The sequence below is a fragment of the Schistocerca serialis genome, chromosome 3 (genome assembly GCF_023864345.2).
Source record: "Schistocerca serialis cubense isolate TAMUIC-IGC-003099 chromosome 3, iqSchSeri2.2, whole genome shotgun sequence".
Taxonomy (NCBI): domain Eukaryota; kingdom Metazoa; phylum Arthropoda; class Insecta; order Orthoptera; family Acrididae; genus Schistocerca; species Schistocerca serialis.
Window position 1 is genome coordinate 72,469,566 of NC_064640.1, and position 246,498 is coordinate 72,716,063.

Genomic DNA, 246,498 nt, shown 5'->3' on the forward strand with positions numbered 1-246,498 from the left:
AACTCTCTAGGTAAATTATCATGTGAAAACTGCCTTCAGTAAATGAGACACGGTCTTGATTATTTAGATTGTTCTTTTTGCCTCTGACACTTTGACGTTATTAAGACTAATTACGAACACAGTTCACAGCAAAATTTTCTACGTTATCGGTTAATGTTCTGAGCTGAATATCCTTCTAGAGGATTTAGCAGCTAGACACTGAAAGTTCTTGCCTAGGCTGATAGATAGTGGGCCAACAGTAGATTGGAACCACCGAGATTTGCGGTGATTAGTGTATGCACAAACATTTGCGCAGATCACTGGGTCAAATTATTTAGTTGTGCACGGGCTTTATGTACAAATGAATTATCTTCCGAATGTGTAAATGTTTGGTAGCTTGAAAAAAAAAATCGAAACAGAAATCCAGTTAAGCCCGTATTACACGATGCGCCTAAGCTGTACAGCTATGCACCAGCGCCCCTAACGTGCATACCTGTAACTACAGACTGGTTCACTTCCGACCCATTACACCATACACGCGGGATATACCTAGCGGGCATGCACTGCAGCAGACGAGATGCGCGAGCAGCAGACGATACGCGCAAAAATAAAATAGAACTGTCTGATGTCTTGTAAAGTCGTCCTTTCTACCGCCCGCAACTCAAGGGCGACTTTATGATATACTGAAACGTCATACGTTCAAATTGTTTCTGTGAACTCAAGGTTCCTATTTAATAAGAAATTGTTTTTACCACTATTTAATAAGCAATTGTTTTTCTCTTGTGTAGGTTAGTACTGTTCTGAATTACAGACTCAACAGTTTTATATTGCGACACTTGGTTACACAGGTATATCAATATCGAAATTTAGCCGGCCGAAGCGGGCGAGTGGTTCTAGGCGCTACAGTCTGGAACCACGCGACTGCTACGGTCGCAGGTTCGAATCCTGCCTCGGGCATGGATGTGTGTGATGTCCTTAGGTTAGTTAGGTAGTTCTAAGTTCTAGGGGAGTTATGACCACAGCAGTTGAGTCCCATAGCGCTCAGACCCATTTGAACCGTATATCGAAATTTACATTTATACAGCATATTGCACGTGGAGGATCCAGTTGTTTTTAGAGTTAATGCCCTGGCAGTGACAGTAAATCTTCAAATTAGGGCAGAATCGCGATGAAAACGAAAACTCAGACGTTGTTGGGTTAGACCCTGGCTGAAATGAAGGGACGAAGGCACGGAAATATATTCACTGTTAACAAAACAACTGAGGCCCGAAGATTCGCAAGAATTTCGGAACTTAGGTTGGACATGGCCAGTTTCAAGAAGCTGCTGTCTATGATAGAAGATGGAATCAGGAAGTGTGACATAGTCATGAGGGAGGCTATCTCACCTTCCCGAAGGTAAGAATTATATGTTTATACGTTTTGTGATCATATCAGCCAAGATCACTGATAAAATACCGGTAAACGCCCTGTTATGTTACAGGATGGTTGTAACATTACGTTTCCTGGCGAATGGGGAATCTTTTAAGAGTCTGGCTTTTAGCCACAGAATAGCAGAACCCACCATTTCAAAAGTTGTTGTGGATGTATCACTGCAATTTGCAGCACTTGAAAGGACCAATACTTAAAGGTGTACTTGTGTTTTTCCTCCAAGTTTTGAATATACGGTATATAAGTGCTCCTCAGAGTTTTTCAGTCCTCGTCTATCGCACTGGGCGAAACTGTACGTACTTTGTAGGCAATCACTGCCAGTTTCTCTTTTCTGGCATGCTGAATAAACAAATTGGGCTCTGAGCACTATCGGACTTAACTTCTGAGGTCATCAGTCCCCTAGAACTTACAACTACTTAAACCTAACTAACACAAGGACATCACACACATCCATGCCCGAGGCAGGATTCGAACCTGCGACCGTAGCGGTCGCGCGGTTCCAGACTGTAGCGTCTAGAACCGCTCGGTCACTGTGGCCGGCCTGCTGAATAAACAAGAGATGCAATCGAAACAAACATGAACTTTCGTAAGCTAAGGCAATACGATACAAATCGAAAATCACCATGTGGCGTTATATGCATATTGCTCAGAAAGAAACAATTGCCGACGTATCACATGTACACGTTTTCTCGCTGTATGCCTGAATTAAGACGCTTAACGCCTCTTTGCTCCATTTCATTTCTAGAATACGAAGTAATCAGTAGAAATTATGCTTTCACAAACAGCTAGTATAATAGATAGTCTACTGGCAAAAAAAAGTTTTTTCTCTGCATTTATGAAAACAACGCGGAAAATTCCCAACATGTAAATCTGAAATGAGCTACTAGCCACCAAGCAGTAGCAAATAACAAGCAGAAAACACTACAATACCCCTTCTGCGCTTGCGCGAGTTATCGCTGCCTAGTGCGCATGCGCCGATTGACGGCAGTGGCAGGGCTGCTCTCGATTCCGGCGCGCGGATAATCGCTAATTTTCGTAGTTTCACCAGTTCTACCGCTAGGTGGCTGTCGCGCTAGACCAGTAGTCCAGTACCATTTGCAGCGGATAGTCGTGTAATACCGGCTTTGGTACACGACAACTACACGTGTTAAAGCTGATTGCTGGGAGTGCTCAAATGTAAATATTGTTATAAGGAAGTTACTTATTATGTGTTGTAAGTCGATGATAGAGTTGCCCTTTTGTCAATTTTTTTTTTAATTGTTCGTGCTCTTGTGACTGTCAGTGAGCACACTGGTTTTCCAGCAGCGGTTAACTAATGAAAGGACCCGTTCGTTTATACAGGAAGTGCTATCACTGTACACATTTGCCATGTCACGTTATTTATAGCTAGATGATCATTTATATGATGTTGGACACGTGTTGTGCACAGTAAACGTAAATATGTACAAATCCATTTGGTTTCACCACTGACTGAACAACAAACTTTTTATTAATTGATTAGCCCATAAGACAGCTTTCAAGCTGCATAAGACACCGTGCTTTTGAAATACAGATTGTATTGCACAGCACGCAACTGAACAACTTTATAATTATATTGGCTAAATGTGGCCACACTACCTATAAAATGTTGTCACACTATTTTATGAATTATAAGGATGGAAGCTGTATGTTTATAATTAAACTAATAGATCACTACGTTTCTATTTACAAAATTCATCAACAGTGTAGAAAGCTTTTTCTTTCAGCTACGAATCTATTATCTTTCTAAACTTATTAGCATTTAACTTCCTATTCCCACTGGGTAATTTGTTGAAAAGAGACCCGCCTGTGTGCAGAAAGTTTTTTAAGTCTAGTCCGGAGAATATTCAGAGAGTTCCAGTTCTGTTAGAGTGAGTGACCACTCAATCATGTGTTGTTTATTCCAGTTATTCTTGGTGTGCATAAGGATGTAAAATGTGTATAGACTTGGGACAGTAATTATTTTGTACTCAATGAAATACATTTGGCATAGTGTTGGCTCTTAGACCCTACATGCATGTAATAGCTTGTGTGTGTGTGTGTGTGTGTGTGTGTGTGTGTGTGTGTGTGTGTGTGTGTGTGTGTGTGTGTGTGTACACGTTCAGTTTTGTGTAAAGGTGAAAACCCAGTTACAGCTGTTTGATTTTAATTCATTTGCTCTAAACCAGCAATAATGTTATTCATTTCCTCCATAGTACTTTTGTCATTATAAGAAATAATAAATATGGTACTATCTGCATACACTGCGGGTTTCAAAGGTAGCAGTCTGGGCAGATCATTAACATAAACAGTGAACAAAAATGGTCCAAGCACTGATTCCTATGCCGTTCCTCTTATAGCAGTCAGAAAGCCTGACTATTTGCTTCATACTCAACGAGTACAATTGTAGTAATGCCAACCACTTATCAGTTATCCCACACTGTTTAAGTTTGTTTACAAGAATATTATGTGATATTGTCAAAGGCCTTTGTTAGGTCAAGCAGTGTGGCACATCTATATTATTTATGTTAAAATCCTGTTAAAGACAGCTAAAGCAATATCCTGCTCTGGGTTAACCAAGGACTGACCTTCACAAAGTCCATACTGGACCTGATTTAAGAGGTGATTGTTCTTGAAATATTCATTGCATTGCTTTTTCATTATTACTTCAATGATTTTATATAGTACTGGGTCTATGGCAATGCGTCTGTAATTTTGTGGTGATTCCCTATCTCCCTTTTTATGCAGTGGTAAAATTACACTTAGCTTTATGCAGTGAGGAAAGGAACTTTCCTCTAACATCCAGTTTATAAAGTGGCACAGGGGATGGCCATTTGTTTCACAATAAAGTTGGAGAGGCCATAGCTGCCATAAGTTTCTGAGTTACTGGCTTCAGCTACTATATCCTTAGGGGAGAGTGATTTCCATTCAAACTCACCATTACTGTGGTCGTTGGTTTCGAAGTCTGCATCCAGTGAGACATGGTGACTCATATCTAATATCGGCTAGTAGGGCCCAAGAACTTATCTGCTAATGTTCCTTTCACATATCATAAGTGAAATGATTGTCAAATATGTGTTAAGAGTATATTATCATTTGAATGTTAAAATCAAAGTGGTCACAGGCCAGTAAATTTGTATATGGTAGACTGTAATGCATCACACATATTGGGCAGGTGTAATATGCAGAATCAAACTGCAAGTGGTTTTCAATATTTACGTTTATTACATTACTGCAATGAAGTAGGTGTCAATTTCACATTAAATAATATTAGATACTAATATTAAGAATTTAATTTGGTTCTGTAAATATATTCATCAATGGTGTAGGATGTACCTTGGGTGGAAACCTCTTGAAAATTTTGAACTGTATAGGCTACAGTGTCTTTTTGAGATTTAATGGGAAAAGATCAGGTAGAAAACATTTAATAATATCCAGAAACATGTCATTAATAGTTGTTTCTAACATTATAGTTTGTTTGCTGTTTATCACAAAGTTTGTATGACATACAATTATAACAAACTTAGCATCTGGTTATGTTACTGACATAGTGTCATTAATACGCACAGAAAAAGTAAGGGTCTTGAAAGGTTGTGAGAAGCGTGTGTTTTTCAGTTGGATAATGACCAATATTTTAGTAGAAACGTACTTTCTTGTTGACACTATTTGATTCCTTTTTGAGAGATAGTATTTGAACCATTTTTCAGATGTCCCTGTGACACCATGATATTCTAATTTACTTCTAAATATTTTGTGATTTTGTCCAGTGGAACATCTTTGACGGATCTCAGAATGTACCTGTGGCCTGAAATGTATCTGTTGTATTATGTTCTCTCAGTATTTGTAAATAGCCTTATCAGTATAAAAATGCTTTAGAAACCTGAACTGTGGCTTCCGCAATGTACAATTTGCAGTCAGGTGGTTAAGTGCAAGAGCACAAGGGAGTACCCAGTATCTGGCAGGCAGGGTGGGAGTAGTGGAGAGACTTGCATTAAGTTTGAGTTTTTGTGGTAAGAAGGGGGGGGGGGGGAGAAAGGATGAAGGAAACAGCAGCAGAACTGCTTAAAAACAACACTCAAAACAGCTGGGGCAAATCTCAACTGAACAATCGTTACTGGATGTCAGCTGTGACATAATTATTTTGTGCTGTGTGATATACATGTGTAAACAGTAAGAGAACAGAACAATTATTTCTCTGTATTTTTTCTGATGTTGTTTGTGGCGAGAGACTGATCTGTAGCATAGCTTAAGATATAGTTTAGGTTGAAAGATGACAATTTGGCTGCGGTTGATAAAGCCATCAAGTGTGAATATGAAATGTTAGTGGTATGCTGATCTGTAGAGTAGCCCAAGCTGTAGATTGGGTGGAAAGCTGACAGTTTCTTTGAAAGCTGAAGCAATATTGAAAGCTTCATATAGAAAAGTCAATCACCAACAAAACTAATGTTACCACTGTATAATTAAGGCAGTTTCATATACTCTGGAAGCACAGTGTCCTGTGTTGTGTAGACACTTAAGACTAGTTTCAGCAGCATCTGCTCCCAAACCTGTGCACAAATGCAAATTGAAATCTTAGAAAGTATTGGTAGAGACTGTTGCTTGCCACCAGTACAATAACTGGCTATTGCAATCTGTGCATGTGGGAGAGATTGATTCTAAAATGCTGTTTTTTCTGATGAAGCATGGTTGCTTTTATTGGGTTATGTGGACTCTCAGACAATAAATGTAAGAGTTCTGAAATTCATAATCATCTACATCAAGAGCCCCTGTATTATGTGAAAACAGGTGAATGATATAACTACAGCATTTTTCCCCAGAGAAATAACAGAAACCATGCTTATTTAATGCTGGACAATGCTAGAGAACAAACTTCCCATGCTCTTATGACAGTATTAAGAGGCATATATGACAGGAACTCTCCTTGCCTCTAGAAAGCTACTGGGTCCAATGTGCTCTCAGCATAAACAAACAGTTTGTTAGTATCTGCAGAACTAATCAGTATTGTTCACTGACCATGGTATTATCTACAGAAAAATAGTCACTGGAAGTTCATAAGTAAATGCAGAATGACATATTTGAATTTTGTTGTGATTTGCTAAATAGTAGTTCACTCCCGTGTGTGGGCAAGGGCGAGGTAATGGACATAAGATTGAGGGAAAACCTGATATAACTTTTGTAGTAGTCACATGTATATTTGCTCAGCAATCATTTATTTATTTGTTTTGGATGGGCAGTAACGATCGGTCACAGACAGTCAGGCGTCAGTCTGAGAACTTGTGGAACGAACATGGGTGGTTTTTTTTTTTTAAGGCAAGGCGAGAATTTGAAGTCTTGTGATGAATGCTCACCAGTCAACACACAAAGAACAAAATCAGATGATGTACATCTACACAGGTTTAGAAGGTCAAAATTTTAACAGTAAATTTTCAAAGTATGCATAACAAACCACAAACCTCCCAAATTTACTGCCCTCCAGGGAATCTCTCTCTCTCTCTCTCTCTCTCTCTCTCTCTCTCTCTCTCTCTCTCTCTCTCTCTCTCTCTCTCTATTATTCTTGGGACTGAGAGGCGGCTGAAACCCGAAGTAGAAAGCTCTGAGGTATGTAGTGATTCATGGAACATATATTGGAAAGACATTAGATACCATAGGAGAGGGTGTGTTCATTGCAGTTGACAAAAAATATTATCCCTGTTAAGGTCGAATTATTTGAGTGTGACAGTAGCTATCTAGCCGCATATAGCAGGTCTAGGTGAAATCAAGTATGGATTTTTTTATGGGTCACCCTATTCTGTTGTGGCAGTTCTAAGAGTCATTCGAAGAAAGTCTACGGTTAGCATTGCAGAGATACCCAGATAATGCAATATTAGTTGAAGGTGACTTTAACTTACCAAGTATAGATGGAAATGTTTACAGATTCAGTTTAGGTGATATAGACAGTCTTGTGAAGTATTTCTGAACATGTTTTCCAAAAACTGCATTGAGAAACTAGTTAGACAACCCACACACAATGGAAATATTTTAGACCTAGCTATAAACAGGCCTTACATAAACACTGTCAGTATAGAAACAGGAATTAGTGAACTTGATGTCATCATAGTGACAATGGTACTAAAGTTAATAAAGCTGTCAAGAAGGCCAGGAGAGAGTTTATGCTACAAAAAGCAGAAAGCACATGTTAGCACCCCACTTAGACAGTGAATGGATATTGTTTAGCTCCATTATGACTGATGTAGAGGGACCATGGACAAAGTTTAAACTGCAAAGTAAGTAGGTTGAAGTTGGAAAGGACCCTCTGTAGTTTAATAATCAAATTTAGAAAATGCTGAGGGAACTGAGAGTGTTGCACTCTTCAAAAAGGAGCATGCAAACGTTGACTGGCAAAATTGCCTGTTGTACCGACTCCCACATGGAGGACGTAGAAATTGGTATCTGTGGTGTAGAGAAGTGACTGAAAGTGTTGGAAACAAATAAGTCAACAGTTCTAGATAGGTGCCCAGTTTGGTTTTACACAGAGAACTCTATGACATTGATGCCTCTCTTAATCTACATTTATCATGAATCTCTCGTGCAGTGAAAAGACAAAAGTGAATGGGAAAAAAGTGCTGGTGACTCCTGTATATAAGAAAGGTAAAAGAATTGACCCACATAATTACAGACCAATATGCCCCATTGCAGGCTGTTTATGGATGTCACAGCATAAGGTTTAGGTTCTAAGATATGAGAATGACTCGAAGACTTTTTTCGTAATAGAAACCAGTACGTGGTTTTCAACAGCAAGTTGGAGACAAGGGTACCATCAGGAGTGCCCCAGGGAAGTGTAGTAGAACCGCTTTTGTTTTCCATGTACAGAAATGACCTGATGGACGGGCTGAGAAGCAATTTATGGCTATTTGATGATTACGCTGTGGTGTGCACAAAGATGACTTGGACAAAGTTTGTAATTGGCGTCATAAATGGCAGAGTGCTATAAATGTAGAAAAATGTAAGTTAATGTGGATGAGTAGGATAAACAATCTTGCATCATTTGAATACAGCATTAGTAGAGTGCAGCTCGACACAGTCACTTAGATTGAATATCTAGGCTATTGTTGCAATGTGATATGAAATGGTGTGAGCACATGAGGTTGATGGTAGGGAAGGCAGTGCTTGACTTTGTTTTATTGGGAGAATTTTGGGAAAGTGTAGCCATCCATAATGGAGGTGGCTATAGAGCACTAGAGCAAGCCCTTCTTGAGTGCTGATTGAGTGTTTTGGATCCCCGCCATGTCAGATTAAAGGACAACATTGAAGCAATTCAGAGGCGAGTTTCTGGATTTGTTACAGGTAGGTTTGATCAGTATACAAGTATTTTTGAGAAGCTTTGTGAACTCAAATGGGAATCCCTCGAGGGAAGACTAGGCTCTTTCCAAAAGGCACTGTTGTGCAGATTTAGAGAAGTAGCATTTGTGGCCAGCTGCAGAGTGATCCTACTGTCTCCAACAAACATTTTGCATAAGGAGCATGAAGATAAGATGCGAAAAATTAGGGCTCGTATGTGGGCTTTTAGACAGTCGTTTTTTTTTTCCCCTGCTCCATTTGTGAGTGGAACAAGAGAATGACTAATAGTAGTAAAAAGTACCCTCTGCCATGCACCGTATGGTGGTTTGTGGAGTATTTGTATATAGATGTAGATTACAAGACAGTACTAAACTTCTGGAACTTGTCACACCATTTGAACATGTAGGCCTAGTGGTAATACTAGGAACTTACATGAAATTGGGTTACATACTAAATCACAGTAGAGAAAGGAAATGGGCGACTTATAGTGTGTTTGCAAGGAGATGAACAAATTCTCAGGGGGATGTAGGGAGCAGAGGAAGCAAACCCCACCTACTGACTCACCGCTCAGAGGCTGTCAAGGTGTTAAGGACCATGCACAGTGCTGGCACAGCACTTGCGCATGCATCAATTTATGCTCCAAGCGGTGTTGACAGAGCCATCTAGTGGGCACCATATAAGTCATCATCTGCTACATATTGTTGTCTATAAAAGTAAGAACTGAGATAGGTTGTAACAAAAGTGTACACAATTTGCAAAATCAAAACTGTTGGTTTCATGTTGGATGATGGTGCTGGTAGCTACTAATTCCACATAAGTTCTCATAAGGCAATTCAGAATTAAAAAGAGCCAGTGGTAAAACTTACATTATGGTAATTAAATAGAATGTTTGAAATTTTGACATTTATTAACATGTGTAAAGCTGAGTTGTGTAGTTTGTGGTCCCAGGTGTCACACCTTACAGCCCCCAATTTATTGAATAAAAATAATTACGACAGTCATTCCTATAAAGATGTAAAAACAAAAAGAGACATGATTGAACTTTAGCATACCTACCCACTACATTCATCTTACCAGCCAAAAACCTAAATCACTACATTTCAGTGGGGTTTCAAAAATGAAATTTGCTATTGCAGCCTAAGTCATGTAGTGGATCACGGGAAATTCTTTTCTGTTAATTAGCCACAAATAAGAGACCACCTGGTTAAATGATTGTTGAATATAAAACAGTACTTGGGACCCTAACCTACACAACCATGTTTGGTTTCAAAAAGTCAGTCCTACCCCTGGGGACCTCTCATTGTAAGGGAGACAGTACCAGGAGCTCCTAAATAACAACAGTGCTTTTACACACACAAATTAAATGGCCTGTTTTAAAGTGATTTAAAAGGAATGCAATTTCAAAGCACTGTCAAACTGAAAAAATTGAACTGAAATTTACTTATTTTTTTTCTGGAGTTTCCAGTGATTCCCCAAGATTCTTCTCAGAGCTGAAGCTTGCTCTTTATTGCTCTCCTGGTCGCAACATTAAGTGAGATTGTTATGTTTCTAGCTCCACTCTGGAAAGTATGACTCCCTGCTTGTCTCCGAGGAGTGAAGGAGTATTTGGTGTTGCCTATGTTGGGCCATGAACCATTTCATCACAAGATGTATTAATTTGGAACACAACATAACAGGGCACAACAATGGGTACTTCAAAGTGGGTGCATATGCGAAGTTCCATATTTGATTCTGCCTTTAATGACCTCAATATCAACAGGACATTAAACTCGTGGTCTTTCCTTCTCTCCTTTGGTATTAAATATCTGAGGTTGACAGCGGCTGGGCGCAAAACACGAATGAGTCAAAGCTGACACAGTTCTGCTGATCTAAAACTAGGGAGCTATTGTTTCTCTCTTTGTGAACAGACTATAGATAATTTGATGGCAAGGGTTCTGAGTGAGTGCAGTGCACCTAATTCTGTAGTTGTGCTCTAGGTTTTTGGGGTTCTTGTCAAGCATGTGTGACAGCAGCCATTGAATGAATTTAGAAATTTACTTCTAGGATCATAAGTTGGTATTGTCAATATGAAAGCTTAAGAGATCCACAGAGAGTTTGAAATGTGAAGGTTCGGTAGAAAGGTGAAATTTGTTTCTGAAAACTGTCTGGTAAATCTAGAGAGCTCATATTCAGTGGAGATGGTAATGTTTTTGCTGCCTCCATTGGTTATCTCGCATAGGAATTGTACAACCTGTAGCTAATATTTTTTCGATGTTACTGAGCAACAGTCATACAATAATGTTTAAATGAACAAACTGCTATTTGGCTGTATTATTGCTCATTTAATTACGACCCAGGTTTCAGCCTTTTGTGCCGGTTTCAAGTGATTTAGTTTCTCATTAACTTATGTTGCAGGACGTCATGCTCAAAATTGGCCAATTTTGAGCTTGATGTCCTGCAATATACGTTACTGACATAAACTCAATCACTTGAAAATGGCATAAAAGGCTGAAACCTGGGTCATAATTAATTAAATAAATAACAATACAGTCAAATGATGGTGTGTTCATTTAAAAAAAAACTAATATTTTTCTGGAGCACTTGGCTCCCTAGAATTCAGAAAATTTCTGGCCACAAATGTTTTATTTCCAGCAACTGCCAGTGTTGGTAATCAGTCAATACTGTATACAATAACACTGTAGGAGTCGTTGTTGAATGCAGTGTTTCTATTCAATGCACTGTGTATGTATGGTCTTTGCTATTATTATTGAAGTAGATACTACAAATGAGCATCTCTCTGAAAACAAAGCTCACTATTCACATTCAAAGAAGATAGCTTAGAAGATGCACAAACCATAGATATAGTGGGTGCATTGCTGGAAGCAAGCTAGTTTACACCATCTTAACTGCTACTGCACCATACTGTGTGTGGGGCAGGGCTTCTTTCTCCTGTTCCCTGTGAAACTCCCAATTTATGATCAATGAAAAGTTTGAAGCCATCATGAAATTCAGAATCATGTTTCAAAGATATTTCCTCCACAACTTCTATAGTGCATTTTTGTTAGATGATTGTGAAAGAGACTTGAACAGAAATATTGCAGATATGCTAAGCAGCATTGGAAGCAGTGTTTTTGAGAGATTATGTGAACTACACGTGGACTTGTGTTTAGGAAAGAACTTTTGTTTGTAATGTGGTGCACTGGGTTTCATCAGTTACCTAACTTAATAGTGTATGGTCAGAACAGCACACACTTTGCTACAGAGTGAATGGGGAAAATCCCCTGGGCTGTGATGAAGCCAGTTCTCCATAATATCCTTTCTTCCAGGAGTGCTAATTCTGCATTGTATGCAGGATATCTGTGAATTTGGAATATAGGAGATGTACTGCTAGAAGTGAAGCTGTGAGGGCAAATCTTGAGTCATGCCTGCATAACTCAGTTGATAAAGAGCATTGCCTGCAAAAGTCGAGGTTCAGGGGTAAAGTCCTAGTCCGGCTCATAGTTTTAATCTGCACGGCTCCTCGTACTTATTTAAAAGTTTAATTTTGAATGTCATTTTATTTACTGTAGATACAATATTAATTTTGTCCTTATTTTGTTTTAGAAATACTTGAGTAATGGGAAGATGACATTTCTCAAAGACGGTGAATGTTGCCATCAGCACTGTTGGGTTCCATCCAGATTAAGCGCTTCTGTGTAGCATACTGTTGTCATTTTAGATCTCACCTTCACAGACCACTACACATTTGTCAGAAAGGTCAGTAACTGAAAATAATGTTTGATAGGCATTTTTCATTTTATTAAACCATATTTCTTACCTAAGACTTTCTTATTCACTAAGTGACATACCAGTGATCATTAGACATGTCAAAAACTAAACAGCAGCCTGTTTAACATGAAAAGTATATTTTCTTCATTTCTTATTTAAAAGAACTGCCAGAAATGTAATTACTAATGTTCAAGATTTGATGAAGTAACACTACTTCATTTTCCATGGGTTATGAGGGGGAGAGGCATTTATACAAAAATATCCTCTGTGGAATAGAAAGCAGAACCAAGCAAAATGAAAAACATGATTTGTTTATTCTTTCTTGAACATACCAACAGCTTCATCTATACAAGGAGCTCACAGCTCTTATGTAATTGTGTGTTTTATGACTATGGGCCCCTGTACTAATCCTGTATCTGTACAGCAAGCCTAATCTCTTTAATTATCCTGTATACTCCCATCAGAGGCCAAGCCAGTAATGGTGGATACCGGTCTGGTGAACCCAGAGTTCCTGAGCTGAGGATTGGTGAGCACAGCTAGTTCTCTGGCACCATCCTCTGGACCTGCTTCAGTGGATCATTGCAAGGTATAAGATTGTAACATTGTTGGAGAATGGGGAACTTGACCATCAGGATTGCATGCAGCCACTGTCTCAGTTGATGTTTTTCTCTGGCTGCACATTGGGCCTCTGTGGAACAGCAAAAGTTTCCCAAGGAGAAAAGTTGCTAAATGGTAATACACTTTGTGAGTAGCCAATCACCAGGAGCTACACACAGCATTGGACTCCAACAAAGGAATTGTTAGCTGCAGGGACCTTATGCATTTGAATACAAATGAGTTGTTTCAGGAATGTAAGCAAGGTGTAGTCAATAAATAATATCATGAGAGAGGTTCATAGAGAACTACAGAAGAACAGAACATTCATACCTACATTTAATGTACCCAGATTCCTGAAGTACAATTATGCTGGCTTCATTCACCTGAAATTCTTGACCTTACATTGCCAACCCCATGTGCTGTTTAAAGAGCCAAAGGTCGGGGCATACTAACATGCTGTGTACAGGCCAGGCTGCATGTGGTAGAAGTGGTTTACTGTGCATGAATGAGGTACCCTATGTATAGCTTTGTGTGTATATGTCATTTGTTGTAACAGTCATATTACATGGAGTCTAGAATGTGTGGTATTTATTTGTGAGAAGAAAATCCAGGAGATCATTGTCATGAAATGTGTACAGTACCCTGAGGGAATGAAGTCATTTTTGGCAATACAGCCCCCACCTCCATAAAATAATTTGCTTCACCAACAGAAAAACCTACTTCTAAGACCTCTAAAGGTATGCAGAGCATAACAAGTACTGTTGACACAATCATCTACAATGGCAAATGCAACTATCATACAAAGTGTTGTAGTGGTAGAGCACTTGCCGGCGAAAGGCAAAGGTCCTAAGTTTGAGTCTGTCTGGCACACAGTTTTAATCTGCCAGGAAGTTTCATATCAGTGCACACTCCGATGCAGAGTGAAAATCTCATTCTGGAAACATCCCCCAGGCTGCGGCTAAGCCATGTCTCCGCAATATCCTTTCTTTCAGGAGTGCTAGTTCTGCAAGGTTCGCAGGAGAGCTTCTGTAAAGTTTGGAAGGTAGGAGACGAGATACTGGCAGAAGTAAAGCTGTGAGGCTGGGGCGTGAGTCGTGCTTGGGTAGCTCAGTTAGTAGAGCACTTTCCTGCAAAAGGCTAAGGTCCCGAGTTCAAGTCTCGGTCCGGCACACAGTTTTAATCTGCCAGGATGTTTCATTACCGTGCCTGCTGTGTAAACTGTGCCAACCTCCCGAGATTTTCGGGGTAGGAGGGGGTCTGTACTCTCATTCACATTGATGTTTGTAGTGAATGGGTGTGTCTACACAGTCAAATTTGATAGATCTGTGGGTTCAGGTAACCTCCGTCACCCTGTGTAATATTTACACACCTCCTGATAGGCAAATAGTGTATCCAAAGATGATCCAATCGATGCAGCAACTCCCCTCACCCTTCCATCTGCTTGGAGATTTCAGTGCACATAATATCCTGTGTAGAAGTATCGGGAAGTGTGGAAAGGGGTCTTCTGATTAGAGAAACTACTTTCTGATTTCAGCCTGTGTTATCTCAACAATGCAACCCATACCCATTTTTTGCGGCTCACAGTATTTTCTTGACCAGTGAATTCGATAAAATGATATGTGCAAAACAATCTGTATGACAGGACCACTTTCCAGTGGTCCCAACTTAACGTCACCATTCAACATACTGGTCACCATGCTGGGCACTTCAAAGGGCGAGCTGCAGATACAGACCTCCATCACCACCTTGATAGTCCCTCCCCCCCCCCCCCCCCCCCTTTTATTTCAGGAACCATTGATGATATCCTCAGAGATGTCTGTTGCAATCATCTATGCTGCTGAAACATTGGTGTCCCTCCCCATGAGTCTTTGCTGGTGGTGGCCTATCACATGGTGGTCTGAATAAATTGTGATGATAATCGAGGATCAATGAGATACTCTTCAACAATATGATAGCCCTCATTGGTCAACCTCATTACCTTCCAGCAGCTATATGCAAGGGTTCATATTTTAACAAGAAAAGGAAGAAAGAATGGTGGCTGTTGGAATTTTGTACTGAATATTACGATTGAGCCCAAATGTCGGTGTTGGGAGAAGACATTTACTGTTACAGTTAATAAATGAAAGCGTCATGTGTGTTCTCCTGGACATGTCTGAAAGAACAGATACCACACGGAGTACACAGCTGTGATACATATTATGTAAATTGTAGTTGGAGGGGGGGAAGAAATGAAAGGGAGGCAACTATAGATGTTGGGTGCCTTGGGACTTTATGCAGAATCAGCAGCATGAGTGAAAATGGTGCTGGTCTGGGATTCAAACCTGGGATCTCCTGCTTACTAGGCAGTTGCTTTAACCACTGCGCCACCTGGACCCAGTACTTATCGCAGTTGCACAGACTACCTTGGCATGCATGTTGGCAGACCCACATTCCCACGTAACACCACCTATCTGCAGAGCCCGTCTGTGTCCTCCATGCTTGGTACTTTGAGATTCATGCAGGAGGTCAAACATTATTGTGCATCCACACTGAAGGTGATGGATTCTTTGCCCATTGAGGCGAATCAATTATATATGTATACATTGTGTTTGTTCTCTTGGACATGTCCGAAAGAACAGACACCATGTGCAATCCACAGCTGTGATACATATTATGTAAACTGGAGGTGGAGGGGGGAGAAAGGAAAGGGAAGAGAAGGAACTATCAGTGCCAGCTTTATCGGGACTTAATTCAGAATTGGCGTCAACAACAAGTGAAAATGTGTGCCAGACCGGGATTCGAACCTGGGATGTCCTGCTTACTAGGCAGTTGTGTTAACTATTGTGCCACCTGGATGCAGTCTTTATCACAACAACGCGGGCACTTGATGCAGCTGACATCAATAGTTCCTTCCCTTTCTTCTCTCTCCCCTCCACCCTCAATTTACGTAATATGTTACAGTTAAATAAAATGTGTGCACTTTAGTACTATCACTAATTAAACACTTGCTTGACGGGGTGGCACTAGAACAAAAGTGTGGCAACACAATAAAAAATAACAATAACATTTATAAAAAGTGTATTACAAAGTTTTACTTAACTATTGTAACAGTTCCATGCATCGCACCTGATGCCTTATACCTAATACAGTGAAATTTTGCTATCTCTTGGCTGTCTATGATATTGTCACCATGACTCAAAGTAATTATGCAGACACTTTTTTAACTGTCCTGGTTATCCATAAATAGTGACTGTTAAGTTGAAATGTAGACTTTGAATGGAAATCATGGAAATATGCTCTGCAGTGTAACTGCAGGCACTGTACTGAGTTGGCTGCAGGAACTGAACTGTGTTGTCAGACTGCAGGATCGTAACGGATCTGTATGTGGAGCGTCATTTTTCTGCCTTTTGACTGAAGAATCTTCATCCTCGTCAGTACTAGGTAGAAGTAAAATAGTCCGCAGTTGACAATGCTATCTTTGGCAGCTAGCAACACTATCAGTGGATGAGTAGGACGCGTTATTGGACATGGCATGGCACCAGGCAAGTGGTTGTACTTGTCTGCTGGTGGCCTCTTGCAGTAGAGCTTGTGTGTTTCTCAAGCCTGGTACACAACAACGGCAATTTTATGTCTCCTCTTTGGCAGTGCACAGATCTTCCTCTCAGATGTGGGATAAGCTGTATGGTCTGCTAGGCCACCAGCAGCTGAAGACCGTTGCTGTTTTCTTACATAAGGGAAGTGTGTCTACCGATCCCAATGTCCTTGCCAAATGTTTCTCAACCTGTTTGATGGTGTCAGCATCTACTTTTGAACCTCCCACTTTCCAAGAATGTAAACAGTGAGTCTGTGTATCTTGTACTCAAAACTGCTCTCGAGCCATATAACAAACCTTTGAACATACGGGAATTGTTTACAGCCCTTGACTTATTCTGCAACATAGCCCCAGGTCCTGCCTCAATTGACAAACAAACATGTATCATGAACATTACCTTCTGATAGTTTTCAGTTATATCTCACGTGGAGGTAAATTCTTCTCCTAGTGGCGGGACACCACCATCATTCTAATCCCAACACCTCACACCAAAACCTAATTTCCACTAACTCCTCTATACAATCGGTCTTGCAAATGGGCTATGCAAATTTCCTCTATGGTGGTGACCCGTCAATCGTTCTGGATTCTTGAATCACGAGGTCTTTTGTCCACAGAAGGCTTCTGAGAGGGTGATCCACATGGCCTGGTTGAAAACAGCCATTCTACAGACCTTTTCTAAGTGTTAACTCCTTATCACTCTGCTTTTCAATTTGCATAAAGCATATGGTACTGTTTGTAGTCACCACTCTTTAATTACACTTCACAATTGGGGTTTCTGTGGTGCTTTACCAATTTTTATCTACAACTTTTTGTCACCTTGACTATTTTGGATTAGTCGGTGTGTGCTTCACTTTCCCACATGTCCAAGAGATCAATGCCCTTCAGCGATCAGTGTTGAGTGTTACTCTTTTCACAGCCATCAGTAGACTTGCAGGACTGGTAGTCACTCTCATACTTTATGTTGATGACTTCTGCATTTGCTATAGCCTCCAGTTTGTGGCCTTAGCTTATTAGTCAATTCAAAGAAGCAGTACTACTTATAAAAAGCTGCTTCTTGGGCTATGTACCTTGGCTTTCAGTTGTTATGTGCTAAAACACGGGTCATGGATTTTTCTTGTTTCGCTCTGGTCAGTCTAAAGCCAGAGCTCTACTTGGAAACCAACACCCTGAGGTAGTTGTAGATCTTGATTTTGGGCCTTCTCATAGACTGTAAACTGACAGGATTGTCCCATGCCTGTCACTTTAAAACAAGGTGCATGTGTAAACTTAATGTTGTTTGCTTTCTTAGCTACTTCACAGGGCAATGATCTTACCTCCTTTATACACTTCTATAGCACATTGGGGAGTGGCTATTTTCCTTGATGACAGATGCCACTCCTTTCCTGTCCCTCTTACTATGACCATGCAAGAAATTGCTGTGAAAGTTCTCACACCCTTTAATATCACAGTGTGTTCTTTGTGCCTGCCCCATAATGATGCTTTGGATGCAGATCCACTGGCAGAACTCTTCCGGGCACTCCCACACCCATTTCTCCTTGTGGGGGGGGGGGGGGGGGGGGATTTCAATGCACACAATGCACTGTGGGGCTCGGCTACCACTTGCTCCAGGGTTCGGATGATTGAGCGACTCGTCCATTCTGAGAATATCTGCCTTCTGAATGCGGGTCATATGACTCACTTTTCCACAGCTACAGGATCTTTTTGAGCCATTGACCTTTGTTTTTGTTCCCCAGGTATTACAGACTCAGTTCAGCGGGAAGTGGCTCTAGATTTACATTCTAGTGACCACTTCCCAGTGTGGATCCGCCTACCAACTCAACTAGGATGGTGGCCAACAAGAGACCACAGATGGATGATACAAAGGGAAAATTGGTTACAGTACAGTCAACAGCCAATTTTGAACAAAAGGATTGTGCACAGGAGGTGGTGGCCTGTATCGCTTGTGAGATCTAACGGACTGCTGCAGAGTCCATCCACAGGTCTAGTAACCACCTCAGATGATGGCCTGTACCTTGGTGGAATAATGAATGTCGATTGGCAATCAGGGCCAGACGAACATGTCTGCAGAACTTCAAACACTGTACAACTACAGCCAGTCTTCATGCCTTCAGGTCTGTGAGAGCACATGCGATGCGAGTGATAAAAGAATGTCAGAAGGCTTTGTGGAGGGAATTCACGACTTCCATTAATCAGACCACTTCCACTGCACAAGTTTGGCAATCAATAAGACAGATTTCAGACAAGGTTAGTACATGCCCCTTATGGCCTTGTCAAATAATGGGGTCTTGGTGGACAGGCCAGGAGACATGGCCCAGGCTTTAGCTGAACACGTCTTCAATGTTACTACGTCATTCAGGCAAGCTCCTGCTTTTCAGGTGTTCCATAGGACTGCAGAGATGAGGAAGCTCAATTTCTTCTTGCATAATGAGGACGTCTACAACAACCTTTTGTTATCCATGCGGGAACTGGAATCAGCTTTGTCTGCAGCCAGACACACTGCTCCAGGACCTGATGAGATCCATTATGCCATGCTTCATCATCTGTGCCCTGATGTGAAAGGACAGCTCCTCTCTTGTTTCAATCAAATCTGTTTTGATGGACAGACCCCAAAACTTGGAAGGGGGCAATATTAATTCCATTCTGGAAACCAGGTGAGGACCATAGCACCCCTAACAGTTATTGGCGTATCGCTCTTACCATTTGTATGGGTAAGACCCTTGAACGCATGGCCAACCATCACCTTGTCTGGCTGCTCGAATCCTGAAGTCACCTGAGCCACTCCCAGTGCGGTTTCAGGCACTACTGTTTCACCCTTGACAACTTAGTTCTACTGGAGACAGTGATACAGCAGTCCTTCTTACACCGAAACCATTTGATTTGTGAATTTTTTGACCTCGAAAAAGCATATGTCACTACTTGGACGTACAGCATCCTTTGCCAACTTCATGAATGGGGACTACATGGCCATCTGCCGCTTCTGTTCAAATCCTTTCTCAAGGACGGACGTGTTTGGTATCGTGTTGGCAATGCCATGTCATATTGCTATGTTTAGGAGAATGGGGGGTGCCCCAGGGCAGTGTTCAGTGTCACATGCCATTGCTATAAATGGCATTTTCTCTGCAGTCAGGAGCCCTGTCAAATGCTCTTTGTTTGTAGATGACTTTGCAATCTTCTTCTCTTCCTCTGATTTTACGACGATGACGAGGCAGCTACAGCTGACCATTAAGAGGTTGGAAACCTGGTCCTGGGCAACTGGTTTTTGGTTCTCACCAGAGGAGACTACATGTGTCAAATGAAACTGTGCTCGTCGGGGTTTTAACCAACCAGTGGTCACAATGGGGGGACAGTATTTTAAGTTTTCAAGAGGGTTTATTATTTGACTCAAAATTAACTTGGCTCCCACACCTGAAAGACCTACGAACAAAGGGCTTCCAGTCATTGAATATTTTGAAATGCGTTAGTGGAAAAACATGGAGAGCTGACAGGTCCCGCCTCCTGCAGTTTTATAGGGCATTTGTTCACTCTGGCTTAGATTATGACAGTGTGGTCTACGGATCAGCCTGTCCTTCCTACCTCAGGCTGTTAGACGCTGTCCATCATGAGGGCATTTGGATATCGCCTGGAGCCTTTCGGACCAGTTCCGTTCAGAGTGTGTGTGCAGAGGCTGGTGAACTACCACTCAGGATTTGGTGACGTATCCTTTTGGCTCGACAGGCTCTGAAAAACTGTGTCGCCTCAGTCATTGGCATTTAGTTCATTGGTCCAACCCAGCTCTGAACGACTGTTCAGGAATTGGCCACAAGTGACCAAGCCATTTGGTATACGTGCTACAGATTGTCTCAAGGATCTGGATCTCTCGGGCATCAAACTACACATGCAGGGATGGCATCTTCAGAGGCCCAAAGTGATTTTAAACTTGACACAGTACTAGAAAACTTGTACTCCAGGTTTTGTTTTTACGACTTTGTTTTCGTCTATTTTAAGTATGTACCACAGTTTTATTGTTATTTATACAGATGAATCCCAGCAGGATAATGCTTTTGGTTGTTCTGTTGTTTTCCCTGACAGAGTTTTTAAAGTGCATCTTCCAGAACAATTTACAAATCATGATGCAGAGTTGTATGGCATTCTGATGGCACTGCAGAGGGTTCACAGACATCACTGTTCAAGGTTTCTCATCTGTTCTGAGTCTCTTAGCGCATTGCAAGCACTTAACCAAATGTATCCAGTAGACCTGCTGATTCAGCTCACCCCTGGTTACTTAACAGCAGCTCCAACACCATGGCAAGGTGGTGATCTTTTGCTGGGTACCTGACCACAGTGGGATACAGGGCAATGACATGGCCGACAAAGTCGCCAGGGAAGCATGTTGAGATAGTGCTGTCCATCAATGTCCCCGTTGCATGCCATCATCTTATTTTCTGACAGATCGCATCATGTGGCAGTGGGAGACTGAATGGTTGCAGGTGACAGACAACAAACTACAGTCGCTCAAATCGACCACAAAGGCTTGGCGGATTTCATGTCAGCCTCACCGCTGGAAGGAGGTTCTGCTTACCAGACTGCACATCAGGCATAGCCCTTTAACTCAATGGCTTCCTACTCCGGCAGGAGGATCCACCACTCTGTGAAGTTTGTGGCGTGCTGCTTACCGTTCAACATATTGTGTCCATGTGTGTTCTACGAGGTGCGATAATAAAGTAATGAGACTGATGTGAAAAAAAATGTTGCTTACCATTTTAGTCAAGTTTAGTTTTGTCTCCTTCAAAGTAGTTCTGATTGCACACACTTTTTCCAGCACTTCTGCCATTGATGGTAACATTTCAGGAAGTCATCTTCTGTGATATCTTCAAAGACCCTCGTCACAGCTTTTTGAACATCTTGTGTTTGAAAATGGTGTCCCTTGACCGCCGTTTTGACTCTTGGAAATAGAAAAAAAAAGTCGCACGGAGCGATATCTGGTGAATAAGGTGGCTGTGTTAGTACTGAAAATTGTTTTGAGGTTAAAAATTGCTGTACTGACAGAGCAGTATCGTGATGCAGAATCCAATTATCAGCAATGTTGGCATGGACACGAAAAACTCTTTTATGAAGTCTTTCTAAAATTTCTTTGCAGTAATATTGGTTAACTGTTTGTCCAGGAGGTACCCACTCTTTATGAAGAATTCCTGTGGAATCAAAGAAGCACACAAGCATGCATTTCACTTTTGACTTTGACATGTGAGCTTTTTTTGGTCTGGGTGATCCCTTTGAGCACCATTGGGAAATTTGGCATTTTGTCTCTGGGTCGTACTGGAGGGGGGGGGGGGGGGGCGGCAACTACTTTCATAACTAGTGATAACATGGGTCAACAATTCTGGATTGATTTCAGTTTGCTCTAATAGATCGGCTACAACATTTTTCTGTGTTTCTCGCTGCTGTGGTGTGAGATTTTTGGGGACCATTTTTGCACAAATCTTTCTCATACCAAGATCTTCAGTTACTATTAGACGAACCGTTTCTCGATTGATGTTCAGTTCTTCTGCAATCATTTTCACGGATAATCTTCAATCAGATCGTACGAGTTCACGCACCCTGGAAAAGTTGACATCCGTCCGTGAGGTTGATGGTCGTCCACTGCGGTCTTCGTCTTAAACATTCGTTCTGCCTTCACTAAACATTTTATGCCAACAAAAAACTTGAGCTCTTGACATAACCTCCTCTCCTAAAGCCTTCTGAAGCTTACCGTAAGTTGTCGTCGCATTTTCACCCAATTTAACGCAAAAAGAAATGGCATACCATTTTGCAATATTATGCGGTTCCATTTCCACGACAAGAGACACAAACACGTGTTAACTTATTACAGCACAACTCACGACTGAGCAGTTGCATCTATGTGCCGCTGGGACTTGAAGCAGCTTATAGACCAATGTCAAAGATATTTTGCCTAGACAAGCCTGCAGGGTTGCCACATCTTGCAAAGAAAATTAGTCTCATTACTATATTGTCGCACCTTGTATATACTGATAGTAGGGCAGCCCTCAGTCTTGCTGGAGATCTGCCCACCATTCTCGTAGATGCCGATACCAGTGTTATACTGGTGGTGAAATCTTGTGAACTGTCTGGCCTCATCCCTAAACTGATGGGTAAGGGAGGCAGACTTCATTTAATACATTATAAACTGCTCTGCATGTGGGGACAGCCCTCGCCCTCACCCATGAGATTTTGCTGCTGACTTTTCCTCAGGGTGCTGATGACCATGATGTTGAGTGCCCCCTTCAACCCAAATAATAATAATAATAATAATAATAAAAATAAAGCAATGGATAATCCAGGATGGAATGTAACTGTACCAGAGAAGGAAAGTTGCCACTCATCATACACAATTAAAGCTTTCTGCCATTAAGGCCTTTGTCAGCAGTAAACAAACACACACACACACACACACACACACACACACACACACACACACACACACACACACACACACAGAGAGAGAGAGAGAGAGAGAGAGAGAGAGAGAGAGAGAGAGAGAGAGAGAGAGAGAGAGAGAGAGAGCACAGCCCACTGCCATGTGGTTTCAGCTCTCTGAGCCTACAGATGTGTGCGTTTAGGCTGGCCATCAGTGGCTTTCATGAGAGCCCCATTGATGGTCTTCTGGTTGATCCCAGGTTTCTACCTCTATGGTTTTGACATTATCAACTGCTGTGCAATTAGCATCCGCCATCTGAGGTATCAGATTCTTTTCCTCTCCCCTGATGGTCGACCCATGGTGAACTTCCAAATTGGAATGCATTGTGGAATTCTCCATAGGGACCTTCACCTCCCTCACTCTAGAATTTACCCACAGAGTAGTGTGACCCTCACGTGCTCCCTGTGGTGTGTATCCTTTCACCCCTATTGTTTTCCAATGTTTTCTTCGAAGTCTGCTGGAAATAACAAGGTGCTAAAATTATCTGTTTTTATGGCTCTAAACATGTGGAAAAGACACACTATGCTTTCACACATGCTGAAGGTAATGAACAATAATCTTTACCATGAGCTTACAGCGTTTCCACAGCAAAACTGGAGGCTATTGCAAAAGCCCTTCATTTCACTAATGAGAAAACTTAACTGTTATTTGGTATGCAGTGACTGTATGACCAGTATGTAGACTGGCTGGCTGACACTGTCCTCACTACCCATTAGTGTCCACTATTCAGGATCTTCTGTATGATCTCAGTGTTATTTCATGCTGTGTCATTTGGGAATCCCAGGGTATACACTAGCTGATCGCGTAGCCAGGGGAGCGACCACCTGGTTGACATTGGTAATGGTAATACCGGGCACTGATTCATGTGCACAGATGAGACTTTGGATCCATTATGACTGGGGCAAGGAATGATTGGCTACTGCTACCTCCAACAAACTGCGTACCATTGGGGAGACAAATGATACATGGCACTGATCCTTCTGCTTGTAACAGAAAGTGCCCATTGTTTGATCCTAGCATTGTATTGGTTGTACCTGTTTAACTTGTGGTTGTACATTGTGCAGGGAGGTACCCCCCCAATGTTATTTGTGCTTAATTGGTGGTGGCTTGCATTCTGATGGAGTATTCCACCTCCCCTGACAGTACTATTACAAACACAGTACATTAAGGACTCTTTATGCTCAATGTTGGCTGCTGATGAAAGGACTGCAAGATGTCTATGAAAATGATAGGTAATGATTCAGTGTACAGACTGTGTGTGTGTGTGTGTGTGTGTGTGTGTGTGTGTGTGTGTGTGTGTGTGTGTGTGTGGGGCTGCATGTTGGCCATTTACAGAAAACTAAACACAGTGGCTTAGACCGAGTAAACATAAACATATTAGTCCAGAATGAAATTTTTTCACTCTGCAGCAGTGTGTGCAGAGAGCACTTGCCTGCGAAAGGTATAGATCCCGAGTTCGAGTCTTTGTCTGGCACAGTTTTATTCTGCCACGAACTTTTGAACACATTAGTCTTTGTAACTAGCAATGTTACAAGTGAAACATCCATATACCAACCAAATAAATCTAGTTTGTTACTATATTCACATGCTAATAGTGTTTAAATATTTGTGTGTGGAGTAGACACTTTTTCAGAAATGATTTCACATCCAAAATTTGTATGGCCACATGTCGGATTTTATGTTATTGGACAGATGATCAAATATTTTTGTAGTTGTCCTTTCTGACCCACTGATAGATTTAGCAATTAGTAATGAAGGTAATCCCTCCTCCCGAGTGTTGTAACCATGTACAGTCTTAGATGTAATACCTGGCTGCCGGTCAGCCACTGCAAAGTCTGTCTTTGAGTCATTCACTTTGCTGTTGTTGTTGTTAGTGTGGTCTTCTGTCTGAAGACTTGTATGTTGCAGCTCTCCATGCTACATTATCCTGTGCAAGTGTCTTTGTCTCTGAATAACTACTGCAACCTACATCCTTTTGCATCTGCTGTATTCATTTTTTGGTCTCCCTCTCTAACTTTTACCCCATCACTTCCTTGCAATACTAAATAAGAATTGTATCTCTAATTATTACCAATTTTGTGTGTGTGTGTGTGTGTGTGTGTGTGTGTGTGTGTGAGAGAGAGAGAGAGAGAGAGAGAGAGAGAGAGAGAGAGAGAGAGAGAGAGAGAGAGAGAGGTGGGGGAGGGGGGGGGGGGGTAGGTAGGTAGGTTACATTGCATTGACATCTGACTATATCTTCTTGGCGCTTCACTTTTTTCAGTCGGCCAGTGTATATCAGAGGCAAGAAAAAAGTTAAAGTGAAATATTTAAATAATGAAAATTTTGAAGATAAAGTAATCATCCCTTGAGAAATCATTACAAGCTTCATTTAATATCATGCAATTCCAGCCTGTGGACTTGATAACCACTTGGATTCGATTAGGAAATGAGTCTGCAAGGTTGTGCAAGTAGGTCATATCCAGGGCAAGCCACTCATTGAGGATTTAATCTCACAGTACTTCCAAATTGTGAGGATGCTGATGTCGGTGTTTTACCCACTGTTCCAACATAGCCCATGTTTTGTTTATAGAATCAGTCACATATTCTTTCAGCCTGATGAACTTTGCTGTTGCTGTCTTTATGTGCCTGTGTGAGCAGTGGCCTCTTGTGAAGTGAGACACTCCAAATGTTCACATTGCATGCAGTTGTTGGCACAACTTTCTCTCATTAAGAGGTGGAAATGGACCTGTAATCACTGCCTGCAGCAATTCCTGTTGCGTTTGGAAGTAATTTTGATTCAAAAGCTGTGAAACATGTCTCTACCCTTCTCAGACAGGATTTTGTTCCGACTACAGTTTTCACATCATGTTTTATGGCCTTGTGTGTTACTCCACTGCTTGCAGACACTTTGAACAATCTACTGTGAAATGCCAACAAATGCAGCAACTCCATGCACACTGTGTGGCTGTGGGCACTCCCAAACGTGACTGCCCATTTTTGTTACTATGTCACTCCCTTACATTTACCCATGCTTATGGACAAAGTCCACTTGAAATGTGAATGTCTCACTGATTGCTATTGCCATATCCTCATGTAGAGGCACTTCACACATGGTTGAGTATATGACTTGAATTGTTAAGCCTTTACAGATAGCACAGCAATCATCTGTGCGTGCATGCTGTGGTGAGCTTAGAATATAAAATGTGATGTGCAGTTGTACAAGGAGAAATTAAAAAACTGAGATAACAATGCTGAGAAGTATATCAATGAAATTGAAGCTGATCTATATGGACTCTAAAAAAAGGCTTTTAAAATATTAAATTCTTTAATAAACCATACCAAAAAAAATGGAAAATATGATAAAGAACTCCAGGGAGAGAGTATAAAAACAGATGTAAAAGTCAAGGAGAATGTGCAGATCCCAGAACAGTCGCAGTCTTACAAGTCTTAAGAGTTTAAAAATAAGAAAGTAGTGTGTGTAGATTCTGTTTATGTGGCACTGATGACTTATTATTCTAATCTGTTTGTTAAAATGCTACTGGACTTCATTAATATTTGTTGGATGACTAGTAACGTACCAGATGACTGAGCTGAAGCCCTTGTTATACCAATATTTTAAAGATAACTTAGAAATAATATTAAGAATTACCAAGAAATCAGCCTATTTAACCCAGGATACAAAATCTATGTCAAAATATTAAGAAATAGACTGAATCTTATATCAGTTATGAGACTGTCAAACGACCAGTGTTGCTTTGAGTGGAAGACCCTGTACAGATTATACATTTGGTATGACAAAATTGATTGATAGAAAACAGGGAATTAAGACTTAGATTTGTAGCCTTCATAGATTGTGGTAAAACGTATGAGTGGTTAGATGTAAACTATGGGAAACTATGGAAGAAAGTCTTAGTCTAATAAATGCCTTTAACACAAATCAAACATTGAAGTGGATGCAGATAATTACACCGGAGCCGAAATCGTTATAGGTACAGAAAGCTGGCTGAAGCCAGAGATAAATTCTGCTGAAATTTTTACAAAGGCACAGATGGTGTTTAGAAAGGATAGATCGCATGCAACCGGTGGTGGCGTGTTTGTCACTGTTAGTAGTAGTTTATCCTGTAGTGAAGTAGAAGTGGATAGTTCCTGTGAGTTATTATGGGTGGAGGTTACACTCAACAACCGAGCTAGGTTAACAATTGGCTCCTTTTACCGACCTCCCGACTCAGCAGCATTAGTGGCAGAACAACTGAGAGAAAATTTGGAATACATTTCACATAAATTTTCTCAGCATGTTATAGTCTTAGGTGGAGATTTCAATTTACCAGATATAGACTGGGACAATCAGATGTTTAGGACGGGTGGTAGGGACAGAGCATCGAGTGACATTATACTGAGTGCACTATCTGAAAATTACCTCGAGCAATTAAACAGAGAACCGACTCGTGGAGATAACATCTTGGACCTACTGATAACAAACAGACCCGAACTTTTCGACTCTGTAAGCGCAGAACAGGGAATCAGTGATCATAAGGCCGTTGCAGCATCCCTGAATATGGAAGTTAATAGGAATATAACAAAAGGGAGGAAGGTTTATCTGTTTAGCAAGAGTAATAGAAGGCAGATTTAAGACTACCTAACAGATCAAAACAAAAATTTCTGTTCCGACACTGACAATGTTGAGTGTTCATGAAAAAATTTCAAGGCAATCGTAAAATGCGTTTTAGAGAGGTACGTGCTGAGTAAAACTGTGAGGGACAGGAAAAACCCACTGTGGTTCAACAACAAAGTTAGGAAACTACTGGGAAAGCAAAGAGAGCTTCACTCAAAGTTTAAATGCAGCCAAAACCTCTGACAGACAGAAGCTAAACGATGTCAAAGTTAGCGTAAGGAGGGCTATGCGTGAAGCATTCAGTGAATTCGAAAGTAAAATTCTATGTACTGACTTGACAGAAAATCCTATGAAGTTCTGGTCTTACGTTAAATCAGTAAGTGGCTCGAAACAGCATATCCAGACACTCCGGGATGATGATGGCATTGAAACAGAGGATGACACGCGTAAAGCTGAAATACTAAACAGCTTTTTCCAAAGCTGTTTCACAGAGGAAGACCGCATTGCAGTTCCCTCTCTAAATCCTCGCATAAACGAAAAAATGGCTGACATCTAAATAAGTGTCCAAGGAATAGAAAAGCAACTGGAATCACTCAACAGAGGAAAGTCCACTGGACCTGACGGGATACCAATTTGATTCTACACAGAGTACGCGAAAGAATTTGCCCCCCTTCTAACAGCCGTGTACCGCAAGTCTCTAGAGGAACGGAAGGTTCCAAATAATTGGAAAAGAGCACAGGTAGTCCCAGTCTTCAAGAAGGGTCGTTGAGCAAATGCGCAAAACTATAGATCTATATCTCTGACGTCAATTTGTTGTAGAATTTTAGAACATGTTTTTTGCTCAAGTATCATGTCGTTTTTGGAAACCCAGAATCTACTCTGTAGGAATCAACATGGATTCCAGAAACAGCGATCGTGTGAGACCCAACTTGGTTTATTTGTTCATGAGACCCAGAAAATATTAGATACGGGCTCCCAGGTAGATGCTATTTTCCTTGACTTCCAGAAGGCATTCGATACAGTTTCACACAGTCGCCTGATAAACAATGTAAGAGCCTACGGAATTTCAGACCAGCTGTGTGGCTGGATTGAAGAGTTTTTAGCAAACAGAACACAGCATGTTGTTATCAATGGAGAGACGTCTACAGACGTTAAAGTAACCTCTGGCGTGCCACAGGGGAGTGTTATGGGACCATTGCTTTTCACGATATATATGTAAATGACCTTGTAGATAGTGTCGGAGGCTTTTCGTGGATGATGCTGTAGTATACAGAGAAGTTGCAGCATTAGAAAATTGTAGTGAAATGCAGGAAGATCTGCAGCGGGTAGGCACTTGGTGCAGGGAGTGGCAGCTGACCCTTAACATAGACAAATGTAATGTATTGTGAATACATAGAAAGAAGGATCCTTTATTGTATGATTATATGGTAGCGGAACAAACGCTGGTAGCAATTACTTCTGTAAAATATCTGGGAGTATGCGTACGGAACGATTTGAAGTGGAATGATCATATAAAATTATTTGTTGGTAAGGCGGGTAGCAGGTTGAGATTCATTGGGAGAGTCCTTAGAAAATGTAGTCCATCAACAAAGGAGGTGGCTTACAAAACACTCGTTCGACCTATACTTGAGTATTGCTCATCAGTGTGGGATCTGTACCAGATCGGGTTGACGGAGGAGATAGAGAAGATCCAAAGAAGAGTGGCGCGTTTCGTCACAGGGTTATTTGGTAACCGTGATAGCGTTACGGAGATGTTTAGCAAACTCAAGTGGCAGACTCTGCAAGAGAGGCGCTCTGCATCGTGGTGTAGCTCGCTCGCCAGGTTTCGAGAGGGTGCGTTTCTGGATGAGGTATCGAATATATTGCTTCCCCCTACTTATACCCCCCGTGGAGATCACGAATGTAAAATTAGAGAGATTAGAGCGCGCACGGAGGCTTTCCGACAGTCGTTCTTCCCGCGAACCGTACGCGACTGGAACAGAAAAGGGAGGTAATGACAGTGGCACGTAAAGTGCCCTCCGCCACACACCGTTGGGTGGCTTGCGGATTATAAATGTAGATGTAGATATCAAGGTGTCAGACAGTGGTGTCCTTCATTGCCTATGTTATTAAACTTTCATAAGGACCATGTCATTTCTAGTTGAAAAACAGCTTGGCTGTGAAACACAATAGTATTACTTACATAAGATGAACTTCATCTTCGCAGATGCCCAAGTAATCATAGTATAATGGATGATGATCGTACATCACCAGAAATTTGTTTTTGTGACAATTTCCTTGGTTATTACGTTTCTTGGTGTGCCTTTGATAGACTTAATCACATGATAATTATTTGTGCTCTATTCATACAAAATGAAATTTCATTTTTGTTTTATTAAAACAAGAATAGACTCAGTCTTGAACACTGTTTTGTTTTCAACTCGTAGATAATCTTTTATTTGAACAGATAGATCCACCAGAATTTCTTTGTTTGTTAAGTATGATATATGCCAATCATAATTTGTTGCTTAAATGCCATAAAATTTGTAATTTTCACAATAAAATTGTTTCAATACATGACAAAATTTTCCAAACCTTATACATAAGTTGAGACAGTGGACCCAGAAAAGTAGAAATTAAGAAGTTTTTTTGAGAGTTTGGCACCAGAATAGTGTTCCAGATTATTAAATGTCAATTAAATAAATTCAAAAGTTAGTGCTTACTCACTTCTGATGTTCATAGGGTATGCTGGATACCACAGCGCCTTAAGAAATTTAGAAAAATTAATAGTTTTTGAGTTTACTTTAAGAAATTTAGAAAAATTAATAGTTTTTGAGTTTACATTAGTATAATGACAATTCTGGGCTCAGAACTATGTACATGTTGCTATTAATGTATTCAGGTGTCCATGAATGTGGAACAATTTTATTATTCTCATCCTTTCTTTTGTTTCAGGTAGTGCTGGTACACTTTCTGTTTCTAATACATCTGGGAAAATGTGTTCTGTGTCTAGACCAAGAATTTGCACTCATGATGGGATTTTCCACTGTGACGAAACTCTTGCTTGCTATATGTTGAAGAGATTGCCGGAATATAATGATGCAAAAATTGTCAGAACTAGAGAGGAAGCTATTATAAAAGAATGTGATGTTGTTGTTGATGTTGGTGGTGTTTATGACCCATCAAAGCATTACTATGACCATCATCAGAGAAATTTTGATGAAAGTATGAGTTCACTGTCTGAAAAGTATAAGTGGAAAACTAAACTTAGCAGTGCTGGTCTTGTGTATTTCCATTTTGGCCATAGAATATTGAAGATAATCCTAGACTCAACTGATGACAAACTAATATCTGCTGTATATGACAAGGTATATGAATTCTTCATTCAAGAAATAGATGGCATTGATAATGGAGTGCCTATGTTCAACGGCGAACCAAGTTACAGAATTTGCACCAACTTATCAGCTCGTGTCGCAAGGTTAAATCCATTTTGGAATGGTGTAAGTGACAGTGACATAGATAGATTTAACGAAGCCTATTGCCTTGTTGGAAAAGAATTTGAAGACCACATAAAATATTGGGCCCACGTTTGGTGGCCTGCTCATGATATTGTTCGTAAGGCAGTAAATAACCGTTATGAGACACATCCTTCTGGTGAGATAATGTTACTGTCAAATGGTGGTTGCCCTTGGAAGGATCATCTCTTTGAGCTGGAAGAAAAGTTACACATCGAGCCAACTATAAAATATGTGCTGTTTCAAGATCAAGCAGGGAAATGGAGAGTCCAGGGTGTACCCATTGCACCACAAAGCTTCGTGTGTCGCAAGTTCTTATGTGAAGCTTGGCGTGGTTTGAGAGATGAAGAGTTGAGTGTAAAAGCTGGGATTGCAGGTTGTATTTTTGTTCATACGACAGGTTTTATTGGAGGAAATAAAACATACACTGGTGTTCTTGAAATGGCTGCTAAGTCACTAACAGCTTAGTGTTTTCACAGTGTTTAAAATGTCTGTGCACTGATAACATTAAAGTACTATGTACCAACCCAGTCATTACCTTTGTGTATGTATGATAACATATGGCATTCATCAATTTTGTGTTGTAAAGATTTTTTTTCCAGCAGATGCTACATGGGCATAAACAACCTGACCAGCTGTGTGTGTGTGTGTGTGTTGGGGAGGGGGGGGGGTGTATTAGTCTTGCAGTGAATGGTGAAATAGTTTTGAAATTTCATGACAAATGGATCAGTACCACTTTTGAAAATTGAAATATTTAGGTAAGTATTATTTGTACACCAAATTAAAGGGGAATCGGAAATTTTCGAAATTTGAACTAAAGCACCTGTAGCTTTAGTGAATGAGGGTTCATGGTAAAATACATAAGATTATTCATTTACAGTGTGACTGCTTCTGTAACATACAATTTTTACAAGGTAATAATGGCCAGAATTGAAGTATCTCGTTATAACAATTTTAATAGTTGATGACTATGTTGTTTCATGTACCTACACATGTAATAAAATGAAGAAATCCCACAATGGTAGTAACTGTTAAAATGACACTATGAAAGACTTAAAAATGGGACTACACAGTAGACCAATAAGTAAATACCAATGTATAAAAAATTTGACAGTGGCATCACTAGAACTTTCATCGCATTTTGGATCATTATTTCTGCCAAAACCATTTCAGATGCAGACTACATTTCTACTTTAGTTGGTTTAAAATTATTGTCTACGGCTACAACTGCACACTCTCCATCACATGGAGCCCATCTTTTCTAAAAACATCTAAGACTCAGACGGCGATCTGGCCATGAGGGCAGAATGGACTGTTGCCTTCTATGGTCAGCTGTGACTTAACGGAGACCGGACAGGGTGCAGCGATCTGTTTGTTGAATGGTGCTCATTGTAAGTAAGTTAGGTGTTTTGCGGTAAATATAAGTACACGAAAGTCGAGCAAGTAGTTGCATGATATAGTAAACAAGAAGACTATGATGACTTTGACTTTCTTTGCAAGGAAGACTGTTTCCTCGGTTATTTCATATAACTCATGAACCATGGGAACTGTTACATAGGTTCATTGAGTGGAAAATCTTATCTAGCTACAGTTGTGCATAATTGTCTTATCAAAATATACAAAGTGAAAATAGACATCTGAGAATTTTATTAAATATTTGCCAGAATAATAATGTATTATTACTACGAGGTGCATTCAAGTTCTAAGGCCTCAGATTTTTTTCTTTTCTCCGGACTGGAAAGAGATAGAAACATGCGCATTGTTTTAAAATGAGGCCGCGTTCATTGTCAATACGTCCCAGAGATTACAGCACCGTACGGCAGATGGAACTGTTTTAAATACTTAAAATGGCGACGTTTTCCTTACTTGAACAGCATGCAATCATTTGTTTTCTGAATTTGCGTGGTGTGAAACCAATTGAAATTCATAGACAGTTGAAGGAGACATGTGGTGATGGAGTTATGGATGTGTCAAAAGTGCGTTCGTGGGTGCGACAGTTTAATGAAGGCAGAACATCGTGTGACAACAAACCGAAACAACCTCAGGCTCGCACAAGCTGGTCTGACGACATGATCGTGAAAGTGGAGAGAATTGTTTTGGGGGATCGCCGAATGACTGTTGAACAGATCGCCTCCAGTGTTGGCATTTCTGTGGGTTCTGTGTACACAATCCTGCATGACGACCTGAAAATGCGAAAAGTGTCAACCAGGTGGGTGCCACGAATGCTGACGGATGACCACATGGCTGCCCGTGTGGCATGTTGCCAAGCAATGTTAACGCACAACGGCAGCATGAATGGGACTTTCTTTTCGTCGGTTGTGACAATGGATGAGACGTGGATGCCATTTTTCAATCCAGAAACAAAGTGCCAGTCAGCTCAATGGAAGCACACAGATTCACCGCCACCAAAAAAATTTAGGGTAACCGCCAGTGCTGGAGAAAATGATGGTGTCCATGTTCTGGGACAGCGAGGGCATAATCCTTACCCATTGCATTCCAAAGGGCACTACGGTAACAGGTGCATCCTACGAAAATGTTTTGAAGAACAAATTCCTTCCTGCACTGCAACAAAAACGTCCGGGAAGGGCTGCACGTGTGTTGTTTCACCAAAACAACGCACCCGCACAGCTACGTTACGCAACAGTTTCTTCGTGATAACAACTTTGAAGTGATTCCTCATGCTCCCTACTCACCTGACCTGGCTCCTAGTGACTTTTGGCTTTTTCCAACAATGAAAGACACTCCGTGGCCGCACATTCACCAGCCGTGCTGCTATTGCCTCAGCGATTTTCCAGTGGTCAAAACAGACTCCTAAAGAAGCCTTCGCCGCTGCCATGGAATCATGGCATCAGCATTGTGAAAAATGTGTACGTCTGCAGAGCGATTACGTCGAGAAGTAACACCAGTTTCATCGATTTCAGGTGAGTAGTTAATTAGAAAAAAAATCGTAGGCGTTAGAACTTGAATGCACCTCGTATGTACAAGCCTACTCAGCATAGGAATAATCACAATCTGAAATATGTATTTATCCAAGTATACACTTATTTCTAAATATACAGAATAAATTATTACTGCTTTGATTCAGACTTGTACTTATTTTCTTCCAAGTTGCTGCCTTCCCCCCCCCCCCCCCCCCCCCCCCCCCCCAAATACATTTTTGTGTTTGGTGTTGGTGTATTGTAGAAAAATGTTTGCATGTAACAGATCATATAATTTTTGAGTTTCTTCCTATGTTTGTCACCCTTACCTGCTACTGTCGCTGTAGAAAATCACAACGTGACAGCTGCCTGCTACAGGCAAGAGAGGTCAGGTACAAGTATGCACCTTGTATTTGATGGGGATGATGCTGTTGTGTGCAACATAAGGTAGTCCATGCCCAGCTGCAGCCACTGCCCGCACCCTGTTCGACTGGGCCTTTTACTGGGAAGATTTCATTTTATGATTTTATCCAATTGATGGTGCTGTGCATTATTTTTGCTCTATAGCTTATGAGAGCTTTGAATTGTCATTTTTTGAAAATTTTCATCAGTTTACCACTAATATTTTCATATTATCATTATTTGGTGCAGAGCTCAAGACTTGATAAGAGTATTTTAAAGCCTGGCTTTTGCTCCTATGTGAGAAACAATCTGCAGGTGGCTGTACCCTCTGCTCTCAATTGCTGCTGTGATGGCCACTTCAACATGTCAAATCTGCCAGGCACACTTGCCCCCTTCATTGCCACTAGTTTGTGAATCTGCTTACTACTTCGTGAATCTGCTTTGATCTGCTACGTGATATAGATAGCTTTCCAACAATGTGAGAGTATCAAACTGGGCTCCAATTCACTATTATTTTCAGTCAATTGGCAAGGAGGTGTGGGTAAAGAGAAAACTGGATTTAGTGCACAGTATTCGATTCAAAATTAGATTTCTGCTGTCACACAGAAACTTGTTATTAATTTGAATTGTGAAAAGTAAATCACAAAGCAGATATTTTTCCTGGACTTATTTAATTGTGAGGTCATGGTATTATACCATAGAGGAGACACAATTGTGAGGGGGGAAATTTTACAAGACAAGAAAATGTATTGCTTAAAGCAGGGTCAGTCAGTGTGCAAAACTGCATGCGTGCAGTCAGATGCTTAGCCTGTCTTGGTACATCTCGGCTTTGCTCAATCCTTCTCAGAACTGCTTGATGCAGCATTATATTCATTTAGTAGTACACTGTGATGCAATTTCTGCCAGCATTTGGTGCAACATTTTTTGGTTGGCACCACTGCCTTCACTTTGGCTGAATTGTGGCTTCAGCAATATTTATCCTTTGCTATTTGTTTGTTATAAAGGAATTTCAGAGTTTAAGTGGCTTTTTGTACAAAGGAGGCAGTCATCGCAAGCCTTTAGTCACAAGCCTTTAAAAATGAATGACAGAAGAGAAGGGTGAGAATTCACGATATCTGTTTTGCAGTAGCATAATCGACAGATACCACAGATTTGCTGTGGAATGAAATTACAATATCACACAGCAAGAGTTTAAAAATTTGACTATGAAAAAGGAAAAACTTAAATTGATCACCCCATTTCTATGGGATTAATTGTTCTGTACATCAAGAAGCACTGTATTCTAACTTTGCAGGCATGGAGCACGTGATGAAATTAAGGTACAAATAGTAAATTTTCTGAAGCCTTACACATTATTGTACCATCAGCTGCAACAGCTTTTGATGGAAATGAGTGAAGAGGAGGGAGATGTTATATTTTACTGTGACTTACATTGGTTAAGTCGAGAAGCATGCCTGAAACAATTTTTTGAATTAAGACCCGCTGTTGTAGAATTTATGAGGGTAAAAAGGAAAGCACAAACAAAAATTAGATTGTCCGAAATGGTTTACAAACCTCACATTTCAAGTAGACTTTACTGCACAGTGCCAACAATTAGACATTGCAAGGTGAGAACCGACTTATTTCTGATCTTGTGGGGATGCATTTAAAAAGAAAACCGCATTATGGATGGGACACCTTCTTTCCGAAGATCAACAGCAGTAAAGAAAATGTGAATTTTGAAGAATTCATTGTGGTGTTGATAGAAATACAAGAATAATTTTGTAAACATTGTGAGGATCTTACACCAGTTTTTGAGCAATTTTTGAGACTATTTGCCGTTTGAGTTGAGAGCACCATTGTGCATGTGTGGCTGGAACTAATAGATCTGGAATGTAATTCATGCTCAAGACAAATCCTTTTACTTTAAAAATGTCCAGGAATTCTGTATATTGCACTCATCAGAAGTGTGTCCACGTCTCCATAGTGAGGATGCAAATGTGGTAAACAATATTTTGATCAACATATGTGCATGAAAGGCTTTTTTTGATTTTGAAAATAAATGAGTCATGATTATGTGGTAACCTCAATGACAGAAGGTTGTGAAATTTTCTGTCTGTCCATATGCGGCAACAGAAATCAGCACTTGTTCTCAGCCATCCCTGGCTGAAAGCTTTTAGACGAGTATCTAAATCAGGATTAAAACACACTTTTGGTGTATACAAAACTTAACCAGAGTTCAGTCCCATAAATGAGTGTTGTATCTGAACTTTCTTATTCAAATAAGGAGAATAAATTACAAACGAAATCTGTAATAGAACTGTAGATAAAATTTTATTAACATTCAGTTACATCACAACATTTGTTTAAACTGGAATCTAACTGAATCGCTTGACAATCCCACCTGTGATCCAAGTTTGTGGATCACCACAATATTCATGCTGATTGATAAAATGAGAGGCAGGGATATAAACTAGGTACACACTGGTACAGTCCAACTGTAAATCGGAAATTCCTTATGGACTGTGATCATGAATATACTTCCTTATTGACATGGGGTTTCTGCGAATTATGTCATGTTCTAAGGAAAATACTTGTGCCTACACTGGCCGCGAAAGCCTGTGCTGCATGATCATGAATGTACTTCTTTGCAAATTTCCAAGTAAGTACATCAGGATACTACACACTGATTCACCATGTTGAATGAATTCATAGCTGATCCCAAAAACAACTTGTCATATTTTTTCTAAAAGTCACACTTTTCTATTTGTTGGTCAATTTAATATTACAAGCAAGCCAATGTACAGCTCTGTGAAGACAAGTTCTGTGTTTCAACTGAGAAGTAACTGCATCACTTTTGCCACCTGACATTAGTTGCTGCAATGACCTAGACCACACTTGGGGTTGTCAAATGGTACTAAAAATGTAACTGAAAGTAAAAGGCTGTGTGTCATTTATAGTTGGATACATGCAAACACAAACTATTGGAACTTCATCTGTAACACCAATAATACGGGTTATCTGTCTTTAATTCCAGCCCTTCTAAGCATCTTGGGCTTATAAACAACTTCGAAAAGTGACAAAGTTGATTCATTTTTGCCTGGAAACAGTACTGAAGTACATACATCATTCAATTCTGTTTCGGTGAACTTCATCCACTTGTGTTTTGTGGATGTCTTATCATGGTAGACTGCTTACAAGAGAAGTTGGTATCATCTTACTGCCAAGAAACTCCTAGAATATTCCTTATCTGTGTTGTCAGCAAGAATGTTGTACCAGCACACACACCTTGATGGTCGTCTACATTGAGAGAAAATACCATTGCTCCTCCATAAGAGCCACTGGCGATATACTTTGCCTGTAACAAGAGAAACAAATTTAATGGCACTCTTTTGCAAATTCCTACTTCAGTGCTGAGCAAACAAAAAACCCCTCATGAAAATACACATCACTGTCGCTGAGTAAAAGACAATGCATGCTAATAGAGAAACTGTCATAATAAAAGTTGGCAGCAACAGGGTTTGCACACACAGATGTTGACCACAGCAGCATGATGTCTTAACATGACACACTAGCTTTGCTCAATGAGTTACCCTAAAATAATATCCCATACTTCCCTTAGTTTTATACCACCTACATATGACAAGTCACATTGCCAATAAAGATTTGTTTCATTATTTCAGCCGTTCTGTTGTATGCTGTTCAAAACTGAATTTCATGGAGCACTGAATACTGTGAACCTCATGTAATTTCTCGAATTTTAAGCATTTGCAGGATGGAATCCTATTGTAGGTTCCAAACTGCACATAGTGACTGGAAAAAAATTAATTACAATAAATTAGAAAAATGAAAATTAGTAATCTCCACAAAGTTATAATTAACAGCTCCTAACACTATACCATTATCAGGATGTTTATATCAACTCAAATTAAATAAATTTAAATCGGCCGAGTCTGATGAGGACTAATAAGTCCTACTGACATGCCTTGGTTCCTGTAGCTGGCTGTTATTCCAACTGCAACAGCTTTCTGTGGAAAATACAGTGAGGAATTAAGGACTACCTGGCTGCTTGCGTGTAGGTCTGTCACCATGAGAGTGCAGTGTATGTGCACTTAAGCCGATGTGAGAAGCTTCCCAGTGACTACAGCAGTCCTGTCAATGTAGTTCGAAAGCACTTTTCCACTGTACAGTGTTTTAGTCCACTCAGTTTTGAATCATTATAATACATTTTGAATTTCATGGTCACAAAAAGAATGCATGCTATTAAATATCTATTAACACTTTTCATTTAATGTTACACAGAAGTATAGAGGCTGGAGCAGACCTGCAGCTTGCTAAAAAGAAACACTTGTACATCACTCAACATCATTTTTAATGCCCTTTTGTTAAAATTTGTGGAGCGATTCATTTGCTGATTAGGAGTTACACACCAGTCCTACAACAAACATGAGACTACTCGTAAGCTTCGATTTCATGACTGAATAAACTAAAACTAAAAAACTCGGTCCAAGCAGGCCATGAAGGCCCAACAGTACCGACAAGCTGCCTTATCCTCAGTCCATAGGTGGCACTGGATTTGGATATGGATGGGCATGTGGTCAGCATATAGCTCTCCTAGCCATGTCAGTTTATGACATTGGAGCCACTCCTCAGTTTGTGTCTCAAGGGCTGAGTGCACTCTGCTTGTGAACAGTGTTCAGCAGCTTGGATGGTTACCCATCCAAGTGCTAGCCCGGCATACAGCTCTTAATTTTGGTGATCTGACAGGAAACGTTTTTACCATTGCGGCAAGGCCGTTGGCCTGACTGAATAAACAGTTTCATGAATTTGTGGTTCTGATTGCAGACTCGAGCAGCTATTGTAAACAACTTTGGGAACTGTTCACAAGGGATATTCTTGCAGATTATTTCCAGTGTTCCCACAGTATGAAATCATTCACTCATCATACGATTACACTGAGTCTGAGGTCCAATAGAATTTCAGGATGCCCTTGCAATGTCCGCTGCAAAAGAAGTTGCAGAAGTATTAAAATCACATTCAAAATTATTTAAACCTCTAAATTTAGTGTCAAAGTTCTCTCTCAGAAAGTATAGATATCAAATCCATTGAAATGTTCATTCAGTGCCTACTTTTCAGATTTCTTCTATGTACAATTAGTGTATTGTTTGGAAAGTACACGCATGAACTTTATGAAAGTTGCTTTACACTCTACAATAATTTGTTTGTTTATGATTAATTTGTTTCTGTATGTTTGCCATTCAAAGTTGTGCTCAAGACATTCGGATGCTTGGTCAGATCAGTTAGAAAAGTAAGATCTAATACCCAATGGGTGTAGTACACCACAAAAATGAGGCACATCATAATATTCTCAGTTGAATTCTTCCAGGAAAGATGTGAACTGCCGATGCCCAAAACCATGTGATATGAGTGTATTGTATGCAATTTGAAACTACAACTGTAATGCCATTTTTACTGCCACATCTTAATCACATTTACTCCGAATTTAAAAGTAGGATCATAAGTGAAGTACATGGGGTTGCCCAGCATCCTGGAAAACTTGAGGAATTTTTGCATTTTCCCTAAAAACTCTGGAAAAAGTATGGTATCTGATTTGCTTCTGGGCAGAGATTTTTGCTTGGCTCAGTGCAGTGCTGCTCTCACAGTTCACTCACAGCTTGGGGTGTGTGTGTGTGTGTGTGTGTGTGTGTGTGTGTGTGTGTGTGTGTGTGTGTCTGTGTGTGTCTCCAGGAACAATATGGTGATAACTCGTGTGTGTGTGTGTGTGTGTGTGTGTGTGTGTGTGTGTAGATCTGAGTAACAACATTAATTAGTTGCAACCTTAGAAAGTGGATATCTGGCACAGAACTAAAAAAAAGCTCTAGGTCAATGTGACACATCAAAGAAAAATGTCTTGACATTCTGGAATGAGTGCATCACATTTATGAAGGTTATGGAATCAAAAAGTCTAGGTGAATTGTCCCTGGCATATTCTTTTACAAAGGGCATCCCATGATTAGACCCAGAAGTGGCAATTAACACTGACCATGAGAAAAGACAGGTATAGCACAAGAACACATCTCATTACCTTAAATCACATTTTTAGTCATGAGAATCATGCATTGCCCAGGAGTTCCAAAATCAAGTAGAAATCATGTCAGGACAGGATATCCTCAAAGAATTTGATGGGGATCATGTTCGTATCAGTCAGTTCTGGATTATGGCTATCTGGATCAAGAGCGGACATGAAAACGTGAGGTGGTTTATTGGGGTTGTTTGCAGTCTCTTCCATGATGATGCCAGCCTTGAATGAGGTTACTCTGATAACTCCATTCTGGTGAAAAATATTATTGAAACCTCTCTCACAGCTATTCATGATGCAGTCAAGATCACAGATGTTTGTTAGATTGAAGTAGTAGTTCCACCACTAAAACCTAATTTCTTATGACTTCTTTTCATGTTCATGTCTGTGTCCTTATCAGACTAGTCTATTACTATTACACCCATAATTGTTTTCATAATGAGATTTACACTCTGCAGCGGAGTGTGCGCTGCTATGAAACTTCCTGGCAGATTAAAACTGTGTGCTGGACCGAGACTCGAACTCGGGACCATTGCCTTTCGTGGGCAAGTGCTCTACCAACTGAGCTACCCAAGCACGACTCACGCCCCATCCTCACAGCTTTTCTTCAGCCAGTATCTCGTCTCCTACCTTCCAAACTTCACAGAAGCTCTCCTGCAAACCTTGCAGATGGCAGAGCACTTGCCCGCAAAAGGCAAAGGTCCCGAGTTCGAGTCTCGGTCTGGCACACAGTTTCAATCTGCTAGGAAGTTTCATAATTGTTTTGCTCAAATTCCATTTGAATTTTAGTCTTAGATCTCTTTTTAGAAAGTGTAATTTTTTACTGACATAGGTAATGCAATTTGTTTTTATGTCTATGTCCTCCCAACAGCTGATTGCTCCTAATGTAAATGTTTATTAATGTTTTACTTCCTTGGCAACCTAGTCTCATTCTAATTATCATGTAATTTTTTGTTCAAATTACATTTTACACTTAATTCTGTTGTCAGATCTGGGTATGGTTATTTCTTGGTTAAAATAAACCATGTTCATTGTAAGTCTTTTTTCCGAGTATAGTCTCTATTACAGTCCAATATATTGACAAAATTCACAGATTTTGTTATTGAATTGATGAAAGTTGGTTAGGGAGAAAGTACAGTACAACCCTGGAAAAATAAAAAATTGGCTGGGAAAAACAATTAGCACTGAAAGCATGTTTATCATGAACACCAACATCCAGACTGAACTGAACTCCTGGTTGGAATGTGCTGCTATTTACACAAAGAGTATTCCTAAATATACATGAGAAATTTCGAGAACCTTTCAGAAATGATAAATATTAAATGTCAAATAATTGCTGGTGAGTGGCTGTGAACTGGTGAGTCACATCACACCAGCCAACAGTGCTAAGCACAACTCATGGCATTTATCCCTCTCCTGAAGGAACAGTGATCCACTGTTGCAGAAGTTCTCATCAGAGCTGACTACAGACACCCTGTCTTTAGGTCTTGTCAGTGGCCTCTTGTAAGGCAGCAGTAGTGGATTTTTTCATTCTGGTGGTGTAGTGACACCTCCTTCACTATGATCATAGAATGTAGGCCCTCCTATTGAAACTTCACAATTGTCAAGCAGGTCCTCAGTCTCCTTGAATGAGAAGTCCACATTGTTGACATGCATCTCATGATTGCAGTAGCACTTCATACAAAGGAGATGGACACCAGCTCTCGTGATTTTGTCTTCTTGGTGAAGGGTGCTAATCCTCAAATTCATATCTGACATCCAAGAAGTGACAAAGGATATGATATGGTCCAAAGTAGCATTTTAGTAACTTTTCCAATAATTCCACTTTTTGTGCAGATGTAAAAACCCATACCAAGTCTCCCAGATTGTACCTCAATAGCCAGTGCGTGGCATTATAGTGCTCTCAGTCCTTTTTCTGGGCATCTAGAGTTCAGATGCAAGCCAGCTGTCTTGCTTCTTAGGTTCTGATGCAGTGTTTCACATAGTCCTCCTGAGTCTCAACATCAAGAGCATATTGGCCAGTATCTTATTAAAGCATTCTGTGAGGCCATTCATATGTGGGTGGTAAGCAGTTGTCATCTTGTGAGTGGTGTAACAACATGAAGTTACCTCTGTCCAAGTGTTAACTGGAAAAATTTCTTTACAATCAGAAAGCATCACACTGAGTGCTCTGTACTTCATAATGATATCTGCTACTCTGAGGTGACAAAAGGCATGGGATAGTGATAGTATTGCATACACAAGGTATAAAAAGGCAGTGCATTGGCAGAGCTGTCGTTTGTACTTAGGCGACCCATGTAAACATGTTTCCAACATAATTATGGCCGCATGATGGGAATTAACAGGCTTTGACTGCAGAATTGTAGTTGGAGCAAGATACATGAGACATTCTATTTAGGAAATCGTTAGGAATTAGTGATGGGGAGCTCGTGAATGAGTCGTTCAAATGAACGCTTCACTCCATTAAAGTGTGAACTAACCACTCAATTTCAATGAACTGGTACTTCAAACTCTTCACAGATAGCACACTCCACACTTTTTTCTAGTTCACTCACTCCCTCCCCCTCTCCCACTACATTGGCGCTACGTCACTCATCCTCCCTTCACTTCAGTCCTCCCTCTACTGCCTGTCGACGAATCGCGTGGTGTTTGTGGGGAATGATAGGTTTATGAGGGGTTGGGGAGGTGAGGGGCAAGGAGAATGCAGCGTCAGCTGCTTCCTGCAGTGCTGACATCATAACCCGGGACTATTTGTGCAGTTAAACTTCGCATCTAAGGGTAGCCTACCGTTGGCAGCACTTGCAGACAAATGAATATTAAAGATACAAACGAAGAGGCTGGCTGTGTGAGCATGAACAGCCAACATGAAAATAAAAGGTTTGTTAATAACACTGAAAGAGGGATTTTACGTGAAATCGTACCAATGACTACAGGTGACAGTTTACGTTTTGAATCTGGAGGGTTATTATTCTCAACAAAAATAAAATCTACAGGAAAACTTCTGAATAATTACTAACATAGGTATATAGACTTTGTGACAGTGGTAAACATACTCATTTTATTTTGGATTAAGTTTTAAAAGGAACATAAAATTGGACTGCATTTCGTTGGTAGCCCTAGTTTTCAGTCCATGAATACAACAAATAATGTTTAATTTGGCATATAAAGACTTTTTTGGGCGCTTCGTGAGAAAATGTCGAGCAAGATTAAATGTAATACTTTCTTTATACGTGACAGGCTCCTCTGTTTATCTTTCCTTTGTCCCCCTCGACCATGCTCTATTTAAGTTAACTCAGACGCTGTAAGAGCGTAAAACATTGCGTGCACGTTACTGCATAGTTCGGCCATCTGTTGGTAAAATTATGAAGTATTACGAAGCTTTATTGTACGAGCGAGGCGAAGTGAGCGCAGCCGCGGCTGAGCGGCGAACTGGGCAACTTCGCCAGGCTTCCGTACTTCATGAATGAACTACTTCATTTGAATGCTTCACGGCAAAGAGTGAAATGAATGAAGTCGTTCACGGGAATGAACGAGTTCGACCCATCTCTAGTAGTAGGGTGCAAATCCCATGAAGCAATGGACCCAAGTTGTCAACAAAGTACTGTTGCAAGCTCCTGGTGGCTTGTGGGCTGTGTTTACATGGAATGGACTGGGTCCTCCAGTCCAGCTAAGACCAATCTCAGCCATTTAGGGACTTCATGTTCCCAAACAACAATGAGATTTTTATGGATGACAGTGCACCATGTCACCGAGCCACAACTGTTCACAGTTGGTTTGAAGGACATTTTGAGAGAATGATTTGGCCATCCAGATCACCCGACACGAATACCATCTAACATTCATGGGAGGGGTCAGTTCATGCACTAAATCCTGCACTCTCAACACCTTTGCAATTATGGACTGCTGTAGAGGCACCGTGGCTCAATACTTCTGCAGGTGGCTTCCAATGACTTGTTGAGTCCATGTCATGTCGAGTTGCTGCCCTATGCCAGGCAAAAGAAGGTTTGACATAATATTAGGAGGTATCCCATGACTTTAGTCACCTCAGTGTGCAAGGTGCCTTACAATTTCCAAGCTTTGGCAGTCAGCACAAATTGATGACAGCACAGTGAAGGGTAGCCAGTGCAGACTAATGTCCATTGATTGCCAGTTGTGGACTCCAGGAACCTCCAAAAGAGACCAATTCCAATCCAGTGGAATGCTGCTGTTGCTGGTGGAATTGGTACCAGTGCCCATGGAGGTAATTGTGGCATGTGCTTGCTTTACTGGGATTCCTTACAGTGGCTCACATAGTGCTTATTGGATTGGTGGAGGCCTGACCAGCAATACGTGTGTCTGTCAGATTCTGTTTAGAGGGTTAATGAATCCCAAATACCATTTGTTGGGAGTGTTACGGAAAAACTTCAAGGTAGCTAGCTGTAGATAAGTTAGGATGACAAGCAACCATTTCCATCCCATCAGATCATATCATAGTTCCTCTTATACAATGTTCTATTTTTGAATTGGAACTCTCCTTTGGTCAGTTCCTCCTCCAAGACTTTCAGCAGTCCTGGATCTTCCCCCTGTTCCGTGGAAACATCATTTAATGTAGTGATAACTGATTTCATCCATGCTGCTGTGTTCCACCAAAGGATTCCTTGAAAGGCAGTCAGCTTTCACTTCTGTATATCACTGTGATGTCATACTGGAGCCTCAGTGCCCATGCCAATCAACCCAACAGATCTTTCAGGCTAATCTACCAGCCTAGAGAATGGTGGTCGACCACAACAGTGAATGGTTTACCAAATTAGTACAGATGGAGCTTGATGGCTCTCATTCTTTGGTGCAGAATAGTCATTCTGGACTTTGAGAGTACTTAGGAAGCAAAAGCTATCATCTTTTAGCAATTTCAACTCAGAGGCTGTCAGGAGTTATGAAGGCAATGTTATCCCAGTCAGCCTCAATGTGCCAGTAGTCTGACCACATGTCTACAATCAAGATATACTTTGCTCCTTTCAAGCAGTCCAGGGTGTCATCCATGGGCAACAATGGGTAAACATCTTATTTCATGATTTTGTTCAGTCATCAATAGTTGACGCAGTAATGCTATGTCATCGTTCTGCTTCACAAGGACCATAGGAGAGGACCAAGGACACTCTGAAGGTCCCATGATGTGACCTTGCAGCATATTTCTCCACCTCTTCTCAGATTATCCACCATTCGCTGGTAATGCTCTATATGAGTGCTGACTAATTGGACAATGATCCCCAGTACTGATATAGTGTTTTATCATACGCTTTCTGGTCTGACTTTTCTCCACTCTGGATCTGAAAGCATCCAAGAACTGGTGCAGGATGGCTAACACTCAGTGATGTTCCTCGGTCAGGCTAAATCCTTGATAGTAGCTTCCTCCACTGCATTGTCTGTAGTGGGAACACGGCACAATTCATTGTGGCTGGTACTAAGCTGTCATTCCTTGGCTGGTTTGGCCTTTCTATGCACATAGCTTTAGGGATGAGTTTTGGCTGCTCATGATAGTGATCCAAAGTTCTCCTTGACCACCTGTGATGAGTATGATCATTGCTGGTATGTAGATTTAATTTGTAATCCTGAGTAGCTTTTTGCACTCAACAAAAGTTTCACAGTTTAAATGAGCATCCAGATTGATGACTGGAACTAGTCTTGTTGATGACAACATCTTCAAAGGCAAATAACCACCACAGTAATCTTTGTTGAGTGTGCTTGGTGAAATAGCTTTGCCAATCTGGAGCAATGACCTTCTTCAGTCTATGACTGATTGCGATGCCTGCAAGACATCCCACCCGAGGCTAACGTTATGACTTCATTCTGTTAAAACGATGAATTCGAAAGGCTGTGATTTTTCATTGACCATCAGCACAATCACATTCATATCATGAAACAAGTGTTTTTTAGCTGGTGATGATAAGCACTTGACAGGACACAGAAACAAGCCCGAGTCGAATAGCACCCAGACAGGTTCACCACCATTGAGATTTCCTGGTAACTGTTGTCCATGGAGGATTTACATCTGCGATGGCCTCACCTACATAAATGGTCACTTTGTTTAGTTATAACGAATTCAGCAGCTAGGCGAGCAGCTGGTACCTTCCTCTTTACAGTTATGGGCTTTGTCCTATAGGTTGACTGCAATTGTCTGCAGTAGACTGGCATGACGGTTGACATCTGGCAACATAGTAGTCATTGAACACTCATTTTAATTCTCTCAGTAGTACACGTCATCTCCATCCTCAAAATTTTTGTTTTTCTGTAAGGGTGTTGTACCTGGCATAGAAGGTGGTTGTACCTGTGTTGGTTGGATACTGGGCTGTCATTTGACAGCTGTGGCATAAGTCTGAGTTGGCCAAGTTCATTCTACAAATTCTCTTTTACCTACTGATGATGTAAGGGCGTTGACAATGGTTCAAATGGCTCTGAGCACTATGGGACTCAACTGCTGAGGTCATTAGTCCCCTAGAACTTAGAACTAGTTAAACCTAACTAACCTAAGGACATCACAAACATCCATGCCCGAGGCAGGATTCGAACCTGTGACCGTAGCGGTCTTGCGGTTCCAGACTGCAGCGCCTTTAACCGCACGGCCACTTCGGCCGGCGTTGACAGTGATGGCTGCTATCTCCTGTTTACTTGGTCCAACAATTCTGGCTGGCATACATTGCTATATCTCTTCTCTGTAGTGTCGCGTCGGAGAGGAATTGTTACCGTTGTGGGAGGAAAGGTCACGTGAGGGTTCAATGCAGACAGCCGCAGTGCTATGCTTGTAAACGCCACGGTCACAAGGCGAATGAGTGTTTTAGTAAGCAGAATGGTAAAGGGAATACACAGGAAAAAGCGTTAAACGGGAACAGGATTGTTTCGTCCGTCGGAAGACATTCCCTGTAAGCAGAAGTATGGTGAAAACTAGCACAGACACAGATTGTTGCTTGATGGCTGTTGTAAGGAATAACAGATGTAAGTCTTTGATTGATACAGGGGCACATGTATCTGTTGCTAGTCTAGACCTCATGGGCAGGAGAAGACTAGGTACTCCTAGGTATACATTATGTGGAGTAGGAAATAATGAGTTGCAATCATTGGGTACAACACAGCTCGATTTTAAGATTGGAACTGTAGAGTTCGGAGAACAAATGGAAGTGTTGCCAACTGTGGGATAAGGGTATTCTGTGATTCTCGGACTGGACTTCCTCGATAAACACCATGCCAAAATTAATCTTTCACAGTGTACAGTTGAACTTAGTGGAAACTTGTTTTCAATGGGTACAACAGCTGTAAATGTTTCTACATCACGAGGTGCATCCGTTGCTAAGATGTCACCAATTGAACCGTGTACAAGGGCATTAAAGATGATTATGCATGTCAAAGTGCCTTCAGGTACAGGGAAGTTAGTTTGGTTGTCAGTAGGTACCGATCTACCACAGCAGAGACTATGTGTGGTGGAGCCACTGCAGAGCAATGAAGCATTGGATGAAATGCATTGTTTTATTAGGAGGAGCATTGCATGCGTAACGGATATTAATGGGGAACTGATGATTCCGATCAGTGTAGATAATTTTGGGGCAGATGAAGTGGATCTCCCAAAGGGTTTAGTGATAGCAAGTTTGGAAATACTCGACGATGAGGATATAGGTGAATCCCAAGGTGATTATAATGTCAGGCAAACCGTCAAGGCATCTGTACTATGTGATAAGATTCGTCATTTGGAGAATGGTGATCGGGAAGCTATGGAAGCTTTGTTATTAGAGTATTTAGATTTGTTTAATTCAGAAGGTCCATTACCAGCAGCTCCTATTACTCATCACCGTATACCGACTGGCGATAGTCCGCTGGTCTATAGAAAACCATACAGGATAGCGAAACACCTACAACCACTAGAGGAAGAATTTATTAATCAACAGCTAAGGGACGGTATTATAGAGAACAGTGAAAGCCCGTGGTCTGCGAACATAGTGGTAGTTCCTAAGAAGTCATTGGACGATACTAAAAAGTATAGGTTTTGTTGTGACTATCGTTTTTTGAATGCACGAACTGTAAGAGATGCGTATCCAATACCGAACATCACGGAAACATTGGACAACCTAGGTCTGTGTAAATATTTTTCGACACTAGATCTAAAGAGTGGGTACCATCAGATAGAAGTAAGTCCCGAGGATAGTCTGAAGACAGCCTGTACAACAAGCCTTGGTCACTTTCGGGTATCGCAGAATGCCATTTGGGTTGAAAAACGCTCCTGCTACTTTCCAGCGTCTGTTAGATGGTGTGCTTCGGGGACCGAAACCGAAGATTGCTATATCGGAGCAAGACCTGCAATTGGATTCAAGGCTTTTTTGCAGATAGAACTCAATACGTTGTTCTTAACGGAACTAAAGGTAATATCCAGAGAACCACAGGGAAGTGTGATAGGACAATTGCTGTTTGATTTGATTTGATTTTAACAGGGAAGCTAAAACAGCCTAGGTCTAACCTGCCACTGCCTGCACCGAAAGTAAGTTTATTGTGTGGTATTGCTCCCTGTATATCTAGTAAAGCCAACCAATGCCCTTAAATAGTGCAAGGAGTCCCTCTACCAGTTTTTTGTCAGACACAATTCCTTCAGATTCCAATGTTCCAAAGATTCTGTATCTTTTACTCTCCAATGCCAGGCATTTGAAGATTAGGTGTGATACAGTTTCTTCACTGTCATCACAGATCCTACATTTGGGGTCCTCTTCCATTATACCCATTGTATGTAGGTGTTTTTTGAAATTCCCATGGCCTGTCATCAGTCCAGTCATGAGTTTGATCTCTCTCCTGTCCAATCCCAGGATTACAGAGCTTCTTTTAAAACATGGCTTGGGCATCATTACCTTACCAATGTTTTTGTTTATGGACCTTGGTCCAATATCCTACTTGCTGTTTCCTAAGCCAGTTCTGTAGTTATAATTTGATCACAGCCTTGGTGATTGTCAGGACAGGTTTTGGTCAAACAAATGGAGTTGTTTCCACCATCCTAGCCAATCTTTCAGCGTGTTCATTGCCACAGATCCCTGGGTGGCCAGGGACCCACACTAGGTTTATCCTGTTGCTTCCTACTAACTCCACCAGAGCCCTGTGGCATTCTGCAACAATCTTATATCTTGTTACAGGAGCTGCCAATGATTTCAGGGCTGCCTGGCTGTCTGAACAGATGTAGATACTACGGTGCTTGTAGCAACTACACATATTCTCCTCCACACATGCCCTGACTGCAGTAATTTCAGCTTGGAATACAGAGGCCAGTTTTCCTAGAGAGATGATGCTCTCCAGTCTTGGCTGAACCCTGTACACCCCTGCCCCAACACCTTGGTCTATTTTCAACCCTTCGGTGAACCAAATGATGTCCCCCTTATGGTGTCGAGCTGTTTCTTCCCACTGCTCCCTGCTTCCAATTATTAAATTGTAAGGCTTGTTGAAGCAGTTGGGAGTTATTATGTAGTTGGCAGGCATTTCCCCAGCCGTTCCTATATTTACCTCACTCACTATGTTAGTGTGTGATTCTGGATATCCAAATGAGACCCAGTTTTTGCCAGTTTTAAGTCTATGTGCCCCAGCTGTTGCCTCCATCTTGACCCAGAGGTGTAGTGGAGGCATGTCTAGCATGGCTTCCATTCCAGTGGTTGGTGTGCTGCTATTTCTGCCTATTATGGCTAAGCTGGCCAGTCTCTGCACCTTAGCAAGCTCCTCAACTGCAACTCACTGTTCTATCTTCTTCCACCACACTACGGCCCCGTAGGAAATCCTAGGTCTAACCACTGTGGTGCATATCCAGTGCATACCCCTGGGGCTTAGGCCCCAGTTTTTGCCACAAGCCCTTCTAGTACTAACTAGAGTACTTTTTGCCTTGGAGCAGATGCTCTTAATGTGAGGGGTCCATGTTAGCTTCTCATCTAAGGTTACCCCTAGGTATTTCACAATCCCCTTCACACGTAAAGTTTTATCCAAGAGCTTTAGATTCCAACTTGGGTGTTGAATATGTCTCTTCATGAATGGCACCACAACAGTCTTCTTAGGATTAACCCTCAGATCCTGTTTAATGCACCAATTTTGCACAATGTCCAATCCTCCTTGTGCCATATTTCTAACTATGTCAGTAAATTTGCCAAGTATTACTATCACAAGGTCATCTGCGTATCCTTGGCAGAAGCATTGGCTGGAATTTAATTCCACAATGAGTTCGTTCACCACTAGAGTCCACAATAGAGAGGGGACAGAACTACTCCTTGTGGGCAGCCTCAAGTGGTGTTAATTACCATCGTTTCATAAATTGTGGTAGCCTCTACCTTCCTTCCACTAAGCATTGCCCTGGTCCACCTGCATATAGTGGTTCCCAGGTCATGCACCTGTGCTGCCCTTACCGTGGAATCGAAGGTCATGTTACTGAAGGCCCCCTTGATATCAAGGAAGATGCAGAGGGCTATTTCTTGGAAATGAAGTGCTTTCTCCACCTCCCCAATGAGTTGGTGGAGTGCTGTCTCACATGATTTGCCTGGTTGATATGCATGTTGCTTTGAATGTAGAGGGGCCGTACTTAGCTACCTCTCCCCAACATATACAATGACCAGTTTTTCCAATGTTTTGAGAACAAAAGAGGACAGACTGATTGGTCTCATATCCTTGGCCTTGGTATGATCAATTCTCCCTGGCTTTGGAATGAAGACAACCTTCACTGCCCTCCAAGCATTGGGAATGATTCCTACTGTTAGGCTAACCCTGAATAGCTTGCCTAGGACTCTTATGAGCTTCTCTTCTGCCTGTTGCACGAGAGCTGGAAAAATTCCATTGGGCCAGGTGACTTGAACGGTTGGAATGTTGCCACCACCCATTGGATTTTATTAAAGTTCACACACTCCTTGGCCGATTCCCAGTCCTCTCTTCGAGTGCCTGAGAACCATTGTCTCTCCGGGATCACATTCTGGTCTGTGTTGTCCAGAAGAGCATATTGAGGAAACTGAGTTTTGAGGAGCAGTTCCAGCATCTCATGTGCTGTCTTTGTATATTCCCCATCCTCCTTCCTCAACGTACCTCCTGGATTGGTTGGTACTCTAGTAAGAATCTTGTGAAGTCTGGCTTGTGCAGCCATGCTCTCCATTTCCTCACAGAATGCTTTCCAGGATGCCTTCTTTGCTTGTCTGATTACAAGATTGCAACTGACAAGGGCATCATGATATTTAGCCCATTGTCCTTTCAATCTTGCAATATTAAACAGTCTCTGTACCTGTTCTTTTTGCATTTCCAAATTGTTATTCCACCAAGGCACACACCTATTTGTGCACTTCTTGGTGATTGTGCAGTTGTCCTGATATGAGGTCACTATGGCAGAGGTAACAGCCTCTGCTACTTCCTCAAATTCTACTGGATTCCTTATCGAGGTTTTAATTTCTGATAAACCTAAATCAAGGTCCCTCCTATATGACTCCCACAGTCTGTTGTCCTGGGATTCCTATAGGTCATGGTCTGTCTGATTCCCATTTCAACCTTAAATTTAATGTACATGTGGTCCGATGAGGATGGCTCCATCACCACATGCCATTGTTTGACATAGCTGCCCATCATCATGGAACCAAAAGTTATGTGAATTACTCCTTTACTCATGCTATTCCTGAAGGTAGGTTCATTGCCCCTATTCAGGACCTCTAAGTTGTTAGCTAAAGGAAATTCAAGAAGGTACTCACCTCTACTGTTGGTGTCCTTGCTGCCCCACACTAGGTTGCGGGCATTGGTGTCGCATCCCACCAGCAGTTGTCACCTTGCTGATGGCAAGTCTCTACGAGTCTCCTCACCTCCAAGGAAGGAGGAGAGCTCTCTTCATAAGGACGGTACGATGAGGCCAAAAACAATTTCCTTCATGATACCTTCCTCAAATTGGTGCATTTTAATGGCCACTAAGTCCCTGGAGCAGAAATCCATTGTTGGTATGAAAGAAATTCCATTTCTTACAAAGATGCATGTTTTGGAGTTTCTTAGATTTCTAGCGTAAATCAGCTAACCGCCAGTGCCACCAAGGCCTGATACACCGCCTTTATATAAATAGGGTTCTTGTATCAGGGCCACGTCCACTTCCTGCCTCCCCAGGCAGTGACTCAGGGCAGCAGAGGCCCCTTTACTGTGCTGCAGATTAATCTGCAGCACCTCCAGTCTCTGTCTTGCTGCCATCTTTAAGGTCTTTGAGAATCCTGATGGTGACCTGCGAGAACCCTAAAAACAATTTCAGGTTCTGCTCCCACATCGCCTTCAGGGACTTCTCTCCGACCTCCACCACCAGGGTTCATCCTTCCAGTGCAACCTTCTGGTTGATCACTCACCAGTCTTTTGTCGAGACTTTTGGGTTCTGGGCCCCTATTTTCCCAAACAGAATCTTAGGAGAGATTTCCTTAAGGATCTTTGGTACCCATATTGACATCTTTGCGGTCTAAAGAAGCTCCACTGCCATCTTAACCAGCAGCTTTGCATCTTCCCATGGGGATATTATGGGCACCTTGTCCTTGAGCCATTTCACCGTGTGCACCCCGTCACAGACAAAAATGAGGGCACCATGATCTAAATAGACCTCCTGAAGTTGGGTCCTGGGCCAGCGTCCCCCCCATTCTTTTCAAAGAGGGCCATCTGTACCAGTTCCTCCTGCTGCGAGGTGATGGCCACCAGTGGATAGCCTTCCTGGATAACTGCCATCCTAAAAACCAAGACTGCAGTACTATAGATCTGTTTCACTATTCCTTGCCTCAGTTTTTTCTGGACTCGCTTATCCAGGGAAGAGGGAGTCTTTGATTCCTCCCTTATCTACTTACTACCTGTCTTTGATGTGGTGGAGGTCTGCATATCCCCTTCAACCTAAGACAGTTTCTACCTGGGGGTCTTAGGTTCAAGTCCTTTTAATTTCCTCCACTTGTCTTTAGGAAGCCATTCTTTCCCTTCCCTTTTCTCTGATCCCTGAGTAGTTTCCTCCTCTCGGACCCAGACAAGCCTATGATCTTAATCTGGTCTAGCTTCTCGGTTACAGTTCCCACTTCTGGCTCAGGTCTAGACCCTGATTCAGTAGTGCTAATGCCTTCCATTGGTTCTGACCCCTGATGTTTGGGTATCTAAGGTCTCAATTTGCCCCTCAGTTTGTTTTTCTTTGTTTTCTTTAGTCGTGTCCATATTGGTCCCATGAGATCTGGGGATCTACAAGATCCACACTATGAATACCCCGTGCAGTGTAAGGCTACTTACTCAAGGAGGTCACCCAGTATTCTTGAGGCTCCGTTTGCGACACATCTTCCCATGTGCCACGCACCCCTCGGCACGGATCGCACCACACCTTGGGTTGGGTAAGGGAATTGGGTAGGACTAGGAGTGGGTAGGGAAGATGTGACGTTGTGGGACACTCTTAGTCTGATCCATCAGCTGAGGCCTTTCTGGCAGTAGGTCCTCTACCTTGGGCATAGCCCTCACCTTCATACGGATATGCAAGCCTCTCCACCCACACGGACAGTGCTTCATCAAGGTGGTGTCCCCTGGAGAGGACCATTGCTGTTTACTATATATATAAGTGATCTAGTAGAAAGCATCAGATGCTCTTTAAGGCTACTCGCAGATGATGCAGTTGTCTATACCAAAGTAGCAACACCAGAAGAAAGTAGGAATTTGCAGAATGACCTGCAGAGAATTGATGAATGGTGCAGACTCTGGCAGTTAAGCCTGAATGTAAATAAATGTAACATATTGCACATACATAGGAAAAGAAATCCACTACTGTACAGCTACACTATCAATGACATACAGCTGGAAACAGCATCTGCCGTAAAATATCTAGGCATAACTATCCAAAGCTACCTTAAGTGGAATGACCATATAAAACAGATAGTGGGAAAGGCAGACAACAGACTCAGATTCATCGGAAGAATCTTAAGGAAATGTAACTCATCCACGAAAGAAGGAACTTGTTCACCCAATTGTTCATGAAAGTGGTGTGTTCACACATTGGTACTGTGGTATCCACTTCATTGTTGTTGCTGATGCACTCTGATGTGGACATTTGTCATATAGCACAGCACAGCACCAAAGTACAATGACCCAGTACACCAACCAGGAACAGGCTGACATGATCTTTATATATGGGCAGGTAAATGGCAATGGGTGAGGAGCTGCACAACTGTACCAGGAAAAGTATCCCCACTGACAGCAACCACACCATAAATTGTTTGCTACAGTGTTTCGTCATTTGTGTGAGACTGGTTCATTTACAGGAATGGGTAACCATGAAAGGCTGTTGAATCCGGTACATAGATAGACCTAGGAGGAACAGTTGTTGAACACTGTGGAATATGACCCTGGTATCAGCACCAGGCAGGTGGCCTGCCAGCATGGGGTAAGCCAGGTGACTGTGTGGAACATTCTCCATGACAACTGCCACTGTCTAGATCACCACATGTGCATGCTTTATTATGTATGGACTCACTTCTGCAGTGATGGTTTTGTTGCTAATTTGTCACTCAGAGATCCACAGTGCTGGGATTTCTGTCATCCATCCTATTCACAGATGTGGCTACCTTTACGAAAGGTGGTATTGTAAGTTTCACAATAACCACCTGTGGGCCACAGAGAATCCCCATGGCATCATGGCAGCAAACCATCAGCACTGGTTCAGCTTCAATGTATGGTTGAGGATTATTGGTGACCACCTCATGGCACCAGCCATCCTTCCACAGCATCTCACTGAAGAGGCATATCTGCACTTCCTGCTGATGACCCTCCCTCCCCTGTTGGAAGATGTTCCTTTGATGGTATGAAGAGTAATGTGGCTACTAAAAGATGGTGTTGCAACTAAATTTTGCCTTTCTGTGTCGAGGCATCACAACATCTACCCTGGGATGAGGTGCTCGAGTCATATAGCCCATCCTGTCACCAGACCTCAACCCTTTAGATTTCTACCTGTGGGACCACCTGAAAGAAGTCATGCAGGCAGAGCCCATCATGGATGTGCAGACACTGGTGCTGCTGCCTGTGATGCCATTTTGTTGCAGGATGGCACATTTGAATGCGTGTTGTGGCGTTATGTTAGTACACTTCAAATACCTTGTCTAGCAGTGGTCTCATCATGTCATGCACTGCATTGTATTGTACAGGCATGAAGAATTAATAAATACCTTACAGTGCAGACACCATGCATTTCCAGCCATATATTCATATGACCTCTTTTGCTCCTTGTCTCCTCAGGGATCATTTTCTGCAGTTCTTCCCCATTTAGCAGAATGGCCCTGTAGAATGGCAAAACATTTTCAAAAAGCCATCTTCCCTTTTAGTTACAATAAAAAAAAAATCTGTGTCACCATAAAATATCTGTTATTATACAAGGCTTTTTCAAAATTTTAAGTTCTTGAAGGAATATTCACCTAAAGCCTTTTGGTTATCTCAACATTACTGCTCCTGTACAGTGCAATGAAGATTAGGATTTAACATCCCGTTAGCTATGTGGTCACTAGATACAGATTCTGTTGGGAATGCTTTTAGTTTGTGAGAAAAGGTTAATTGCAATCCTATGAGATGCACACCCCCACATACCTGATCGAGCCCAATAGAACTGGGATGTGACAGACTTTCTAGAGGTTTTTTCCTTTCCTACAAGGGTTAATCAAATACAAATTGGAATTTTTATTTGACATGCCTTTTTGTAAACTGAGAGTGGTGCAATCTCTGATCATTGTTGCTTTCATAACCAGTGATTGTTCTCCACAGCTAGAACACTATTGTACCATTACTTTAATCAGAATTGCAATGTCAGAACAAGAGGTCTATCATATCTTGTGCATTGCATTATAATCAAGTTTATCATAACAGGGGGCATAAAACCATCTGAAATTTTGAAACGACTTGTGGCACAGTTCAGGGACAACACACTGAGAAAGACTCAAGTGTATGCATAGTACAAACAGTTTTTATGAGGACAAGAAACAGTTGAGAAGGCAGCTCACTGACATTGCCCAAGGACCAGCACAACTGAGGAGAATATTCAAATTGTAAGCCAGTTTACTTAAGATGATTGCTGAATAACAGTTGCTGAGGTTGGTATAAGCTATGGTAGTGCTGAGGTGATCATCGCTGACAGCCTTGCATTTCAGACTGGGTCTGCAATGTGAGCATCTCATCTTCTCACCACAGAGCACAAATTTCATCATCTCAAGGTGTGCAAATGGTTACTGACACACTATCAAACTGAAGGGGAACATTTCCTACACTGGACTGTGATCTGTGACGAAACATGGGTGCACCATTACACCACAGAATTGAAAAAAAAAGCAGAACAAAATGGCATGAAAAGGGAAAATCTGCTCCTATCAAAGCCAAAAACTGTCTCTCCGTGGGGAAGATTCTTGCAGCAGGCTTTTTTGATTTTGAAGGAATTTTTCTCATTGTCTTTCTCCGCAAATGTCAAACTATGAATGCTGCATACTACTGACAACTTTTGGACCAAATAAAACATGCATATTGTCAGAAAAGGCACGCATATCAAATCTGGGTTGTGATCGTGCTATGTGACATCCTCAACCCCACACAGCTGCCTGAACTCAACAAAAAATTCAGAAATTGTTCTGGACCTCTCCAGAACATCTTCCTAATGGTCCAGGCTCATTGCCCTGTGATTTTCATTTGTGTGGACCACTAAAGGATGCAGTTGGGAGGACACAGATTTGGCAAGGTTTGTATTGTTGAGGTGTTCATGCACAACTGGCTGCTTTCACAGCCACGTTCATTTTACAAAAATGATGTCATGAAACTGCCTGTCCACTTGGAAAAATGTGTTTGCTGTTCAGGAAACTGCATAGAAAATAAGTTCATGTGCATGAATTTTTCTGAAGCTTAAATAAATTTATTTAAAAAAATCCAGTTAATATTTGATTCATCCCTATACATATTGGTGACAGTCTGAACAGGAGTCACTACACTGGGCAGGGAGGATGTGTTGCCTGTCCTTCAGCAGGATGCTACCTGGTACTGTTTTGTGGCTCTTCTTTGAAAACCTATGGGTGCCACAGCTCCCTTGGCATGTCAGCTGTCAATGTGTTTGGAATTTAGTCATTCTGGAACTTTTTCATCATGCTCCTACAACAACTACAGTGGCCTTAAATGTGGGGCATATGGAGACAAGTCCTTGGGAATATCTGGTCCCTCCAACCTTTGACAATGTGATTTATTGACTGTCTACTCTAATACATGGGGTACCACATTTACTGAATTCTGAATCAGGGATTGTGCACAGTTATATAATTCCAGTCACTTGTATACTACTGTGACACGTAAGAAATGAGACTGGTTGCATTACCAAAGAACTATTTATCACTGCATATTATTGCACAACTGACCTGGAACTGTGTCTTTATATTGTGTCTATATACTAAACAAAAACAGAAACTGACATGTAGAAATGTTTTAAGTAGTGGAAGGAATGATGTGAATATTTATTAACTCAAATGGGTCTTACTCTGAAGGGCACCACCTCTAATTGAACATATTTAGTAAGTACATAAATTTGCAGCAATGGTCTCAAGTCTTTTGAATGAGACTGAGTACATGACATTTTACAATGGAATGGAAGAACAGTTGTAATAAGCCACTTATAGTGAGGGTCTCATTTCTTTTTTGGATAGTATACAAATGTGAACTGGACTCAGTTGTTATTCTCCCTACATCTCCCACTCTTTTCCACTTTCTTTCTAGTCTTTATTTGCATTATTCCTATCTTCTTTAATTTTCTCTTCCTTTCTAAACTCATCTCACTCCTCCCTGTGTCCTTCTATCATATCGGAAATGAAGCTAGCAGAGAAATATTTTTGGGCTCCTACTCTGTATGATGCATTTTCCATAATTTTTTCCTCTCCATATCCTCATAACAAGTTAGTTCCTGTCAATATGGAGTCTGGATCACTTGAATCTTTACCAACCAATTCCCCCTTTCCTCCTTGAAGAAGAAACATGCAGTTGGAAAAGCTAGAAGTACTATTTTCTACCACAAGTATTTCTGTTGGCACCACTAAGAACTGCATCTCCTTAATGACGCACTGACCAGCCTTTCAGCTGTCATTTTAACAATTTCCTCAACTGAATTTTCCATTTTATATGCAGGATGTCTGTTTTAACTTGAGTCAACTAAATATCTTGTAAACGACACATTTTATGAAAAAATGTTCTAGGTGAAAAGTTAAAGTTAGTAAAGGGGACATCTGTCTGTGCTACGACTATAGTGCATTTAAAATTAGTTGTGACTTTTGACATTTGGCTGACCAGAGGTGGACGAGACACCGTTGCCCAGGTAACACCAATGGTCAGCCGGCTTTCCCTACCACACCGCCAGCAGTTTGGCTGGTAAAGTGCCACTGCTGCCACACCATGAGTAAACAGTATCACTGGTAACACACATTAGATGCATCAACGTTTGTCAGCTCTTGTTGTAAAGTCGTATTTTCTCACATTGAAATGTTCTGTAATTGTCAGGTATCATGAACAAGTGTTTTGTGTTGGTGTTGCATTCATAACAACAGTGCAGTACAGCTTAATATGAGATTTGCAATACAAGTGTTGTCCAAGAACACGTTCACCGGCTGAGAAGACAACACCCTGCTGCAAAACATTCCTCAGAATTCGGCAGTAGTAATGGACAAAACACCATATCATGTTGTTGTGATGCATAAAGCACCAACAGTGGAGTGGAGGGAAGCTGATATTCTGTTCTGGGTACAAAGAAATGTTGCACAAGATAAATTTTAACCTAGCATGTACAAGGCGAAGTTAATAGAACTTGTAGTGTTGTACAAGTCTAAACGCCATGCTACCAGGTCAATGAACTGGCTAATGGTAAAGGGCATAGTTTAATCAGGCTTCCTTCGTATCATGCTCATTTAAATCTGACTGTGAGTATATGGGTGTAGGTGAAAAGTAATGTGCCAAAAAACAGCAAGAAGTTTACGCTCACTGAGGTTGAAATGCTGACAAAAGAAGCCACTTCAAATGTTACATGACAGGACTGGTCTTGAGTTGTCAACATACCAGGAAGGTAGTGATGAGCCATTCAAAAGGACTGAGATGAGTTCTGAGGGGTAGGTAACTTCCCTTGTTGCTATATTAAAATCTGCATCTTGTTTTGTCAGAACACAGCAGAATTTAGAAATATTTATCTCACTAACATTGTAATGCACTTGAAAATGCAACAGAATCCTGAAATAGTGTATTATTAAACTAACAACAGACTGCAAGTCAGGTCAATAGTTTATGAAACAGCCCATTCTCAGTGTACAACTAAACGTGTACCTTCATCACTTATACTGTTACAAAAACCACAGCAGGTCTCATTGCACCAGCTATTGATGGCACTCATTAATTACATTATTTGAGTGAAAAAAAATCTGTAGTGTCTTGAATATTGTGGTAGATATGGAAGTTTCACTTATTAATCATACGGAAAAACACTCTCGTCTTTGTTCGCTATCATTTGGCAAAATCTTGTTTCAATATCTCAAAACATTTATAAGATACAAAGAATTTATGAATATTTCATTCTAGCTTTTTCACTTGCGGAAGAGTTCATGATGGAGCACTTTGCATACATTCCATTTACTCAAGACTGGAAATAGGCAGCCATATCCTTCCAAGTTTAAAGAACAATTCAATAATTACCTACATGTAAATCACAGCAACATCTAACCTAACACGCACCAAACACAAATTTATAGCGAACCTGTTTTTCACTGCAAACCAAGAGTTTCTTGCATTAGTTTACCTATTATCAAAACACTTCAATGACTATGACCATTAATGTAATGATAAGCAGATCATCATGAAGCTGATGAATTTAACTATAAAATGTGTGAGAATGAGAGTTTACTACCAAGTAGTTTCTTTAAAATCACTTCAGAAAGTTTGCAGATTGGCCGGTTTGCTGTTCACGCAGTCAAGCGATCCTGCCACATTCCACACCAAAATGGACTGTCATTATACTGTGATCACCTGCTGATGCACGCAGCACATGCTGGCAACTACGCTTCCCTCCACTCGCTCTGTACTAAACTCTCAAAAGTTGCAACTTATTTTAAACACACTACAGTCACCTCCTAGGTTACCCCTCCTGTGTGGGCTGGGTCAGCTTTGTATTTTCAAGTGGGGAAACCCCATTTTTATTGCATATCTGGATTGTATGACAAAAATAAGTACTTTTACTCAAACCAGAAGTAATTTTACTCAAGCCATTGTTCCCCATTTGTGGTAGATGATGCTGTAATCATGTGTGCCTTTTTTTTTTTTTTTTTTTTTTTTTTTTGCTATTAAGAATCATGCATTTGATTCTACATTTCATTTATGATGTAAACGTGAACCTTTGTGTTCTAATGGTTGATACTGATGTTCAAATGTTACTTTGCAAATGTGATTGTAGAGTAATAATAATATTGCTAGACACTGATATTTCTGGCAAAGAAGATACTTGTAAGGGAATGCAGTTTTCCATTCCCTACAGGACTGATTGCGGTGAGTCCCCAAACCATCAGAATGACTGATTTTGATGGTTGCCCTCAAATCCCACGATCAGCGTGACTGATTTTGGTGTGTGTTTCTATCCAACCGCTGTAATTCTTGTGCTGGCCACTACACACTTACTGGTGAGATACTAACCACAACCATTGTAATAACGTAAAATATTCATGAAGTGATAGTGACTGCTGCACCTGCCATGCATACTCCTTGAAATGAAGCACCCCAATGCTGAGGAGCAAAGGGATGCACCAAAATCACGCACCCCAATGGTGACAGGCAAGGGGACTCACCAAAATCAAGCATTCTGATGGGAACAGAAACTATTACATGCATGTTGTTATTCCTGGATTATGCTAAACGTAATTTGTAACTATACATTGAAACAGCTAACCATATTGTACTGTACAATCAAATTTGCAACACTAAAGTAAATTTCAGTCATAAATATCAACCATTAGAACACAAAGATTTACACTACATCATAAATGAAGTGTACAATCAAGTGTGTCAGTTCTTAATAGTAAAAACGGCCACACTTCATATTTGTCAATTACACCGCCACCTACCATGAATGGGAAACAACAGTTTACGTAAACCTCAAGTATTTTTTAGCATAGAATCCAAATATGAAATAAAAATCAGGGGGTTTCCATTTGAAAATGTAAAGTTGACCCTGCCCATGCAAGATGAGTGGCTAGGTGGTGGCCAATTGTAGCACAGACAGATGTTCCCTTTACTAATGTTAACATTTCACCTAGGACTTTTTTTCAGATGACATGACATTTTCAAGATATTTAGGTGTCTCAAGTTAAAAGAAACACCCTGAATGTTAAAAATATTAGCAACATTTTTTTCAGTCTCTCTGACACAGTTAACTGCAACTGCAAAAAGTATCAATTCTACTTGATGTACAGCACTACCATAAATGATTCAATATTATCAGAGCACTAAATTTTCCAAAATATTACATGTACAACTATGACTGATGCAGGAACAGAATTGTAAACCCAGCAAGTTTGCCTTTTTTAATCTACAATTTTTCTATGAGTGCCCCTCCAGTCACATGTCATGCATCCACATGGCAGTCAAGTTCATTCCATACCTTATGTAGCAACATCCCGTCAATGGTCATCACAGCAGTGTTGATGCATTTTCTGAGCTGTTCCAGTGTTCTTGGCATTGGGGGTATGTAAACAAGTGAAAACGTCGGAGTGCATTAGATCAGGTGATCTGGGGTGCCAAGGAAACCGAGCCACATTGTGTTCATCACTACACCAAATCCAGCAGTGTGGAAGTTAATTCTTTAGGTAGTGATAAACATCAATGCTCCAATGAGGGGGTGTCCTACCTTGTTGGAAAATGGAATTCTCAGAATCAGTAGACTGTTGTGGAAACAACCACAACCACAACATATCAAAGTAAGAGGTACCCATAAAGTCTTTTCACAGAAGAAAAATGGCCCATACAGCTTTGTCTGTGACAGTGGACAGAAACATCAAACATTAACCCTCAGTGATTCTTTTTCAAGCACCACAATTTCATGAGGATTTCCGGTGCCCCACACTCTCACATGGTGGCGATTAACCTTTTCAGATAAATGGAAGGTTGCTTTGTCACTTAATATCACTCTGGAGGTGAAAAGTCCATCCTCTTACTTTGTCATCATTTCATTAAGGCACTGCACTCATAACATCAACTGGTGGGCACAATGAACATTCAGTGAGTTTATGGTTCTATTCATGAATCAGCCATATTTGTAGATATAATACTTTGGAAAATATAGGACTCTTTAAGCAAATGATCATTTGTGGTAACCCTGTATATTAAATAAAATGCAATATATTCAACAGTAAAAATTCAATTGTTATTAGAAGTTAGTGAGATTTTGTTACAATACAATGATAAAGCAAAAGTACATTTCCATGATAGGTCATCCACAAAGTAAATTCCACTAATAGAGCCTGGAACCTACAGTGCTGCTTCCATTTTGTGCATGTGACTTGCACATTATGGTATTTCGGCTAGACATTTGTGCCATGTGCTTTTAGCTGTGTGCTGACAGAAGTTTGTGAAGATGATCAGAATACAAGGAGGTGCTGCATTTGTGAAAGTGAGATAAAATAGTATTTAGGAAGAGAGGGTTCAAATAATGTTTCAGTATTCTGATTTAAGTGATGCTCTGCAGATGTGCAGAAGGTTCTGCAATGTAAAGGGTAGTTTGTGGTAACAAATGAATGAACTGAAACAAACTGTCAGATGAAATCAATTTATTGCAACCTGCCGTATTTACTCGAATCTAAGCTGCACTTTTTTTTCCGGTTTTTGTAATCCAAAAAACCGCCTGCGGCTTAGAATTGAGTGCAAAGTAAGTGGAAGTTCTGAAAAATGTTGGTAGGTGCCGCGAGAACTAACTTCTGCCGTCGAATATATGTAGTGCTACACAGGCATGCTTTGCAGGCACAAAGATAAATACTGGCGCTAAAACCTCTGCGTCAGTAAATAATTTTTTTTTTTAAAAAGGTGTAAGACGAGCTTTTTTCTCCGCCCCGAGTTTCGACCACTGCATTTTCATACATTATCCAACGAAGTAAATACAAATTCCTGCTGTTCATCTTCGAATGTAGCAGCATTTCAATGTACTACGAAAATCCGACTGGCAAGACTATTTGGAATGTTTGTCAATATGGCCAACTCTACATTCTGAATTTTTTTCTACCTGTGAGAAGAGATGGTTGCTAATAGGAACTTTTATGAATTGCGAATCACATGCAGTATTTTCTTCAACATAAGAATAATACGGATATAAACATTTTGCCATGTATTATTTCATGTTTGCTCCTATCTAATTTAAATCCTGTCTACCTAATAACCTACGAAACTAGTATGAGACAGCAGCAAATGCGGAAGAATATACATATCATGTCATGTTTATATTCGTATTATTCTGATGCCTAATAGTGATACAATCAGAAATGAAGCACAGCAATTGACTAAATTTTTAAATCTAAGATGACTAATTTCTGTGCGGAATGTAATGTACAAAACGGCGTCTGCAAAGATTTTCAAACGGAGAAAATTTTTAGCTAAACTGTCGTTCAGAACATCTATCATACGCAGCCTATTATTTGGTTCTTGTTGATCATTCTCAAAGAAAGCAACAGTACAATTAACAACAAATAGTAGTCTCTTGCCATTGTTTCACTAATGAGACAATTCCTTACTTTTTTGTATTGTAAGCGGCGGTAGCATGCACGTAAGCAAGCCATGCCGCAAGCGGCGACAGGTCGTAAAAACTTATTATCAGAATGCGACAAACAATGCATGACACAGTACAATTATGCATTTTCAGCCTAGAGTGACGTAAACACCTATAACAAAGAGAACGGCACTTATCATATCAAAGGAAAATAAGCAACCGTTTCGAACCAGACGAAGCATGCCTGACGCATAGCAATGGCTACCTGGTAAAGCTTAACTGCTAAGCTTATGAATCGAGCCTAACTACTGTAGCTGTATAGTCATTTATTCTACCTAAATTGTGTCTCATATTACAATAGACCAACTTTGTTTCGATTTGGAGGTGCGGCCTAAAACTTTTCTCCCCCCTTGAATTTCGATTCTCAAATTTCAGGTGTGGCTTAGATTCGGGAAATTTTTTTTCCCTTGATTTCGAGTCTCATTTTTCAGGTGCGGCTTGGATTCGAGTGCGGCTTAGATTCGAGTAAATACGGTAATCACCAGAGGATGAGCACATGATTGATTTAATGGGTTGACTGCTAACATAGGGGTCTCGTTATGCACTGTTGTATGGTGCCCTAATGATATCTTTTAAATCATGAAAGCCCAGCCTAATGAACAACCACTGAATAAACTGTCACGCATAAATAATTGTGAAATATTAAAACAAAGATACAGGGATAGTGTTAGGACAAGGGTGTACACTGACACCAGTATTAAAATTTACTCACAGTTTTATTTAGCACAAAAAACAAATTATATAGAATCTTAGCCTAACAGAGGCTAATATTATAGACTGTGAAACAAATATACAGTATATTTTGAAACAGCGTTACTGTCAGTGTGAACAGAACATACACAGGCGATGTTTGACTTGTGTGCAGTGCACCAAATCATTAACCTGAACAAATTCCCCACATATAGCCAGTTTGCTGAAGTCTATTCGAATAATTAATTCACCAAAGGAAAGTCCAGAAACAAATTCATTCTTTAAGTTACAAAGTGTTCCACTGAAATGGCTAAGTGTAAATTAGCTGCACACCATGCTCTCACTTAACACACGTGGCTCATACGCAGCACAAGACTTTACCACCTAACTCCACAAAGAATAGTGACAAAAGACCTAGAAACCTATTCTGCTTGCTCCTGCCTCAACTCTATCATGTGACTTACTATCTTGGTCAAAAAAGTATCTGCATACCTGACCACAATTCTCTTGTACATACTTTTTTTCTTTCAAATGTTAATTGTATCGTATATATTCATTATACAGGGCGAGTCACTAACTATTGCCACCTAGAATAACTCCAAAAGTATGATAAGAGCTGAGAAGTTTGTGAGACAAAAGTTCAAAAGTTGCATGGAACAACGGGATCCATAATATGATGTTGGTTTTTTGTTGCTAGGTGGGTTTGCTTCAGATATATGAAGGTCAACTTTGTTTTTTCAAATGCAATGCTATAGTTTGCTACTTATTTTCTGATAGCGACTATCGGGACAAATCCAATGATGTGTAACAATAAGGTCTTTGAAGGTCAACAAAGGCCACAAAGGTGGCATGAATGTTCATTTACAGAAGTTGTTCGATGTGATGACCACTGGTGTCAATGCAGTGCAGCAATCTTCTTATCATGGATTGAGTGGCATTCCTTATCACATGTGCACTTATCGAAGCACATGCTCTGACAATTTTCTCTCACATATCTTCAGGTGTAGTTGGAATGCCTTTATAAACAATGTCTTTTATGAATCCCCACAAGAAAAAATATAGAGGCATCAAGTCTGGCAAATGAGCTGGTCGTGACACATCTCCTCCGTGTCCAATCCAATGAGTTGGTAATTGTCTCTGCAACTCATTTCTAGCCATCAGCGAAAAATGTGCTGGACACCCATCTTATTGATACCACATACTGTTTATTGTTCCTAAAGGTATTTCTTCCAATAACAGATCTAATGTTCCTTGCACAAATGTTTTGTACTTCCTACCATTAAGATTTCCTCCAATGAAATGGGGGCCTATAATTCTGTCCTCCAGAATCCCACACCATACATTCACTGACCACAGTTTTTGGTGTGCAACTTGCCGCAGCCAACATGGATTTTCAGTTGCCCAATAATGCATGTTATGCAAATTAACATTTCCACAGTTCGCGAACATAGCCTCGTCAGTAAATAAAATCAAATTAATAAATGTGTTACCCCTCTGAATCTGAAGTTGAGCCCATCGGCAGAATTCAATATGACACATACAATCCATACCAGTAAATTCTTTGTGGAAACTGATATGGTAAGGATGATATTTATGGTGATGCAGAACACGAACAACAGTACTCTGGCTTATGCACTTTCCCTTGTGATTTGACATGAACTAACGCAAGGATCTTGAACCACAGTACCAATTTCCATTTCCTTGTTAGTAACTTTCCTTTGCTGGATATGTTTCTGATGCATTAAAGATCCAGTTGTTCTTAATTTATCATACACATATTTAAATGTATGATGTGTAGGGTGAGTACATTGGGGATATCTTTCAGTGTATGTCTCTAGCTCTCACTGAATTTCGTTGGCATTCTCCGTAAATGAGAAGCATATCGACTTGTTCTTTAAATAAATATATCATTTACATTTACTTGATTTGACAATACTAGTCTTACCTTTTCTGTTAGTGTTGTATTGTGAAACCATTCAATGGCATTTACATGTCAATGGCACGTTAGATGGATATGCTGTACTCGGCGAATATTTTCTATTTCACAATATGCGAGAGAGAATTGTCAGTGCATGTGCTTCGATAAGTGCACATGTGATGAGGAATACCACTCAGTCCATGATAAGAAGATTGTAGCATTGCATTGTTTCCAATGGTTATCACTTCGAACACCTTCTGTAAATGGACGTTCATGCCACCTTTGTGACCTTTGTTGACCTTGAAAGACCTTACTGTTACACATCATTGGATTCATCCCAATAGCTGCTATCAGAAAATAAGTAGCAAACTATAGCATCCCATTTAGAAAAACAAAGTTGACCTTCATATCCCCGACGCGACTCCACCTAGCAACAAAAAAACGTCATATTATGGCCCCCGTTGTCCCACACAACTTTTGTCCCACAAACTTCTCAGCTCTTATCATACTTTCGGAGTTATTCTAGGTGGCAATAGTTAGTGACTCACCCTGTATATGTTTGACTAATGCACATAAATACCATTACATTACAGTTAAATACTGCTATATAATCTTCTTATATAAATTACACTTCATACATCGTATAACTGGAATGGCAATCACAGGTCAAACATGCTACTTCACACTCTCTTTCTGGTTTCGCACTGCATTGTTCAAGTACCTTCCTTACCAATATTAATTTGCAAATTTCTTATTAAATCAACACAAACAGTTAAAAATAGCACAAACAATTCATGCAAAGGCTAATCTTCTCATGTAACTGTGGAGAACTCTGTTTTGGTGCTCAGTAACAACAATATATTATTTTATTTATAATGTGTCCCAATCACATGGTGGCTCACTTTTATAACTTACACCCCCACCCCCCCACCCACCCACCCAAATCAGGAAATTCAGGTAGCTACCACTTACTGGCATGGCAGATACTTACATACTTCCTCACTGTGGCCCCTCAGATGGTCCCTCCTTACCTGCCTGGCCTGGTCACTACTCCACAACTTACCATCCAAATATCACTCACTAAACTTTCCATTCTTTGGCCATTTTATATATAGGACAAACTGGTTGCATCATTACAATTACTTTAAAAAACCTGCCGATGATTCTCTGCATCCTTATCATACATGATCTTAAACTCAAAATTTTCTTCTTTTTAACCATCACTTCTGTGAACTTTATGGGGATGAGGCAATGCTTGTTTTAATGGTGCATAGCTGGGTGCAAATTCTCTTTAACATGAGTGAAGTAACTGGCCATTAAAAGTGGTTACAGAACTCTTGGAGAAAATAGGTAATTCACAATTATGACATTTGTGTTTTGATTCCCTGGAATTTTATGTAATGTCTGATCCATGTATCATAAAATGTGTGCTCAACAAATGCTTATGTAAGTGAGAACAGAAAATTAAATGCCACAATGCTGCAACAAGCCTTCTGACCAGGTATCATGCTAAAACTGATAAATTTATTAGCTACATTGTAGCTTAGATTGACACTGGTATGGTACTCAATTTTTGAAACTGAATAATAGTCAACTGTGGAAAAGCTTTCTGACTCGCTTCCAAAATTTTGTGGCTGATGTGGAAACACTAATGAAATTCAAAAACTCTTGTCATAACCTTTTTTTGCTCTCTTTAATTATTTGACAAGCCTTTGTCCTTGTAACCTGAAAGTTTGCTACATTATCAACAGGTAGACCAGATTTGACTTCCTAGTTGTGTCCGTGTGTTCCTGACTGCAGAGTGACATTCGTCATTCTACTGGGCAACTGACAGCCTCCTATGATCTCTGAAGATCTTCAGTATGGATGCTTCAACAGCACTGTAAATCATTCTTGTAATGTGATTTACTCAGTCCTGAACCCTGTCTCTATATTCATACCTAGGTTCTGACTGTACAACATCTGCTTCACACTTCTGAGCACCCATTTTAGCAGTTTCCTTTTGGCACCTCCCTCTGTATGGAAAGTGTATTCAGACAGGTTTGTGGTCACTAGAGTGAAGACCAGTATCTACTTCCTTCTTAGCAATGTCTGTAAGGGTAGAAGGAAACATTAACAGTTGAGAATTGCCCTGTCACTGGGGTAAAATGCATAGCCTGATCTTAATTCTGAAGTAATTGTTGTCAGAGCCTCAAATGACATGCTGTGCAATAAAATCTCCAACATGAGGGAATGGCTGGGGTAGCTGCCTTATTAAATCTACAAGATATTCTTCATATGTTGGATAAGTGAACTGTGTACATGGCAATTGTGACACCTACAAGCTGGTGATAACTGAAAGAGATAAGGTATGGTATTGTTATAATACTAAGCTCATCTTTCCTGTGCAAGGCATAACCTCTCATCAGAGGCCATCATCAGACATTTTCAAGCATCTGCAATAGAAGCAGAAAGGGCAACATTTATCATCCTGTGAAATTAAAGAAAGCAGGTAATCAGATGATCTTTCTCACTACCCTTTTTGATTGACACTTCCCTCATTTTAGTGACAATATGGCATTTGTACTGAGACAAACACTTTGTTAGGTGGCACAAACTTACGCTTTTGTTTATTACATAGAGTGTCTACCACTACAAAGGAAATGAAACACATGACTGCCCATGTAGCTGTGCCAGTAAGGCCCAATCGTAGGAGCAAGTGCTGCCAAAAGCATTAGTTACTTATGTGTATGGGTGCACTGCCTTTGACAATTGGTTTCCTCAGGGCTGCTGCAAATGAAAAAGTGAAATTTGGTGGTCAGCTGGCCTCAGATTACTTCCTTGCCTCATTATGTGGCATATATTCTATAAATTTGATTCCTAGATATTCTCCTATGTGACATAAGCACAAGAGCCCTGCTCTGAGGTGGATGCAGTCCCAAACTGTTACAGCATGTTGATAGAGAGATGAATTCTACTTCCCCCATGAGGGTCATTCAGCCACAACCATGACATGTGACTGTAATATGGCTGTACTTCTGGCACTTACATTATATTGGATCTGGACCAGATGGGCAGTTATTCCGATGCAAGTGTTGAGCAGTACGGAAAAGTTAAACATCAAAATAAAAGCTACCATCACTTTAGACTTCCACAGACCCTCTTTGCCATGCATCCAATCTCAGCAACGCCTTCATTTTCCCACTCCTTGTGTAACTCTACAAGCACAGTGTCTCTTCATGATTACGCAACTCACATGTTATAGCATATTTGTCAAGTTTCTCAGCTTTTGCAAATATTACAATCATCCAGCTATGGCAGTTTGTCTTAGGAGGGCAACAAAATTCAAGCATTGTAGAATTTTAAGTTGCATCACTATCCTCTCCAGATCTGTATGGATGTAAAAGGGAGACAATTTCTACAATTTTCCCTTTTCTGTACATATGACTATAAAGACATGCTGACGTAAATGTGTTTAAAAATTTAAATTCACATTTTGAGTGGTTGAAAATTGTTCAGGAGGATGAACCTCTCTAGTGCTTTCATTTGGTTTGGTGTTTATTCCCACTAGTGGTACACCCATTCCATCAAAAGATCAAGATTTTGAGTTAAGCTCTCAATTTCTCTTCCATGAGTGTCATGGGAATTGGTTGTCAACCAAGGCAGATCCCCACATGTCTATGTGAGATCCCTGTCACCTCTGAAACATGATGCTCCACTGCCATGTTTCACCAGTCCCCAGTTCAGGGTGCGCATTTTTGGCAAACTTGTAGCTGACCTAGGCTGGCACCACCTGGAGGGGTATGTGTGGCTTATTGAATGACATGGGCAAGGTAAGCATACCCCAATTTGATTTATAATAATAATAATAATAATAATAATAATAATGGTAATGGTAATAATTGTACTAAATGCTGCAGATAAATACAATTGTAATCTGGACTCGTGAAAAGGTGGAAGAAATGGATAAAGTGATATGTACATGGTCAAAAACATCAACACATACTTGAAGTATGAAAACAAACAGAATACAGTGGTGTTGTGAGAAATGCATAGTGCTGCAGAACATCTAAAAAGTAGACGAAAATTATCAGTTTCTAACACAGAAAAACAATGATGTGCTAGCAGACATTTCCCAATGTAAGAGAGAAAGCAGCTGAAAAATCACCACCACTGATGATGCTTTACCCCAATAAAGCGAAAGGCGTCTGGTGAAAATATCATGTATATTTGTAGTTGCAACGACATGTCAAAAATACCCTTGTGAATCAAAAATATGCATTGATGCCATTTGTTTCTCATCCTGTATTCTACTACCCCAGAAAGGCAAATTCTAATCACTTGCACCATACAGCATTGTGATTACTTGCTGTTTCTACTCACATGTCAATATTTCAGCCACTTTAATATTTCTCAGTGCTAAAAAAAAGTGTCTGTGTATACTGTCAGAAGGAAAGGTAACCAAATCTCCACATACCTTGTACATTACACTGCATTCATCATCATACGAAATCCACTCCAAACCCTGGTAAGCATAGGGCACTTCAAAATTTTTATCAAAAATGTATTTACTTCCAGTGGAATGAAGGAACTGACACACTTCTGGATAGCTTACAAATCCTTTACTTCCAATTTTTCCATATCCTGAAGCAGGAGCTGACCAACCATGATTCTCAGCATTAATGAGCCTGTGAGAAAAGGAAATTAAAGTGTGCAAGTTCAGATGAGTTAGTGTCAATACATGAGGGTTAAAGATAATCTTACAGCATAAAGATTTTAGTTGCAATGAGATCCACAGCCAAAGCAAATTTTTTGAATGATATCAATTATGACATGGGCTGTCACTGATTGGATTAAATATCTTTTTTATTTTTTGGTTCTCACTATAGACATTCACAAGTGAGTCTGAAGTTCATACCAGATGTAAAATAGTTAAAATACAAAATACAGAACAACAATAAATTTTTTAATCAAAAGGATAGATAAAGAAGGAAGACTTACATGGTATTACCCACGAAGCAGACTGTTACAGTCTGAATGTTTGTCTAATTATGCTTTGTGGGCTGGCCTAGCACATAATAAAATTAAACCCAAGTAGAATTCAAAGTGGAAGGCATACAGCCAGGGAGAAAATCATACATAAATCATATTACCATATTACTGGACTTTTAAAATTAAAAACATGGCATCAAATGTTTCCTTGACAGCAGTGACATAATATGCCACTTAGAAGTGTAGGTGTACTTGTTCATGTACAGAAACACCATACAGCCAACCAGTCAGAGATAAACTAGAGCAGCAAGATATGTTCTATGTGTCATTTAAATAATATTACAGTAATCTTTGTTCATCTGTGAAAGTGGCACGGTGCATTTATGAAATTAATGGCAGGAAGGGAAAGAAAGATTAGTGTTTGTTTTCATGTGTGTTGGATTCATAAACAAATCAACTTTCAATTTTCTTAGTATAGAAATAACTGTAAGTATCACAATTACAAGTTGTTATAACAATAATGAAATGTGATACCATTTTTGTACCAGTTTTTTTTTTTTTTTTTTTTTTTTTTTTTTTTTTTTTTTTTTTTTTTTTTTTAGTGAAGACTCTGTCCACTTGTGCTGCTTTGCAACAATGTTGCTTTCATGATACGAGGCCTGCCTCTGTATTTCATTCCTCACATTACCTTTTGCTTTGCCCCATGTGACAGCCAGCCAAATTCCAGTTTGTTTAAATACTGGTGGGGGTTTATGTTTCTTTTCGGACATTTGCATTACATTCTAAGATAGTCATTTATCATGTGCTGGATTCATATTGCCTGTCATTAGATGGCCTATGTCTTTTCTTATTTCAGGGCATTCCAAGCATATGACTAACAGTGACCAATTCATTGTAGTATATAGGCACCTTTCTTCTATTTTTATTATTTATTTTTTACTTTTATATTTTCCTTTTATATGGACATTTTTATTGCTACAGTAGTTGTTAAGAAAAAGAAAAAGAAGAAGACTACGAAAGAAAAATGCATGTGGGCACTATCTTATACATTGTTTTAATATACTGGTTTACTATAGTCTTACAATGTCCTGAATGTTACATCTATGATTATGAACAATTAATAAGCTGACTGATTCATGTTAGTAGGCATGCTCCTGTTTTTCTATCTCCTTTCTATTTATCTTTTCATTGAGTATCTTAATGTTCTTTCTTTGCTACTGTTCTTAAGGAGAAATATAGAGAATTAAATCTGTGCATTAACTCATAGTTTATTATAATTCACTGGTTTTTCATAAGAATCTGACACACTGTGGTATACAGTGCCTGACCTATGTATGAGTCTAAGCCCCCAACTTTTTATCTTTTCATATTTTTACCCAGAGAGCCTTTCAAGCCAGCTGTTGTTAAAGAGGAAGGTAGAAGACTATCTGTAGCTTACATTGTGTCTATTAAAGCATATGAAGTAAAATAAAAATTGTCATTAAATATAATCACATTTAATTATTATTGTCCATTAATTTTTTCAAACATCCCTTCATTGCTGCCACTAATAAGAAGGAAGATGGGAAGGTGTGCATGGGTTTGTCTTATATTTTGCTATAGTATACTGTGTAAAACAGAACTGTTACAAAAATACAAAATTGTTAAGGCTTTCGTGGCCACTTGTTGACAAACTGCCTATTGGCTTCTGTCTCGGGTTCTTCGGCCAACGTTCATCTAATGATTTTTCTGACGTTTCGCCAGCACGAGTGGCTGGCATTGTCAAAGCTTCACCCTCCATTGCCAGTTCACCACCGGCAATGGAGGGTGAAGCTTTGACAATGCCAGCCACTCGTGCTGGTGAAATGTCCAAAAAATCATTAGATGAACGTTGGCCGAAGAACCCGAGACAGAAGCCAATAGGCAGTTTGTTACAAAAATGTTATCATATTTTATCATTAATACAAAATATGTGTCAAAGAGTGTTTTGTATTTATACCATATGTAACTATATATATGTGTGTGTTTGTTTTTTTGAGTCATCAGTCTTCTGATTGGTTTGAAGTGTAAATGGCCACCACGAATTTCTCTAATGTCCAAATCCATAACTCCATCAGTTCATCTCAGAGCAGTACTGACACCACATGCTCTCAATTATTTGTTGCATACATTCCAATCTCTGTCTCCCTCCACAGTTTTTACCATCTACAGATCCCTCTAGCACCATGGAAGTTATTCCTGATGTCTTAATACATGTCCTATCATCCATCCCTTTTCCATATGTCCCTTTCTTTGCCAATTCTGAGGAGAACCTCCTTGTTCCTTACCTTATCAGTCCACCTAATTTTCAACATTTTTCTGGAGCACCACATATTAAATGCTTTGATTCTCTTCTGTTATGATTTTCCTACAATACAATGCTGTGCTCCAAACATACATTCTCAGAAACTTCTTCCTCCATTTAGGGCCTATGTTTGATGCTAGTAGACTTCTTTTGGCCAGGAATGGCCTCTTTGCCTGTGCTAGTCTGCTTTTTATGTCCTCATTGCTTCATCCACCACAGGCCACTTTCCTTCCAAGGTAGCAGAATTCCTTAATTTTGTCTACTTGGTGATTATAAATTTTGATGTTACGTTTCTCACTATTCTCATTTCTGCTACACCTTTTATTTTTGCCTTTCTTTAATTTACTCTAAATTCACATTCTGTCTCTTTAGACTGTTCATTCCATTCGCCAGATCATTTCACTCTTCTTCACCTTCACTGAGGAGAGCAATGTCACCATTGAATCTTATCTTATCATTGATATTATTTCACCTTGAATTCTAATCCCACTCTTGAACTTTTCTCTTATTTCCATCAGCATCATTGCCTTACACCCTTCTTAATGAAAACACTTTGTTCTTGGTCTTCCTGCCTTATTGTTCCCTCTTGGTTCTTGTTCGTATTGTATACTACTCGTCTCTTCCTACAGCTTTCTCCTCTTCTTCTTAGAATTATGAACACGTTGTGCCATTTTACATTGCCAAATGCTTTTTCCGGGTAGACAAATCCTATGGTCATGTCTTGATTTTTCTTCATTCTTGCTTCTATTATGAAGCACAATGTCAGGACTGTCTCTTTGGTGCCTTTATCTTTCCTAAATCAAACTGGTAATCCTTTGACAACTGTTTGTTGTTTTCTATTCTTCTCTGTATTCTCCTTTTCAGCAATTTGGATGACAGAGCTATTACGCTAATTGTACACTATTTTTCAAAATTATCTGCCCTTAGTATCCATGGAAAAGAATGGATGGCACTTTTCTGAAAATCTGATAGTCTGTAGTCAGGCTCATAGATTCTATACACCAACTTAAATAATTGTTTGGACGGCAACACCCCTAATGATTTTAGAAATTTCTTGAATGTTATCTATCCCTTCTGCCTTATTTAATCTCAAGTTTTCCACAGCTTTTTTAAATTCGGACTAATAATGGATCTCCCATCTGTTCCATACTGACTCCGATTTCTTCTTCTATTGTGTCATCAGATGACTCCTGTCTCTCACAGAGAGCTTCAGTGTACTCTTTTCACCTATCTGCTCCCTCCTCTGCATTTAATAGTGGAATTCCCATTGCACTCTTAATGTTGCTGCCATCATTTTTAAATTCATTAAGGATTGTTTTGACTTTTCTATATGCTGAGACAGTCCTTCTGATGATCATTTCTTTTTTGATTTCTTCACAATTTTCCTACAGATATTTCACCTTGGCTTGCCTGTACTTCTTATTTATTTCATTCCTGAGTGATTTATATTGCTGCATTCCTGTCTTTCGCTGTATATGTTTGTACTTCCTTCTTTAATGGATCAATTGAAGTATTTAATCTGTTACCAAAGGTTTCTTTGCAGTTACCTTCCTAGTACCTATGTTTATCTTTTGAAAATCTGTGATTGCTCTTTTTAGAGATGTCCACATCTCCTCAACTGGACTGTACAACGTGGTATTCCTTACCACAGCATCCACATCTTTAGCAAACTTCAAACGCATGTTATCATTCCTCAATACTTTAGTATTCCACTTCCTTGCACATTAGTTCTTCCAAATGATTCTCTTTAACTTCAGCCTACACTTCATCATTACTAAATTGTGATTTGAGTCTATATCTGCTCCTGAGTAGCCTTACAATCCAGTATCTGATGTTGGAATCTCTGTCTGACCACGATGTAATCCAACAGAAATCTTCCCATGCCTCCGGACCTTTCCCAAGTATATCTCCTGCTCTTGTGGTTTATGAACAGTGTGTTTGCTGTTATGAACTGAAATTTACTGTAGAACTCAATTAGTCTTTCTCCTCCCCTTACCTATACCAAGTCCATATTCTCCTGCAACTCTCTTCTGTTGCATTCCCTTACGGGTATTGCTATCAATGATTATTAGATTTTCATCTCCCTTTACATACTTAATTACCTTTTCGGTGTCATCATGTATTTTCTCTCTCTCTCCATCTTCTGCTTGCAATATTAGTATGTACACCTGAACTATTGTTGTTGGTATTGGTTTGCTGTAGAATCTGATAAGAGCAACCCTCTTTGCTCTATCTTCCCTGCTTGTGTCTGTATGTGTGGATGGATATGTGCGTGTGTGCGAGTGTATACCCGTCCTTTTTTTCCCTCTAAGGTAAGTCTTTCCGCTCCCGGGATTGGAATGACTCCTTACCCTCTCCCTTAAAACCCACTTCCTTTCGTCTTCCCCTCTCCTTCCCTCTTTCCTGATGAGGCAACAGTTTGTTGTGAAAGCTTGAATTTTGTGTGTATGTTTGTGTTTGTTTGTGTGTCTATCGACCTGCCAGCGCTTTCGTTCGGTAAGTCACCTCATCTTTGTTTTTATATATAATTTTTCCCACGTGGAATGTTTCCCTCTATTATATTGTATTCATAATGAATCCTACTCTCATTATACCATTCCTAAGAGCAACCCTCTTTGCCCTATCTTCCTATTCATAATGAATCCTACTCTCATTATACCATTTCTGCTGCTATTTATATTATCCTATATTCATCTGACTAGAAATCTGTACCTTCTTTCCATTTCACTTCATTGACCTCCACTATATCTAGACGCTGCACCTTTGTATTTCCCTTTTCATATTTTCTAGCTTCCCTGCCACATTCAAACTTCTCACATTCTCTGACTCATAGAATATCAGCTCGTTGTTGTTTAATCAATCTTTTTCTAATGGTCACCTCTCCCTCAGAAGTTCCCTCTCGGAGATTGAAATCAGGGATTAATTTGGAATCTTTTGCCAATGGAGAGACCATCAGGACACTTTTTCAATTACAGGCCACATGTTCTGCAGATGAACCTGATGTGCCTTTAATGTAGTGGTTTCCATTGCTGCATACTCATGTCATTGATCATTACTAATTCTTCTACACCTTTTAGGGGCAGTTTTTCAAACAAATGGCAAGAGAGTACCTTGAATCTTTGTCCACTTCTCAATTCTCTTTGACAAGGCCATTGGCAGAACAAGGATGACTTCTTATGCCAGAGTCTTCAGTTGCCATTGCTGATGATTTTTGTTCAAAATTTAAGTAGTGGTTAGGTTCAGACCCATGATCCAGGACATTTTGATTACTACTACCCCTAGACCATGGAGCCACTGCAATATCCTTGTTATGTTGTAATTTGTATCTGCGCCAACCAGGTAATTGTTTGTATATGTGAGAGTGGGAGGTGAAACTAAAATAACTTTGGAATATAAAATCATGTTCTCTAACTTCTCTTCACACCATGTCATGTCATCGCATCATGTTATGACTTGTCCAATTTCATAATGTATGTATTGTGCATCACCATGCATGTCTTGCACAAGAATGATCGAGAGGATGGATGGAAAAAAAAAATCAACAATAATATGATCCTGGATTTTTCATTGTTTAAATAAATATTATTGCAACAACTAGTAATTACAATACTATCAGTTATTTCTATGCTATGAGAAATTTAAATATGATCTCCCTATGAACCTTGCACACAGAATAAACAAAAAGTAACCCTTCTTTCCTTCCCTACCATTCATACATCCACTACGCCAATTTCATGGCTGAAAAAAATCATTATAATATTATCTGAGTGATATATAGAGCATTTGTTGCTAATGAAGTTTCTAATCTAGTCCAGTACCATCTTATACTTCTAAATTGAATGTAACATCCTGTTGTTTGGGAAATACATTGGATACATTGGTGTCATGTTTTTAATTTTAGTCAAGGTAAAAAATAGGTAAAGCTGTCATCAAACCAAAATGGTATTGGGGTAAAATGTTTTATTACATGCTGATCTCCTTCACTACATGCTTATCATTTTTAATTACGTTTAATTTTATTGCAAACTGGGCCAACCCACTATACTTTAACAGTGTTGACTAGCCAAATATTCACAATGTAACACAACTACATCTGCTTGATGGGTTGCATTATGCAAGTCCTCTTTTTAAGTTTTTTTATTAAACAATCAATGGTAGTATATATTACAGTCTCACTTGAAAATGACTACATCACCACAACTGTGCAATAGTGTTAATGCAAAATAAAAAATAAGTAATACCATCATGAGGCCCAGAGGAAAATTTGACACTGACTGGCCACTGTGTTACCTCTGACATATGGGGACTTGGATGGATATGGAGAGGCATGGGTTTAGCACATGGCTCTCCCAGCGATTTTCAGCTCTCCAAATCTTCAGAATGTTACCTGTCAATCAAGTAGCCCCTCAGTTGGCCTGACAACAACCCTGTTATGGTCTTTCCACCAAGGAAAAATCCCTGGCAGTACTGTAAATTGAACATGAGTCCTCCACATGGCAGTCTGACACACTGACTCAGCTACAAAACAACCATAAAATAAAGACATTTTAATCCAACCAGTGACAGATAATGTGGCAGATAGTTATCATTCAAACAATAAAAAGCATAAAATTTGTGGAAATGTACACGGACGTACATCCTGCGAAAAGGGACAGGAAAGCCAGCCCTTTACACTGGTGCACTGCAGAGCTTAAGTGGTACAGTGTGTCAAAAGATGTCCATTTGCATAAGAGGAGAACACAAGACTTATAAGAAACTTCTCAATCAAAAAGGACAGTGCAGATGTCACAAAGATTCATCTATTTTTATGAAGTAAATGTTTCTATATAAATGTCTTGACTGTTGTGCACTTTGCTTGATTCCTGCTATTGTAAAGTTCAAACTTTTAACATTCACAGGCATATTTGATGAACTGTCACTCTTCTCAGTCTTAGAGATTCTTTTGCTGAGTGGATATCATGTGCAAACATTTTCAGTTTTTGAATAGGACAAGTTGTAGAAGACCATCCACTAATTTCCTTTTTCCTTTTGGGAGTTTCTATGTTCTTCTGTCTTGACGTGTTCATCACACATGAGGAACAACAAAACATGTTATGAATTCTTATGTTTTTAGTTAAATTTTGTGAAATACATGAGACACAGCAGCAGCACTATCTGACTGATTATATTCTTAATAGAGTTCTGACACTATATGTAGTTGTTTTCATAGGTGGCATCCATGACTGAAATTGCTACTACTTACTATATGTGTGTTATGGACCAATTTCTCTCTGTTACTTATGCTGAGCTGAATTTGTGTATTTAGTTAAAAATGGTTGAACAAAAGAAAGTCATGTAAATACAATGTAATATTTGATTTTTCTGTATAAGCATGAGAAAAAATATAATCTCTCTCTCTCACTTGTAATTGCTATTAGGAGCAGTGAGCTCTGCTTTGTGTCTCATTAATAATATAGTAGTGAACTATATTGTGAAAATTGAGTGAAGCTTAAGTAATTGAGTTAGATATTGAGCTTTTGAGCATAATTAGTAAAGTTGTGACTGTGGTCAATAATATTAATTACTCAAGATGCTGAGAGCTGTAGTAATAGTTACTGTTTAACAAAGTGATGAGTTTTAATGATTGTAAATGATTTATGTTTTTTGGTTGAGAAATGTTCTTAACAAGACAGAGAGTGAAATTTAATGCAGTGGTTGCTAGTACTATACCATTTGTGAGATTAGTGTCCCATCATTGATAGGATCGTAAAGGTTAGGAACTGATCTGGCAAACATAGTGCTGTGTCCTCATAAGACATGGTATAAGCCTACATAGATGAGCATTGAACTGTCGGCAACTAGGGCAGCACTGAATTAAGGCTAGTACCCACAGAGGGGAGCCACATGCCAGGGATTATTTTATGCTTCCACCATTTTTTTTTGTTTTTCTGAGTCATCACTCTTCTGACTGGTTTGACACACCACACCACGAATTCCTCTCCTGTGCCAACTCTTCATCTCAGAGTAGCACTTGCGACCTACATCTTCAATTATTTGCTGGATGTATTCCAGTCTCTGTCTTCCTCTACAGTTTTTACTCTCTACAGCTCCCTCTAGTACCATGGAGGTTATTACCCGATGTCTTACCAGATGTTCTATCATCCTGTCCCTTCTTCTTGTCAGTGTTTTTCACATATTCCTTTCCTCTGCAATTCTGTACAAAACCTCCTCTTTCCCTACCTTATCCGTCCACCTAATTTTCAACTTTTGTCTGTTGCACCACATCTCAAATGCTTCAATTCTCTTCTGTCCCAGTTTTCCCACAGTCCATGTTTCATTGCTGGGCTCCAAACATACATTCTCAGAAATTTCTTCCTCAAATTAAGACTTCTCATTATTTTTGTCTTTCTTTGATTTACTCAGTCTGCATTCTATACTCATTTGACTGTTTATTCCATTTAGCTGATCATGTAATTATTTTTCACTTTCACTGAGGATAGCAATGTCATCAGTGTGTCATGTCATTGATATCCTTTTGCATTGAATTTTAATTCCACTCCTGAACCTTTCTTTTATTACCATCATTGCTTCTTTGATGTATAAACTGAACAGTAGGGGCGAAAGACTACATCCCTGTCATACACGCTTCTTAAACTGAGCACTTCGTTCTCAGTCTTCTGCTCTTATTGTTCCCTTTTGCCTCTTATACATGTTGTATATTACCAATCTCTCCCTGTAAGTTACATCTCTTTTTCTCTCTCTGAATTTCGAACATTTTGCGTGATTTGACATTGTCAAATGCTTTTTCCAGGTCAACAAAGCCTATGAACATGTCTTGATTATCTTTAGTCTTTCTTCCATTATCAACTGCAACATCAGAATTGTCTCTCTTGTGCCTTTACATTTCATAATGCCTAGCTGATTGTCATCTAACACATTCACAAATTTCTTTTCCATTCTTCTGTATATTATTCTTGTTGGCAACTTGGACGCATGAGCTGTTAAGCTGATTGTGTGGATATTCTTGCACTTTTCATCTCTTGTTGTGGATGATATCTTTCTGAAAGTCAGATTCATAGATTATAAATACCAATGTGAATAGTCATTTTGTTGCCACTTCTCCCAATGATTTTATAAATTCTGATGGATTGTTATCTATCCCTCCTGCTCTATTTGATCTTAAGTTTCCAAAGCTCTTTTAAATTCTGATTCTAATACTGGAGTCCACATCTCTTCTCAATCTACTCCCGTTTCTTCTTCTATCACACCAGTCAAATCTTCCCCCTCATAGAGGTCTTCAATGTACAATTTCTACCTATCCACTCTTTCCTTTGCATTTAACAGTGGAATTCCCATTGCACTCTTAATGTTACCATCCCTGCTTTTAATTTCATCAAGGGTTGTTTTGACTTTTCTATACGCTAAGTCAGTCTTTCCAAAAGTCATTTCTTTTTCAGTTTCTTCACATTCCTCATGCAGCAATTTCATCTTAGCTTCCCTACACTTTGTATTTATTTCATTCCTCAGTGACTTGTATTTCTGCATTATTGAATTTCCCTGAACATTTTTGTATTTCCTTTTTTTCATCAATCAACTGAAGTGTTTCTTCTGTTACCACATGGTTTCTCTGTAGATACTATCTTTGAACCTATGTTTTTTCTTTCCATCTTCTCTGATTGCCCTTTTTACAGATGCCCACTCCTCTTCCACTGTATTTCACACAAACGATTCCCATGTGGGCATCAGTCTGCCAATACGGATACAAGTGGGCACACAGCTTCTGTCAAGAAAGTATCAGTGACAGTATCCAGAATATTGAGAGTACCACAAGATTGTATCAGGACTGTGTATATAACTGCTGCCAAGAAGAGTCAGGCTGGACATTTTATAAGTGATTGTAGTTATTGTTCACTGGATTCAGGACTAGATTGGAGTTAAAGACAGTTCAGTGCAAGTGAGCTTTAAACTGTTGTGCACCAGCTTCATATTAAAGTTAACCAGTGTAGTATTTCTTTTAATAAATTATTGTAAATTGCTGCTAATCTGTGGTGCAATATATCATCATTTAGCTGTTGCCTAACCCTATTTGACCCTGTGATGAGGCTGTAGAGTTGCTGCATCCAAGCAAGCAGCCTCATAAAAGCAACTGCTTTCAGTGGTAAGGGTTTCTCTTCCTGCTACCTTAATATGTTTGTTACCAAGTGTATTTGGTGAGCACAACATAAATAGCAGGCAATGAGGGAAAGCAGGAATAAAAACCTGATAATGGGCAACAAAGGAACACATAAAAACCTGGTGATGAGGACAGAGAAAAATTTGGCTTAAAAAGAAAAGTGAAACTTATCTCACAACACAATAGATGTGGCATTTTGTATACTGTTGAGAATTTTATTTTTCATAAATGGCTCAATCAAACTTATTGAAACCTAGGCTGATGCTGCTACAACAACTCTCTACAACACTAGAACTTTTGGTGGCACAGCTATCAAAATTGGAAGCAGAGCAGCAGAAAGACCTTCAACAAAATTTCTAGATGCTGCCACTACCATTTCCAGCTTTTGACCAGAGGATGGAATTATGACCTAACTATGTATACAGATTGGAGCAATATTTCATGTTGCACAAATTATCATGTGATGTTGGGAGCAAAGCTTTTCTTCTTGCTAAAGCTGGCATGGAAATTTTTCAGTTAATTCAAAAGCTTTGTCCAGAAGTATATCTGGAGACGCCTTCATATACAGAAGTTAAGGACAAAACAATGGAAAATCCAGGACAGAATAATGAATGACAATATTATGAAAAGGATGTTGCTACTCATCATATGGCAGAGATGATGAGTCACAGACAGGTACAACAAAAAGACTGTCACACAAATTTGCTTTTGGCCATGAAGGCCTATCTGAATTAGACAACCAGAGACTGTGGTCATGTAAGTGTAAGTGTAAGAGTGTGTGTGTGTGTGTGTGTGTGTGTGTGTGTGTTTTGTTTAATTCTGATTAAGGCCAGTTTGGCTGAAAGCTAACTTGTTTGACAGTCTTTTCGTTGTGCCTATCTGTGACTCAGTACCTCCACTATAAGTGAGTAGAAACATTCTCAAAATTAAAGGTAAGCTGGAATCTCATTCTGAAGCTCAAGTGCACATAGCAGCAGCCAGGCATAAATTTTCCAAGCTTTTTAGAACATGAAATCACGGTTACAAAGAGTGGATAGTGTTATGCTGATTCTCTCATTTGTGACGTGCTCATTCTGCACTCACCTAGTAACAAGTTAAAGAAAGACCTCCTTAGTTTGACTAAATCTTCATTGCAAGAACGTTTGTTTTTAACCTGGATGCAACAACAGATACTCATCTCAGCTGATGCACACCAGTTTGAGGACACAATGAGTCAACGACAGCCTGCACAATAAGGCCATGAGCGCAGCCATGTGAAACAGTCACAGAGCGCACACACGGGCAACAGCCATTTGCAAACAGATTCCCCCAAGTGAAATTAAAATCATGAGCACACTGTAATATTAACAACAAGCATGAAGACTGTTTCTTGAGAACTGCACAATGCACATACATCATACTGCAAAAAGAAAGATCAGAAATCTGAAGTCTGCAACACAAAGCAAATTATACAACAAAATAAAGCACTAAAGCACACAAAAGTGATTCGTAATAAAAACAATGCTCAAGATGAACGTAATATTTCACGGCAAAAAAAGTAAAGTGTATGCTGCCTTCTTAGCTGAAGATAAGGCTTTACCTGTGACACTCAGAATAAATAAAGTATGACTGAAGTTTCAAACTGAAAAGGGCTCTTCCATTTCTCTAATCAATCTGCAAGCATACAAAAAATGGGGATCACCTCTGGATGAGTAAAGAATGGAATTCTTGTTCATAAATACTCTGTTTGGACTTTATCAATACAAAAGATTGCCATTTGAGATTGTCAGTGCAGTATGTCTGTTCCAATGGTATTTAGAATAATTAATTTGGGAAGCATCTAACACTATAAATACCTGGATGACATCAATGTATCATTGCCTAGAGGACAACTCCTGAAGAGCTATTATGTAATTTGGGATGTGTATTTAAGAGTTTACAAGTAGCCAAATTGAAATGTAACAAGGAAAAGTGCAGTCAAATACTTAGGACACATTTTGTCATAACAAGGCATTAGGCCAAAACTGCAACACACTGAAGTAATTAAGAACCTTCTGGCTTCCGAGGCTCTCAAGCAGTTATGTGATGTTCTAGAACAAATCAGTTACTACAGAAAATTCATTCCATATGTAGCATCCATAAGTGAACAGCTTACAGACTGTTTCAGAAAGGAACAAAATGAATGTGGAACAATGAATGCCATTTGACAAATTAAAACAAAGTCTGGACACCGAATGTCTGATCACATAAGATCGAACTAAAATGTTAACTATTGCAACATATGCTTCTGAATATGGAATCAGTGCAGTCTTTTCACACAGACAATGTAGTTCAGAAAGGGTGATTGTATTCACATCCAAAACACTGACAACTGCTCAGAGAAATTACAGTCAAATTGAAAAGAAAGCTGTTTCTGTCAGAAAGTTGCGTGACTACATTTACAGCTGAAGATCATTTCTACTTACAGATCAAAAGCCACTGGCAACTATATTTGAACTGAAAACACTGTTCCTTCCAGAATAACTTAACACTTATGATGAAGGGCCCTGCTTTTGTGAAACTATGGCTATGAAATAATTTTCAGGTTCATATCAATGCAGTCTTGCTATTGTGCAATCATGGAGTATAAAAATTTCTTTCCTTCTGCTGATGGATATTTCACTTCAGATATCATAAGTCAAGACGCTTTTGAAGATATTCCATTAAATGTCAACTTGACAGCAAAACCAACAGAACCAGTTTATCCAAAATGAAACAATACAGTCAATTGGAGTGGCCTTTAGATTAAAAGTTAGTCAGTCAACCTGAAAATAAATATTACTGGCACATGAGACATCCTCTCACTATCTACGAAGATGCCATTTAGGTAGAATCAGGAACAACATGAGTAGTGATTCCAGGAGTACCGAAATAGAAAGCGCTTCAAATGCTACATCAATGGCACTGTGGCATCATACATACCAAACACATTGCCAGAGAGCATTACTATTGGAAAAACATTGATAAAGATATACAAGTGATGCTGCCTAAATGCCACTTATGCCAGATACACCAGTCAGCTCTCCCACAGAAATACTTTCTGTGGTCACAGGCATCAGAACTCTGGTCACATCTAGACATAGACTAGACTGGACCATTTTTAGGATGTGACTGGCTGGTTGTCACAAATGTATTTCCTGAATTTGCATATGTGATACAAATGTCATCTATAGCTTCTATGAAAGCATTCCAAGTTTCATCAAGAATTTTCTCAATCAAAGGGTTGCTGAATTCAGTAGTCACAGACAATGGCATTCAATTTTCATCATAAGTATTCAATCTTTTCTGTGAATGAAGTGGCATATCACATTTCTTAGCTGCATCATTTTACCCTAAAGCAAACTGATTTGCTGAAATGTTGATAAGAACATTCAAATCTCATATGATAAGGACAATGCATGGTTAATTTTTCTTTCACAGTATTGAGGCCCTCCATATGATTAAAAATTACCAGCAGAAAAATTACATGGCAGACCGTATTGGATTCTAAGATGCAAATACTAAAGCCTTATGTGCATCCACAGACCAAGCAGATACTACAATCAAGACCAAAGATCAAGTACTCATTACCATGTACAAACAAGGAAAGAAACTGTGACTATCAGCCAAAGTGATACAATCGCTCAGAAACCTAGAGAACAAGTCCAAACTAATAATGGTATCACAACGCAACATATACTGTCCAGTCATATTAATGGAACCACCTGCTAAAAGCACGAATAACCACCCTTTAAAGTTCAGACCACTGCAAAACATGCAGCAAGAGTCAATGAGGTTCTGGAAGGTACTATCAGTGATGTGGAGCCTTGATCAGCTTTACTAGATTTCTTTGCTGAGTATCCATGGTGCAAATAGCCCAATCAAGGTGTTCCCACAGATTCTCAAGAGGGTTTAATTCAAGAGAGTTTGGTGGCCAAGGTAGTATGCTAAACTTATCCTGGTGCTCTTTGAACCACGCATGTGTACTGTGAGCCGTGTAAGATGTTGCATTGTCCTGCTGGTAGATGCCATTGTGCTGAGGAAAAAAAACTGCTTGTAGGGGTGGACATGGTCCCCAAGGATAGATGCATATTTGTGTTGATCCAGTGTGCCCTCCAGAATGTCAAGATACCCAGAAATGCTCCCTCCTCCAGCCTGGACCCTTCCAACAATTGTTAAAGGGTATTTGCTTTCAGTCTGATGGAGCATAAAACATAATTAATCTGAGAAGGCCACCTGATTCCTATTCAGTGGACATCCATTTGCTGTACTGGCATACAAATTCTGTCATTTGTTGCCAATGAACAGTAGTCATTATGGGTGCAAGGACAAAGCACCTGCTGCAGAGGCCTATACGCAGCAATGTTTGCTGAATGGTTGTTGAGACGACACTGTTGGTAGTCCCTTGGTTCATCTGAGCTGTCAGCTGATCAACAGTTGCATGTCTATTTGCCCATTTGTCTGTACACATCTCCACAGCCATCATCCACCCCTATTATCTACAGCACATGATGCACCACAGTTACCTCGGTATTGGTTTTGGATAGTGCCATTTTGCCATGCAAGGCATACTTAAACCATGGCGGCACACAAACAGTTTACATACTTAGCCACTGGAAATGCTTCCACCCTTGGGCCAAAGACCAATGCTCACAACTTTTTAAATGTAAGATAGATTACTTTGTTTCTGCCATAAGACAAGGACTGCACTGTTTTCTGAATCACGCAACTGTTAGTTCTGTCACCTGCTGTCCATGAGTGATTATTTTAAATTGACGTTGAACACAGGTGGTAGTCACATTAATGTGGCTGTACCATGCAGGAACCAAGAGAAGCCACACTATGCACATGCAATTACAAAAAGAACTCATAGGCTGTTTTCTTTTACAGGCTTACATGACCCCAATGCAGTCAGCCATCTTGGGCATCTCCACCTACTGCAAGGAAGTGCTCCCACCTTTGCTAATTGATGGAGTGCTCCTACCATAATTCACACATCGGCAGCACCAGAAAGCATGCAGCTAATGAAGTGAGCTTCATCAGCTTCCCCTCCCTCACCAGGGCAGGAATGCTGTGTGTTACGTCTAACACCCACAGACGCCACCACATGGCAAGGACTACTTTATGCTTTTGTCATACTTAACTCAAATAGTGACAACATTCACCACCAAGAGAAGCCAAACTGGACATTTTACAACTGATAATAGTTATCATTCAGTGGCTTCAGGACTAGACCAGAGTTAAAAACAGCTCCATGCAAATGAACTCCAAGCTACAGCATGCACCAACTTCATATTAAAGTTAAGCAGTGTAATACTTCCTTTAATAAATTATTGCAAATTGTTGCTAATCTGTGGTGGTGTATATATTTTTGTTAACAACTGTCTAACCCTATTTGGCCCTGTTGACAAAGCTGTGTAGTTGCTTCATGCAAGCAAGCACCTTGAAAAAGCAATTACTTTCCTATTGCCTTGTTATATTTGATGCCAAGAGTATTTGGGACCACAACGCATAGAAAATGCTATGTGCCAGTGAAATATTTAAGGAATGTATGTGCTGTTTAATGCCCTACATATTTTTCATTTCAAGTGCTGTCGCTACTTTCATTCCCTGCACATCAGAATTGCAAACAGCAAAGCAACAGTAGTTGAAACTAGACTTAATTATTAGAGGGAGCAGTCTGTTTGGAAAGATCATATTTTTGGAGTTATGGTATTAAAGAGGATTATATTTGGTACTAATTCATAAGAAAATCTGAACTATGCTTTCTAGTCACATTGCACATACATGGCTAGGAAAGTTTTCACACATCATGTCATAGCAGAGTTCTATGGTTACTGTCATTTAATTATCATACTGAAATAGATAATATTGGTTTTTAGATTGCCATGCTTGAATATATTGTACTGTTTGAGTGTATTGGGCAGTTTTTTCATTAGAAATTTTTTGTTCCTGTGTGATGTTACTACTGAGTCAGTGTCATTCAAAGTGCAACTAACTGCATGTTGATTTGTGTACAAAAACAGTGTGTATTCAGTAAGAGAAAATGTCACTTGACACAAATATTTTCACAAAGTGTTGTACAGTTTTGTATCTTTGCTTTACTACAATAAATACCATACCACACTTCATCACCTGGTACCAAGTTCAGAACTTAAAGTGTCAAATACCTTTTTTATATTAGACTTAGTTTCTAATATCATGGCAGTGACTATTTCATTTTCCAATGTTTATTTTTCAAGTTTCACAGTTCAAAAATGGTTCAAATGGCTCTGAGGACTATGGGACTTAACTTCTGAGGTCATCAGTCCCCTATAACTTAGAACTACTTAAACCTAACAAACCTAAGGACAACACACACATCCATGCCCAAGGCAGGATTCGAACCTGCGACCGTAGTAGTCGCGCGGTTCCAGACTGTAGCGCCTAGAACTGCTCGGACACCCCGGCCGGCTTTCACAGTTCACACAGGTGAAAAAGTACCAATACTATGGCCATATTAGGAGATGGATGTCAATTGTTTATGTATGGCCACCTCGTATACTTTGTTTGTAGGTTTAATTTCAGTGCATACCATGGCTTGTATCACCAAAAGAGAAAGGAAGGAAGTAACACTAGGTTTCTGTAATCTGTTTCACTCAGTGGTAATGGCTGAGACATACAGAGAGTTTATAATAAGGCTGACACAATTGACCTGGATGTATGCAGTATTGCAGGCTCAGGCACTTACTGTGGCTCCACTGCTTGCCTCCAGCTCTCCCCCATTCTGTCAGCTGTGAGTTTCTCTCTCACCTCCCATATCCCTCTAGTCACATTTGTTTCAAGCCAACATGTGAGCAGCAACAGTCATTTGAACTTGTGTGATTAATGTTGTCTTTTGTTGGTCTTGTTGGTGGTAACAAAACAGAACTACTGGGAAGGAAACAGCTGAGGAGGAATTACGGTTCTTAAAACTGATTACTCGCACTTCAACCCATGGTGCAAATATTACCTTTTTTTACTGATACATAACTATTTTTTCAACTTACATAAAAATGTAGCATTATTCATTGATATGAAACCAGCAAAGGAGTTTTATGACTCCCTATGGGTGTCCTAGCTTTCCTAACTGACCTGATCAAGGACCTGAATGTCTTGAGCACAGCTTTGTGAAGCAAACGTAAACTAATTACAGAAGTATTAGACACCATTTTTGGTTTCAAAATAAAGTTACTGTTGTGTGTAAACCAACCATCAAAAAGCTCTTGTGTACAGTTTCCAAACATTAGATTAATTGTAAATGAAAAAATCTGAAAAAAATTGAAGAAACAGCGAGTTGGAATGCACTTACTTTCAGCGCAATCATATGCTGATGCAGACATTTCATACGGCAGAAAATTGAGAAATCTTCTACAAGAATTTTCCTCGTGAAGAGTTCCAGCAGTTGTTTAAAATAGCTGCTCAAGTCTGTGGTATGTTTGTAACCACTTACTTATGTGAATGTGTGTTTTTGATACTGAAATTAACAAAATCAAAGTTTTTGAGAGTCCTTGCTGATGAAGATATGACTGGACCCGACTGTTTGATGACAAGTAGTTTCACTCTAAAAATCGATACTGTAGTAGAACAGAAATGAGTGATGTAAAAAAATTTCCTTTTTCCCAAGTAGAAGGCCTGCTTTGAACATGACATTTCTCTGTAAGATTAAATGGAATATTTTCATGGGGTGATGATTTTCTACAAGCCTGGGTCCATCAGTGCTAAGAATATTTTTAATGACTCCATACTGCTGCAACTGTTCATTTTGCAGAAAGAAACTAAAAATTAACAGTTGCAATCAACATGGAGTCATTTAAGAAATAAATGAAATATGTTAATAGCTGTTTAATAAATAGCATGTCTTCTTTGCTCATTGCTTTAGGTGTGTCTTTATGTGTTTGTGAAATGAAAATTGAGTCATAATATTTTGAAAATGAGAGTGCTAAACTATGAGCTGAAACACACACATTTTTTGCCTGAGCTATACCAAGGTTATCCTTCACACTTTGCAGAAATGCCAAAGTTGTGACTTCCCCCTCCCCACACACACAAAAGTTTTTTCTTCGCAGACGAACTGAATCAAGGGGCAAATAAATTACATATCCAATCCATATTTTTTGCTTGCTTCCACTGCCATCGCATCTTGCTCCAGCCCTCAGTTAGCAGAAATTAGTAAAAATCAGAAACTTACAGTTACGAGATTTTGTAAATGCCACAACAGTCACTGATCACAAATATTTATTTGTTGAATTACCAGTTTTGATCATTTTGATCATCTTCAGATTGATCCGTCTTCATGAAGTTAACAGGGAAAGCATTTAAAACATACAGCAGCTAAGTGGCATTGTTGCACAGAGTAAAATCATGATATAATAGTAACCACACATGCCTGTAATGTTGTTGCTTGCAAGCTGAAGATGATCAAAATAATTGAAACTGGTGACTGAATAAACAAGTATTTGTACTCAATGACTGTTGTGGCATTTACAAAATTTCATGACATTGGATCACTTTGACCTTCACAGTCACTAAGTCACCCCTCTTTCTTCAGTCAAATAGCATATTTACTACCATTTTTTTATTTTTCACATTTGCCAACCTTTTCCTATTGTACAATACCATACCACAGTAGCAGCAAAAGCTCCATTATTGAAGACAAGTGAACAATGTAGTCGGCAGCTGTGTCTGTTTGGTAGTAACTGTTCCTTTATTATGCTGATTTGAGGAAATTATACTGTGACAAAATTGTGTGTTTAATGTCGTGGGCCATGAGAAAGGCTATTTACTGTAGGTAGAAGATAGAAACATGGGGTGGGGGTTAGGAGAACTCATGTACCCCTCCTAGTTAGTTCTTTTTCTTTGTTATTTTTTATGGTCAGCTCTTGTGCATGCCATGTGGCTGTACTCTTGGCAGGTGCCTATCTCACCACCCTCACTGTTAAGCATTGACAATGAGAAAAACACCTTCAGTCACTGCAGAACCTTTTCTCATAGACAAGGTGCACACGTAATTATCCTCTCATATTGAATGACTGACACACTAGCTGCCAGGTGGGCAGTTCTTATGCCAGCCGTGCCTAGGACAAGAAACCAGAGCTCACCACACTCAAAATCAACCATGGCAGACTAAAATATTTGATGTGGTAGCTGCAATGTGAGATAATTTAGTTCCATCTGTAACACCACCCTCCATCCCCTAATACGAGATTCTCTGAAAAACAAAGATGAGAATTTTTTCTACACTACACGCTCTGATCCTGCAATAATGCCCTTGGCTTTAATTTCCACTAGCTTCAGTACCACACTTACATCCACCCTCACGTCTGTCCTAGGCAACTCCCCCCCGTCCCCCCCACCCTCCCCCAACAACTCCTTCACTTTGCTTTAGTTTGATTGTTCTATCTATTAATCTACACCAATATCCCACAGTCTTGCTCCCCTTTAACCCACACCTACTATTTCATGTACCACGTGTGCTTATCCATGTCTCACTGGTCCCAAATACCCATTTTGTTCCCTTCCTGCCTCTCCCACCCCACCTCTCACTCTCCCTCCCTTCATCTCTCCCTTCTCCTCATCCCTTCTTTATTCCTCCATCGCATTCATATGATGAATGGTTTTCTTCATTTATTTCATTGTCTGTATTTCATCTGGGACTTTCCAGTATTGTACTGAGTGGTTATAATTAAAGTGCAGCCTTTGCACACAGGTCCAGTGTGGACTGTAATTATCTTAAGTCTGTGAAATTTGGTAGATATGCTAAGTAATTATCATATGACAGCAAAACTTGGTAGATATGCTAATGCATTAATGTGGAACTGACTTGCTAAGTAATTATCATATGACAGCAAAACTTGGTAGATATGCTAATGCATTAATGTGGAACTGACTTGCACTGGGAAAAAAGATCCAATTTTTTCCATGAGATGCAAATCTGGCACTGAGTATTGCTGACTGAAAGGTCTGTGGAGAGGCCCAATGTCACTGAATCATTTAAAGAAGATTATAATAAAACTTGAAAACACGGGTGAGCTGGGTGTGGCACCTTGAAGAGGAAGTGTCCTATCCTGGTGGAAGTTATTGATGAGGTTGCTGTTGCTGTAACTGACCAGGCAGTACAAGGCCCAGGTGGTGCCAGTGCTCATGCAGTGTCACAAGAATTGTCCATCCTAAAGTGAACAGTACAGAAAGTTTTGTGCTCTATTTTACAGTGGCACTCATACAGGATCCACATAGTGCAGCAACTGAAACTTCATGATCTACAGCAACATTCTGAATTTGCTCTTTGGTTTCTGGCATGGATCAAAGTCGATGACATGTGGCCGGGCAGTATTCTATGGAATGATGAGGCACATGTTAGACTACAGAGTGCAGTGAATACATAAAACTGCCAAATTTGGGGTACTGCTAAACCATGTGTTGTGCATGAAGAGACATTGCACTTGCTGTATGTGACTGTGTGGTGTGAACTCACAAACATGTGTATTCTCGGTCCATTCTTCTCAGAAGAGAATACACCCAGGGGGTCTGTCAGGTGTACCATGACATTCACATGTTATCAAAACCTCCTTCCTACTTTGGAAGAGTGCTACTGTGTGAAAACGAGTACTTTCATGGAAGATGGGGCAACACCTAATGTTGCTCCCCAGTGAAATATCTGTTTAATACAATCTTCCACAAATGTGTTATCTCTAGAGGTTTTCCAGATGCATGGCCTGCAAGATCACCGAATCTGAATCCATGTGACTCTTGGCTCTGGGGACACTTAAAAGAACACATTTACCATTAATACATTCTGTCTCTATCTCATCAGAAGGTCAGTATACAGGACATGTTGCACAGATTCCACCAGAACTGCTGTGAGCAACTGTTGTTTATGGATGCAGCATCTCGTTGACATCTCCGGTGCTCATTTTGAACAAATTGTGAAAGTGGTAGTTTAAAATAAAATCAACTTTATGCCTTACGCAGTTGTTTGACCTTTCCTGCCCAAATCCTGTTCCTATTCTATTACATATTGAAACATTTATATATTTCTTACATTCACAAAACCAGACTGCCCTTGGCAGCCAAAATAGGATCTAATTTTTTTCTAGTATAACTCAGTCCTACATTAAAATATTAGAATATCTACCAAGTTTCAATGCCTTATAATAATTACAGCTGACACTGGACCTCTGTGAGCAGTTGCACTTTAATTATAACCACCATTATTTGAAACTCTATGTCATGTGCAGACTCACATAATTGTACTCTAGGCTAACTGCATTACACAAACAAAATAACATAAATGGAAAAACAAAAAAGGAAACAACAATTTATAAAAAAAAAAGATAATAAAGACTAGTCTAATTACTAACAACAGAAACTGGTATTAGGCCGACAACAACATTAAGCATTATTGAGAATTAATTGTTGCTTTCACACACACACACACACACACACACACACACACACACAGAGAGAGAGAGAGAGAGAGAGAGAGAGAGAGAGAGAGAGAGAGAACTTTCACAGATTGTATATCCCGTATTTTATATTTAGGCTTTCTACATTCTACAAATTACGTGATACAAACCAGAAGGAATGGCCATAAGTTGGTATTCCAATGACGATCTTGTTCTTAGGCATGCCTCTATCATGCCAGTAAAGTGAAGACCAATTTGTGTTGAGTGTGGACATGTAACCTTTGTCACTTGGAAGGCTATATAATGGAGCATTAGGCCCAGTCAATGGGGTATACTCAGTATAAAAGTGGTAGTCATATGCCATGAGATTTACGTAATCAATGTATCTAGAATAAAAGCCAATAACAAGTATAAATACAATAGTTTCATAGGCATGTATTAGATGACCTGAGAATTTTAAAGACTGAATTATGTAACTATTTACAACATCAAACTGTTATCATTAACTGCTGAATGATTATTATTATTATTATTATTATTATTTTACATCATATATTCATTATATTTTCACATAATAAATATTGATGATAAGAATATGGTGAGCCTAAGCAAAGTAGCATATGACACATGTAATTAAATCTGTTACACATGCATAAAGCATAAATTCACGAGTAGGTCTTAATTACAATTACAGAATTAGTGTAGACAAAAGTTGTAACTATAAAACTTGACTACTATAATGACAATAGCAAGGGAAATTCCTGAATGGAACACAAATTTCTCTACGAGGATACATCACAAAACTAAAGGCACTGAGTAGCAAACAGGTACACAGAAAAGGACAATTACCAGCTGAGTTTGTGGGTAGGTAACAAAATTAAATAATGGGCCTGAGTTTTCTTTGGGAACTGTCTGGAACAAGACTATGGGAAATGGCTTGCAAAACCAGTTTTCAAACAAAAACAAAATGAGAGAGAGAGACAGGTAGATCCTTATAATGCATCAAGATGGAAGCATTCTACATCCTATTATTTCACCCCTGTTAACAATTAATTATTTCCCTTCTCATTTTTCAACTTTAATCTAGTTGTTGTGTAGTACATATAAATTATGTGCCTTTCAAGCGATTGACCATGTTGTCTTTCATGAAGATTTATTATTCATGCTATAGCTTTCAAAATGCAGATTCAAATAGCGAATTTAGTTTTTCTGGAAACTTGTAAATGGGTTATTCTCAATGTAGGTAAACAAACTGGTCCAATAATGTTTTCCATTTTACTAATCCTCCATATATTTCGTTACCTAAATTACAAATTGTAACATACAGCTCATCTAAATTTAAAAAAATTGATGTCGCTGTTTTTCACACCATTGTAGTTTCTGAAATACTAAAATGTCCATATGTCAGTCTTTATAAGGCAAACTACAACCCAAAATCTTTAGTTTGGGCTCAAAAACAATAGCGGCAACATAATGTAGGAAGTTTCCTTAATAATACCCAGCTAGCGAGCACTATGGCAACATCTATGCAACAAGTTCACTTAAGATCCCACTAACAAGCACATCTGTTGCCAATATTTGCATGCTCAATATATCCATGTGACTTATTTAATATATAAAATCCAGCCAGCAATCGGTATTACCTTTTGTGAAATGTTCCTTTCAGCAAATGTATGAATAATTTGGAATCCAGTTACGTATTGTGTCAACATGGACACTCATTTATTTGTGTTATTGGCTAAAAGACATAGTGTACCCATCACCTACATAAATTTAATCCACTATTGTAAGATGTTTGTTGTCTTGAAATTCAACTGTGCCTGTACTGTGTATATTCACTACCACATGGATGAGTAGCAAGGTGAACGTGTCAACCTGTGTAAACAAATTTTCTGTGAGATTTGGAACTGGTAATCCTACTGCCTTTAGTGACAATAAATGTAGGAAAGCCACAATAATTAAAAGTTGTGTGGTGTACATAATTGTAAATTTCCCATAACACCAGTTTTACAACAATTCAACAAACATTCTTTAATGAAACAGTGAGTGCAAATAAGGGTTTGCAGGTATGTAACCTCACAACTGCACCTACTGAAAAGAAGTAAAATTGAATGTAAGTGATGAGAAGAGGGTTCTAAAGTGTGCGATTAAAATGGAACGCAAACAACTGCTGGGAGGAGCAACTTATTTTTCTGACTTTAAAGGCATACACAAAGCAACTGTCTCTAATACTCAGTCATAAAAATGGTCATTCATTCCCATCTTCTTCTGAAACAAAACATGACACTGTATTAATTTATTCCAGTAACCAAGTCCATGTAGTGTAAAAAATGGCTCATGTACATGAGCAGATAAATTATCAGGTTCATCTTTTGATGGTACTGGATTTGCTGAAGATGAAAATGCAATATAGGGAGTTTTATGTGTGATAGAAGCAATGTCTCTGGTTTGGTTCAGGAACTAATACACCTGTAGGCAGACCCCGGTAATTGTATGATGTTCCTGCCCTTTGCTCAGATAGTGTAGCAGACGTGTATAATTTTTAGCTGAGAATGAACTAGACGACTTAGGAGCCACACAGGAAGTAAGTATAAGAAAATTGTTGCACTATTCAGCACTTCAGACTGATGTTTCAGTAGCATCTATTCACAGAGCTGGGGACAAATTCAAATTGAAATCCTAGAAAATAACAGTAATGCATCAATTGACCAATTCAGATTCTGTTACTTGATGTTACTACTGCAACAGGCTATTACAGTTTGCTCATGACGGAGATTTTGAGCATGAAATGCTTTTTTTGTGATGAAACATGACTGCATTTATCAGAGTACGCCAATTCACAGAACAATCATCTTTAAAGATCTGAAAATCCTCATCGGTTATAGCAAGCGCCTCTGCATGTTTGTATACTCTGGAATCTTTTTACAAATGCCAATATTCTGGAATATCCTATGTTTGTGTAAATAGCTGTAATCTCCATCCAGGAATTCATTTCTGCTCTGGCTGTACATTGGTGTTCAAAAGAAATATGCTTTCAGTGGTAAGTGTTGTATTTCACTGACAAACATGCTTTCAGATTTGGGCTTGAATGTGGTTATGATGTGACATAGTTTGGTGGAGATGCCAAGTGCTTCAAAAGACTTACATCACCACCATGGCTCAAATTAGGTAAAGTTATAGCTGTCACCTACATAAACAGGAACTGGAATACAAACAGTGCATCATTACCATGGTCTGTACATTCAGGAAACCTGTGGATTTCAAGTCAACAGTAAATCAGTTGTACATCAGGCATCCATCAGTGTTCTCCAGAGATGGCAGTCAGGATCAGAAGAAATGGCTAAAAGAATTCAACAAGTCACCAAACATAACAGGTGGGTTCACATGATGTATTTGTCAATTGAGTACTTTTGCTTGGATGGCACAGCCCAGCAGTAGTTCAAGAACAACAAAGGGAAGCTCAGTAGCTGGGATGAATTCCAGGCCAATATGAAAAAAAAAATTCTGGCAACAATCAGCAACATGTCCACTTAGCACAAGGACAATTGAAGAACAGGGCCCAATGTCATGGGAAAATGGCAAAGTCCTATACATAAAATGTTTTGAAACTATGCCACATTATGAATCCAAATATGACAGAAGATGACAAACTCTCACACTTAATGAAAGAAGTTGCAGAAGACATGTACTAAGCTATACTGTTAAAGGATGTCACAATAACCAAGGAATTCATCAAGTGATGCCAGTGCCTTGAGGAAATGCAATAGAACAGAAATGGACAAAATACATATGACTGACTCTCAAATGTGGTCCCTATGGAAGTTGTGGAAGACCACCACTACATTGTCTCTATCATAAACCAAGTAGTAAGAGAAGTGATACAGCATTTTATAGCAATCAGAACTGTTGGACCAAGTATGCAAAAGATAGCAGCCATGTTGACCCAATACATCAGGTGATAACAAAGATGTTGAAGAACAGGTGTAGTGATCTTTAGCACCAATCTCCACCACCAGCTGAACTTGCCAAGAAGAATGAACTTGACCAACTCAGTCTTATGCTGCAGGCATTAAATGACAACCCAGTGCCCGAACAATGTAGGCACACTCAACGGGGTTTGCTTGACGGAGCACAGGGGAAGTGAGTTTTGGACGGGTGATGATACACGGTGTTTCGCACTAGGTCCAGTGAAAGTTTGTGGTGTCACAAGAAGTCAATGTCTAGTATAGGTTCCTAAATATTGCACACTAAAAAAGTCCACTCGAGTTTGCAGTTTGCAGAGAGTGAGATGACGTGGAAGTTTGAACCCGAGCATTGTAGTTTAGTAGAATTCACAGCTTGGAGTAAAGTATGATGAGGGTGGATGTTCAACAACACTAAGGACATAGGCAGCAGCAAAACATCGGCGCCTGTGTTCACTAGGAAAAAGTATCCCGACGAAATGTCTTTAATATAAAGTCATCCGTAATTATCTGATTGTTCCCGGACAGACTGGAGCACTGGGAGGTGCATGTAATGTTGTGCGCAGGAGGCGGCACCCGGACCTACCCGCGATTTGGGTTTGGGAAGCAGCAGGGTGGTCTGCAGTTCCGTGCCGCCTCACTAAACCATGTGTGAAAGTAACAGTATGGGTAGTGCGGTTGCATTTCCTGCGGAAAGTTCGTTGCCAGAGGCGGTGGCTGAGAATCGGTGGCCGCAGACAGTTCAGTTGCAGGAGGGGGCATGACCGAGGGCGGAGCTGGTGATGTCCCAGCTGTTTGTATACTGCATCCCAGAGCGAGCGGAAAAGTCAGTACAGTGCGGCCCCGGCCACGTCCGGCTGCGGGATGAGGAGCCTGAACCTGAGACTTGTCAGGTAGGCAGTGGCTGGCGAAATAGAGCAGTGATGCATCATGTAGTTTGTCAGCAATTGTCATTCATTGCTCGACAGGTTCGGGAGACCTATGAGCCAGAGTAAAGCGGATGTGGGGAGGTAGTTTATCTGTCCAGATAGCGAGGAGAGCTGTGTCAGAGAGTAGATCGTCGTTGACCAGGGCCCGTAGCTGCCTCCAAAGTTGTGAAGGTTTGTTGTTGCCTAGTTGCTCGACGTGGAGCACTTGCCATATTGCTGTCTCAGTTGAGCACGCAAGCCGACACAGAACTGTCTTTTTGGCTAGAGTTGCTGGGTAGTTGAGTCCGGGGCATCGACCAGGTCAGCAATCAAGTCCTCCTGGTCGTGCAGGTGGGTGATGAGGCACAGAAATCTCCTTGATTCGTTGAGTTTGAAATGGACGAACACTTCCTCCACAATTTTGAACCAGGTTGTTGCACTGTCAGGATTGAATGGCGGCAGCGTCGGTAAGCGTTGTAGAACGTTCGGAAGAACAGGGTGAGTTGAATTCGTTGGGGCACTGCCTGAAACGAGCTGTTGTTGCTGCAGTATTCCAGGAGAGTGTGTCTCCAGGGTATGTGGCAATGACGGCTGGTCCAGTGGCAGCGTGAAGGTGACGCATTGTGGTTGAATGCGATCCATCACGACGTGGAAGGACAATGCGGGTGAGACACCGTAATGTGTCAATTGCGGTTGCGGAAGTTTGACACGTCGCGGGTGTGCTTGGATTGAAGTGTTGCGGAAGACCGATGAGGATGAGGCACCGAGATGTGCTGAGAACGGGAGTGGAAGCTCAACTGGAGCCGGCACGGGGGCGACAGGTGAGAAAAATTTCAAAGTTTGAAAACGCGGAAAACTCAACACGCGATCAGAGTCGGATTCACCTGTGTTGCAGGGAGGTTGTGGAGGTGCGGGCTGTCCAGAAACACAGTGAGGAAAATGATGTCAAAAGTTGGGCGGAATGTGTGAATGTTCACTGTTCGAAGACACTTCACTCAAAACAGTGTGCGGATACAGTGAATGTTGTGGCACAAAACACTGAGGCGTAACAGTAGGACGGAGATGGAGGTCAGGCACAGATAACAAGCCATTGTTCCTGTTGCAGGCTGAGGGATTGAAGCAGGAAGGCATGTGCTGATGCTGAACCAAGACAGGCATGGGCTTGGTTGGATGCTGAAGAGGTTGACCTGTGAACAACGCAGTTCCAGCCACGTGGCAGGAATCCGTGTGGTACTGCACAGATTGCAGCATGGCAAACCGTTGTCCTGGCGATGGTAGGTTATCCAACGAAGCATTTGCAGAAATTGGCATTGATTCCGCACTGCACAGAGATCCGTAAGACGTAACTGCACCATCGATGAGGGAGGGCACATGTAGCCGGAACAAAGGCGTCTGATAGCTGGAGTCATGCACACTCCTAACCTCACTTATTGTTGCAGGCACAAAAACGTCCGGCGAAATCGGCGTAATCGACGAGTGAGAGGCATCGTGTTGCAGTCCTGGTGGGTGTACATCACCCACAACATGATGCATGTCGATCACAAAATCCGGCATTAGGCGTTGGGCCGAAGCCAATTGTTCGAATGTTGTGTTGATGTAATACACACGAAAATAACTGACACGGAGGCTGCGGACACAGTAAAATGGCAAAAACGGAAGACGTTACAACTCGGGGTCATCAGTGAGGTGGATGCTCGGGTGACATACACCAAACAACACCTTATAATCAGGAGTTCATTTATTCACCTCTTCACACAAGTAAGGCTTACACAGAACTGGATGGCGGAACTTCACAAAGATAATGTTTTGCTCAGTTCAAAGACGATGCTAAGATCGATACTGGTGTCGATCTCATCACTGCCACAAGTACAAATGGTTTATGCCTGAAACTGCCATTTTATTATTTTTATTTTGAAGCACAAGTGCCTTTCACATGAAACCACCAATGCCATTGGAATACAGAGACATCTAAAGGCATACTGAGGTAATTTATGAATGTAGTAGATGGTAGCAGTCACTTATAGCTTTTAAAGCAATAGTCACCACAGAGACTGCGGTACATGATTGCAAGAGACTGTGATATGTCTTTTTTTTAATAGTGATCATATTGAGAAGATTATTGACAGTGAAAGTATGTATATATAACATTACTGAAATGTAAATTTGATTGATATAGATTTAGTAAATTTTAGGCCTAATTTTACTAGTTATTTAGGACTATTATTTGTTTTAGGCATTATGAGTTCACACAAATTTCAAGATGTTGTACTGTGTCCAGGAAAAATATGAAATTAGTTTCAAATATATCTCATGAAATGATGTATGGTTGAAAACCATATGTCCCAGTGGTTCCAAAGTGAAACCACCTTAAAACAATTGATGCTTACGTTTTGCCAATTTCTTCTTGTATTCATTGCTTACTATGATGATGGTCAATTTTGTGGAAAATATTAAAATTAATTTTTTATATGATTGGGACTCAAAGGGTTAAAATAAATTAAAATATTTTGTGTTTGTGATACCAGTCTCTCCCCAACCACATCTATCTCAACTTGTTTCACCATTTATTGTACATATGTATAAATAAAATACAAATTATGTTACATTATGGAATGTATCACAGCTCTAATTGGGTTTATATATAAACATTTTATTCTTTCACATATATCCACAAATAGTTTGTAAACACAGTAGCCAGTGGTTTTATCATCCCAGTCGCTTTACCGTGTAATATCTCAGTTCCCCAGGACTTAAAAACTAAACACCATGCACAATCTGATCTCCAGAAATCAATTAACATTACCGAAATCACTTTTTGAAAACCGGCAGCATGCAGGTCCACAATTGATGATTATTTCTGTGGGACATATTCCCAATTCATGCGTACTCAAGTACCTTAGGACCACTCCTCACTGCAGGTACCAAATGTTCTTTTGGATGGTCACAAGATAAGTGTTGCTCTGATACTCTCACTATACATCCAAATACAGCAGTTATGCTGACACTACAGTATGCTGGAGGAAGCAATTCTAGTTTATATGCGGGGCATTTGAAAAGTCAATGCAAAAATGAAAACTACTTACATGTTTGGCATAAACCTTTTTTATTTTTCGACATAGTCTCCTTTTAGACTTATACACTTCGTCCAATGCTGTTCTAATTTGTTGATACCTTCCAAATAATAGGAATTGTCCAAGTCTGCAAAATATCTATTAGTTGCTGCAATCACCTCCTTGTTTGAATAAAATCTTTGTCCCGCCAGCCATTTCTTCAAATCTTCAAATTGGGGAATAAATAGTAGTCTTAAGGAGCCAAATCTGGAGAACGGAGGGGGGGGGGGGGGGGGGGGCAGTTGTGACCACAACTGCTGAGTTGTGTGCTGGTGCACTGTTGTGATAGAAAATGACTTTTTTGTGGTCCAATTGCCGGTGTTTCTCCTGCAGCTTGGTTTTTAAATGGTCCAATAACGACGAATAATATGCACCTGTAATAGTTTTAACCTTTTCCAAATAGTCAATGAGGATTATAATTTTAAAGAAAATAGTTCTGCAATTATTATAAATAAACTGGAAGTAGTCTTGATCACTTACCTTTTTTAATATGGTGACCAGTTTCGATCTTTTTATCAGATCATCTTCACACCTACAATAAACAGGGATTGATATGAACATATAAAGGATGAAATCTTATATTCATAAAGCAGTAAATAACGCTGATATACCATGAATGTCTGCCGGAGGTGGTGGCGCATGACAACCCTCTTGTTTGTGGCTGGTGGTGTACCGCAACATGAAGAACACCAGCCGCTAATTAAATACATGAATCTCCATCCACCATCACCGGCATAACATCATGGATAGCCAATCATGTAAGTTGCATTTCTGCTGCTTAAGAAAGTAACATGGTAGTTACTGTAAGTCATTATTACTATCTATAGGACTTATAAAACATGTTAAAATCTTATAGCTTATAAAATATAGTGTAAAAAGGTAATTACTACAACGTAAACAGCGTGGCCCTCTATCATGTACTGTTTTCGACCAAAGCAAAGTGATGTCAAGGACGCCACTGTAGTAACCATGGCTACCTACTCATCTTACTAGGGCCAAAGATGATAGCAAGGATGTCACTCTAGTAACCGTGGCTACCTACTCATCTTACTAGGGCCAAAGACGCTACCTATGGAGAAAGCGTCCTAGTTGCTCTAAGGTTGCCAGGGAGACCCAACGAAGGTTTACCAGTACATGATATGAGTAAATTATATCCACATGAATTCCTGTTATTTTAATGGTAACAGGAACTCATGGGCATATCATTTACTCATGTTATGTACTGATCGACCTCCGTTGGGTCTCCCTGGCAACCTTAGAGTGACCAGGATGCTTTCTCCACAGGTAGCCTCTTTGGCCCTAGTAAGACGAATAGGTAGCCATGGTTACTACAGTGGCGTCCTTGCCATCATCTCTGCTTTGGTCGATAACAGTACATGATAGAGGGCTACACTGTTTAGGTTGCAGTAATTACCTTTTTACAATACAGTTTGTAAGCTATAAGATTTTAACATGTTTTATAAGTCCTATAGATGGTAATAATGACTTATAGTAACTACCACATTACTTTCTTAAGCAGCAGAGATGCAACTTACGTGATTGGCTATCCATGATGTTATGCCGGAGAATGTGGGTGGGCCTTCATGTATTTAATTAGCAGCTGGTGTACTTCATGTTGTGGTACACCACCAACCACAAACAAGAGGGTTGACATGTGCCACTGCCTCCGGCAGACGTTCATGGTATATCAGTGTTATTTACTGCTTTATGAATATATGATTTCATCCTTTATATGTTCATATCAATTCCTGTTTATTGTAGGTCTGAAGATGATCTGATAAAAAGATCGAAACTGGTCACCATATTAAAAAAAGTTAAGCGATCAAGACTGCTTCCAGTTTATTTATAGTGAGGAATATCCCTTGCGACAGTCGCCATAACCTTTCTGGCCGAAGGACTTGCCTTCGCCTTTTTTGGTGCAGATTCCCCTTGGTAACCCATTGCTTAGATTGTTGTTTGGTCTCAAGAGTATAGTAATGTAGCCATGTTTCATCCACAGTGATGAAACGGCACTTAAATTCCTGTGGATTCTTCCTGAACAGCTGCAAACCATCCTTGCAACACTTCACACGATTCTGTTTTTGGTCAAGAGTGAGCAATAGTGAAACCCATCTTGCGGATAGCTTTATCATGTCCAAATGTTTATTCAAAATATTATGTACTCATTTATTCAAGATATTCAGAGCACTAGCAGTCTCACGAACCTTAACTCTTCTGTCATCCATCACCATATCATGGATTTTATCAATGATTTCTGGAGTCATAACCTCCACAGGGTGTCCAGAACGTTCAGCATCACTTGTGCCCATATGGCCACTCTGAAAATTTTGAAACCACCTATAAACTGTTCTAATCAAAGGTGCAGAATCACCATTTATCAAGTTTGTCTTTAGTCTCCTGAGGCGTTTTGCCTTTCATTAAGTAATGTTTAACCACCACACAAAATTCTTCTTCGTCCATTTTTTGACAATCACTCGACTTCCTTGATTCACATAAATGCCAAAAACAAAGAAATAGACCAATATGGCTGAAACTTGGTGTGTGTTCTTTCCAAAGATGCTACAACTAAACATGACCTCAATACACCCCGGTGGTGCCATCTCAAAGCCTTTGCACAGACTTTTCAAACACCTCTCATATGTGAGAAACCCCATTTGAGCAACTGCAATGATGCTCATTGCAGTGCTCCTCTGTGATAGTGTCAACTGTGTATATAGCACTTTTTATTACATCATCATTATTATGTCCATTCATTTTAAAGACAAAATGACTTCAGTAGAGTCCACTCCTTTACCTCAGCCAGCACGTTCATGATATATGTGGACAAAAAGCTCTTTGGATCTAAAGCAAATTTATAATCAACTTATTTTGATGGTGGTAGGTAGAAACTACTAACTCAAATCTATAAATCTTTTTTTTTCTTTTTAAAAAACTTAGAAATATTCAGCATTTAACCATATGTACAAATTAACTTTCAATGTGAATGTAAAATGACTTGTTCCCCATTGTTACAATTTATCATGCAAAATGATCCATGGAACATGAAAGTAATTAACTAATAGTTGTTTGTGGTTTTCAGACATCGGGGCAGATATCAAGATCCGAATCTCATCCCTCTTTCATCTTGGAGACAAATTTGACCACATCTTCGTTTACAAATGGTAGCACAACTGTTGTTATTTTATTAAAAGCACATTTGATTCTGAAGTTGACTACAATTGTTATTGTCTATGATTACAATAAGTCAGTTCTTACATTAAACCTCATACTTCCAATGTAAACCCTCAGAACACAGCACTACCAGCAATCCAAATGATAAGTTTCTGTGAGGAGCATTGCTTCAAATCATATTAAGTTTGAGGATCATAATTTTACAGGAAGCGAAAAAAATGTTTTGCTTCCTTAACTAAATTGAATATGTATGTCAAAATTCTTGATTTCATAACCTAAGTATCTAGATTATGTTCCAGAATTATTCATGATTTAAATCATTTCCCAATGCATGAAGGCATGATTTTAATTTTTAAGTTGCACTTAATCTGTTTTGAAGCAATTCACTGAACAAAATATGTTTTGATCAAATCTGATTTTCATGTAATATGATTTGAAACATTCTTTTCACTTTTTACTGATTTTATTGTTGGACACAGCCCATCATGAAAGAAAAGAAAGTAGATCAATGTGCTGTAGTCTTGCAAACAGTCACTGTCATTGTCCACATAAGTCACCCTACCAGTTTCAGCTGATGTCACATCAATGTTTAGTGTCAAAACATAAAACTGCAAACTATCAACCTCTTTCCATTTATCTCCAAATATTGTTTTCAACAGGTTACTGACATCGACTTTCTTAGCATTAGGTAATACCCTCACTTTATGAATTATGGGAGGTTCACGTATCTGGTCAATCCTTGTACCTCATTTCAGAAGGGTTGCAAATCACTTTGAGTGACCATCAAAACTGTATGTTTGCTCCATCTTTATTCTGACATAAGACTGTCCACCTTCCTTCAGAATGAGTCCCTTCATTTCTTTAATCCCATCTAATTTCTTAAAATTCTTGGCAAGCATCTTGTAGCCCTTTACAAACCATTCTCTGCCTAGAAATTTTACAGTTCCCACAGCCTGATAAATCTCTCAGTATTTCTTAGTTGTAATGACGTCTGAGCACTTACAAAGAGCCTTTTCTTCCATACCAAAACCCTGTCAGCAAGTAAAAATGAATGTTCTCTCACGACAAAGAATACAATAATTGTAGAAATATTAGTGGGTGCTTTGTTTTGAAGCCAACAAACTAAAGCAAGGATAAAATGCATGTTCTTGATTTGCCCTCTGCATCCACCTGCAAACAGCCTGAGGCAGGTGATCAAATTATCAAAATTTACCTCATGTAGAAATGAAGTAACACCAGATGTTACCTCACTTGCTCCTCTTCCAGCCTGTCTCATTCCAAGCATAAAATTTTGGATTCTGAATACTGACATCAGTTACACACAACATGTAAAATGATATTTGGCACAAATAGTATGCTTCACTCATCAATAATTTAGGCAGTGGTTTTACTTGTTGCAGATGAAAGCAAAACAACATTGTGTCAGCAGGACATTCCCTCATAAGTCTGTGAAACACCTTTGCACAAACTTTATGTTCTCTCAATTCAGCTATTAAACCTTTCTTTTTCATAGTATCTTGCTCAGATTTGATCTCATATTAACTTTTACTGACAACAGAGGGAAGAGAAGGATAAGGTGCATAACTCTTAATGTTCTACAATAATGGGTCACTCAGCTGTTTACTGCAGAAAGATAATGGGATCTCTAAAGCAGCATAATAATTTAATACTTTAGTAATTGTATTACAAGAAACACTGTAACCTACCTCACATGACACAACAATGGAATTTAAACTCACTTTCCTGCAAATGCTTCCTATTTATTCACGATTTTGGATCTCCAGAATTTGGAGATGTAACATTCATTATATAACTGACTCTGTGATCTTGTTCAACTTTGTTCAGTATGATGTGAACTTTATTCTTTGCTTTTGCCAGGCAGAATACTTGGATGCTTTTACACTTGAATCTGCCTTATTTATGATCAAAAGTGACTCAAAATTATGTAAATGTGAATCTCAGTTGAAGCACATAAAACTAAATATGTCTCCTCACGTCATAACTACAGATAATAAAGCTCAATCAAAGTATAAGGACATGCATTTATGCAATCTTTCCCACACAAATAACATGTCAATGCACAGACATTACAACCTTCACTGAAAATGAACATTCATAAAATCCATCAGGCTATATTACTTACTGAGCTTCATTTTCACACTGTCTTTTAGTTTTTTCAATTCTAATTCTGATTCTACTTCCTTTCAATCGCTCTCCTATGAATAAATTGACCTTCATGGTGACTGAAAGTGTGTAGTCACGCAATCAACAACATACTGTGAGCTACATGATGGAAATAATAGGAACAGCCAACAAAAGAGCAGGCTAATACCAGAGACTGGGTAACATATCCTGAAAATAATGTGTTTTGAACCATCAGCTGTGATGTACATCCTCATGTTTTTCAGCACTAAGTTACTATGGGAAAGAATATGAAATGACCTGAGCTGACTCAACAGTGTTAAAGAGCATATCACAATTGGGAGGAAAAGGCATTAACATATATTTTGACCATGGCTGCATTTACACATTTTGAAACGATGCTCCTTTTCTACTATAAGCCATGTTTTACAACATGAACTCTGTTCATGCCCAAGTAGATATATTAGTGTCACACATACAGACTGGCCTACAAAACAAGTTAGGTTCAGTTCTACTTCCTCTCAAATCCTTGCTTTATATCATTATGAATATCTCAACCCAACCATGCTCCCCCCTCCCCCTCCCCCTCCACATGGTATACCCCTTCACTTGTCATTTTATATAACCTTATTACAACTGTATTATTGTGAAGTTGACTCAAGATTACCCAAACTTATTCTTCATTTGCAGATACCTGTCTCCTGTCTGAATTGTAAAGGGAAGTATGCAGGCTTTACATCTTACCTTTTCCATGGAAATTTTCTCGCAAGTACATAGCTTGTCAAACAAAGGCTACCTAATTATCAGCCAGGGTCAACAGACACATACATCTTTGCCTGCTCAAGATATACAGAATTGCCAGTGTAGATCAACCTATATCTGTACTTCACATGACAACTTCTATCTTTGTGTAACTTCTCTATTATTAGCAGACCTAAATAACTACCACGTTCCAAACAGATAGCCGAATTAACACAACCTTTGTTCTACTCCATAAGAACTGCTAGTTACACACCATCTCATATCCTATTCTCTAGTGCCCTCCACCATAAATCATCTCATATTTTATTCTGCTTCCACTAGTGGGTTACAATTGGAATTTTATTCCAGATGCATACCAAGTGTAATAGCAGACTTCTATTCAAAGCACCCCACTGTGATATAGTGCGACCTGGATTTCATTTCTCAACACTACTGAAAAAAACTTTGAATCACCTGTCAAACCATTCCTGCTATTCATTCAAGAATTCAAGTTTTTTTTCTGTATGCACCCTGTCTTATGACTTCTTTTGGAAACTAACAACATTGAATTTCTCAAGTCCTTGGATTCATTGATGGCACAGGAGCAGCAACAAATTCCACTAGATCAAGCTGTCGCCCATATTATGGCATTCCACCAGCACAGTATCTTATTAAATATAACTGTTCCCAAAGTGACTTCTACCCTTCCTGCTAGTCTGATACTGAGAGTGATTATATACTGCTGTGACACATGAAAGGTATAGAACATGTACAGCCACTCCAGTTGATCAATGCCTTTTCCTGGTTTTAGTAGAGCATACCAAGTTGAAGTGCAGAGTTAATGATGCCTTTTATTCTTTTACTGCCATAACTGTAATTTTGTAATCTTACCTATGATTTCTTCTATAATTAAAACTGTTTTTATATTTGTCTCATGAATTGCTTAGTTTAGTGATGGTTTCAAACAGCAGACTTTTATTGTTGTGCTTATACATTCATTTGATGTTTTATTGTCATGAGTTATTTTTACACTCTTTCTATACAGTTTAACTGAACTTCTTACTTTTGTGGCGCCTATGAGGTCGACACTAGCATCGATATACATTTGTCTCTAGACTCCGAGCATCGTCTTTGTACGCTAAGCTAAGATTATCTTTGCTCTCTTCCACCCTCAGCAGTTCTTTGTACGCCTTGCTTGTATAAAGAGGTGAATAAATGAAATACTGTTAAAAAGGTGTTGTTTGGTGTAACTGACCCGAACATCCACCTCACTTTGCTGGGGCAATCACATAAATTTGTGATTGAAGGGAATTTTGCCATCAGGTCTTTATTCTAAATGTTACCAATTGTTTATAAGAAGCATTAATGCAATGAGAAGCATCATGTTTTGCAGTTGTCATTTTATGCTTTTGTTAGTTAAATCTATTCAGTCTTATATGTCATTCTGGTTGATTCCCAGAAAGATTTAATCAAGTAGTTGGCTTGGTACCTTCCACACATTAATATATTTTCAGCTTTGCAACTTTTCTTTAGTCAATTCAATAGTTACAGCATTACTTAGAGGATGTAATGGATGGTATTAATGAACTCAAAATAAATTTTAGTTACAATGCTTCACCCCTCCCTGATTACAGTTAAAACAAACTGTTGTGTTTCAGAATTTTATTCCATGATTTTGATCTGTCTTACTGTCAGTTTGATAACCAAATGGTGCCACCCTGGTGGTTATCTGGTCATGGTGTGCCCACATCATCTAAAAAAAAAAACACATTCTGATGAAGAGGCCTTTCAGTATCACACAGTCCCTGTTCTATTACAAATCACACAGTGTTTGTTACCTCCTTTAATAATGCTAGAAGTCAATCATACACTTGCTCCCTTAGTTTTTAAAAACCAACCTGTAAACATGTATTGATTATTTTTATGTTATGTTCTAATCCTTGTTGTATGAGTGTTTCAGTTACTTGCACTCCTTAAAACTGTCTTTAAAACCAGATTCGGATATCTTTGCAATGCTGCCACCACAGTCCTGTGTTGTCTACTGTATTCACGACACTGTGATGTAACATTTGTACTCAAGATTTGGATTAAAATATTGTTACCCCTAGATTTAAGGTCACATTGAGATTGCTGAATTCAGCCATGGGGACTTCTTTCAGGGAAAGGGGAAGAAATATACAAGGTGCCCCCAGCCTCCTAATGTGACAAATTTCTATTATTTAAATTTTGCAAAGAGACCACTCCTTTTGTCATCACCTTTCACCTGACGTGACAACAATCAAGAGGTTCAGAGGGGAATAGACAGATTCATCAGCAGCAAAGCCACCTTGCCAATCAAATCACACTGCAGGATCACTGACTTGTGAGACTAGGTGTTCTCAGAGGCACAGCCAATACATGTCTCCCTCTTCTGTTTCAAAGCCACCACCTAGGGCAGATGATAAATTACTTAGTCATTTTTACCTTGGCTTTTCCCTTCTCCTCCAAAATGGGTATGGGAATATTGACAGTACATCAAATCCTTATCTTCCTCTTTCTCTAATAAGTCAAGCCCTATGTCTCAATAGACTTGTAATTTACAATAACGTGCAGAAATCCAAAGTGCGATTTGAACAATATATTATTTGTAGTCAGATCGTTAATAAGTCACTTTTACAGAACCGTTCCTAAAATTTCTTAGAATGTTGGCATAACTGAAACTGCTCAGAATTTGGATAGTATTATCACATTGCTTGTACAGCTTAATAACAGAATGTTTCAGTGAATTGGGAAAGACTCAGTCTGTAAAATTGTTCATAATGAATTCAATGAAGTGGCAGTACTTTTCCACCAAGAGGTTATGAAGCAATTTTTAAGGGAAACATATTTTATACATTCACATTTCTTAGTTTATTATAAATTTGTAGTCCCATACTATATGGTGTCTGTGCATAACGTTTTAAACACTTTGAAATTTTTGCTCTAACAAGCGCTTTACACTTGAGATTTATGTTTTCAAGTGTTTGGTAGTTGTTGTACAAGAAAATCAAACATTCAAAAATGTACGAAGTATGAAGACAAAATGGTTAGTTTAGTAACTGTGTAGACAGTTATTTAATAAAAAGAGACAGTCAGATACATAAAGCAAAAATACAGTAACCAGAAAATGTTTGAATGACTGATAAGAATACAAGCTGAGCTGTACTAATAGGTAATCTGCCTGTGCCTCAAAAACAGTACACACGGTATGATTCTGAAGAGAGTCACAGATGAATTCCAGGTGAACTGCAGTCTGTCATAACTAAATCCACCTGACTGCACAATCTATATAGCATTATTCTGATACCACCACGTGAATGTTGCCCATTGTGCCCTGCATCCAAAAAAGTGGTACAACATGGAGGGAGTGGCCCCACCACATGTCTTGGTCAGCTCCGATCAGTTGTGATGTCAACAAATGTACTGTCCTCAGTTAAGTGGTTTCAGTGAACTCTTGTGTTACTGCTACTACTGTCCAGTAATGTAGCATGCCTCCTCTCTCAAACTGGCTGGTAGGACCTGAACCATGCTCATCTGTGGCATTGTGGAGAAGGAAGAGATATGGGAGCTACTCCACTGCCCAGATGAACTTGTGTGAGGGTTTCTGGTGGCACCCACACTGTTGTGGCTTCTTGATTTAAAACAGGATGTTCAACATCTGGTGGCATCTCAGTATTGCCATCTCCAATATAGGTGGGCAGCCAAGGCTGCAGTGTGGTGAATGTGATGGTTAATACTGTGGCCCCTTTCACTATTGACAGCGCAAATCTTTACATGAGGAAAGCATGCAACACTGGGTCCCCGGAATCTTTTCTGGTCAATGATTTTTTTATGTACCCTCTAGCATCCCCACATATGAAATATGATTCACTTGGGTGATATTTTCCTCACAATCAGGAACAATGTTTCAAGTTGGCAGCCATATGTATCATGTACCATACAGTCTGTGCTTCATGCTTGTCATTTTTTCAAGTTTGTCACAGTCACAAGAAGGTGGCAGCACTTATGAAAAGCACATTGTCTGTGCACAAATGAAGATGCCACATGAAAGAAAAGATAATAAACAGAAATAGTATTTCTTATGAGAAATAATCACGATATCTATAAATAAGTCTAAATACAACTTACGTCACATTTAAGTTTGTGCATATGTTTCCAAGTCTCAGGACATGTGTAAATGTACTGCATCAAATTTGATACAATTGGACTGTATGACTACATTTTGCACATTATCACGAAAGTTATATTTACATATGTGTGAATGATGCAAAACAAATCTAATTTGTCTGCTACATCTTATTTGCTGTAAATGAGAAAGTGAACAGTTTCATGGGCTACAGATAAAACATTTAAGAAGTTAACAGTGTTTGTATTGTAAGTGTATGTGGTTCTTAGGTTTGACAGATTCAGAAATTCTGGAAGTGCTACAGGAGCCCATTGACCCAAATAGTTTGGACAAAAGGGAAAGAGATGAAGTAAAGAAGTGTAAATCTATGTAAGCTATCCCATCAGCATGTAAAAGGTCTAGATATACATTGCATTTGCCAGGAATTTACACTTGGAAATAAAAATGTAGATCTAAATGCAGAGTGCGACGTTGCTCCAGTCATAAGTTCGTGAAATGCAAGACTTGTGATGTGTTCCTGTGTTTCACTTCAAAAAGGAGTTGCTTGACAACTTTCCACACAGTATGAGACAGCTTGGAGAGTTGAAGCAAAACCCTAAATTCAGTAATCTTCATACATACATAATCATGTATATTATTATATAAGAATATGTAATGAACACTGTTTTGCAAAATTTAGCCTCTGAAATGGTTGTATCTTTGACATTTTTACATACTGTACATTTTAGTTTCATGAAAAGCCTTGAAAGAATAAATAGTGTATACAAGCTCTGATGTCTGTTAATTAATGTTTCCTAACCCAAAATTCCTTAAAATTCCAATAAACAGCAATAAATAAGCATTTTATAATTTGACTATTTTAGTTTCATAGACATATGATGTATCATATTTGATACATGGGCTATGGTTACTTTTGCTTGATAGAGACATACATATGATTCATTACCTTATGGCATATATGGAATGATACATTTTTTCTACAAATTACTGGCTTTTGGTGATGTTAAGAAGCGAAATATTACCAATTTTCCAATTTTTTCTTTAAAAGTTTGGTTTCAGGCCTCTAGAAGATATATTACAAACAGTATAAGAAGAGGGTCATAGTGTGGATTTTATGATGATCTGTGCTATTATTGTGCCTTACAAATGCTGCTGAGTTGATGACATTTGATATGAACTAAAAATATTCCTTAAGTATTCTATTTCTTCTTTGAAAAAATTACCTTTATTAAGAAAACATTTTAGGCCGACTTGGTGAAAACAGTTTATAAGTTATTCCAATGATCCTTTTATGACTATGATGGTGGCAATGATGGTGTAATCAAGATAATTAGAATACCTAAATATGCCTTGAATTAACTATTCTAAAAATCATCAAAACATTTGTCATAATGTGAAAGGAAGATTCAGAATACCAAAATATTGAGAGGTCTTTTATGGTGGGAGTTACAGATACACATGCAAAAGATAAATTTTTAGCAGATCAGGGCAAGGAATGAGGAATGTGTCTATGTAACTAATGCATTAATTTTAGTGCTTTCAAAAATGCCATAGACAAGTAAAGAACTATACAGTTTATTAACTGTGTCAATTGGTATTGCCCAGCATCTGACTGTCACTTGTATGATTACCCACCTTTTGCACAATATATCCAATTATTTCTTAAGGATGCACCATTACCATAAATGATAGATTGTTGGGCCGAGCTAAATTAAGAGATAACTGTTGATGTAAGCCTAATAAAGAGTTTGGAACTGTGATACAAACTTTCGCCATGGTGCAACAATATCACATATTCAGATGTTGGCTTTGTGCCTTAAGGGAATAAAAGATGAAATTAGATTACTCACATCCTGTGTTTTGAAGTTCAAAGATATACTTGGGTCGAGACAAAAACTATTATTGATACTTGATCAAAAGCCAACTATAGTGTTTCTTCCACACAAGAACATCTTGTATCATGCATTATTAGAAAACTTGGCCTTTACTGGGATCTTTGGTTATTGAAGGAAATTAACCCACAATTTGCAGAATGAATCTTTCTACACTGAAGTGTGTGCTGTTATGATACTTGCAGACAGATAAAAATGGTGTGCCAGATTGATACTTGAACTCATTGACAACACAGTCATTAGAGACAAAGTACAACCTCAGATTTGATGGTGAAGCAACAGGAAATTGGTATGGCATTTTTGCATGAACTGATTTATGGAAATAATGACAAAAATAAAACTGAACAGTCTTACACATCTCAAATATGAGCCCACTGTCTTAAATACTGTTGTGCCTTGCCCAGTACAATAGCTACATTGACAAAACTTGTGATACTTTCAAATACCTTCTGATTGCACAATTATTACCATTTTCAGTATTTCTGAAATTTAGCAAGAGCAACGTTCCACTGAAAGGTAAAAGCTACTATAAAGCTTCTTGTGGACAATCAGTGATCCCAGTTACATAATGGTTCATAAGCAAATGAGTAAAATGTGTAATATGATGAATTCCATCAAAAATGTAAAAAAACAAATGTTGTGTAACCTCGTACTTTATTATGGCACTTACTTGTTCATTTCAGGAATATCATATGAAACATCCACAATCGTCTCTTGTGCTGCGACAGCTACACTCACAATAGTGTTTAGTTGACTTTTCCGAACTGCATCTCGCAGCTCCTTCAAAAAAATAATAAATTTTTTGCGTTCTGAAATTTTACCAGGCCAAGCGGGGAATTCCCAGTCAAAATCAACACCATCGAATGAATAGTATGACAGTGTCCACAACAAATCTTTGATGAACCTGAAGTGAAATAAGAAACATAAGTTGACAGCATACGCTTGTAGCAACAACAAAAAAAAAAAAATACACATGGAAGTAATATGACTGTGGTAAGTGAAGATGTAATGCATAAACTGAGGACCCAAATAACAGGAAACCAGACTACAAGACAACTGTTCCATTTGTTCTTCAATCTACAAACTGTTGTGGTGCACACTGTTGAAAAGTGTGATAAAAAATTGTGTACTTTTTCCTTCATTAAGACATACCACATATTCCTCTTTCTCTGCAAGGTAGCATGAAATTCAAGGTAAAGGCTACAACTGTACAAATATTATCAGACACACTACTGATTTCACCCACAGTGAAATGATGCAGGGATCATCAATTAATGTACCTCCAAATTCTGTAGAGCGCTGACCGAAAACTAATACTTAAAATTATGGAACAGTTTTTTCACAAAATAATTGTGAGGTTTCTTTCAGCACTGACTGAAAACTAATACACGAAATTATGGAACAGTTTCTTCACAAAATAATTGTAAGGTTTCTTTCAGTGCACATATATGTAGAATATAACAGAATAGAAGAGAATAGAAACTTTATTGTCATATGACATGCCATATACAATCACATGATTGGGACATAGATGACTCGTCAGTTTAAAGCTACTTTCTAATTGTAAGTATACAGAATAATTGCACGTATTTTGTAATTTTAAGTACCACAAAATGATTTAAAATAAGCATGTTGAAAATAAAGTAAAATTGAGAATAAGTATTTATTTAAAGTACTTTTTTAGCATGACAGAATGTAACATCAGGCTCAGTTATTTGTGACAGTCAGTCATAAATCCTTTTACACTGTAATAATATTTACTTGCTAGGTGTTGTTGTTTGCATGATCTTCAGTCCTGAGACTGGTTTGATGCAGCTCTCCATGCTACTCTATCCTGTACAAGCTTCTTCATCTCCAAGTACCTACTGCAACTTACATCCTTCTGAATCTGCTTAGTGTATTCATCTCGTGGTCTCCCTCTACAATTTTTACCCTCCACGCTGACCTCCAATACTAAATTGATGATCCCTTGATGGATCAGAACATGTCCTACCAACTGATACCTTCTTCTAGTCAAATTGTGCCACAAATTTCTCTTCTCCACAATTCTGTTCAATACCTCCTCATTAGTTATGTGAGCTACCCATCTAACCTTCAGCATTCTTCTATAGCATCACATTTTGAAAGCTTCTATTCTCTTCAACGTAGGGAGAAATGATCATCTTGATAAAATAAGAGAAATCAGGGCTCACACAGAAAAATTTAAGTGCTCGTCTTTCCTGTGTGCCGTTCGAGAGTGGAACGGTAGAGAGACAGCTTGATGGTGGTTCATTGAACACTCTGCCAGGCACTTTACTGTGAATAGCAGAGTAATCACATAGATGTAGATGTAGAAGTTTCAGACACGGAAGTGGGTCAATGTGGGATTATTGTGTATATGAACTGGCTAAGTTGTCACATATGAATCATCTGCTGGAAGTGTCGATGGAGACTAGACGCTCAAGAGATGGTTACTGGAACATTTACAATGGGATGTTGTCCACAGTCCAACAAATTCCATTGACACGTTTGCAGATTTTATTGACAAACATGAAAAGACATTGAAATTAAAGCCACATAATGGGAATAGTCAACAGGGAAATAAGTACCAGAATGGAAATTATAATGATCATAGAAGGAATAATTATCACTGTAATAATCATTTTCAAAGGGGAAATGGGAATTTTCACAGTGGAAACAAAAACTTTGAATGAACATTTGAGGGACAGGAGCCTCATGACATGCTATGCCAGAATACGAGGTTGGAAAATTAGAGATCGTCACATCTCAGGCACAGGGATGGTGAAATAAACCAATGTTGAAAATGACACATTACTTTAAAAATTCTGTGAGCATCAAAAACTTGGCAAAGAAGCCACAAATGTTTGTGATGGAGGTTATAACAAGTAAAAATAAAATGAGGAATAATTTTAAGCAGAACAACTGTAAAGAGGGTGCAAGAAAGATTGTAAAATGTGAAGAGAAATTTGATAATGAGGATATGGGTCTGAAAAATTTATTTTCTGAAAGGGAAGTAAATGATGGAATCAATGTTTGGTTGAAAATTCTGTGATCAGAAGAGAGGCTGAGGTAGATCTGAATTTGGTGGAGGTGGGATTTATGAGAAATTCTGATGAGGCATTAGCCTGTAGCAACAATTATAGTAATGTAGCCAAAAGGAATGTAGATCATCTCGTATTGGGGGAAGTAGGTGAAGCTATCTGTGAAGGCAGCAAAGCTGTAGTCTTGTCAGCTGGAGATGATTTTGTGGTCTGTCGACGAAAGTATGTGAATTTATCTGTGGAGGCAGCATAGCAATAGTCTCATCAGCTGATGATGAATTTTATTATGTATCTGCAGATGTAGGTGATATATTGTTAAAGGGAGGTAAAGGTGGTGTTTTAGGTGCTGAAGTTGCAAAGGTTGAAGCTACTGATTTAAATATCTTGGAGGAAGAAATTTTTGCATTTATTTCTATTGATGGAAGTGAACTGATGGCTGTTGATGAAAGCATGAATTATGAGTGGATGTGGAATTGAAAGCAAAGTATCAGATGGTAGATCAGAATCCAAAGTGTCAGAAGAATCTGACAGAGAAGAAAATGTAGTGGAGAAAGAGTTAAATTCATGTTTGGTGGGATTCATGTGTAATGTGAATTATAATGTGGAATGATATAGTAGCGGTAGATCCTACAGTGTATCAGCAGATACAATTGATGTTTTAAGAACAGAAGCTTATGAATTATCAGTGGATGTTAATGGAGTTAACTGAGATAAAGTTTGTACTGTTTCTCCGGAAGTAAATGAGGATTTGTTTAAGAGAGATGAAGTTTTAAGTTGTGTGGTTAATTGTGAGAATTTTGCAGCTACTGATATCATTAATTCGGAGGAAGGGGGCAGTATATTTGATTCTGAAGACAACAATGAGATCAGGAAAATCTAGAAATGGAAAATGAAACTGATGATTGTCCTGAAATTATAATATGAACCATGAAGATAGAAGAAAAAGGAAGGGACATTAAAAATGATCTTTTGAGGGAACAGTGTTGAGAGAGGGGTCAAATTGAAAATATGTAGGCTAAAAGTGAAGTGACCAATGTCAATGATGAAAGGAAATGTGCATATTTCAAAACTAAAAATGGCATTCCAGAGGTTGTCACAAATTTGTGCATCTAAACATAAGAGTCCATTGGTGAACGAGGAATGAGAGCTCAATCTGAGCAATTCAAAAAACACAAAAAAGTGAGATTCAAAAGATACTCACACTGGTGGGATAAATGTAAGTGGGAATGGTGGCAGACTTGCACCTTGTGAATGAAGAACTTGAGAAAAATATTGCGTGCAGATTAGGGTATTTTCATGTGCAATTATAAGAATTTTGGAAACTATTTCTGTTTTGTGTAAGGGGCCTTTTGGTAAATTTAAAATGTACGTGATAAAGTATGGAGGTACAGCTGAGGGTAAAGAGTGAGGTAACACTGGCCCCAAAACTCATGGTGGGCAGAGGTCAGCAGACAGTAATTAGTTATGAAAGAAAGGAAAAAATTGTACTGTATTTAAGATTTGGGGAGAAATTTCAAGGGATTATTTAAATGTGTTACTTGTAGTATTTTGTATGGGCATTTCATGTAATATGTTAGTTTATTAGTAATTATTGTTCACACATAATTTGGTGTGTGGACATCATCAGACCCCATTAAAATTTTAATTGCTTCTGGAAGTATAAGCTAAGTTTGTGGGGTATATTATGTAGGTTAATTACATAATGCTTGTAAAATTACTGGGATAAAGTCTGGAAATGAATTGTATTTTAGAGCAAATAAGAGTAAATATTTGCTGAAGATATGATCCAGTTATGCACTGAGTTAAAAATGAAAGTTGAATGGGCAGTTCTTACACAAGGGAGTATTAGTTTTAAAGTTTCAAATTAAATGTTCTAAAATAATAGAAAAATGATAAACTATTAGTTGATTTACCATGTTGAACAAGTTTCACAGCATGGAAGGCATGTTTTTTTTATTGGGAACATGGACAGAGTGTTTGAAATGTTGACCTGAATCCAGTGTTTTACCTATGCTATAAATCAGTTTTTTTTGTTGGTATCCTGTTTGTAAATGTATCAGTTCCACTAGAGACGGCATTCGGTGCCTGATCTTTGGGGATTCGGGAAGTCATATAATTATTGGTACCTAAGCCACAATTGTATTTTGACAGCTATCATCCTCCAACACTGATGGTGACTGCAAATTGGCGCATGTTTCAGTGCAGTACTTGGGCAAGAGGGTCTTGAATTTCTGTAGAGGTAGCTGGACTGTGAACAATCACAATCTAAACTTTGATGCCAGAATGTGGATTGTGTGCTGTGTCTGTTAAGATGAAGTGCTACAATGTGGTAAAAGCATAAAAATTCTATCAGATGGGTGCAAAAGCGATAAAAACTTTTGAAAAGATCAAGCTGACTTGAAAGTTACATAAAAGTTACATGTTTATTTGGGCATTTAATTAATATTCCACAATTTTTATAATTTTTGTTAGATTTAGTAAATGTATGCTGATAAGATGGTATGACATATATTAGGAGGTACACGCTGTTTCATACAGCACCACAAAGGTTCTTACTTACTCTGTTGTTCTTACATGCAAGTAGGGTAGCCTATTTACTATGTTATGTATGTATTTCTTATGCTATGTAAGTATGCAAAATTTGATGTGACTTTATGTGCCAAATTAGCGAGTTAATGTGCCACATTAAATGGAGATGTGAAACGTTATACATATTTAGGCGAGCTAATTGGTTGCCCAGTATTGGTACAAGGTAAGACGAATTTGTCGTACAGCCAAACGCTAGCAGACCAAAGTCTTGTAGCACACTACAGTAGTTCCAGCTTCCAGCTAGGTGACCAGTATGAGTGACTCCTGGTACAAAGACCAACACGATTGCCGGAAATTGGGGAATTCCCAGTATGGGGAATTTTGACAGCTGTTGCTAGCATGGACTTTGTGCAAGAGACAATGCTCCAAGACATGGTGGAGTGTCAGACAATCTTAAAGATAGCTATGTTATGGCTGACTGAAGTTAGACAATAAATCACAGTTACATATTAAAGCAAATCTGAATACATCAGTAATCTCAGATAAATGAGGCACATCCAATGACATAACAATATTTCAGTATCTTCAAAATAAAAAAAAAAACTATATCTCAGATGATAGCATTCACTATAGCTACCATCCTGAATGCTACATTTCTGTATCTATTTTATTTACTGATTTATGACATCTTTTATACCTTGTTCATTATGCAATTTTTTGTCAGAACATTGCATTCTCTACATTTACACAGCAAACAGACACAGCATCAACATCTCATATTGTCATTCTTGTATAGTTATTTAATGAACAGTTTGCTATTTTGCCATTAACTTTATTTAAATGTTGATTGCAATAGCTTTAAAATACTGTGATAATTCAAAAGTGGTCAACTACATTGTTAGCAGACATTACAATTGAAAAGAGAATCAAAAGACTCTGCTGTCAAGAAGGTATATGTAACCAAATATTTATGATATTTCTTTATTTAAATATTGTTGCAATATATAATTATAGTCTGAGAAGTGGTCAACTTGAAGCAGTTCATGTCTGTAGAGCTTCATGGGGACAGCCTTTAGCCAATGGAGGAGCAGCTGGTAGACGAACACTACGGGAGTCATGTAGAAACTCGCACTTTCGAGGGAAGAGCTCAAGGGAGCAATTCTTGAGACTTTGTGTCAAGTGTTGGACAAAGGCATTATTCAGTTGTATAGGTGACTGACTCTAGGTGGTGAATGGCCACTTCAATACTCTAACTTCTAAAGGGACTCTAACTCACTAGAGATTTGAATGTGCTCTGCTTACATTACAGAACTGACTACAGATAGAGTATGGTTTACTTTTGTTTGTATCACCTGTGTTAATTTGTGAATCATCATGTTGAACTATGAACTGTTTTGACCTGGTGAATATTTCATGTTTTGTTATCATGAAATGGACTTAGTTTTTGTGTATCTTTCACAACAATTTAGTTTGAGGATTTGGCTACCATTCTCATAAGGCTCTCAGTGTAATTTTATTGCATTGTAAAAGAGTATTTTTGTCTGCATTATGCTTTATTATCATAAAACCATGTCCCATTTATATGAGATGTTCTTACTTGAATAAATATTATTCACATAATTTTTTGTCATCTACATCAATTACAAACATTAGAATATAACCCTTGTTATTAAACTATTCATTTACCTTTTATTTTGTATTTCTGTGTATTTTATTAACTCACAATTCTAGTCAATGCATAGACTATTCAACTGCAGCAACACAGCTACAGGTTATTATCTGCAGGGAATTAGCTGTGGTGCATAAAAGAAGAGATACATGGTGCTATCCTGTGACTATATCGAGATCTTCTTTTTAAACAGAGCTGTGCATAGCCCAGATTCCTAAAGTACGAGCAACCACAGGTAAAGACACAACCAGTTTGCTTGTATGAGATGCTGCAGGAAGTTCACTGCACTAAGCAGAATGAGGATAATCTCACTGCAGTGTCCAAGCAGCCAAGTTCATCGTGGAGTGCACCCACCACTCACTGCTTTGCTAGATTTCAGCTTTAACCAGTCCTCAAGCTGACCTCTTTGATGGACTTTATCTGCACCTCCTACCACTCACCATCAACCACAACCTCAGAGACTTAGTCCATGTAGGAACGTTTCAGTGGAATGACAGTGACTGATTTTTAGTGTGAACCAAATAGTGAACGCAGATGTCCCAACAAAATGTGTCATTGTACTATTGTTCCTTGTTACCTGGGCTCATCAATTGTAGCATGTTGTTCCCCTTACTCATGAACACTACAATAACAAGTTTTTCTCAATGTACAACTAAGGACAAGACAGATCATATAACCATGAAAATTTGAAATGACATGATTAAATGACATGATTTCTGATGTATCCCTGGCATGATAAATCGATTGTTGGACAGTGGGAAATATGTCTAATATAATTATTTCTGGTATAATGATAAATATGCAATTTGTTACTTATGTTAATTTGAATGTGCATAACAAATGAAATGAATGATCGATAAGAATGAAGGCATCAGTTGCAGCATGCATTATAATTTTTTACAAGATACAATTCCACATTTGTTTCATTAACAATTGCCAATAATGGCATTGATTCTTTGCATCACATGAATTTAGTTACATGCCTGCCTTGGACTGTTAAATTATTGGAAAGAATGATGTTCATATCAATAAGAACAGAACATAATTTAAACCACTTTCAGTAAGCAATCCTCTACAATAGATTGCTGAATAGTGTGAGGAAGAGTCAGCAGTAGCAGATTAGTTTATTTTATTATATTTAAGAAGAATTTATCAGAACAATATCCCTGTCTGGGAAGCAAAGCATGGCATGAGCAGAGCCACTGACTCAGATGTTTTCTGTCAATGATGACAGGATTGGCCTGGCAGTTCTTATGGTGACTTTGACTCCCTTGGACCAGCCCCTTGTGTCATGCCAAGCTCTGTTTCTGCATAATAATGACAGTCCTTTGTAATGGTTGCATTTGTGTTTATCTCTGTGTTCATCTCTATGTGGTGTTCGAACATTCTGCTTTCCCCTAGACTGATTCACATGTCAAGTTTTGCTTCCTCTTCCAGAGTTCAGCTCCCGGCATTGCTATCAAGCCACCATTGGCTCATATAGTTTACATTTGTGCTACCAATGATGGTTCACAGCATTGTGATTCCATGTGTGGATATAAAAGTGGCAAAAAATCATGTTTTTATACATGTGACACATTTATTTTTTTTCATCATAGTTATTTTTCCACTGCTGGTAGGAGCAGTTGCATTTCCACGAGCTACAACAAAAGCTGCACCAGGAGCAGATGCAGGAACTACTCAAACACAATGCAATATTGCTCCATACTCATGCTGTGCTGATAGCAAGCCAGGCACTGACAGAGGAGGTTGTTTCCCCACCACCATCTACCAGCTTCGGCAAGGTTACAAAAAGGAGAAGTGGGAGAAGTACCTGCACTGGTTCTTGTTGCACTGTCATGTAAGGTGTATCATTGATCCTGTTAATAAGGCTGCTTTGTTATTGTACAGCAGTGTGGGGTTATACAAAATCATGCATAATTTGGAGCACTCTACTGGAGACTGAGAAACTTAACTTTGATAAACTTTGTCAGTTGCTCATGCAATATTTTTGTCATTAAACGCACATGATGGTGGCAAGGCCACAGTTTAATCAGCATAACAAATGCCTCAGGGCAGCTATATGTGGTGTGGATCAGTGACCTGCAAGGTCTCTCATGCAAGTGTCATTCTGAGTGTTCCCAGTGAGCTACTCCATATGCAGACTCGCTAATCATTGATGTGATCATCTGGTTAACACCTGAGATGGAGGTTGAAACTAGTGCATTGGCTTGTCCGGACTTCTTTAGCCAAAGTTTCTAAGACTGCGGAATCACATGAACTTAACATCAGCAGCAATGGCCATACTTTCTGACAATTGGCAGATGGCAACATTAAATTGTGTGGTCAACAGCCACAGAGTCCCATGGGGTGGGCCAAGCAGCCTTGGCTTCTACTGAGCCACCATATGTTGACATTGTTGACAATTAGAGTGAAGTAACATCATGGCATTGCCAGTCTTCACCTGCATTGTCTGCAGAGGGTACACGTCAATCAAAATGTCATAATCCACGTTTGTGATGTTTCTCAGGTTCTCTGTGTCGCTCTCCTTCCACACTTGTTTCTATTCAGTGGACAAGGTGGTGATCCTGCTCCAATTGTCATTTGGTGCATATCCAGTAGGATTACCTGTACACACTGCGGCCACAGGTCACACATCTCACAGCTCATGGCCAGCAGCTTCTGGCTCATGTTCTGGGCAGTGCAGGTGAGGCCACAGTACATAGCTGCCTCCACGGTATTGTAGCAACATCCAGCTGGCATGCTCTCATGAAATAGCTGCAACTAACTACAGCTCCATTGATGTTGTGGCATGCCACAGCAGACTCACCAACAATGGGCATATTCCTATGCTACCAGTGTATGCAGTACCATACTCGGGCAGTCTTGTCCTGGATTATGCTACTGCTTTTACCAGGAAGCTGCAACACTTAGATCATCCTCAACTGGACTTTGACGTTGCTTGGAATAGGACTATTCTCTGTGTCACTCTCCTTCCACACTTGTTTCTATTCAGTGGACAAGGTGGTGATCCTGCTCCAATCGTCATTTGGTGCAATCCACTAGAATTATCTGTACATAGAGGCCATGTGGGGGGTATGCGGAAAAATAGGCTATTTGGCAACAGTTATTGCAAGCTGCGGGATCACTGTCAGAGGTCCTGGACTCAGAGGCTGTTTCCAATGCCCATAAGTATCATCTAAATGTATTCTGTTCCCATTGGTAGTAAATGGGCAGTTGATTGCGTTTAAGGTAAACACGGGAGTGATAGTGAGTCAAATTAACTTAGATACATAAAAGCTCTTGGACCACCCTGGGTTGCAATGGCCACTACATCAAGCTTTTTCCTATAGTAAACAGTGCATTCTTTTGAAGGAGCACATTATAAGAATTTGGAACAGTAACTTTTGTTCATGGTAAATTCACCATTGCTGCAAAATATTTTTGGGTTAGTGGCCTTTTCTGTTTTTGGCTTCCAGATGGTTGACAAACTATGCTTAGTGTCTCAGTTGGTCCCCTTTCACAATATGAGGTCCTTACTATGGTCATATGACCAGCTGTTTAAGTATACCTTGGGCCAGGCTGAAAATTTTGAGGCACACATCTCTCTTAAGCCATATGTGGTACCTAAATTTTGTCACCCCTTCCCATCCCTTCACCATGTATGATAAAGTCAAGGTCAAGTTACAGTGTTGGCAGGACTTTGGCATCATTTCTTCTATTCTGTCGAGTCAGTGGGACACTGCCTTGATGGTGATTCAGAAACCAGACAGTGCCTTTGCAGGGATTTTAAACAGATGATCAGTGCACAATATGTCATGGATTTGGATCTGGTCGGAGGGGTTGTTGTTGAAGTTATCAAGAGGCCAGTATTTTTCATGGATCGACTTGCACATTGTTTGGCTGCAGTTGCCATTGGACACAGTTTTTGGAATTTCTTGCTCCTCAACACCCACTTCTGGCTTTACCTTTTGGAATTTTGTCTGCTCCAGGAATTTATCAATGATACTTGGAGCTGCTGATTCAGGACATTCCCTGTTGGGTAAACTAGCTCGATGACTTCTGGATAGTATGTTCAACACACGAGGAGCATTTCTGAAACCCGCAGATGCCCTTCCAAAGCCTTCTGGATAATGGCCTTCATTGCAGGCTGGCAAACTGCAGTTTTTTCTCCCCAAAGGTGCTTTTTTTGGGACATGTGCTTAGCACTGATGGCCTCATTCCTATGGTTGAGCACATGAAAACCATCATCAACCAGGCAGCACCCAAGAAACTGAAAGAGCTCCTGTCCTTTATGGGCAAGATTTCTTATTACAATAAGTTCATTCCCCAGGCCATGCACACTTTATATCCTCTTAACTGGCTTCACCAAAAGGGCATCAAGTTTCTATAGTGTGTGGACTGCCAACCGGCCTTACAGCCCCTCAAGCAGTGATTGTTCTCTGCTCCCTGTCTGGCTTCCTTTACACTGGGTAAACCATTAACTGTGGCTGCTGATACTTCCCAGTACAATACTGGTACAGTTCTGTTCCATCAGAAACCACATGGCATTGAGCACTCCATCATTTATGCATCAAAGAGGCTTTCCAAAACACAACATAACTATTCAAAGATGGAAAAGGAGATGCTATCATCTTTGGTATTACAAAGTCTCATGTTTTTTTGTATGGAGAAAAGTTCTTACTCATCACCAATCACAAGCCCCAGTTTCCTTTTTTAGCCCTTACTCTAAGCTACTGGACCAGACTGCCCACTGGTTGCAGATGTCAGGCCTCTTAGTAATTACATCTGTTTCTAGTCAACCAGCCAAATTGCTAATGCAGATGCACTATCACAGTTGTCAGCCAGTCCCAATCCAGTGTTCAATCAACAGGAGACTATAGTTTTTGCTTTGGATGGCACTTTGCAGCAGACATTGTTGGATTTTCCTGTGACAGTGTGGGGAAATTGTGGCTGCCATGGCCACCGACCAGCTTTTCTGGAAAATCAGCAGTCCAGACAGAATATCGTGGGCATGCTCCTTCTCGAGCAGCTTCAATGTGGCACACATCTTTTGCTGCAAGATTGGGGGGTGTTGTGCTTGCTACAGGGGAGCAAGGCAGTTGAGGGGTTGTCCCTCTGGTGCTGCTTCCTTGCATATTCCAGATGCATCATACTGGTGTATGTCTCACATGAGGGCTTTGGTGCGTCATCACGTCTAGTGGTCAGTGATCAACTATGATACTGAACACCTCATGTGGGCTTGCGCATCATGCGCACAGAATCTAGCTGTACCACTGTGTTAGTTTTCCCTTTGGCCAGGTCTGGGGCACCCATACTCAGTCATAGCTTATCAAATGCCATGGACATGGTGAGCATTACCCGTACCCCATGGAACTTATTTCTCCCAGCTGCATCTCTGCAAATTGACAGGTAATCAATATTGTTTTTAACAAGTGATTGTGACTAATATTTCCACACATAAAGATGGTCATTTCACTCTGCAAGACAACAATGATCTACCAAAAGATGCAAATATTTTCAACATAAAACAATTAACAATATGGAGTGACCAGTTTAATCTCCCAAGCACCCTCTTAGATGGCATGTCCTCCCTGCATCCTTGTTATGCTGAGAGCAGCCTTGCAAGAAGAAGAATGTTAATTTCCTATGGGTGTCATGGTCACACAGCATCATGTGGTGTTGTATGTGTTGTATGGTTGCTGAGAGTAAACACTCTCTGTATGAATGTTACTTGTGCTTAACATCCATTTTGTCCATTTTGACAAGTTCAACATTTCATGACAAATTATTTGCCCTTAACTGTTTTCTGTTGTATTTATAATGTGTCTCATGTTCTACAAGTTCAACTACTCTGACATTAATTTTTGGAATATGGTCTTACTGGGATTTTTATTTCAGCTTAGAGAAAAAGATCTGTGTTTTTATTGACACCTACTGACATTTGTGACATGATGAAGGATCATCCCATACTTAGGCTAATAAACATAAATGGTAATAGCTTCACATGGACTCAGGAAATAGCTCTGGAAATGACTTGGTCAATAATATTAAAGATAAACCCAGACCCTTTGCAAATGGCATATTATTTACTATTAGGTGAATTATTCAAATAAAACTGTACAAATGGCTCAACATATCTTGAAAAATTTATGCATACTGTTGTGACTTGCCGGTCATTCAAAGTGCCGCCGCACAATTACGCGCATCCTCTACATGCAGCACTGTCTGCCAGCCACGCAGCAGCTGCGCCACCTAAGCAGCCAGCAGGCCAGCCGGCCAGCCAGCCAGCCAGCCAGCGGCCCTAGACCTGGACTCAGTGCTCATTCGAATATTACAGTGTTCACATGTCTTGCTTTGTCAACTTGCTCAGTGACTTATATGTGTTGTGTCGTTTTGAAATATGTGTGTTCAACTTGACGTTATAACAATTGGCGATGAGGTAGTGGATTTTTTCTTTTCATCGTTGACCCACAGGTTTCCATGGCTACTGTCGAGCAACTCTTGCAAGGTCTCATTGAACGGCAAATGCTTCTAACATCGGCGATTCGCAATTTCATCGTGACATCAAATGCGGGGCATTTTTCGTCATTGTCTATACCTCCTTTTCCTCCTTACGACGAGACGGTGGAAGACTGGTCTGATTATGGAAAATCGTCTTCGACAGCACTTCTTGGCATTTCATGTCACGGATGAACAAACATGTAAGTCTCTGTTCCTTTCCTGGATCTCACCTCAAATGTATTGGTTGTTGTTGCAATTGGCTCCTTTGAAAGATCCTGCATTTTTGTCCTTTGCTGAAATGTGCTCACTTCTGTCTGTCTATTTTCAAAAGCAAACGCATGTGGTAGCCTCTCGTGTTGCCTTTTATCGTTGTCAAAACAACCGCATCAATCCTATCGCGCTTGGGCTGCTGAACATCATGGCCTCAGTCGAAAGTGTCAATTTGTTACTGAAATTCACAAAGGATCCTATGCCGATTCCATGGTATGGGATGCTATTATCCAGTCGGCGCCCGACGAAGAAGTTCGGCAACGTGCCCTTCAGTTGGCAAATCCGACTCTAGATGAAGTAGTATCCATCGCGCAGTCTTTGGAAATTTCTCGTGCCACTGGGGCACAAATAGAGGCGTGGGGTGACGTCAGGGAAATACAACCTCTGTGCGCTGTTGACAACGCGTGCGGTGCGTCCCCACCAGCCGACGTGGCCGCAGTACACTCCCACATGCAGCCTTGGCCTAACCGTAAACAAACTTCTAAGAAACTGCAGCAAAACCCCCGGCAACTTCCTTCATGTCCGAGGTGTTTTACGAAACATTTACATGAGGATTGACCCCAACGTTGGGCTGTGTGTCACAATTGCAAAAAGAAAGGTCATGTGTCTTCCGTTTGCAAATCTGACTGCATACATAATGTTCATGAAAATGACACTGATTCTGATTCTGTGTTGTCTGTCAATTGCACTTCTTCCCTTTCAGGGAAGTTATTCCTCACTGTCCAAATCCTTGGTCAGGATGTTCGCATGCAGGTGGATACTGGTTCTGCTGCCACTATAATTAATTCTCAGGTGTATCTTCAGTTGGGTTCTCCACTCCTATCGCCTGTCACTCGGCAATTACAGACGTACAATAAACATGCTGAGGTATCTTACAAATCCGTCGTTCGCACTGTTCCCATATTTGTGGTCGACCAGAGTAACATAGAGAATCTTTTTGGTTTCGATGCCTTATGTGTTTTTGGGTTCTCCGTAGACGACTCTGTCAATATCGTCTCTGATGCTATTCCTTATGCTCAATTAGATTCCTTGTCAATGACATTTTCGTCCCTTTTTTCTCCTGGGTTAGGCCGTGCGAACGACTTTGAAGCTCATATCATGCTCAAACCCACTGCTCGGCTTATGTTTTTTCAGGCTAGGCCCATTCCTGTGGCAATTCATGATCGGGTAAAACGGGAGCTGGATCGTCTCACTACTTCAGGGGTCTTGCTTCCTGTCACTTCCAGTGAGTGGTCCTCTCCTGTCCTTGTCATTGCTAAGCCCAATGCTGACATTCATCTCTGTGGCGATTTTAAAGGTACTGTAAATGCGCAATGCCTCATCGACACTTACCCTATGCCGCGACCTGAAGAATTGTTCACTAAACTTGTGGGAGGCCAGCAATTTTCTAAAATTGACCTGTCAGAAGCTTATCATCAACTTCCTCTCGACGCGGCTTCCCTCGGCCTCTATCAACACCAACGATTGCCATTGGGGGTTGCCAGCGCCCCTGCTCTCTTTCAGTGATTCTTGGAACAATTATTGCCCCCTGTCCCTGGGTGTATAAATTACATGGACAACATTGTTGTTACTGGCTCCACCACTGAAGAACATCTTCAGAACTTCCACACACTGCCAGTCTTAAGTGTAATCTTCAGAAATCACAATTTTTTCCGGCATCTATCACGTACTTGGGGTTTCAACTCTCTCGGGATGGTATTTGCACACTTCAGCAAACTGTCGCTGCGATCGATGCTGCTCTTCGCCCTACATCTGTTAAGGTACTGTGGGCCATCTTGGGGAAAATAGCATACTATCACAAGTTTTTACTGTCTGCTGCTTCGGTGGCTCAGCCGTTGCATCGCCTGTTGCATAAAAACGTGCCTTTTCCCGGGTCCCCGTCATGTGGTGCGGCTTTCCAGAAATTGAAGGCTATGCTGAAACGGGCCCCGTGCCTGGCTACTTATCGACCTGGCCAACATCTTGATCTTGCCATGGACACCTCTCAATACAGGGTCGGTGCAGTGCTTGCGCATCATTCTTCAGACGGCTCTGAACAACCCATTGCTTATGCCTCCAAAACGCTCACCGACGCCCAACAAAAGTATTCTCAAATTGAAAAAGAAGCTTTGGCCATTATTTATGCTCTTCATAAGTTTGGTGTTTTTCTCTATGGATCCAAATTTCATCTTGTTACGGATCACATGCCTCTTGTTTCCTTGTTTCATCCATCATCGTCACTTCCCGACAAGGCTGCACACCGCCTCCAGCGTTGGGCTATTTACTTGCCTCGTTTCAATTGATTGACTCACTAACTGGATCTACGGAAAAAGAAAGAAATAAATAAATAAATAAATAAGTAAATAAATGAGACTCATTTTCGGCCGATGGCTCAACATGCGAATGCTGATGCACTGTCTCGCCTTCCCATGGGTCCTGATCTGGCATTCGATAAGGATGAACTTTTGTGTTTTCATCTGGATGTTGCCGAGCAGTGGGTTGTGGACGGGTTCCCCATCACAGGGGACCAGCTGGCGGCTACTATGGGTTCTGATCCTATCCTCTCCCAGGTTTTACACTGTATTCAGAAGGGTTGGTCAGATTGTCGGTCTGCTAAGATTTCTGATCCGTTGCGGAACTACTATGCTTTGCGTTACCACCTCACGGCTAGGGATGGTGTTATCCTCCTTTCCACCGAAGATGCTTCGCCACGTGTTGTGGTACCTGCGTCTTTGCGTGCTTCGGTCTTGCGCCTCCTTCACCAAGGGCACTGGGGTGTGTCTCGCACAAAATCTCTGGTGCACCGTCATGTGTTCTGGCCTGGGATTGGCTCTGAAATAGCACACATGATCGCTGCCTGCGGCCCTTGTGTGTCACAGGCCGCCGCCCCGAAGTCATCTTTGTCACCGTGGCCTTCGCCTGAGACGTCCTGGGAGCGCATTCATGCCGAATTCGCAGGTCCATTTTTAGGTACTTATTGGCTCCTTGTAATAGACGCCTACTCTAACTTTCCTTTTATTGTCCGTTGCACGTCGCCTACCACCGCGACAACCACAAGTGCTCTCACCCGCATTTTTGCTTTTTAAGGTCTTCCCTCTACTCTTGTTACTGATAATGGTCCGCAATTTGCCTCTTCCGAATTTGCGGATTTTGTGCTCGTCACAGCGTTATGCATGTCACGGCCCCTTCGTTCCATCCACAATCAAACGGTGAGGCTGAACGACTGGTCTGCACATTTAAGGCTCAGATGCGGAAACTCCTGACTTCTGCTGCTGATGATGCGCTTCTCCAGTTTCTGGCTTCTTACCATTTCACCCCCATGGGTGACCACAGCCCGGCTGAGCTCTTACATGGCCGACAGCCCTGCATGCTACTTCATCTTCTGCGGCCTTCCACCTCTCGGCCGCTGGTGCCTTCGCTTGGCCGGTTCACTGCCGACGACCATGTCTGGGTACGGGGATATGGCAGGTGCTCAAAATGGAGTCCGGGCCGCATCTTACGACACCGTGGCTGACGCCTGTATGAAATCCAGATGGACACGTGTGTTGCAGTGCGTCATTCGAACCAGCTTCGGCCTCGTGTGCCGGCTACACCTGTTCCAGATGCCGCTACACCACCTTCAGCTCTACAACGCATTTCGGTGCCAGTACAAGAACGGATGCCACCAGGAGACGTGCCCATGCAGGAACCGGATGTCCATCATCTGTCGGAGCCAATCTACTTGCCTCCTCCTCCTATGGTCGCCGACACATCGCCCATGTCTCCTGTTATATGAACTGGACTTGCTGCAACAGGCAGATTGGCGCACGGGGCCCTAGCAGATTCAACCCCTATGTCTCCTGTCATCTCGACCCGTTATCATCGGGGACACTTCTGTCCGTATGGGAAGCCTCCTCCTCGAGACTTTACGGCCAGTCACACAACACTTATGGACATTAGCAATCTACAGGACACCTCCATCAAGACCAGTGAAAAAATTTCAAAGGGGGGAAAAGTGTTGTGACTCGCCGATCATTCAAAGTGCCGCCGCGCAATTACGTGTGTCCTCTACATGCAGCGCTCTCTGCCAGCCATGCAGCAGCTGCGCCACCTAAGTGGCCAGCCAGCCAGCCAGCGGCCGCTACTCTTGGACTCAGTGCTCCTCCGAATGTTACAGTGTTCACATGTCTTGCTTTGTCAACTTGCTCAGTGACTTATATGTGTTGTGTCGTTTTGAAATATATGTGTTAAACTTGACGTTATAACACATACTACACAGACTAGTAACTTTGCTACTTATGTAGAAAAAATAAAGCTGCTAAGTTCACCTGATAGAAATGGAGCTGCTATTAACTAAAAAATTAATGAGCAATGGCTGAATCATTCAGAAAAACAGCCAAAAGTAGCACTGCACAGAATATGATACAGAACAGTCATGTAGACTCCTATATGGATAATGAAAGAAGAAAGTCTTCAGTTTATCAATGGAAACTGGAGTTTATCCACAAAAGAGATTGATTGACTATGAGTTATGCGTACTATCTACGATGGAATACTGATCAAGTGTGTATGGGCAATAACAGGTAGAATCAACAGAGAATATGAAGTGTTTACAGAGAAGGGAAGTACAGATGGTCACAGGTTTAATTTTTAGGTAACAGAAATGATGAAATATTAACTGGGATATGTTTCTTGAAAGACCGCCAATCATTTTACGAAACATGTTACCACACTGTTCAAATTGGCAATGATACTCTATTTATGGTGATCAGATTTTTTCACTTGACATGCATAGGTTCAAGCTTGTTGTCTACCTCAGTAAATGAGTTTATACTTCATCGCATCTAAATATGGCACTCAAGTAAACACAGTGATTGTCATGTACAAAAAAGCAGTGTCACTAACTGATTTTCCAGTTCAGAGATTTTGGTTTGAACAGACTCTTACTCAGTCAACAGAGATAAGATACTCGGACATCATATCCATTGTATATTGTGTAATGTGCAAGGGATGCAAGACTGCACAGATATGAAGATATGAAATTTTATGGCCTCAAAACCTTTCAGTTTGATTGCTCCCTCAATGCTGTCTTAAAAAAATAACCTAAATAAGTGATTAAGATTTCAGTCTCTTACATTCACATCATCAAAATTATACGAACATACACATTTTAGCGACATCTTGCAAGCAGTTGACAGGCAACTGAGAGCATGATTTAGGTATCATTATAAGAATTAAAGCAGCAACTAACCACATGTAAAGTATGGTATTACCAGTGCCTACAGCAAGTTGCTTGTAACCACAAGTAAAGTGAAGTATCATTGATCCCTACACCATGGCACCTGCTGCCATGTGGCCGCAGGTCACACATCACACAGCTCATGGCCAGCAGCTTCTGGCTCATGTGCTGGGCAGCGCAGGTGAGGCCACTGTACATAGCTCCCTCCATGGTATTGTAGCAACATCCAGCTGGCATGCCCTCAGGAAATAGCTGCAACTAACTACAGCTCCACTGATGTTGTGGTATGCCACAGCAGACTCACCAATTATGGGCATATTCCTATGCTACCAGTGTATGCAGTACCACGCTCGGGCAGTCTTGTTCTGGACTATACTACTGCTTTTACCAGGAAGCTGCAACACTTGGATCATCCTCAACTGGACTTTGACTTTGCTTGGAATAGGACTATTCTAGGGATTCTTCTACTCACCACTGATTACCTGTGTCATCCACAGATTTTACTAATCACCATCCCAGTGGCAGCAGTAGCCCATTCATTAAAGTTTTGCAAAATTCTGTTTTCTGTCCTCATTTGTAGAAAAATCAACTGTATTGATTACTCATGTCTTCTGTTATCTGTTGTACCTCCATTCATGGATACAACAAATTAGGGGTGACAGAGGGTAGTTCTTGTGTTGGTTTCCAATTCCTGACATGGTGCCACATCCTCACTTTCCAGTACTGTGTCTGTACTGTTACGCCGCCCCCCCCCCCCCCCCCCAAACCAAGAAGCAGAAGCAGAAGGCATTTAGCTTTTAAGTTTTAATGAAGCAGAGCTTTCCTTTTGTTTTCAGCATGGCAGCTGTCCAGCAACAGGAACCTGTGCTGTTACAAGAGCTTCTTAGGACTCAACTGTTGCAATTTGCTCAACTGATGGATAAGGTGACATGGCTGCTGGATAATTGACAGCTTCTACAGTAAGCCCTGCTTCAATGCTTCTCCCAGGTTGATGACAACAGTAACAGCTTCACCATTCTGCAAGTTTGATGTGACTGCAAAGGAGTGGATCAGATACAAATTGCAGCTCTTTCAACCTTTGTGACTTTCAACATTACAGGTGATGCTCAAAATTCATACTTCTTTTCTTGGGTTGGTGCAGATATCTTGCACATCTGCATTAAGCTTTTCCCCCTTATTCATCCTGAATAAGTTCCTTACCCAGGTGTTGGTAAGTATAAGTTCTGTTGAACAAAGCACCAACCTACCTAGTCCTTTCAGCACTGGCTCACCAAGTTACAGGGTATCACTTCCACCTGAAACTTTGTTTCTTCCTGCGGTAAGTTGTACATGGGCACCATGTTGTGGGACATTATTGTTCAAAACGTTACCAACTCCTGACTTTGGGTGGAAGTCCTCAAACTATTGGACCCCTTGCTTGAGGATGTCATTTGGATAACTGAGGCACAGGAATTGTTTGACACCACAGAGCTGGAAATATTGCCAGTTGTGGTCACCACACTTGACACCTGTCAGTCTTCTCCACATGGGGTCTATGTTTCTGGTGGGCACTGTAAACAAGCTATGGAATGCCTGCAGCAGTCACGTAATGGCAGCAAATGGAATCCTGCCTCAGTACTACATCTCTCATCATAGGGGCTCTTATGATTTCCACCAAACTAAATGTCTGTTTTGAAAAAGACTGGGCACATCCAGGATGGTTGCTCGAAGCAGTAATGGGGCCTGTCTGTTAACATAGTTACACATGGTTCTAACACAATGAATGTGCATCATGCTGATGTTCGTGATGGCACTCTTCTTAACCATTTGGTTTCTGATGAGTCATTCCCAGTTCAAACCAACTACAGCATTTCCACTAAGCATGAATGATCCTTGCCTGTCAGTCACCCTGAGCATCTTGTACAAGATTCAATGAAACTTTTCACTGTACTGTGTATTCAGAACCAAAATGTCCAATTCCAGCTGGATATTGGGGCTTCTATCACATTGATCAATAGGTGCACGTTTGAAAAGCTCAGTTCCCCTACAGCTTGAATCTTCAACACAGGCTCTCACCATGTACAATAGAGATTGTATTGCCATCCTTTGCATGTGTTTTCTACAGATGCAGTACACATCTACAATTATGGCAATTCCAGTTGTAGTGCTTCACTCTTATTGCAGTCCTAACATTTTCAGCCTCAATGCTTTTCACATCTTCAGCTTCCAAATCTTGGATAATGTGGCAACGATCAACTCCCACGGGCCCCACAACATAATCACAAAGCTCTGTGACAGATACTTCACCTTTTTGAGGACTCGTTTGGTAGGTCCAAAGACTTTTCTGCCCACATTACCTTGAAAAATACTGTCCAACCGTGATTTGTCAAAGCATAAGATGTCCCCTACGTCACTCAGAAGGAAGTTGGAACAGAGTTGAGAGATATGCAAACCTGGGGGTTTTCACGGTCATCTGACAGTCTGTCATGGATTTGCACTTTCTCCCTCACCCCAAACAGTTATGGACATATTACAAGGGGGAGTGTTCTTCTGGAAGGTCAGTCTCAAGGAACCTATCTGCACTTCCCACTGGATAACATGATGAAGTCCTTCCTTATCATAAACACTCACATTTGGCTGTTCCAATATCAGCATCTAATCTTTGGCAGTGCTTCTGTTCTGGCCAGCTTCCACTTGTTCCTAGAGTAACTGACATTTAAGGTTCCTTCCTGCACTAATTATCTGGGCGACATCTTCATCTCTGGCAGTACTCCAGAGGAGCACCTCCGGAACCTGGAATGCCTCTTCCAAACCCTCATCGTTGCAGGACTCTGATGCAACCAGAAGAAATGCAAAATTTTTATTACCAAAATCGAATGCCTCAGTCAAGTCATTGACTTACATGGTGTTCCCTCTTCCGCCAAATACTTGGACACTATTCGGAAGCTCCCTTCTCAAAACATTCTCACCAAATGCCAGGCTGTCCTCAGCAAGATCTCATATTATCTGCATTTCATCCCTAATGCTACTCATATTGCAGCATCTTTACATGCCCATAGATGGAAAAATGTTCCCTTCATCTGGTTGCTTCAGCAAGAAAAAACTTTCTAGACATTAAAAATGTCTTCCTTAGCAACAGATGCCTGATCCACTTGGATCCTGCAAAACCTGTTATCCTTGTCTTGGGTGCCTCCTCCTATGGCATTAGTGTGGTGCCATCCCACAAAGGTGGCGCCACAGACCACCCAATTTCTCTCACATTGAAACTGATTAACAATGCTTAGTGAACTAATGTCAACTAGAGGCCTTTCCAGTCATCTATGGCATTTCCAAGTTTCATCAGTAGGGAAATTTTTTCTGCTAACAGATCACAAGCCTCTCACCAGTTTATTCTGGTTTATTCCAGCCACTCAAACCCCTGCCTGTCCAGATGGAGCATAAACTCCAACATTGGGTGCTTACTATAGCCAAATATAAGTATGAAATTCACTATAACACCATGGCATACCGTGCCAACGTGGATACTTTATCTCATCTTCCTGTCAGATCAGATGTGGAATTTGATTCTTCTGAGGATGCTTGCTTTCACATTGACCACATTGATAAGCCACAGTACTTACCTCTCTAACTGACAACCAATGAATCCCACAACCACGCAGCAGGATGGTACCCTCCACCCTGACTTATTCAGTCAGGCTGGCCTGAGGATAGGAAGTGGTTTCCCAATGAGTCTTTTCAGTGTTGGCTTCGCCAGTGGGACACTTTTTTGGTCCAAAATGGAATTGTGCTCTTAAACACACCAAGTGAATAGACGCATGAGCTGATCCCAGCATCACTGCTGCAGCAGGTGTTACTTACTTTGTAAAAGACACTGGGGCATTATCTGTATGAAGCAATTGGCCAGGTGGTATTGTACATGGCTGGGGATGGACAAAACCATTGAACACGTGATCATGCATTGCAATCAATGTGCTGAGAATCTGCCTAATCATTACCAACAGTTTTGACTGACCCCCACTGCTTGCCCTCTGGTGGTGAATTCACATCAAATTCGAAAGGCCATTTGGGAGCTTGCAATGGCTTATCGTAGTACGTGTTATTTGCTAATTTCCTTTTGTGGTCCCTATGAATTCCACAAAGTTGACCAGCACGATTCAAGCTCTAGCAACAATATTCTACCAAAAAGGATTACCAGCAACTATTGTGGCTGAAAATGGTCCAAAATTGACTGCATCAGCATTAATGTCTTTCTGTAAGGCCAACTGCATCACCCACATGAGATCAACACCCATCTCACCACAATCTAACAGTGAGGCACAACAATTCGTGTGTACCTTCAAGGTGCAGCTGTTGAAATTATGGCTGTTCCACTCCAAGAAAAATGCTCTGCCCCTGTCCTTCTCAGCATATTGTATGACACCTCAAATGTATGATGCCTCAGAGAGATAAGTCACTGGCTGAATTTCTTCATGGCAGTACTTACTGGACTGTGCTACATCTTCTCCAACCTCCTCGGTCCCCAGGCACTCCTCTATCTCCTTGAAAATTCCAGGCCAATGCTAAGGTGTATTTCAGGATCTTTAACAGTGGCCATTTGTGGGAAACTGGCATTATAATCAAACTCATTAGCAGAGTGACCTATGTTATTCAGGGTGGGTTGGGACACCACCATAACAGACACGAGAGTCAGCTGCACACTCACACTATTCATTATCCTGCTACAGTCCTTTCTGTTCCAGAGAATGTTCAAGCAGACAGTTTCTCACCTGGCAATTATCCATAGTGGGTTTTGTACCAGCTGCCCAGTGGTACTAGCAGGGTTTCCACATCACTGTTGCTGCAACTGCAGGCATCAGAGCCTCAGTCACCTCAGCCACAAGGGCTGCACCCTCTGCTGCAACAGCCCCAATCGCCACAGCCCCTGACATTGCCGTCTCCGTCACCACAGTCTGTGTCACTGCCACATCTGGGTCACCAGCACGGACATTGCTCCTCCTGTTTTCCCAGCCGTGGCCACTGTCCTCTTCACCATTGTCTGCTGAGACACCTGTGGACTGGATTAACCTGTGCCATAGTGGGGATTGCTCACATGAGGACAGGCAGGAGGCACATATTCCCTCTGCTATATCTTCTGGTTCTTCTGGGGGCCCGTGCAACGAATGCTGGAATGCAGGTCATCCATGTCTAGATCCAGCTTCTGGTCTGACATCACCACCCAACCTCTGGCCCGGACTCCCCCATCGTCACTGTGGCCCGTCACAGTAACCACCGTGGTGAGGCATTTTTTGGGGGGAAGAGGGTGGTATCATCAATGCCTACAGCAAGGTGCATGCTTCAATGCAGCTGCTTTGTCACACAGTCTCTGTCCAGCAGTTCCCGGTTCACGCACAGCATACGGGTGCCTCCATGGCATTGTAGCAACACCTGGCCAGTGTGTGCTCATGATATAGCTGCACGTCAGGATAGATCCAGTCACATTGAGCTATGCCACTGCGGGCTCACTATCAGAGGGCATATTCCTTCACTGCCAGGGCTTCATAAGTGCATGCACTACCACACTTGGGCAGTCTTGACTTGGGGATAATGCTATTGCTGTTACCATGATGCTGCAACACTCAGAGCACCCTCAACTGGACTTCAACTCTGTCTGGAACTAGACTATTCTGAGATGTCTTCTACTAAGCACTCTGATCACCAGTGTCATCTATGAACTTTGCTAATCGCCGCACCAGTGGCATGCTGGCCCAGTCATAAAGGTTTTGAATAATTCTGTTTTCTGTCTTAATTTTTAAGGGAATAAACTGTGTTGATTTCTCGCACCTTCTGTAAGGTGTTGTACCTCCATTCATGGGTACAACATAAAGTACACAAACTTTATTTGAAAGTCACAATAATTGATTCTGTACTTAAAAATCCATCTTTATGTGGCTGCTTTAGGCATTTTTTCAAGATTTATTTTACAGTGATTTAGTTGTGTGTTGTCTTACTGTGCACTTTTTCTTTTCATCTTAAATTCAGAAACCAAGTAAAAATACACTTGATTTCTCAGTTTCAAATGCAAAATATTTTGCTGGTGTTAAGGTACCACATGATTAAATGGCAACAAACACTAGGTATCAACATAAAAACATCTATATTGGAAATTAGATTTTTTTCTTTTCTTTAATCTTGAAACCTTGAAACTTTTTACACTGATTTACTGTTTTTAAGTTATAATACTTATAATATTACACTAATATTTTCTCAGTTTGTTTGTTCTTGACATGATAAACTCATGATTACAGTATACTTTGCACGTTTTAAAGCTTTTTTTACTCTCACCATCTGCAACCCTGTCACATGGTCAGAAGTTTCAAAGGAGTATCTGATTTTATAAGTACTGGTAACCTACTGCTAATGGCTTAAAGAGTAACAGACATCTTTAAAACTTTAACCACTTACACTGAAAAAACATCAAACTAATTATTATATATTATAGTGAGAACTGTATCAGAAGGGCCACAGGAATGATGAAGTTTATGGCCACAAAAAGAAAAATTAATTTCATCAGATACTATCTGTTAAAGTAGAAATGAAGATATTCCTTTTGAAAAGTTTTCAGTTGATGTGAAAATCAATACTTACATTCTCCTGGATGATGACTTTGAAACCATATCTCCAAATCCACCTGGCATACCAATCACAGACAGGATAACTTTAAGATTTTTGTTACGAATTTTGAGACCAACAAGAGACTTAATGACCTGAAAAAAAAATTTAACATAATATAACAGAAGAGATTGACTATATTAATTACACATTATGTATGGGGGTGGGGGGCAAATGTTTAACTTACAATATACACCAATTAGCCAGAGGATTATGTTTGTCTGCTTAACAGTGTGTTGGTTCATCTCTGAAATGCAATGCAGCAACAGTTCTGTTAGTATGGATTTAACAAGTTATTGGTAAATTTCCTGAGGTGTGTGGCACCGGATGTCTACACACAAGTCACACAATTCCTGTAAATTATGGGCCAATCGCTTCTTTTGGGTGCAGAGCTGGCAACCAGTAGTGTCCCAAATGTGTTCCATCAGGTTCATATCATGCAAATTTGATGGCCAAGGTCGGCCGGAGTGGTCGAGCGGTTCTAGGCGCTACAGTCTGGAACCGTGTGATTGCTATGGTCACAGGTTTGAATCCTGCCTCGGGCATGGATGTGTGTGATGTCCTTAGGTTAGTTAGGTTTACGTAGATCTAAGTTCTAGGGGACTGATGACAGAAGTTAAGTCCCATAGTGCTCAGAGCCATTTGAACCATTTGATGGCCAAGACACCAATGTGAGTTCACTATACACTAAGCACTGTAACCTTATGACAGGGACAGTTATCCTACTGAAAGATGTAATAGCCATCAGAGAAGATGTCAAGCATGTATCAATACAGGTGATCCATAAAAACATTCACATAGTCCACAACCATCATGGAGCCTGCAATTAGTACCACAGGTCCCATGAAAGCCCAGGTGAATGCCTTCCATAGCATAATACTGCCCCCACCAGATTGTGCTTGTGGCATGGTTCATGTTTCAAGCAGCCATTTCCCTGAATGGGTGTGTATCTGGACATGACCATCAGCCTGGTGTAACAAGAAACATGATTCATTCAACTAAGTGACATGTGTTAAATAATCCACACTCTAATCTTGAAGATCCCATGTCCACTACAATCATAATTGACGTTTTCTTTGATTCAACATGGGAACATGCAGAGGTCATCTGCTTCAGAGTCTCCCATGTTCAACAAAGTTTGCTGAATGGTGTGCTTTTAAAAACTTGTGCTGCCCCATCATTGTCCTGCATCATCAGATCTGTCACAGATAACTGTCTGTCTTGTTTTACACAGCTGGCAAGCCTCCAACCTCCATGTTCTGTGATGTGGCATGTACATTCAACACTTTGTCACCTACTTGTGGCTTCACCACCATTCAATCACATTCCATAGATGATCATTACAGTAGCATACACACAGATGATGACCAACATCACTGTTGCCACGGTGCTTGTTCCCAAGTGGTGGGCCATAACAATCTGCCCTTTCTCAAAGTCCCTTATGTCAGTGGATTTCCAAATTTGTGGCCCAAATTGTCACTAAAATGATTCCCCATTCATAATTGCTCCAAATATATATTTTGCTTACTGCATTGTGTGCCCACACCACCATCAGATGGCATTCAATCTTGTGGTGGCCAGTAGTCATAATGCTTTGGCTTATAATTGCATATTGTTTAAATTTTTTGATTTTCAACAACGAGGATTTAAAATGGGTCAAACATTCTATCAAAATCCAATTAAATTTTCCATGCAGGCCATATAAATTAAAAGGCTTACCCTCAGTTTTCAGAAATTCTCAGCAGAGAAGGTTACATATTTCAGACTTGATTGTCATTGATCAGAACAATGAACCTGGTTAAGATAACAGTTCCTCTTGCTCAGTTTACAAATAAAATTTTGTAGGTTTTAGTCAAAACTGCAAGATGACCATGATAAACCTAACACAAAGCTAGAATTTGTATGTTGGGAATGAAACCCATCCCTAACACAAGCCATGTGACTGGCTTGGGAAAAAGTCTTTGGATGTTTCTGGAAACAAACATTTTTAAAAGTGAAATACTGGTAACTAATGCATGGTTAATGGAAAAAATGCTTGAACAGAAATAAAAAGGAGTAAAAGAATATACATAAACATAGAACTGGTTTTCTGCATCATAAGGAATAATGAAAGTATACGGTTGTCATAGTAGCAGTGGTAGTAGCAGTAGCAGTAGTAGTAAGTTACAAAATCAGTTTTGGTGAAACGTTTCTTTCTAGTTTTTATAATGTCTTACATTAGAATAAGCAAGCTGCAATAACTTTAATAATTGCATATTTCACAATAAAACCAGGCTCTACAAATCAACACAGAAGAACCACTAAAACGTGACCCAATTGTAAAATAGTTGATCAACACCACCACTTACAAATTTCAATGGTAAACAAAATGTAAGGCTAAGAATGTCTTCTCTTCAATATTTTATTAGTGAGCAATTAAATCCAAAACCTCTAAAAATTTATTGAGCACAGACCATGAATAATCAAACTTGTGATAGCATTATAGAAATTATTTCAATTGCTTTTATTTCTATTTCACTGCTATCAACATTACCCTACAAAAATAAAGGCAACTTTTAAAATTTGTTTGATAGCTTTCAATAATCAGAGATGAAGATTTTTGGCTTGTATGCCATAGCCTAGATTTAAAAAAGCACTACAAGAACATTTATGGAATTACTGTGGCAAAAACCACTTCAAGTGAGCTTTTGTTTTGGGCTCTCCTATTTTCTTCAGTTTCTTTTTATTTCTCTTCTGATGTTGACAATGGTAGGATTTTATCGGCTGCTACAAATTCTCTCTCTCTCTCTCTCTCTCTCTCTCTCTCTCTCTCTCTCTCTCTCTCTCTCTCTCTCTCTCCCCCCCCCCCCCCCCCCCCTCTAACACTATAACAACAAGTGATTTGTCAGATTTGTTAGTTACAAGCATACAAAAAAAATGAGAAAGATAGATATACAGTAACACAGCAGAAAATATTGGTAACTAAAAGAGGTTTGCCACCAACAGTTGGAACCTGCTGGCAAAAAGCTTAGGCTTCTGCCCTATAGTTAAAATAGAAAAGGCACTCAGTGGACACAGGGAACACAGGGATTCATACATCACAAACATCGCACACTGAGGGTTCCTCCTGCCAGAGTATGAAGCAGTACATTAATGAACTGTGGCCTTCAGATGAGACACACTGTTTAATTCTCAGAATCACAGTAAGGAGACTCTCAAGAGGGTTGAAGACATCGGAAAAACAAATGCATATGTACTTACAAAATAATTAATATTTAAATGCTCCTTCCACAGCTTTATAATGAGATTATCCTCAAGGATGTGGGAAAATCGGAAAAAGTATATATTTCTTTATTTATACATTAACTAAAAAGCCTACCACAAATATTTAAAAGCATATATACCGAAGAGTGGATGATTTAGATTTGTGTTGAAGTGATGTCATTCATTCAGAGAGAGTAGTGTGATGGAACACCACGGCCAAACAGTTGGTTTTTCTGTCCCTTACTATGAGCTCCTCATTTTCCCCCCAACTGTGTACCTCTCTGATTTAACACTAGGATGAGAGCCTCCTGCAGAACAGGGTACTGTATTCCCAAACTGCCTCCTTACCTGCTATGTCTGCAGGCTCTTTTTCCATATTCCTGTATGTCGTGACCAGACAGCTGGTTTTCCTGTCCCTCATTCTACCTGTGGTGGTCATCGACCACCGGAATAGAGCAGAGTGGTATCTCTGTGCACTGACACATTCTTAGTACGCGGGTCTAGGCGCGCGCCTTTGTTCAGTGTGTGTTTACGTTTCGACCAGTGAAGTTCGCGAGGCTTGTTTATGTGTGTATATGTGTAATTGTGCAGTTAGAATAAATACAGGTTTCATACAAGTGGTGTTCAGGTTATTACAGCAGCTAAGCAACCTGATTCCCATAGTGGTGATGCCGGACTTTTTCGATACGACCACAGTACGCGCGTTTCTCATCTTTCCTCCTGCCACCTTTATGCACTGATGAACCATCACGTGATTTGTGACCCAGAGCTCGCCATGAGTTTGCCTACAATTTCATTCATGGACAAATTGCCGGTAATTGAGCCATCGACGGCTCTGACTACAGTGTTAAACCCTTATGCACAACATAACCCCACTACTACAGTCCACGCACTGTGGCCCACACATGTTGCAGTGCATCCAAACACATGGCAGTTCCCAGACTTCATACCACAGGTGAAACAAGAACTTCCCTCACCACAGTGCTCAGCAACATCCCGTGTGAATATGTTACATACCAGCCCGACACACGACCAGTTACTTTTGCCCGAAGCGCATACTGCTATGTTCCCGACATACCAACAGCATGCGACCACGTTTGCAGCAGCCGCGACACCCGCTTTTGCTCCTGCGCTGTGTGTGTCATGTGGTCAGAGGCCTAGTTGCACTACAGTACAGACACTCGACCCTACACCATTTCCCGGGCCTCTGCTGCCCCCGCCATCGCCATCTTCCCACAACGCCACAGCAGCCACCTGTAGGGCGGTTTATGAAGCTGCCACAACTACAGAAGGACAATGCTATATCATGGTTTGTGTTAGTGGACAATATTATGGACATTCACGGAGTGTGGGGAGATGACGCATGCTTCATTTGTTTAATTACCCACCTCCACGACGAACCGGACCTGGTCAGTGACCTATTGCTCTCGCCACCAAGCCAGCACAAATATGCCACCGCAAGAGCTCGCATCATCAAGTGCTTATCGCGCACTCCAGCAGAAGCCACCCACTACATAATTCACGAAGTGCCAATAGGGGACCATATGCTTCACAACTTTGGTGCCATTTAAGGGCCTAGGTGGGCAAGGAGCAACTCCCCGATCTCGCACTCTGGGCGTTGTGGCTTGTGAAAGTACCGCCAAACCTCCAACTACACCCGTTGGCTTACCAAAATGCTGCTCTGGAGGAAAAACTACGACTGGCAGACCAGGCTTTTTCCATCATCAAACATCACCAGGTCATGTCCTGTTTTTCCGACACTCTGAATGTTGGCGACACTGCCATCACGTCTACTACGTTTCACCAGCCGGCCGGCAGAGGCCAGTTGCGCAGCTTGCAGCAACAGCTGATGGAGCCCCCTGGTGGCCTGACGGCCGTACTTGTTACGGTTCCTCGACCGGTTGCCCCGCCCACCTCCACGCGGGTGCAACAGAACACGCCACATGACGTTGCCGGCTCACCAGCTCAGGCACAACGCCCAGCTTACCCACTATGCTGGTATCATATCACGTTCGGCGATGCTGCGTGTTCTTGTCACGCACCCTGCAACTACGCAAACGTGAAGCATGAGTCAGAATAGGTGCCACGGCTTGCACCGGCAGTTTAGTGTGCCAAAAACATTATCGACTGACCACCCCTGCTGCCCACCATGCCGGCAGACTGTACATCCACGACAGGATGAGCACACACTATTTCCTCATGGACACGGGCGGCGATGCTAGCGTCATTACTAAGTCGAGCGTCCCATCTTCGACATTGGTGCCCGCCGTGCCACTGCGAGCAGCCAACAATTCCGCAATCCGTGTCCACAGTTCAGCCGAACTCCAACTAAATCTCTTGCGTGATTTAGGCTGCACCTGGACATTTTGCACTGGGGATGTCGACTGCCCCGTTATCGGTATGGATTTCCTGCATAGCTTCGGGCTCTCGCCAGACTAGAGATGGGGTTCCGCTCCTGAACTGATTCATAGAGTTGAATCTTTCAAAGGAGTGAACAATCAGTGATTCAGAAAAATAGAACGGTAGCTCCAAACGTTTCCCACAGCATAGAGAGAGAGAGAGAGAGAGAGAGAGAGAGAGAAGAGAGAGAGAGAGAGAGAGAGAGAGAGAGAGAGAGAGAGAGAGAGAGAGTCTGAGCAGCTCAGCGGGGCCTCTGCTGGTCAGAGCACACTGCACGCCACACAACACAGCCGGCGACGGCCTCTGCCCTGCTTCTGCCTTGGCTGCCTGCATTGTGCAGTGCCCCATTGGATCTTGTGTTTCACATATGCCATGCCGTCGCAGTGCTTCCTCTGCCGCGTGCAGTGTCTGGCGCAGCTTAACTTAGCATTGCACTCCGTCGGCGATCGTTTCAGTCGCACGTCCTGCCCTCTGGGCAGTTGATGCGAGCAACAGGACAGAGAGCCTCCTAGCGAAGAACATAAGAACTACTTGCAACAACCTGCCCCCAAGAGAACGGACAATTTGTCTCGGAGCGGGTGACTGGTGGCCGCTCACCGCTCCCCCCACCCACGGAACTCGCCCGCTCAACGCTCATCCCACCGTTCTCGACTCTAGCCAGAGCGTTGAGCAAAGCAACTCAGGTGTCACTCTGGTCTCTGCAGTCTTAGCTCACGCAGTAATACAGCTCGCGGCTCGACCTGCTTGACTCAGCGCCTCTGCATCGGAGTTCGTCTCTACAGGATATTGTTCTTCGTAGTAATACCGCTATGTATATTACATTATTATGTTATGTATACATCATTTGTTTTTATTTTATTTTTATTTGTTTAAACTGATCAGATTAGGTTCCTGACGACTCCTCTTACTATAGGATTTTTATTATGGACACTCGAATTTACGCTTTAATTATGAGCAAACCGACAAACGTATCGTAAAATGTGATACACCAATATTTTCCTTGTTTTATTCTGCGTAAGGCTATATGCAGCACTTTAGTCTTACAGTCAAATTTATATGTATTTTTTTCTTATTCTGGTACGGATTTTGCGATTTTAGGCGTCTTCGGAAGGAAACGTTTACTTTAAAAATATATGGCTTGCGATGTATTTGTACGGGGTTAATGAAATTTTAATACATTATAGCCGAATATATTGTTAATACAAATCTCAAGTTACAACATTTTCCGATCACCCAAAAAACCACGATAGTGTAAAATAAATCAATAATCAAAAACTTTGTCATATTGTGGAAATTTCAATAAACAATACAAAATTCTTACTCATTATCTATGTTACTTCAAAATAGGATCAAATAAGATCAAAATACAGGTATAGTACTGGAATAAACCAAGTTTAACAGGCAATGTGCCTTCCATTTATTTTCTATTGTGAATGAGTGGTGAGTCATGAAAAAGAGCTAGTTCATTTCAGGGAATGAACAGTTCTGATCTGATCTCTGAAAAGAACAGTTTTGCCCATCTCTACGCCAGACCTCGAGGCAGCAGCCCTCCTGCATCACGCTTCCGGCAACAGCAGGATACCAGGGATTTTCGCCACCTTCCCCCCGCCCCCTGCCACACACTGTGATACCTTGCCCACTGTAACAGCCGAACGCGCCCATCTCATGACAGAGCTCTCCACCGCCCAGTCGCGCCTGACAACCCAGTGCCTCGAGATCACCGACCCTCGCGCCAAAAACGCGCGCCTGCAACAGCTGATCACCGCCACGTCAGCCAAACTGTTACGCGCACGGGAGGCAGCAGGGGACGCTTCCGCACCACGGGGATACACCCACGAGAACTCCATCGAGGCGCAGATACCTCTGCAACGATGCATTTTCCCGCAGGTCAGTGACATTCCTACCTCTAATGTAGTGCGTGTTACCCCACCTAGTCCCAGTGTGGTTCCCCAGGGTGTCCCGCAGGTGATAGGCGCGACTGCTAAGGGTACCTGTCACCGATTGAGCACCACGGAAGGCCCCCCCCAGTACGCAACAAGGCTCAAAGCCTTAATGCCAGCAAATTGCATCACGCAAAAACCGCTGTACAGGAGCTGTTAGATTCAGGTATTGTCCGTCCATCCAACAGCAACTGGTCCTCGCCTATCCATCTAGTGCCTAAGAAGGATGGTTCATTTCGTTTGTGTGGCGACTACCGACAGTTACACGCCAGAACGATTTTAGACAACTACCCTATACCAAACATACAAGTTTTCGCCCAACAACTCCATGGTGCACGCGTTTTCAGTATACTTGATTGCCGAGAAGCATACCATCAGATCCCCATGTACCAGTACAACATCCCTAAAACAGCAATTATCACGTCTTTTGGACTGTACGAATACTGTTACATGCCGTACGGCCTCAAAAATGCCGCACAGACTTGACAACAGTTTATCAACTCCATCCTTTTCTCACTCCCATACTGTTACGCGTATTTGGACGACATCCTCATTTCATTAACTACCCTCAAGGAATACGAACAGCACATGTCAACAGTTCTTAGTATTCTCGCCGAGAATGGAGTCCAAACCAACGACGATAAATCTCAGTTGCGGTCAGCTAGTGTGACATTTTTGGGCTATACTGTTTACACGGAAGAGACTCGCCCCACGTCAGACAGATTCGCCTTTATACGAGACCTCCCCCTGCCCGAGACTTACCGAGACCTACGTTGTTTTTTACGAATGATAAATTCTTTCCGGCGGCACATCCCACACGCCGCATCCCTACAGGCTCCATTGACTGATGCTCTCATCGGAAAGAATAGTTCAGGGCTCCGCAAGGTCCCGTGGGGCGACGACATGCAACGCGCGTTCGACGCACTAAAAACGGCACTAACGAATGCTGTCACGCTCGCGCACCTGGTATCTGACGCCCCAATATCAATCACAGCTGACCCAAGTGACGCTGCTATCGGCGCTGTGCTCTTGCAGCAGGTGGCAGGTTCCACACAACCACTACGTTTCTTCTCGCGGAAGTTGGCAGCCTCCCAACATAAGTGGTCCACTTTCGACCGAGAACTCTTTGCTATTTACGAGGCAGTTCGGCATTTCCGAGAGGACATTGAGGGTAGGTCAGTGACCATATATACAGACCACAAACGATTGGCGGATGCTGTGCGTAATCACACAACCTCCCCCCCCCCGCCCCCGGCTGTTTCAGCCACATGGACCTAATATGTCAATTCACAACAGACATCTTACATGTCACGGGTCGGTACGATCTCGTTTTCTTGGGACATCGACGACCTAGCTGCCCAGCAACAAGCGGATGACGACATTCGACAGTTACTGAATAGCGAGTCCACCTCGCTCTCAATTGAGCCTCGCCGAATTCCAGGTTCGGCCTTACCAGTCTTCTGTGCAATCTCCACAGGTACTGACCGCCCCCTAGAACTGTACCGTAAGTTATTTGCCGCTATCCATGAACTAGCACATCCCAGTATTTGGGGTACCACACGCCTCATAACAGAGCAATTCGTATGGACTGGGGTTAGAGCAGACTGCAAAAACTGGACATGGGCACGCATACCTTGCCAACGCACTAAGGTCGGTCATCACGCATACCCACTGCTGGGCTTGTTTGAGGTACCAAAAGGCAGGTTCCGTCACGTCTATCTTGACCTGGTCGGACCACTCCCTCCTTCCGAGGGTTTCCGATACATTTTATCTATCATCGACCGTGTTAGTCGGTGGGTGGAGGCAATTCCAATAACAGACATTACCGCCGACTCTGTCGCACGGGCCTTCATCGCCTCCTGGATCGCACAGTTCGGTTGCCCATCTTCGGTCACGACGGACCAAGGACGACAATTTGAAGCTGTGCTCTTTGGCAAATTATGCGATCTATGTGGTGCAAACAAATTACGTACAACCGCCTACCACCCGAAAAGCAATGAGTTGGTCGAGCGCTGGCACCGCACATTAAAAGCAGCGCTGACGTGCCACAACAGATCTTGGTCCAAAGCCCTCCCCTGGGTACTACTAGGTGTCTGTTCAGCTTACAAAGACGATTTGCAAGGCTCCCTAGCGGAATTGTTGTACGGGGAACCCCTCATCCTCCCAGCACAATTTGTCGAGGATTCCGATCCTCCCCCACAGTCAGAACTTCCAACGCTTATAGCACACGACCGACACTTCGCCGCGAATGTGCGCCCCCCGCCCCCTCGAGCACACATGGTCCCTCGCGTCTTTGTGCACAAAGACCTACACATTTGCGATAATGTGATGCTGCGCGATGATACGGTACGGCCCGCACTGCACCCGCCCGACTCGGGCCCACACAAAGTGATAAGCCGCTCGCCGAAGACCTTTGACATTCTGTGCAACGGTAGAATACAAACAGTGTCTGTCTCGGGCCTTAAACCAGCTTGGCACCTCAACGACAAGGCAACTTCAGAATACAACTTCCACCCCGACCACACTCTCGTGCCACCTTCCATCTCTAATACATCAAACGTGCCGAATCCCCCCTCTGGTAGCTGTGGCTCAGGTGACGATGCATGTGATGATACGTGTGACACCAGTGGTTCGTGTTCTCCCCCCAGCTCAGAGGCTGCAGGAAAGGTCGCGTGTGAAGGTTTCACCCCTCCCTCCCCTCACCTTAGTGTTTCCGTTGACCAGCCGATGCAGACTGATGACACCAGCGTTGCCATTTTCCACGTCGATGTGTCACCTTTTCCAGTCAAGGACCTGTCTTTCCAGCTATGAGATGAGACACTGTTCGTCCTGCACGTTCCCCCCTGCACATTGGTCAATTCAGCCACCCAGGTTACACTCCTACACACGTTTGCGGTACCGACAGATGCAGAGGAGGCCGCAATCACCACTTCGACCGACGAGGACGGCCACCTCTGCATTCGCGTGCCACTCACGGCACACCACGCCCCCGCATCGCCGGGCCACTTGATCCCAGTTTCCCCGTTTTGGCTGCCCGCTACGCCCACCAGCATGGCACCACGACTTCATCACAACGGACTGATCACCATGCCAACATACATCACCTCCTCTCACTGAGCTCTGCACTGGAATGGGGCGGGGGGGCTCTGTGGCAGTCATCGACCACCGGAATAGAGCAGAGTGGTATCTCTGCGCACTGACACACTTTTAGGACACGGGTCTTGGCGCGTGCCTTTGTTCAGTGTGTGTTAACGTTTTGACCGGTGATGCTCGTGAGGTTTGTTTATGTGTGTATATGTGTAATTGTGCAGTTAGAATAAATACAAGTTTCATACAAGTGGTGTTCAGGTTGTTACGGCAGCTAAGCAACCTGATTTCCATATACCCATTCCTCATCTCAAAGTTGCAAGTCTTTCTGATTATAAAGCAGAATGTGGGTCCCAGGGGAATGGCACACAGTGTTCCCTGTATGCATCATTAGCTGCTGTGTCTCTGGTCTTATTTTCATGAATTCCTGCATACCACAACCATGTCTAATAAATTACAGGAAAAAGACAAAAATTACCTGTAGTGTGCAATGAAATCAAATACAATTATTACATAAAATGTGGCTAACTCAACTTGTGGGCCTCTTTAAGCCACAACTGATCATTGTGTCACTTTTTTTGTAGCTTGCACAAAATTTTAATAAAAAAGCAGTTTTGTTATTGACCAATTAATTAACCCTGAATTTCTTTAATAATACTAATTTTGAATTACTATTTGAATATGTGAGGATGAAGGTTTGGCATAGGTCATTACAGAGGTGCTTTCGTACTACACTAAACTCTTGCTAATGTGGCCATCAGTAGTGTGGCCTCTCAGTGATATGGCCCACATCCATCCAGCCTATAGTCACTCCTGCAGAAATGATGTTCAGAACAATGTATCATCATGTGCAACAATGTTGTAAGTTAATCGCAATGTTAAACAATGCTATACATATTTAAAATTCTGGCTTTCTTTACAGTTTACTAACACAGCTTCTAAAACAGAATGCCAGATCAAACACTTTTCAGTCATCTAAATTTCCCAATTGTTATTTTATTGGGCTATAAGTTTTGGTGATATATTATGCCATCTTCAGGCCCCCTGATCAACACATAGGAAGATCCCAACCTTGGTTCCAGTGAAAATAGGGGCCAGAATTTGAAGACTGGTATCTGCGGATTTTTATTTGAGACAGCAATCATTTCAAACATCACATGCAGGACTCCTGTGCAAGCAACTATTTATGACATCAAAAAGAAAGAAGATGCTATTTGGCAATACTCAACCCAACAGGAGAGTGTGTTGCGAAAACAGAATGTTAGAAAGATTGAGAATGAAGAACTGGATGTAACTGTTTGTAGAGGATTTATACAACAGCATAACAGAGGAATTCCAGCAAGTGGCCCAATAGTAAAGAAGAAAAGCAATTGCATTTAACAAACAACTAGGCAGCAGTAACTTCTTTGCAGCAACTGAGGGTCAGCTACCAAATTGGAAAAAAATTGCATGATGTGCAGCAGCTGTCAGTCACTGGAGAAAGTCACTTAGCTAATGAAAAAATGTAGAAGAGTTTGTAAATAAGATATGAAAGATAGAGGAAGAAGACTGAACTGCTGATGCATTATACAATGATGATGAAATCAGTCTCTTTTAAAAGATGCTTTCTTCAAAAATATTATCTGCCAATAATGAGAAGAAAGCACATGGGTACAAACAACAGAAACAACACATAACATTAACAACATGTTGTAATGCAAAAGGGAGTCATAAACTACTGCTCATGGTGACTGGGGAAACCAACATTCACATTGTTTTCAACACAGTGACTACCAGTGCAATATTGTGCTCAGAAGAAATCATGGATCGACAGAGAAATATTCTCTTGGTTGTTCCACAGAACATTTGCACCAGCTGTGAGGAAGAGTTGTAGAAAAAAAAGCTTCCACTGCAAGCTGTTCTCATAATTAAAGTTGCTCTCAGTCATCTTTCTGAAGTGACCCTAAAGTCCACTGATATACAAGCATTCTTTCTTTCACTCAGTCTGACAATCCTGATTTAGCCCATGGACCAGGGAATTCTGGAATCAATTAAATGTCATTATAAACATGCACTTCTTAGCTCTTTGCTTAATGAATGTGAAAACAACTCTACAAAGGCCATGTTGAGAGTGTGGAAAGCAACCAACTTATGTGGTGATGTTTTCTAAACAGCAGCAGCATGGGATAAGATGGAGAATGCTACCATAATGAAGAGGTTGAGAAAAGTGTGGCCATCCACTGATGCAGAGATGGAGCCAATACTGAGTGACACCAATGAGCCAGTCAATTCAGAATCATGAACTGTAGACACTTTTACCCATAATATTCTAAAAGCTGCAAGGATGAGGAAAAATTGATGACGAATATGTTGATAACTGACAGAATGGACAGAGTATTTACCATAATGGCAGTACTGAAATCTGACATTCCCTGCAAGAAATCATTTTTTCTGAGGAACTGTAAGAGTACTGAAAAACTGTAATTCTGTCTGGTGACAAAGACAAAGCTCTGGACATAATTCAGCAAATGAGCTATAAACTAGAAAATGTAGGACCTAAAGAATATCAGTATTTCAGACAGATGGTTGGTTGGTTGGTTGGTTTGGGGAAGGAGACCAGACAGCGTGGTCATCGGTCTCATCGGATTTAGGGAAGGATGGGGAAGGAAGTCGGCCGTGCCCTTTCAGAGGAACCATCCCGGCATTTGCCTGGAGTGATTTAGGGAAATCACGGAAAACCTAAATCAGGATGGCCGGACGCGGGATTGAACCGTCGTCCTTCCGAATGCGAGTCCAGTGTCAGACAGATGGTATCAGTTACACTAACACAACTGAGAAGATACTGAAGATTCTTCTCAATACTTCTTGCCTGTAATAGAAACTACAAAGATTTTCGATTAGCAGTTCCACTGGAGATGAGTAGTCAAGAATATCATTACACACACCTATCAGATGGCAAAATATCTCAAAGAAAGATCAGCAATATAAGGGGAGATGCAAATGCAAAAACTGGGATTCCACTGTCTCAGTGAATTGTAGCTCTGGGAAACAGCTCTGATGTTGTATTCCCAATTAAAAGTTAACACTTTGGATATAGAATTAGGGAAAATTTTCACAAATTTTACAGAGGTCTTCTGCCAAAGCAATTTATCAACTTTTCTGTTTGATGAAAAACATTATGAACAAAATTTTGGAGTGCCAATGTGCTGACTGTTACTACTAGAACTGACACATGTAAAATCAATGAAATTTACCAACCCATAGGTGACATGTTTGTGATATGGATGTGTGGGACATAAACATTTTTCAGACCACCTGCACTTGATATCTCTCAGTATAAGAATCATAATGAAGCTAGAAATATGTTGCCCAGATTTCCTCAATGTTAAGATGGTTAAGACGAAAGCAGATGAGACCCTTTGTAATAGTATATAAATGACACTGATATCTCCTGACCTTTATCTCTACATCTGAGGCCACTGTCATCTCTGATACAGAAATAAGGTTGATGAATGGGTACAATTTTAATGCTGGCAAGAAGGAAAAGTCTCTCTCAAGAACTAAAATTTTAAAGGATTGGCTACTCAGACTGACAAGCTGTATGTGTACTGCAACAAAAATCAATAAATCATGTGGAAGAAATTGAGATCCACAAAAAAGATCATGAACTGCACTATATCAGTGCAATAACTGGAAAAAATAATATTTTCATAAGTTAACATGCAGTGCTTAGCACAATCATTGACAGAACTAAAAGGCTTACTCTGCAAATTTAAAGAAAGCCTACAAGGAGTAAACGAAAGCAGCAAAAGACTGTTTTCAGTAAAAGAACTGCACTTTTTTTATCAGTGTGATCCCAGTTTTGAGTGGTCAACTTTTACTGATGTTTTGCCAGTGAGTAGATTCCAACCCTTAAGTGCTACTCTAGAAAAAGCTGCAAATTTACCCATTTCAAGCTGAAATAACGTCTTGATATGACTCAAAATTTTTACAGTCACCACATCTGCACACACAAGTCAACTAATTCCCGTAAATTATGGGGAGGGAGATGATAAGCTCTGATGCCACTTTAAATCACATCCCAGATACGTTCGATCAGCTTCAGATGTGGCGAGTATTGGCCCTGCACATCAATTGGAACTTGCCACTATGTTCCTCAAACCACTCCACCACACTCCTAGCCTTGTGACATGGTGCATTACCTCAATGAAAAATGCCACTGCCTTCAGGAAACAGGATTGTCATGAAGGTGTGTAAGTGGTATGACACTCCCTGGCCATCATGGAACCTTACACTAGCTCCACAGGACCCATGGATGTCCACGTGAATGTTCCTCAGAGCATAATGGAGCTGCCGCCAGCTTGTCTCTAGCCCACAGTACAGGTATCAAGGAGCTATTCCCCTGGAAAATGACAGATTCACACCCTCCCATTGGCATTATGAAGAAGGTATCGGGATTCATCAGACCGTGCAACACTCTGCCACTGCAGCAATGTTAAATGCGAATGATCACATGCCCATTTCAGTCATAGTTGCAAATGTTGTTGTGTTAACATTGGAACATGCATGCAGCATTGGCTGCTGAGGCCCATCATTAGGAGTGTTCAGTGCACTGTGTGTTCAGGCACACTTGTTCCTTGCCCAGCATGAAAGTCTAATGGTAGTTCTATCACAGTTCGCCACCTGTCCTGTTTTATCAGTCTGCCCAGTCTACGACATCCAACATCAGTTATGAGGGGTGGTCACCCAACCACACATCATCTGAAAGTAGTTTCACCTTGATTTTGCCACATGTTGAAGACATTCTGTGATGAAGCAAGGTGGGATATTTTTACTTCCCCTCTTGTTCTGCCATCTGCCTCCTTAAAATTCATTTTCTTTACTTTCAACTATTTACCATTAACATACGTGAATGTAATCTGCATTTTCATAAAAGAGAAAGGTTGGCCCTCAGTTTTAAAGAATATAACACCAGAGCTAGTTTTGTGATTAGTTTTATGTATGTATTTGATTTTCTAATTTATTTTGACTATTCCTAATTAGTATCTTTTATTATAGTGTGAAATCAGTAATTGTTTCATAGCTTAAGTTCTATTGTTGACATATAAACAAATATAGATTCTGTATTAATTATAAACATTTGAAAGACGAAATACTGGTAATCTTAAATTGTCTATTTTGCTCTATTCGAAAACATGTTAGTGTAGCATTTAATCAATTCAAAAGTAATTAACAGTTTTTGCAAAAGTATTGCTTTTGTAACTATACATGTTAATTTCATCATTTAATCAACTAATTCAGCCTAACTCTTGTAGAAGAAGAAACTGTTAAACAGAACCAATTTTTTTATGTATTCAGTTAATTTAATGAGTTAAGTTTTAGTTGTTATTTCTGTACATTTAACTCTGAACAATGTGTAGTTTCAGTACCTATTATTGTGAGGATATATAAGGGCCCCATTTCTGGTCACAAGACAGTCAGTCCACAGCCGAGTTTCAGATGAGGAGCCAGTGTTGGTTAGAATGACAACGATGCATCGACTTAACAGTGAAATAAGTGTTACACCAATAGGCCATGTGTAAAAACAATGACATTGTCTGTTTCCATACGTACCTGTTTATTCTTCAAGAACTGTGAACATTGTGGTTATGTTTTTACTGCTCATAGATGTTCAACTGTAAACTATTGTAGCAGTATGTGGATGTTCACCTGCAAACTATTAATGAGGCTTATGCGAAGTTAGAACATTAGTGCACTGGCCATATATAACTGTGTATTATTTGGCGGTTGTGAAAAGTGAAAGTAAGAGACTCTGAAACATAGTTGTGCATCTGTCGGCTACATCATTTACAGTAGACAGTTCTGTACGTCCACCCCCTGCTTTTTCAGTCAGTATGTCAACACCAAGGACAACAAATGAAGAAACAAAGTAGGTGAACCACTACATGTGGTGCCCCGGGTGAGGACTATTGTACTTAGCCACAATTGTTATAACATTAAGTTGAACACATATATTTCAAAACGATACGACACATAGAAGTCACTGAGCAAGTTGACAAAGCAAGACATGTGAACACTGTAACATTCGAATGAGCACTGAGTCCAAGTCTTGCAACCACTGTCTGGCTGGCTGGCCGCTTAGGTGGCGCAGCTGCTGCATGGCTGGCAGACAGCGCCGCATGTAGAGGATGCGCGTAATTGCGCAGCACAACTTTGAATGATCGGCGAGTCACAACACTTTTCCCCCCTTTTAAATTATTTCACTGGTTTTGATGGAGGTGGCCTGTAGATTGATAACATCCATAGGCATTGAGTGACTGGCCGTAAAGTCTCGAGGAGGAGGCTTCCCGTACGGAAGTGTCCCCAATGATAACAGGTCGAGATGACAGGAGACGTAGGGGTCGAATCTGCTAGGGCCCCGTGCGCCAATCTGCCCGTTGCCGCAAGTCCAGTTGATATAACAGGAGACATGGGTGATGTGTCGGCATCCGTAGGAGAAGGAGGGAAGTAGATTGGCTCTAACAGATGATGGTCATCTGGTTCCTGCATGGGCACGTCTCCTGGTGGCATCCGTTCTTGTACTGGCACCGAGATGACGGTGAGAGGGCTGCGTTGTGAGTAATGAGAGACGCCAAGATCCTGAGCGTCCAGTAGAGCTGAAGGTGGTGTAGAGACATTCGGAACAGGCGTTGCCAGAACACGAGGCCGAAGCTAGTCCGAATGACGCATTGCAACACCCGTGTCCATCTCGATTTCATACAGGTGTCGGCGACGGTGTCGTAAGGTGCGGCCCGGACTCCATTTTGGCCGCCTGCCATATCCCCATACCCAGACAAGGTCGTCGGTGGTGAACCAGCCAAGTGAAGGCACCCGCAGCCGAGAGGTGGAAGGCCGCAGAAGATAGCGTGCGGGGCTGTCAGCCATGTAAGAGCTCAGCCGGGCTGTGGTCGCCCATGGGGGTGAAACGGTAAGAAGCCAGAAACTGGAGAAGTGCATCATCAGCAGCAGAAGAAGTCAGGAGTTTCCACATCTGAGCCTTAAATGTGCGGACCAGTCGTTCAGCCTCACCGGTTGATGGTGGTTGGAACGGAGGGGCCGTGACATGCGTAACGACATAGCAAGCACAAAAATCCGCAAATTCAAAAGAGGCAAATTTCAGACCATTATCAATAACAAGATTAGAGGGAAGGCCTTCCAAAGAAAAAATGCGGGTGAGAGCACTTGTGGTTGTTGCGGTGGTAGGCGACGTGCAACGGACAATGAAAGGAACGTTAGAGTAGGTGTCAATTATGAGGAGCCAATAAGTACCTAAAAAAGGACCCACGAAGTCAGCATGAATGCGCTCCCAGGATGTCTCAGGCGAAGGCCACAGTGACAAAGATGACTTTGGGGCGGCGGCCTGTGATGCACAAGGGCCGAAGGCAGCGACCATGTGTGCTATTTCAGAGTCGGTGCCAGACCAGTACACATGACGGCGCACCAGAGATTTTGTGCGAGACACACCCCAGTGCCCTTGGTGAAGGAGGCGCAAGACCGAAGCATGCAAATATGGAGGTACCACAACATGCTGGGAAGCATTGTCAGTGGAAAGGAGGATAACACCATCCCCAGTCATGAGGCGGTAGTGCAAAGCGTAGTAGTTCCGCAATGGGTCAGAAGTCTTGGCGGACGGACGATCTGGCCAACCCTTCTGAATACAGCGTAAAACCCAAGAGAGGGTAGGATCAGAACCGTTGCCGCCGCCAGCCAGTCCCCTGTGATGGGGAATCCATCCACAACCCGCTGCTCGGCAACATACAGATGAAAACACAAAAGTTCGTCATTGTCGAATGCCAGATCAGGACCCATGGGAAGGCGAGACAGTGCATCAGCATTCGCATGTTGAGCCATTGGCCGGAAATGAATCTCATAATTGAAACAAGGCAAGTAATGAGCCCAATGCTGGAGGCGGTGTGTTGCCTTGTCGGGAAGTGACGATGATGGATGAAACAAGGAAACAAGCGGCTTGTGATCCGTAACAAGATGAAATTTGGATCCACAGAGAAAAACACCAAACTTATGAAGAGCACAAATAATGGCCGAAGCTTCTTTTTCAATTTGATAATACTTTTGTTGGGCGTCCGTGAGCGTTTTGGAGGCATAAGCAATGGGTTGTTCAGAGCCGTCTGAAAAACGGTGCGCAAGGACTGCACCGGCCCCGTATTGAGAGGCGTCTGTGGCAAGAACAAGATGTTGGCCAGGTCGATAAGTAGCCAGGCACAGGGCCTGTTTCAGCATAGTCTTCAATTTCTGGAAAGCCGCATCACATGACGTGGACCAGTGAAAAGGCACGTTTTTATGCAACAGGCGATGCAACAGCTGAGCCACCGAAGCAGCAGACGGTAAAAACTTGTGATAGTATGCTATTTGCCCCAAGAAGGCCTGCAGTTCCTTAACAGATGTAGGGCGAAGAAGGGCACCGATTGCAGCGACAGTTTGCTGAAGTGGACAAATACCATCCCGAGAGAGTTGAAACCCCAAGTACGTGATAGATGCCTGAAAAAATTGTGATTTCTGAAGATTACACTTAAGACCGGCAGTCTGTAAGACATGAAAAAGTGTGCGGAGATTTTGAAGATGTTCTTCAGTGGTGGAGCCAGTGACAACAATGTCGTCCATGTAATTTATACACCCAGGGACAGAATCGATGAAAGATAGCAGCGACGCTGGCAACCTCAAATGGCAATCATTGGTATTAATAGAGGCCGAAAGGCGTGTTAAGGACCAGAAACTACCGGGAAGCTGCGTTCAGAGGAAGTTGATGATAAGCTTCTGACAGGTCAATTTTAGAAAAATACTGGCTTCCTCCAAGTTTAATGAACAAGTCTTCAGGTCGGGGCATATGGTAAGTGTCGATGAGGCATTGCGGATTTACAGTGGCTTTAAAATCACCACAGAGACGAATGTCACCATTGGGTTTAGCAACGACAACGACAGGAGAGGACCACTCAATGGAAGTGACAGGAAGCAAGACCCCTGAAGTAGTGAGACGATCCAGCTCTCATTTTACCCTATCACGAAAGGCCACAGGAATGGGCCGAGCCTGAAAACACTTAGGCCGAGAAGTGGGTTTGAGTGTAATATGAGCTTCAATGTCGTTTGCACAGCCTAACCCAGGAGAAAAAAGGGACGAAAATGTCGTCGACAAGGAATCCAGTTGTGCATAAGGAATAGCATCAGAGACGATATTGACAGAGTCGTCTATGGGGAACCCAAAAACGTGAAAGGCATAGAAACCAAAAAGATTCTCTGTGTCACTCTGGTCGACCACAAATATGGGAATAGTGCGAACGACGGATTTGTAAGATACCTCAGCATGAAATTGTCCCAAGAGAGAAATCTTCTGTTTATTGTATGTCCGTAATTGCCGAGTGACAGGTGATAGGAGTGGAGAACCCAACTGAAGATACGTCTCAGAATTAATTATAGTGGCAGCAGAACCAGTATCCACCTACATGCGAATATCCCGACTAAGGATTTGAACAGTGAGGAATAACTTCCCTGAAAGGGAAGAAGTGCAATTGACAGACAACACAGAATCAGAATCAGCGTCATTTTCATGAACATCATGTATGCGGTCGGATTTGCAAACAGAAGACACATGACCTTTCTTTTTGCAATTGTGACACACAGCCCAACCTTGGGGTCAATCCTCGTGTGAATGTTTCGTAAAACACCTTGGACATGAAGGAAGTTGCCGTGGGTTTTGCTGCAGTTTCTTATAGGTTTGTTTACGGTTAGGCTGAGGCTGCGCGTGGGAGCGTACTGCAGCCATGTTGGTCGGCGGGGACGCACCGCACGAGTCGTCAACAGCGCACAGAGGTTGTATTTCCCCGATGTCACCCCATATCTCTATTTGCGCCCCAGCGCCGCGAGAAATTTCAAAAGACTACGCGATGGATAGGACTTCATCTAGAGTTGGATTTGCTAACTGAAGGTCACGTTGCCGAACTTCTTGTAATAGCACCCCGTACCATGGAATCGGCATAGGATTCTTTGTGAACTTCAGTAACAAATTGACACTTTCGACTGAGGCCGTGAAGTTCAGCAGCCCAAGCGTGATAGGATTGATGCGGTTGTTTTTATCAACGATAAAAGGCAACACGAGAGGCTACCACATGCGTTTGCTTTTGAAAATAGACAGACAGAAGTGAGCACATTTCAGCAAAGGACAAAGATGCAGGATCTTTCAAAGGAGCCAATTGCGACAACAACCGATACATTTGAGGTGAAATCCAGGAAAGGAACAGAGACTTACATGTTTGTTCATCCGTGACATGAAATGCCAAGAAGTGCTGTCGAAGACCTTTTTCATAATCAGACCAGTCTTCCGCCAACTAGTCATAAGGAGGAAAAGGAGGTATAGACAACGACGAGAAACGCCCCGCATTTGACGCCGCGACGAAATCGCGAATCGCCGATATTAGAAGCGTTTGCTGTGCAATGAGACCTTGCAAGAGTTGCTCGACAGTAGCCATGGAAACCTGTGGGTCAACGATGAAACGGAAAAATACCATCCTCGTCGCCAATTGTTATAACATCAAGTTGAACACATATATTTCAAAATGACACAAGACATATAAGTCACTGAGCAAGTTGACAAAGCAAGACATGTGAACACTGTAACATTCGAATGAGCACTGAGTCCAAGTCTAGCGGCCACTGGCTGGCTGGCCGCTTAGGTGGCGCAGCTGCTGCATGGCTGGCAGACAGCGCCGGATGTAGAGGACGCGCGTAATTGCGCGGCTGCTCTTGAATGATCGGCGAGTCACAACAACAATAAACAAGGAGTTGCGAACTTTGAACAGTGAAATCAAGAGTGGTTTACAGTGCAGTGATGTAACAGCCAATCAGTGTTTGGCTTTCATGCCACAGTATGACAGTAGTCCATCAGTGAGTGGGTTCTATGGAAGCAGCCACTGAGTACAGGAGCAGACAATCAGCACGCAGGTGGACACAGCTGACTGGAGATAAACAAGATGGCTCGGCGAAAGAATTACAACTCGCAGTAGACTACAAATCGAGATTATAACTGCAGCAAGCAGCAGACGAGTGGTTGGAAAACAAGGTAATTCCATAGCAAAAGTAGTTTTACACTAAGTGATACATGATGAGTGGCATTAATGAACAAGTCATAGGCACAACAGCGGCCTAGTTCAGTAGACGATAGTGCTCATCAATCTGACATGAATGTAACTTTGAAAGATGGAGATGAAAATCCTATAGTAAATGGAAAGATTAAAGCATTATATACATTGTGTAGTGATGTGAGTGAAATGGGCAAAAACTGTACTGATGTGGGTGGGATTGTTAAGGTTCAGGAGGAGGAACCTGGTTGCAAAAATCAGCAAGGGCAAAAGTTTATGGCAAACAGGAAAGTGGAAATGATGTTAAGACAAATTATGAGTATTTTGAGTAACATAGGTATGAAAGAAGACATTAATAGGGTGGAAAAGAAAAGTGATAGCATTATAACTGACATGGTTAACTTAAAAGATGAACTGAAGAAATAAATTAAAAAGGAAATTAAGATAGTTAGCACTTATCTTTCAGAATTAAATAAGATATTTCATATGTTAGTTAAAGATTGTGATAATACTAATGAGATAATCACATTGACTTGTAAATGTGTGGAAGAGAGAAAGGAAGTTTGTGATGACATTAATAGGAAGGTGGAGGTTTCTGAGAAACAATGTGCTGAAAATAGGGTTAAACTTGAGAACCATAAGGATTAGATTACAAATGATTTTGAAGCAGAGGTAGAAACCAAGTGTGCAGTAGTTTTGAGGAAAAACTGCTAAAAGTAAATGAAAATGTAGATTCAAAATTGACTTAAATGAAGATAAACATGGAAGAGGTACAAAATCTAAAGCATAGAGAAAGTGACTGTGGGTCTGATAATCATTCTGGTAAGCAGGATGATATTTTTTCCACGTAAAAGATTAGTGAGGATTTGTGGTATGAACAGGATCACATGGTAAGTAAAAAGGAAGAGTGTCAACCCATAATAACAGTAGGTTTACAATGTATACATGTTAAGTGTTTACTGGACAGTGGGAGTGATGTGAATGGCATTTCACAGGCATTTTTTGAATCTATTAACACAGAGGGTATAGTGGTGATGCATGTGTCTGGAATAAAAATTATTGGTGCTACTGATAAGCCATCACAGAGTGTGAAACGAAATGCACTATTAACTGTGAAATTGTCAGGACAGTTGCTGAAGTGCACTGTCTTGATAATTCAAAATTTCAGCATTGATGTAATATTTGGGACTGATTTCTTGTTCAATTAGCAAGTAGGGGGTTCAACATTCTGTGTTGGATTCATTCTGTGGTGATAATGCTTACCCCAGCTGTCTATCTCAATTTCATATCTCCTGAGGCAGGAAATCTGTAGTTTACAAGTGAATCAGAATTATTCTATAGTTGACTCTCATGTAATTTTGTACAGTAGGATACTTTAGTACAGAAACATTGTAGAAAAGGTTTCTCTAGTGTTACCTGTGTGTATATATAGATTATGTTTTGTTAGTTATAGGTAATGTCATCACAAGAGAATGGAAGAAAGTAAATTGGTACAACAGTTAAAGAATTTCTGTCAAGAAGGTGAGGTTAACTGAAAATGAAAGGTGTCAGCTTATGTGGAGGATAATTAACATCTGAAGTAATCAGCTTATTGGTGCAGCAGCAGAGATAATGTGCAGTATAAACCATCTAAAATACGAGATGTTAATATTAATTGTGGTTAGTAGAAGTGTTTATGTTCAGTTCAATCAGTATATGTGTATAACTATCTATGTGTGTCATGGTACAGCCTTTTCTAACATTAAGGAATTCTAACTTTAAACTTAGTTGTCTGGAGTAATGTATGTGGAAAGAATAAGCAAGGTTTGTACGTATATCGCCCTTCAGGCTAGAATATCAAGCAAATTGAAGGACTACAGTGAAATCATAGATTTTTTGAGTGATAATTTTGTCTGATCAGTAATGAGAGTTATGTTTGCCTTAGCATAAGGATATGGTACTATGGAGTGTTTTTCAGTAGAGTCAATTTTGCAGTGAATAAGCAGAGCAGGTGTTTATTTATTAGGTAGTGAAACAATAATGAAATAATGAACAATGTTGTGGTCTTTATGGTTAGGGAGCCTGTCTCTGCAGTGGGGATATTTTTTGAGAGTGCGCTCCACTAGTTAACGAGGTAAGAAATGTAAGTAAAATAATGGAGTCAATAGACATGATTGAGTAATGAAAAAGATAACTGCATACAAACGAACATAGTGCAACTCTATTGAAGATCTAAATTTGTCAACTAGGCAACAGTGGGTACTGTGTATAATGTGCAATTCATGACACTGCAGCTGGGAATAAGAGCTTAACAGAAAGAGCAATATTTTAGTGAGGTACAAGTCATATAATTCTGCATGATTGGAGCTATATGTTATCTGAAAACTTCTATTATGAGTGTAAAGTGGTAATACTGGAATGAAGAACAGTAATTTTGCTGATTAACTGACAACTGTGGTGCTAGGCTGATGTGAATATTCTGACAGGTCAACTATTTGGTAACATTTTGTGATTTCGTGAGAATTTAGTTTTCTGGTTCAATTAGAGCAGTGCACAGAGTGGAGTAGTAATTGAGTTTTTTAATGGTGACTCTATTCTATTTTCAGAACATAATGATTAGTAAATCTATGCTACTACACATCTTGAGTTTTTCCTATTTTGCAAATGGGAAAGACACAAAAGTCTTTCAAGTTTAATCAGTTTCAGAGAGTTGTGACTTAGAGTAATGTTTTATACTACAATGTGCACGTGATTTAAAAATTTTTTCTAGTCCACAGCTTTTGTACTATAGTCAAATTTAGTACTAATTATTGTAATGTTATGAGAACTATGTAATGTATTTATTTATGATGTAATGACTATCATTTACCATTAGTGTTAAACTTTTTTTTTTCTTAGACTTAAGTTATAAGTACAAGTAAGTGTACTAAAGTAGGGTATTTTGTTTTGTGTTAGCAGAAGAGCCAACACCGTGTTACGAGTGGAGGCCGAAATGCATGCGTTTTAGCTCATGCAGGCTGGCATGAGGAGGGAAGAACTATACTGATGTGAGGTCTGGAACATGACAAGGAATGAGAATTCAGAAAGCGGACCTAATTAGTTTGATACTTAACTTTAATCTATTAATGATGAACATTGCTCTTGACGGTACATGATTCACAATATTATCTGTTCAGAATACACTCTTGAAGATAGTAATTATAGTAACTGAATATGGTGCCTTGCTAGGTCGTAGCAAGTGACGTAGCTGAAGGCTATGCTAAACTGCCGTCTCTGCAAATGAGAGCATATGTAGACAGTGAACCATCGCTAGCAAAGTCGGCTGTACAACTGGGGCGAGTGCTATGGAGTCTCTCTAGACTAGACCTGCCGTGTGGTGGCGCTCGGTCTGCAATCACTGATAGTGGCGACACGTGGGTCCGACGTATACTAACGGACCGCAGCCGATTTAAAGGCTACCACCTAGCAAGTGTGGTGTCTGGCAGTGACACCACATTTTGTCTGACTTTTTTTTAATGTACTGTGGTGGAGGAGAACCACCTCCAAGGGAACTGACAGCAGTGCATTTGCTTGCTAACTGCCACTTGGACCTGTTGAAGGTGTGGACAACTTGGTGATAAAGTGTGTAAGAGCTCATTGAAAAAGTGAAAGTGCTTGCGAAAATTACTAAACATTGAGCCAGTGAAATTTTTTGTTGAAACATGAACTGCAATGCTCAGTGTAATTTAAATTCTTTGCTACCCATGAGGATTTATTATTTGAAGCAAGACAGGACTTGTATCAAATGATATGTATATTTAAATGTAACCTTCGCTTACCCAAAAAGGACATCACTTATGATGAAGATTCCTAATTTTTTGTTAAAAGTATAACCTGTGGATATTTTGTGCAAATGTACAATACACTGTATGTAAATATTTTAGATGGGGATTTTCATATGGCCAGTTCACACCAGTCCACATAAGTATAAATTTGAAAAACATATGTACTGTAGTTCTGATAAGATTTCTTATGTAATATTTTCTTGTGTGTAGATTGTTAAGCCCAATTTCTGGGGTCACGTGTAGTCGTTGAACTGCCCAGTTAGCTATTTGCAATGTCTATCTGGTCAATCCAATGTGGGGGTGATGTGACATAGCAAGCTGAGATATTTTTACTTCCCCCCTTGTTTAGCCATAGCCTCCCTAAAATTCATTTTTTTAACTATTTACCATTAACATATGTGAATATAATCTGCATTTTCATAAAAGAGAAAGGCTGTTAATTTTGACTATACCCAGTTTGTATCTTTTATTATAGGGTGAAATCAGTAATTGCCTCATAACTTAAATTCTATTGTTGACATTTAAACAAATATACTTGCCAGCAGCCATAAAAAGCTTAACAACCAATGAAATTCAGTTTAAGAAAAGCCTAAAGGATTTATTGGTGGCCAACTCCTTCTACTCCATTGATGAATTTCGCAGTAAAACCAACTGATTTGTGAAAAATTAACCTTGCATCCTACAAAAGTAATGGGACCAGTAAGAAGCTCTTCTTGGACGACTTCGTTTGGTGTAAAGCTGAAGCTGTCAACTGTCTTGTATACTGGCAGTCTGGGTCTCCTAGTATATCTTCTCCTCCTATAAGGCATGGCTGTGTGTCGTGCGGCTGCCTCGAGTCAAATGAACATGCTGTTGCCTCACGAGAGAGACTGGGCCCCCTCCAGCGGATGTGGCTACTGATAAGAGTGGCCCAGCCAATCAGTGCGCACCGGAAGGCGTCGCCGCACCGGATGTAATGTTTTTCGTAGTGGATCGCGCTCTGTTAAAACTAGAGCGTCATCCACCGAGCTCTAGCGGCAGCCAGGCGAAGCTCGTTCAAGGCCACCAACCTTGTGAGGCGTAATGCAACAGCTGTGTAAGTATAGTGTGTAAGTGTGCCACGGCACAATTTCAGTGCAGTAATGTGTGCATTGTAAATAAGTATTATAGTAGCTGTATTACATGTTTATTACCTTATAAATAAATAAGAACATTTTTATTTTAAATTCAGTGCATTAGTATTTGTAAAATGACTCTTTCATATAGTGTTCATTAAAAACTGACGATCATTCCACTTGGGACCTGTGGAATGGTACATTAGCTTATTTGTTTTAGTTGTAAATATTTGTCATGTATTGTTGTTTTTCTGATATGTTCCACATCCTGGAGGACCTCCTCACTACGGATCAATTGGAATGAAAGTAAATCTAATCTAATCTATAAATTCAGTACTTATTATAAACATTTGGAAGACAAAATACTGGTAATCTTACAGTATCTATTTCACTCTATTTGAAAACATGTTAGCAAAGCCAGCATTTAATCAATTCAAAAGTAATTAACAGTTTTGTCAAAAGTATTGTTTGTGTAACTATACATGTTAATTTCATCATTTAATCAACTAATTCGGCCTAACTCTTGTAGTAGAAGAAACTGTTAAAAAGAACCAATTTCTTTATGTATTCAGTTAATTTAATGAGTTAAGTTTTAATTGTTATTTCTGTACATTTAACTTTGAACAATGTGTAGTTTCAGTACCTATTATTTTGAGGATATATAAGGGCTCCATTTCTAGTCACAAGACAGTCAGTCCAAGGCCAAGCTTCAGATGAGGAACCAGTTTTGGTTAGAATGACAACCATGCATCGACTTGACAGTGAAATAAGTGTTACACCAATAGGTCATGTGTGAAAATAATGACATTGTCTGTTTCCATACGTACCTGTTTATTCTTCAAGAACTGTGAACATTGTGGTTATGTTTTTACTGCTCATAGATGTTCAACAGTAAACTATTGTAGCAGTATGTGGATGTTCACCTGCAAACTATTAATGAGGCTTATGCAAAGTTAGAACATCAGTGCACTGGCCATATATAACTGTGTATTATTCGGTGATTGTGAAAAGTGAAAGTAAGAGACTGCGAAACACAGTTGTGCATCTGTCGGCTACATCATTTACAATAGACAGTTCTGTACATCCACCCCCTGCTTTTTCAGTCAGTATGTCAACACCAAGGACAACAAATGAAGAAACAAAGTAGGTGAACCACTACATGTGGTGCCCCGGGTGAGGACTATTGTACGTAGCCGCTATAAACAAGGAGTTGCGAACTTTGAACAGTGAAATCAAGAGGGTGGAAAGCAAAGTGGGGCAGGGTATGTAAGTAAGGCTTTAGTGTCAGTACTTAATTTTTGTAAAAATGAGGTTGTATAAAAAGTCTTCCAAAATTCATAAGTTCATAAACATAATTCATGGCTCTCTGAGTGTAAGGTGTATTTCATGCAAATGCAGGAAACAGAATAGTCCCTGTGGTTTAAAAATGTGATGGACTTGAAACAATAGTGCCAATGATGTCAAGGGCCTTCCATGCGACATGTCATACTGGTGGCTTAATCACTTTAACAGCACAATTTTGGCTGCTTTTTTTATGTTATGAGATATTTCAAATGACTGTATGTTGTAGAATGTTTCTTAAGCATTATACAATTCAGTAATATTTTCTTATAACTTCAAGTTGAACAAATATATTTCAAGGAAGATGCAATACATGAAAGTCACAGATCAAGTAAACAGAGTAAGACATGTGTACACTTTAAGAGTCTAGCGGCCGCTGGCTGGCTGGCCACTTAGGTGGCGCTGCTGCTGCATGGCTGGCAGACAGCACCGCATGTAGACGACGTGCGTAATTGCGTGGCACAACTTTGAATGATTGGTGAGTCACAACACTTTTCCCCCCTTTGAAGTTTTTGCACAGGTCTTGATGGAGGTGGTCTGTAGATTGCTAACATCCATAGGCGTTGAGTGACTGGCCGTAAAGTCTCGAGGAGGAGGCTTCCCGTACGGACGGTAGTGTCCCAGATGATAATGGATCGAGATGACAGGAGACGTGGGGGTCGAATCTGCTAGGGCCCGTGCACCAATCGGCCCATTGCGGCAAGTCCGGTTGTAATAACAAGAGATATGGACGATGTGTCTGCATCCGTAGGAGAAGGAGGCGAGTAGTGTTGCTCCACCAGATGATGGTCATCTGGTTCCTGCATGGGCACGTCTCCTGGTGGTGTCAGTTCTTTTGCTGGCACCGATATGACGGTGAGAGGACTGCGTTGTGAGTAATGACAGATTCTAGTATCCCGAGCATCAGGTAGATGTGTAGGTGGTGTAGCGGCATCCGGAACAGGCGTTGACGGCACACGAGGCCGAAGCTGGTCCAAATGACGCACTACAACACCCGTGTCCATCTGGATTTCATACAGGCGTTGGCCACGGTGTATTTAGATGTGGCCAGGACTCCATTTTGGCCGCCTGACATATCCCCGTACCCATACAAGGTCGTCAGTGATGAACCGGCCAAGCAAAGGCACCCGCGGCCGTGGGGTGGAAAGCCGCAAAAGATGAAGTAGCGTGCGGGGCTGTCAGACATGTAAGAGCTCATCCGGGCTGTGGTCGCCCATGGGGGTGAAACGGTAAGAAGCCAGAAATTGGAGAAGCGCATCATCAGCAGCAGAAGAAGTCAGGAGCTTCCTCATCTGAGTCTTAAATGTGCGGACCAGTGACATGCATGATGCCTTGACGGGCACAAAAACCTGCAAAATCGAAAGAGGCAAATTGTGGACCATTATCAGTAACAAGAGTAGAGGGAAGGTCTTCCAAAGAGAAAATGCGAGCTATAGCATTGGTGCCTGCTGCGGTGATATGTGACATGCAACGGACAGTGAACGGAAAGCTAGAGTAGGCGTCAATAACGAGAAGCCAATAAGTACCTAAAAAAGGTCCTGCAAAGATGGCATGAATACGCTCCCAGGGCTTCTCAGGTGAAGGCCACGATGACAATGATGACTTCAGGGCGGCGGCCTGTGATGCACAAGGGCCGCAGGCAGCGACCATGTGTGCGATTTCAGAGTCGGTGTCAGGCCAGTACACATGAGGGTGCGCCAGAGATTTTGAGTGAGAGACACCCCAGTGCCCTTGGTGAAGGAGGCGCAAGACTGAAGCACGCAAAGACGCAGGTACCACAACACGTGGCGAAGCATTTTCGGTGGAAAGGAGGATAACACCATCCCTAGCCGTGAGGTGGTAACGCAAAGCATAGTAGTTCCGCAACGGATCAGAAATCTTAGCAGACCAACAATCTCACCAACCCTTCTGAATACAGTGTAAAACCTGGGAGAGGATAGGATCAGAACCCATAGCAGCCGCCAGCCGGTCCCCGGTGATGGGGAACCCGTCAACAACCCGCTGCTCGGCAACATCCTGGTCGAAACACAAAAATTCGTCTGTATTGAATACCAGATCAGGACCCATGGGAAGGTGAGACAGTACATCAGCATTCACATGTTGAGCTGTCGGCCGGAAATGAATCTCATAACTGATACGAGACGAGTCAAGAGCCCAACGCTGGAGGCGGTGTGCAGCCTTGTTGGGAAGTGACGATGATGGATGAAACCAGGAAACAAGTGGTTTGTGATCCATAACAAGATGAAATATGGATCCATAGAGAAAAACACCAAACTTGGTAATTTATACACCAAGGGACATTGAGCAATAATTGTTCCAAGAATCGCTGAAAGAGACCAGGGGTGCTGGCAACCCAGAATGGCAATCGTTGGTATTGATAGAGGCCGAAAGGTGTATTAAGGACCAGAAACTGCCGGGAAGCAGCATCGAGAGGAAGTTGATGATAAGCTTCTGACATATCAAGTTTAGAAAGATACTGGTGTCCAGCAAGTTTTGTGAACAATTCTTCAGGTCGATGCATAGGGTAAGTATCGATAAGGCATTGCGCATTTACGGGGGCTTTGAAATCACCACAGAGACGAATATCACCATTTGGCTTAGCAATGACAGTGACAGGAGAGGACCACTCACTGGAAGTGACAGGAAGCAAGACCCCTGAAGCAGTGAGACAATCCAGCTCCCATTTGACCTGATCACAAAGGGCCACTAGAATGGGCCGAGCCCGAAATAACTTAGGCCGAGCAGTGAGTTTGAGCATGATATGAGCTTCAAAGTCGTTTGCACAGCCTAACCCAGGAGAAAAAAGGGGCAAGAATGTCACGACAAGGCATCGAAACCAAAAAGATTCTCCACGTTACTATGGTTGACCACAAATATGGGAACAGTGCGAACAACAGATTTGTAAGATACCTCAGCAGCAAATTGTCCCAAGAGAGAAATCTTCTGTTTATTGTAAGTCCATAATTGCCTAGTGACAGGTGACAGGACTGGAGAACCCAACTGAAGATACGTCTGAGAATTGATGATAGTGGCAGCAGAACCAGTATCCACCTGCATGCGAACATCTCGACCAAGTATTTGGACAGTGAGCAATAACTTCCCTGAAAGGGAAAAACTACAATTGACAGACAACACAGAATCAGAATCAGCATCATGTTCATGAACATTATGTATGCAGTCAGATTTGCAAATGGAGGACACATGACCCATTTTTTTTTTTTTTTTTGCATTTGTGACATACGGCCCAACGTTGTGGACAATCTTCTCATGAATGTTTCATAAAACACCGCGGACATGAAGGAAGTTGCCATGGGTTTTGCTTCAGTTTCTTAGAGGTTTGTTTACGGTTAGGCCGAGGCTGCACTTGGGAGCGTACTGCGGCCACGTCGGCTGGCGGGGACATGCCTTTATTTGCACTCCAGCGACGCGAGAAATTTTAAAAGACTGAGCGATGGATAGGACTTCATTGAAAGTCGGATTTGCCAACTGAAGGGCACATTGCCTAACTTGTAGGGCGCTGATCTGATAATAGGATCCTGTACCATGGAATCGGCATAGGATTCTTTGTGAACTTCAGTAACAAATTGACACTTTCTACTGAGGCCATGAAGTTCAGCAGCCCAAGTGCGATAGGATTGATTCGGTTGTTTTTGACAATGATAAAAGGCAACACGAGAGGCTAACACATGCGTTTGCTTTTGAAAATAGATGGATAGAAGTAAGCACATTTCAGCGAAGGACAAAGACGCAGGATCTTTCAAAGGAGCCAATTGCGACAACAGATACATTTGAGGTGAAATCCATGAAAGGAACAGAGACTTACATGTTTGTTCATCCGTGACATGAAATGCCAAGAAGTGCTGTCGAATACGTTTTTCGTAATTGGAGCAGTCTTCCACCATCTAGTCGTAAGGAGGAAAAGGAGGTAGAGACAACGACGACAGATGCCCCGCATTTGATGCCGCGATGAAATCACAAATCGCATTTGTGAGAAGCGTTTGCTGTTCTATGAGACCCTGCAATAGTTGCTCTAAAGTAGGCATGGAAACATGTGGCTCAACGACGGAAAAGAAAATTCACTACCTCGTCGCCAGTTGTTATAACTTCAAGCTGAACAAATATATTTCAAGGAAGATGCAATACATGAAAGTCACAGATCAAGTAAACAGAGTAAGACATGTGTACACTTTAACAGTCAAATCATAACTGAGTACGAGTCTAGCGGCCACTGGCTGGCTGGCCACTTAAGTGGCGCTGCTGCTGCTGCATGGCTGCCAGACAGCGCCGCATGTACAGGACGCGCGTAACTGCACGGCGGCACTTTGAAAGATCGGCGAGTCACAACAATTTTCATTGTCACATTATGAATATTGTTAACCAAGGGTAGCTATGTCTAAAATTAAATAATGTAAAATAGCTCTAAGAGGTGACTACGAAAAGTACAGATGCGACTTGTAGTGTTAAATGTTGATTAGAACTTTGAACACTGGCTGAATGTGGGTTATTCACATATGGGTAGATGATAAAATGGTGTAGTTTATTTAAAACACAATTTTAATCTATCTGTTTTGCCATCAGTCAAATTCATTTCATATGCAGCACTTGAAGGGTGCTGAAAACAAATTAGGGGATCCTAATGGTTTTATAAAGTGTAATCAGAATTGGTCCTTTTCTTAGTTTGTATTCATTTTGAATATTTTCCACAGCAAACTTTCCCAAAAACTCATAAAAAGCCACAGCTTACTCCTATGTATAAGAAGGGTGAGAGAATGGATATGCAAATGGGTTCTGAGCAAGCAGCCAGTGAATTATTAGATTAATACATTAACCAACAATAAGGATTAGATTTTCTTTCTTTATGAGTTTTGGCTAAACTAAAGTTTCAGTTCAAATAAATGTTACATTAGTGTATGTTACCGAATGTTCATTGCTCATCCACTAATGGCGTAAAAATTTTCGATTTTCCTTTTAAATGTTTTCCATTTATCTTTTCTACAGTAATTCACAAGTTTTTCAAGCCAATATACAATATATGGGTTTTTTAACTGTTATTCCCTGTTTTTTGACTGTACCTCTCAGATAAAGAGTGAGAGTGGGGAATAAACAGTACATTTTTAAGTAACATTAGCAGAAGTCTTCACTGTGCAGTTGTCTGTAACTCATGGTATGGGCCACTCTACAATAGAAATCTACAACTATTCCTTACTTGCAAGAATAATTACATAGTACCTTCTAAAACGCCATTCTTTAGTCAACATTGCCACAGAGCTCATGATGCAACCAAGTACATAGTGTACCATATAATAATTATGGAAGAAGGTACAAACAGTGCACACAGAACTGCTGCTGCACTCTTCCTCATGTACGCAGTTTAAGGTATCCTTCAGTGTCCATCCATTGATCTCAACTACCACTTCCAAAGTCCTGTGATTTCCAGTTGCAACAACAATGCCAGTACAATACACAAAACATTATTATAGAACTCAATATTCAATTCTCAGCATATTAAAAAAATCTGCATTAATCTCAATATGCTACTGGAAAGTATTAGGCAGAATACAAATAATGGAAGGAGTAAAGGGAAACATTCACTGTACAGTTAAGGCTTTCAGCAGTCAACAAGAACATAAACACCACACACACACACACACACACACACACACACACACACACACACAGAGAGAGAGAGAGAGAGAGAGCTGGGATGACTGCTATTCTGGTTTTGCAGCACCCAAACAATGTATTGTTACCTAGCTGTGATGGACATAATCTGAAAGCTCAGCAATGTATGAAAACTCATTTTCATGCCTTTTGACTGCTCAGAGTCTCAACAGCATGATCTGTTTATTCCTTCACTTATCTACACTATCCTTAATAAATAAAATGTACAGGTACTTTAGTCAAAGTAGCTGAACCAGATAACATGCAAAACACATCTTCCTACACTTACTTATTCAGGTTTTGTGCTAGGACAAGATATGTTATCTAGTTACAGTATACTCAATGTGCTTGGCTATCAGTAATTAATCACTGTTAAATGATTATGGGATATTTAGACTCTGAAAACAACAGTGACAACAGGTAAGAAGAGAAACATCATAATTTAGAAAGCAGACATACTCTTTCTTGCATGCACAAGTATAAATAGAGAACTTTTGTAATTCTTACTTCTTGTCTTTCTTCACTAAGTGGTTCCAGCTTGCTATTATTTATACCAACTCCTGCAATGTTAATGTGAGTGCAAAGAAAAGGATCGATTTTGTCTGGCACCAAACCACCTGGTCCTGGAAATGTATAATAACACACAAGCTTTGTACTATGTTTTCTCATTTGTTGGCTGCCAGTCAATCCATCAGTTTTGCATATTTGTGTCATATCTTCTTGTTTAAATAATGAGTAACCATTTCCCATGTCTTGTAATTGGCCCTTGTATGTATTCAGATCACTGTGTTGTGCTGAAATACAAGCAAATAGTTAAAATAAGAAGTATAGAAAAATCTTATACACAAATTTCCATCAAAATTTTCATATGGTACTACCCTGGATCATATCACAATGAACTAAAATTGTGGGAGGGGGGGGGGGCTAATAAAGGTTCATTTAGAAAGAGTGAAAAGACACAAAGATGAGATAGAAAACTAAAGGGCAGCCAAAAAAATGCATATTCTTAACTCTTCACTCTTGTAGCATCATCCTGTAATTACTGTAGTGTCTATATCTACATCTACACCTACATACATACTCTGCAAGCTACTGTATGGTGCATGGTTGAGGGTACCTTGTACCATAACAAGTCATTTCCTTTTCTATTCCACTCACAAATAGAGTGTAGGTGGGGGGGGAGTCTATATGCCTCCGTATGAGCCATCATTTCTCTCATTTCATCTTCCTGGTTCTTACATGAAATGTATGCTGTTGGCAGCAGAGTAGTTCAATAGTCAACATCAAATGTTGGTTCTATAAATTTGCTCAGTAGTGTTTTGTGAAAAGCACATCGTCTTCCCTCCAGGGATTCCAATTTGAGTTCATGAAGCATCTCCAAATAATCATGTGTTGATTGAACCTACCAGTGACAAATCTAGCAGCCTGCCTCTGAATTGCTTTAATGTCTTCCTTTAATCTGAACTGGCAGGGATCCCAAACACATGATCAGTACTCAAGAATGGGTCACACTAGTGTTCTATGTGTGGTATACTTTACAGATAAACTATACTTTCCTAAAATTATCTCAATACACTGAAGCGGACCCTTCACCATCCCTACTACTGTCCTTACATGCTCATTCCATTTCATATCAATTTGCAAAATTATGCCTAGATATTTAATCAATGTGGCTGTGTTAAGCAGCATGCTACTAGTGTTGTATTCAAAGATTATAGGATTGTTCATCCTACTCAGCTGCATCAACTTACATTTCTCTACATTTAGAGCAAGCTGTCATTCATCACACCAACTACAAATCTTGTCTTTTTACACTGATCTGTTTGTTGTTTTCATTAACATATTCCTCAGTAAACTTTCATATATACTGTCCCTTTGTGTCCTCTCTGACTGCCCTGTTAATCATTTTTACCAATGTTAAGTTGGATCCATTAGTCAAAAACATCTGTCAATTGCTCACTGTATAATAATTGCCATAAATTAGGAAAAAAATTAGAAAATCTTGCAACACCTTGGCAAAACACAGCAACTAATATGAAAGCTGAATATGCTCTTACTATAGTAATGCTGTACATAACTACTCCTTGCAAATTACAAATGCTGCAATTTCTCTTATCATCTGCATACAGAAGACAGAGGTACATCTGAGTATGGAGTGCTACTTGGTGCTGCAAGAATAAAAGATGACACCTCAGACAGCCACCTGTGTCAGATGGTTACAAGGCATCATTTACCAGACAGAGTGTAATAGAGAGAGATGTTCAGGTGGCTAAATGCCCATTTTCCTATTTTCTTTTACAATTTGATACCAATTTATTTACCTTACCAGTGATACTTTAGAGTTTGGCCAATGATTATAATCAAGTATTGATAACTGCATGCAATGAAATACAACCACAACCACATTCCAACTATGTGCTGCTCTTGCTACAGCCAATGGGAGGATAAAACTATTAAGCACTGGGCTATAGACAGGCTACACAAAGATGGTATGTATATGAGACAACTAAACACAAAAGTACCACTCACGGCTTGTGAGAGAATGCAATGAGCTCTATAAAATGAACACTCCAATACAAATCAACACAAGTGCCAATTTCCTTACAAACAAGTCCTGGTTTATCTTGCAACACACACACACACACACACACACACACACACACACACACACACACACACACACACACACACAGACAACACTGGAGGTGTCAGTGATGGGTATTCTTGATTACCGCCGGCACTCATTTTGGCTGGTGGCCAACCTGCAAGCCCAGGACAGCTGTGCCAAGCTGGAAGCATTGCAGTGCCAATGCTGGCAGATGGCCTGGCATTGGCAGGAACAGATGTAGCAGAGCCCTGGGCTGATGATCGTGCAACGACTCTGCTGGACTCTTTATCACCAACAGGGGTGAACCTATAAGAACTGAGGAACTGGTCAAGAGCTACTTCCAGTGACACATCCGAAACATGTTTTTTCATATACATCTTAAATGTTCGTACAAGTCATTCTGTTTCCCATTCAACTGAGGGTGGAAAGGAGGAGGAGTGACACGGCAAACACCACTTCTTTATGAAAATCTTCAAATTCCCGAGGTACAAACTGAGGTCCATTGCCTGTAACTAATGTATACAGAAGAGCTTATACTGCAAAAATTTTTGACAAATCTGAAAACGTTATTGTCACATAAGTAGACAGACAACACATGATATACAAAAACTTAGAAAAAGCATCACTTACAACAAACCAGTAGAAATTCAAAAAAGGTCCCACAAAATCAACATGAATTCATTCCCAAGGGTGCTGTGCATGTAGCCATGGTGGCAAAGAAGCACAGGGAGCTGCCTGATGGGTAACACACTGCAGGCAGACTGCAACAACTCATGCTATTTCTCCATCAATGCCTGAGTAAAAAGAGAGCAGCACTCCCTCCATCCCAAACAGAAAGACAATTTTGTAATGCAAAATAATTTGCCAAAGGATCAGAAGCACGGTGCAGAGGTTTATCCGGCCAGCCGTATTACATGAAAGAATAACTTTGCTTAAAACAGGATCTGTGGCTACCACAGCTGCAATTCTAGTGCTAGTAATAGGAAAACCATCAACAACTCTGAGCTTCCATTTCCAACTGAAAACAAAAGGATTACTCTTTGTCAAACTCTGGAGCTGGACAATCACCAAAAGCGATAAGGCATCAGCATTTGCATGTAGCGCTGTAGGTCAAAAATGCAACTCACAATTGTATCATGACAGGAAGAGAGCCCACCATTGTAAACAATGTGTGGCTTTGTCTAGCTCAGATGCTGAAAGGTCAAAAGGAGACACTACTGGTTTGTGTTCTGTGATCAGGTGAAACTTAGACCCACATAGAAAAACCTGAAATTTTTTTTGAGCATATATGATCATCAAAGCCTCTTTCTCTATATGGGAATATTGGTGTTTTGCTGAATTTAAGGATTTAGAGGCATATACAATAGGGTGTTCATATCCGTCCACTTACTTATGAGTCAGGATGGTGCCAAGGCCAAAATGAGATGCATCCATCACTAACACAAGGTGCTGGTCCAGTTGAAAAGTCACAAACAAGGTGCTGACTGCAGCTTAGATATCAACAACTTGAATGCCTGGTCACAAGCTGGGGACAGCCGGAAAGGAATGCATGGGGTGGTTGTGCCCCCATAGCAGCAACTGGTATGAATTTGTGGTAGTATGCAATTTTGCCTAAAAATGCTTGTAATTCCTTGACAGACATGGGGTGCGTCAACACAACAATAGCATGAATATGCTGACACAATGGTTTCAATGCCAGCATGTGACACTTCAAAACCCAAATAAATAATGAATAGTTGAAGAAACTATGCCTTATCCAAATTGCACTTTAATCCTGCAAACTGTAAAACAGAAAATAGAGCATGAATGTTCTGCAAATGTTCCTCTGTAGAGGCACCCGACACTATTATCTCATCGAAATAGTTGATGCAGCCTGGAACTGATGCAACAAGTTGCTCTAAAAAGCATTGAAAAATATCTGGAGTGCTTGCCACACCAGAAGACAAACATCAATATTGATAAAGCCCAAATGGGATATTGATAACTAGAAGACGTTTAGATTCCTCATCAAGTGTCAGTTGTAAATATGCCTCTGCCAAGTCAATCTACGAATAATAATGGCCCCCATATAATTCTGCTAACAGCTCATTAGGGTGAGGCAATGGATAGGTATCAATGATTGACTGTGCATTAATACACATATATAAAAATCATCACAGAGGCATAATTTACTGGTAGCTTCTTCGAGTATCACCAGTGGTGCTGATCATTCCCTGCAAGCAAGAGGTAAAATAACAGAAAGGGATTGATGATGATCTAATTCTGCTTTTACTTGATCCTGTAAAGTTACCAGTACCAGGTGGGCTTGGAAAAAACGGGGACAGGCGAACTGCTTCATCATAATACAAGCCTGAAATTCTGTTGCACAACCTCATCCCACAGAAAACAGTGACGAAAATTTGGCACATAAAATCATCCAAACCAAACAAGTTATCAGTGTAAGCATTGACCACAGGTAGGAATGTTAATGAACAAACCACAGCCTTGTACATCACAGGTGCATAAAACTGTCCAAGAATGAAACTCTGTTGTTTGTTATAACTCACCAGCCTCCATGACACTGAAGTCAGAGGTGGAGAACCCAAATCCACATAAGTTTGAGAATTCACCAATGTTGCTGCTGTACCTGTGTCCACTTGCATCTTCAAGGGTTTGTTATAAACACTCACATTTCAATGTATAACTTGCTTTGAGACACTGTCACTGCCAACACACTTTTCACATCCATCTTTGTTTCATCCTCACTTAGGTTTGCGAGGGAATTACACACAGAAGCAAAGTGTCCTTTCTTATGGAACCTATTACAAGTTGCCCAGCACTTGGGACACGCAATCCATTCATGTTGAATGAAACAATATGGCCATGAAGGGAGCAGACGTGAGGTTGTCGCTGTTGTGAGGAGAACTGTTGTTGTCAGGAACGATGCTGAGAAGTCTGCTGGACTTCTGCAGTAGCATCTATGTTCTCTTACATGCTGGCTGAAGGCTGGGAGGGGTGAGAGGAACTGATTTTGGAAATTTTGGACTGGGCTTCTATCTGACTATCTCCAGCCCATGAAACTTCAAATGACTGTGCTACATACAATACTTCCATAAGTGTATGATTTTCATACTGTAGAGCTCACTCTCAAACTTCCCTATCAGGAGCAAAACATATGACTGCATCACAAACCATTTGACCTGCATAGGATTACTTATAAACATTTGTCATAAAATTATGAAAACGGCTAAGTCCATGTAGTTCTGCTTCCCATGCCCCGTATGACTGTTTTGGCCACTTTTGGTAGTGGTAAAACTCCATATGAGCAGCAATAATGTGAATGCGTTTGCAGAGATAGGCAGAAAGTAACTTACACATCTGATCGAATGAAAGACCTGAAGGTTCTTGTAAGGGGACAAGCTGACACAAAAAATGATACACAAGAGGTGAAATTGGTTGGCTGGTTGGATTAAAAGAGGGGGGAGAGGGACCAAACTATGAGGTCATCAGTCCCTTGTTCTAAATAAAATAATGCCACAAGTGTGAGAATAAAACAAATGAGACTGAAAACTCAAAACGTAATAATGGGAAAAATCACAAGAACGATGAAGGCAACAAACATGTAAATGGACAAAAGGGGACAAGAAAACCACAGAAATGCAAGAAATGGGATGAAGGGATTAAACCAACAAAGCAGATTACCATGGCAGGCTGACCATTACAATAAAAAGGGAGAAGCCAGCACTCTGCAACACATTAAAACCTCCACCCTAGAAGCATTAGGGTGGAGGGACAAAGGACCTGCTCTAAAACTTAGATCAAATGATAAAACCCACCCTCACGAATAAAACGTAAAACTAAATCAGCCGATGAGGTGTTGTCAGATAAAATTAGGGGCAATGAGTCTGGTAACCCAAGATTGCATTGCTGGGGAGTCAAAGTGGGACAGTGCACCAGAATATGGGCCATTGTTAACCGGGCACCGCACTGACACTCAGGTGGGTCTCCATGGTGCAGGAGGTAACCGTGGGCCGCCTAAGTGTGGCCAATGTAGAGCCGGGAAAAGAACAACTAGTTCCCTGCGAGAAACCCGCATGGAAGTCTTCCACACATTCATAGTCTCCTTAATGATACACACTTTGTTGTGTGTACTGTTATGCCATTCCATCTCCCAAAGGCGAAAAACCCTATGGCGTAAGTCAGAACGTACGTCAGTTCCCACGATGCCCATCTCCAGAAGCGGTTTCCACATAGCCTGTTTGGCCAGCCTGTTGGCAAGTTCATTGCCTGGGATGCCGACGTGTCCTGGAGTCCACACAAACACCAATGAATGACGGGACCGGTCTAGGGCATAGATGGACTCCTGGATGGACGCTACCAAATGATGGCGAGGGCAGCACTGGTTGATAGCTTGTAGGCTGCTCAAAGAGTCAGTACACAAAGAAACGATTCCCCAGGGCATGAACAGATATACTGAAGTGCACGAGAGATGGCCACCAGCTCTGCAGTGAATACACTGCAGCCATTGGGCAATGAATGTTGTTCAAAATAGCCTCTGTGGATGTAGGTGAAGTCAACATGACCATCAGCCATCAACCCGTCGGTGTAAACAACTTCACAGCCCCGGAACACGTCAAGAATCGAGAGAACGTGATAGCAGAGAGTGGCAGGAGTAACTGAGTACTTAGTGTCATGCGGAAGGTCTAGATGAATCCGCAGCCGAGGTGCACACCATGGAGGTGTATGCGGACGGATCTGGATGGGAGGTGGTAAAGGGTAGGACTCCAGTTCTGACAGAAGGGATCGCATGCGAACCACAATCATTAGCCATGACCTGGACTGTCGATGCGGGAGATGAACTGCTGTGGGTGGAAAAAGGAGACAGTAATTCGGATGCTCAGGAGAACTACGGATGTGTGCAACGTAACTGGCGAGCAGTTGTGCACGTCGTATCTGCAATGGAGGGACTCCAGCCTCCACCAGGACACTGGTCACCAGACTCATTCTAAAAGCTCCTGCTGCTACGCGAACGCCGCAGTGGTGCACTGGGTCGAGAACATGCAACGCTGAGGGCACCGCCAAACCATAAACCAGACTTCCATAGTCAAGGTGGGATTGAACAAGGGCTTTGTAGAGCTGCAGAGTGTAGAGCGATCTGCACCCCATTTGGTGTTGCTCAGGCAGTGGAGGACATTGAGGTGCTGCCAGCACTTCCACTTAAGCTGACGACGATGAGGTAGCCAAAAGAATTGGGCGACGAAAACCAGTCCTATGAATCGATATGTCTCCACTACAGTAGTCGATCATCATGAAGGTAAAGTTCTGGTTCTGGATGAACCGTATGACGCCGACAGAAGTGCATGACACACGACCTAGAGGCCAAAAACTGGAAGCCATGGGCGAGAGCCCATGACTGCACTTGGTGGATGGCTGCCTGTAGGTGCCACTCAGCAACACCAGTACTAGTGGAGCAGTACAAAACGCAGAAGTCGTCTGCATACAGAGAGGGTGAAATGGACGGGCTTACAGCTGCAGCTAGACCATTAATGGCCTTAAAAAATAGTGGTACACTAAATACTGAGCCCTGCGAGACTCCATTCTCCAGGATATGGGGGGAACTATGGGCAGCACCAACTTGGACACGGAAAGCAGGGAGCGACAGGAAACTCTGGATAAAAATCAGGTGCAGGCCTTGGAGACCCCACCTGTATAATGTGGCAAGGATATAATGTTGCTAGGTGGTCTCATACGCTATGCATACATCAAAAAAGACGACAACAAGGTGTTGGCGTCTGGAAAAGGCTGGTCGAATGACAGACTTGAGGGACACAAGATTATCAGTGGTAGAGCGCCCCTGGTGGAAGCCACTCTGACATGGAGCCAGTAGGCCATGTGACTCCAGGACCCAACCCAACCGCCGACACACCATACATTCTAGCAGCTTACAAAGAACTTTGGTGAGGCTGATGGGCTGATAGCTACCCACATCATGCGGGTTTTTACCAGGTTTGAGCACTGGAAAGATGGCGCTCTCCTGCCATTGTGATGGAAAGACGCCATCGCACCAGATCCAGTTGAAGATGACGAGGAGATGGCGCTTGTAGTCAAACGAGAGATGTCTAATCATCTGACTGTGGATCCGATCCGGCCCAGGAGCTGTGTTGGGCCAATGTGGAGGTGCGCTGAGGAGCTTACACTCCATAAATGAGGCGTTATAGGGTTAACTGTGGGATGTAGTGAACAAGAGGACTTTGTATTCCATCCACCGTTTGAGGGCGCGAAAGGCTGGGGGTAGCTCTCCGAAGCAGAGACTCGAGGATAGTGCTCAGCAAAGTGCTCGGCAATCGCGTTTGCGTCGGTACATAGCACGCCATTGATGGTAGCGTCAGGGACACCTGTTGGGGTCTGGTTCCCAAAAAGACGTCTGATCTTCGTCCAGACTTGGGAAGGTGACGTATGGCGCCCAATGGTCGACGCATACCTCTCCCAACACTCCTGTTTCTGTCGTTTTATAAGCTGGCATACACAGGCACGGAGCCGCTTAAAGGTTATCAGATGCTCTAGGGAAGGGTGCTGCTTTTGTTGCTGTAGAGCTCGCCGACACTCCTTCATTGCTTCAGTGACTTCCGGCGACCACCAAGGGACTGCCTTTCGCCGGAGGCACCCTAAAGAGCAGAGGATAGCGTTTTCTGCCACAGAAACAATTGTTGTAGTCACCCACTCAACCGCCACATCGATGTTACCATGTGGAGGAGATTCAGCGGTGACAGCAGAGGTGAAAGTTTCCCAGTCCACCTTGTTTAAATCCCATCTGAGCAGGTGTCGGTGGCCAGGGCATTGACAGGAAGATTGGGAAGTGGTCACCACAACACAGGTCGTCATGTGCTCTCCAGTGGATAGATGGGAGAAGACTTGAGCTGCAAATGGATAAATCAATGGCCGAGCAACTACCACGAGCCACCCTGAAATGTGTGGCGGACCCAGTATTTAAGAGGCAGAGGTCGAACTGAGAGAGTAAAGTTTCGACATCTCTGCCTCGGCCAGTAAGCACGGTGTCTCCACACAAGGGGTTATGGGCGTTAAAATTTCCCAAAAGTAGGAAAGGTTTAGGGAGTTGATCAATCACGGCAGCTAACACATTCAGGGTTACTGCACCATCTGGAGGAAGATATACATTGCAGGCAGTTATTTCCTGTGTTGTCCATATTCTGACAGCCACAGCTTCAAGAGGGGTTTGAAGGGGCACAGGTTCACTACAGACTGAGTTTAGGACATAAACGCAAACTCCACCTGACACTCGATTATAGCTGCTACGGTTCCTGTAATATCCATTATAGCCGTGGAGGGCAGGGGTGTGCATTGCCGGGAACCAGGTTTCCTGGAAGGCAATGCAGAAAGCAGGTGTAATACTTAACAATTGCTGTAGATCAGCCAGGCAGTGGATAAAACCGCCGCAATTTCACAGGAGGATGACATCACCGTGAGACTGGGAAGCCACGGAACATTCAATGAGGTAGGTTATGCTTCAGGGTCACCTGCTGCCACCTATTTATTTCCTGAGCAGTCTATACCCATTGTGTATGAGGGTCTGGCGAGATCCAGGTCGTCGGCAGACACCAGAATCTGCACCCCATCCTCAGATGCAGAGCTTGTAGCTAGTGGTGGTGTGGGTGCCACTGCAAGTTCCTTATTTTTGAGGGTCTTCTTTTTCGATTTCTTGTGCTGTTCCTTGGGTTTCCATGACTGTGAGGACTTCACTGAATCAGTCTCCGGCACTGAGGAAGAGCGTGAAGCCCTACGACCAGCTGATTTTGGGCTCTTCAGCCACTGACAGGTGACATCTTTCCCACTAGCAGCAACCTGGGAAGGGAGTGACATAAAGGACCCCTTCCTAGCGAGAGGAGCTGAAGAAGCCTTATACTTCTCTGGCTCAGAAGTGGGGACTGAAATCCCTGATGGTTGGGGGGGGGGGGGGTTGCTCCCAAAGTAAGGAAGTGCCCCCTCACCATCAAGGGGGCAGGTGCAGTCTCCCGGTCCTGAGAGGCGACAGGAATTCGAGGAACTGATGGGGCGAGTACTGTTCTTGTAGCGGCAGCGTATGAGGTGGTCATAGCCACAGGATGTAGGCTCTCAAATTTCCTCTTAGCCTCAGTGTAGGCCAGTTGATCCAGGGTCTTATATTTCATGATTTTCCTCTCTTTCTGTAAAATCCTGCAGTCTGGAGAGCAAGGTGAATGATGCTCTCTGCAACTGTCATAGATTGGCCGGAGGGGGGGGGGGGGCGGGGGGGGGCGCACATGGAGTATTGGGATGCGATGGATGGCTACAATCTCAACAGGTGGGGCTGGAAGTACAGCTGGAAGACATATGGCCGAACTTACAGCACTTAAAGCACTGCATCGGGGGAGGGATATATGGCTTGACATCACAGTGGAAATACTTGTTGTGTGTTTTGATGGGCGTTGTAGTTCCGTTGCATAGTGTTTTGGTTTTCTTTTAATTGCAATGAATTATATAAGTGTGGTGATAATTTGTAAAATTATATAATGTATTTAGATTTAAGTATTTATATATTATAAAATATTGTAAACGAATTGCGGCCATGTTTAGCGATTATTTTGACTACTGCAGTGTCATGTGACCCGACTCAGGACTGTGGATATGAGCGGGAAAATAGGGGTCTTTTGTCGTTGGCCGTTGTGGTGGCGAGTTGGGAGCGGCAAAAGTGCCGCGAGTACAAGCATGGACGCCAGTGTATGCGAAGGAACAAAGTGATAGTGTGTGGACGTGAGACAAACAGTGTACGAATTGCACCGATTATAATTTGTGAACTTAAAAATGCATGGCCATAACGTTAAAGTGTTTCTTTTGAATAAATAAGTTTCAATCTGAACGTGTATAGTTCAATCCACTGCTGTTCAAAAGCCAGCCAATATCTAAAGGGGCGCAAATGCAACCGTTTACTACCAACCCCCTTTGCAGATGAGCCACGTGAAAAATAGGTAGTAAACGAGCCCGAGTTCAGTTGCAACCTTGGCCTTCTCGTGCAATGTGTCACCCTCGAAAGCCAAGATGAAGGCACTGGTGGAAACCTGGTTATCCCTCAGACCCCGATAGACGCGCCGGACGAAATGAACATCTCGCCACTCGAAAATGGCACATGGCACGCAGCTCGTCGTCATACTGCAAAAGAAGGTCGCTGTGGAATATAATACCCTGGACCATATTTAAGCTCTATGAGGCTTGATGGTAACAGAAACATCCCCCAACTTGCCACAAGCGAGTAATGACTGTGACTGGGGGCTCGTCCAGGATAGGACTTTCTTCCATATTCCAAAGTATTTCGGAATCGGATGTCCGTCTGATGTTAGGCTTGTGAACAGTCAGTGTGGGGGCTCTGAGCTAAATCGGTGCATTAGCAGTACTGGAGTGTTTGTGCTGGACAAGATAAGCGCTGCCCCGTGGTTACGCCGATATAAGGCCACCACGATTGTGAAGCAGTCAGTTACACAGTCTGATGAGTCGACCACGTGTTGCCGCGGGTAAAACCGCCGTGCTTGCCGCGGGTAAAACAGTCCGTGCCGCGACACGTGTTGCCGCGAGAAAAAACCGTCGTCCGTGCCACGTCCATGTGTTGATACGGGTAAAGCAGTCGAAGCTGTATCCACGTGCTGCCGACGATCAACGCCGTCGTCCGTGCCACCGACCAACACGACTACATGCTGCCAGGGGCCTACGCAACGTGTTCTCGCTCCTGATTGAGTTTGCTGTGTGTCCACGCCGCCGATTACGATTCATTGCATAGCTGTGCTGCGGAGCTCACTGTAGACGTCGCGTCACACGAGGATATAAAAGATAAGTACAGCCAGCAGCTACATTGCGAAATTGTGTCCTTTCATTAGCCATGGCCGATGAGACACGTGAATCTCAAAGTGAAGGCGATTCAGTGGATGTTAGGAGTACCTGTAGTAGCCCTAGCATCCCAAAATAAATAGGCTGGATACCAGGAAGTGACCTCAGTACATTTTTTGTAAAACTTACTAGCAAATTTGGAGAAATAGACTCGAAAATAGGGAATACAAAAACTGCAATAGTTGGAGAAATGGATTCGAAATTTGGGGATATGGAATTATGGCTTAGTGATAAAATAAAGACAGTGAGCGAAAAATTTGATCAGCTAGATCTCAAATTCACTCAAATTACAGATAAAGTCGAAAACACAGTTAAAATTGTTAAGGGAATTATTGAGAGAGTTGATGAGGTTGAAAGAGGCCTAGTAGCCAAGGTGGACACTGTGCAAAGTAATCTTATGGGGCAGATTCAGGTACAGGAACAGAAATGCACATTATTTCAAAGACAAACAGAGGCAGACATTGAATCCATTAAGATAGGAGTGCTGGATTGCCATAAGGGAATTACTGACAATAAGAAGGAATTAGAAGGGGAAATAAATGTCTTGAGGGAAACAGTTAATACTGTGGCAGCAGGGAATGGAAATTTATTGTTGGGATATCCTCTGGGGCATGGATTTCAGTCAAAACCTTTTAATGGGGAGAATAAATACCATGCAGTTGACTTTCTAGCTGCGTGTAAGGATAACTTTGTGACAGGGATGAGTGAGCAGGCAAACATTAAATATGTTAAGAGGCAGTTGCAAGGGGGAGCTCAAACATGGGCGAACCAAAATGATGATAAATTTTATGATTTTAAAACCTTCGAAAACCTGTTCTTGAACAAATACTGGGGCCAAGCAAAACAATTAAGATTGCAAAACGATTTTTTGAATGGATCCAGTTACAAGAGTGGAAAGGAAAGTATGGTAGAGTTCTGTGTTAGAGAACTGAATAAATTAAATCATCTGGATAGGCCACTGGGCGTATTAACAGAAATATCTACACTAAAGAGAAGATTACCAGAGCATTTGCAATGGGATTTGATTCACAGTGCAACAGATTCAGTGGAAGAATTTCTTAATTTTGTGGATAATATGGACAGGGCATTGTGTTACAGACCTAAATACACTCCTGGAAATTGAAATAAGAACACCGTGAATTCATTGTCCCAGGAAGGGGAAACTTTATTGACACATTCCTGGGGTCAGATACATCACATGATCACACTGACAGAACCACAGGCACATAGACACAGGCAACAGAGCATGCACAATGTCGGCACTAGTATAGTGTATATCCACCTTTCGCAGCAATGCAGGCTGCTATTCTCCCATGGAGATGATCGTAGAGATGCTGGATGTAGTCCTGTGGAACGGCTTGCCATGCCATTTCCACCTGGCGCCTCAGTTGGACCAGCGTTCGTGCTGGACGTGCAGACCGCGTGAGACGACGCTTCATCCAGTCCCAAACATGCTCAATGGGAGACAGATCTGGAGATCTTGCTGGCTAGGGTAGTTGACTTACACCTTCTAGAGCACGTTGGGTGGCACAGGATACATGCGGACGTGCATTGTCCTGTTGGAACAGCAAGTTCCCTTGCCGGTCTAGGAATGGTAGAACGATGGGTTCGATGACGGTTTGGATGTACCGTGCACTATTCAGTGTCCCCTCGACGATCACCAGTGGTGTACGGCCAGTGTAGGAGATCGCTCCCCACACCATGATGCCGGGTGTTGGCCCTGTGTGCCTCGGTCGTATGCAGTCCTGATTGTGGCGCTCACCTGCACGGCGCCAAACACGCATACGACCATCATTGGCACCAAGGCAGAAGCGACTCTCATCGCTGAAGACGACACGTCTCCATTCGTCCCTCCATTCACGCCTGTCGCGACACCACTGGAGGCGGGCTGCACGATGTTGGGGCGTGAGCGGAAGACGGCCTAACGGTGTGCGGGACCGTAGCCCAGCTTCAGCTTCATGGAGACGGTTGCGAATGGTCCTCGCCGATACCCCAGGAGCAACAGTGTCCCTAATTTGCTGGGAAGTGGCGGTGCGGTCCCCTACGGCACTGCGTAGGATCCTACGGTCTTGGCGTGCATCCGTGCGTCGCTGCGGTCCGGTCCCAGGTCGACGGGCACGTGCACCTTCCGCCGACCACTGGCGACAACATCGATGTACTGTGGAGACCTCACGCCCCACGTGTTGAGCAATTCGGCGGTACGTCCACCCGGCCTCCCGCATGTCCACTATACGCCCTCGCTCAAAGTCCGTCAACTGCACATACGGTTCACGTCCACGCTGTCGCGGCATGCTACCAGTGTTAAAGACTGCGATGGAGCTCCGTATGCCACGGCAAACTGGCTGACACTGACGGCGGCGGTGCACAAATGCTGCGCAGGTAGCGCCATTCGACGGCCAACACCGCGGTTCCTGGTGTGTCCGCTGTGCCGTGCGTGTGATCATTGCTTGTACAGCCCTCTCGCAGTGTCCGGAGCAAGTATGGTGGGTCTGACACACCGGTGTCAATGTGTTCTTTTTTCCATTTCCAGGAGTGTACATGGAACATAGGGAGAGTAGAAGGTATCATGAAAGGGGAAACAGTATTAATTATGAATATAGTAATAACCATAACAGGTGGAGAGAAGGTAGAAGTGATCAGAATAATCAGGATCGAGATTGGAGAAGCAGGCCACAAAGGTATAACAGAAATTTTGGGGGGAGAAGAGACAACTTTGATCAGATGAGGAGTGATAGAGAAGGTATGAGACTAGGAATGCCAGATGCAAATGGGCAGGGCAGGCAATCAAAAAACTAATTGATGCCTCACTTAAGGTCCGCAGGGGGGGCTGGTAATTATGTGAACAGGGCCAGACAAGGACAAGATGGGATGAGTAATAAAGTCAGCAAGGAAAATAGGGAAATTGGGATATGTCATATGGATACTGTCTTAGGAAATGAAGATCTATTGGGGGGGTTTAACAATTATAGAAACACAGATAAAAGGTATAAGAGGAAAAAAGGGAACAAGGCTAATATCAGCAATGAACAGTGTGAGTTTTACATTGATGACATGTTTAAAAGGGAAGAGAAATTACAAGCAGAGGAGGAAAATATTGGTTTGTGTGCAGAAAAATTCATTGAAAGATCAGAGACAGAGGTAATTTCATCAAAAGGGGGAACAGAAGTGTATATGGAATTAAGGGGCAATGTTCACAGTAATAATGGGTGTGATGAATGGGTAGAGATGTCTATTGGAAATAGTATGGAGAATTGTGGAAAAGGTGAGGAGAGGGTTATTCAGTGTGATGTAAAGGCTAATATGAGTGGTGTATTTGACAATGTGGAAAATGCTGGTAAATTACCTACTGATAAGGTTACTGTGCTTGTGGGTGCAGGTGTTAACTGTGGTAGTGATAATGACTTCAGTGTGGATATGGAAATGTGTAATGATATGGAGAATGTTGCTGTAGGTTGCCCAGAAGATAAAATTGAAACCTATGTTTTCTTAACTGATGATGCAAGCCTGAAAGATATGAAGCCAGACAATCTAATAGCAGAAAACATAGATTTTCCTCCATCTCAAGACTTGATAAGTCAAGAGAAGATGCACATGGCCAGACAGCAAATGTTAAAGAAAGGACATGAGAGACAGAGGAGGCATGGAGAAAGGTATAAGACAACAAAGTTCAAGGAGGGAGATAAGATGCTGGTGAGGAACAAGAAAAAATTCAGTGACATTGATGGCGAAATCAAAAAGTTATCTGAATTATACCATGGACCCTTTGAGATAACGGGTTGTCCACACCTTAATGCATATAGGTTGGTATATCCAGTGTCCAAAAAGCCATTTGGACTGAGAAATGTAACGGAGTTGAAAAAATATGTGGTAAAAGAATAAAGGTTAAGGAAGTGAGATTCCCATGTACACTATTGTCGAGTTAAAAAAAAAAAAAATATTGGGGGCTATGTATACAAGTATTTATAATTGGAGTATTATTTGTGTTACTGTGTATGTTGCAATGCCATTGTTGGTGGTCAACAAACTTCATTATACTGTATGTATTTGCAACAAGGGAATCTGTTGTCCAATGGATTTGCACAACTGGTGTGGGTGTGATAGAAGCCTTGTTGAGTCATACGGGAACTGAAACCTACTGTACATATAGTCTACTTCTGTATAAAAGTGTGGAGAATATAGGAGGGAGGAAATCTGCAAATAGTTTGTTAAAAAAAAAGTTGAGATTTTATTAAAATTTCTAATGTATCTGTGGCACCTGGAGTTGATACTGGTGCGTGGGGGTAGGATTGTTGCTGGGACAGTCATGTAGGGCAATCACTAAATATGCAAATTGTAGAGGCATATAGGAAATAATTAACTTGCTTATTATAAGATGTTCATGAGGAAAGTGAGGGAAAGAACACTAATGGCTAAGTAAAAGTTTATGACCTTGGTGAGTTTGTTTGCCATTTATGATTGAATCTAGGTAGCCATGGAAATGTCATAAAAGAATGGGTTACAAGATATTGCCAAATATTATGTGAAAATTTATATAGGAATTCATAAAAAAATTGAGTGTATTTATGTACAGTGATATAGCTGTATGGATGCTTTAAAAAAATATAAGCATCTGCATCTGGGAACAAATTCTCTTGGTGCGGGGGGTAGAAGTGTCGGAGCTCCTGATCTGGGAACATTTGAAGGGTGAAATAGAATATATTTAACTATGCCATGTTTGTGTTTGATTTGTGTGCATGTTCGTCATTTGTACAAACCTCAATAAGAACTGATCAGTGAAAACAGGATGTTCCAGGGAGGATTTGGATAGCCTGATTCCTGGGAAATGTGGGTCTGCATGTCTAGGCAAGATTCATGAGGATTTGGTTAAATTTTGATAGGATGGCTTGGCTAACGAGAGGAAGCACAGTGTTGCTGGCTGACAAGTTTGGAAAGACTGTATTCCATTGCATAAACCTGTGAACACAAGGATCTGGTTACAACAACTTCATTCAACTTACAGAAACAACTGTATAAAAAGTGGAAGTGTTAATGTGCAGTGAGTGTGCAACCTACAGCCGGCCGAAGTGGCCGTGCGGTTAAAGGCGCTGCAGTCTGGAACCCCAAGACCGCTACAGTTGCAGGTTCGAATCCTGCCTCGGGCATGGATGTTTGTGATGTCCTTAGGTTAGTTAGGTTTAACTAGTTCTAAGTTCTAGGGGACTAATGACCTCCGCAGTTGAGTCCCATAGTGCTCAGAGCCTTTTTTTTTTTTGTGCAACCTACATATAGACTAACATGGGCATTTATTTTGCTTGCCCAATCAGACTCAACAGGAAACTATCTAATTGTATATTTGAGTTGGATACATTGTTGGATTATGTACATATGTTTTCTGATGACAGTACTTACACTGATTAACTCACCACTATAACACTGTTCTACATTTTTTTGGTGTCATTATAGTTCTAATTAAAATGTTTAATATATAAAGTAATATGGGTTCACTCCATTTGGTGCTACTTCATGTTGCCACTAATAAGGTAATGTCTCCATGAAGTGGGGGTATGTAAGATAATGGGGGATAATATGGAACTCTTTCAAGTAATTTAAAATTTAAAGCACAGCAGCAGAGATAATATGCTGGGCAAAATAGACCGGAAAATACTTGTTGTGTGTTTTGATGGGCGTTGTAGTTCTGTTGCATAGTGTTTTGGTTTTCTTTTAATTGCAACGAATTATATGAGTGTGGTGATAATTTGTTAAAATTATATAATGTATTTAGATTTAAGTATTTATGTATTATAAAATATTGTAAACGAATTGTGGCCATGTTTAGCGATTATTTTGACTACTGTGGTGTCATGTGACCCGACTCAGGACTGTGGATATGAGCGGGAAAATAGGGGTCTTTTGTCGTTGGTCGTTGTGGTGGCGAGTTGGGAGCGGCAAAAGTGCCGCGAGTACAAGCATGGACGCCAGTGTATGCAAAGGAACAAAGTGAAAGTGTGTGGGTGTGAGACAAACAGTGTACGAATTGCACCGATTATAATTTGTGAACTTAAAAATGCATGGCCATAACGTTAAAGTGTTTCTTTTGAATAAATAAGTTTCAATCTGAACGTGTATAGTTCAATCCACTGCTGTTCAAAAGCCAGCCAATATCTAAAGGGGCGCAAATGCAACCGTTTACTACCAACCCCCTTTGCAGATGAGCCACGTGAAAAATAGGTAGTAAACGAGCCCGAGTTCAGTTGCAACCTTGACCTTCTCGTGCAATGTGTCACCCTCGAAAGCCAAGATGAAGGCACTGGTGGAAACCTGGTTATCCCTCAGACCCCGATGGACGCGCCGGATGAAATGAACATCTCGCCACTCGAAAATGGCACATGGCACGCAGCTCGTCGTCGTACTGCAAAAGAAGGTCGCTGTGGAATATAATACCCTGGACCATATTTAAGCTCTTATGAGGCTTGATGGTAACAGAAACATCCCCCAACTTGCCACAAGCGATTAATGACTGTGACTGGGCAGAGGATGCTGTTTTTATCAAAACTGACCCAGAGCACATTCTGGACAAGCCGTCCACCACCCCAAACGTATCCTCCAAATGCACCACAAAAAACTGAGGCTTCATGGACATGAAAGATACCCCATCAACTCTCATACATAAGAGGTACTGGGGTGAATAAGCTTCACTGCCATCCTTATCCTGGCGTTCCTCCCATGGTGTCGCCAGGGAGGGGAACGACTTGAGGTCATATTTCTAAGCATTAAAAGTTAGACTTTGCCTGCTTAGAGACTGCTCGTGGCAGACCACCAGCAAGAGATGACATACTACACTTCATGACGTGTCATCCACCCTGATGCCACTCACTCTGACCAGGGACCCTCCCCACGGACGCCACCCAGCCGCAGCAAAGGCCACCTGGCAGGATGACCATTTCTGGGAGTCCCAATGCCCAAGGGTTATGGGCATCTACTCCTTGGCATACATGGGGAAGTAACAGTGCAGACATCAGCAGAGCGATCCCTGTGTTGTCAGGGGGCTACAAACAACAGGGTACATGGCGGTCCCACCACAGTGGACTGGCTACCATGCTGGATATGAGGTGCAAAGAAGTCCATGGTCATCATTGGTACAGAAAGTGACACTGCATAGTGCATGGTGGAAAACGCACCCAGGAAGGTGTCCTCGCCCAAAAGATGGAGAATGGGTGGGACTGCGAGGCAATGACAAGAAAATGGGCTAAAGTTCTCAATGCATGACACACACAATGCACCATGTAAGGCGCCCTTCCCCATTTGGTTCGCTCTTTGGGAAAATTTTGAAAAATGAAGATCAAACTCTACAGGGGACCATCATATTAAGGCCGAAACGTGTGAGACTCGTTTTAGTTGCCTCTTACGCCAGGCAGGACTACCTCAGGCCTATTCTAACCCCCTGGATCCACAGCAGCGCGAGGTGAAATCCACGACAAAAAGAGGCCTTGCACAAGTCTACATCGGTTGTTCCAAACGCCTGGAAATGTTGCTTTAGGTGTTTTTCGTAAGCGTCCCAGTCTTTTGCTGCATCATTATATACAAGGAATGGTGGCAGTATGTTGTTGGTGGGACCACAGTTTCTGCCAGTGTAGTCATTAAACTAGAAAGAGCAGCTGTCAGCACCTGTTGTTGCTCAAGAAGAGATTTAGGCACTGCCTCCATTGAAATTAAACTCAAAAGACCGATGATTGAAGTGGAAAACATGGAGTCTAATACCGTACTCATTTCCAAAAAGTGTTCTAACTGAATTACACTGTAATTTATGCTCGAACAATGCACACACATGGAAGGCAGGGTACAATACAATTAGCAATACATAAGTGGCAGAGCCTTGCTCTTCAGTCTATATTGTCATTAGTTCCAACAGGGGGCGCAGCTGGCAGGCTGTGCACACAACTGCTGTTGTATTAGCAGGCTGGCTGACTTCTAGTGGCACAAACTTCATGTCTAAACTATGAAGTGACACAAACTAAACCAGTAGTTACAGCAGTTCATATGGATGTGCCTCTGATCTATGTGTATGTCTGCCTCTCAAAGGTAAAGTAGTAGTTCTTTTGGAATCAGGTGGGTGCTGACAAAGGAAATGTCCAGCACCAGGCAGACCATGTACATTCATGGACAAAACGAACGAGACCCCTCGCCTTTTCGTTGTGCTGATCCGCATAGCTTTAAAGTCTGCTACACAGCTTAACAGGCAAGGCGAAGAAGTGCCAACAACATACTACGCACAGGTCTGAAATTGAAAAACTATCCGAACTTTGTCAGACTGTTTTCAATCATGTGTAAGACTATATTAATGCTGATTAGTGTGTTAAACACAACATGTAAATATAAGATAAAATGAAAGAAGAAACGCTAATTAGTATGAACTGTACTAATAAAAATGAATTTCAGCTTATCGAGATAACGTAACTGTTTTATTAGACAAAGTACCCCAGATCGTTACGAATTAGCAAAATATTATGCGCATTCGGCCGCGAAAAGGTCTGCGTGAACGTTCAGACCAGTCATACTGGATTACCGTTGACGACCTACCATGAAAGTGTGCAAATTTAGCAATGCGCGAAGATTCATAACGAAATTCAGTTAAAAATCATTCAGTACCACATTAAGTCAATTCAGTTGTTGACAGAAGCGGAAAAAGTAGACAATAACATGTATGAAATTCTACAAGAGTTTCATATTGACATCCACAAGGCACCAGTATAGAATAAAGGTAACAATACAACGTATTGGGGGCGCGAGAATTTCTTAAAATTGCTTTACTGATATTCTATCCGCCTCCATCGAGATTAGAACCGAAAACAAACCAGACCTGCCTTGCAGTAACAAGCACCTTGCATTATGCTAGCAGACAACCCAGGCAAACAGCCCTCTATTATTACCCCAGACATGAATAAGCCGGCAATTTCGCAATGAAAATGGCAAAATGATCTGCATTTCTGTTGCACAGAGCTTAATATCTGCTGCGAAAACAGCGCTAGTAGGAAACAGACTGCCTCCTCCACGACTGCAGCCACAACACAACGGCCAACTATGTGTAACACGGAAAGCGATGTCATAAACGAGAGATCGCAAGCCCGTACCCGTGTCATTACACAGTGGAGCAACTTAGAATCTGTAATTTTTCTCATATGGGACTGGTTACCTCTTGTCATGTCTTATCCTGATAAATATTACCTGAAATGAAATGTTTACGTTTTGCATATACGACAAGCCTAACGCAAGAAACATTTCTGAAATATCTGAGGCAACCTGAAGAACACTCCGTGAATTTTAGCTGTAGAAGGTTGCCTTATTAGAAGGAAAACGTGTTTATCCTCGCTCGCCGAGTTTCCAAGTGGCGTCGTTTACTCTGAGGCATGCATAATTCTCGCCGGGCATAAGTAGCGACATGACTAACGAGGGGAACTCGCCAGGTGCCATACGCTTATTGTCCAGAAACTTTGCTCAGTGAAGGAGAAAACAAAAGAAGCTAACATGTGCTTCGGCTTATCTGCAGACACTCGACCGTTTCCGAGAAAACGACGGTCAAAGTTATCAACGCACTGTTTCTATAGTGTAGATACCTTTTGCGCCCGAGAACGCAACTGTAGCGGCGGCTCAGTGGCTACTGTCGTTCCTTCCTGAGTTCGAGATCATTTTGGTTTTTTTATTATTATATTTTTCCTTCCCCCTCTATCAGAATTATCAACGAATGTTTCTTCCAATTTATGTTGAAATAATGTTGTGTTATTTGTCAATTAACTTTCTTTGTAATTAATGAATTAAAAAAATAATAGACGAATGAGAAAATAATGTGAAATATTTTTGAACTTCCTTACAGCCTGTATGGTTGCAAGGACATTCACAAATATTACACATCATTTTTTCATTTTTTTAATTTATTTCATTACACAGTAAATTAACTGACGAATAACGACAACATTTTTTCAACATAAATTGGAGTAAACATTCGTAGATAATTCTGAGAGTCAGGGGGGGGGGGAGGGGGGGGGAGGAACAACCGGGTTTCGAACTCGCAGCCCCAAGTTCTGAAGTCACGACGGTAGCCGCTGAGCCACCGCTTCAATTGAATCCTTACACCCTAACAGGTATCTACACTATAGCAACAGCGCATTGAAAACTTTTGACCGTCGTTTCCTCAGAAGCGGTCGAGTGTATGCATATAAGCCGAGACACGTGTTCGCTTATTTTGTCCCCTCTTTCACTGAGCGAAGTTTCAGCAAGATTGGGATATGACACTTGGCGGGTCCCCTCGTAAGTGGTGTGCGTTGTGATTCAGTAGACAGAATGCGTCCACTTTCCTCGACTACTCATTGACATGTTTGGAAACTTTCGTTCTTGTAGTGACAGTTTGCATTATGATGACTGGTTTTCCTGATAACGATCTGCTAATTGACTTTGCTCCTAATTTACGTTACTGTGTAGTAGACCTACTGCAACGACTTGAACCGGAAATGTTTGTTTATTTGGATAGTCCACTTCTTAGTTGCCATATTTTGCTATAATATTTTCCTTTATTTCAAAACGGCAAGATTAGATGACCACTGCAACTTGGTAACATCAGTATCAATTTAATACTTTGAAACAGTTACGTGTGGTGTACGAGGACTGTACTCTGTTGAATGGGTAATACATTAAACACGAAAGCTGCGTCCAGTAGCAATAAATAACTTTCGGTTACATGACAAAACACAAGTCGAAATACTGTCAATTCATCTCAGTACCTAGTAAAACTTAAACTGGAACGATCGCAAACATACTTTTGTGGGGAAGGCAAACGAAAGACTGCGTTTTATTGGCCGCACACTAAGAATACGCAACAGGTCTACTGAAAACACTGCCTACACTACGTTTGTCCGTCCACTGCTATAGTATTCCTGCGCGGTATGGGATCCTTGACAGACGTGATTGACGGTGCACGCCAAAAATGTCCAAGGAACTGTAGCACAGTTTGTAATGTTACGAAATAGGGGAGAGAGAGTCCCAGAATTGATAAGTGTGTTGGGGTGACATTCATGAAAACAAAAGCGTTTTCGTTGCCGCGAGATCTTTTCACGAAATTTCAATCACCAACGTCTACACAGGAAGAAATGACCATAGTAATAATGTAATTCAGGGCTCGTAAGAAAAGATTTCAGTGGTCCTTCTTTCCGCACGCTGTTAAAGAGGGTGACGGTAGAGAAATAGTCCGAAGGTGGTTCGATGAACCCTCTACCAGGCCGTAAGTCTGGATTACAAAGAAATCCTGTAGATGCAGTCATGTAGATGTAACAACGAAATTATGTTGTAATTGCGACATGTGAGTTACATTTGATTTGAACATCGAAGTTGCTTGCTGTTTGTCTATTTTTTGTTCATTATTTTAAACCATAGACAAATACCTAGGTGCGTTAAATTGATACTGAAATAAAGTGTCATGCATGGGCCAATGACAATAAATTCTTAACTACTTGTTATGGTACTGCAGAATCTGCCAGCGTCTTCAGAAGTGGATATCGCATACGACGTTCCTAGGGTGTTTATAAGTGGATATTGCAGACGACTTCGAACAAAATTTGAATGTAGCTTCGTAAAAGTTCCGTGATCAAACGATCTGAGTTGTTGGCGAATACAGTTTATCCTCACTAGACAGTATATACAGGGTGTTACAACAAGGTACGGCCAAACTTTCAGGAAACATTCCTCTCACACAAAGAAAGAAAATATGTTATGTGGACATGTGTCCGGAAACGCTTACTCTCTATGTCAGAGCTCATTTTATTACCTCTCTTCAAATCACATTAATCATGGAATGGAAACACACAGCAACAGAACGTACCAGTGTGACTTGAAACACTTTGTTACAGGAAATGTTCAAAATGTCCTCCGTTAGCGAGGATACATGCATCCACCCTCCGTCGCATGGAATCCCTGATGCGCTGATGAAGCCCTGGAGAATGGCGTATTGTATCATAGCCGTCCACAATACGAGCACGAAGAGTCTCTACATTTGAGTCTCTACATTTGGTACTGGGGTTGCGTAGACAAGAGCTTTCAAATGGCCCCATAAATGAAAGTCAAGAGGGTTGAGGTCAGGAGAACGTGGAGGCCATGGAATTGGTCCGCCTCTACCAATCCATCGGTCACCGAATCTTTTGTTGAGAAGCGTACGAACACTTGGACTGAAATGTGCAGGAGCTCCATCGTGCATGAACCACGTGTTGTGTAGTACTTGTAAAGCCACATGTTCTAGCAGCACAGGTAGAGTATCCCGTATGAAATCATGATAACGTGCTCCATTGAGCATAGGTGGAAGAACATGGGGCCCAATCAAGACATCACCAACAATGCCTGCCCAAACGTTCACAGAAAATCTGTAACATGTCAACACAAGCACCAAAGTCAACATTACCTTCCTTCAATTGGACCAACTGGCGGTGAATCGAGGAAGTACAGTACATACTGACGAAACTAAAATGAGCTCTAACATGGAAATTAAGCGTTTCCGGACACATGTCCACATAACATCTTTTCTTTATTTGTGTGTGAGGAATGTTTCCTGAAAGTTTGGCCGTACCTTTTTGTAACACCCTGTATTATCATTATACATGAGGTGAAAGGGGTTACACCGGGTACGGTGGCCGAGCGGTTCTAGGCGCTTCAGTCGCGAACCGCGCGCCTGCTTCAGTCGCAGGTTGGAATCCTACCTCGGGCAATGGATGTGTGTGATGTCCTTAGGTTAGGTAGGTTTAAGTAGTTCTAGGTCTAGTGGACTGATGACCTAAACAGTTTGGTCGTATAGTTCTTAGAGCCATTTTTTCACCTTCGCGTAAAATTTCTTTTCATAAACGGTCGTATCTTTAGATTGCGTTGACACATAAGCTCACCTTTTTACACCACCATGGGGCCGTATACCACATGAAGTGCGATACATTTTCGCTTATTATGTCTACCCGTACTGGAGGTAAATGGGTTTTATGTGTTGGCTAGACAGACAGACGGTCAAGAAAGTGAGACTAGTAGGGTTCCATTTTTTCCGATTTAGGTGACGAAGTCCTAACAACGAAAATAGCTACGACAGTTACTGAAGATGAGGGCGGCATAAATAATTCCCCCTACTCTTTACTCGAAATGTTCTAGTTGCAGTCGATACATCAGCATATTAATCATAGCTACACTTTCTTACCAAATCACGTTGACAAGAATGCAAATAAAATCCATTTGCCTATTCACGTGGTAATTCAGATCCCAGTATTAATGCCACCGCATTTTAGAAGTGGGAGCATTCCCTAGCTTAAGAAACACTTCGGCTAATGAACGTTTTCTAGCTGTGGCGAGTCTAATGGAGAATTCGAAACACTGGAAAATACGTTCGGCAGCTATGTCGCCGTTTATTTCCTGGGGTGGTGCAGAATTATCCTACTAAATTTACTCGCTAATAACAGTATTTTGTTATTACGATAAACATCCCGAATGATTTTCACATAAGTGGTGACATAAAGGTAGAAAATTTAGGTTTTCGAGTCCAGAAAGCTCTATGCAACAGAAATGCAATCATTTTGCCATTTTCATTGCGAAATTGCCGGCTTATTCATGTCTGGGGTAATAATAGAGGGCTGTTTGCCTGGGTTGTCTGCTAGCGTAGTGCAAGGTGTTTGCTACTGCAAGGGAGGTCTGGTTTGTTTTCAGTTCTAATCTCGATGGAGACAGATAGAATATCAGTAAAGCAATTTTAAGAAATTCTCGCGCCCCCAATACGTTGTATTGTTACCTTTTTTCTGTACTGGTGCCCTGTGGATGTCAATATGAAACTCTTGTAGAATTTCATACTTGTTACTGCCTAGTTTTTCCGGTTCTGTCAATAATTGAATTGACTTAAATGTGGTACTCAATGTTTTTTAACTGAATTTCGTTATGAATCTTCACGCATTGCTAAATTTGCACACTTTCATGGTAGGTCGTCAACGGTAATCCAGGATCACTGGTCTGAACGTTCACGCAGACCTTTTCGCGGCCGAATGCGCATAATATTTTGCTAATTCGTAACGATCTGGGGTACTTTGTCTTTTAAAACAGTTACGTTATCTCGATAAGCTGAAATTCATTTTATTAGTACAGTTCATACTAATTAGCGTTTCTTCTTTCATTTATATCTTATATTTACGTGTTGTGTTTAACACACTAATCAGCATTAATATAGTCTTACACATGATTGAAAACAGTCTGACAAAGTTCGGATAGTTTTTCAATTTCACGCCTGTGCATAGTATGTTGGTAGCACTTCGTCGCCTTGCCTGATAAGCTGTGTAGCAGACTTTAAAGCTATGCGGATCATTATAACGAAAAGACGAGGGGTCTCGTTCGTTTTGTTCACGACTGTACATGGCATTTGTTGGCATAGAGGGAGGTGGCATCAGTGGTGACAAGCAAGTTGTTTGGTGGAAGTACGACAGGACAGATGTCACACCATCTAGGAAATAGTTGGTGTCTTTAATATAGGAAGCAAGTCTTGTACTATGGATTGCAGGTGTTGATCAACTAAGCCAGGATGGCTCCTTCCTATCGCAACCTTTTCATGGGTCACTTGCAAGGGGTTTTCCTGGAATCCATAAGCCTTCAGCCCCTGGTTTGGTTCAGATACACTGATGACATCTTTGCCATATGGACTCATGCTGAGGCTGATCTATTAAAATTCTTGGAATCTCTAAACACATTCTCCCAATTAAATTTCACCTGGTCCTGTTTTTAATACCATTCCACTTTCTCTCGCATTGATCTCATCCTCACTGAAGGTCAGCTACACACTTCTGATCATGTTACACCTTCTAACAAACAACGGTTCTTACAGAATGAGACTTTCACTTTGCAGCGGAGTGTACGCTGATATGGTACTTCCTGGCAGATTAAAACTGTGTGCCAGACCAAGACTAGAACTCGAGACCTTTGCCCACGAAAGGCAAAGGTCCCGAGTTCGAGTGAGTTATAGCTCAGACTTTGCATACCAACTTGACAGATATTTCTCCAACGTATAAATAAGCATTTAGAATTGATAAACGAGAATGTAGAAATTATAGAGGCATCTCATTAGTTAGCACAGCCTACAAAGTGTTCTCCAAGATTTACCAGAAAATGCTGGAACCATATAAATAAATAAATAAATAAAAATTTAAAAGGCAACACAGATAAGAAGCAAATATGATTTCTTTAGAACAGATCCACCACTGATCAGATATTTGTACTGAAAGAAGTCATATCAAAATATTGGGAACACAACAAAACAACGCCCATATTATTTGTTGATTTTAAGAAATCTTATGATAGCATAAACACATAAAAGTTTTGGGAGAAAATGTAGAAGTTGGGAATACCAAAGAAGATTACAAATCTTGTAAAAGTTACACTGGAAGGCTCAAAAGGGATAACGAAAATGGATGGAGAATATTCCATGGCTTTTGACATAAGCACAGGAGTTAGGCAAGGAGATGGAATATCACCACTCTTCTTCGGTGTAATAACAAAGGAAGCACTGGATGCAACAACTGAAGCACAGGAGGTAAATAGCATAGGAATAAATATGAATGTACTGGCCTTTGCAGATGATATTGCATTAATTGCTGAAAATCTAGATGACCTGAAAATATTGGCAAGAAAGCTATTTCAAAAAGGGGGAGGAGATTAGCGTTTAACAACCCGTTGACAATGAAATCATTAGAGATGGACCACAAGCTCAGATTATGGGGAAGGAAATCAATTGTGGCCCTTCAAAGGAACCATTCTGGCATTTGCCTGAAGCGATTTAGAGAAATCATGGAAACCTAAATCAGGATAGCCAGATGCAGGTTTGAATCATTGTCCTCCTGAATATGAGTCCAGTGCACTAACCACTGTGCCACCTCCCTCAATGCTATTTTAAAAAAGCAAGGGAAGTTGGATTAGAGGTAAATGATGAGAAAACAAATTTCATGAGGGTAGAAGGAAATTGCAAGGCAGAAAGGTATGAAATCATACAGATTGATGACCACATTTTTGAAGAAGCAGCCACATTGAAGCAAACAAGTTTATATATTTGCAGATTGTAGTAAATAACAGAAAAGATGTGAAACAAGAAGGAGATGTGAGGATAAAAGGAGCATTCAGAGGATCACATTCACTCAACAAACTACTGTCATCAAAATTCCGTCACGAGGAACCAAGCTAATAATATGTAAACTATAATCAGACCAGTATTACCCAATGCGGCAGAAAAATGGAGAGTATATGAGTATATACACATAAAGATAAAAGTTTTTAAAAATAAAATCCTGCAGAAGATATTTGGACAAATTTGTGAGAGAGGAGAATGGCGAAGAATAAGAAAAACAGTGAGCTCAGGGAGGTATATGATGAAATATATATTGCTGTGAAAGCCACGATGAGGAGGCTGAGATGGGCTGTGCATGTCTATACAGGGTGATTCACGAAGATACGCAAATATTTTAATATGTTATTCTAAAAGTAAAACTAAAGAAAAAAGTTCACATAAACATAGGTCCTCAAATGTTTAGTTACAGAATTACAGGTAATAAAAGATTTTGCCTGAAATTTGTTAACTTTGCTAACATGAGGCAAAACTGTACGAGGTTAAAGTAAAGCACAATTTCTATTTACTTTGTTGTTATTGGTCTGGTGAATCTAATAACACATGTCCCAGACGTGTACCTGCAGTAGTTTTCCAGAACATCCAGAGAAGCAAAAAAGTAATTTTGTGTGATTTTTAATTTATTAACTACTTGGACCAATTTGTTTTTTAAATTCCAGACAATTGCACAATGTTTTCAACCGAAGCTGTCGAGAATTTAATTTTGGAAAAATGATGGTAATATTGTTAACTGAAACTGTATGAATATGTCAGATAATCTGCTTTCATTAATACCATAGCACACGTGAATTCATGTCAAACCAGAAAAAACAAAACTCAATTTTAAGGAAGCTGTACAGTGTACATACAATTTCACAATACATTCACAATAAATGTTCCAAAATGTCTCCACCAAGTTCAATGCATTTAGCTGCACGTGTATGAAGATATTTTGTTGCTCATTTCACTTTCACAGGGTTGTTCTTAATTTTGTCTATTGCATCCATAATACGAGCAAGTAATGCCTCACATGTATTGACTTTGCACTCATAAACTACACACATCAAAAAAAGTTTTGCATCATCTCAGTTCCGAGTTCTGCAACCTGTACAGAAAATTGGAATAGAGATCAACATAAACAACATTTTCACCCTTTCTATTGCTTGTGAAAACCACACATTGCATGTTGTACCACCATACAGCGAGATCTTCAGAGATGGTTGTCCAGATTGCTGTACACACCGGTACCTCTAATACCCAGTAGCATGTCTTCTTACATTAATGCATGCCTGTATTCATCAGGACATACTATCCACAAGTTCATCAAGGCACTGTTGGTCCAGATTATCCCACTCTTCAACGGTGATTTGGCGTAGATTCCTCAGAGTGGTTGGTAGGTCATGTCATCCATAAACAGCCGTTTCAATCTATCTCAGGTATGTTTGATAGGGTTCATGTCTGCAGAACATGCTGCCCACACTAGTTGAGCGATGTCATTATCCTGAAGGAAGTCATTCACAAGATGTGCATGATGGGGGCGCGAATAGTCATCCATGAAGACAAATGCCTCGCCAGTATGCTGCCAATATGGTTGCACTAATGGTCAGAGGCTCGCATTCACGTATCGTACAGCTTTTACAGCACCTTCCATGACCACCAGCAGCATACGTCAGCCCCACATAATGCCACCCCAAAACAGCTAGGAACCTTCACCTTGCTACACTCGCTGGACAGTGTGTCTTAGGCATTCAGCCCAACCGGGATGCCCCCAGACATGTCTCTGATGATAGTCTGGTTGAAGGCATATGCGGCACTCATCGGTGAAGAGAACGTGATGCCAATCCTGAGCAGTCCATTCAGCATGTTGTTGGGCCCATCTGTACCACGCTGCATGGTGTCTTGGTTGCAAAGATGGACCTCGCCATGGGCATCGGGAGTGAAGTTGCGCATCATGCAGCCTATTGCACACAATTTGAGTCATAACACGACGTCCTGTGGCTGCACGAAAAACATTATTCAATATGGTGGTGTTGCTGACAGGGTTCCTCCGAGTCATAATCCATAGGTAGGGGTCTTCCACTGGAATAGTAGCCCTTGGGCAGCCTGAGCAAGGCATGTCATCGACAGTTCCTGTCTCTCTGTATCTCCTCCATGTCTGAACAACATCGCTTTGTTTACTCCGAGACGACTGGACACTTCCCTTGTTGATAGCCCTTCCTGGCACAAAGTTACAATGCGGACGTGATCAAACCGTGGTACTGACCGTCTACGTATAGTTGAAGTACAGACAACACAAGCCGTGTACCGCCTTCCTGGTGGAATGACTGGAACTGATTGGCTGTCGGACCCCCTCCATCTAATAGGCACTGCTCATGCATGGTTGTTTATATCTTTGGGCAGGTTTAGTGACATCTCTGAACAGTCAAAGGGACTCTGTCTGTGATAGAATGTCCACAGTCAACGTTTATCTTCAGGAGTTCTGGGAACTAGGGTGATACCAATTTTTTTGATATGTGTGTGTCTTTCATCCATCCCCATACACAAAAATCCATTAGTGTTAAATCGGGCGATCTGGGCGGCCACAGACGTATAGTACCATGACCAATCGATTTCTGGGGAAAATGTTCATTTAAATGTGTAATAACAGCATTGGTGAAATGTAGAAGCACGTCGTCATGTTGAAAATGCATTTGCAATCACGTAGCAAGTGGAATATCTTAGAGCAAGCAGGGCATTTCTTCTTGAAGGAATTGTACGCATGTATCGCCAGGTAGACATCCTGGGAAAATGAATGGTCCAATGAAGTGTGTGCTGATTACACCACACCACACATTTATGCTAAATCATTGCTGAAAATTGCGTTGCATTGTTGCATGTGGGTTTGCTTCATACCATATGTGTTCGTTATGTAAACTGTTTATACCATCTTGAGTAAACTGTGCCTCATCAATAAATAAAATGTATTTGTGTAACTGCCGATTAGTATTTAATCAGTTGCACAACTCCAAGTGAAGGGCAGGATCTCCCGGATGTAAATGATGCACTTTTTGTTTATGATAAGGATACAGATTATTGTATTTCAGTGTACGCCATACCTCAGATTGTGAATGCCTAATTATTGAGAGATACTTTGTGTACTGGTACCCGGGCTACGTTGGACAGCATCCATAATATCCCCATCATCGTCTTCATGTATCGAGCGCTCATACTGATTATGAATGCTAGGTAGAGAACCTGTCTCCCGTAACATTCAAAACACTCCACTAATAATTTGTGCATTCAGAATCCTCCAAGTTGAATAACGTACGTGATATTTGTTAACTGCAGCCAAAGCATTACCATCACATTTGCCATAAATAAACACCATATCGGTGTGTTCCTTGGTTGTAAATTTGAAAGGCATCCCTATATCATAAATAATGTACAGACTACAAAAATTACTGTGTGGTTTCACTTAAACACACAGTTGTTGTTATGTTATTTCACTGAACAATACAGAAAACTAACTCATTTCAAGTTTAGGAAATGACTGAAACAACTCTCTAACGGTTGCTAACAATGACATAAGTGTTTCTACATTCTTAATGGAAAATAAACAAATTTACTTGTATAATGATCTTTGCTTCTGTGGATGTTCTGGAAAACTACTGCAGATAAACATCTGAGACATGTTTTATTAGATTCACTAGATGAATGACAACAAAATAAATGGAGATCATGCTTTACTTTAACCTCGTACAGTTTTGCGATGACTTCTATTAGCGAAGTTGCTAAAAATCCGGCAAAATTTTTAATTAGCTGTAACTCTGTAACTAAAAATTTGCAGACCTATGTTTATATGAACTTTTTTCTTTAGTTTTACTTGTAGAATAACATATTAAAATATTTGCATATCTTCGTGAATCACCCTGTAGAAAAGAGGAAGGAATAAGGTTGACAGAAATGTCAGAGAAGAAACCAGAAGGGCAAAGACCTTTAGGCAGACAAAAAATAAGATGGAAGGACCAGGTGGCTAAGTATCTTCACATACTTGGAGCAAGGGAAGAAAATGCCAAGGGCAGAATTCTGTGGAGGAAGTTACTTGATGAGGCCAAAATCCGACTGCTGTTTAGGGGGCTAGGAGAATGAGTAAGCTAACTTAAAGTACTTGCAGCTCAAATAGGCTGAGTTATTTACTTTGGATTCCTCAGTCAGGATTAAAAGGCCCATATGCGTGTTGTAACTTATTTTGTCATGTAAATTTTATTCTGTTAACCTTAAGCACTAGTGGGTTAAATGGGCTCAATTGTCTGCCCAGATTTTCTCTGTCATTCTTGGATGCCCATCCGCCATTTACTATTTATTTGTAATGTTAATTTAATGTATATTTTATGTGTTTGTTTTACAGTCTGTACTGAACTGAGCGACTGTTGGGGTTGTGGACTGATCTCAAGCTGGTTATTGATCACTGGTTAATCCAAGAATTTCAGCCCCATTCTTTCACTTTGAATTAGTCCTTGGTTTCCCTTGTAAATAATAACTGCTTATGCTTGTTGCTTTGCCAATGCTTCCTTTCCAATTTTAGAGGCAATGTGTAAGTTTGCTGTCTTGAAAGTTTTTTGCGCTTTAAGTGTTATTCATACTGTGGTTACTGTAATATTGATCTTCAAGTAGCCACAATAATTAAATCCACTGAGCACCTCTGTGGGCAATTTTCCAATGTTTGCTAATTTCTTAGGTTTTGATTGTTATACACTCCAAGAAAAAAGAAAAAGAAGAAGAAAATGATGCAGCATCAAGGAATTATCTGAATGGGACACAAACTGGCAGATGTGATGTGCATGTACAGACAAACAAATGATTACAATTTTGGAAAAAATGGATGTTTTACCCAACACAGACTGAATAAGTCAATAATGTGTTGGTCCACCTTTGGCCCTTATGCAAGCTGTTACAGCTCGGCACTGATTGATAAGAGTTGTTAGATGCCAAATTCTGTCCAATTGGCAGGTTATATAATCAAAAACCTGAGCTGGTTGGAGGGGCCTGTCCGTAATGCTCCAAACATCATCAATTAGGGACAGATCCAGTGACCTTACTGGCTAAGGTATGGTTTGGTAAGCACAAAGACAAGCAGCAGAAACTCTCGTCGTGTGTGGGTGGGCATTATCTTGCTGAAATGTAAGCCCAGAATGGCTTGGCATGAAAGGCAACAAAATGGGGCATAGAATATCATCAGTGTTGCTGTAAGGGTGCTACAAATGACAACCAAAGTGTTTCTGCTATGAAAAGAAATGGCACACCAGACCATCACTCCTGGCTGTCAGGCCATATGATGAGCAACAGTCAGTTTGGTATTCCACCACTGTGTGGGGCATCTCCAGACACCACTTCTACCTGGAATCTTATTGACTGGAGTAGAGCTGCCTTCAGTGATGAGTTCGGCTTTGAACTGAGCCCCAATGGCTAGCTTGCCACATCCTACCTTGGTCGGCAAGGTCACTGGATCTCTCCAAATTGAGAACATTTGGAGCATTATGGGCATGGCCCTCCAACCAGCTCAGGATTTTGATGATCTAATGCACCAATTTGATAAAATCTGGCACAATATACCTCAGGATGACAACCAACAACTCTATCAATCAATGCCGAGCTGAAGGTACAGACCTGGTCAAATGCTTTATTGACTTGCTCACTTTGTGAAGCTCTTTCTATTGAATAAACTATCGTTTTTTTCTGAAATTGTAATCATTTGTCTGTCTGTATATGTACATCACATCTATAACTTTTCACTCCATTCACATAATTCCTTCATGGTGCATTGTTGTCTTAGACTGTAAATTAAAAAACGGAACTGACCGAAAAATTCAAAGGACAGTAATTTAAAGTTTTACTTACTAACTATGGTGTTCCCTTAAGCTTAACTGTTCATGTTAAATTTGGCCACTGTGGCAAATAAATATGTTGAAAATGATTATCTTTTTAATGAAAAGTACCTTGCTATGCCCAGATCAACACTTCCTGACATTTCTAAATCTTTGTACAAAAAAGGGAAGAGAGTCATCTGGCTGATAGTTACAAACTCCTCAAGTTTTGAACAAAGAAATTTGTCTTCTAAATGACATTTATTTTTTTCAAAATTTCTAGTTTCTGGTGGTCTTTTACGTACTACAGCAACATACTTCTTCAAAAATGGAATAATCTGAAGTTCTGTTCCCATTTCTCCCAATATATCCAACACAACAAAATTTGAGAGGAAGCTTGGAAATCCTGGTGAAATATGAGGTTGCCCTTCTTGAAGAAAAATTGAAAGTATCAACTTGCCCTAAGAAAATCATGAACATCATAAGCATTTTTATTGGGGCAGTTTTCAAAGCTGCACATTCACTACATGAAATGAACAAGTGTAATAATAAAACATTTGTGGTTGATTATCTCCTTCATCATTTAAAAATGCTTGCAAATCGTGCAATGTCTTTAAGTTCACATTTGGCCCATTTATTGAAATTTGAGTTATATGCTCAGGTGATAAATTCGAACCATTCAGACGCTCCAGGAAGCTTGACTGTAAAACAGAAGCTCTGGTAGAATTCAAAAGCATAGATGTTAAATATCTTGTATCAATCTGATTCTCTTAATCTCAGAAATGAACCACCAAGTTCATTTTTCCTATTTCAACAACTTTGTCTAAACTCTCATTATTTTTTCTTTTTTTTGTCATCAGTCTTCTGACTGGTTTGATGTGGCCTGCCACGAATTCCTCTCCTGTGCTAACCTCTTCCTCTCAAAGTATTACTTGCAACCTACGTCCTCTATTATTTTCTGGATGTATTTAAGTCTCTGTCTTCCTCCACAGTGTTTGCCCTCTACAGCTCCCTCTAGTACCATGGAAGTCATTCCCTCATGTCTTAACAGATGTCCTATCATCCTGTCCCTTCTCCTTATCAGTGTTTTCCACATATTCCTTTCCTCTTCGATTCTGCACAGAACCTCCTCATTCCTTACCTTAACAGTCCACCTAATTTTCAACATTCGTCTGTAGTACCACATCTCAAATGCCTCAATTTTCTTCTGTTCCAACTTTCCCACAGTCCATGTTTCACTACCATACAATGCTGTACTCCAGACGTACATTCCCAGAAATTTCTTCCTCAAATTAAGGCTGATATTTGATATCAGTAGACTTCTCTCGGCCAGAAATGCCCTTTTTGGCATTGTTAGTCTGCTTTTGATGTCCTCCTTGCTCTGTCCGTTGCTCATTATTTTACTGCCTAGGTAGCAGAATTCCTTAACTTTATCTACATCATGAACATTGATCCTGATATTAAGATTCTTGCTGTTCTCATTTCTACTACTTCTCATCATATGATACATGAGAGAATTCAGCTTCTCTGACATTGTTAGATAGCAGACTCTGGAAATGACAGGTCAAATCCATAAGCAATTATACACTGGTGTCCAAAATTAAAGCACCAAATGGCAATTTTGAATTTATTTTACCACAAAACAGTAAAATCAGGTGATAGCAAAGTAGAAACAATGTAAAGAATGTAATCAATGGCAACATGCATAATGGTATACACAAATGTTCTTCATTTCTTCCCGCCTTAACAGATTTCCACACACGTTCTGACAACTGGTTAATGTGCTCAGTGTGGCGTGTGACTACTTTGGCACAATACTGTGAATGATGTCATCAATCTCATGTTGAGGCAACAACGCCCATTCTTCCTGCAGAGCTGCTCACAAGTCTTGGAGAGTGGTTGGTGAATCCTGACATGATGCAACCCATCTCCCTAGGGCATCCCAAACATGCTCTATGGGATTCAAATCAGGAAAGCGAGCAGGCCACATCTTCCATTTCCAAAAAAGCATCAACCACCCACGCTCTATGAGATCGAGCATTATCGTCCAGCAATATGAAGTCTGGGTCCACAGCACCTCACCTCAACCATGCATGAAATCCCAAAATCTCCTCACAGTACCTGGCAGCAGTTAAATCTTGTTGATTCATCCATACAATTTCACGAAGAGGTGTTTGAGTGGTCAACGCAATCCCTGCCCACACCATTAGGGATCTGCTCGATATTGGACTCTTTCCACAATTTTTTGGTCCAAAAATCATGTTCCACATGCCCTCCAAAAGCAAATCTGTTGAGACTCACTCTCCAGATCAAACTGGCACTCATCTGTGAACAAAAGCATTGGCCCACCATTTGAATATCCAGGCGGCATGTTGATGACTCCACTTTAGATGTTCCCTTCTGTGAAGACACGCCAGAGGTAAACAGACAGCAGATCTCCAACAATAAAGGCCACTCTACTGAAGCCTTCTGTACATTGTTTACCTCGATATAACACATCCAGGGGATGCTGGGAGGTAATATGCCAGTTGCAGTGTACTACTAAGGTGGTATCATCATGCCCTTACAGCCAAATAATGGTCTGGCTAGTGTGAAATCAATTTTACTCTGATCGCCCTTACTGTCTCTAAAATGTGATTGAAATTACAATAGTGTTTTATATTAATTATTAAAAATCTTTAAAGAAATGTCTTTCCAAAGGAGACATGGATTAAAGAGATTTAAATAAAAGAGGGAGTGAACAGAATTAGAGAAACAGCTGTTCTAATTTATACTCATCCAGCAACACAGACGGCAGCACTGTCTTGGGTGGAGCAACAGTTTACATGTCATTTAAATTATGCGTATACAACTCATATACCTCTATGTTAACAAAGCTGCAGTTCCTAATTTCAAACCACAGTAGCTGTACTACCTGATGGATATACAAGTCCCCTAGAGATGACAAATATTTTTTACGAGCTCTGGTGAATCTTTATATATTAAATGGACTGTGGAGTTATCTGGATGTGTACAACACGTCTAGGTGAATTAGTTGGTGGATATTTTTACTGGCCACGTGATTCTGGCATAACAGTTTTAGAGTCATTAAAGGAAAGTCTATGCTCAGTAGTGCCGTAATACCCAGATCATGTAATATAAGTTGAAGGTGACTTTCACCTATCGAGTTTACACTGGAGCTTCTACGAATTCACTGGAGGGGATACAAACAGGCACTCTTGCAAAGTACTTTTGAACACTTTTCCAAAAACTGTCTTGAGCAGGTAGATAGACAGCCTACATGCAATGGAAATATTTTAGACCTTATAGCTGAAAACAGGCCTGACGTTATTGATGGTGTCAGTATAGAGACAAGGATTAGTGATCCTGATATCAGCGAGACAATGTTTACTAAAAATAACACATAAATCAGGAAGACTAGGAGGGTATTTTTGCTACAAAAGAGCAGAGAAGCAGTTGCTAACATCCCTCTTAGACAATGAATGGACATCTTTTAGTTCCAGTATGACATAAGTAGAGGAATTATGGGCAAAGTTTAAACAGATTGTAAATCACACTCACAGAAGCATGTGCCAAGTAAGTGGATTAAAGACACAAGAGACCCACAGTGGTTTAATAATGAAATGTGGAAAATGCTGAGGAAGCACAGACTGTTGTACTCTCAGTTAAAAAAAAAAGGGCAAATGACAACAGGCAAATGTTAGATCAGAGTTGTTGATCTGTAAGAAGATCAATGCACAAAGCAGACAACTATAACCATCATACATTAGCAATGGATCTAGCTGAGAACCCAACAAAATTCTGAGCCTATGTAAAATTTCTTAGTGAGTGGAAGGTTTCTATCCGGTCATTTGTTGGCCAATCTGGTGCAGCTATACAAGATAGCAAAAGCTGAAGCTTCTTAATTTCATGTTTAAGAAATCATTCACACAGGAGGATCATACAAACATATCATTGTTTGAACATCACAAAGATTCCAGTATGGAGGACATAGTAATAGGCATCCCTCATGTAGAGATGCAACTGAAAGAGTTGAAAACAAATAAGTCAACAGGTCCAGATAGATTTCCAATTTGGTTTGTCCTCTACGGAACTGTTCTCTTACTTAGCTTGCATTTATCGTGAAACCCCAAGCAACTGGAAAAAATGCAGGTGACTCCTGTGCATAAGAAGGGTGAAGGGACAGACCTGCAAAATTACACACCAATATCCTTATCTCGGTTAGCTGCAGAATTCATGAACATATTCTCAGTTCAAATACAATAAATTTCTTTGATATGGATAAGCTTTTGTTCACAAATCGGCACGTTTTTAGAAATCCCTGTTTGTAGAAATCTCAGCTTCCCCTTTCTGCACGATATTCTGTGAACTACAGGTGGAGGGCAAGAGGCAGATTCCATATTCCTTGATATCAAAAAGTGTTTGACACAATGCCTCACTGCAGACTGTTAACAAACATATGAGTGTATAGAATAGGTTCCCAGATATGTGCATAGCTCAAGGACTTCTTAACTAATAGGACCCAGTATGTTGTCCTTGATGGTGACTGTCCATCAGAGACAAAGCTAAACATAACAAGCATTCCAGGAAAGTGTGGTAGGACTGCGGTTATGCTCTATGTACATAAATGATCTGATGTACAGAGTAGGCAGCACTCTGCAGCTGTTTGCTGGTGATGGTTTGGTATATGAGAAGCTGTCGTCATTGACTGACTGTAGGAGGATACAAGGTGACTCAGACAAATTTTCTAGTTGGTGTGATGAATGGCAGCTAGCTCTAAATCTAGAAAAATGTATGTTAATGCAATTGAGTAGGAAAAACAATCCTGTACTGTTTGTATACCACATTTCCAGTATGCTTCCCGACACAGTCAGGTCGATAAATATCTAGGCACAGCACTGCATAAAGCAATATGAGATGGTATGAAGGATTGTCGTGAGAAAGGCGAATGGTCACTTTGATTTATCAGGAGAGTTTTAGGAAAATGTGGTTCATCTGTAAAGGAGGCCACATGTAGAACACGAGTGTGACCCATTCTTAAGTATTACTTTACTGTTTTGGAATCCCCATCAGGTCGATTTAAAAGAAGACATTGAAGCAATTCGGAGATGGGCTGTTAGATTTGTTACCGGTAGCTTCAATCAACATCAAGTATTACAGAGATACTTCGGGAACTCAAAAGGGAATCGTTGGAAGGATAGTGACATTCTATTTGAGGAACATTATTGGGAAAATTTGGAGAACTGGCATTCGAAGCTGACTGCACAGTGATCCTACTGTCAACAATGTACATTCTGTGTAAGGACCATCAACATAAGTAAGAGAAATAAGGGATCATACGGAGACATACGGACAGTCATTTTTCCCTTGTTCTGTTTGCGAATGGAACTGGAAGGAAAATGACTGGCCGTGGTAAAACATACCCTCTGCCACACACTTTATGGTGGTATGTAGAGTATGTACAGGGTGTTTCAAAAATGACTGGTATATTTGAAACGGCAATAAAAACTAAACGAGCAGCGATAGAAATACACCGTTTGTTGCAATATGCTTGGGACAACAGTACATTTTCAGGTGGACAAACTTTCGAAATTACAGTAGTTACAATTTTCACCAACAGATGGCGCTGCAAGTGATGTGAAAGATATAGAAGACAACGCAGTCTGTGGGTGCACCATTCTGTACGTCGTCTTTCTGCTGTAAGCGTGTGCTGTTCACAACGTGCAAGTGTGCTGTAGACAACATGGTTTATTCCTTAGAACAGAGGATTTTTCTGGTGTTGGAATTCCACCGCCTAGAACACAGTGTTGTTGCAACAAGACGAAGTTTTCAACGGAGGTTTAATGTAACCAAAGGAGCGAAAAGCGATACAATAAAGGATCTGTTTGAAAAATTTCAACGGACTGGGAACGTGACGGATGAACTTGCTGGAAAGGTAGGGCGACCGCGTACGGCAACCACAGAGGGCAACGCGCAGCTAGTGCAGCAGGTGATCCAACAGCGGCCTCGGGTTTCCGTTCGCCGTGTTCCAGCTGCGGTCCAAATGACGCCAACGTCCACGTATCGTCTCATGCGCCAGAGTTTACACCTCTATCCATACAAAATTCAAACGCGGCAACCCCTCAGCGCCGCTACCATTGCTGCATGAGAGACATTCGCTAACGATATAGTGCACAGGATTGATGACGGCGATATGCATGTGGGCAGCATTTGGTTTACTGACGAAGCTTATTTTTACCTGGACGGCTTCGTCAATAAACAGAACTGGCGCATATGGGGAACCGAAAAGCCCCATGTTGCAGTCCCATCGTCCCTGCATCCTCAAAAAGTACTGGTCTGGGCCGCCATTTCTTCCAAAGGAATCATTGGCCCATTTTTCAGATCCGAAACGATTACTCCATCACCCTATCTGGACATTCTTCGTGAATTTGTGGTGGTACAAACTGCCTTAGACGACACTGCGAACACCTCGTGGTTTATGCAAGATGGTGCCCGGCCACATCGCACGGCCGACGTCTTTAATTTCCTGAATGAATATTTCGATGATCGTGTGATTGCTTTGGGCTATCCGAAACATACAGGAGGCGGCGTGGATTGGCCTCCCTATTCGCCAGACATGAACCCCTGTGACTTCTTTCTGTGGGGACACTTGAAAGACCAGGTGTACCGCCAGAATCCAGAAACAATAGAACAGCTGAAGCAGTACATCTCATCTGCATGTGAAGCCATTCCGCCAGACACGTTGTCAAAGGTTTTGGGTAATTTCATTCAGAGACTACGCCATATTATTGCTACGCATGGTGGATATGTGGAAAATATCGTACTATAGAGTTTCCCAGACCGCAGCGCCATCTGTTGTTGAAAATTGTAACTACTGTAATTTCGAAAGTTTGTCTGCCTGAAAATGTACTGTTGTCCCAAGCATATTGCAACAAACGGTGTATTTCTATCGCTGCTCGTTTAGTTTTTATTGCCGTTTCAAATATACCAGTCATTTTTGAAACACCCTGTATGTAGATGTAGACTGCTGGATACAACATTTTTGGGGGTAGTGCTAACTTGCCACTGCCTTCTAAAACCACACCTGACTGATACACAAAACAAAATTCATGACACTCACTCAATTTGATTAGTTTTTCATTATTTTTGTGACCACCTGTTCATTTTCATTATTTTTCCATTAATTTCATGGCCAGTAGACACTTTGTGGAAGACCACAAGAGACACGCTTGAATTAAAGACTGTGTAAGGCAGTGACGCAGTCTTCCTCTACTACTGTTCAACCTACATATTAAAGAAACAATGAAGAGAACAAAACAATGATTCAGAAGTGGGATTAAAATTCATTGTGAAAATATATCAATGTCAAGATTTGCTGATGACATTGCTATCCTCACTGAAAATGAGGAAAAATTACAGGACCTGTTGAATGGAATGAACAATCTACTAAGAACAGACTATGAATTTAGAGTAAGCCAAACAAAGACAAAAGAAATAAGGAGTGGCAGAAATGAGATAGCAATAAACTTGGGACAAAAAACAAAGGAAAATATCACACAATTGGTGGAAACATGGAAGTGAGTCATGGACTGTATGGAAATCAGAAAAGAAGAGAATTAATGAAGTAACAGAAGGATGCTCAAAATTAAGTGGAATGATAATTAATATGGAAGTCCTCCACAGAACTGACAAGCCATAAATATATGGCAAGCATTTTCTAGAAGAATGGCGTATGTTGAGACATCAGGGAATACCTTCTATGGTACTAAGAGGAAGCCACAGAGGACAAAAATTGTAGCAGAGAATAAATATTGGAATATATCCAACAAATAACTGAGAATGTTGGGTGTAATTGCTACTCTGAGCAAACTGGCACACAAAAGGAAATCATGGCATGCTACATCAAACCAGTCACAACACTGATTGGGAAGGGAACTAAAACTGCATTAAAAGTGGAGCAAGTGTAGATATCAAGCCAAGCTAAAGCTCAATCTATTACCATACATCACAAAGACAGACACACTGCTCTCTCTCTCTCTCTCTCAAACACACACACACACACACACACACACACACACACACACACACACACACACACCATATATTTGATTTTGTTAATCATTCCGTGTGAAGTAGTTGTTGAAAAAGCTTTATTCTTCTGGGGGTTTATGAGTTCGTGCTTGTGTTAAGTATGATTAGTCATGTGTTGTTTATGTGTTTATGGACAAAATGTAAGTGTTATTTTATTTTTTTGCTAGCAATTGATATGACACAAAAATTTAATAGTTATTCACTCTGAGTTGTGTTGGGCGATAATATGAGGATGATCATAAGGTTTTTGCAGGAGTTAGGCTTGATTCCCGACTACATGAGGTGTCATGTGTAATGAGATTATGAAGCTGACTAGTCCCAGCTTCTCAGACCAGCAATCTGTATTTGTGGCAGTGCTGCTGTGACAATATTTGGCAATCAACCTGATGAAGGAGCTGATTTGAGAGAGCTAGGTTCATCATCAATATTGCTTTAATTACAAATTATTTTTGTTATTGATCACCTTAACATTTTTGTGCACAAGATACAATGTGCAAAGTGTGGTGGTTTCATTTTCTTTTTGTAGGGAAGTGTGTACTGCGCATGTGAAGTATTGGGGGAAGTTGCGGCGGTGGGGGTGTGGGGTTAGTGGAGATCAATTAATACGTCTTAATTTGGGAGCAGGAAGTATGAGAAGGTTGGTTCTCACGTTGGCTTGGGGGGGGGGGGGGGGGGTATGTCTAGAGGTGTGTTTTCAGACTGTGTTTTTCAGGTCTTTCAAAATCAAGTTATGAGGGTACTTGTGGGGTTGATGGAAGAATATACTCAGGGGGGGGAGTAGTGTCATGTCTGAAGCTGTTTCATCTCATAGGCTTATGGGAGAAAAGGTGGTTTGATCATTTGGTATTGAATCATAGTATTGAGGTTAAGAATTATGACATTAGGATTGTACAAATGCAATATAGGGGTTTTTGAGGGCCATCAAAACCTTTTTTTGGGGGGGGGCACTCATCCAAGTGGGGAGAAAGGGGGTGACATTTTGGTCATTTTGGTATGGTCTGTTAGTCTTTTTCTGTGTAATTTGTGTGTGTGTGTGTGTGTGTGTGTGTTTTTAGTTTTTGTTCTTTCTATTTCTTTGTTGGTGTTGTGTTTAGGAGTGGCACTGATTTGGTTGAAGGGGGGAGGGTTTGGAAGGTTGGGGTTGTTTCAAGGATTTCATTTCATATTTATTGATTGGTGTGTGTGGTGTGAGGAGGAGGGGGGGAGGGGGTTGGCCAATCTCGTTGTATTCATCTAAGGTGTGGTTTCAGTTAAGTAATTTTTTTTTATTTGTTTCATTTGATTTATAATGCATTATGTAAGGTTCATTTATTTTGGTGTATAGTTTTTTGTTTTTATTTTAATTTTTCAAGTGAGTTTTTGATGTGTGTGTGGGTTTTTGAATTATTGGCTTTGTTTGGGCTATGGAAGTTACTTGAAATTTGCGATATTTGACTTGTGTTTGGGTTCTAGGTAATGATCGCTTCATTGGCTATAAACAAAGTGAAATTTGTGGTACCATACTTGCAGGTATGTCTTGTTTCTTCTCTCTCTCTCTCTTTTAAGGGCTTCATTTCGGCAATATAAGCCACGTGAAATGTTGTATGATCCCTGTGGTTTTGTGTTTATAGCATTATGCCATATGTTGAGAATTATTTGTGTTTGATTTTGTGGATTCTTTTTGTTTTGGGATTGTGCTGTCATATATTTAGCTTGTCCCTGCATTAATCCCCAGCTTCCCACAGTTGTCCCATTGTCTTGTATCATTTATATTTTTGTTTAGTGATGTTATGGTCGCTATATTGTATATGCTGGATGGAGGGGTGTCCGCCGTCTGGATGACATGTGGGTCAAAGCAGACGAGTGAACTGGACACTTCTGTAATGCCAAGCTGATGTCCTTGCTGATTGGACATGGAACTTTCCTCTTTACCTTGTGCCATGCTCATTGATGTTAAAAATTTTATTATTTCTTAAATTTTTTTAACATACTTACAAGGTTCCAGTGCTGCATGTACTTACAAAGCAGTGGGTGAATTGACAGTTTTTAAAGACGGTCTTGCAAGAATCTATTTGTAAGCATGTTGCATTGCTCTTACAGTTTTTTTCTGGATAAAGAAAATAGCAGAGCTTACTGGTGTATTATCCCATAAATAATTCCATACTGAAGGATGGTGTGGAGTTGGGCAAAGCAGGAAATTCAGCCACAGTGGAAGCTTGTTTTAACTGACAATAAATGTAGACTGTAATATAATTTATTTTTCTTACATATGTGTGCTATTTGAAGTAATTTTTAAGCCAAACACCTAAAAAATTTATTTCCACCGAGGGTGTAATTCTGTTCCCGTTTGTCACACTGGCATCACACTTCAAGCAGAAATCTGGGAATGTTTTGTATGTTTATCAATAGCTTATTCCCTTGAAACCATCCACTTTTGGGGTTGGTGCTTTATTTATTTATTTTATTTTTTTACAGCTGCCTGCAGTTAATTTTGGGTTTTTCCAGTAAGTAGGAAGGTTGTCACCTGTAAAGTTGTAAGTTGGTGAAGCCAATGAATGTGAATACAAAATGAAAGCCCAAGGTCTACAAGCATTCCATATAATGTACCTTTCTTTACAAGTGACTAAAACTATGAAACAATTTCAGAAACACTGTGATCACACTAGATCAACCTCTAAAAACTACTTCAGTGCATATTATGTACATACATGATACCATACACAAACCAAGAAAAATCCAAGGAGGGACCACTATTACACATAACTGTCTTGAAATGCCAGTTTTTAAGCATTCTGCACATTTGTCTGCACCAAGAAAATTTTAATCTAATTGCCAAACCATTGGCAGAATTGCAGTTCTGGTGGATCACCAACAGTTTCATCCCCACACACATAGGGCATATATGTTGGGCTACTGCTTTCTGCCATGATATTTCTCAATTGATCATATGGTCTTAATTTTGTCCCGAGAGATTCCTATACTCTCGGTTATGCATTGAGTTAATTTGTCTGGTGGTATTATTCAGCACTCTGCAGTGCTGGCTGTAGTGAAATTCTGAAACACCACTGTGATTGTCATTCATATTATGATACAGCTCTGTTTCCTTCTACATGATATTTTAATTGTATTCATTACCAAAACTGGTTGCTTATTAATACTGCACAGAAAGTGGTGTACAGTTGATGAAATGTATTATAAGGGCAATAAAAAAGTGTCTGCGCATCCTCATCCGACAGGATTCGTCAACCCTACAAGGTCTTTCTTTGGTGGACCGAAGGCAAGATAACCACATGGGGAGATCAGGACTATAGGGCAGGTGCTTGAGTGTCTTCCACTTGAGTTGGGTAACTTCTGCATTAAGACATTTGCAATATGGGGATGTGGATCACCAGCAGCTGCACCCCAAGGTGCACCATTACACAATGATGGTTTTCAACAGATGTGCTGCACCATATACAGTCTTCATTTCCAATATTTTGTCTTCAGCAACCAATAAAACAATAATAGCGCAATGTTCCTGTTTGGGAGCATTTGGTAATAAAGTCTCCGTAGCTCACATTTCCACATTTTCTGCACGTACGTCTAATAGACACCAATGCCACACTAATCCCTTGTTTACACGTCAGTGCTTATATACCCACATCTTGGCTGTGATTCGTTGCATATACGCAACAATGCCTTCAAAGAGAAAATTTTTATCACCCCTGATATTTTTGTGATTTAATTCTGGTTGGAATGTGTACCGACTTTAACATTCCTTTCCCTGGGGACTGAGTCGAAAAGGCAACATTTATATCTCCAATAAAGTAAACTTGGAGCCTTTCTTAAAGCACCCAGAGCTTAGCACACCATAAAGGTAGACGAGGAAAATACTCCAGCTTTTAGTTAATGTTCGTATCTATATTAACTTGCATAAGATCTTAATCAATGATTTTGACAGTTACAATACAGTTTGTGTGTGTGACAGATTTCTCATGGAAAACAGGGGATTTGTAAATACCCGTTACGCCAGTGACATTGGTTGATGTATAGCATGTCTTCATGAAGTAGTGTGCCAAGTATACTGTTACAGCACCTGCGGCAATAAGGCAGGCGACAGCTACCAGGAACCACTTCAAAATAAAAACTTCCCTGCAAAAATGATGAAAACTATTGATATGCCACGTAAATACAAATCAGCGTCCCAGCTAATGTTTACTAACGCACCATAGTCGATTAGGTTGCCCTCTATAACAGTTTCCAATAATTACTGGTTGTTTTACACGTATATTCATCGTGCTACACTTTAGGTTACTTTTCTATCACATTAATAACATTAGATCTACGTCCATTTACAAACAGCGCCCAACCAAAGATAACTTAGTGGTTTGCCATCTACACAAGATGCTACTTTCTCTCCTAATTAACCCTTTTATGCATAGCATTAACAGCGTTATTTTGAACCCGCCAACCTCTCATTTTATCAATAAACTATGCGAGCCTTGAAAATACAATTGACTCAAATTAATTATTTTCTTTATTAGTTCTGCAATCTTACAGGTCAAATGCATGACAGGTGTCTTGCAGACACCTAATGCTCGGTTTACACAAGCAAGTTATTGCAGCAATTTACTTGCGCGGAGTAACTTGCCCCGCAATTTACGAGTGTAAACATATCGCCAAGTCGACTTGCGACCGTAGCAATTTATTGCGGAAGTGACTTGCTGCAGGTTTTCCACTTCCAGTGTGAACACCACGCAAGAAGTATCTGCAAGTAACTTGCAGCTTTTAGGATTTATTTCTATTTCCTCGTAGTGGTACTGAAAGCATATGTAAACAGTATCAGCAAATTTTTGACGCAAGTTTCTTGCCAAAGAACTTGCGGAAGAATCTTGCTTAATTCTTGCGCTGCTGTGTAAACACAGCTGCAAGCGGCTAGCAATAACTTGCAGCAATAACTTTTGCAAGCGACTTGCTAGTGTAAATCCAGCTTAAAGAAGCTACCTTTCGAATGATCTTTGGTCGGCGTGACACTTTATGGCATTTAGCTCTTCCGCACTGTTATTGTCATTATTGAAGATTTTGAGGTACTGTGGGAGGTGCGCTGGAGTATTGTTTTGAAAGATAACTGTATGTGTTTACGCTAACATTGTTTCTTATGAGCATAAGTTCAGTTTTATAAACAGCATAATTGTGCAAGATACTTTCATTCTTTACTTACAGTTAGGATTCCATACTGTATCTTACAGGAAAAGGAACATCGTCTGAAACCAGAATAAGTTATCAGAATCTTGAACCAACAGTTTCTGAATGGCTTGAAGATGAAGCTCTTTTTGATGAAGAAGATGACAATGGTTCAGAGAGTGATGGTCCTCAGGGCGATGATTCCGCATATTCTAGTGTCCCAAATGAAGAAAGGAGTGGAGAATCAGATACGACAAAGTACAGAAGTGTTGATTTCCTTATCGTGATGGAACTCAGTGGAGGAGAATTCGAGTACACAATATCATGGAAGTTCCACCTGGTCGAATTAGAGGTACTTCAACTTTTACTACTAAGAAAACATGGGGCTATTTTTTTCTCACTAGAAAAATACTAGATGAGTTCGTGCATTGTACTACTTTATAAGGCAGGCGCATTGGTAATACGATAAAAATGGCAGAATGTTACATCCGAGGAAACGAATGCATTTTTTGACTCCTAATTATTGCAGGTGTAGGTAGAAACCGGAATGTGCCAATCACAGACCTGTTTCAGGATAACGTCACCAGTTTTACTTACTTGGCCACATTTTCAGTTAACAGACTTGAAGACATACGAAGGGCCTTTAGATTTGATGACAAATGGGCCAGAGAGACCAGGAGCAAGAATGACATCAAGGCACCAATTCGCTAGATTAGGGAACTTTTCATAGAAAGCTGCGAACAAAGGATGCATCGTTTAACTATTTGTGAACAACTTGTCCCTTTCAGCGGCTGTTGTAAGTATATTCAGTACATTTCCAGCATATCAGGCAAATACAGAATGAAAATATTTTTGCTATGTGATTCTGTGACTTCATATGCCAGAGATGGTTTGGATTATGCTGGAAAAGCCTATGACCAGTCAAATCAAACCAGTGTTGCGCCTGAACAGTAAAGACACGAATAAAGACATTGATAGGGACCTCAACAGATATTACAGTGGATAATTTTTCTACAAGTATTCCTTTATTTTAAGAACTATTGCAGAAATACCTTACAGCAGTGGGACCTATGAGACAAAACAAAACGGAAATTCTACCAAAATGAAAGCTTCAGTGCCCAGGAAAGTTTTATCTTCATCATTTGGTTCCAAAGACAATTTGACAATTGTCAGTTGTGCGCCCAAAAAGACGAAAAGTCACATACTGCTAATTTCTCTGCACAACAATGCCACAGTCAATGAAGGACATAAAGAGAAAGCAGAGATTGTTTTGCTCAATAACAAAACTAAATGAAGAGTTCATTATCTTAACCAGAAGACATACACACACACACACACACACACACACAAGAAATTCTCAAGTAGATGGTCATTAATCTTATGGACAAACATTATAGATGTAGCAGCAGTAAATACCCTGTGTTTATTTTCACAGCAACATCCCAACTACCAGGAGGGTTGATCTGATAAAAGAAGAATTTTCCTCAAGTAAGTAAGGCAAGAAGTGTTACATCCTCATATGGAGAATAGAGTCAGTATTTCACATCGTCAAAAGAATGTTCCACAAGCCACAGGACATTGTGGAGTTACTCACTAACAGCCAAAGATTTGCAAAAGCTGGAATATCACCAACTCAATTAGACAAAAAAGTGATCAAATCTGCAGCAAATGCAACAAAAATTTTGCAAAACATACTGTGTGATTATTTATAAAGAGTGTGTCTTTTAAGAGCAGAAATCCCCTTGTGAGATTGAAATTTTATTGTTTATTTAAAAAAATTAGATAATGATTTGATATTGTATTTTTTAAACTCAAATAAAAGTCACACTGCATTAATAAATATTATGCTATTCATTCAGAAAATGTATCAAGATTTCAAAATATTGTTTTAATAAATAGCATTTTCTATTTGTTATTGGGCAAGGATCTTATAGACCCCCTCATGTATTTTTGTGAGTCCAGCTACTCAGGCCGATTCACACTAACTGCTAACGGACCATCATGTCAAGTCACAGTCCAGCAGTGTCCGGGTGTATACACAGTGGATGTCACATCATTTCGCTTGCCCAGTACTGAATGGTGATAGTGAGGTTATGAGATACCATCTGTGATAGAAAAAGTCAGAATATAGTATCAGAATTAAGGAACTACCGATGATAAAGTTTATTAATGGCCACATCAAACTTCATAATGGACGTTGTTGTCAGTTTTACATGGTAAATTGCTGACGAGTGAAACAACATTTCAAAACATCTACATTTACCATGTAAAACTGACAAGAACGTCCACACACTTACTCATGGAATAATTGCAGTTTGTCATTGGAACAAAACAAAGTCATAAAATAAAAATTAAGAAGAAAGAAAGACATAAAATACACTACTATATCTGGCATGAGCGGGGGGGAAAACAGGTTAACTTCCGATGTTAGCAGACGACGACAAACTTCCTCCTTCCAACCTTACCGTCAAACTTTCTTTCCGAGAAACCTTTATGGTGATGTGACGTTGATGGTCTATGTGAGTGTCACCATTTCAAATGCTTTGCGGAATATTATGGCGTGATGTGACATGATTGCAAATGCGAACTGACTTTTAAAAGTTGGTGCACACACAGCTATCTGACTGTGCGCATCATATCTGCACAGAAAAATTGTAGCGTGTGGATCACGTCAGTGTAACTCATATACGGAACTCCGGTAATGGCCTTTGACTTGTTGTTATATCCCATCAAAACGTTCCGCAATGCATTTCAAATGGCACTATCCAAATTGGCTGTCGTGTCACATCACATCACGCCACATCACTGCCAAGGTTTCTCGGGAAGAAAGTTTTGATAGCTGACATCATCATCCATTATTGATCATTTGACCACCAAGCGTATTTCCTTCCAATACACAGTCATGCACTGATCTCCATACTTCATTTCGTCTTGCTTCTAGTGGTTGGTATCAGTTGTTATTCTATGTCTTTGGTATTCGTCATTCTTGTTACTTGTTATAAACTGTTTTTTTTCATTATTTCTTTTTTTGCAATTTATAATTTTATAATGCGTGACAAAATATTAACTGAAGCAGTAAAGTATCTGTCTGAACTGCGTGCCTTGAGCACATTAACTCACTTGCCCTGTACTACAATTATGTATTTTTATTTTAGTTGTTATTCTATGTCTTTGTTATTCGTCATTCTTGTTACTTGTTATAAACTGTTTTTTTTTTCATTATTTCTTTTTTTGCAATTTATAATTTTATAATGCGTGACAAAATATTAACTGAAGCAGTAAAGTATCTGTCTGAACTGCATGCCTTGAGCACATTAACTCACTTGCCCTGTACTACATTTATGTATTTTTATGCATGCATTTGTTTTATATACATACATTTATAAATTTTTATACATACTGGTCTGGTATTTAACATTTTACAATGAAGTGGATTACAATATAGCTGCAACTTGAAGTGAAAAAACTTCTGTGGGTAGCATCAGATTGATTAGTAAGTGAAGATTATTTGTATGTTGTCAGGCATTTGTAATGTTTAATAAAAAATTAGACTGAAATAAATAATTAGACTGAAACTTTCAGACACTGCAATAGTGGCAAAATGTTTTGTATAAGAAGTATACATCAAGTAATATATTTGAGTTGTCTGTTGAAGTATGTGTGTGTGGAAGTCTTATTTATTGTTAAGTAGCTCTCTGGAATGTATGTCAAACAGTTTTGCAAACATCAGATGTCAATACTTATATGGTTTCACTAGCTAACCCCAGGACAAGTAAGACACTTGAACTTTTACAAAGCAAACAGAAGATGTAAGGAAAACCTATAAATCTTGAAGGGAAAAGTGTAGAAGGAGATATGACTATCACACAAAAATTTGCACTGGACTGAGAACTAAGCATTAACTTACACAAATCAACTTTTCATGTGGTGTGATGGCAGCTTGTAACTCTGTGTTCCTAGTAATAATTCTGGATGCAATGTAACATTACAAATGAAAAAAATTGGTGCTCTGCCTTTCTAAAATATTGATAAAATGCAGAGTCCTTTTCCTTAAGCCTCTTTCACACCATGTAATGACATTTTTCGGACCCACACTTTTTTTTGCGTTATTTTGCGCCTCTGTCTTCCTTCTCCAACATATTGGGTTGGTGCATAAGTTCGTAGCGTTTTTCCATAAGTTTAGACAGATACATATAACACAGGTTTTAGTCATCAATAATATATTTTTCTTTTCTATTTACAGCAGTCTTCCAACGCTGTGGTAACTTTTCTGTTCCACGACTATAGAAATCACTTGGTTTTCAGATGGAGAACTAGGAACGATGATGAGATCGCATTTTCATCCAGAAAGTAAGTTCCTTGAATGTTGTTCGATAGAGAGCGGAAAAAGTGATAATCTGAGGGCGCAAGACAAGATTGATAAGGTGGGTATGGAACGACTTTCCATTTCAACTCTTGTATATTGTTTTTCGTCAGTCTAGCACAATATGTGCAGGCGTTATCGTGGAGTAGCATCACTTCAGCAGTCTTCTTGGCGTTGTTCTTGGACTGCATCTGCAGGACGTCTCAGTTGCTGACAATAAATGTCAGAAGTGATGACTACACCTCAAGGAAGCAATTTGTAGTACACCACACCTTCGCTGCTCCACCAGATGCACAATGTTATCTTTTGTGAATGCACACAGGTTTTTGTATGGGAAGCTGCTTCTTTGTCTGGGCTCAACCATTCCTTTCTTTTCCTCATTTTGCATAAAGATACAATTTCGTAAGATACAGGGTAGGAATGGTCGATGTTGTTTATGAGCCAATTGACGACCAGCAAACAGAGATGTAAATCTGGGCACCCACTGATTTTTGTGATTTTGGCTTAGAGTATGTTGTACCAAACATCCGATTTTTTAACCTTCCTTACTGCATGCAGATTGTTGCAAAATGGTGCAACGATCACAGTTCATCACATCTTCACACTCTCGAATACACTGACGTGTATCATTGTTTATTAATGCGTTTAAACGATCTTCATCAAACCCCCACAGGGCTTCCTGAATGTGGAGCATCACTAACGTCTAAATGGTCCTCCTTAAAACAAGAAAATCATTTTCTTGCTGCACTGTGTCCAATGGTATTATGCTGATACATGACGCAAATTTTTCTGGTTTCCTCCACTGTTGCCACCCTTCTACTGAACTCAAACAGAAGAATATGTCGTAGATGTCCCGATGTCTCTTCTTGGCACACTATTTCCTAGCGTCCACAGCTCCACTCACTGTCTCCACATGATTATATGTAAACTCAAACAGCAACAGTGAACTACAAATATAAAATGACAATCGAAATATAAACGCATGGCAACTGTAATACCAACATGCAAACAAAAACGAAACGAACTTACGAACCAACCTAGTACAACCACAGTCTAACATAACAGTCGCGACGCTCACTGCTGTAAAAATTGTTACCGTTTGACAGATAGAGCGACACTAGCGCCCAATGCGACGAGTAAGTTGAACGTCAGACGCGCCGTAAGCATAATGTTTGTTTTGCATCCATGTCCTGCTTAATTTATAAATATTTGAGTTATATTCTTGCCTCCAAGGGTTTGTGTAGTATCAGAAGGCATGTATGTTTCTAAAAATGATTCTAAAATAAGCGCAGGTATGGACAAAAACCATGAATCGACTGGCAAGCTACAGTACATTCATGAAGAAACACTTGTGACGTTGGATAAAATTGCAGCTTACCACGTTGATATCAAAAGAATATAAACACACAGATTCACACATAAGAAGCACAGACATGTTCCTCTACATGCAAAAGTGACAGACAGCTCATTTATCGTTCTGTAGGCCTACTGTGTTTGTCATTGTCGCCTGTTGCCACAAGTACGAACTCATCTTTATATTATTATACGTGGGACAAGCAACTGCCAAGAAATATGTTGAAAACATTATAATGAGCTGATTACATTGCATTTCAAGCAAAACCAAATATTTGAATAATTTTCAAACAATCTGTCAGTGAACAAAGTGCTAACAAAATAATGTCATCACACGAAGAAGGCAAGGAAAATTAAGTGACTAACAACAGAAATGAATGAAATACGTACCAAACATTACACTTTTGTAAGACACGAATAACTGCACTTAATCTAACCACTTTATCGTCAAAGCAGGTCTGTGTTGACGATTCACACGAATCTGGCACTGATACATGGAGAGTTGAACTGGCTGCTTCTGTGTCATAGGACTGTTTTACAGCTTTAGATGGATTGTCGAATCTTTGTGGCAGTTTCCTCTTCATCGTCAGTTGAGGTGGCTTATTTGGGATGTAAAATAGTGTGGGTACTGCAATCCACACGAGTATAATTTTGTCTGCGCTCATGAACTGGTTTTGTTCGAAATGTGGCGAACAAAACCTAATGTTATTATACAGGTAAACTGCGTCCTTTTTCAAAAGGTCTTCTCGTCTGCTATTAACTAGCCATTTTCTGCTCCTAAAACGTGTCATTAATCATTACACACATGTAGTTTGCAAGTGCATCCCGACGATACAGTTTAGTAACATGGTGGTGTATATCTCTCAGGCTCCTTAGGATACATAAAAAAAGACATCTGTGGTGTCTTCTAACTGTTTCTGCTACAATTTATTGTCCTACAAACGCCCCCACTTGTAAAAACCATTGTAGAAATCAAAATAGACAACCACTATTCGCGTTCACGATCGCGCTGAACTCACAGTTTAAGTTACTGGCGACTTGGGGCGCTGCTAGCAAATATGAACTCCAGCATCTACGAATATACGTTATCATGTTCTGTGTGTGCACTTCGTGCATAAAAACAGTTGAGACTCATATTTCAGAGACCGCAGTTTCTGTGAAAAAACAATTGAAATCATGTGATTTGGTTAGACTTGATGTGACAGCCAGTGTCAATACACCTGCCGTGGTGTGACAGTGCTGTGACAGTGCTGTGACAGCCAATGTGAAGTGGCCTTAATAAGAGTGTGGTTGGCTGCCAGGTCATTTGGAGGACTACAAGTTGATCAATCAATAATCTCGGTTTGTTATTAGGTAATTTAAAGTCTTCCATATTTGTTTTGGTTTCGTTCAAAATGGAAGCTGGTTTGATAGCATTGTATTCTTGATTACGACTTCATGTGTGTATTGCACTCTTTGAACTGCATTGTGAATATCCTGCTCATATTATGGTTGACTTTTCCTCTTATCTGTAATATTGTGAGAAGTAAATGATTGTTGATTTAAATCTGATTTAAGTATATTGCTCATATTCTACTTTATTTTGGTTTGCAACCATTTTTGTATTTTCTTGCATTTAATGGAGAACTTCATGTTAGCAGCTTTTGATATAAATCGTATTCAACTTTATTACATCTTGTCACGGAATATGTATGTTATTCTCCTTTTAATTGTGTTTCTTCTTGCCACTGAGTGCTAGTCACTTCACAGGGGTTTTACAGAATATTAATGTGGATGGAGATGAGCACGCTTTGAAGTCTTTGTGGCTAGAGCGTTCTTCTTTGCAAATGCTAGAAACGCAACAGAAGTTACAAAAATGTGTTCACACATTGTCGACAGGCGCTACAGACAAATATTTTAGCAGAAATCAATGTACTTGACTCGTCTTCCCACTCCAATGAAAATTTCGAAGTTCTCCATGAAATGCGAGAAAGTATCAAAAATGATGTGAACAAAAATAAACCGAAATATGAGCAGTATGCTGACACTGCATTTAAATCTAGCAGTTTACACATATTCATCAAATATAAATGAGTACTCAGAGCACATAACACTAAACCAGCTGTCGGCCGGAGTGGCCGAGCGGTTCTAGGCGCTACAGTCTGGAGCCGCGCGACCGCTACGGTCGCAGTTTCGAATCCTGCCTCGGGCATGGATGTGTGTGATGTCCTTAGGTTAGTTAGGATTAAGTAGTTCTAAGTCCCCTTGTGCTCAGAGCCATATTTTGAACTAAACCAGCTGCTGTTTTATATGAAACAAAACCAAATATGGAATCATTCACTCCACCCAGTATTATGGATGTGACCAACAATTAGGCATAATGCGACTAATATACTCTACACACAATGCATTTCAGAGGGTGCAATGCATGCAAGAAGTCGTAATCATGTACGCCAGAGTTTCCGAAACTTTTTCTTATAAAACAAGGACCATTATATACTATGTGATCAAAAGTATCCGGACACCTCGCTTAAAATGACTTAAAAGTTCGTGGTGCCCTTCATCTCTAATACTAGAATTCAGTATGGCGTTGGCCCACCCCTAGCCTTGATAACAGCTTCCACTGTCGCAGGCATACGTTCAATGAGGTGCTGGAAGGTTTCTTGGGGAATGGCAGTCCATTCTTCACGTAGTACTGCACTGAGGACAGGCATCAATGTCGATCGGTGAGGTCTGGCACGAGGTAGTCGTTCCAAAACATCCGAAATGTGTTCTATAGGGTTCAGGTTAGGACTCTGTGCAGGCCAGTCCATTACAGGGAAGTTATTGTCCTGTAACCACTCCGCCCCAGGCTGTGCATTATGAAAAGGTGCAATCACCATCCCTGAATTACTCTTCAATAGTGGGAAGTAAGAAGGTGCTTAAAACAGCAATGTAGGCCTGTGCTGTGATAGCGCCACACAAAAACCAAGGGGTGCAAGCCCTCTCCATGAAAAATACGACCACATCATAACACCACCGTCTCCGAATTTTACTGTTGGCACTACACACGCTGGCAGACGACGTTAACTGCGCATTCGCCATACCCACCCCCTGTCATCGGATCGTCACATTGTGTACCGTGATTCGTGTACCGTGATTCCACCCTGACGTAGATCCCCTAGTTTAAAAAATCCACTTTAGCCAAACCAAGATGGTGATGTTGTTGGCCATAACCCAAAATTTCTCATGCAAAATGCAGATCTCTCCCTTTTATACAAGTTATTTTCGAAGACAGAAGCACACACAAGTTTTCACATCGCTAAAGTATCTTTACTTGTTTTGACAATCCTGTAACAGTATGGCACAGGCTATATTTGCTCTAAGTATTCTCTCATCAGGTAAAAAAAAAATCTGTTCAAATCAGCTTAATATCATTTACGCCCTGCATCACAGGATTAGAATATTAAACTCATTTTTGGCTCATGGCGGAGTGCTAAGATCTACCTGTGTCACAGGATGCCTCCTCACTTTCGAACTCCCTTACAGAGACCAAATGCTTCGCCACATATGAAGTCTCTCAAGGTAACAGTACACAGAAGTTTCTAAATATCAGGTTTATACTAATATCACTTCATAAATTCGGTAACACATCTAATTTTATTACGATGGTCGTCTCTCCCTGTGTAGTTGGGAGATTGAAATTTTGTTAAAAAATATCGCTGCAACGAAAGAAACGCCTGATTACCACTCCCACTCCCGAATCATATCCACAGTACCCTAGCCATCGCTTCCACCTGCCAGCTGGCACGTCATCGATATCAAATTGATACACTGATTAAATAAATTGATCATGAGAGTCACTTTGCATGGTGATATTTTTTTAGCAGTCGGATTATACCAACGCCATCTAGGAACCTAGGTGGCGTTGATTATACTCGCCAGGTAGCTGCATTGGAAATCCCTGGACGGAAGACGATGTTCTTTTTGAGGAACACTATTGAGGACTGATGTTTGAAGCTGACTGCTGAAGGATTCTACTGCCGACAACATGCATTAAGCCTGAGGACCACCCTATTAAAGACAAGATCACAACGACTATGTTACTGTCACCCTGCATAGAAACAGTCTTGTTTCTACAGGCACACACAAGAGTTGCTGAAGATATCCATGTTAAAAACTATATATACTTTACAAATCGAGTTATGGTATTGCTTCCGAATAAAGGAGTCTTCCACACAAATACGGCGACATTGATTGTAGACAGTGATTACTGGGGGGTGTATTATAACACTGAAAGTGCGGGTGGACATCGCCAGCTGTGTGAGCTCTTAATAAAATCATCCTGCTTAACGAATTTAGACTGTGATGAGGCTAAGGAACGTGGTATTAAGCCGATATCTGCACTCCCTCATGCAACTGCTAGATGTTTCCCATCGTTAACAAATAGTATTTGTAATACATTCTATCTTAATGCCATGTAGACAGTGCAATAGAGGTTCTGCGATATATCCATGGGATTATGGGTAAGGGAGGATGATAGCTGATTGAGAATGATCACCTACAGACAGATGGTGGGCTATGTGAGGAATCACTTAAAAAATGCAATGCTAGATTGAATTCATAAGAAACTTACAAAATTCTGTGACCAGTACACCGGCTTTTCAAATCTATACTGTTACGCTTTCTGGTAGAAATTCTGTCAGCGATTTGGAATCAAGTCTTTCCATTCAACTACATGCTCGAGTTCGATCCTATGAAGATGTGTTCTAATGATTACAGCCACTGGTGAGTCAAATTTGTAGCACTCTCATATCTCAAAATGAGTCACGTTTTTCGATCCTATCTGCTAAGGACTCCATACACCAAAACTCCAATGTCGTTTTAGACAGTCTCTCCACATCCTGTAACTGTTCCTCAGTCTCTGCCTCGCCCTCCCCGCAACTTTGTCCATGTGCTCAATCCAATTTGAGTAGGAACTGAGTGGAAATCAGAGAGACCTATACCTGCCACTTCTGCATCCAATGGAGAAACAGGGTAAGCTGAGTTAATTCGACAGGACTGTGTTTTGACCACTCGGTCGATATGAGAACATGTTGCCATAGTTCCACCAACCATGTGCAATGTGTAAGGCCAGCGCCAGATGAAGCTTTCTCGTGCATCATAAGGTAGTGGAAAAGGCAGGATTAGCAGTTAAAGTGGTGTTTCTTATCGGGAAAATTGTGAAGGTCCCACATTATATGGGAACTAGAAGGACGATGATTTTGCTACTGCATTGCAGTGCGTTTTCAAACTGCGTATAGGTACTGCAGTCTGAGAGAGATCTGCATCCTTAAGGGTGCATTCATGCCTGCCACCCAAACATTTTCTCTATCCTCGTTATTTTGCACCATCAAACAGAAAAAAACTATGAACTATAAAACTTTGCTAATATCACCACCATACATTTTGTTTTTCTGCCAAGAGTTCGAAGTCTGAGTCAGGTGCTAAACTGACATTAACACATTTAGATCCAAGGCTCTCACAGAACGCGGGACATTACATGGTGTAAACTATGCTGCACCCACAACACACAGGATGGTTGAAATAAAAGGCAGAGGCAGTGTTGCTTATTGATTAAAATTTTGAGGACATCGCAACAAAACGAAACTGGAAGACTTTGCGGCATTGTGGAGTGTTCCTAATCAGTTGCCTGAAGGTGATGATCTCTATATTTAATCTCATTTTTCTGAGTGATGGGGTAGCAGACGTGTACGTGTATTCAGAGAGACCAAGAGCATTTATTCCTTATATTGCAAATATGTACGCTATCACTATTTCTGTGTTGGCCATCTTGGGAAGGTGTGGTTCCCATCAAGCCTCTCTCCATCTCAAACAAGTGGTGTCAGTCAATCATTAGGCGGTAATCGAGAGTGTACCAGTGGGTGGACATGATGAAAAAGGCACTATTGATATGAGACAATGTACAGTAATAAGGACCACAGCTGATAGTGCAATCAATCTTATCAACAAGTCTTTCCATAATTTCTATGGTGACCAATGACACTGCAGCATGCTTCCCAATTTCTGTATCATCACTCACCACCCCTCCACTACTTTGCGTATACATTATACTACACTGAAGCGCCAAAGAAACTGGTATAGGCATGTGTATTCAAATACAGAGATATGTAAACAGGCATAATACAGTGCTGCAAAGCCTATATAAGACAAAAAGCATCTTACAGAGTTGTTAGATTGGTTGCTGCTGCTGCAAAGGCAGGTTATCAAGATTTAAGTGAGCTTGAACATGATGTTATAGTCGGTGCACGAGCGATTGGTCACAGCATCTCTGGGGTAGGGATGACGTGGGGATTTTCCCATACGATCATTTCACAAGTGTACTGTGAATATCAGGAATCCAGTAAAATATCGAATCTCTGACATCACTGTGGCCGGAAAAAGATCCTGCAAGAGTGGAACTAATGACAACTGAAGACAATCGTTCAACGTGACAGACGTGCAACCCTTTTACAGATTGCTATATATATATATCAATGCTGGACCGTGAACAAGTGTCAGCGTTCGAACCGTTCAACGAAACATCATCAGTATGGGCTTTTGGAGCTGAAAGCCCACTTGTGTACCCTTGGTGACTGCACAACACAAAGCTTTACACCCCGCCTGGGCCCGCCAACACTGACATAGGACTGTTGATGACTGGAATCATGTTGCCTGGTCGAACAAGTCTTGTTTCAAATTGTATCGAGCAGATGGATGTGTCCGTGTATGGACACAACCCCATGAATCCATGAACCCTGCTTGTCAGCAGGGGACTGTTGAAGCTGATGGAGGCCCTGTAATGGTTTGGTGTGTGTGCAGTTGGAGTGATATTGGACTCCTGATATGTCTAGGTACTACTCTGACTGGTGACATGTAAGTAAGCATTCTATCTCATCACATGTATCCATTCATGTTCGTTGTGCATTCCAAAGGGCTTGGGCAATTCCAGCAGGACCATGTGACACCTCACACAGCCAGAATTGCTACGTAGTCGCTCCAGGAACAGTTTTCATAGTTTAAACACTTTTGCTAGCCGCCAAACTCTCCAGGCATGAACATTATTGAGCAATGGAATGGCTTGCAATGTGCTGTTCAGAAGAGATCTCCACCCCCTCATACTCTTACGGATTTATAGACAGCCCTGCAGGATTCATTGTGTATCAGTTTCTTTGGCTCTTCATTGTAGATTACGAATGTAGTGCAGTACATCCACTCATGGTTAATTCTCGAACATATACAACAACGTGTACCAGATAGTGTCCTATACTGAAGCAGTTACAGTATCTTCATATTTCTAGCACTTTGATCATAAAACGAAACTTCCTGGCAGATTAAAACTGTGTGCCCGACCGAGACTCGAACTCGGTACCTTTACCTTTCGCGGGCAAGTGCTCTACCAACTGAGCTACCGAAGCCCACGAAAGGCAAAGGTCCCGAGTTCGAGTCTCGATCGGGCACACAGTTTTAATCTGCCAGGAAGTTTCATATCAGTGCACACTCTGCTGCAGAGTGAAAATATCATTCTGGAGACTTTGATCATAGTACATAATTTACGATTACGACTGCCCATTTTTCCGTATGAGGATGGGACTCACAGAGTGTTTAAGCATTCATAGGATAATGTTGGAGATTGAAAGTTCTCCCCCCATTGTCTTTGACCATTCCTCCGTGCAATATTGTCACCAATTTAATTTGCAACTGACCATAAGTATGAGGGTAATATACCCACTAGTTCTTGTGAAGGAACACAGTGATCTAAGTCCATAACAGCAATTCATCAAAGACTGTTCTGCACCAACCTCACTCACCACATCCATCCATGTGCACAAGATCTCTCCAGATGCGCATATGTCGAGGAGGTTAGCATGTATAGTAGACATTAGAGTGTTGTGATGATATAACAGATGTTTAAGAAGAAATGGGTGGTTTACACATTATGGAGCTTGACACAGACAGAGTTTCAAGCATTTTACGTAAGTCAACTGTGCTACCAATTCTAAAGTATTGTTCTAGTGTCTGGGGTCAGTACCAAGAAGGCATCAGCAAGAGATAAATGATCATAGAACATAAACGTTTGTCTCCTAAGGCTTCACAGCTCTGCACTTAAACATGCTATAATGATAAGGGCATGTGAATTCCGAAATATTAGTCATCCAGAGTGCAACGCTATTAAATCTCTAATGTAGAACATATGTGTCCAACATCTGACATACATCCTCGCTGCAAGACCTGCGCATTCTGTGCATTGTGAGGAAATGAGCTCGAGGGTCAGGTGTTCAACAAATGGACAGATGATGACAACCATCAGAACGTTCTTCCTGACAAACCTAGACAGTGCCGTGATGTCTCATGGCAGGATGGGCTGGTCTGTGCGGCTGCCACCATGTGAAATGCATTATAGGATGTTTTGACGGGACGAGACATGACGTGATGTGACATGACAGCCAGCGTGAATCGGCTGTTATAGGAACTCTTCATGGAAGTGAATTGCAAATTTGGTTACAGTTCTCCGAATGTTATCTATTAAAAGTGCAAAGTGATGGAGCATATCTATGGAAACTTTTGTTTAAGGAAGAAACATCGTTTACAAACCACAAAGCAAGTCAATTTCACAATATGCACTAATCGTCAGTTGAAAATCCACTTTGATTAGAAGTAATGTATAAAACAATGCTCTTGGCCTATCAGCATTTAATGAAAGACATCACACAGCAGATGGGGCTGGCTGTATGCACTAATGCCAAGTTAGCAACCGGTTAAGCTCTGTTCTCAAGAAATGCATTGTACGAACCTGGAAAAACGCCTAACCGGAGAATAAGCTTAGGATAACTTAAAAAAAGGGCAGATGGTTTTGTGGTTGTGGGGCGGCGAGTGGAATAATTGTTAAAAGTTCCTTTTATTTATTTAATGCTGTTGTTTGCCGTTCTCAACACTGGCTCTCTGACTACAATATTGGCAACCAGAAAGTGATTAGCAAAACGTGAAGCCTGTAATTAGAATTCCTAGTGCCCACTTCATCTGAGAAATACATTTATAGCTATGGCTTATAGCTCTGAGGAATTAGGAGATTGTCTGGGATTCATAATCAAAAACCATTCTCCCTAAAAAGTTCACTATAGTCTGAAAGTCACAGACCAAAAAGAAATCAACACAATCCTACTACCAGAGCAGTTCAGAGTCTAATGCGCTGATGCAACTATAACTGTTCAAATTAAATGTTTAAATGAATGCTCGCCATAATTCGATGATAATGTTCATCAAACGCCACGCTAATAATGGTAGAATGTCTGTCCTGCGGCGGCACGTGAAAATACGACATACGCAAACTAAAGATAGATCATTAACGTCATCCCAAAATTAACACTTCACTCGAAAACGGTTTCATGGTTACATGTATCCCGAGTAACTTATTACTGCATCCGAGGCTGTTTATATCAAGGATACCGACGCGACGCCGCTCCCGGCACAGGTGGTGCGCTAATCAGCGACTGGAGAGAACTGGGGCCTTCCTTTCTCGCGCAGCGTTCTTACATATAAAGCCGCGGTGCGGACGGCTAAGGGAAGGCCTTATCAAATCTGCCCTCCCGACTAGCCGCTGGGCTAGTAATGCACCACTTTAAGTTATCGAATAAATCATTGCTTCCTTTGCTGATGGCCGATGAAGCTTCAAATTTAATTGTGCAATCATCACACAATTAAGTAATCATAATAAAAGTCTGACTTGGCTAAGTCAAATATTTTGGGCGAGATAATTAATTTAATTACACTACACGCAGTAGACGAGCTCTGAACTTGCCCTTTGGAGATACGCTATCACTATAGTTTTATAGTTATTCAGTTGAAACTTCTCACATCTTTATGATTATAGCGGATCTCCCTTCTACTTAAATTTAAACATCCTAGCTTTATTTATTCGCCTACTTAATCTATCTTGCTTCCTTAATTTTTAAGATTAAAACCAGAAAATCATGAATTTCAACTAAAATTTTAATTTGTGAGATCCAGAATACTGTTTCTACTAAATTATTATGCAAAAGGAATCTAAATATAAATTTTTAAGTTTCTAGCTCTTTTCTGTTGCGCCAATGATTTTTACAGAAAACGGTCCAAATTTCGAAAATGGTTAAGTTATTGAACTGATATTCAACACATACTGATTTAGTATTATTCCTGACATGCTAGAAACGTTTCAGGTTATCTACTTGATTTTTAAAGTATTGCGCAACATTTATGACGTTAGAGCTAGTTACAGCGGAGTGGCTGGGACACAATGGAAAGACTGATGTGAATTTTATAAGGCGTGAGTAGGCTGCTTCCCTACATGGTATCGCAAAACAGGAGATAGTGTGCCACGATATAATACGCGAATTGGGGTGGCAATCATTAAAACAAAGGCGTTTTTCCTTGCGGCTGGCGATTTCTTTCAGGCTTAAACCAGGAATAAGTTTTCAGTACGGCAGGAACAGTGACAGATTCAGACAACAATGACGATATTTTGGCTGACTCGTTCATCAGAACAAGGAAGTAGTAGAAAGTGAGATGTCACCCCAATTACATCGAAGAATTCGACGATTCCAAATTTATATCCATATTTCACTCATAAAAGGAAGCCATACTTCGTATTTTCAGTCTTGTATGTGAGAAACTGAACTAGTTTTCTGAAATAATACTGTCTATTTGTAGTAATATGCGTTTGATTTCAATACTTTGTGAATTCCATCTTGTTATTTATATAAATTAGGCATAATAAAATGATGATTCACGCCAAAATCGTCATGTTTATCTGGCGTGTGTTACAATCGCATGTGTTACAACTGCTGCAGTAGTGGAATAGATTGTTTCGTTTTATTTAGCAGACAGTGTCTTAATAGACTTAACCAATTCGAAAATCCACTCCATTTATGGGTACTATTTTTTTCAATTGCAGACAAAAACATTATCATTTTTCATGTTGCAAAATGTTTTGATAAAAGAGTAGTGTTTCAGTTTCACTCAGCCGCATTACGTCAACAAATATTGTTCCACTCTGTTATCTATTAGGGAATAGCCCGTTTTGTAAACACCACAAAGCGTCAGAACAACTTTCCGCCTTTTAGCGAAAATATTAGGCTCACATTTCTATTAATGCTTCAGAGCAACAACGTTGCCTCCCACTTCCCATTATTCACTGAACCATGTGGACTATTTGTGTTTACTCAAGGGAAGTTTAGTTCAGTGGGGTTAGCATTATAGTTAGTATTTTTTATTTGTAAGAGATATGATGCTTCCTCAGCTGTAGAACATAGCTGTTGTGCTTTTCAATTATTACTATTATCCATATCCACATGTGCCATAAAATAATAGCTATATCCGTATGTTATAAGAGCACAACAGGAATCTAGTTAGTGACTCTACATAGTTGTAGCATGTGGAAGGAATGTCTGGAATGGATTGTTTCTAACTTTCTTTGAATATTAAGTTATTTTCTGTGTCTTTTATGTCAAATTGTAGAGAGTTGAAGGTAACTTAAATTGAAATACGAGGTCTGATCAAAAAAATCCCGTAACATTTTCTATGCTTACCTTTTACTTATTGTGCATGGTCTCCTTCGAAATACTGTCCTCCACAATTGGTACGCCGCTCCCAAGACTGTTTACACTGCCGGAAGCGGTCTTGGTACGCCTTTTGCTGGACTGTGTGAAGCGACGTCAGCAGATTTTCTTTTATCTCATCTATCGTTGTAAATTTTTGTTCGTTTAATTTTATGAATAAAAGAAGTCCGCAGTGGCCAAGTCTGGAGAGTATGGACGATGAGGTAGCACAGTGATTTTGTTTTTTGAGCAATAGTCATGCAAAATCAGGGATGAATATGTGGATGCATTATCGTGATGCTAGATCCTTGAGTTGTCTCGCCACATATCAGGCCATTTCCTTCTCACATTTTCTCGCAGACGTCAAAAAACGTCTTGATAATACCATTAGTTAACAGCTTGTACCTGTGGCACTAACTCATGATGAACTAATCATTCAAAGTCAAAGATCACTATCAGCATGGCTGTGATATTTGAACTGTCCTGATGGTGTTTTCTTTTCTCCTTGGAGAATAGTTACTGAACCACTGTCAACAGTGAACCTTGGTCTCAACATCGTAACCGTAGGCCCAAATCTCATCATTAGTTATGATTCTCTTAAGGAACATCTCGTTCTCATTTGTGTGAGTCAAAAGCTCTTCACAGATTGCAAGGCAAAGGTATTTCTGGTCTTGACTCGTGGGACGAATTTGGCGGCAACGTGATGTATTCTAAGTTGCTGTATCAGGATTTCATGACATGATCCAACTGAAATGTTACATTCTTCTGCAATCTCTCGGACAGTCAGTCTTCGATGGGCAAGCACAATTTCATTGACGTTCCTGACTTGAGAGAGGTCGGTAGACGTCGAAGAGAGTCATGAACGAGTGTCATCTGTAACTTCCGTCCAGCCGTTTTTAAACTGTGTGAACGATTCGTAGCACCGAGTACAGCTTAAGCACTCATCACTGTAGGCTTCCTGTATCATTTGGTGCGTCTCTGTAAAGGTTTTCTTGAGTTTCACGCAAAATTTAATGCAGATGCAACGCTCCTCAACTCTGTCATCTCGAAATTGGCAAACTGTGCAGCATAAAATTCTACTCCATACAGCACTGATCGTTAACTAATAGACATACAACAATGAAACTTCCAGCATTTACACATTAAACACAAGCGTGTGCAGGGACGCCAACCGCATTACGCTCCAGCACACCATTGGAATGAAATTACGAATGTTCCGGATTTTTTTTTTTTTTTTTTTTTTTTTCAGACGACCTCGTATATTGTACTTGTGAAGTACAGCTTTTCTGAACTGATGGTTAACTATTACAGTTTCATGTAACAGAGTTTGACAGTCCACTAATGTCTCGAGTTCACTCACCCACATCTACAGCACAAAATATTAATCACTCTTATCTCCCATTGCGACAACTACTTCCCATCTTTTAGCGAATGCTTTGGAGCAATAAAATGGTCCACCACCTAGCATTATTCCCAAATTTCTTTATTTTTCATGTATGACTCCAGTATAATTATTGATAATAATTACATTGTAGAAACTGGATTTGTATATGTCCACGAACTGCAAAAGTGGATGCACAAATAGTAATCAGTAATTCAGCAATGGTACTTTTTGTAGAAGACTCATTGCTGACGTAAAGGATTAATTATTCTAAAATGTAAATAAAACAGCAAGCTAGCCTGTAACACCTGTTAGAATTGTCAGTCAAATCAGCCTCCACGATGTGTGTATTGTCACAGTTTGTTGGATATTGAAAAAAACAAATGCACAAAGGAGAAACTAGGTAGGTCGAGGAGGGTGAATGGTGGTGGGGAATGGGAACTGGCAGTTGGCAAGAAGGCAGCTAGGAGGAGGAGGTATTCAGACAGTTATACTTTGCGGATATGCAATAGATTTCACCAACTGCCAGAGTTGAGTGGAGAGTAGCCTCTTGTAGCTGTAGATGGAGGGAACATGCAGCAGTCCTTAACAGTTAGGAGGCCGAGGTCAGTTGCAAAGTCTAACAGAAAGAAGAAGGTTCTGCTGCTAGGTAGTTCACATGGTAGAAGTGTGGTCCAGCAGTTGCAGGAAGTGTTGGGGAGTGAGTACCAGGTCACCAGCATTGTGAAGCCTAGTGCAGGGTTGGCTCAGGTAACTGACAGCATAGGGAAGTTATGTAGGAATTTTACGAAGGACGATCAGGTAGTGATAGTGGGTGGAACAGGGAACAGTCTTGACAGGGACGGGGAATATGATGTAGGTGGTGACCTGGGAAAGATAGATACTCTAAATTGTGGCACTAGTGTGCATTTCGTGCAACTGTTTGTGTCATCATTCACCTCATCTTAATGTGGCTGTTAGGCACAGTAACATGGGGCTGGGGAGGGTGCTGATGGCAGAGGGCATGGGTCACATTTCAGTGGTGCAAGTTGGGTCGATCAGCAGATTGGATTTCACTAGGCATGGCCTGCACCTCAATTGGTATGCGAAGGGAAGGCTGGCAAAGCTTATAGGTGACAGTGTAGCTGGTGGTGGTGGGCTCACTCATGGAAAAGTTCCTGTAGTAGTTGGTGTTAGAGCTACAACATTTTTAGACTGAAGTCAGCTGATAGATATACCTGCTTAAAGAAAGTCCCTCTAACTAAGGGCTCACCTTCGGAGGACGTCAAGTTTCCAAGTAGAGAAGGAATTAGGATATTTCATCAAAATATAAGAAATATTAGAGATAAAGTTAGTGAACTGCTTATAGATGTTGACTCTGAAATAATTGGTATGTCAGAGCACCACTTAAATAATGTGATGATTCAGAGGCTTCCTTCACCAGGATTTAGATTAGCTGGCTGTTTTTCAAGGAGTTCATTGCGGGGTTGGGGAGTGGCTATGTGCATAAAAAAGCAGTATTCCATTTGAGTCCATTGACGTATCACGGCACTGCACTGAAATTGTTGTTGTTTATAGGTTCCCTAACTCTCACTTCAGAGCATATCTGCTCAAGCTAGAGAGGATTCTTGATTCACTTTGTATGAAGTAACAGAAATTAGTTATTTGTGGTGACTTCAATATAAATTTTGTATACAATGGTGCAAGAAAAAGGATGTTGGTAGATCTCCTAAATCCATATGATCTGATGCAGACTGTTTTCTTCCAGCTAGGGTGCAGGGGAACAGTAGCACAGCCACAGACAATATTTTTATTCATTCTTCATTACTAGCTGGGCATTCTGTTTGTAAAAGGGTGAATGGCCTTTCAGACCATGACGCACAAATTTTAACACTAAAAGGTTTTTGTACTCAAGAAAAGTCACATATAATTACAAACTATGTAGGAAAGTTAATCCAACAGCAATAGAGAGTTTTTTTAAACCTTCTCAAGGAACAAGAGTGGCAGGATGTTTATAGTGCTGATAATATAGATGACAAATATAATGCTTTCCTTAACACATTGCTCATACTCTTTGAGAGTTGCTTTCCATTAGAATGTTCTAAATGGGGTACTAGCAGTAATAGGCAGCCCGGTTGGGTGACTAGAGGGATAAGGATATCATGTAGAACAAAGCAGAAATTATATCAACAAGTTAGAAGTAGTCACAATCAAGCTACAGTAGCCCGTTACAAACACTATTGTAAGGTGCTTAAAAATGTTATTAGAAAGGAAAAGAATATTTGGTATGCAAATGAAATAGCTAATTCACAGGATAAAACTAAAACCAATTGGTCAGTTGTGAAGGCAGTGTCTGGTCAGCAGCATAAGGTAGATGATATAAAGGCAGTTCTTAGTAGTTTTTATGTTATATTTATGTTACTGATAAATTAGATATATGCACAGTATTTAACAATCATTTTCTGAGCATTGGTGATGAGATAAATAAAAATTTGGTTTCTACAGGGAATCATATAACTTTATTGGCAAATGTCTTTCTGAGATTGATGTCTGAAATGCTTCTCTGTGATACAGACAAGGGGGAGGTTTAGTCACTAATTAAATCACTGAAGACTATGGAGTCTTATGGTTAGTGATGGAGTGCCTAACAGAATAATAAAGTACTGTGCTGCACATGTTAGCCCTGTATTTAGCGATATTTGTAATTTTTCCTTTAGGAATGGTCAGTTTCCTGAATGATTAAAGTATTCAGTAGTAAAGCTGCTCTATAAAAAGGGAGAAATGGATAATGTAGATAATTTTGGACCTATTTCTATGCCATCAGTATTTGCTAAAGTTATTGAAAAGGCTGTGTATGTAAGGATAATTGATCAATTTATTTCACACACTTTGCTATCAAATGAACAGTTCAGCTTTAGAAGTAATTTAACAGCTGAAAATGCTATATTCTCTTTTCTCTGTGAAGTACTGGATGGGTTAAACAAAAGGTTCCGAACGCTAGGCATATTTTTTAATTTAACTAAGGCGTTTGATTGTGCTGATCACAAAATATTGCTCCAGAAGTTGGACCATTACAGGATACAGGGAGTAGCTCACAATTGGTTCACCTCTTACTGTAGCAACAGACAGCAAAAGGTCATTATTCACAATGTTGAGAATGGCTGTGATGTGGGGTCTGAGTGGGGTACGGTGAAGTGGATGGTGCCCCAGGGATCATTAGTGGGACCACTCTTGTTCCTTATTTATATAAATGATATGCCCTCTAGTATTACTGGTAACTCTAAAATATTTCTGTTTGCTGATGACACTAGCTTGGATGTAAAGGATGTCGAGTGTAGCATTGCCTCAGTTTCAAATAGTGCTGTTCATGACCTAAGTTCATGGCTTGTAGAAAATAAACTATTGCTACATCACAGTAAGACTCAGTTTTCACAGTTCAACAAAACCTGACAGAATAGGCATATGATTAGTGAAACCGTCATGGAAAGTCCACATTTAGGATCTTTTTCAAAGACTTAATGCTGCCATTTTTTACTATTCGAACAGTACCTGAAGTGAGTGATCGTTCGACACGAAAATTAGTCTACTTTGTTTATTTTCATTCGCTTATGTCGTCTGGTATTGCATTTTGGGGTAACTCTTCCCATTCTAAAAGGATATTTTTGGCTCAGAAATGGGTGGTTCGGGCAATAACTGGTGTAAGTTCATGAACCTCTTGTCGACACCTGTTCATGAGTCTGGGTGTTTTGACATTGGCCTCTCCATATATATTATTTCTTACTGTCATTTCTTGTTAACAATATTAGCTTATTCCCAAGAATAAGCAGCTTTCACTCAGTTAATACTCGGCAGAAATCAAAGCTGCATTTGGATCGGACTTCCTTAACTCTCGTGCAGAAAAGTGTGCAGTATACTGCTGCATCCATTTTCAATAAGCTACCACTCGAATTAAAAAATCTTAGCAGTAATCCATGCGCCTTCAAATCCAAACTGAAGAGCTTCGTCATGGGTCACTCCTATTCTGTCAAGGAGTTCCTAGAAAAATTAAGGTGATTCTTGTATTGTTGATTGCATTTACTTAAACTTATGGATTGACTTTTTTCGGGTTGTTAAACATTTTATTTTTATCTGTTAAAATTTCATCTACTGACACGTTCCATGACCTTGGAGATTTGCTCCTAAATTTGGTGCTACGGAACTTAACATGTAAATAAAAAATATAGAAACCAACTATTTCACCAAGCAGTCTGCGTTTTACATTTGTTACGGTACTATATTAGGTGCTTTCTTACAATTCACCATCAACCACGTAACTAGATTTGATGGAATATTGTCATGTCCAGAAATGTTGCATCTGAGTCGAGCTGACAGTGGCAGCCTTCTATTGACAACTTTTATCAAACCATATCTATGATTGTACACAATTTGAAACTTATCTTCCACCACTAATCTGTAGCCTCTGCTACCGTTTCTGGGCATAATATTTATGTTCTTCCTTCTTAAGCAAAAAAATTGTACATTTGTCGTAGCTGCTCTGTCGATCTATGTGAAGTTGTTCGTGTTTGCTTACATATTATTTTTGTCCATGGTTTATTCAGAAATTTAGAAAAATCTCTTATCTTTTACTGGTCAAACAACAAATGCCTGATCCTTTAACTAATTTCAAGATAGATTGTTATGTTATACAAACAAGTACTGTACCATACAAGCTTAGTTACATGTTTTGCACAAGTCTTTTCATTACATGAGACTGGATTAGCTTTCGTGTTTTCTACTACGCTCTTGGACTAATTTAAAGCATCGACCAGTCTCACAGTATACGCAAGCGAATAGTTTTGCGATCAGGAACACTTATCACTCAAGTTAAACACGCTATTTCTAGAGACAACAATTAAATAAGTATTAAATGATGAACGTGAAAATACCCAGCGTGCTTTTCCCTTGTTGCCATCTTAACTGTATGGGAACAATACTTCAGGAAAAACTAACCGGAGAATGAATGAAGTGGCGTCGTACAACGCGCACTCCAAGTTAACCAGTCGTTAGCCTATTCCTCGATTAGCTATCCCTGGATGACACAGTTGGCTCTGAGAGAAGAGCATTGGAACGATCGTTCAGGAAACGCAAAATGCACTGCATACTCCACAAACTTAACAATTCTGTACTTTTGTTTGTGGCGAAAATTGAAACAAGAGGTCTGTTACGAAACACTGACATGAAATGCCTTACAACAAGGGTCTGTGGTGCCTTTAACTCCAAGTGAAACTGAACGTACGGTATTGTTTGTTCACAATCACTGTACAACATTTATCAATGCTCAGGGTCAACATTTTGAGCATCTGGTGTGACACCTGTGGTAAAAAATACACAAAACACACACCGCACCTGAGTTACATGTTTGCTTACATTTGGTACAACAGGGCAAACATTTGTGGAACTACTTCTCCTGATGGTGGGACAGTGGTTTGCGGTGCTGTTATCTTGATACTATTAGATCAAGTACTATAAACGTTACATCATTCTCTTAGAAGCTTTTTTTTCAGTGCCATAGAATGTGTTTCCATAAGAAAAAACCAAAGTCAACGTCGTAATTCGGCGACTATAAACACCAAAATTTACTTGTGAACAACAGGAAATTCGCTGTATTGTCTTACACCTTGACATTGTGGCAGTCTTAATTCGGCGACATTCGCTGTGTTGTCTTATACGTTGGTCGAAAACTATGCCTTGATATTGTGGTGACTCTAAATTCCAAGTTTCGAGATCCCCACAGTCTGCCCTAGCAGACGATTCTATCAGAGCAGCCGCAACTGGACCTTCGAAGAGCCTGTGCGCAATAGGCAACTGCCTACATGAGTGTTTTTTCCCCCACCACCAAGTGCGGAGACAAACGCTTCTGCCCGATTTTCCCTAGCTACAGACGACGCCATTCTCCTGTATGTACGTGTGCTGAGCGGTAGTAACAGTGGCTACAAGAGTGTATCATTTGCTATTTCAATTAATGTGACCGTTTTGTAATAAGGATCCGGGCACTGTATGAAGAATCATAATTGCCGCAACCCGGTGGCTTCCCGGCAGCAGTACATGGACACATTTTGCTGAGTAGCTCTTGCATCGTATTTTGCAAATAGCTTGCAGGCGGTTTTTTTACCAAGCAGGACGAGTGGTGTTCATGTCGGCTTGGCTCGAATGTACAGTTTTAACACATGCATCTTTTTATTGTAGGCCCTCTCCAATACCAGAGACAGCAAATTCCATGTGTGGCGATATAATTTTGTTCTGCAAATTATTAACCGATTGTCGCCCATGCATACACTTGCACCCCACTTCCTTGTTTCCCAGACTCACAGAGTTTTGATTTTACCCTGCACCCAGTTCCAGTGCTCTCTTAGATCAAGACTGTGTTTGTCGCGTCCTACACAGGTCGTAAATAAATATGTGTGTCAGTGTTTTGAATTTATGTTTAGAACTTAATTTTGTACTGTGACTGGAGGAACTAAGAACTCTATGAACACGGATCTGAACTGTAACAAATAGAATGCTAAACAATTATATAAGTAGTTTTCAATAGTGTATAGTTTGTGGATAAATAAATAATTGTGTGGATGAAATTCTAACCTTGTGTACTTTTCTAAAATACACTTTCTGTTCCACTGCACTCCCGCCTACTTTCCTTTTAAGTCTAGTGGCAATGTGCACTATGCAGTGACCATTGACAGCACAGCAAATGTACCACACTAGTGACCCCAATTCTTGAATTTTCCACACAGCGTGTCCCTCCA

General features: G+C 40.7%; 2 protein-coding genes across 7 annotated transcripts; one reads left to right on the forward strand and one right to left on the reverse strand.

Annotated features, from left to right (window-relative positions):
* The first annotated feature begins 2,405 nt into the window (after positions 1-2,405).
* Positions 2,406-31,702, forward strand: LOC126469727 (MYG1 exonuclease). Of its 2 annotated transcripts, XM_050096920.1 has the most exons (3): positions 2,407-2,583; positions 12,304-12,456; positions 30,613-31,702. In XM_050096920.1, the coding sequence occupies exons 2-3, from the start codon at positions 12,348-12,350 to the stop codon at positions 31,638-31,640; spliced, it is 1,137 nt and encodes a 378-aa protein (XP_049952877.1). In that variant the 5' UTR covers positions 2,407-2,583; positions 12,304-12,347; the 3' UTR covers positions 31,641-31,702. The 2 variants fall into 2 exon arrangements, with proteins under 2 accessions (XP_049952878.1, XP_049952877.1); XM_050096921.1 differs by lacking the exon at positions 12,304-12,456 and having other exon boundaries at positions 2,406-2,583.
* Positions 31,703-36,781: 5,079 nt separating this feature from the next.
* LOC126469728 (acidic mammalian chitinase-like) lies at positions 36,782-220,250 on the reverse strand. 5 transcript variants are annotated; one of them, XM_050096923.1, is made up of 8 exons: positions 220,114-220,250; positions 219,983-220,038; positions 173,880-174,166; positions 139,675-139,793; positions 114,553-114,786; positions 93,983-94,198; positions 71,403-71,613; positions 36,782-37,829 (listed from the first exon to the last, which is right to left on the reverse strand). In XM_050096923.1, the coding sequence occupies exons 1-8, from the start codon at positions 220,179-220,181 to the stop codon at positions 37,689-37,691; spliced, it is 1,332 nt and encodes a 443-aa protein (XP_049952880.1). In that variant the 5' UTR covers positions 220,182-220,250; the 3' UTR covers positions 36,782-37,688. The 5 variants fall into 5 exon arrangements, with proteins under 5 accessions (XP_049952880.1, XP_049952879.1, XP_049952882.1 ...); XM_050096922.1 differs by having other exon boundaries at positions 219,908-220,038; XM_050096924.1 differs by lacking the exon at positions 36,782-37,829 and adding an exon at positions 55,708-55,819 and having other exon boundaries at positions 219,908-220,038.
* Between the last annotated feature and the right edge of the window lie 26,248 nt (positions 220,251-246,498).

Coding starts and splice junctions, on each gene's coding strand:
- LOC126469728 (XM_050096922.1), bottom strand. CDS start 220,181: ATGAATATACGTGTAAAACAACCAGTAATTATTGGAAACTGTTATAGA. Junction 139,794..173,879: donor TTAGTGAAGAAAGACAAGAA/GTAAGAATTACA, acceptor TTTTTTTTTCAG/GTCATTAAGTCTCTTGTTGG. Junction 37,830..71,402: donor AATGCAGTGTAATGTACAAG/GTATGTGGAGAT, acceptor CTCTTGTTACAG/GCAAAGTATATCGCCAGTGG.
- LOC126469727 (XM_050096920.1), top strand. CDS start 12,348: ATGTTGCCATCAGCACTGTTGGGTTCCATCCAGATTAAGCGCTTCTGT. Junction 12,457..30,612: donor ACTACACATTTGTCAGAAAG/GTCAGTAACTGA, acceptor CTTTTGTTTCAG/GTAGTGCTGGTACACTTTCT.